The sequence below is a fragment of the Oculina patagonica genome, chromosome 10, assembly GCF_052425735.1.
Source record: "Oculina patagonica isolate OP01 chromosome 10, crgOcupat, whole genome shotgun sequence".
NCBI lineage: Eukaryota > Metazoa > Cnidaria > Anthozoa > Scleractinia > Oculinidae > Oculina > Oculina patagonica.
In genome coordinates, this window is record NC_135767.1 from 4,016,185 (window position 1) to 4,289,240 (window position 273,056).

General features: G+C 38.4%; 16 protein-coding genes, 1 non-coding gene and 1 pseudogene across 23 annotated transcripts; 7 read left to right on the forward strand and 11 right to left on the reverse strand.

Annotated features, from left to right (window-relative positions):
- The first annotated feature begins 6,601 nt into the window (after nucleotides 1-6,601).
- On the forward strand, nucleotides 6,602-11,721 carry LOC144628826 (uncharacterized; annotated as a pseudogene).
- A 14,747-nt stretch (nucleotides 11,722-26,468) lies between these two features.
- Nucleotides 26,469-29,154, forward strand: LOC144628827 (uncharacterized). Its single transcript, XM_078486940.1, has 2 exons — nucleotides 26,469-26,720; nucleotides 26,820-29,154. Exons 1-2 carry the CDS (start codon nucleotides 26,469-26,471, stop codon nucleotides 27,831-27,833), a joined length of 1,266 nt encoding a protein of 421 aa, XP_078343066.1. The 3' UTR covers nucleotides 27,834-29,154.
- A 3,097-nt stretch (nucleotides 29,155-32,251) lies between these two features.
- LOC144628292 (serine/threonine-protein kinase TBK1-like) lies at nucleotides 32,252-60,963 on the reverse strand. Of its 2 annotated transcripts, XM_078486373.1 has the most exons (27): nucleotides 60,817-60,963; nucleotides 58,065-58,221; nucleotides 56,703-56,800; nucleotides 56,443-56,583; nucleotides 54,061-54,190; nucleotides 53,416-53,506; nucleotides 52,917-53,007; nucleotides 52,387-52,449; nucleotides 50,107-50,201; nucleotides 49,626-49,736; nucleotides 49,026-49,140; nucleotides 48,504-48,568; nucleotides 47,808-47,937; nucleotides 47,130-47,199; nucleotides 46,583-46,641; nucleotides 44,080-44,171; nucleotides 43,245-43,346; nucleotides 42,305-42,363; nucleotides 41,470-41,546; nucleotides 39,796-39,914; nucleotides 38,671-38,759; nucleotides 37,696-37,834; nucleotides 36,990-37,086; nucleotides 36,224-36,390; nucleotides 35,631-35,702; nucleotides 34,748-34,813; nucleotides 32,252-34,136 (listed from the first exon to the last, which is right to left on the reverse strand). In XM_078486373.1, exons 3-27 carry the CDS (start codon nucleotides 56,793-56,795, stop codon nucleotides 34,100-34,102), a joined length of 2,370 nt encoding a protein of 789 aa, XP_078342499.1. In that variant the 5' UTR covers nucleotides 56,796-56,800; nucleotides 58,065-58,221; nucleotides 60,817-60,963; the 3' UTR covers nucleotides 32,252-34,099. The 2 variants fall into 2 exon arrangements, with proteins under 2 accessions (XP_078342499.1, XP_078342500.1); XM_078486374.1 differs by lacking the exon at nucleotides 60,817-60,963 and having other exon boundaries at nucleotides 58,065-58,269.
- A 96-nt stretch (nucleotides 60,964-61,059) lies between these two features.
- LOC144627961 (C-signal-like) lies at nucleotides 61,060-61,948 on the forward strand. The gene has a single exon (XM_078485988.1). It carries the CDS (start codon nucleotides 61,101-61,103, stop codon nucleotides 61,848-61,850), a length of 750 nt encoding a protein of 249 aa, XP_078342114.1. The 5' UTR covers nucleotides 61,060-61,100; the 3' UTR covers nucleotides 61,851-61,948.
- Nucleotides 61,949-67,790: 5,842 nt separating this feature from the next.
- LOC144628286 (exportin-T-like) lies at nucleotides 67,791-117,543 on the reverse strand. The gene is made up of 38 exons (XM_078486364.1): nucleotides 117,230-117,543; nucleotides 116,979-117,061; nucleotides 116,012-116,068; nucleotides 106,418-106,487; nucleotides 105,834-105,923; nucleotides 104,963-105,091; nucleotides 104,409-104,492; nucleotides 104,088-104,197; nucleotides 103,407-103,566; nucleotides 102,596-102,675; nucleotides 85,107-85,184; nucleotides 84,541-84,619; nucleotides 82,983-83,021; nucleotides 81,894-81,956; nucleotides 81,221-81,292; nucleotides 81,032-81,084; nucleotides 80,315-80,390; nucleotides 79,302-79,361; nucleotides 78,762-78,812; nucleotides 78,300-78,368; nucleotides 77,878-77,972; nucleotides 77,564-77,630; nucleotides 76,972-77,010; nucleotides 76,714-76,770; nucleotides 76,311-76,379; nucleotides 75,364-75,437; nucleotides 74,685-74,754; nucleotides 74,110-74,268; nucleotides 73,248-73,304; nucleotides 72,533-72,628; nucleotides 71,266-71,359; nucleotides 71,089-71,156; nucleotides 70,647-70,695; nucleotides 70,446-70,561; nucleotides 69,946-69,993; nucleotides 69,761-69,832; nucleotides 68,754-68,810; nucleotides 67,791-67,917 (listed from the first exon to the last, which is right to left on the reverse strand). The coding sequence occupies exons 1-38, from the start codon at nucleotides 117,287-117,289 to the stop codon at nucleotides 67,891-67,893; spliced, it is 2,877 nt and encodes a 958-aa protein (XP_078342490.1). The 5' UTR covers nucleotides 117,290-117,543; the 3' UTR covers nucleotides 67,791-67,890.
- Nucleotides 90,905-96,407, forward strand: LOC144628675 (uncharacterized). Its single transcript, XM_078486809.1, has 3 exons — nucleotides 90,905-91,234; nucleotides 93,115-93,812; nucleotides 96,242-96,407. Exons 1-3 carry the CDS (start codon nucleotides 90,905-90,907, stop codon nucleotides 96,405-96,407), a joined length of 1,194 nt encoding a protein of 397 aa, XP_078342935.1.
- Nucleotides 117,544-117,869: 326 nt separating the features above from the next.
- LOC144629358 (rab GDP dissociation inhibitor alpha-like) lies at nucleotides 117,870-130,087 on the forward strand. Its single transcript, XM_078487595.1, has 11 exons — nucleotides 117,870-118,018; nucleotides 119,466-119,573; nucleotides 120,747-120,837; nucleotides 121,549-121,773; nucleotides 122,005-122,113; nucleotides 123,795-123,845; nucleotides 125,228-125,480; nucleotides 125,817-125,919; nucleotides 127,486-127,630; nucleotides 128,946-129,000; nucleotides 129,477-130,087. The coding sequence occupies exons 1-11, from the start codon at nucleotides 117,974-117,976 to the stop codon at nucleotides 129,615-129,617; spliced, it is 1,326 nt and encodes a 441-aa protein (XP_078343721.1). The 5' UTR covers nucleotides 117,870-117,973; the 3' UTR covers nucleotides 129,618-130,087.
- A 4,094-nt stretch (nucleotides 130,088-134,181) lies between these two features.
- On the reverse strand, nucleotides 134,182-155,057 carry LOC144628326 (sonic hedgehog protein-like). Of its 4 annotated transcripts, XM_078486426.1 has the most exons (6): nucleotides 148,382-148,778; nucleotides 148,122-148,267; nucleotides 140,010-140,155; nucleotides 139,297-139,711; nucleotides 138,071-138,356; nucleotides 134,182-137,496 (listed from the first exon to the last, which is right to left on the reverse strand). In XM_078486426.1, exons 4-6 carry the CDS (start codon nucleotides 139,627-139,629, stop codon nucleotides 136,856-136,858), a joined length of 1,260 nt encoding a protein of 419 aa, XP_078342552.1. In that variant the 5' UTR covers nucleotides 139,630-139,711; nucleotides 140,010-140,155; nucleotides 148,122-148,267; nucleotides 148,382-148,778; the 3' UTR covers nucleotides 134,182-136,855. The 4 variants fall into 4 exon arrangements, with proteins under 4 accessions (XP_078342552.1, XP_078342549.1, XP_078342550.1 ...); XM_078486423.1 differs by lacking the exons at nucleotides 148,122-148,267; nucleotides 148,382-148,778 and adding an exon at nucleotides 154,781-155,057; XM_078486424.1 differs by having other exon boundaries at nucleotides 148,122-148,778.
- An 8,857-nt stretch (nucleotides 155,058-163,914) lies between these two features.
- LOC144667409 (uncharacterized) lies at nucleotides 163,915-169,273 on the reverse strand. Its single transcript, XM_078528805.1, has 5 exons — nucleotides 168,879-169,273; nucleotides 167,773-168,079; nucleotides 166,536-166,807; nucleotides 164,588-164,680; nucleotides 163,915-164,323 (listed from the first exon to the last, which is right to left on the reverse strand). Exons 1-5 carry the CDS (start codon nucleotides 169,098-169,100, stop codon nucleotides 164,075-164,077), a joined length of 1,143 nt encoding a protein of 380 aa, XP_078384931.1. The 5' UTR covers nucleotides 169,101-169,273; the 3' UTR covers nucleotides 163,915-164,074.
- A 13,982-nt stretch (nucleotides 169,274-183,255) lies between these two features.
- LOC144628828 (ETS domain-containing protein Elk-1-like) lies at nucleotides 183,256-188,032 on the reverse strand (the record flags this gene model as incomplete). The annotated part of the gene is made up of 2 exons (XM_078486941.1): nucleotides 183,256-183,597; nucleotides 187,745-188,032. Coding segments are annotated over 2 exons (630 nt in total), but the record flags the coding sequence as incomplete, so codon positions are not given.
- A 4,057-nt stretch (nucleotides 188,033-192,089) lies between these two features.
- On the reverse strand, nucleotides 192,090-194,729 carry LOC144628829 (uncharacterized). The gene is made up of 2 exons (XM_078486942.1): nucleotides 194,212-194,729; nucleotides 192,090-192,554 (listed from the first exon to the last, which is right to left on the reverse strand). Exons 1-2 carry the CDS (start codon nucleotides 194,482-194,484, stop codon nucleotides 192,090-192,092), a joined length of 738 nt encoding a protein of 245 aa, XP_078343068.1. The 5' UTR covers nucleotides 194,485-194,729.
- A 4,583-nt stretch (nucleotides 194,730-199,312) lies between these two features.
- Nucleotides 199,313-208,965, reverse strand: LOC144628391 (uncharacterized). The gene is made up of 3 exons (XM_078486488.1): nucleotides 208,767-208,965; nucleotides 207,699-207,952; nucleotides 199,313-199,790 (listed from the first exon to the last, which is right to left on the reverse strand). The coding sequence occupies exons 1-3, from the start codon at nucleotides 208,795-208,797 to the stop codon at nucleotides 199,377-199,379; spliced, it is 699 nt and encodes a 232-aa protein (XP_078342614.1). The 5' UTR covers nucleotides 208,798-208,965; the 3' UTR covers nucleotides 199,313-199,376.
- Nucleotides 208,966-217,304: 8,339 nt separating this feature from the next.
- LOC144628394 (ETS translocation variant 3-like) lies at nucleotides 217,305-223,102 on the reverse strand. 2 transcript variants are annotated; one of them, XM_078486491.1, is made up of 3 exons: nucleotides 223,023-223,102; nucleotides 221,969-222,225; nucleotides 217,305-218,377 (listed from the first exon to the last, which is right to left on the reverse strand). In XM_078486491.1, exons 1-3 carry the CDS (start codon nucleotides 223,051-223,053, stop codon nucleotides 218,003-218,005), a joined length of 663 nt encoding a protein of 220 aa, XP_078342617.1. In that variant the 5' UTR covers nucleotides 223,054-223,102; the 3' UTR covers nucleotides 217,305-218,002. The 2 variants fall into 2 exon arrangements, with proteins under 2 accessions (XP_078342617.1, XP_078342618.1); XM_078486492.1 differs by having other exon boundaries at nucleotides 221,969-222,222; nucleotides 223,023-223,054.
- A 3,420-nt stretch (nucleotides 223,103-226,522) lies between these two features.
- Nucleotides 226,523-228,944, reverse strand: LOC144628058 (uncharacterized). Its single transcript, XM_078486112.1, has 3 exons — nucleotides 228,849-228,944; nucleotides 228,143-228,468; nucleotides 226,523-227,109 (listed from the first exon to the last, which is right to left on the reverse strand). The coding sequence occupies exons 1-3, from the start codon at nucleotides 228,880-228,882 to the stop codon at nucleotides 226,660-226,662; spliced, it is 810 nt and encodes a 269-aa protein (XP_078342238.1). The 5' UTR covers nucleotides 228,883-228,944; the 3' UTR covers nucleotides 226,523-226,659.
- Nucleotides 228,945-229,519: 575 nt separating this feature from the next.
- On the reverse strand, nucleotides 229,520-233,855 carry LOC144628830 (ETS translocation variant 3-like). The gene is made up of 3 exons (XM_078486943.1): nucleotides 233,825-233,855; nucleotides 232,780-233,033; nucleotides 229,520-229,936 (listed from the first exon to the last, which is right to left on the reverse strand). Exons 1-3 carry the CDS (start codon nucleotides 233,853-233,855, stop codon nucleotides 229,520-229,522), a joined length of 702 nt encoding a protein of 233 aa, XP_078343069.1.
- A 3,318-nt stretch (nucleotides 233,856-237,173) lies between these two features.
- LOC144628380 (uncharacterized) lies at nucleotides 237,174-241,239 on the reverse strand. The gene is made up of 3 exons (XM_078486477.1): nucleotides 240,204-241,239; nucleotides 239,506-239,831; nucleotides 237,174-237,956 (listed from the first exon to the last, which is right to left on the reverse strand). The coding sequence occupies exons 1-3, from the start codon at nucleotides 240,235-240,237 to the stop codon at nucleotides 237,507-237,509; spliced, it is 810 nt and encodes a 269-aa protein (XP_078342603.1). The 5' UTR covers nucleotides 240,238-241,239; the 3' UTR covers nucleotides 237,174-237,506.
- A 1,367-nt stretch (nucleotides 241,240-242,606) lies between these two features.
- Nucleotides 242,607-265,167, forward strand: LOC144628385 (uncharacterized). 2 transcript variants are annotated; one of them, XM_078486480.1, is made up of 3 exons: nucleotides 242,607-242,958; nucleotides 261,507-261,823; nucleotides 264,727-265,167. In XM_078486480.1, exons 1-3 carry the CDS (start codon nucleotides 242,922-242,924, stop codon nucleotides 265,165-265,167), a joined length of 795 nt encoding a protein of 264 aa, XP_078342606.1. In that variant the 5' UTR covers nucleotides 242,607-242,921. The 2 variants fall into 2 exon arrangements, with proteins under 2 accessions (XP_078342606.1, XP_078342607.1); XM_078486481.1 differs by lacking the exon at nucleotides 242,607-242,958 and adding an exon at nucleotides 255,416-255,514.
- On the forward strand, nucleotides 258,733-258,806 carry Trnag-gcc (transfer RNA glycine (anticodon GCC)). Its single transcript has one exon. It is a non-coding gene; the product is annotated as a tRNA-Gly (tRNA).
- Nucleotides 265,168-273,056: the final 7,889 nt, after the last annotated feature.

The following is a 273,056-nucleotide window of genomic DNA, read 5'->3' on the forward strand; positions in this document are numbered from 1 at the left end:
AACGGCAGAATATTTCATTCAAATGTTTTTTGATACGGAAAAGTTTCGGCTCAAGTTTTGTTTGGGAGGGAAGGAAATATGAATTATCGATCAGAAACCCAATATGTTATTTTGTAATTTTTAGTGAGGCTGTAACGAATTATGTCTGGTTTCAGTTTGGTTAATAGCGGAAACATCGAACTACGAATAATCTCTCGATCCATTCATTGTTTTTTTTAACTCGAAGCGCACTTTAAAATGGGACATCCCAGGGAACAAAAGGGCTCAATTGTCAGTCAAAAGCCAGCTTAAATCACAGCTGAAAATTTATTATTTTTTTTTTAAAATCGTCAGTTTGCTTTGATAATTATTCTACATCAAGGAAATAATCAAACGTTTTTCAACAGTTTCTCGAACTATTTTGGTTTACAACAAGTATCTGCAACGGGCAAAACAAGGAGGAATTTTGACACGACATTACCATATTAAATTGTGTTTACTTGTGCTTACCCAAATTCAAACTGATTCAAAGTTCACATTCGAATTAAATAATTTAAACAAGTATCTTTTCTAAAGTTTCAATTTACATCTTGTCGAGGACAAACGGGCCAAACTTTGAGAAATTTTAAGGTTTTATGTTGACAGGAGATTTGAAATTTGTAAAGAAACAAAATATTTTTTGCAAAACTCTTCCTCCACGTGCAAGACTTGAATGCAAATTAGATGATGTTAAAGGTGGGAGGGTCAAGTCCCTTTTAGTGTGCGTTTTCGTGTTAAAAATGGCTTTTTCTTTTATGTTCGCTTTCGTTCGTAATTGGCAATCATTTTTATCCAAAATGTTTACGGACGGTATAAAATAGCGATACATTTTGAAGTGCTTCTTGATAATCATAATCTTTAGAGCCTCACTAAATGTATCAGAGCTTTTGTCAAAACCAGTTTCTGAATGCTACACGGGACAAATATTAGGAGGCGCGAAAGTTTACGAACGAGATTTTGAATTCTGTTTGAATAACTCGAAACATGTTTTTTTGTGTGTGTGTGTGTTTTTTGAAATTTCAAGCACTAATTTTAAGTTGCGCCTAAAATTTCTTCGGGTTGTGCAATGATAATTTTTGCTTCGTGTTCGTCTTCTGTGTAGCAAACCGAAACAAATGGTTTTGATATGGCTAGATTTTATTTCTTGAAGATAACTTGGCAAGCCATAAACACAATTCAAATTGTCTAAAAATCATTCGGAAATGTTTTATTTTTTCATCGGCTGAAAGCGGACGGAAGTTACGGCATTTGCTCGAGTGTTAAATAAAATATTTGTAAAATTTACGCGGACTTTTTCCTTTCGTAATACTTATGGCTTGCCTTTGCTATCTTCTTGAAATATCTTTCATGGTGATATCACGTTAAGTAGCGATGCCTTGAACGATGGGCAGCTAGAAATATATTTACAGAAATGAGAAGAGCAGGATAAAATTACTACAAATGCAAAATTTCAACACACTTGTTTGAACATTGAGGAGGTGGGGACATTTTGGAATCGCTATAGTTAAGAGAGTTTATATAGTTGGGGCACATTTCAACTGGCTTTATAAACTTTCTTAAATATTTCGATTTAAAAGTGTTTTCACTCTCTCGATGTTGTGTAGAAACGTTGCAGTTGTACAAATTTTAACATCCTCTTCTCATTTCTGTAAATAGATTTCTCGCTGCTCGTTGTTTGTGGCTGACTATTTAACAAGATATCATCATGAAATACACTATCTTGTACACAAACAAGAGGTTGGATTCAAAAATCGTATCGTTTTCAAAAACTAGTCCATTTGACATCAAAATTTTTAAACCATTTTGTGTGCAAGATGGGGTATGTTGTATTTTTTTGGCGGGAAAAATTCAAGGGGCTACCCCCTTAAAATTTTTGTCAGAAAAGTTGTCAGGGGAAACGCTGTGCAATTTTTTTCAAATTTTCCCGCCAAAAGACTTAGTATATATAGGAGGAATTTTTTCTTCACACCTTTGTAATTACTTTAATCGAATTTCAATAAACTAATTAAAGTTTATTTGTGAATAATAGATTTTATATTATTTAATTAGATATTGTTGAGATCAATAAACGAGACAAAAGAAGACTTTACACGACTTTGAGTATTGTTTAATTTATTGTGTGAATCAAATACTTAAGTTATAATAGCTTGCACTTAAGATATATTATACATAAAAAATTAAAAAAACGGCGCATGGATTTGGGCCGATGTTGGGGGAACTGACAGTGATTGAAAGTAGGAAAAAATAAAAAACGGCGCATGCGTATTTTAAGCGCCCGTATTTTTTCTAAGTTTTTTGGCGGGAAAATAAAAAATTTTGGCGTAGGTTACCTTGTAAGCAAATTTCAACATTCAAGACAATGTTTGCAATAAATCATTTAATTTTGTACAACTAATCAACTAACTCGAAGGAGAAAAAGCTATATGCAATTTTTCCTACAAAATGTATCTTGAAAACAAATTTGAGCATTTCAAGACAATTTGAATCTTAGTAAAAAGTTTGCGAATACTTAAAAGTGAAACTTTGGTAAATCGTGGTCTCGAGAAAATTCAAGTAAACTGCTTAAATTAAAGCTCATTTTTTCGCGTAAAGAACTCTGTGGGCTCGAATATTATAATACTGTAGACTTTGGAAAATAAATTTTGCTGGCGAAATGTTTTGTTGATATATACCGTACGTTATGTCAAAATGTTTCTAAAAAATTAAACATGAAAACAAATTTGTGCATTTCAAGACAATGTCTAACCTTGTGGTAAAAAAACAAATAGATAAAAATACCAAAACATTTTGACAAACGACGATCAATTTTAAAATTAATCAATAGAGAATAATTAACAACTAGAAAATTCAAACCCACAGAGTCACTCTACAGAGAAGAAACAAGCTTTTGGCGTACGCTAAACCTAAACGTAAACACGAAGGCTCACTACAAAAATGATTTTGCCAGGTAAAATCAGGGCTTAATTTGTTAGCAAACAAGACAATTGGAATAACTGAATAGCCCAGCAGAAAACAGTCAAGTAACACGGCGATAAATGATGTTTACAGCGACTAAAACGGCGAATTACAAACGCTAAGTGTAAATAGCATAGCGTGCCTTCGTGTTTACAGTTGTATCCGGAAGAGAAATAATTTATCCGATTCAAACAGAAGCCAAATAACGAACGCTTAAATGTGTGTTCTTCGGTTTTTCCGTATTTCTGTCGGTAAATTATATCTAACAATCTGTCTTACTTTGCTCCATTGTATAGCATTGCCAGCTCCAATGAATTGCCTCCAAAGTTTTGCCTCAAATGTCTTGCCTTCAATGTCTTGCCTTCAGTACTTTTCTTCGCTACATTGCTCCTAGCGTGTAATGTCCTTGTTCCTTTCTTGTGTTGATCCCGAGTTCAGAAATCCTGCAAAAATAGCAAAAATTTGATTTAATAAACACGTTTCAAAGCCAAAAAATTGGTTCAAGCTTTTACAGAATTTGGTTGCCGATCCAACAAACATATGTAAACACACATATGAAAGCGTGAACTTCTACAACAGCAAATATTTACTCTTGGCTGATAACGAAAGTGATTTATTGTCGGCTGAATGTGGCAGAATTGTAATTTTTTCAATGATTTATTCATAAAACCACCATGATGTTTTTCGTGCAGTATAATGCAAATTAGCCATGCTGCCTGCCAGAGGTAAACACGTCGAGCTAACATTGAAAAGAAGACAATTTTTTAGAAATCGGATTGTCAAAATACTCAGAATCTGTGTCAAAATTGTATTTCGGAGCCAGATAATATACGACTGTTATATTAAAACCATAACATGGCAAATATCACGGATACGGTCTGTATTAATTTGTTAGCTAAGGTCGACCAGTTCTTTCAGTGTGGGGGACTCTCATAATGAGCTTTAGCTTTTACCGTCAAACTATCGAACAAGTGTAAAGTTAATCGAGGGTCTAGTTTTGCCAAATCCATAGTTACTGTATAGTTGAGTAAGCTGTTCAAATGACCTCAAAAGACAGCCACTGATTGAAGATCGTACAGGCGAATTTTTCTGCTTTTTCCTTTGGCTATTACATATTGGCTATTATTCCAATCTACCAGAATGAAATAATCTTTGGATTTTAGGGACTTCAATCGCCGCGTTTATGGATCTTGATGAAATAAAGGTTCAAAATTAATTACGACTTTATAACGTAAGATAAATAAAAGATAAAACAATAGCCATGAACTTACTTTTATCCTGAAGAATATTGGGAGACAATTTTCGTGTTCAACTCATCAGTTAAATTCATCACTGAGGCAACTGGGCACAGCAATACCAATCTACAAAGAAATAAAGAAAACAGGGTAAATAATGACGTCCTTAGAAATACAAAACACTCCATTGCCACAAACAAACTAACTAAAAACGGCTTTGTTATTGTTGAGTCACTGGCCAAAACAATATGAAACCATGTGACTCGATGGAATTACACCAAGGACAGTATGGTTAAATATAACGTATGTATGATGAGCCCCTCCCCCCGGGGGCCTTGTTCCCCCAAAATTCCCCTGTGTTCCCTTGTACCCTTAAAGTATTCTGTCTGTTTTTGTGATCCCTGTTCCCTAAAATATCAGAAACACACCTTTTGTTCCCTCGTTCACAATTATTTTATGACCATGTTCTCTTGTTCCCTGAAACCTCTGGCAAGGGCTCCATGTCATAAAATTTATTTAGGGGCAAATCCCCAGCTCGTAACAATACCACTCACCCCTCCCCCTCACCCTTCAACGCCATGTTTTGGGGAGGGAGGGATTGTGTGTCGCTAAAGGACATGAATAGAACGAGCTATGATTGGCTTTGTTTTTTTTGAAACGTTAACAGTGATCAAAATTTAATTTCTCCATACGATATCAATACATTTTCAAGCAGACAAGTAATGAGAATATAGAAAATCATCAACTAGGAGATATTGTCTTGATATAACACCAAATTCTCACAACTAACATTGAAGGAAATGTATGGAAATTACTTAGGAGAATTGATATTTTGATCCTGGGTTTACGTTAGTTACCTGAATAATTGTGTGATAGTTGGCCTCGTTGGTTTCCCAGTTGGATTCTTATCCTCGTTGCTTTCCTGAAAAAAAAAAAAAAGATCAGAAGGAAAAATTAACACCGATTTAATTAACTAATGACATTGTTTTAGCCATAATCTGAGCAGGGGTCTTTAAACTCCCCTCTTTTGAAAGGTATTTAAAAAGAAATCTTTCAACATTTTATCGGATTAAATATCTACAATACGTTAGAACATAGTTTAAGTGTTATTGCCAGAGAAAACCGGGCAGGAGCAAAACATCGGGGTCGGCCGTTTACCTTCATCTTTTTACATTATAAAAGCTATCTGATAAGATTAGCAACGGTGGCATTTGCAGCAGTAGAGGTTCTTTTTTCTTCGAGATAACACTATTCCGTAATTTTGGGCCCTCCAACGGCCTAAAATATCCGAAATTTTGGGCAACTTTGGGTAAGCCTACAACACACTTTGTATGAGTCCTCAGACTTCTAATATTTTTTATATGACATTTATTACCTTATAAGTTGACTGGGATATGTAAATCCTTCTAAGTTTTAAAACTAATTTTTTTACGAGGGGTTAAAAGTTGTCATTGAATCGTTAATGAGCTTGACCCAAATTTGAGTCATTTTCAGTCGACTGTTTCACAAAAGTGCGGCAGTTTATTTGGAAAATAAAACCATCCCTCGATAGTCTTTTGTGCTGTTATCAAAATGCAGATTAGTTAAAATTGGTATCTAGAAGTAAATCGGAGTTAGCGGCGTCTAAAACTGCCATAACAATTTTCAGTTAAGCAATATTTCCCGCCAAATTTTCTAACATACTATGTTTCGACTTTCTCTGATTGCAGTCCATTATTAACTTAATGGACCTAAAAGCAGTTTCGTTGTCTTCGGGACAGAACATGGAAACTGTAATATCATTATTGCGGTTTTCAGTGAAATGCGAACTCTGAAATTCAATCATCAACCAACGGTTTGCGCTTTTTGCTGCCGTCAATCATCTAAGCTGACCTCTCGGGAAACAGAAGTTCACTTCAACCGGGTCAAAAGGTCACATCTGTCAGTTGTGATTGGTAGATTTCGATCCTTTTTGTTTGTTTCTCTTCGCATAATTATGATTGACGGCAGCGAAAAACGCAATCGTTAGTTGGATTTTGAATTTCAGAGTTCGCACTTCACTGAAAACCGCAATAACAACATGTGTAAACATTTCAAATCTCTAAAGAAATACCCGATAACTTCTTACACATGTACCAAAATTTCCCGCGAAAGTTTTGTTTTTTATTCCCCGTCACGCTTTATGGTAAAACCGGACTGTATCCTCAGTACGCTGGTGTTTTGATCGTCGCCAAAAAGCAAATTGAATCAAATAATGCAAATTCAATCGAGAATTACCTTAAATTAATTAAGTAGACTTTGCAGACATATTGTTTACACACTTGTCTCCCCTGACTTCTGAAATGCGTGACGTGTCACGAATTGTAAGGTCAGACGACAGGTGTAAAGCTTTGTTTAAATCTCGACGTTGAATTATGAACTGTTCTTTCGGGTCAGAAGATTCGCCGTGTAGTTTAGGTGGGCTCGGTTCAGTTATTCTTCCATTACTGGCTTGCAAGCGAGATATGACTTTTCATCTTGTTAGTCTTGGAATCAGCGGTAAACGTGGTCGAGGAAAAACTGAGGTCAGCGAATCACAGTTAATTTTAAACCGCGCTGGTCTGCCGGGTGCTTTAAACAATGAGGAAATGGAGGCCATGACAATCTGTCCCAAGCATAGGCGAGACCTCACTACCGATTGGTCGGGCCGGAAAGGCGAACTTTGCTGCTATCCAACACACGAGGGCACGAGGAAGCGAATAAAACTCCCTAGACGCGTAAACGCTGTTATATCAGCCGAAATCTCTGCTTTATTCAATGTTGTGGTTCCTATCGGCGCAGGTTAGTATACCGCTTTTATTTCTTTAGCAGTTCCTCTTTAATTTTACATACCCACGATTTACATCGAAAGGTTGAAAATTGGCGCCCGTACGCAAGTACTTTGCAGGCTAGTGCAGTTTCTCTGCATTTCAGCTTCCCAGCTAATATTTGTAATCAAAAAGGCGGTTTTTTCTAGGGCCAAACCGCGTGTAATGGCAATAAAGATATATGTACCTTTCTTGAATCGAAACCAATAAAAACAAGCATACGCTTTGCCCCGCAAAATTTTTTTTTATAGTTACTCGAAAGCATATTTTACGTGCCGTCGTCAACAACACAAATCAAAACTAATTAAAAGTACAAACATACTTTTTGCACATTTTAAGATGTAAAAAAAACACCTGTTGTAGCAAGCTCTTCCAAAGAATGCAACAAAAATGTATCCTAAATAACTATTGATCATTTCTTTTTATCAATTTATACAACTGTTGTTGACGAATATTCGAGGATTCGCAGAAAACGAAATTAAACATATATAAACCACAAACTTAATTGAATTATCAGTTTGCACGCAATTGACTTCATAAGCCGCATTAATTTGAGATTTTGGTTCAGTCAAAAATATAACATATGAAAATCTGATACAAAAAAATAACATAGCTGGCTGATAGTTAATAATAAAATAATAGCGATAAATAAAAATATATTAAAAATCAAAGTTGATTAAACTTGTCGAAATGGATTTTTTACAGTAAGGGACGGACCATTATTTTTTTGGAGGGGGGGGGGGGGATGAAAAATATTGAAAAAAATTGTTTGCAGGGCCTGGAAAGACAAAATAAATTGTTTGCAAACACGATATGTATAACAAAAAATAGTAAGAATTTCGAAAAAAAATGTTTGCAGAGGTGCATAACCTAAAAAAAAAAAGTTTGCAGAGGAAAATTTTTCATCCCCCCCCTCCAAGAAAATAATGGTCCGTCCCTAATCAAAATAATAGAGCCACTTTTCGATTCATCAAAAATAAAAATATCCTTAGCAAACAAAATGATAATAAAATCCACTGAGGTAGACGTAAAAATGGAAACAGAATCATCAATGTAAAAGTAAAGATGTGTAAATTTTAAAAGCAAGAGTGGTTTCATTTCTCTCCAACTTTTTGGCCAGGAAGGGTAGGGAGGGGTGTTTATAGAGTACAGTGACGGTGGCACTCCGGCAAATGAATTTTGCTTGGGCGATAGCTAGTTCTAATAATTCGTGTTGTTATTGTTTTTCATTATAGCTATTTGTACAACTTGCCGACTGCAACACTACAAAGACCGTAAAAAAAGTGAGCCTGACATCGTCGAGGGCGCAGAAAAGGTCAGCGGTATTCCCAATTTGCAATACGTGTTTTCCTGTCTTGTGATTGGAGTGGCTGTTAATGTCAAGTGGGTGTGTAGCCTGTGGATAAATACTTTTTACAGCTCTGAACGTACAGAGTGAGGAAGAAAGTACAGGCTAGGGTACAGTGAGCAAAAGTTCACATTCGTTGTTCATGATTTCTTTTTAGGATCCTGGTGAGCATTCTACATTAATGCAGTGCGAGGAACTGGAATCTACTGACTTTGACGATGTGACTGAAGATGACCAAATACAGATAGAAGAATCAGACGAGACTGTGACACTATCGTCACTAGACTCTGAGAACTCTGAACCCGAGGAAGAGGTTAGTATATGGTGTGACGAAAAGGAACTCCAAAGCGAGAGACGACAAGCACTCAATGATGCTCTAGGAAACCTGACCAATGGACGATTTAGCCCTATACGTTCTACATTAAACGCTTCATGGGATGACATTTCCTCGACCCAGCAAAAGTACTATATGCGCAAGGCGCGGGAAGCCGTAACAGCCTCACTGTCGGTCATTAGCACAGGACAGGAAAAAGAACTTTGGAATTCCATTCGAAGTGAATCGATAATTGAAAGGGAAGATGGTGATTCATCCAAACGTAAGCGCTTCGACACAAGTACTGGGCTTATTGATGTCTTGATTAAAGCGCATGATCAAGCAGGGTCCTGGCAAACCAAACGCCAGATTCTATCTCTTTTCGCAAATGATTTTAGCCGCGCAGAATTGCAGACACTAATTCCCGGGTTAACTAAATGGAGAATTGACCAGGCCCGTCTGCATGCTAATGAAGTGGGAAAAGGACAAATTGTTCCCGAAAAGCCTATCTTCCGAACAAGAATCGATCCCATGAAAGTTGATCATTTCATAAATTACATCTCACGACCAGACCTACTTCAAGATGTTGCATTTGGGACAAAAACGCTAAAGCTAGACTCTGGGGAACGTATTGTCATCCCGGCTGTTATACGAACATTGATTCCCTCCCGAATTATCCATCAGTACACAAGCTATTGCAAAGAGCAAGAATTTGAGCCAGCTAGCGAGCGTTCTTTGTTTCGAATGCTTGAAATTTGCTCAGCATCAATGCAGAAGTCCCTTCATGGACTCGATAACATCACCGCCGAAGGAACTGAAGCATTCGACAATCTACTATCAACTATTGAAACGTTAATGGAGAACGGCGCAGACGAGCACTGGGCCCAAAAGATGGGGCAGGCGATGAAAGAGGCTAAAAGGTATTTCAAGACGGATTTCAAGGCGCACGTGGGTAGAGGCGAAAACAGCAGCGACCACTGCACTGTTTATGCTCTTAGTGATCCTACCAATCTTGACTTCCGTGTAGAATGTCAGCACCCTCACGACACCGGTTGTGATAGGTGCGAATCTCTCGATATGGTGTTAGAAGAAATCACAAAGAAACTAGAGGAGGTGGACATCACCGAGGATCAGAAGGCCAGGATGAAGTTTGAGAACAAGGCGTACATACGAGCAGTTCATGCATGGAAGGCACATTTGATTCGTTCCGTTAATCAAGAGGAAGCTAAGCAGGACGCCCTTGGCCAACTTAACGAAGAAACGTGCTTGATAATCATAGACTGGGCAATGAAATATCTCGCCCAGCATTACCGGGAAAGGATGTCTGAGTTTTTTGGCAAGCGCGGCAGGAGCTGGCATGTAAGTGCAGTCATAACCCACTTGCATGCTGATGGGAGATACGAAGTTGAGTGCTTTGTGCATCTCATCAACACGTGCAATCAAGACAGCTTTGCCGTGATGTCAGTCATTGAGCATCTGCTTCACACCATCAAGCTTGAGTACCCTTCAATCAACAAGGCTTTCCTGCGATCAGACAACGCGGGTTGTTACCATAACGGGCCCTTGATCCTCAGTCTTCCATACATTGGAGAAAGGACAGGTGTAACACCACTGCGCTACGACTTTTCAGATCCCCAGGCTGGGAAGGACATATGCGATCGGAAAAGCGCACATTCGGAGGTGGGTGAATGAGAAGCACGACGTGACAACGGCAGATGACATGAAACAGGCACTGGAATCCCACGGCGGCCTGAAGGGTTGCAGGGCAGCTGTTGTGGAAGTTGATACGACCAAGGCGGCTGGCATGGATAACAAAATACCCGGTATAAGCCTTATTAACAACTTCTCCTTTGAGAAAAGTGGAATCCGCACTTGGAAGGCCTACAATGTTGGACCTGGGCGCTTTCTTTCGTATAGTGAACTGATTATCGAGAAACAACGAGACACTGGGCTGAAAGTAATCCAGCAGTTCGGTCCCAGAACGAAAGAGCGGGGTACTGTCTTAGAAAACACCAGGCCTGTTAGTGAAATCTTCTCGTGCGGTGAGACTGGATGCGTCCTCACTTTTAAGACAGAGGCAGAAGCTGATGCGCACATGGATTCAGGACAGCATGTCAGAAAGTTAGAATCGGAGTCCTTATATGATTCTATCAAAAAAAAAAGTGGGCTGAGAAGGTAACTGGTGTGAGCGTACCTATTTGTGAACAAGAAGCAAGTTCCGCACATTACGACAGACCCTCCTCTTCAACCGTTAAAGACAGGCGAACAGAAGGATGGGCCCTAAAAACCACCAAAAAACCACAAAGAATGACGGATCACGTAAAGAACTATTTGGAAAAAAAGTTTAACACAGGAGCAAGAAGCGGATTAAAGGCGGATTCAGTACAGGTATCCCATGAAATGAAGTTCCTCAAGGACGCTAATGGACATCTTTTGTTTACTCCAGAAGAGTGGAGAACAGCTCCTCAGATAAACAGTTTCTTCTCAAGGCTATCAGCAATACAACGACAAAGTCAAACGGGAAAAAGCGGGTTAGAAGACACCAACGAAGAATTTCCAGAGGAAGACTTAGAGGCGCTGGAATCTGAAATTGCCCTCGAGGATTTGCGGCAAGCAGTACTTCATGACATGGATGTACCAAATCACCCCATTCAAGTAGGGGAGAGAAACATTTGTGAGCTTACAAGAGCAAAGAAACTTAACACGCTGAAAGTGGCTGAGATAAGGGAAATATGCCAAAGCCTACAAGTAGCAGTTGATGGGTCACTAGCAAGGAAAAAATCATTCATCGAGCCACTGGAAACGTATGTGAAATCATGCACATGTTTCCAAACCTGAACAAGCTGCACGCTTTCACGCGCACGCTTTCTGAAGCGCGGTAGGCTTAGGCTTTTTGGTCTAATAAAGCATTTGACGGTATCTTTATTGCACGTCAAAGAAAGAAGTTTCAAATGACACTTGTGCTGGATTTCCACTGACGCGTAATTTTTTAACGCATTTCTGAACGATTACAAGCCCATGCAGTCTGCGTAGCAGGCGTCTGTGTAGTTTTTTAGTGGGTTTAAGCGAGTGCGCGATCGCGAGAAGGCCACGCAAGGATAAATAGATTTTTTCCTCCTCAGTTTTTGCTCGCGTGGCCTCCTCGCAACTACGGCGCCTGCTAAGCAGGCTAAAGCCCTTGAGGCTATATAACCACAGTTATGACGTCGCTTTACTTCTTTGGGTGTATTTTATGAAAGAAATATAAAATAACCACTGTGTGCTTACATAGCCTGATGTACCGGCATTCAGCAGAGTTTGGGAGAATCCTTTTGTAGCGCTAACGTGAAAACAAACTTTCGTGTTTCTGTGAACGTCAACTAATAACCCAAGTACGTTTGTTATATCATACTTGTTTTCCATTCCGAACACATTGAGGAGGCTATTTCAAATAACGTATTTTCTTTATTAATGTCCCATACATACTGCTTTCCGCTCGTCTGCGCAGTGGTTGCACGGGAAGTATACTTTTGAACCAGGAGCTACTGCTTCAGCATAATGTTTTGCAATGTCGAAACACCAGTTTTTGCCGTGCTGCGCCTAGATACGCACGTGAGACGAAGCAGGTGTTTCTTACGGTCATTCAATCTAGATTATGTTGATATTACATGTTTTTAGTTTTAATCCATTGTAGTGGATAGATGATCTGTTTGTCGCTGATTTACGGCACCATTTTTTCCTTTTTTATTACTTTGTACGGCAAAAGTACAAACAATGATTAGTCATTTAATTAAACGTTGCTATTTATTTTTTTCTTGTGCTCCTTTTGTAAAAAATCCTGCTGAAAATTAAAGAGATATGTCACCAGCTAGGTTTTTTCAATAGCTCTTACGTTTTGTTATTTTCACGGGAACTTAATTTCGCGAAAATGGAACGGGAATAATCGCTGGACTAAAGTTTCGCGATTTGGCCAAAAAATACATTAAAAGCCTTAAAAATACGTTTACGCGGGACTTTGTTTTCGCAAGCCCCGCGAAAATAAGTAACAATAAGGTACTTAACTTGTTTTGAACAGCGGTTTGGCGGTAAAATAGTATATGGAATTTTTACATTTCTGCTTCAGGCACAAAAAGATCATTTGTGAAAACATTCCTGCTTTGCAACATTGCGTGACATTTTAACAACTTTCGCGGGAAAATAGAGCTCAGTATAAAATATCACGTTGACGGTTTTCACTGTTTAACCAAGCTAAATAGCAACAAGACGGTTTAAAATTCCATCCCATAGCCCAGGGAACAAAGCAATTTACTTTTGAACGCCTCCTTTGTTGAATTATTGGCTGCAATCGTTGTAGTAGGAACAACGTAGTGATAACCTTCAAGAAATATTTGGCGGGAAATATGTTAATTAAAAATTGAAATGTCAGTTTCAGACGCCGCTAACTCCGATTTACTCTTAGATACCAATTTTAACTAATCTGCATTTTGATAACAGCACAAAAGACTATCGAAGGGTGGTTTTATTTTCCAAATAGACAGCCGCACTTTTGTGAAACAGTCGACTGAAAATGACTCAAACTTGGGTCAAGCTCATTAACGATTCAATGACAATTTTTAACCCCTCGTTAAAAAATTAGTTTTAAAGCTTAGAAGGATTTACATATCCCAGACAACTTATAAGGGAATAAATGTCATATAAAAAATATTAGAAGTCTGAGGACTCATACAAAGTGTGTTGTAGGCTCACCCAAAGTTGCCCAAAATTTCGGATATTTTAGGCCGTTGGAGGGCCCAAAATCACGGAATAGTGTTATCTCGAAGAAAAAAGAACCTCTACTGCTGCAAATGCCACCGTTGCTAATCTTATCAGATAGCTTTTATAATGTAAAAAGATGAAGGTAAACGGCCGACCCCGATGTTTTGCTCCTGCCCGGTTTTCTCTGACAATAACACTTAATGTAGACTAATAAACCCAATGTAAAATGCTCTACCATACAAAAGATAATCAAAAGCCCTCTGGGCTTAGTGTCTCGTGTCACTTTTTAGAGTTTATTTAAAAAAGAGATCGCTTTTCACGTCTATTTATTGCTTGTAAAGTCGATCAGTTATATAACTCCAATAACAGCAGAAAAAAGATGACAGACATTGCACTGTATTGCACTTTGGTTCACTAAGCATACATTCTACTGTATACTTATACTATGACTTCCATGTGCTTTCTTCACGCTATATGAGATATCGCTTTGGGTGTTTATTCGTGAACGCTTAGCCTGTTAAGTGATAATGACATGCGAGTGGTGATGATTTTGTTAATTCTTATAACCTCTTCTCCTGATTTAGTATTGATATTGTGAGGAGAAATTTGGTTTTGGTCACTCTTGAGCCGGTCTTAATGTCTTTGTAACGCCAAAGCTACAACGCAGCGGCTGATGAACGTGTAAATTACAGTCATTTTCTTCGCTATTTAAATCTACTGAATGAAATATTCTGCTAGGTTCTGCTTAATAGAAAACATTCGATCTTGCTTGACATGTGATTCCGCGCGAACGTACGCAATAAACTATGTAGTAGTGTTTAACTCGCACAAATCTCACTTTTAAAGAGAGACTTTAACTTCTACACAGAGCTTACTATGCTGTACCATAACTGGTCATAACTTTAAAATGGTTGGGTATTCAATCGACTAACGATTCAAACGATTCAAACCTTTTGTTCAAACGACATGTGTTATGTGTGCAAGATTAACTTTGACATTCAATCCCGACCAACTAATTGCTTAGATTACAATCCCTCTTTAACCCCGATACAATCTGTTGCCGCGGCTAAATTTAAAAAAAAGTTGTCTACACAAAGATAAGAACAATGCTTACCGATCGAACAACTGATATTTACATCGTCCTCTCTTTCAGCAACATTTTTACCATATCTGCTATATTCCACGACTGTAATCTCTATAAATACAGTTGTTACAGTAAATATCCTGTTGAAACATCCACCATTTTCCTACGCTTGGTAAACAGAAATGATTTTCAACTACTTTCCAAAACTCTCAAGATAAAATAATAGATATCAAATGAAAGCACGCTATTCTTTAAATTGGCAACGTGAAGCTGTTATTCTGATACATCTCACAATTGCACAAATTAAAACTTTACAAGCGACCACAAGACAAGACACTCCAAAGAGATTTTAGAGCTTCATGTTAAAAACTGCTTTTCTCGCTCAATTTAAGTTGCGGTATACTAGCGTTATATGCACAACAACGACAACGAAAAATTTACAGGCAGGTCCATCTAATGACATCTTGTTGATTATTAGACACTTCTGCTTTTCAGATCCGTTCTAAAACTCATCAATATAATTTCTCTCTTTCGGTTAGTACATTGTATTATGTGTTTGTAATAACCTGGTGTATTTCATTCTTCTTCTACGCGTTTTCTGCTTGAGTTACAATTAATTTCATTGATTTTCAGTACAATCTTGTCGGCAAAGGTTAGAATGTTATTTTAAGAACGTAAAACTTGTCTGTATTTTCTTGATAACTGCTGGCTGCAGCTCAAATATATCCAAAATTGAAAAGCGTACAGCTAATTTAAAGAAAAAAATGCGTCACATCTACGTGTATTCCTCTTAAGAGCTTCATTCATGCACTGAAAAGGCTGTTGTTGTCGTCTATAAAAGTTGTGTCCATTGTAGCGTGGAATTCACAGCAGGATATATGAAGCTACATGTAGTGCCTCTTGACTCAGGTCAATCTTCGGGTCAAAAAAATAAAAAAGCAATGTATGTTTTGCGCTTTAGATTGACATTTCTGCTCTTCAATCCTAAGAAAACTCATCAAATATAATTTCCCTCTTTCGGTCATACATTGAGTTCTACCTTTACCTCAGAGCCGAGTGTAAACGAGGCTTTGCAAATCGAAAGTGTAAATGTTTCTCTCGATGAATCAGAACCGCCTGAAAAAAGAAAGGCAGAAAAGTACGACTCCAGACTGGCAGAGTTCTTTTATTGAAATGTGGGAAAAAGTATGGAACAGCACAACGCTAGATTTGAACAAACAAACGCCACAGTTGACCTTTTTAAAGATTTGGCATCAAAATAATTGTCTTTATCTAATCGTTTATCTTCTGTTATTAAATTGTTGTTATTCGTGCCACAAAGGTCACCCCTTTCAATACAAAGTTGTGCAAAAGTCACGTAGCAATCATAGTCTTTTTTAGGATCATGATGCTCGTTTTTTGTTCAACCTTTTTCAACGCAATTCTCCAACGAACTTTCAACATGCCAAATGCTCGTTCCACTACAGATCGTAGCGCACCGAACTTTAGGTTTTAAACTTTCGCTGCTCCTGAGTCAGGCGTCCTCTGTCCGGGTAGGGTTTCACTAGCCAGTTCGTTAGCGGATAGGCACTGTTGCCAGCTAAAAGGGGCCTTATTTCTGTTCCATTTTTATTGCCTGTTAGACCACTTAAAATTTGCTCGTTTGCTGCAAGTTCAGAAAAAAACGTCATCTCTTTTTTATAGCGTGCCTGTATTTTTACATAATAAGCCCTTTACAATAAATACTCCTAACTTACTGTTTGATAAACCAGCGCTTTAGTTGCGACCTTTGTAAAGAAACAATTATTCTTTGATAACATTTGTTTTGTCATCGGATGCCGCCGGAATTTCATAACATGGCGGGAAAATTCCGCGGCCTCACAAAGCAAATGTTGACATGGCGGGAAAAATATTGACATGGCGGGAAAAATATTGACATGGCGGGAAAATATCCCCCTGTACAATTATCTCGTGTCGTCATGACAACGTCGTCATGACGACACGAGACAAAAACGGCTTATTAGAAAATATAGTGACCCAGATAAGCAAGTTTTCAGAGCATGGATGGGGTTAGTGATTCATTTTAAAGAGAATGCCAGAAGGGATTGCGAGATCTACTTTGTAAACGTACAAGCTAATTAAATGACCAAATCAGGCAGCTTTAGAGGCTGCCGGCTCTCACATGGTTCTTTTAACGAACTCTCATAACATAAAAATTGTCGAAAACAACTGGGGAAGAATTATTAACTTAGGGGAGCCGAAAAATGGCCAAATCCACGTTACATCTGTGCAAAAACGCCGAAGAATTTGATAGAATTCGTAGTAAATATGATCACTTTTTGTGATTTTCTTCCACAAAATATTTTAAAATGAATTCCGGAATGATCAAAGGTTATTTATGTGACTCGGGCACAAATACATCGGTGAACAAGAATTTGAAACTTGACTCAGTATTTCTGGCAATTGTACAAAGTTTACCTTAAACTAAAAGTTTAAATACGTCTTTAATATGTAACATTACTTTTGTGTGTAGTTCTTCTTACCTCAAGAAAGACTCAAAACCTGTTTGGCGAAAGTATCGCTGTGTCCTCCATTTTGCTTGAAGCACGTGCTTTCAAAGTTTGCGTGAAGCGAAGTTCTTGTTGTAGATATTTGTGTTTCGTAACATTTCCAAACATAAGGACAATCCCGAACTGAAGCTTGAGGCATTTTGGTAGCACCAGGCGAAGCCAAAGCTTTAGTTATACAAGTTTAAATTTAAACATGGATGCTAAACCTTCGACCAGAAGAATGCAAAGTGACAAATTTGTATAATTTGCAATTTAAATTTTCAAACGTTCGCGACCGCGCACCGAGTGGTTGTTTGCAATTATTTGATTGGCCAGTCTTTTTATTGGATAGTTTAAGGGCGGAATGTTTAAAATTTTCTCTTCCTAATTGCTGGCCAGAAAACTTTTCTCGTGGAAAGTGAAATTTCGAAATAACATAATTTATCTTTCAATCATGTTTTTTACATCATTTGCAAAATAGAGTGTTTTTCTTTGTGTAGCAGCGGTTGCATGTATACCGATGTTACCAATAAACGAAATTAGATCTCTATGAAATCAAAATTAATTGTCATGAAGAAAAAGGAACTTAAATGGTCAGATATACAGTTTTATGAGCGTTTGAGACTAAATATGTTTTAAATAATCGATGAAAGTTTTTTCTATCAATGTATTTTTGTCCAATCAGCGAAAAAAAAATCTTAAAATTTTTAACACACTTAACTGAGCAGCTGTTCAGAGCCACCTTAAATTTATGAAAAAATCAAATGTTTCGTTTTGTAGTTTAGATTATTTGGCGATAGGCAGTATAAAATGCAAACTTAAGATAATTGTTAGCATTTTTCCTCTGTAGCTATTTACTGTTTTGTGCGGCGAATACAATAGATGGGAAACAGCAGCTTGCAGTTACAAACAATGCCCGAGGGTCTCAATGGAGCTAACCGTTAGCCGTAAAGCGGCCAAAAATTTAGCCGATAGGCATAAAAATTGAAAAATTTTAGTCAGTAAAGATAAATAAAACAGACTAGATCACTTCATCGTCCCAGAATGGTCGTAAGACCTAAAATATGTTTTTCAATAATGGCAATTAACTTCTAAGTTTAAAAACAATGGAAACTAATTTTTAACTTTTGTTAACCGTAATGGAAATAAACTAACCGTTAGCTGTAAAAAAGCCAAAAATTTAACCGTTAACCGTAAAAGCCACCACCCCATTGAGACCCTCATGTCCCGGCCTGCATTCATAAGCAATATATAAATGATTATACAGTCCGAATTTAAAACCGAGTGGAACCATGTGGTGTTCAAATCATGGATATTAAAACCCCCGTCAAAAAATAAAAGTCAGAAGTGACCATTTCTAAAGAAAACTGAAAGCCCGTTTGGTTAATTATTTAACGCCGGAACGTCGACTAACTATTTAAAATAAAACAATCAATCAATGGATCAATCAATGAATCATAACTGCAAATTTACTAGGAGAAACGAACTATAAAATTTTCTTCGTTTAAGCAACCAAGCAAACATCTTTCTGCCTCTAGATAAATTCGAAATCTTTTCAAGATTACTAGTGATTTATCAAAATACTATGTACGGCAATTCAGGTCAGAATATAAAACGTTGTATGTGTTTCAATAGAAAAAATAATAAGCGAAAAGCGCTTTAGTGGTTAGTATTTGCATTCGTAAATAAGGCGTACGTGTTCGAAATGTTTACAAGTGTTTCGCTTTCTCTGTTAAAATAAAGAAAATAAACCGTATTGTTACTTATTTTCGCGGGAACTTAATTTCGCGAAAATGAAACGGGCATATTTCGCGGGATTTAAATTTCGCAATTTGGTAAAAAAAATACGTTTAAAGGAACTAAATTTCGCGATAATTGTCAAAATACTGATTTGTATTAACATACAGTAACTAGTAAGTCTCCAAATTGGCACAACTGATTTTAATTTCCCATGGCAATTGTTTCCAATAACACAGAACAAAACCATATAACGAAAACGACACTTAAAACTGTTTGACATGTTCCTTTGTAACAATGTAAAGCTAGTTTGACGACTGTACCAAGATAAGTATGTAGTAAACTGACCGTAAAATTGGTCAATTATAACAAACTATGTAGAAGGGTATTAAAGTTCGCGTCGTTATTTTTTGCGAGAACCTTTTTTAAAAATCGCAGAAACCGCGAAAATTAAGTCCGCGAAAATAGGTAACAATAAGGTAGCTTTCAGTTTTTATGATAAAAATATTTAAAACAAATTTCTTTGTTTCATTTGAGGAAATGCGTTTCAACCAAGTATCTTGTTTGTGTCATTGATAATAATTATAACACTTTCATTACTGCTCGATCACTTCCCCGAATCTCTCTCCGAAAGGACTAACACCATGTAACAAAATGGGGTGTGTCGTGTTAAACTGCAGTTATGACAAAAAAATAGCTATTCTGAATTAAATCGTAGAATCAAACCGTTCAGAATGTTACTGGCGGTTTCTACCAATTAATTTGACCAAAATAACTCGTGTGATCCAACACATGTGAAACTTACATGGCAAGTGGGTGCACTTAAGTTTCCAAGTATGTTGTTTACGTCATTGATAATAATTATAACACTTTAATTACTGCTCGATCGCTTCTCGAAACTCACTCTTTGATCATGAGAACTAACACCAGGTATCAAAAAAACATAGGGTGAGTCGTGTTAGACTGGAGTTATGACAAAAAATAGCTGTTCTGAATTAAATCGTAGAATCAAACGGTTCAGAATGTTACTGGCGGTTTCGACCAAGTAATTTGACCAAAATAACTCGTGTGATCCAACACATGTGAAACTTACATGGCAAGTGGGTGCACTTAAGTTTTGTTCATTGTCCCGTTTCAGGACGTGATGTTATTGTTAACAGTAACATCACGTAGAATCATATCCATGTAGATGTTCAGTAGAGAACAACTTTTAGTAAGATAACGAACAATTCTCGTGATAACATCAGTTGCAGTTGTCGGCGAAATGAGAAATTAAAATTCAAAGCTAAATGCATATTTCGTACCGATGTAGAGATTACGTGCCATGTGTGTCTCTGTTTCAACTTTCAGGTACCGCGATTGTGCCTGTTTGCGTTAGAAAATACTGAATTCGCTCGATAGATTTCCTGTCAAATTTACCTCATATAACAAGTTGTACAATGCCCTTTGTAATGCGGTAAATTGCTTCAGCTTGTACTCAAAGAAGGAAAAATACAACTGACGTTTCGCTCTCTCTTTTGAAATAAGGAAATAAAACTCTCTATTTTTATGATAAAAATGTTTAAAACAAATTTCTTTGTTTCATTTGAGGAAATGCGTTTCAAACAAGTATCTTATTTGCGTCATTGATTATAATTATAACACTTTAATTACTGCTCGATCGCTTCCCCGAAACTCACTCTGTGATCATGAGGACTAACACCAGATATCAAATTAACATAGGGTGTGTCGTGTTAGACTGCAGTTATGACAAAAAAAAATAGCTGTTCTGAATTAAATCGCAGAAATACACGGTTCAGAATGTAACTGGCGGTTTCTACCAATTAATTTGACCAAAATAACTCGTGTGATCTAACACATGTGAAACTCAAATGGCAAGTGGGTGCACTTAAGTTCTGTTCATTGTCCTGTTTCAGGACGTGATGTTACTGTTAGTAGTAACATCACGTAGTATCATATCCATTCAAAATCTTTCCAAGATTATGAGTGATTTATCAAAATGCTATGGACGGCAATTCAGGTCAGAATATAAAACGTTTAACGTGTTTCCATAGAAAAATTATAAGCGAAAAGCGCCTTAGTGGTTAATATTTGCATTCGTAAATAAGGCGTGTTCGAAAATTTCACAAGTGTCTCGCTTTCTCTGTTGATATAAGGAAATAAAACTCTCTGTTATTATGATAAAAATGTTTAAAACAAATTCCTTTGTTTTATTTAAAGAAATGCGTTTCAACCAAGTATCTTATTTGGGTCACTGATTATAATTATAACACTTTAATTACTGTTCGATCGCTTCCCCGAATCTCTCTCCGAAAGGACTAACACCAGGTATCAAAATGGGGTGTGTCGTGTTAGACTGCAGTTATGACAAAAACATAGCTGTCCTGAATTAAATCGTAGAATTAAACGGTTCAGAATGTTACTGGCAGTTTCTATCAATTAATTTGACCAAAATAACTCGTGTGATCCAACACATGTGAAACTCAAATGGCAAGTGGGCGCACTTAAGTTTTGTTCGTTGTCTCGTTTCAGGACGTGATGTTACTGTTAGTAGTAACATCACGTAGTATCATGTCCATGTGTATATTAGAAAACAACTTTTAGCAAGATAACGAAGAATCCTCGAGTTAACATCAATTGTAGTTATCGGCGAAATGAGAAATAAAAATGCGACGCTAACTGGATGTTTTGTACCGATGTAGAGATTACGCGCCATGTGTGTTTCTGTTTCAAATTTCAGGTACCGCCATTGTGTTTGCATTAGAAAATACTGAGTTCACCCGTTAGTTTCCTGCCAAATTTACCTTATACAATAAGCTGTACAATGCCCCTTATACTGCGGTCCATTGCTTCTGCTTATGCTCAAAGAAGAAAATACAACTGACGTCAAATTGCAGGGAAAAATGACCAAAATAATTTAAAACTAACGAAAACTTCACCTAAATAAAGCCACTTGCGACAGAAATTACGCACTTTGCATAGAAATCTCTTTCGAAAAACGCACAACCAAACCATTGTCAGGAAAATTACAAAACACAAAAATTGACATGCAAGTAAAATATAAACAAGATGTTAAGCCATTAGAAGCTAAGTTATACGCGCGGCCGAGCAAGTATCAAGACGGCCGATTTTGAGAAAAAGACAGTACCATAAAACCAAACCAGGACCAAGCTATCAAGAAACTAATTCCCTCGAACCATCCTTGTGTATCGATCATGTCGGTGGAATTTAATGCAGCGTCACTCGCCATTTCCTCCAGCGAAACCAGGTCAGTGTTTTATTGCCCGAAGGTTCCGCATTTCATCTGGGACCTAAATAACACAACTTCTCTTAAGATTGTTGTTGCGGTCATGATCATTGCCTGTCCCGTTACCATTCTGTTAAACCTCTTGATGATAATAGCAGTGAAGACGAGAAGAGAATTGCAAAAGAATTCAAACATTCTGCTGTCTAGTTTAGCAGTAGCTGATTTTTTGGTGGGCGCTATATCTATGCCACTGACTATTACTTTAAACGCGCTAGTTCTGCAGAAGATTTTAGATGAGGATCTTATCTGTACGATAGGTATCATAAGTGACTTTGTACTTTACACCGCTTACGGTGTGTCGTTTGTACATTTGCTGCTAATTGCTTGGGAAAGGTACGTTGCGATAGCAAAATTTACGGAGTACAAGGCGATTGTAACAAGAGACCGCATAAAGAAGTACGCGGTAATTGCATGGCTGTCAGCGTTACTAATGGTTGCTCCAGTGATTATTATGGAAGCCGTTGGCGTCGTTTATGAAGTTGTAGTAGTCGCGTATGTAATAATCGGCATTTTCTGGCTAGTGTGCTTTTTTCTTATTGCATACTTCTATGCAAGGGCCTACCTCGGAGTTAAAAAATGGAACCGAACGCAGGCACGCCTGGTGTCAGTGAATACTCTTGTCAAAGCGAAGCGTGAAACTAAGATTGCTTACACAACTTTCTGGTTGACAGTTTTCGCCGGTATCTCCGGTCTTCCCTGCATTATCGTTTATTCGGTTTATCCTTTCGGCGGAATTTTAACCTTTTTCCTGAAGGGTTCCATTTTCCGATGGGCAGAAGCAATACTTCACTTAAACTCTCTCGTCAATCCATTGTTATACTCGTATGGAAACAGGCCCTTAAAGAAAGCTGCACTGGAGCTGTTAAGGTGCAGAAAGCCTCAAAGAATCCAGCCAGAAGCTCGCACTGTGCGTCGAATTAGGCAACGACCGCGGCGCTATTCCGTGGCATCGCTAGATGTAGAAGAGCTTCAAATCCGACAAAAACGCTCCCGCGTGATAAGATCAGAAACTTGCGGTGCTGCGACGAGCTCGGATACGGTTCGGCGAAAGTCGAATGAGACAGTGAAGGAAAGACCCATATCAGCCATATCAGCTCCATCGATGGTAGCAAACGATGCGTTCTTTACACAACAGCCAAACAAACTAATTGTAACAGCTCAGATTGAAAGTGCTCCGAGAAAGAAACGCATTCAGCAAAATACTGAATTACCGAAAGATAATACGGAGCTCAAACTGAGATCTCAACATCATATCGGTGGTAAAATTGTGCGATCATCGTCCCTGAATGAAAACTCCTTCGTCAAACTAACAAACTGTCGTCAAAATGCAGCAGGGAAGATTTTGTCGAGATCCAGCTCAGACCCAACATCATCAACAAACTTTAACGCATCGGACAACAAACAAACTGTTGCTGAGCAAAGCGTTTAGTTTCTAAAGAAACTGTTATGCTGCGTCCACAGACAGGTGAATCTGTTAGCAGATTGTTAAAGGGCCTTTGTCACGGATTTTAACAGATTTTTGAACAGCCAGAATATTTATTTGTGTCGTAGGTAACCTAAAAATAATGGTCCATTTTCATTATAAATTGCTATATTAGAACACTGAAACTGTTAGAAAGCATCTTTGGCTGCGGATGGCAAGGATGGAAATGGATTACAATTTGAAAAATTAAGGCTAAACTTATCAAGTTGTTTCCGCGCGTTCTCAAAAAAATCGATACTACTGATACCCGTGGTTTTGATTTCTCTCCGCAAATTAAGGTTTTATCTTCCTTTAGATGTTCAAAGATAATGTTTTTCATGGGCTAAGTTGGCTACAACTAATTTCAGAACAGGTTAGACCAAAAATCCGCAAAATCCCCGTTGCGTAGCTCCTTTAACTTGAAGTTGAAAAAGGTAGAGTGGAATCCTGATATCTCAAACCCTCAATTTTTCGAAGTTTTCGATAACTCTAACCAAAAGTAATTTCCCTTGGATTTGTTTCAACCTGTCGAACTCTGCAATTTGGTCCCCGATGTTTCAAACTCTCAGATTTTTCGAACCAGTTTTCGTTTCCCCTTTAAGAGGTTCGAGAAATCGAGATTCTACTGTAAATTAACCGCCGTAGCGAATTTAGAAATGCTGATTTTTCGAGCGTTAGCCCTTCTTCGAAGCGTAGAATGATAGACATTAGGGAAAGGGTCAAAACTATTGTACTCAGACAGGACCCACCACTCTGCAAAAAGACAGGTGGTCTCTTCATGTACCCCCACTTCCCCACCTTAAAAGCTGGTGTATTGTTTGTATAGCCCCCACTCTATCAGGAGTAGAAACTAAGAAAAAGATTCAAACATCCTTGTGCCATTTCTCCAGCAATGCGAGCTTCATGCACACCTAATATGAAAGTCTTGACTCAAATTTTGAAGCCAATAAATTTTGCCCATTTTGCTAATCAGACAGGTGGTATCTTGCATAACCCCCCTACCCCTACACAAGGTGGGTCCTCGTTGAGTACACTTGTTATGACCACTTCCCTTATGGATACACGTTGAAATAGTTGAGCGCAAATATTACAGATAGTGGACACGTTGAAATTGTTGCGCACAATTACAGATAGTTTGCACACGATGAAATTGTTACAGGCAATGTTACAAATAGTAGATACACGTTGAAATTGTTGCACGCAATGTTGCTCCCGTCACCTCCCCCTCCCCCGCGCTTCGCGCTCACACTCGCTTCGCTCGCCGATTCTCTCGCTCTTTTGCGTTAAAAAATAGAGAGGCTGTAGACAGTCTATGCAGATAGCAGAAATACGATGAAATTATTACGCGCAATGTTGTAGATAGTGGACACACGTTTAAAATTGTTGCGCGCAATGTTACAGATAGCGGACACACGTTGAAAATCGTTGGGTGCAATTAAATAGATAGTAGACACATGTTTAAAATCGTTGAGCACAATGTTGTAGATAGTGGACACACGTTGAAATTGTTGCGCGTAATGTTACAGATAGCGGACACACAGTCTCCTTTTCAACTGGTCAGCAACAGGAAGAAGTTCGGGCCCTGGGAACGGAACTGGATTGAAATTGAAAAGTCGTACTCGTAGTCGATCTTGTACTCCGACTTGAAGGTCCCTAAAATCTTGTAAAGCTCTTGTGGCGTAAAGCTTCTTTTTCAGTCACCATTGTAAAAGGGAGAACAACAAGCTTAACGCTGAACAACTCAAGTTTGTAACAAGATGGAAAGCAATAAATAAGTTGAAGAATATCGCGAAACAGTTTGTTGCGTACTAGCTGGCTTATACTGCTTGATTTCAAACCTTAGCTCAATAAGCCTGTAGACGTTCCCTCTTCTTTCGACGACCCGGCAAAGACTGAGACGGAGAGAAAATTGGTGACGATAGAGTCCAGACTCCCCTGAGCCGAGAACGCCTGGGGAGAAGGTTGGTGCAAACCCTACGTGAAGCGTTTGGGAATGATTAACTTAGAAAGAACTTAGTCAGTAGATAGCTTGTCTTCACCCTTACCCATCGGGCAAGTGAAAATAAAAACTTAATAGCCTAACAGGAAAATCTACATCTCCTGGACGACTGAACAAGACTCTTTTTGAGCCCTATCTGACCATAATACTATTAAACAGTTGCTAGCAACATGACTCATTATCAAAACTTGCAAAACATTTCTTCCCTTTTCCTGATTTCAACAAGAAATTTAATTTTAAAAACGCTTTGTTGTCTTCATTATTCATCACTAAATTCATCGGCTGAAAACGACATGAATTTAATCACTGAAGTTGTTAATACTGCGCTTTCGAATTTGCACTGAGATATATTCTTCTTTGAGTCGAATCAAATTTTTGCGAATACAAAAGTTTTATATTTGAACTGTTGACTCCCGAGTACGAAAAAACGACAAATAATAGCTTAGCGTTTATCCACAACTTCGAATTGCTTCGGGTTCCTACCGTGAAATCGAGCCGCACGTCCTGATCACGTGGAAGTCCAAGGTTCAACCTGCTGTCGCCCCAGGGAGTTATACAGTTTTGACGCGCGTCACGTGATACGCTCTCGTCCAATAGAAAACTGCATTTCAGTTAAGGGGTATAACAAGGCTATATAATACATTAACAATTTCGGCAGAAACTGCACGCAAATAAAAAACATTCATTTATTGTTTTTTTTATTTATTTTGTAGAGTATCAGCGAGTATAGATTCACGCTTCCGGTTTGGCAGCTCGCGTTTCGCGCCCTGATCGTGTAAAAAAAGCTCGACTTGTAGGCAAGGCTACAGAGAGTATCACCAGAAATGTAAGACGCTGTTTAGGCCTGGGAATAAATTTTTCTGAATCACATGCACATAATGTACACACCGGGGGGGGGGGGGGGGGGGGGTTAGCAAGAGCAGATGCATGAACATCATCGTCGAACAACACCCAACGCATTGAAACAACAAATACGAATCCAGACTCTTACTCTTCTAATCACGTTCATAATGAAATCCCAAAAGGAATTGGACGATAAAAAAAAAGCGAAAACCGCACTAAAGGAGAAAAAGGGAGATATAGGAGAGAAGAAGCCATCAAAACAAGGAGAATCCGTGGTAACTCCTTCAAGTGAGAAAGACTTGAAAAAAATTAAGTACTATTATCCCAAAAAAGTGAGTAAAAATATGCGGACGCAGTAAAATAATTGCACCTTTTCTACTGTATTTGCAACTTTTGATTTGGGTGCTAACACATACGTTGTTTTATTCTAGATAACCAACGCCGTCAAAAACAACTTTCGAACGCATCTGACTAAGAGCGACGAGATTCAGAAACTCATAGACGCTCCAAGCTTTCATGGTCTTACTCGTGACCGTGTCACTCTCGGTAAAGAATGGGACAAACTTCTCTCCAAAAGAATAGAGGAGATAAATGAAGAGGTTGATAAAAACGAAGAGGAGATAAATGAAGAGGTCGATAAAAACGAAGAGGAGATAAATGAAGAGGTCGATAAAAACGACGAGGAGATAAATGAAGAGGTCGATAAAAACGAAGAGGAGATAAATGAAGAGGTCGATAAAAACGAAGGGGAGATAAATAAAGAGGTCGATAAAAACGATGAGGAGATAAATGAAGAGGTCGATAAAAGTGCGGCCGATTCGTTATTCGACCTGCTTAAGAAAAACTTCGGTATAGAACTTCTTGTAAGCCATATGCCATTGTATGGCTACATGTATAGTGAAGAACCGTTTAAAGTTTATTTCTGGGATGGAAACGCTGATGCAGTAGGCTGGTATTACAACAACGCAAGAAAGAGGTACGAGTATGCCATTGTAGATTGGAAAGTTCTCGACCTATTAGAGTATTGGGATCAGAGTTTCGCATGTGGAAAGCACTTACACCAGTGTTTGGTGTATGCAAGGCTTCTTCAGCTACATATGAAACTCGACTACCTGCCATCCATCCTGATAGTACCCATCTCCAATAACAATGGCAAAGACATCCACCCTGGCTTTTTCTGGGATTATCCAGAGGAATGCATAAGGGCGATAAAAGGATTTTTGTGGTCTATCGAGCAGCCCGCAAAGCCTCCAAAGAAAATCATTTGGTCAAAAGATCTTTTCAGTGAAACGTTGGAGGAAAGCGACCTTGATGAAGAAGAACTATTAACAGAAGAAAAGTGCTTGAAAGATCTCTTTGCTGAAGGGGCTAAGGTAAAGGACTTACTTAAGGCTCTTGACTATAACGGACTGAAACTAATTAAGCCAAGGAAGACTAAAACCTGAAAAATATTCTCCTTGCTTTATTTGTAAACACATTTGGCCGCTTTAGATATCGAGTTTAGAGATTTTTTTTTCAGAATAACTATTTAAAGTTTGAGTCCCATCGGCATTTTACAGATTCTTTGTTTTTTACCTATTTTTTTCTTGAAATAAACGAACGCTTTAAGTTTTATAGTAAAGAGCAGGAGCGCCATCTTAGTTTCAGCAGACGTTCTGGATTTGCATATCGACTCTGTACACATAAAAAACCCTAGAGCGTTCTATTTCTGGACATTTTTGTGTTGACATTCAGTTTTCATGATCACATTTCAGATGCATATTCTACCAGTAGCTTCAAGCTTGACTACATTTAAAGCATTACACAGCCAAGAACTAATTTGATTAAATTTTGTAAACGGCTCATAGCAACTTAAAACATCCATTCCTTTAGTAAGTTGTGGTGTTTGTCATGAAAATTCTTAGAAAACGAAAGATAGAGTTTAACCTTAACCTTTTGACTAGTAAGGACCAATCATATCCCTTTCTCTCAAATGTTATTTTGCACTCTTTGAAAAATGAACAAAGGCATCCTGCGTCACTAATCACTCAGCTGTCAAATATGGCCTGATGCCAGTGAGGCGGAACTTATGAGAGAAATTTTTAATACCAGAGATTTAAACAGCCAAAATTTATATTTGTGTCGTAGGAAAGGTAAAACTTATAGTCCATTTTTATTAAAAATTGCTATAATAGAGCACTGAAACTGTTAACGAGCGTCTTTGGCTGTAAATTGCTCGGATGGAAATGGATTGTAACCTAAAAAAATTAAGGCTTTACTTTCACTTTACAAGTTTTTTCCGCGCGCCTTAATTTAAAGAAATCGATATTTATAGCCGTAGCTTGATTTCTATCCGCAAACTGTAAGGTTACGTCTTCCTTTAGATGTTCAAAGAATTTTTTTCATGGGTTACGTTGGCTATCACTAATTTCAGAACAGCTTAGGCAATTTCTTTTGAATAAGAATTTTTTCAGCATTGAGATGTAAGTAAGTAAGTAAGTAAGTAAGAAAGTAAGTAATTAAGTTAGTTAGAAGTACCTATATCTCTTATTTCTCTAATCACGGTGATTTTCCTATATTTTAAATTTTTTAGGATGACATGTTATATTTTTGTATGAAATTTTAGCGAAAGGTTGGTTGTCTTATAATGATATTTTACGGTCATTTACCGGCTTTTTATTCCAAAGCTGAAGAAATATTGAGTAGATTGCACTGAAAAAAGCGCTTATTATCGTTTTTATCAGCAGCAAGTTTTTTAACGAACTGTTAAATATTTGGTTGCATCACAGGGAGACCACAACAGTTGAAAAATGGAATAAATAATTAAAAGAATATTATTCACGTGGTTCCGTACGTGTTCTGTGTTGTTTTTCTTTATGCGTAGTCGTTAGACACGACAGCACTGTTGTCGTATGCTGAGCTGTATTGTGCGCGAGCGGATTTCAGATATGCTAATTTTCTGTTTTCTTAATAATAATTGACAAGGGTGGCAACTCTTTCACGAACCGATTTGAACATACTTCACGAAAGCGCTTCGAACTCTTTTCTTCCTCGCCCTTTTGCGACTAAAATCGACACAAACGAAAGCTGGATAATTTTTGAATACGCTCACCTGTCTGTTTCCTGAAAAGAAGCGATTCCCAGAGAGAATTTGAGCTCCCTTTTAGCTGTTTTCCTCAGGGTTTTTTTTCGTTACAGCTGCGGCCAGTTACCTTGGCACATTCGTCAGCGATTTACGCGCCATCAAGTGCAAATCACCTGCGCTCCCTCCCTCGCAGAGATTTTTTTGCGCGAACACTCACCTCTCCTGGTCAGTCGAAAATTGCGTAGCGAGAAAAAAAAAACACAAACATCCGGATGTTTGTAATTGATGTTTGTGTTTTTTTTTTCTCGCTACGCAATTTTCGACTGACCAGGAGAGGTGAGTGTAACTGGCCGCAGCTGTAACGAAAAAAACCCCTGAGGAAAACAGCTAAAAGGGAGCTCAAATTCTCTCTGGGAATCGCTTCTTTTCAGGAAACAGACAGGTGAGCGTATTCAAAAATTATCCAGCTTTCGTTTGTGTCGATTTTAGTCGCAAAAGGGCGAGGAAGAAAAGAGTTCGAAGCGCTTTCGTGAAGTATGTTCAAATCGGTTCGTGAAAGAGTTGCCACCCTTGTCAATTATTATTAAGAAAACAGAAAATTAGCATATCTGAAATCCGCTCGCGCACAATACAGCTCAGCATACGACAACAGTGCTGTCGTGTCTAACGACTACGCATAAAGAAAAACAACACAGAACACGTACGGAACCACGTGAATAATATTCTTTTAATTATTTATTCCATTTTTCAACTGTTGTGGTCTCCCTGTGGTTGCATGCTAGGAAGCCATTGTCTTTGGTTGCTAAGTGGCCATTGTCTATAGTCAATTTGGTTGCTAAGTGGCCATTGTCTAGTCAATTTGGTTGCTAAGTGGCCGTTGTCTAGTCAATTTGGTTGCTAAGTGGCCATTCTCTAGTCAATTTGGTTGCTAAGTCGTCATTAAATAATAATAATGGATTGATGTGTGGAGAGAAAGAACTTAGAAAAAAATTCTGAGTTCACAGATGGGACTCGAACCCACGACCTTCCGTACACTAGTCGGACATTAAGTCGTCATTGTCCGTCAATTTGGTTGTTAGGTAGCCACTATCCAGCCAAATAAAAGTTTAATATTTTGTAAAGCTCTTGTGGCGTAGAGCTTCTTTTTCAGTCAACATTGTAAAAAGGAGAATACCAAGCTAAATCATCAACTACTTACGAGTAAGCTGTAACAAGGTTGAAACCAATAAATAAGTTCAGGAATAACGCGAATCACGTTGTTGTGTGTTGGCTGGATTTAAAACCTTAGTGCAAAAAACTGTTTCAAAAAGGTTTATTTACTTTAGTCCCTGCTGTAGACGTTCCCTCTTGTTTCAATGACCGGGCAGAGACTGAGACAGAGAGGGTATTCGTGACGAAAGAATTTAGACTCCCCTGAGTCGACTTTGCCTGGGGAGAAGGCTGGTACAAACCCTGCGTGAGGCGTTCGGAAATCTGATGTCAAAGAATTTCCAAAAAAACATTTCTTAAATATTCCGTCTTTAAACATAAGGAACCCTACAAAAGATTTACTAATAAGATTAAGGGGCGTAGATTTACCTGAAAGCGTTAAGTTTCGTGCTTTAGTGAGTAATTAACCGTGCGAAGCCGGTTCATAATCTGGCCGGCGTTTTTTTTTTTGTCGGTTCCAGACCCACGCGGCCCAGCCGGCTCCTTAGTCACGGTCACGCAAGATTCATGTGTACTAGCAATCACTCATTTAACATGAAAACTCTACTCTCTGTTTAGAGTAAAATGTATCTTTTTGTGTCATTCGAGTGTTAGACCAGAAGAGAGGACTGGATAATCACATAGAGTCTACATAGCGAAACCAAAGACCGCTTGGACATGTCCAAGCTATTTAAAACTACCATTACGTGAGACCCATGCGACGCGATCGCTCGCCTGTAGCTATAAATAATCATTCACCTATTTTAAAAATATTTACAAATTCTCTGCGCTCTGTTTGTGTGAAATATTTATTTTTGTGTTATTCAAGCGTTTGGCTGGGAGCAAGTACAAGTCGTACAATTTACCTGGAACGTTTTGAATATTGCAAAACAACGACTTGTTTCTGGATATTTCAATTTTTGTTTTGAGTTTATTTTGGGAATCGCAACGAAAATTGCAAGCTCAGCAAGAATGTGTCAAGGCACGGGATACACGTCATCGCACCAGGGGAACTACCTGCTAAATCGCGCAGTCAGGTATGCTCTATTTATATACTTGCAAAAGCTCGTCGGACGACGCTAAACGGAGAAATACAACGGAATGGCCTTAGTCTACTCTATTTTGGCGTGAAATGGACTTCTTTTTAATGCCATACATTAACTGGTTTGGGTTTATTTTATTGAACATTCCGAACAAAATAAATATTTGCATGCGTAAGCAGGACTTTATCCGGCCAGCCATGTGGTTTAAAGCAAGAGATGTCGCGATGAAGGAATTCATGTCACGCACATTCTGTGACTCACGCAAACACGACCTGTGTATCTCTCAAGTGACTGCCTTCTAAAGATTTTTTACAGTGCGGCGCCGTGCCTTTCTAGCCAAGGAACTGAAAGAGGTGGTCAAAAATTAACCGCACGGTTATAAATTGCTTGAAGTTTCTTGTTTTGCAGTAGACTGTTCGGTTACAAATTTAATTTATCAGTTTCTTATCAAAACGAGAAAAAGAAATGCTTCAATGAACTTGACCTTGCGCTTTTAGTTGTAGGAACAGTTGGAAACAAGCCTTTGAATCAACGTTTTAACATTTGTTTATAAAAAATAAACAGTAGAATCGTTAAAGCACATTTATTAATTACACGAAAAACGGTCCGACTACAAAATTAACAGTAACATGTGTATACTGCAAATAAGCTTTTAGTTCAAACCTAAGAATAAGGTTACTAGACAAAAACTCCTTTTAACTATAATCTTAAATTGCTCTTTTTACTTAGCATTTATCCCCAGCTCTACGAAAATCAACTTTGTTTATATCTTTTTACAGCAAACGTACAAACAAAGATGTTAAACTGTTTTTCAGCCCACAAATAAACTGCTGTTCTAGGTTTTTATGCAACATTGGCTTACTGCAAGCCGACAGTAGCTTGGTTTAACTTTGACGACTATGGGCTAACAGCCAGCCAACATCCTTGATTAGAAGTAATTTTGCAGTTTGTTGGGCACTGATTGGGAGACAGTTCACATCCAACTAACTTACAGTGAAAAATTTTTGAGGCATATACAGACAGACAGGCGATTGCATTCTAAGGTATACAATAAGTGAAACAACTCTGTTCAAACTAAGCAAACATGAGCAAGTAAAGTTTAAACTTAAGCTAGTTTTCAGAACTTAAGCTACACAAGCTATCATTGCTACTACTGGAAATTCAAGTTGGGCTTAAACAACTTTATATTTTACAATGTACAGTGAAAATAACCGTGCAAGTATTTCCTAAAGCCAATCACCAAGCAATTCAGTTAGGTTAGGATACACAAAATTGCATAGCAATCTGATAAATCTATCGAAATTAAAAAACCGCGATTCACAGGCTTAGTGGGTTCTCTGTGAATAAAAAATTTGACGTTAATTGTGACCTTGTGTTAGACGTTTAAATGAACAAAACAACTGAACAAACTCTTGCCTCTAAACACTACTTACTCAGATAGATCAAATTGTAAACAATATCTAACATGCAAAAATACCTTCATTTACCCTAAAGGCTGCAAAATGGAAATAATTCATACCTTATTGCTATAATACACTTGCATAATTCACTTATCATTTTAACAGACTTGTTTATATCAGTAATGATTTGTCTCGTCTTTTATCTATCTATCTTGTCTTTCTTTTTCAATAAGGGCTACTGTGGTCTATTTTAGCATGGTAAGCTTAAAATGTCCCTTGACCATACAAACCCGACCATACAGGAACCCATTACGAAATCTGCGCAAGTCTTTATACGTTTAAGTCAAGTTAATTACGTTTTTTTCTCGCAAATTAAGGGAGCATTCCTTTCGAACACCCAGTGATGTCCCTCTTAAATTTCAATCACAGATCTATCAAAGCAATATGGCTTCGTTTCTGTTTATAACTATTTAGATTATTCTTCAGTTGGTAGATCGCTGTTTTGCATAAATCACAAACAAAACGCAATGTAATGATTTTGAAAGGTAGCCAGGGTGGCTCTGTTAAGCCTGGGACCCAGTCTCAGCACCAGACCCTTTGATCCGAGCGGGTAAATACCCACAATGCTCTTCATTGTCCATGCTGTTCAGAGGCAATGCTGTGAGATTTGCAACATGAAAGTTGCCTTCAATACGTTGAAGCTTAAATCACAGCCTGGGAAGCCTGTGGTATTGAACAAACATGGTAGGCCTGTGGCTGAACCGAGTACAGATTGATAGCTGGATTCCAACACTCCAGGAATGCTCAGACAGAGCTGTGTCACACCACTCCACAGTCGTGACTAAAATGAATACTGCAACATAAGGTGAAAGTGTGGAGACTGGGATCGGACACCATATGGAATATGGGTATCTCCGTTTTTAACGTCATCATAACACACATCATTTTGTTATCAGCCTCTCAGGACACCTTATTTTGGAGTATTTATTTTAGTCACGATTATCTATCCACCATTGTTAGTTTTGCGATTCTTCGGCTACTGTTTCGTGCAGTCTGTGGGAATATGAAAACAGAAAATGGTCAAAACTGGATTCCTTGAGCAATCAATAAGCAATAGAGCAGTTTTCAATAGAGTGTCGTAAAACCAAAACCAAAGTAATTACTCTGGCCAATCGCAAAGGACACAGACAATCCAGTTAACCAATCAAAACTCGAAGCAAATACATGTAGCTGACGCGAAGCGCGGGAAAACGTGCGCGAGCGAGTCACAATTGGTTTTGGTTTTAATTCTGATTGGTCGAGAAAGTGGCGCGAGATTTTTAAACCAATCACTAAGCGTAGTAATGCAAAACCAAAGCAAACGCAAATTACTTTCGACACTCAAGTGAAACCGTTCTATCATGTAAGCCAGAAACCCATAAGGGTTGAAAACCCTTATGGAAGTTTCTGTGTAAGCTTAATACTGTATTGTTTACAAGGCAACAAGATGCAAAGCAAAAAGATTCTGTCAGTGGAGAAAAACTGCTCTAAATGATATACTGGTAAATTATGGAAAAAGTGAAGTGTTGTTCGAGCACAACTGAACTTGAAGCTGGCCTGTTATTTATAGCTAATAAAGGAACCATGTATAAAGTTTTCAAGCTTACAGATTTTTTGTTACTTACTGTTCCACATTTTTCATCAAGTGCTCGTTGATTGATGAATAAAGTTTAATGAAGCTGCCAATGACACTAAAGGGAGATAAATAAAGCTGTAAATGGCGAGGAAAAACAATGAAGAAAAATTCCAGAAGCAGAGAGAAAACAACATGAAGCGATATAAAATTAATAAGAATAATGAATTTATTAACGAGACACAATCATTATTATAATTTACTTGCTATTTCCATTACTTGGAAATAGCACTATATAAGTACAGTTGAACCCCGTTATTTCGAACCGTCAGGGAAAACAAAAATAGTTCGAAATAGCAGGAGTTCTTGCCGATAACAGGAGAAATGATAGTAAATGACTGAAGGGCAATTCCAAGGGAAATGGATTTTAGTTCCAAATAACAGGGAATTCGAGATAACCAAGTTCGAATTAGCGGGGTCTAACTGTGAATTAATGTCATCATCATCATCATCATCATCTTCACCATCATCATCATCATCATTGTACTGCCATACCGTTACAGTTGTAAATCTTGACTGACATTTTTGTTGGTTTTCCAAATTAACCAGCCAATCGAAGATTAGAATTTCACACGTGAAAAGGTACTGATTTTGACTTCTGCACATCTCATACAACTAATATTTGGTTGGGAGATGCAGTGCCTTAACACACCCGTGTCTCATGACCCGAGTAAGACTAGCTTTTTCTAGCATCTCAGATTAACTTGGGTCTTAATTGCACCACATAAGTGTACGAACTAACATAAAGATAACAGAAATTCAAGTAAAATATTTTTAAGGAGCAACGGAACAGCGGAACAGTGCGCTACTTTGTAAAACAATAATCTAGCATGGTATGCCCGCAAAACGCACAGAGGGCTAATTTAACTATTTACCTTTCAATTTGTTGTGTGTTTTGCTTGGCTGTCCTGACCGATTCTTTTGTAATAACTGACAGTGAATCAAGTCTGCAAGAAAACAACAAACAGGTTTTCAGGAAAGGGTTTGTAATGTCTTCTTTGGTGAGAAAACTTCACACTACATGTTGTCTGCAGGTCATACAAACTTCCCTTCTGTTTATCCTTCTCTGTCTGCATGCATTACGACTCTATGAGCCTAACTAACATTTTCTGAGCTCTTTTAAGGTGGCATGTAATTGTTTAGATATACCCGTCTTTGGCATTCTATTGCTGCTACACCTGTAATGTTGAGGCTTAACTTTCCGAGCATCCTTGAAATGGTTTTACTAATAAACAAATTGGAGTCACTAAGACGTCAAAATTTTTCTGCCTAAAATTTAAAAATTTTTTTTTTTTTTTAAGGAAATTTTTTTTTTTTTTAAAAAAAAAAATTTCTGTTAGAAAATTGTCAGAGCCACTTTTAATTTACGCAAAAATAACGTAGCCCTAGTTTAAGCGCCGGCCTCCAAAAAGACCAACTACTTTATTTGTAGACTTAATTTGAATGTTACAAAATCCTTGATGCATACTCATTTCCGAGTTGGTTCATGGTGACTCCATTGATCACTGGGTCAGTGTGTCCGTTCTCAGTGATAGGACCTGGATCTGTTCTTTCCGGAACAGAGCTTGAAGAAGTGATAACTTTTTGAAGCTTCTGGACTATCTTCTTGGATTTCTCTTTGCACTCTTCTTGAACCTAAAACAAACACACAAAGAATGTTCTAATCTCTAAGCCATACAATTACAATTATGAATGATGCAGCATCTTTGAATAAGGGTTTCACCCGGATGTTAAGGCTAGACTGACACTTTGTAAAGTACAACATGAAGTACTGCTCAACAGAAGCACACTAGGGTTTCATCCACAGACTTAAAAGTTAAAACCACATGAAAGTACTGCTCAATAGCTTTCATTTGAATGGTCACACACCAGGGATTCATCCAGACTTAAATATTAGAACCACGTCGCGCAGCATAATAAACAGTACCACATGAAAGTACTGCTCTAAAGCTTTCATATGAATGGTCACACACTAGGGTTTCATCCACAGACTTAAACGTTAGTACCACCTTGTACAGCATAATAAACAGTTCCACATGAAAGTACTTCTCAATAGCTTTCATTTGAATGGTCACACACCAGAGATTCATCAACTAAGACTTAAAAGTTAAGCGTTGTACAGCGTAATAAACAGTACCAGCACTGTTCAAAAGCCTTCATTTGAATGGTAACACACATCGGTTTCATCCAGAGACCTAAAGTCAGAACACCATGGATACAGTTATCAGACTTACCGTTTGCAAAGCAAGAAGATAAGCATCCTTGGCTTGAGTCTGACCCACAAATGTAGTGTGAAAATTCTCAGCCTCATCATAACATCGGTTCACTTCGCTGCAAAAGCCAAATTAAATTAACTTGGTTAATAGGCGTGCAATACGTACAGGGCCTTTGTAGCTGCACTGTCCTCTGCACTCAAATAAAAGGGAGCCAATTTATGCTTTGAATTTTGCAGAAACCAATTTTCTGATCATCCAGGGTCAAAATTAATAAAACTGGAATTACCAGTACACCATCATGTCCTTTGGACAGGCAACTGTCCAACTTTGCTTGCCCGAGGCAGTTATACATGCTTGTCTAAGTTTACTTTTTTGTGTTAAAACACGACTTAGTCTGTAGCAGACAGCTTGCCCCCAGTTGGCAATTGAAAATGAAAAGTGACAGGAGAATCTACTTCTCCTGGACAACTGGATGGGACTGTGTTTGAGTCCTTTCTGACCATAATACTGTCAAACAGTTATTACCAAGAAGACTCATCAAAACCTGCAAAAATTCCTCCCCTTTTCCCTGACTTTGACAAGAAAAATTGACACTTTTCCTGACCAGCTACATACTAAACTTCATGACTTTACCCTGACACTAAAAAATATTTCCCCCAATTTCTCCTGATCTGCAGTCCGAGTCATGTTATAAATAAAGAATTTATTAATAAATATGAATTACTTGAGCCACTGAACAAGCTGTCCATGTAATTCACTTCTTTTCCCCAAAGACTCATCAGTTACTTCAGTGATTTTATTGCACAGGGATACTATCTTCTTCCTGTCAAAGATGTGTCTCTGTTCATCAGCATACGACAATCCTAAGGAAAATAAAATCAATTAACATTATAAGAAAGGTAAAACTTAAACTCAGTTCCTAAGGATTGGACATCCCATATGACTCACCACTACAGGAGCTTACATGTATTCTGGTTTCGGTCACATAAAGCAACTAGAAATATTTATACTCTCCCCTAGATGGGAGGTGCAGTGGCCTGATGGTTAGCACATTGGAATCCCGGTTTAATCTAGATTGAGTGGCCCGGGTTTGAGCCCTGGCTGGGGTCACTGTGTTGTGTTCTTGGGCAAGACACTTTACTCTCACAGTGCCCCTCTCCACCCAGGTGTATAAATGGTACCACAGAATTTAATGCAGGGGGAGGGAGGGGGTAATCATGCGATGGACTAGCACCCCATTTAGGGGGAGTAGAAATACTTCTAGTCACTTCATGGTACTGAAACTGGGATAAGTTCTGAGCTGGCCTGATAGGCCACTTGGCACAAAGGCAGACTTAACCTTTACCTGCCCCTGGATGTTACATCACAATTTGCCAGTACCCTAGAAAGATTTATGCTCTGGGGGGTAGAGAAAGGCAGTGCGAGAGTAAACTAGTCTTGCACAAGAAATCAAAACAACTCTGGCCAGCTGGGTTTGAACCAAGAGCTCTCAATTCATAGGCCACAAGACATGACACCACCATACATCCCAAATTAAAACCTGGTTTTGTAACGTGTTAGAAACATTAGAGGCAAAAATAATTAGTCTGTAGGTGCTCACAGGCTAGAAATTATATGCCAAGCAAAATGTTTTCATAGCATTGTAACATCACCACAGGATATTATATCACATAATAAAGTTTACACTGGCAGGACTTACTTCTGTTTTGGCTGGTATGATGTTTGTCTTTTCTAAAGCTCTGGTAAATCTCTTCAATGTTTGTTGCATATGTTGACACCACATTAAAACTAAACAAAAAGGAGAAGATATAAATTATAGTGATCAGAATATAATAAAGATTATTTATAGCAGAACTATGTCAGTCCTAACTATCATAAAATGTTCCATATTAATTAAAAATAATTTTGGCACCAACTTTGTGATGTCATTTTCGTGCCCAAAAATTCGAAATTTGAAAAACAAAACAAACAAAAAAACATACAATTTTTCAGAATGACGAGTTCTATATTTATGCAGAATTTCAGGTAGCCGATATCAAAAACAAAAAAGATGAATGAAGGTGAGTGTTTTTTGGGTCACTTTGTGCCCACCGTGAAAATCCAAACAGTTCTAATAAATGGCATGCAATACATGCAGAAGCGATGACGTTTCACAAGGGGTCTTACATAATTTTGAGGAAATTTTGTAGCTTACATTTTTTAAACCTAAGAAGCAATGTTAGTGATTGTAGCATAGTTAGGATCTGATGGAATTCAAATAAATACAGTTGTTATGAATTCACAGCTCAAGGATGCAAAGTTAAAAATACATTTTCTTCGTAGATTTGCTCAATTGTACAACAGTAATATTTTATTTTATATTTTATTTTTTTTTTAGATTTCCCTATGTTGTCTCAACAAAGATTACGTTATATTATAGCGTGACTTGCGATAAATGACATACGATACGCGGGAGCTAGCTAATTTAAGCTGCGAAAAAGGTCAAACGGTCTCTTGCTCACAGCGGCCCTGTATTTTCTAAGAATTCGAAATTTCTGTCTACAAAAGCTAATAGATCCCATCATATAAAAAAAAAAAAAAAAAAAAAAATCATATAAAATTTAGTCTCTTTCGCTTATACATAGTTAAGTTCCATTCTAACTGCACGGGAGTATTTTGCTTTTGTGTTCTACGCGGCGATTTCTTGTTATTAAGTTAAACTTGATTTCTGTTCGATTGAGCTAAACGGATCCGGTCGATCGGCTGCCTGCATTAAAGCTATGACGTCATCAGTTACACGTCATCGCTTAAAAATTATTTTAGTCTATGGCATTACATAACTTACAAGTACGGATCCTCTGCATCCTTCCTGAAGGTTTCCAAGAAAGTGTAAAATCTGTCTGTCTCTATCACATCAGAAATCAGACTCCTGAACCTGTCAAGTCCCTCATTTGTCTTACGCAACTGTAAAAGGAAATCACATGTACATCCTTAGCCCATCAGTTTGAAATGTTTGAATTTGTTTTAACAAGTTTTTTACAAGAAACAGGGCTCTGCACGAACACGCAACTAGGAGGAGTAACGACCTACACCCACCAAAGCCCGAACGCAACATGGGCAAGAAAACTTTTAAGTACACAGGAACAAAATACTACAATTCATTACCCACCAATGTTAAAAGTGTGCCGTCCTTAAATAATTTTAAAAGTATGATAAAAAGGCATTTTTATTTGTAAATGTTATTTTTTAGAGTTTGTTTTCTTTAGATTTAGTTTTAATGCTTTTTAAAGCTTTATATAAATATTTTGTTCAAATTTTTATATTCTTAACATTTTTATATTGTACATAGTTTTATCGTCCCAGGGCCCCAATGGATACCAGCCTCGTTGCTGAATGGGCCACCCTGGTAAAATAAAGTTTCCTTACCTTACCTTAAACCTTAGGGTGTGGCCAATTAAATGAAAGATATTGAGCAGTACCATATTTTCTCGATTGAATTCTGGGTACTGAATAAACGCCGGGTCTCCAAGGTGGAGTTGAAAATAGCCCCCCCTCAGGTATATATTTGAGGTATAATAAAAAATAAGCTGTAGGTATATTACTAGTCAGATACATGTTTGTCAAAATTAATGAATAAAAACCCTGAACACTGGGCTCGAATAAACTGCAGGAGTCAAATAAACAGCGGGTACACCAGGCTTAGTTTGAAATTAACGTCTGGGGTGGTTAATTGAGAAAATACGGCACTTTCATGTAGTACTGTTTATTATGCTGTACAAGGTGGTTCTAACTTTTACATCTATGGATAAATCCCTAGTATGTAACCACTCAAATGAAAATTATTGTGGTACTGTTTATAATGCTACATGTACAGAGTAGCTTTAACTTTAAAGACTGAAGACTGAAAAAGTGACTGAGGAAGTAAAATTGCCAAAGACACTTGAGTTCACACTCTGATACTGGTTAGCTCAGTTGGTAGAGCGCCGGACTGCTGTGCGGGAGGTCGTGGGTTCGAACCCCAGACCGGACCAACACTCAGGGTCTTAAAATAACTGAGGAGAATGTGCTGCCTTTGTAATTACATCTGCAAATGGTTAGACATTCTAGTCTTCTCGGAAAAGGACGATAAACCGTAGGTCCTGTCTCCTGTATCTTCAGTCTTATAACAGGGGACGTTAAAGAACCCACACATTATTCGCAAAGAGTAGGGCACGAAGCTCCCGGTGTTGTGGTCTGGCCATGTGTAGTAAATTACAGTATGTGTACAGCGCATTTGAACATATATATATGAAAAATGCGCTATATAAATTTATTATCATTATCATTATCATTATACTACTGCCAGTTAATTTAGTTCCTGTAGCCACTCTCATACTAAGATCGATCTAAAGGTCTCTTATATTATTGTCTTCATGTGTCACCAAATCAATAATACAGTGTATACTGTAAAGCGTTAAATTTTCAGCTTGGGAAACAAAAGTACATTTCCTCGTAAAATATTCTGAAAGTTCAATCCAACCTCTGCTTCACTTTGTCTTTTGCTGTCTGTCCACTTTTTGATATCTTGGACTTCATCCCAAATCACTTGCAGTTCATCTAAAAAAAAGAAACAATAAATAAGGAAAACATAAGTAACATAAAACAAGAATGAGAAAATATCTAGAAATTGCAATTTAACACCTCAACATAAAATGTATAAAAAATATAAAATGCTAAAACTGAAAATTATAAGTCTACCATTCATTTGCATCTTGTGGTTTTCAGTTATGTGTGAACTCTGAAATTCAAAAATCCAACTACTGATTGTGTTTTTCGCTGCCATCAATCGTAATTATGGCGACAGCAAATGAACCATGAAAAACAGAAACAGACAAAATGGATTGAAATCTACCAATCTCAATCGAGGGACATGACCTTTTGACCCGGTTGAAGTGAACTTCTGTTTTCTGAGAGGGCCGCTAAGATGATTGACAGCAGCAAAAAGCAGAAACTGTTTGTTAAGGATTAAATCTCAGAGTTCGCATATCACTGAAAACAGCAATAATACAACTTAGAATCCTGATTTCTCAAACCTCACATCAACTCAAACCAAAGTCGTTTACCTTGAATTTGCTTTCCTCTCAAGACACTACCTTTTTTCTCAAACTCCCCAATTGTAACTTCCAGCTTTGGCTCAGGTTTAAGAAATCATGATTTCTGACCGTACTTTATTGTTTTGAAAATGTTCTAGCTGTAATCTACTTCAGTCTCTGGCTAGAAATCTATCTTAAGTCTTTTTTAAAACATTTTTTTTCTTATTAAAAACAATAATCTTTATACACACTGTTAATACAAGAATGAAAACATCAACCTACCTTGTGGCTCAGTTATCTTTGATAAGAGAGCTTCAAATACCCAGATCAGATGACTTTGACTTGGGTATCAGAAACACAAAAAATGCAATACAGAATGAGATGTTGTGTATAGAATTTGGTTTAAGCTTAAAAAATAATGGACATAGTCATATATTTGTAACAAATCACATTTATATTAATGCACTAATTCTATAAAAAATGATCCTGGAGGTGTTTATATCTAATCATAGCCGGTTTTGAAGTGAATGAAGTGAATGTACAAGTTATTTATTATAAGCAGTTGCCTTTACTTTTAGAAAAAAAAAGGCTTCAATGGGATGCCATGTCATGGGATCCCACTGAAGCCTTGAAATTGATGACCTTTGCGATACTGGTGTGTTTCTCTACCAACTGAGCTTATTGAAGCCTTGATATGTTTGGAGCAGGTCTTAGCCTGTTTTCTAGACAACTAAAATATGGAATAAACAATGTTTTTAATTTCTGAATTGTTCAAAATAGATTTTGTTATTTAAAACAACAGGTTCAATAACTGTGTTAAATAACTAGTTTGGGGAAAAAATTTTGATGTCAAAGAAAGTTTTTACAATGAAAGGAATTTATTTAAATCTATTCCTATAGTTATTATAAACTCTTACAGTGCTGTATGCCATAACCATCGCCACCAAACAACAATTTTGGATTAATTGTTGACAACCTTTTTGACCGTTTTGATAACTTTCTGAAGGATTCCGTTTCAACTGACCTGAGTTAAAATTTGACAACTGTGGAAAGTGGAATTGTCAGGTTTGCGTAAATCTGCCACTTTCCTACATGCAACAAACAACTCCACCTTCCACATGACTGTAAGTGTCTACTACAGTCCTGAGGTGTCCAATAGTGGAACTTTGACTTTAGGAACACCACCCTCTACTATTTAAAGATTTCATGAAAGACAGCCTACCTGTTACAGGACACTTCAGAAACTTGCTGGAGGGCTGTCCAGTCTGATTCAATTTGCTTGCAAAAAGATACATACAACATCATATCTTTTTTGAGATTTTTCCTGCAAAACAATAAAGTTGGATCAAAGTTCTTGCATGGTAAGAAACTGCAGTCAATAAACCTACAGCAAACAATAAAGCAAATTAGTAACGGGAAAAAAGGAAAGAGAAAACCACCATCCAGGATGAATGAAATTTAGAAAACAGCACAGACAATTGCTCCTCTATGCACTTCCAGTTACTGCTATATATCATGATACATATTAAACAAGCCATTATTTGCAGCATGTATGCAATTTATTATCTTAAAATCAAAGGAGAAGCCTCAAAGAGGTAATTAATATTAACCAAAAGGAACCATGATAGTAAGACTGGAAAACATCGAGATGCATTATGAACAACATTTGAACTTTAATAAACATGTAGGCTAAAAATATATCATCAGGGATGTAGCTAAGAAAACACAGCCGGCTCATCAACAAGCCCAGCTGGCTTTTCTGGCCTTGGCAGCTCTAAAAGTTTGCCTAAGTCTTTGTTTTCATGTGAAATTTCAGCCAAATATAAGTTCTCTTTCAGCCGGTGAAATTAGCCGGCAGCAGGCCCTTAGCAACATCCCTGTATCATTAGTGACTAATAGCTCCAATTATGCATGCTATCATTGAATATTGTAACAGTTTTATAAACATTATCTGAAAAGTTTCAAATACATGCATGACTGTGTATATATACGCACTTTCCTAGTAAGTATTTTCACACATCAAGTTTAAAGTATGGAATTGAACACTGTTCACTCACAAGATGCTTTCGATTGTCACCAGCATAGCTTTTGTTGCTCTGAAGTATTGTTGGACAGCATACTTGCAGCAATATGCACGATTTGCCATCATCTATAGATTGAAAATTGTAAAAAAGGTTTTATTAAATTCTTTGAAGGATCAGGAAAGACAGCTCAGATGGCTTGGCTCAAATACGCTGGCTCAATATGCCTGCTTTGCAGGCTAACTATTTCTTCAAACCTCAATTTTTTGAACCTCCCAATAACTCGAACCAAAAGCAGTTTCCCTTTACTCTGTTGAACACTGTAATAATTTTTTAATTCTTGATTCTTCAAACTACCTGATTTTTTGAGCCAATATTTATTTCTCTTGGAGGTTAAAAAAATTGGGACTCCACATAATTACATTTTATATATAGCAATAATTAAGCATCTTAGCATGTCAATGTTCCCCCTTTTTTTCACTTTCGTCCAGTTGTGCTGATACCTGTTTACACTACTGGTGAGAGAAATTATTGTAAACAAGTGTCTTGTAGGGCTTTCAATAAGACTCCTACCCGCTGGAGATCTGGTGGGTATTGTTTTGTGAATTGCTGGCTAAAATTTATTCAGCACATGCTCCCTATTTAGGGGAGATGTTTTTCAGGTTCTTATATTGCTCTTGGACGGGTGCTGCACAAGGGCAGCTGCCTACTTTAAACAGTATTATGGGAAGCCCTGTCTTGCCCAAGAACGCAATACATAATGTTCAAGCCTGGCTTGAACCCAACGCTGGTGACCACCAGAGTTCCACTGGCACTTGTCGAATGATTATATGTCACTCTGGTCACAACAATCAGCTTGCAACAAACTCGGCAAGCTCAGCATTATCACAGCCGCCTTTTCTTCCAGTTGCTGATGCCTACTTCCAAACATTTTGAAAGCCCTGCATTGCACTACTGACCCAGCCATTTCATTTCAGTGTACAGGAATAACGTCACTTGATCAACAGACTGTAATTGCACAACGAGCCATAACAGATACTTGTGACCCTTGCATAAGTTATGGTAATTGGATTAACTAGGAACAGTCCATGAAAAGGGTTGGGTAGCAGGTCTTGCAAGGTCTCACTCTCTTCAAGAGAATAGGGCAAAAAAACAGGAATGATGCCCCAAGCCCCCAGAATAGCAGCAGTAAAAAGCAACAGTAGAGGACCAGTTTAAGGAAGGCGCAGTGGCCTTATGGTTGGTGCGCCAGACTCCGGATGGAGCAGTCCGGGTTCGAGGCCTGGCCAGGGTCATTGTGTTGTGATCTTGGGCAAGACACTTTACTCTTGAGCATAGTGCCTCTCTCCACCCAGGTGTATAATGGGTACCAGCGACATAATGCTGGGGGGATACCCTGCGATGGACTAGAATCCCATTCAGGGGGGAGTAGAAATATTCCTAGCCGCTTCAGGGTCCGAAATTAACTTTTTTACATCGGCGCCAGCTGGCGACCGGACCGAAAGTTTTAGTCGCCACATGGCAATTTCTGGTCGCCAATTTTTTCGATTGACTTTCCTTTTACACTTAAAGATGAAACACTTGTTCTTCTACAGTGTATTTTTGGCCATTAATATACTCAAAAACAGCTTAATTAAACCACAAAACAACGACGATATGAAAGCCAGTTCTACAGACCGTAACCACTCAAAGAAATGCTGTACTTGCCTATATTAAAGTAGAGTCTTAAGAAGTCTTCTTTATCGAATGTTAACTCTCTAACATTTAAATGGAAAATACTTTACAGTCTTACTCAAACATTCCGCTCTTAAATATAAAAAACACCGGGAAAAAACATCATTTCCACCAACTTTCTGACATATTTCGACAGGTAGTTTTTCATTCAACACAGTGACAACAAGAACATGTTGCGTTCGTGGAACGTCGTAGCGAAAGCACATTGCTCGGCGCGCCCGCAATAACGTCGTAGGGAAAACCGCTGAGATAAACAACATGGCGGCTCGCAATGTTCGAATCGTGTTGATCGCAGCTGTTGGCTGAGCTGTTGAGGAGTTTATACATTATGTAGGTAGAAATTTACTTCACTGTTATTTCAAGGACATCGCCAAGATAAAAAGTGAGTCAATAAATTGTTAAAAAACGGCTCCGAATTTTATCGTTAATCAATTTCTCTGAATACTCTTACAAAGCATCTTAGTCGCCAGCGGGCGATCAGTTGTGAAATTCTGGTCGCCAGCTCTAAATATTTAGTCGCATTGGCGACCAGGAAGGCGCAATTTCGGACCCTGCGCTTAATGCTAATAGAAACTGGCATAAGCTCCAAAAGTATGGGCCACTTGGCTCTAGGCTTCCCCCCTAGAGGACCAGTTTACAAGAGCTGTAAGTTATGTGTCCTACTGCATGAAAAAGGGATAACATTAACCTATATCAGAACTAATTTTTTTTACAATTATCTCACTTAAATCACTTCTAAGTTGTACATCTAAGCTATCTTATTATAAGAATTAACAAATACTTGTGTAAGTATGTAAAAAAGCACCTTTGCAATGGCTGAATCAGCTTCACAAGTGTATTCCTCTGGCATCTTGGGAAGTTTGGCTGCAAAGCAAACACAACATCACATTTCACAAGTCAGCTCATTCCAAGGTTATTAGGTGTACAAGTTTATCCAGAAAACTACAAAGAAATAACATAAAATAAAGACTTGAAGAAATGAAGCAATAAATAAACAATACATGATTTGAACTACTTAAGCATTCAAATTAATTCAAAGAGGTACTATGCACTTAATATAAATGCCCATGGTAATTATTTGCTACCTGAAGCTGCAGCGACAAGAGATATTTCCTGGAAAAAACATTGTCACACAAAATAAAAGCACAATTCAACTTACAATAGACAAAAAAGTCTAAGATGTGTCATTATGTTGTAACTTGAAATGAATTAATTAATAAAAGGTATTTAACAGATGATCTGAATCTCTACTAAGGTTTGTCATTTGAACCAACACAGTTCAACAATCACAACCACATCTTGTGAAATAAATATTAATAACTTTTTTATTGGCAGGACAAAAAGATTCTTACGGATTTTGTGAAGGAATAGTCTTTCTGGAGACATGTATTCTCCTCCAACCATCACCATAAGGTTGTCATCCTGAAATTTAAATAATAAATTAAAACGTAATTGAACAAAAAGATAAATAAAAGAATGAGGGATGAAAATAAATAAAGTAACAAATACATAAATATTAATGAACAAAACAAATGAGTGAGTGGGTGAGTGGGTGAAAAAAAAAATGGGTGGTTGGATGAAAAAAAAAATGTGTTATTATTGAATTATGCAAATATATTAGATGAATAAATAAATGAACAAAAGAGACAATGAATTATTAATATGTGATCATTTAATCAAGAAAGGAAGGAAGAAAGGAAGGAAAAAGGGAGGGAGGGAGGAAGGAAGGAAATAAGGAAGGAAAGAAGGAAGGAAAGAAAAACGAGAGGGAAGGAAGGAAGGAAGGAAAGTTAAAGGAAGGAGAGAAGGAATTGGAGGACTACATGGAGCTGACATAAAAAAGTTCTTTTGTTGTAAACTTAGTAAAGCACTTTAGTTTAGTTTATTTTCTTAATTGTCGCACAAATTTACATTTACGAGAAAAAAAAATTAATAACAAGAAAAAAAAAAAGAAACAAAAAACCATGCAACAGGAGGCAGAAACAGGGCAAAGCCCCAATTGACATCGACCCCCTGAGACAAGTACTTACAGAAGTGTTGGGATATGATGAAGAAGGAGCCATGGGATCTGGCCTGAACTCGTCATACTTAAAAAACAACTTCTGCTGTGCAGCACTCACTCCTGTCTGTACAGCTATGAGCTCCTGGAACTTTGCAAACCTGTTTTGTTAAAAGAACACACTTAATAAAACTGCTTAGAATGAAATTTTAGAAGCTCACAAATGTACTTGAACCGAAGCTTAGGGTTGGTAGGGGAAGTCTGCATTCAATCCTACTAGACTATATATCAGACTTAAACCCTGTGCCGGTTTTTGTAGCATGTAGTGTCCAAGAGTATTTTAACTCCTTTCCTGGATAGGACATTTTGTCCATTGCAGGGTTATACCCCCCCCCACCCCCACTCCATGACATCCTGGCCCCAGAATTTAATTCACTAGTAAGAACCTATTTATACACCTGGGAAGAGAGAGATATATACTTTGAGAGTAAAGTTTCTTGCCCAAGAACACAGTTCACAATGACTTATGCCTGGTTCATACCAGGGTGGGTTTGTATGTTTGATTTAATGATTCAATAAGGCCCTTACTCAACGAGGGGTGCTGGAGTAAGGGGGTGGGGTGCTTAATTGAGGAAAAATGGTTAACCAGTCAGTGACAAAGAGACGTTGTTGGTTTTGATTGCCAGTTTATGCCACAGAGTACCAAAGGATTATGATTTTAACTCACGTTTCGTCTTGTTTGATATAGATCTTGTGAAAAGACGCTGAGTGCACCGAATAGACATCAATGACCTGAAAAGTAATATTATGATTTATAAAGCACAATGGAAGAATAAAATTAAAGACTGAGCTGAAATCAAACATTGTCAATGACATTTTTGAAATGAATTTCTATATAATTGTTAAAAAGCTTAAGCCCTTAGCTTTTAAATTTCTTTCATTGATTGTTTTGTTTCAGAAAATATTCAAAATTTTCCACCTTTAATGGTTCTTGATTGAAACTGGCCCCTAGCTCTCTGGAAATTCTAGTTCAGCTTCATGCTTTCCTATTGGTTTCTTTGACTTTCTCCCTGTCCCAACCTTCCCCTAGGAATTTCCAATGACCTTCCTTGGTTTAAGGTACAAACATTTACTCAAATCCCACATTTATGAACTTAAGTGAAGTAGATTTTTCTTAATAATGATTTCTTTGCAGAACAAAATAATATTGGATGGTATAGAAGTTTAATTTAAATTCAGTATGTTAAACCTTTCTTGATAATATGTCCTGGATCCTGGCAAAGAATTCTTCAAATGACATTGCATTGGATGGTTCAGATTCCAATATCCCAGCTAATACAGGAGTCAGGAGGTCTTTCAGTCCTCTGAAAATAAAATCCAGGAAATCATGTTTGTACAAAATCCACAAATGGCTGAATCCATATTGCCACATTAGTTATATATATATAGCTAGGGGTGGGTGGCAGGGAGGAGGGGGCGGGGAAGGGGGGAGGGGGGCAGAGAGTCAGTAGTTCTGTTTTCTCCTTCTTCCAGTATTAAAGGAAATTAAAGTTTGCCTAAAGTTTTCCCCCCACTTAATTACCATCTCAAAAGTCCAGGTTTCCATAACAGTTCCCCTTATCTTCTGAGATAACACCCAGTAGTAGGAAACAGTGAGATCAATGGAATTTGCCTAAAATTCTGCAGGATGCATATTTTTTGAAGGACCATTTGTCACCCCTCCATGTATGTTGTAGTTAAGAATGAAATTCAGGTCAAAACGATTTTAAACAAATCAAACTAGTTCAAAATTGTTTGACCTGAAATTTATTTTAAACTACTACATAATTAGCAACTTGGCCACACTTACTGTGACAGACGGGTGTGTTCTGGAAGCTTATCACTCCATTCAATGTCTTCTCCTTCACTCTTTTGGACACCAGAGATCATTCCAGACCTCTTCTTTGACGTAATTAGGTGCCTGAAAGTAGGGACATAAAATTGTTACCACTTGGATCTCAAACAACCATAGACAAGATGTAAAATTCAGCCCACTTCGCACCACATTGGTTTCATTCCAGTTTTAAAAATATATCACAAGTTTTGTTGCTTGGGCTGCCACTAAAGTTGGCCTGGTGATGAAGAAAGTTTTCACTCAGCTACGACTCATAGCAATGTTAGTATCAAGCATAGGCTGAATTTTTTATCTAGGAAGTCTTATGGCAGAAGAGTTGGTGAAGCACAATCAAAATAAATGTCTTTATGTTCTTCATTTTTCTGACATTTTTTTTTTTAATTTGCTATATCAACTTTTGTCCACTCTAATTATCTGACCAGTGTGATTTACATACATTGTGTCTCTGTTCTGTCGTCCTCCATATGGCCTGAATGGTAACTGTCCAGTAGCAATATGGTAAAAAGTAACACCAATACTCCACAAGTCAACCTAAAACACAAATTAACAGGCTAATTAAGTCCATTTTTGTGAGCACTGTAATAGTTAGAACCAAGCAATGTGATTTGGGGCTGGGAGTCTCACAGGTCAGACGTTTTTCAGAAAAGTATATTTGAAGCCTAAATGAAATTTCTGAAGGGTATGAGGAGGGTTCAAATCAAAACACCTTCTGGGGGGGAAGGATATTTAAAGAAGTGGCTGCTGACATTTCTGTTTATGGCAAAATTAATATAGTCAAAACACTTGCGCTGTCGAAGCTCACGTTTGTTTGCAGCGTGCTGGACACCCCTAATGGCTTTACAGAAGAGGTCAACAAAATTATTTTCAACTTCATTTGGAAGTATAAGCAGCCTAAAATAAAAAAATCTACGATCATTAAATGCAAAGAAGAAGGAGGTCTTAATATGACTGACTTCACGGTATTCGATAAAGCTCTAAAACTATGTTGGGTAAAGCGCTTATGTTCTACAGATGACGCACCGTGGAAAGCTATACCAATTTCACTGCTATCAAGCGTAGGTGGCACACTAATTTTCGAGTGCAACTACGATATCAAACGCCTAAATTTAGATAAATCGCTTCCGAAATTTTACAATGATGTAATAACTTACTGGCAAGAGTTATCTAATAACGTACCTAAGACGAAAAGCGATGTATTAAAGCAAATTATATGGAATAATCAGTTTATAAAAATAAACAAAAAGTCAGTTTTCTTCCAAAACTGGCACCACGGTGGCATAAAAAACGTATCCAGTCTCGTAGATGAACAAAAAAAATCTTTTCTTTCTTTTCAGTCCTTCCAACAAAAATTCCATATAAACTGCAACTTTCTACAATACTATGGGCTTTTATCTGCAATACCAAGTGCTTGGAAAAAGCTTTTAAAACAGCCGCAAACCGAAAACCTCTCCTCCTCGACGCCAACTATAGAAAACCTAACGTGTAAAATCATATATCATCTGCTGATTAATGGAAAAAAATCTCCCTCCAGTTACGGCAGAAAAAAGACTCATCAAGTGTGGTTTTGATCCATCGCAACGCCGCAAAGTATACTCACTTCCCTTTGCTGTAACAAAAGAAGTCAAACTATCTGTGTTTCAGTTCAAATTAATACATAATATTCTTAACACCAATAGTCTTCTCTACAAAATGCAAATTATCGATTCACCTACTTGTCCTTTTTGCCCAGATACAGAGCAATCTATCTCTCATTTATTTGTGCACTGTTCAGTGGCTGTATCTTTCTGGAACGAATTTACCGAGTGGTTCCGCTCACAATGCAAAGAGCATAGTGTGACGGCCTTGTCAGAAAACGAAATATTATATGGCGTCTTAAAAGGCTCATCTTCGCTTCAAACCATCAACCACCTTATACTCATAGGCAAGTTTTTTCTGTTCATCTGCGCTAAAAATGACAAAAAATATCAATTTGCGGATTTTGTCGTCTACGTGCGAGAAAAAATAGACCTCGAAAAGTATATCGCCTTACGTGAAAATAAACTCGGTCATTTTAATTTTAAGTGGAAAGATTTTTTACATAGTTAAAAATTTATCTCATCATCGGTAGCGTGACAGCATAGTGTGACAGCCTGTAGTTTGTAGTATGTAAGTAAGTAACGTGGCGTGAATAGTGTTTTGTATTGCAAGCTATTAGTATTAATGTAATTAGCATAATTCAGTGTTGTATTGTGAGTAAGAATTGTAGTTTTAGAAGTAGTTATAATTAGTTACCCTTATAATTAACAATTATTTTTTCCTTTTGAAAGTGTTGTTTGAAAAGTATGTATTTTTTGTAAATGTAGTAGTACCTATGTAATTAGCATTGTGTGTAATAATAAAGTTGCATTTAAAAAAAAAAAAAAAAAAAAAAAAAAGAAGTGGCTGTTCTCTATAGCAACCAGGATGGTTGATCCCAACCACGTATGGACCTAAACATTTAACTCTTATTCTCCCCCGCAATCAGGCTATTGTGAAGAGGTTTAGCCTGTTCCAGGCGTTTGGTTAGTTGGGAAGCGCGAAAAACGGCGAGTGAAAAGAAAAATAGGGGCGGGGAGGAAAACAAGCGCCTTAGTCCCCTCGCCTCATTCGTCGTGCCGCTTCCCAACTAACCGAATGCCTGGAACAGGCTAGAAGAGGTTAAACTGTAACACATCATGACAAGAAGGAATTAACTCACCATTGCACCAAAAGCCTTGTTGCCATGCTTCCTCAGTACACCTCTCTCATAGAGATCTGGATGCTGTGAATCACATTATGTTATAATTATCTACTCTCAGTAAAAGTAATTGATCAGAGCATATCATTATTGGTAAAACAACCATGCATTCATCACAAAATAATTGTGTGATGAATCAGCAGGTGCCAAAAAAGCTTGAAACTGTTCAAGGGTCAACAATGTATTTGTCACGAAAGTGATAAATGATCGTCGCAGTGAATTTCCAATTTAAGCAATTGGAATAAAGAATCCTGAAAAAAAAAATTCAGGGCTTCAACGGGATTCGAACCCGTGACCTCCGCGATACCGGTGCGATGCTCTACCAACTGAGCTATTGAAGCCACACATTGGGAGCGAGGTCAATTGTGAGTTCATATTTTCCCGTGAGAGGAGTGAAATTTCATATACATCCGCAGTTCATATATGAATCATTTCATATACATTACATCAATGTATTTGTCACATTTAAATAATTGCAGTATTTGACTTACCAAATATTCTTCAGTACCATAGACAGACATAAATCCTTCATGAGCTTCCAGTTCTCTTGCTGCTCCAAAGTCGGTTAATTTGTAAACAAAGCTGTCAAAAATATTAATATTATTATTAACTAACAAGTAATCAAACACAAGAGACAGTGTTTCATTGGGATACTGGCATATCCAAACACCGAGAAGAGGGTTGAAAATATGATGCGCAGCGGAGTATTTTTGATGAAATTTGAGGTGTCTGGATAGCTGATGAAACACTGTCTCGAGTGTTTGATATATCTTCTCAATCGAAACAAAATGCATAATAAATGATCACTATCCTGCAAATGCACAGCAGTAAAAATCGACCTTTCAAACAGTGGGGCTAGATGCACGAATAAAACACTTCATTTCATGTGAAAAGTGGAAGTCATTACTGAAAGGAATGCTTGTTCAAACCTTAAAAGTTTGGTTTGAAACATATTTAAAACACGATGTTTTGATCTTTGTTTGCTCGTACCTTCCATCAACTTTTGCCACTCTCATGATGTTTCCTGGCTTGAGGTCTCTATGGACCATGCCTTGTTCCCGTAAGTGCTTCATTCCTGCAGCTAATAAACAAAGGCAAATATTACATCCGAAACCTTCTGCAATCTTGAGTCCTGGTCATAAAGGCAAGGCTTAAACAGCTACTCACTAGATCAGAGTTGGCAGTTTATGCTGGGCTGGGACCAACCATCTCCCTGAGTACTTGAGGGAACTGGTTGTGATATGCCAGCAACCAGACCACAGCCCAGACCACAGCCCAGCATGGTCACACCACAGAGTGGTGTAAAGGATACCTACCTGGCGAGGTGGGAGGGACAAGACAAAATGGCTGACACTTATAACGCACAACAAGCTAATTCACTACGTGGTGAACAACACCATGGAGTTGAACCCCCTGAAGATCAATTCTGTTGGAGCCAAGGTCCCTGCATGAGCACAACTTCCCAGCTGCAAAAATGTTTTTTTTTTTTCAAAAAAGTTGATAACTATGTTAAATAAACCCCTTCAGCATAGGGTCAGTAAGACACTCAGATCACACTGTCTCCACAGTTAGTATAGGGCTGTGTTTGATGACAGCTGTTGGGTAAAGATTTATTACACTGTGTGTGATGCTCACCAACATCTTTGACGACTTGTTTAAAGTCATCCTCTAAGAAGCCATAAGCATTGGCAGGATTTTCAAGCAAGGTAAACAGGCTTCCTCCAGAACACAACTCCATGACAATGATTTCATTCTGTGACCTGAGCTGTGAAAAAAGATATATACCATGGGTTTGAAACATAATATTGGCTGTTTTCACACTAGAGATCCTCCGGGTTTGATGGATGCCTACTACTACTAGCTTTGCTAGGCTTAAAATTATTTTTGTTGTCACTCAAGATTCTGAGACGTTAGTTCATTGTTATTTTCACCCAGTCCAGAATAACTTTTGCCTAGTAAGTTCAGACTGAAGAATGATTTCAATCGTCTGAGACAATCAAATCGTTTTAGTGTGAAAACGGGACGGACATGATTTTGGATGTACAAGTTGTCTGTATTTGTCTGTCGATTTGGCTGTCTAGGAAGACAACGACTTGGTTGTCAAGACACACAAGTCGTCTAAAAGCCGTTTTAAATTCACACTAGATGAGTAAATCATCAGACGACTTGTCCATCTAGATGGTTTGTCTGTCTTAACCTCTTCTAGTGTGAAAACAGCCATTATATATCTTTAGTTCATCAATTAAGCACCATTGTAATAAATTGAAAATATTAACTAAGACCACAGACAACCTAGACTGCATACAGTGTTGCCTGATAATGACAACTGTTAAATTTACTTAAGACAAATGAATGTATGAGAGTACATTTTTTCTAAATGCTACATTTGAAAAGGAGTTTAAAAAATGTCTTACCAAGTATGTTGGTCCTGTATTGTTATAATGTCTATGTATTCCTGGAGCCATTTAGGAGAGTTATGCTTTCTTTAATTTAGTTTTATAATAGCTTCGGGAGCAAATTAAAGAGACATTTAAACAAGACAGGACAAACATAAGGAAAGCCAGTTTTATTTGAATGTTTTTCAAATTGTCTTAAATTTAATGGATGTCACAATCGTGCAAGACCACAAACAGTAGAAGGTCATGTAAACTAAAAAGATTGAAATTTGTATAGTGTCTGGGCCATCTGCATGTAATTAAGCAGGAGACAATGCGAACTGTCAACTGTAACAGTTTAGTTCTAACATAACAGACATGCAAATTAAAATCTCAATTTATAATAATTCACATGCAGATTAGACAATGCAAACTGTTCAACTGTAACGGTTTAGTTGTAACATAAACAGCCTGGCAGAGTTATTTGAAAACCTAACACAATAATAGTCTTAAAACCATGTTCCAATAGTCTATAGATTCTGAATATAAATGTAAGATTTTAACCAGATTAGTCAAATCTTTGCCATTTTTGGTGAAGTCTAAAACACACTCTTATAAAGGAATTACAAAAATTTCAGCCATACTCGTGTTACGGAAATGACAATATATTAAGATTCTCAGGTCAAAATTCAGACTTAATCTAACAGATTGATTAATTAGTGCAATCTGCGGATGAGGGAGAGTCCACAATAGATAAAGTTGCCATGAAAACTGACACTGATAATGTAAATTATGATTCAAATAATCTGTTGATCTCTATTGTTTAATTTAGCCATGCCAAGTTATTGATGACCCTTGAGGTTATCCGTCTTCCTGGTTACTATACTTAGCTAGTTCCTTGGATTCCCACGAAGATTGTCAAACAAGGAAAATGTTCTTCATCTGAAAAGCCACCAACATTCACAAGGAAGAAAGTTTTTTGAACCCGTTGTCTAACATCAAAGTTAGCCTTTCAGACAACCTATCTAAATACAGACTAAATCCTTTTTTCTTGGAAATCACGTGATGTCTGTGATCTCGATCATTGGTTAATTATTATGTAAGGGGAATCCCCGAAAGCCGATCAATGTAAAGACTTCTTTGACGTATACGTAAACAAAAGTACTTTCGCTTATGGGCAATGCGATCCGATTTCAGCTGCAGTGCGATTGTAGTTCATCGAGACTTATAAGGGAATTTTATGGGTAATGATGTTATTGCTTTTAATCGTAGTCAAAGCAGTTACCTTCTTTAACTCTTCCCACAGTAAAAACAGTGAAGTTCATGCATGAATTTATTTTACGCCTGTATAAATTTCGTGTTGGAAATTAAATATTTAAATTAAAATCATTCGCAATGTTGCTATTCGAAAGGAAGTCTCGTATTTCCTTGTATAGTTCGACCCTTCCAAACCAACTGCAATTGCAATATAAACATTGCAGATCGAGGGTGCACATCGCATAATATCGAACTGAATAAAACAACCAGTCGAAAGAAACAATTGCTGCTCTCTTTGTAATATTTTCCACAGATGCTTCAGCGCTTTAAGATAATGAAACGCATCGACAATTTAAATGTTATGGCTAATTAGTTCGAGGCTTACCTCTGTTTCACTTGCATATAACTTGACGATGTTTTCATGATTCAGCTTGTTGAGGACTTCAAACTCTCTCCTTCGTACCTCAACGGGTCTCATCATTCCTAGCTGATTGGAAATCTTCACTGCAAACGTATCGCCAGTTTTCTAGAACGATTCGATTGAAAGAGAAAGCAGCATCAAAACACAGCTGTAACTCGATCGATCGAGAGTCCATCAGAGCAACAAGACGACAAAAATAACTATAACTGCATTTTTTTAATCACCTTGTTTCTTCCCTTGTAAACAGCTCCTGTAGCTCCTTGGCCCAGAATATCTTTTATGTTCCAAATGTAGTTGGCGCTGCTTCGGATCTCCATATTGCCTTCTGCAGCAGAAAATATACCCAGATATTATGACAACAGTCCGGTTGACATGTTATTTCTTAGAATTGTTTGGACTGTACACATTTGAAGACTCTTTTATTTTCATAGAAAACGGCAGTTTTGGGTTGGTTTGCTATTCCATCCCAATTTCTTTTTACATCTACATCTGTACGCCGATTAAACCTAAAGAAAAATTTGGCTTAACGTTCTTGAACCTTCCAATGATAATCTGCAAAGAACTGAAGGATGGGCTTGTATTGTGTTTGTTTATATTATTGTTCGGAGCGCGTGGGGAGGAGGGTGGGGAAAAATTTTTTTAGCCACCACCTCTCGTAAGATTATTGCTAGCGTGGCGTGACCTTGTTCTATCATAGCTAAAATAAGCTCTTACTTCAACTACTTATGCTTGTAAAAACCCATTTTATGGGCCGAAAAAGTTCACACTCATAAAAAAACACAGAAAGCGCGTTTCCAAAAAACAGCAACGAAGTCTGGGTCATAGCCGTCTAGCTTCTCGGAAACTCGCAAAGTTTTCTCGGAAACCGGAATCACGCAGCCGGCCAACAGCCGTCTTTCTCATGCGGAAAAGGTACGTTTTTAGGAGACGGCTACTCGAAGGGTATTTCCTCAAGACATTTTATAGACATTGATAGTTGCAACTGGCACAGACTGTGTGGGCAGAATGGTTTATACCCGGTTTTGATTATTCACTAGGAAAAATTGATCGTGACGTAACAATCACCGAAGTTGCGTGACAGACTAGCGCAAAAATTAAAACCTATAAAATGTTATTTTACTTAAATTAAAGTGAAAAAGAAGCTAAGTTGTACTTAATGTGGAAGACTTTTTTCTTTTGTGTAACCATAAGAAATTTTTGGATTCCTGGATATAAAAATTTCTTTTTTTATTTTGTGGTTTTGAGATAGAATGTTACCGTATAACAAATGCCACGTATAAGCTTTAAACATTTCTTTATAAATATTTTCTTAAATATTTTAATTTTTTCCTGGCTTGATACTGTACCTTTCTGTTACAGGAAGTATCGTATTAAGTTCGGCTCCTGACCGATGTCTGAATTATAACATATATTTTTCAGGGTAATAGGGAATATATGTACTAAAGATCCTAAAGTTTACTGCGTGTTACAAAGCTCCGTCTGAATTTATAGAATCTGCTTGCATGAAAAAAGGATTTCGCTCCACAGTTTGTAAAGTTTAAGAATAGTTTGTAGGGCGAAAAAGGTTTGTACACATTTTAGCTTACCTTAGATAACCGATAAGTCCTGAGTATGTTCTCTTCTCGAAGTTATAAAGTCAACTTTTCGCCGTCACGTGGGAGACATTCAAGTGATTCATCGCGGAGGTCCATTTTTATCCATGACAAATGGTCTTGAAAAATGTCGAGTCACTGGGACATTGATCTGGACAAAAGCAAAAGAAAACCACATATCAGCAGATCGAAGTCTTCAAAGCTACCGAAAGCTAACACGGAGCTGACACGTACTATGTAATTTCACGACGATCGAACGATATCGAATTCGGGGTTTTCCCTAGGTATGACGTCTGATTTTTGCGTGACAAAAACTTCAGACTGACCGATCGCAAAAGTAAAGGGACGTAAAATCTTGATTTGTACTCGCGATCGTTTAGAACATGCGACTTTCAGAAGAATTGTCTTTGTTACAACTTCGATCAACTATTTTCCGTAATTTAAGTGCCAATTATTTTGATTTTCCGTGACAGGAGACACGCGGTATGACTGCCCACTCAGCGAATTTTTGAAGCGCGCAGACAATCAAATCACTGTTCTCTGTGAAGTTCTATGCGCTTTTAGTCTGTATGAAGCAATGATAACTGGATGATGAAACAGGGATTACTGGATTAAAACTACTAGTTTTCAGCTTGTGTCTCATGGTCTGTTAGTCTGTATGAAGCAAGGATTACTGGTTTAAAACTAGTTTTCAGCTTGAGTTTTGGGCCACTATTTGTGAAACGAGGTGACCGCGAGGAGATTGGGGAGAGGAAAAATGGCCATGCCAGCATGAGTGTGAAATTTTGCATGCTTCAGCTTTCCAGACATTTTGTAAACAGGGTATACACCTAATTGAAGAAACGTTGACCCATGAAAAGCATAAACTAAGAATGATGCAAACCAAATGTTTACTGGGAAATGGGAAAAAATAATCTTTGTCTGTGACAGAATAAACATGAAAAAAAAAAAAAACAGGTTGCATAAATCATGCTCTTTTAAAGAAATAAAGTGTCTTGATTTTCAATAAAAAAATAGTACTAAGCTCAGTGGCCTGGCAGATCCAAACCTTCAGATAAGGGGGGCCCCAATAATCGAGACCCTGGAAAAAAAGAGGGGGGGGGCAATCTCCAAAATAATTTTTACAGTGAATTTAACTTTCCTTTTTTTCTTTGTCTATTTTTTTTGCTTCACTCCTCAAAAGCTCCAAACTGGTCACTGAAAAGTTTTTTAAAACAAGAAATTTGTAGCCAGGAAGTGTTCAAATTTCAATTTCTATCAAGATATATAATACTGATGTTTCTATAGCATACAGGGTTTGACGTACTTTCAATGACTTTACAATGTAAGACAGGTTGATGCCCACAGACAACTTTGCTAGGTCATTTGTTAAGAAACTGTACAGTTACGATTAGACTTATGTCCATTCATATTCTTGGTATTGGAGATGGAATTAGCTTGCAATGGAGGCTAACGCGAGGGAATATACCATATTTATTCAATTAAGCACCCAACCTCGAATAAGTGCCCACCTGAAATAAATGCCCACCCTATAGGTAGGAAAAGTTAATTAGCGCCCAGCCACGAATAAGCGCCCACCCCCACCCCTCTAAAAATAGGGCACAAGGGGAGTAATCGATCTTATTGAAATTGAGATAGAGATTGAAATGGACTAAGTACTACTAACAGACTACCCTGAAGACCAAGTTTTCTTTGTATTTTACAGAAACTTTCTATGAAGTTTAAATTCAGCTTTGGTTCATCTTCGCATTATTGTAAATAATGCAAAATAATGTACTACTTGCTAAAACTGGTGAAACTTTAATAAGCGACCAGCGTCGATTATAAGCGCCCACCTCGAATAACAGCCCACTCTCAAGGGCCAAAAATTTAATTAGCGCCCAGGGCGCTTAACAGAAAACATAACAGTTATTGAAAAGAGCGTCATTTCATTTGCATTTGAAAAGATTCCCCACATTAGCCTCCATTTTGCAAGCTTTTTTCAGTCCAATACCGAGAATATGAATATCATCTGTTTCAGGTCTCAAGTTAATCTTATACAAACTGGAGATCATCCATCTTATTAATGACGGATGATTAGTTTAGGAGCCTTATTTTCTTTTCTGTTAAATTCCAACTGTATGTCAAAGTGGCAAGCAAAAAGAATCAATGACGAGTTTGCATGATTTTTAAGAATTTTGCTTTTAAAAACATACCTGCTGTCAATTTTGTCCCAAACACTAGCATAACACTTCCTTATTTAAGAAATAGAAAATGATGCTGTCACAAAAGCAAGGTAGAATTACAAAGTACATGCATGATTCTCAGAAACTGAAGCTGCAGGCTGGGCAATAGTTTTTAAATAAAATTCTATCTTTGGTCTTTGCAACTCTTTCCTTGAAATGCCTTTATCACTATCCCTCCTTCCCTTGGCAAAAAAGCAAATTTTTGACCCCCCTCCCTTGAGAACAGTTTATTCCCCCCCCCCCCAACACACCTCTATTTCTGCACCAGACCCCTCTATTTGCCATTCCTCAATATTTCTTAAATGTTTTTGTTCTAAATCCCGCTTTCCACTGCCTGAAGCTCAATAATATACCGTGCCACTGGACCTCTAAGGTAGCAGTGATACTGATATTTCCGTCTTGATGCCAGAAGGCCCTTTGGGACCATGATAAATACGCATAAAAAACGTTACAAAAGGCCGGATCAAATGTGTTCCTTGTGCATGGGAGCGCTTACTTTGCATGATACCATAGGGACTTACCTCGAAACTTCTAGTGCGAAAACAACCAACGAAGAGAACTTGTACACCAACGATATCTATCCTTTACACTTGATGCACTTTCTAACCTGTTTACGACGCGAAAGCAAGGGTTTTACCCGAAACCCAAAACAGCTAAATTACGGTTTGATTTTCCCGCGTGTAGTTTCACTTTCCAAGTGTCACGCAAAGATCATACCCAGGTCTCCTCGCGCGCGGTCACTTACGATTACATAACACCGAACGCCTGCCATTTTTTGCCGTCTTCAAACTTTCACGAGCTCAAAATGATCAGAAACGCTTTAATCCAAGGCGCTAGCCGCGGAATAGGGCTACAAATGTGCCGCTATCTGCTTGCTAAACAAACTAGTGTGATAGCTACGTGTAGAGATCCTGCCAGGGCCCAAGAACTATCTCTCCTCAAATGCGAACATGGCGACCGCCTTACAATTCATCGTCTAGATGTCAAAGATGAAAAGCAAATGGAAGAAGTGGCTAGTCATGTTGGTGAAACAAAGCTCGACTTGTTAGTAAACTGCGCTGGAATGCTTCATCCAAGCGGTAAAGGAGAGACTAGCCTACGTGAAGTCGATCTACAGGGTTTAAAAGCCACTTTAGCTACGAATGCGTTAGGACCCTTGATGATGGCGAAACACTTTGGTCCAAACCTCACAAAGAAAAACAAATCGAGCGCCAACGATGTTGCGGGGATTCTTGTCAACATTTCAGCAAGGGTTGGATCGATTACTGACAACTCTCTTGGCGGTTGGTATAGTTATAGAATGTCCAAAGCCGCGCTCAATATGGCGACCAAAAATCTTAGCATCGAACTGGGGAGGAAACGAGTGATTTGCGTGTCTTTGCATCCTGGGACAGTTGACACTGATCTTTCCAGGCGCTACCACAGAAATGTTGACCCTGCAAAAATTTTCACGCCTGAGTTTTCAGTGGATTGTTTGATGAAGATCATTGATGGACTTGAAATGACAGACAATGGGAAATTCTTTGCATGGGATGGATCAGAGATCCCTTGGTGAAATACTATCTTAATGATAAAACGAATCGATGTCTTGTGGAATTATCAATTATGGGAGAAACTCGAGACTTAAGTGTCAGTAGTCAGTAACAACAAGATTTCAATGGCCGCGGCCGCACTTGGCGAGTTAACCGAGTTATTTCCAATTAATCAATTAAAATTAACCGGGTTAAAAAATGTCTAGTGCGGCCGCGTATTTGGAGAGTTAACCGACTCTTAACCAGGTTAGCGGTTCCCATGAAAATTAATCAAAGAACAAAAGATTTTTTAACTGGGTTAGGTTAATTCTAAACTACCTTTCTGGGTCGTTTTAACCAGGTTAGTGGTTTCTTATCAGATTTAACTATTGTTTTATTTGTCAATCATCTCCATGTAAGAGAAGATATTCTTTTCCATCACACGCAAACATGGCGTTCGGACACAATTCGTGGCTTAATTCTATAATTTCCTTTGCTATTACATGTAAGAAACTCTAGAACCACCAGAGAACTGCGGATTATTTGGCTCAGACAGGGCTTTCATGGTTTCTGATGATCTCTTCCGTCTCTTCGCCGATTCCTTGGAAAAACGTGCACTTGAAGGCCTTGAAGGCGATTTCGATATGCCGACGAACGACTGCTGAAGATCAACATATTCGAAACAATTGGGCTTGAAATTTGCGTAGAACGCATTCGGAAAAAATAGAGCGATGTAAGCCGAGAATGCATTGAAATAAATCTTAAAAGCAGGAGAAGAAATGAGCAAGTAATAAAAATATCATGAAAGCCGGTCGCTTTTGCTTGTTTTCAAATAGCTTAATCATGACAACACTTCAGTCTGGCCTGATCGTAATGCGGCCGCTAAAAATATTTAACCGAGTTAGTTTTGGTAACCATACTTTAACCTAGTTAAGTTTTGTGGGAATTTTTAACCGGGTTTCTAAAAAATTAACCCAGTTAACTCTCAAGTGCGGCCACGGCCAATATCTGGTAGTGTAAACTAAACTACTGGTATATCACTATTATTAATCGGGCGTGGCCGATTTATAGTTTACCCTTTGGTCGTCCTAGACGATAGTCTCCTGTCGGCTAAAAATGACGGGGATAGCCTGGGCCAATCGGTTTCATTTCAGTTTTGACAGTAAATCGTTGTAGGAACACTGGGTCGACTTTTGGGCTAATCTACAATCTGGTTCTCTTCTTTGCTTCGGCGGGAGGACAGAGAAAAAAGCTTAAGGGGTAAAGTACTAATAATCACCATTGTGAAACTGTAGTTGCTTTGACAAGTTGAAGCTATTTTTGTAAATAAAAGGGGTAACGTCATTCATGTCACGCAATGTTTTTGTGGGAAACTTTGAAACTAGACGCTTTGCTGGTTTTTACAAATAGCAGTGTGATCTGGCGGTACATTTTTTTGAGGCGGACTCCACTTTAAAACTATTTTTTATATATTTAGCAAGAAGTATGTCGATTTTCATTTCCGCACAGTTGGGCGTCAAAGTCGCCTGTCACAAAGAGTAGAATGTTTGCACAACATGTTTTGGATATATTTTAGATTTGACTAGTGACGTTAGTAAGACACTTCTCAAGACGTCAGCAAAATATTGGCAATGTACAGTATTGGTGTGAACTTGAATGGAATTTTTTACGAGATCAGTAAAGCTATCGAATGAAAAGATGACTTGAAAATGAAAACTTCGAATAATTATAATTAAATACCAATTGAATTTTAGATGAGAAATTCCGGAAGTGACATCTGTGTTCAAAATAGGAATTTTTGTACAACTTAAAGTTCCGAAAAAAAGACCACATGTTTTGTAAAAATCACAGACAAACATGATCAGGAAAACAAAACAGGCCAATGGGTTTTATTCACGAAAATACAACTTTCTTAAGAAAGAGTTTGTAAACAAGACAATGGAATCGAATTACATTTCACACGAAATTTGCATACATTTGAACTTGCAAAAAAGAAGTATCTCTGCAGAGACATAATAGCGAGACCTTGCATTAATAATTATTGTATTCTGATCTGATTGTTATTTTTTATGCATTAACTATTTGAAAGTGGTTCTCATCGATGAAAACAAAACGGTTTTTCATTCACTGCTTGAAGTATTTATAGACGTGAAAACATTCGCTTAATCAAATTACATTCTGCACGAAATATTTTGTATCCATTTGTCCCGAAACTTTGGGGAAATTGAAATCTTTGTTGGACAGTACTGCATAAAAGCAGTTCATAGAATTGAATAAAAAGTTAAGAACCATATTGATAAAGGAAATTTTAAAACTTTATTTTGGCTCATTTTGACGAAATTCAGGATTTTCAAAGACTGCCAGTAAACGGCTGTTATCTTGTCTGTCTCTAACGATTTTGCTACGGTTTCGAACGAGCTAATTTTTCAACATGATATCATGGTAGCGGGCAGAAGTCGGTTCGTTCTGAATTTTTCAATACGGTATACAAGTTACAGGTCAATATACAGACCCTCTGTACAGTAAAAAACGTTTTGGGAACAAACCATTGTGAACTTATTTTCTATGTTGATCAGTAAAATCCTTAGTACGACATGGGGTTTGTTATCAAGTTCGTTAGTACGTTAATACTGCAAGGTGTATAACCTCAGAGAATTATTATCAAGTGTGTTTTGTTTTATTAGCGGTTTATACTCTAAGGTCTTGGTATGGGAGATCAAAAGTAAGGCAAATTTCTGTTATTATCTGATTGCTTGGCACAGATTAGTATGATACTGAATTGGTTAGGAAATGTAAACAAACATTAAATTGAATGAGAGTAGAAAGGGAGGGACAGGTGGGGGTGAAAGGCTAAGGAGATGGAAAGGGAGGGAGAATTAAAATCCATGCTTGGTTATATCACGCAACCTTTGACTTCTGTTGTTTTCTCACAAGAACAAAACTTAAGGTGGGGTTCTACCTGAATTTGAATGGAACTTTAAGAGATTTAAAGAAGGGATTGAAGAAAAGAATGGAAACACCACCAAACAGTTGACCCCCTCGCAAGAGCACTCCGGGTTGTCAGGAGACTGTTTGGTGTCCGTCCACCAATTTTTAACTTCAAATTCAAATTTTAAAATCACATTAAATCTCCAATATTTCTTATTTGTCTAAATTTTACTAATCCTTTGAGAAAAACTATCGCCTCTCAGACATCCCCCAAAATCGTCCAAAAAATTAACAAAATACTGCAAAACAAATATATATGAGATAAGTAAAGCTTTTTTGGATTCCTTGAAATGCGGCTGAAATGGTTTTCAGTGTTTTCCAGCCCTTATACTTTGGGTCAGTACTACTATTCTTCACCAGTTGCTAGTACAGTAATGGTATGAAACAAATACCTAATCATTGGTCAATAAGTTGTGATCATTTTCTTGACAATAGTAACCTGATTAGGAGTTGTATACTGTTCCATTAAAGTGTAAGGGCTGGAAAATACTGAAATGCGTCAGCCACCTAAAGCGTTGGAAAAATTGGTCTTCAGGTTAAACCCCGCCTTTATTAAGTATTGTGAAAAGGCTGCACTTTGCTAAGTGTTACAAATTTATATTTTCTAGACGTCTAGTTCAATCGTTTATTTGTATTGTGCGAAATATATTTTTATAAATTGAGACCATTATGTCATTAAGTAATAATGCAATCTTGAAAACATTCCAGATTTTCATTATTAAATAGAAATACGAAAATTACAAATTTGGGAAAACAAGCCTGTCAAAATGACGTTGCCATGGTGATTTCAAGTTACTGGCACCAATAACTAATCCTACCAAATTATTGCAAAATAAATTTTAGATAAACGCGCAAAGTTTGGCAGCGTTTGGTTGAATCTTGAAAAAGTTATAAGCGTCCAAAGTCAGCGCGGGCATCAAAAGCCGCCCCCCCCCCCTCCGGCCTGAATAGGTTTAAGTGACTGTTTTTCCAGTGATTTTTACTGTACTGTACCCTGCCGTTCAAGTCAAAACAGATAGCTAGTTATTAAGCGCCCGATTTTAAGCTTCTCAAGCTTCTAAAGCTTCTTGTTACTTATATGGTACATTGAAGGAATTTAAGCCGAAGAGGGTTGGGGGAGGGTGGGGGGGGGGGGGTAGGCAAAGGATTTAACAACCATTACAGGTTTTTTGAACATTTATTGCACTTTCTAAGAAATTGTTCAAGACGTTTAGTGACTCTTTGGGTCATCAACAAACGCCCTGGGTTGGGGCATCCTACATTTTCTGGCCACCTTGACAGTGCCTAATAAATATTTAGTAGCATTTGAAACTTTATAGAATAAGATGGTGCATGCATTCAATTGTTATCTATACAGGTCGTGAGAACTTCCAGTAAACTGTAGGCACTCTCTACTTCCCTCATTGATTGTTGTGCATGAAGAAAATGGCTGCAAGAAAATTGGGGCAGGGCATGACCAGTTTTTGCAATGTTGTTTTTCCAGCTCACTTTTCGCTTATTGATCAACAATCTTTAGTGAAGGCTTCCAAACAACACAACACACCAAAACTTGTTGTTAAGTTTATTTATTTTTACAGTGTGACATTCACAGAATTTACTCTCTCAGCTTGACATGTATTCAATTTGTTTCTTGTCTAGCCCAGTGATGAAAGATAAATAATAACCAAAGAGCTAGTTCATGCTTTAAGTCAATTCTGTCATACAACCTGGTTGTGAAAATTATCAATGAAAACTTAAAATAATGGTTTACAACAATAAAAAACAATACAGAAATATTTGAAGATGTACAGGAGTAACAAAAGGGAAGTAGTTTGCCTTAGTTTTACAGTAGTTTCTATGTTATTCATAAAATTACTCTTTTGTAGTATGTATTTTATACTCACAAAGCTAACTCTAACCCTATCACCCCCAAAAGTTCCAAAACGAAAAAAAATCACAATATTGAACAAAAACATTACATGGAAATACTATTCAACACCTTTCACTTGAATATTGGTACATAAGGTTTTTCTGCAGACCTTAAAGTTTGAACCACCTTGTACAGCCTGATAAACAGAACCACATGAGTACTACTCATTAGGACAATAGCTTTCACTTGAATGGTCACACACTAGAGTTTTTTCTCCAGACTTTAAAGGAGAACCAGCTTGTTCAACATAATAAACAGTACCACATGAAAGTACTGCTCAATAGCTTTCATTTCAATGGTCACACGCTGGGGCTCCATTGAGAGACTAACCATAAAGTCAAAACCATTTTATTTTCTAAATTGAGTTTGACTCTGGGGGTGAAAAGGTTAAGGCAACAGAGACATAAAAAAATAAGAAAAATAAATTATGCGAAGAAAAATACACAAAAAATGATGTTTTTTTCTTTCATCGGGCCATAATTTTTTGTATTCAATTGAGGAAGAGATTTAATTTTGAGCATAAATGCTATTTCAAGTTCCATTTGACATGGTATGTCATTAAGTTTTGTCTTAGCTAATGAATTCATTTAAGTTATGAGCTTGGCATTCAAAAATTTTATCTCTTCCAAGAAGAATAACAAAAACATCTTGTTTTAGTATTCCGATAATTACATTAACAAGGGATATTCAACTACATTTTTTCTTTTCAAAGATTTGTACAACTCGGCAACATTTTGAGAATGTTTGAAATTCAAGGTCTAATGCATACTTTTCAAGACTTTTAACAATAAATCAATGCTACAAATAATATCATCCTTGCCTATAAGTCATCATATCTCCATAGCAATGAGCAAACAATATTTTCCCAAAAAGAAGTTCTAGCTTTATCTTTTAACTCTCTCCACTTTGACTATCACTTTTTTGGGGAATCACTTTGATTTCGTCACGATATGGCATGAAGGCATTACGGCATAAGGGAAATAGTATTTCAACAATCATGTTTTACAGTAGACTTACAGTTATTCACTATATTCATTAACTCTGTAGTACCATTCTGAAAATTAAAATTCTGACTCTAATTTTTGACTTTAATACAGTATGATTGTTAAACTATAACTTAATATATTTATTTTAATATACAAGATTAAATTTTCCCTTCATCTGACTGTGAAGAGGTAAACCCTTTGTCATGAACGGAGGTTTGTGAAAAATGCCTGCAAAAAGAAGACAAAAAATTGTTAAACAACTAAAACTAGGCATAAAACCACCCCAACAAACAATGCAGTACATTATCACAGACTTTTCACTTGATCTTGAAAATAATAATAATCTAATTCATATAGCGCTAAAATTATATAAAAATTATTCTAAAGCGCTTTACAGGTAAGATAAAATGGTATAAGTTAAAATATAAAAAAGGCAAACTATTAAAAATATTAAAATAATTTTTACAACGATAAAAGATTAAAAATATTAAAACAAGTCATATGCTTTCTTAAAAAAATATGTCTTTAGCTTAGATTTAAAAATAGTAATATTTGGGCTTGATCCTATGTTAAAAGGCAATTCGTTCTACAGCGATGGCCCAGAATGAGCAAAGGCGCGATCACCAAAGGTCTTGTGATAAGTTCTTGGGACCTTCAGGAGGCTCTGTACGCAGGAACGAAGGTGATGGGTTGAAAGCTTTAAATGCATTTAGGAATAGAAAACCCAACAATGATTTGATTTCGTAGAACAATTATTTTGACAGTAAGGAAGTAAGGATGACTACAGGTAATGATAGTAAGTAAGGATGGCAATGGATTACATTTTACAGAACTATTAACTTGCAAATAAAAGGCTTACATTTACCATAGCCTCGAGTCTGCTCTAGACTTCTATTTTGTTGTAGCTACTTTTGTTACAGGGTAATTACTTCCAGAGACATTTATCTATTGTTTCTTCCTTGACCAACAATCCCTTGGCATTGGACACAGGACATCCATAGTTAAACAAAAACAGACAAACAAAAACAAAGTTCTGAATCAACAAGAACAAACTAACATCTCACCTTCACATAGCTCTTGAAGGTTTTTATGTCAGCATGCTGCAAGGCTTGTGTATATTCCTAATTAGAGAATCCATAAACATTATTACAAAATTGATATAACTAAACATTTTTCTGAAGTACATTTCTTATTTGGGATGAGAAATATTTTATGCAATGTAGTTGTCAGGTATGGTGTGACAACTTGATGTATAAAACCTTTCATCAATATCAGGATGTATAGTGGAACACTTTAGAGAATAATGCATTAATTATTATATTTCTTGTCATTGATATGCACATATATGTAGCCCTAAATAATTTTTGTAGTTTAGCCTAACACTAACACAAACCATGCATAAAGGCGGCGAAATACGAGATACAAAAACCCTCAACTTGTCGCGCAACTTTGTTGCATTGCCAGTTGAACGAGTTGTTGCCCGTATTTCTACCGCGCGCTCAACTTGTCTCGCAACAAATTTCAGTGCTGCAAATTGCAGCAACATGTTGCACAAAGTAGAACCGAGTTCTACTTTTTGCAACAATTTTTTTCAACTTGCAACACCAAAATTTGTTGCGAGACAAGTTGACTACGCGGTAGAAATACGGGCAACAACTTGTTCAACTGGCAATGTAACAATGTTGCGCGACAAGTTGAGGGTTTTTGTATCTCCTATTTCACTGCCTTAAGCAGAGAGGACGTTGGAAACACACTGAAAGTGTCTTGGCTTATATTCATGCTGGGAGTTGTCATGTAGCATTTTCACCTTCCCAACTAGTAGCCAAATGTAAGCTTTCACTAGCCTATCTGGCAAGTAACAGGTTATGACTATACAGTACCTCTACCAAATTAATTAACTTGATAGTGAAAAACACAAACGCCATGTCTAAGCTAAGCCAAATACACAGTCACTTCAATCTATGTTTTGACAGAAACATTTTATGTTGAGCCTAAGAGTAACAAAGGTTTCAAAACAATACAGATAACTTTGACAATGATTACTTAGTTTGGTGGTTGAATTAATGTTTACCTGAATAAGTCCAGGAGCCAGGTGCAGTGTTGGCAAATACTTATTCTGAAGGAATTCGATAAATTCACCTCCCTATAAACAAGAGATGAACAGAAAGTATACATATGAAGTTCAATCACTGTTTACAAGATTTACGTCACAAATTAACAAACGCTAGATAGTGCTGCTGTTTTGGCTTGCCATACCTGTTTCTGTAAAATCATTTTTTGTGTCAGTGCAATCTCCTGCAGTGCCTGTTACAAAAAGACAAAAATGTTGTAGATGAAAATAGATCCTAGTCAACTGTTAGGACAACCAGACAAAACACTGGGAGTAACCTGTATTATGGACTAGCATCCCATTCAGAGGGAGTAGCAATACTCCTACAGTAGTCACTTTGTGCAAAAGCTGAGCTATGTGCCAGCTTTTCAGACACTTGGTTTACAAGCAAAAAATTTCATCTTTTTTTATAAGTGCAATACATTGTCAGCATCATTGCTTCATGCCACAAAATCAGAGCCGAGTTATGCGCCAGCTCTTTTGGGCACTTGATTTACAAACAAAAGTTCATCTCCTTTTATGAGTGCAATACATTGTTTAGATGGATCTCAAATTTGACAATAAAATGTCCTGAAGGTACATGCTATAGCGACAAACCCCAAACGGCATTTAACACTATGCAGAAAAAAAGGTCGCTTTTACATACCAAAATAGTCTGAGCATCATTCAGGTCAAATGTTGACTTCATTGGAGCTACAAAAGATGCTGGTACAATACTCTTGTAAATGAATTCTCCAAAGCCATTTAATCCATTACTCCCACCTAACAAAAGAGAGCAGAAATAAGCATTGGACACTTGACAGATAAATAAATAATATTCTTTTTATGGAAACTGTACTGTCCTTACCCCAGAGTTCAACCAGCTTGCGGAGAATGTTAAAGGAAATCTTTTGTGCCTGCCGATTACAAGAAATACAATTATAAATTAGATGGTGATTCCCACTCATATGCTCCAAACATTCTCCATGTTTTAATGAAGTAACAATTAACCACTAAATGGGTGGTTGGGGTTGGGTGGGGGGGGGGGGGGAGGGTGTACAAGGTGTTTGGGCTTTCCTCTCCCCATATCTTTTACTTCCAGTGAAAATTTCGCTTATTCCTTTTGGTGACCACTAACTTGGGAGTCCCACTCCACCCCCTGCCATAGAGTTCCCACCCCATTACTCCCATTTAAGTTCCTCGCCCATCTCCCAAATGTAAGCAAGTTTCCTCAACTGTACAACAGCTCTATCTCCACTGTAAATACATGAACGACAACACGGCTAAAAATATTAAATACAAGACATTACCACAGGATCTGGGATCTCTACTCCTCCTTGGATCAGAGTCAGCAACACTTGGTGTAAATCCTGAGGAGCTATAAAGTGGGCACAAAGATAAATTGAATACTTAGCACTTCAGGGCATGAAAAGTCATCAAACATGTGAGAAATCAAAATAGCAAAGGGGAAATAATCAAGGACTTACTTTGTGAGGTAAGAACCACTATCACATCATTTGTCACTACAGCGGCCACAAACAAGAAGTAACTACGTCTCAGGGTTTCCTTCTCCTTAGCTGCCTACAAAAAAATAATCAATAATAAACAGTCAACAATATCAAAACAATCCCGTTTAAACTGCACTCTTAAGGTGGAGGTACCGAGGTAGCAATAGAATTTTTAGTTCATACTCTCCATCAAATAATGAAGAATGCTGTCAATTCATCACAGCCTAATTCTCCTATGTGTATTGTATCGTGAGAAAATGTATTGTTACAGCCCTACTGATGCACTACCAATGCCATCATCTGACAATTACCGGTATGTTGGCTGAGAAAATGGCAATGCATTGTTCCTCAATTCACCGACACATTTATTCAATGTACTACACAGACAATGGTTAAAAGACTGCTAGTACCCAGCTGACAAGTCATACCGTATTCACTCTAATAAGCGCTGCGGCGCTTATTAAATTTTTCTCGCCTCAAGTGCGGCACTTTTTCGAGGGCAGCGCTTATTTGAGGGCGGCGCTTATTTTAAATTTGGACGCGACGAAGAATCTAATCTCTTACAGTAATTGAAACAGGGTCTCTTGATTGTCAGTATTCGTTGTTTGCTGAATAAAGAAAAGGTGCTAGCTGTTCTGGCAAAGTTTGCGGCCTTCACAACATTTACAACTAGGTATTGTAAGAATGTTGGATAGAAAAACTAATGGGCGAGCGGTAAAACAATCATTTTGAACTGCTTTTTATGGAAAGAAATGTCCAAGTTTGTTTACGAGTCACTTTATAGTTCTTATTTAGTTTAAGGAATTCCCCGAATAAGCGCCGCATCGAGATTGCGGCGCTTATTTCGGGGCGGCGCAAATTAACATTTTTGTCACATATGTGGCGCTTATTCGGGGGTGGCGCTTATTCCAGTAAATATGGTATTGCCCATAAACCACCACACAAACTGGGCTTCAATGGAACACTCGCTCATCTACAGATGTGCTGCTCAGTATCAGTTGATATGCATATGTTATGGTTCAATTTTATCTTTGGTACAATTATGTATTTTCCTTTCCTGACCTTCCCTGTTCTGGTGTCATGGTAATAAAATTATATGGTAATGAATATGAAACAAAGGGAAAATACCATATGGTTCAAAGGGGAAAATTGAACAACAATTTATAAACTGGCTAGATTTGCCTTTAATGCACACTTAACTGTTCCCTATTGTACTTCACTAATGCAGTCTTTATATTTAACTTACCTGTACATCTTTTTCATCAGCTGGCTTGCCAAGAACAGTGAAGATTCTGTTAACAATGGCCATAAACACCTCCCTCAAGAAAGGGCCAATTTGATGCTAGGGGTACAGAAAAGTTGGCATTATTCCTCAAAATATCAATACATTATCAAGCAGAAAAGCGTTCAAAAAGAGTAAAGAAAAACATCAACTAGCGGATATTGCCTTGATGTACCACCAACGTCTTAGAACTTACAATAAAAGAAATGTATGGAAATCAATGAGGAGAATTCATAGCTTGATCTTTGTACTGAGGCCTTCCAAGGGGGGTAGCTGTGTCACAATGTCGCATGTTTCTGAGAACCAATGTCGCTCAGCCAACAGCTGTAAATGTCACTGTCATTTTACCCCTATTGTGTTGATGTCAAATTGTGCTACTGTCACATTTCAGTGCTGTAATGATGTCACTTGTCACTGTTAAAATGTCCCTGTGTCGCCAGTATTCAGGGTCATGTTGCTTGTCGCTTTTACCCCTTGGAAGGCCTCTGTACTCATTGTGCAGCACCAGGTGCTACATTTAACACTCCCCTCTCACCCCCCTCCCCCCAATCAAACCCTCTTAATACTGTCCTTCCCAGATTCTTGAAGAGAGTGTTTAGGCAATGGAAAAACTAACCAAGATGGAACAGACATGCAACCAGGTTTCTACATGTATGTTCTTTAAGTTAAATCAACCTACCTTAAATCTGGTGATTATTTGATTGATAAGTGGAATGAATTCTTGAATATCTCGAGCCTGTAGAAGTTAAAACAGGCAATTGTTAATCTCACTTGCATCACTTCTTTCTTTGTAGACAGGCACAGTGGCCTAATGGTTAGTGTTGTGAGTACTGGATAAGAGTAAGGGCAACAAATCAAATATGCTGAGGTGGCATGCAATGGTCTAGCATTTCATTTAGGGCCAGGAGTAGCTGAGCAATTCTCATACTTTTTAACAATTAGACGGCAAGCTAGAGGTTTCTACCGGCTGATAGTTGGCGAGGGGCGAAGCCCCGAGCCAACTATCAAAAGCCGGTAAAAACCGAAAGCGAGCCGTCTAATTGTGTTAGCATAACCCACTGACCGATCTATTAAACTCAGAATATCGCTAGAGTTGATTTATTGAAGGTTTTGATTGATAAAATTCAGCGAAGACTAAGCGCGCGCTCCGAGAGCCTTCAACGGATCGATAGTATCTTTAAGATAGTAGGCACCTGTGTAGCCAATCAGATTGCGCGATTACCAATAGTAGGTCAGTGTGGTTATGCTAACATGCTATAGAAGCCAGAGTTAGTGCTCCCCTTGTAAGCAATTGACATGTACAGGGCTGTCATTAATTAAGGACCGTAGCCCCTAACACCTGTTACAGCTAATCATGAGTTCACTCAATGTTATGGTTGAAATGTTGATTGCTGTTACGTTACAATTGCATACAAAGTGAAATGCTATGGGTGATAACTTCAATGTAAATGGGTGCTTAAAAATTTAATGACAGCCCTGATGTAGGCAAAGAAACTATAAAGTTACCTAAGCATTATGAAAAAGCCTCACTCGGCACTTACCGTACAATCTTCCAGAAGATGCGAGACGGCAACTGGAATGAACTGTAGTACACCTTCACCCAGGCACACGATCATCCTATGAAGGTACTGCCGCACCCCAGAGTGTATGATGTCACGATGAATGGGTATTGTTAGTGCACGTAGGAAAATTGGTAAAGCCTATGAAAAGAAAGAATGTCTGCTTAATACTTTTCATTGCCTGCTAATTGTATAAGCATGGTTACCACAAACATCAATTTTCAAAACTCCCTGACTTTTCCCTGCAAAATAAAATTTCCCTAACCAAATAAATGCAAAATATCAGATAATTATAATACTTAGGCCTCCAGCTTCCGCTTCCAAAAGGAAAACATCGCTGCCTGAAATGTTTCTTTCAGCTATCAATGGTATTAATTAAAATCAGAGTTTTTATAATTTCAAAAAATTAAAAATTGAATTCCCTGACTTTTCCCTGGCTGTCACAAATTTTATTTTCCCCTGAATATTTCCTGACCTGTGGTAACCCTGATAAGAGGGCCAAAGTTCAAAATTGACAATTCTTTTATTATAGTATATTTGACTGTAGAATTTTTTACCTCTGTGAAGCATGGAGCACAGCCACTATCCTTCAATGCTTGCTGATTTGGAAACGCTTTGCTTGCCCGACTGAAAGTAGAAACACATAAGAACTCGTCACATGGTTTGTAAATACTACTGTTTAAAGGGGTAGCTTCTCCATTCAATGTCTGATTAATCTTAAGCGGTAACTCAATTCAAGGCGTAATGCCAGACCTTAAGAATGAGGAAATATCATCTCCACAATAGTTAACTTTGAACCAAATATTTCTCTACAGAAGTGTTTCTTGTACAAGCTGTCTCATGCTGGACAAGTTTAACAATTAATATCCTAAGAGAAACATGAACACCAGCTTCTTAACATTGGCACAAACTATTAAGGAGGTTGGACATCATGACAATGTGTGGTCCATACTTCCCAACAGAAGGGATTGGAATTCCTGGGGGTGGGGGGTCTTAAAGGCCAAAACCCTTAACAAAATGTATGAAGCTTAACTAAAATTTCCAGAGGGGTTGGGTGAGGGTTCTTAGGAAAAATCCCTTCTGTAAAGGAGGTATGGATAATTTATGGAGCCACACAAAATATTTTTGGGGCATAAAAACTCTGTGTGACCTGGGATTAAAAGCCAATCTTTAAATCTACCAAAGTACACGTTTAAACAAGGATATTTATTTGAAAGGTTGAAGTATTTAAAATACCTGGCATAGGCAACCAAGTGATAGAGATGCTGGGCATATGCTGAGGATGAGGCATCATCAGTTTCTGACATGAGCTAAAGTAAAACAAACAATGTGTTAGTAAAGGTAAAGGATCCTATCCAGGGGTATTGAATGGTGCGAGCAGAACGTTTTTCTTTGCGAGCTTGAGCTTTGACAAAAGTTAGTCTTGTGAGCAACGAACACTTTTCAAAAACTACCTCCACTAAAAACCGAGCATGTGAACACTTGTAAAAATATGCAGCCAAGAGCAAACAAGCACCCACTAAAATTTTTCGAGCACTCCGAGCAGAAGCCTAATTTTGCGAGCACTGCAAAATTTTATAGACCATTCATGACCCCTCTATCCTACCAACATGGCAGTCAACATACCACTGAGAAATCCTTTATTTGCAAGGTATTTATATGCAACTATATAAGTAGTGAAAGTGATAAATGATCGTCGCAGTGAATTTCGCTGCGACGATCATTTATCACTTTCATATACATCCGCAGTTCATATATGAATCATTTCATATACATTACATCATTTCATTCCTCTCACGGGAAAATATGAACTCACAATTGACCTCGCTCCCAATGTGTGGCTTCAATAGCTCAGTTGGTAGAGCATCGCACCGGTATCGCGGAGGTCACGGGTTCGAATCCCGTTGAAGCCCTGAATTTTTTCAGGCTTCTTTATTCCAATTGCTTAAATTGGAAATTCACTGCGACGATCATTTATCACTTTCATATACATCCGCAGTTCATATATGAATCATTTCATATACATTACATTATATAAGTAGTATGAGATCCAGAAGGGAGCACAAGACTGCTCCCACTGGAGAGAGACTGTAGAGACCTTATGCGTCCAATGGTGCGATTAGGACAGATGATGACGATGATGATGATGATGGCATTACCGGTAGTTGTATGATTAGGCTTACCTTAGTAACAACTGAATCAAACTTTACAATAATTGGTGACAGCAGGTTCTTCATGTACAGAAGCTGCTTCTGAAAATGAAAGTATAGTATCAAGTAAGTTACCACTTTCTGGTCAAAAGGTAGCTTGAATCAAGTTGTCAAATGCAGATCAAAATTTAAGTGTACCAGTTATGTTTTATTTCAATGTATTTACGGGTAAACTAGAACTGTCAGATGTATGAGGTGGGAACTCATCAAAGGTATTTTGTTCCTTGAGTAGACAGACATCTCTCTACAAACACTCAATTCTCCCCTTCCCCCTCCCAACTAGATGTGAGCCAAATTTGACCCAAAGAATTCTAACCTGATGACCATGCTCTAGCTCTAGCTTTGGATTTGTAAATATTGCTTGTATTTCTCTTACCTCTGGTACTGCCCCACTGGCCACAATCAGAATCCCTGCACTTTCATAAAGGAATAACTACAAGAAAAAAATCAAAAGTCTAAGTTTTAATCAGGTCTCTTAGAAAAGGACAACCACAGTAATGTCAACAAGCAATTTTTTTGGGAGAGAAAAAGAACAAAAAACACAGTCATGATTAAAGTTCACAATTAAATTAATTGCCTGTTTGCAAAAACAAAACAAAAAAATGAAAAGACAATGAAAATTCTGTATAAATACCTGATCATCAGCAGAAAGAAGCTGCTGGAAACCATTGTCCTGAAAAAAAAAAAACCCAATGATATTCTTATACTTTGACAGTGATTTTATCCACCATGGCCATGGCAAGGTTTGATCCTGAGGGGTGGGGGAAGTATTTCTGTAGTGGACTTTGGAAAGGATGAAAGGGGTACCTTGGAGTTTCAGTCTGTGTTAATATGAGCTGTATGGACTCTGAAAGCTTATGAGTAGCTGAACAAATTTCAGAGCCCTAAGCTAGGGTAGTGCTTTTTACATTTGACACTTGTGTTAGTGTGCATGCTACTGGGGAGGTGTGGTGGCATAATGGTTAATACACTGGACTCCAGATTGACTGGTCCTGGTTCAAGCCCTGGCCAGGTGTGGTCGTTGTGTTGTGTTCTTGGGCAAGACTCTTTACTTTTGCAGTGCCTTTGCTGGGGGGGTAACCCTATGATGGACTACCATCCCATCCAGGAGGAGTAGAAAGAGCAAGATGGGCCCACAAAATTTGGACTGACGGAGGTTTATGATGCTGGCTACTGTACTCAACTGTCTGTGATTGTATAGAACCAAGTTCAGTGCTTATACTCACAGGAGAAATAACAAGAAGAGCCTGCAGCCTTTTCAGCACATCATGGGCATAGTTGTGCATGTTAGCCCTGAAACAAGGTAGGAAATGTTACAAAAAAGAATTTTTCACAGCCTTTGAGGTTCCTGGGGGTTAACAGCAGGGGAACCTTGTGATTATGTCTAAACTTTTAGGCAAGTTGAGACAACAAAATCATAAATGTGCAGAGATGGGCACAGTGCCATAGCTCTCTTCAGTCTTTTAGTTCACTTGACTGATCCGGGAATCTAGCGAAAGACAACAAACTAATCCAGTTTAGATTAGACATAAAGACATACTTGTGAGATTTTATAAATCTTGAAAATAAATAAGAGCATCTACTTCTGACAGTGCAGTTAGGATTACGGAGGCCCCTCTCATCAAGAAATGCAATCTAAGAAGCAATCAAAACATTATGATAAAGTATAACATACAGTAGCAAGACAGAATAATTTATTGTGAAAAAACTTGGATTTCTCCCATATTTTAGTGTCTCAAAGATCTACTATTGTCACTTATAGGGGTTAGGGGAGAAGCAAGATTCCTACAGTGTCTCTGATTTTTGCCACTGGCAGAATCTTGAGTTTTAGAGCTGCCGTATGAGCCCACATGCAGTAATATTTAGGTACATTTGACTACCTATTGCTTTAAAACCTCTTATTATGTTAAGTGCAGGCTAACATTAGAAAGTTAATGCAGCAATACATTCAAAGTTCCTTACCAATACTGTTGGAATGTGCTGGCTCTGGCTGCTAAAAAATCTGTCATACCTAACAACAGTCTCAAAGAACTGAAAAAGAAAACAATATAAAGCCAAATTAGTTCTTTGAAGAAATGAATGTGCACCAGAAAGCCAAACTTGTTGGGAAAATGTAACAAAATGCCAACCCTAGAGAGTCTGAGGGGAATGTACTCCCTACAGTGTACTAAATGGGGAGGCTCTGCCTGAAAGGGGTACCTTACCTTATTTTTCTTTTGGGTGGAGACACCCCATAGAAAACTTTTTTGAGCACCCCACCCCCCCCCCCCTTCCCTGGACTGGTGAGCAACCAAGTAATAGGCTTTTTGCAATCTGAACATAACATCAGTCTGTGTTTAGAGTGATTGTTATGTTTTGATTACCTGATAAGATGGTGATCAGAACTCTCCAAGCAAAACAGTTTAATGTTAAAAAATTAATTACCATTTGAGCCACTGAAGAGTGATTGTAGTAGGACACATTACTTGTTACCAGCTGTAGGAATTAAAGGTCAAGAATGTTAGAATGTCAATCAATCAATCAGTCAATCAATCAATCAATCAGTCAAGCAGTCAATCAGTCACTCAATTGATCAATCAATCAATCAATCAATCAATCAGTCAAGCAGTCAATCAATCAATCAATTAGTCAAGCAGTCAATCAGTCACTCAATTGAGTAATCAATCAATCAGTCAATCAATCAATCAATTAGTCAAGCAGTCAATCAGTCACTCAATTGAGTAATCAATCAATCAATCAATCAGTCAATCAATCAATCTATCAATCAAGCAGTCAATCAATCAATCAATCAATCAATCAGTCAATCAACCAATCAATCAGTCAATCAACCACTTACTAATTACTAAGTAGAGATTTTTTTACTAAATTAAAATAGATGTACAGCTGGACATTCATTACCAACAAGTGGACAAATGCATAACAATGGACAACCATTCATGATCAGTTATGTCAATCAAAGCTTACCAGGCTCATCATTTGCTGGAGTGCTGCAAACTTGGAAGCATCAGAGTACAGTTGTTGAGTCTATAAAATAAAATTGAAAAATTAAAACAAACCTACTTCTGACCAAAATATGTTTGAAATTTAATTCCTCACATGGAGGTGTATTGTTGCAAAGTAGAGCCGATATACATGGATATAATGTCCTGTCTGTCTGACTCTTCTTGTCAGTTTTGTGCCAAAGGTATGCTTTAGTCACAGTGACACACAAAAAAGCACAACAGAGACGTGTTGCATACAGTTCACAGTAAATGCTGCAGAGCCTTTATTGATACAAAATGGTAACTGCCAATTACAAACCTGTACAGGCACAATAATCATACCCTATTGCCTTTTTCGCACAATTTACTAGATAATTTCTGAACAAGTTTAATACTGGTCAGAATTAATTGGCCGTTCCGAGGTTGCGCAGGGAACTGGGGCGAGTTTCAAATTTAAGTAATCGAAAATCTGACACCACCACATGAAAGATCACGGTGAGATTGGTCATTTGACCAAGTTTGATGCTTTCAGGATGAACATAAACGAAATTATGGACCTTGAAACATGGTTCAAAATCCATACAAACGTCTCTAATTGTGCGCCAGCATCCCCCAAAACCATATAAACTCTTAAAAATTTTATCCGTTTTGTGACAGCTGTAAAATCCTACCAAAGACCCATTGCTTGAAAGAAACTAAGATGAAAATCACTATGTTTGCCCATTTTAAAGGGTATCACAAAAATCATAAAAAATTTAAGAGTTTATGTGGTTTTGGGGGACGCTGTCTCAAAATAAGAGACGTTTGTATGGATTTTTAACCATGTTTCAAGGTCCATAACTTCGTTTCTGTTCATCCTGAAAGCATCAAACTTGGTTAAATGACCAATCTCACCGTGATCTTTCATGTGGTGGTGTCAGATTATCGATTACTTAAAATTTGAAACTCGCCCCAGTTCCCTGCGCAACCTCGGAACGGCCAATAAAAGCCACTTACTGACATAGCTTCCCCAAGCATGTAAAGAACTCGCACAGCTATTTCTACATCCATAAATTTTGCTCCATCTAATTCCCTACAAAACAGATTCAATTTAACACATCATTAACTTTCAGATGTTCATGTACCTGAGACCAAATTATAGACTCCATTTCTTCCCACGCCCTCCCCCAAAGATCCCTTTTCCACCTCATTGCAGCCAGGCTATTAAGAAAATAAACCTTAACTGAAATACATGTATTATAATCCACTTTCATCAGTTTTCTTTGCTTAATTCTCTAAATTTCTCAATGTAGTATATTAAGGCACGTTCAAGTTTTCTCCAGTCACCAGCAGAGTTCCCAGTACACCAGACCCTGGTTGTTCAAAGGGTGGATAACACTATCCACTGGATAAATCACTATCCAGTGGATAGGGTAGTATGCTTTGTCAACACGTATCCACTGGATAGTGATTTATCCAGTGGATAGTGTTATCCACCCTTTAAACAACTGGGGCCAGCTTTATAACTTCATTATGATTGACAACACGTACATAGAATGTATTTTGATCTTATTTCTAAGAATTTGATATTAGTGGCACATTAAAAAAAAAATCCCCTAGTTGATTTCTTTATCCTTTTCTCCTGTCTGCTCAACGATGTATTGATATTGTACAAAAGGAAACTAAGATGTTGATTCAACCTTTGGAATCAAAGGTTTCGTAAACACAACTCACCCAAATGTCGAGTTCAAAATGTTATGAACTGAAACCATCACCAGGTTAGGATCCTGAAAGAAAATTGAGACAACTAAGTTACTGCAAATTTATCCTCTAATTTGAGGAAAGAAACAGATTTAAATAATTTTATATGGTGCAAAACCAACTAAAATGCAAAACATGGAGCTAGAAAATGTTAATTGTTACCAGTTGAGCAATGTTGTCAAACAGAATCTTCATCTCTTTTCTGTATTCCATGAACATGACTTCATCTTCACCCTGTGAGGAAAAAAAAAAAATAATATCAGGAAACAAATGATGGTATATGTTAACCGTGGAAGAAATATAGGAAAGATGTTTATCAACGATCGGTGCAAGCTACTCAGAGAAAACGCCCAAGTTCTTTTCATGGAAGTTGAACCTTTCACCTCTGCATGCCAGTTGGATGCTCTAGATCTACATTTTGTACCACTGAGCTACAGGCGACTCTTCCTGCATAATTTTAGGATTAGTTATTTTAAGTGTGTGAACATATGGAAGGAAGGAATGAAAGAAAGGATGGTATTTGTTAAGCGTGATGAAATATTTATGAGAAAGATGAAAATCAGTCAGTTACACAAGTTTGTTTCTTTTTTTTTAAAAAAAAAAACATCCTTGTTCTTCCAACATGAGTTGAAACTATGATGTTCTGCATACTGACACCCAAATTTACAGATTGAGAAGACTTAAACGTTGTAGCTAAGTGGCAAGGCCTAACATCTGACAAGCATTTATTGGCCGTTGACAACTTTGAATCTGAGCATCAGTACATTTACAAATATGCCATGTGTACAGAAGAAAGGAAAATTCTGATACCAACTTAGCGATGAGCAAATTATACCTCATGATCAAAGTTGTAGGATTCATCATACTTCATCTTCTTGATAACAACATGCAGCATTCCCTGAAACAACACACATAGCAAAGTTAATTAAACACCTCATCCAGGGGGAGTAGCACTACTTCTAATGGCTTTATGCTACAGAAACTATAGTTCAGCAATGGTGCTGCAGTCTTCTCACCAGGATTTTGCCTTGGGGAGTCCCAGGGCCCCCTCCACTGAAAAATAGGGGCCCTATAAGAACATTAAGGGGACAAAGTTACTCACGGTTCATGACTGACGTGTGAAAATCCTTCGTGATTTCTCTGCCTTACAGTCATCAAAGCATGTTTAAATGTGAATTAACTCTTGCAATGGTGGTCCTTTAGTAAAATTACCATCAGTGTGTCCAACCTCTCTGTTAGAAGTCTATTTGTTTGACCTCTGACAATTTTTAAGGTTAATTTGAAGGCTTAAACCTCTTTCATAGTCTGCATTATGAATCAGAATGGGCAATGTAAATGGCACAGCAGCAAGTTTAATAAGTCAAGAAGATTGAAAAATGGATCCTTGTAAAACTTGTAAACTTGCTCAAGAGTTCCCATGCTGTCATGCTCTGCGCTGTGCCATGTAATGTCAACGAAAATCACGTGGTACGAATAACATGAGCCCGCACTCCAAATAGTCTGTTACATGAAGTACACTGTACCTACCTGATCCAATATGGCGGACAAGATGTTTACGATTTGATAACGATACTTGCGCCAAACTTCGCTACATACGTTTGACTAACGAAGGTAAAGGCAATTAAATTAAAGCCTTTTAATCTTTTGATAAATGTTTATTCATTCGAACAAGCAAAAAGCTGGGGTGTTTGACTAGACCATTAAAACTGCTCAACTATCATTCAAAAATCCGTTTGACTCGTATCTTGCTCCTGCGCCCTAACGGGCGCATCTTCTTGGCTTGTAGTGTGCCATCTCAATTTTTTTTGCGGGAATCCCGCAAGGCCGCAGCCTGGTGAGAACACTGGTGCTGATGAGCTGTATGGTTTCTCCGATACTACAGAATCAAACAAACTAAATAACCTTTAAATTTTAAATAACTCACCCTTAGGTTTGTCTTCTGCTGTTCACTTGTAGTTGAAATCTGAAAGAAAATTAAACGTCATTAACCCCTGCCTCGTGAATATGGAGGATGGGTGCCTGGGATACCCGGGAGGGCCTCCACTGAGGTCAGCCGGCCCTCCCCAGATAGAATAAAGCTGCCAAGGCTGGCAATCCCAACAAAACAGTGAAAATCCTCCATGGAATGAAGACCTGACACCACGCTGTAATGTCCGAGAACGCAAAGCACTGAGCCTGACAAGAGCTAGTAACCGCTGACCACCAGGACAGCTGACTACTCACTCGTTGTGGTTAACTTGGTTAAATTGCTTAATTAACTTGGTTAAATCGCATTTAACCTCATTTAACTGAGACGGAAAAGGACCACCTTATCTTTCGAGACGTGTTATTTTCCACTGGCTGAGTGAAACAAAATAAGTTGAAAATGTGTTGCTTTCACACTGCTGGGACTGGGAAAGGGTCATTTGACCTTTGGCAGGCAGTTGTTTTTGATGCATCTGCCACTACTGACCATTTTCCCACCCACCTGCCAAAGACTTTTAGTTGGCGCTGTGGCGGCCAGACTGGCATGGCTACCAGTGGTGTGTGAGAATGGTATATGTAATCACAGATAACCAAACTACAACTCGGCATCTTGAAGTGTCAAGACCAAGGTATTATACCTGCCAACTTTTTCTGGGTCAAAGGCGTGAGATTTTTATCCTGAGAGTGCCAGGATTTCCGAAAACGATACGACAATGTCCGAAGTTTTCCAAAGACGTCCGAAGTATTCCGAAGACGTTCCGAACATATTCCGACCCAGTGCGTGTACGTATTTTGCTAAACACGACCTCGTTCCCAATGCTTTTTTTTGTCAAAACTCTGAGATTCTGGGGAAAGTATCGCCATTTACTCATTTTACATGGAGTTTTCGTTTCTTACATTGGTTTGAGTTTACATTTTTTGAAAAGTTTTTCGTTTGTGGTTTGAAAAACTCACATTTTTCGACTAGGCATGAGAAATTGGTTCGAAAGCCTGAGTTGGCGTGAGATCGAAGTTTTCAACTCGCAGGCGTGAGACTCACGCCTTGGAGTTGGCAGGTATAAGGTATCTCTATATAGAGCACTGACTGATGAGCTCCAGTGACCCATCACTGCAGACCAAAGTTCAACATCTAAACTCTCACAACAGATCTTTTTATATTTCTAATAGTTCTTGTTGGGAAAATGTAACAGAAGTAATTAAAGCTGATCAGCTCCGTCATTTTCAGAACCTACCCTCTCTAATTTTGTTATAAAAGTAAAGAGAATCAAGGTTTTGATCACAACTGCTCTGAGCCCCAGAGTTTGCGAAGCAATAGCCTGTTGCAGACTCTTGGTAGTTGGGGGGGGGGAACGCTGGCGAGAGTGAAAAAAAGGAGTGGGGATGTCCCCCTTATTTTTTTTTCCTCGCTTGCCTGGAATTTTCGCTCTCCCCCAAGTACCGAGATCCTGGAACAGGCTAGCAGAGCAACAACATTAGCCTTCTAGTTTACAAATGTTTCAAGTTTAGAGTTTAATTACCTGTTTCAAAACAGCCAAGTATGAATACCCAAAACCAGACACATTCTGGGAGACATCATCATCTTCATGGTCTAAGAATCTAAACAGAATCAAAAATTAATTTTCTAGAAAATACACTATCGACTTTTTAGTTCCAAGACTTTAAAGTTAAGATTACAAAGCCTTCATCGAAAAACCTGTACTTCAAACATGTTCTCTGTTTGGCAATGGGTCTCAATTTACCTCCTAGATATCTTAAATCAAAAGTGGGTAAAAAAATATTTTCCCTACCTCCTCCTCTCCCCCTACTCAATATTGTTTCATTGGGTTTGCAATTCACCAGGCTTTGTTTTCACAACAGGACAATTTACATTGAAATGGGAAAGGGGGGTTGAAAGAGTGAGCTGTGGTACTCAAGTTAGTGCTAATTTGGCCAAGAGTCTCAGTTTACAGTTTTGTCCAAGACATTATGTAAGTGCATAAACATTATAAACGACATTAACATTTTACAATTTGCTTAACAATACCATTTATGAAGAAATCAATCACTATTACAATGAAATAACTTTACATGAATTATTGCTTACTTAAATAGGTATGGTAACTTCTCCTCAGCAGCATGTAGACATTTGGCTGCTGCCTCTGTATCACCAGATTTCATGAGCCTGAACAAAACAAAACAAAATTCTTCATTACACTACTTTAAGCAATGTTTCATGTATGTCTCTTACTTTATAGGGAGGAGAAGGGAGACAAAAAGGTGAACAGATACGAAGGTAGGCACAAAGAAGGTATGGAGATGGAAAGGGGACAAAGAGGAAACAGAAAGGGAGAAGGGGGGTAGACAGGAGGTAGGGATATAAAGAGGCAAAGAGAAGATGGAGACAGATGGAAAGACGGGAAGGGAGACATAGAGGAGGCTGAAAGAAAGAGAGGGCAGACATGAGGTGGGGGATGAGAGGGAAGACAGAGAGGAGTTGGGAAACGAGAAGAGAGGCATGAAGGAGTGGAGGGAAGGGAAGGGAGACAGAGAGGAGTGGAGGGATGGAAAGGGAGACAGGGAGGAGACAGATAGAGAGAAATGGGGCATAGAGGAAGTTGGGATATCAGAAGGGAGGAAGAGAAGAGGTAGACAAATGGGAAGAGAGGCAGAAAGGAGGTGGAGGGATGGAAAGGGAGACAGGGAGGAGACAGATAGAGAGAAATGGGGCATAGAGGAAGTTGGGATATCAGAAGGGAGGAAGAGAAGAGGTAGACAAATGGGAAGAGAGGCAGAAAGGAGGTGGAGGGATGGAAAGGGAGACAGGGAGGAGACAGATAGAGAGAAATGGGGCATAGAGGAGGTTGGGATATCAGAAGGGAGGAAGAGAAGAGGTAGACAAATGGGAAGAGAGGCAGAAAGGAGGTGGAGGGATGGAAAGGGAGACAGGGAGGAGACAGATAGAGAGAAATGGGGCATAGAGGAGGTTGGGATATCAGAAGGGAGGAAGAGAGGAGGTAGACAAATGGGAAGAGAGGCAGAAAGGAGGTGGAGGGATGGAAAGGGAGACAGGGAGGAGACAGATAGAAAGAAATGGGGCATAGAGGAGGTTGGGATATCAGAAGGGAGGAAGAGAAGAGGTAGACAAACGGGAAGGGAGAACGAGAGGAGTGGAGGGATGGAAAGGGAGACAGGGAGGAGACAGATAGAAAGAAATGGGGCATAGAGGAGGTTGGGATATCAGAAGGGAGAAAGAGAGGAGGTAGACAAACGGGAAGAGAGGCAGAAAGGAGGTGGAGGGATGAGAAGGGAGACAGAGAGGAGACAGACAGAGAGAAATGGGGCATAGAGGAGGTTGGGATATCAGAAGGGAGGAAGAGAGGAGGTAGACAAACGGGAAGAGAGGCAGAAAGGAGGTGGAGGGATGGAAAGGGAGACAGGGAGGAGACAGATAGAGAGAAATGGGGCATAGAGGAAAAAGGGATATCAGAAGGGAGGAAGAGAGGAGGTAGACAACAGCAAGAGTAGTAAAGGGGGGGTCTCACAAATACCACCTGAGAAGTAGTCGCTTTTTTCACAGGCGGTATTTGTTTACACAACTCTTTTTACCAATAAAAACTTAAAAAATCGCCCTTTCTTCTCGAAGCGCCAAAAGCCGCGAGCGGCTGAATGTCAATTGAACAATTGTGATTACTAAGTACATGGCTTACAGCGAGACCTCGTCAGCCGCGAACAAAGCAAGACAGTTTGATTCGAACGAGTGTTCTTTGATTTGTTTATGTGAAAGTGAATGTTTTTGTCTTCCAAAACAAAAGTCTATCAAGGATGTGAAAAAGAAATATCTTTCGATTGACGGAAAGACATTTAAAAAATCAGCAAGCGTCTGGTCCTTAAAAGATTATAAATGCGAAGCTTGCGACAAAACGTTTACACAATGCCACTCGCTTCGATCCCATGAAAGGTATCATTGTAAAAAACGAGAAACACAAAAAACACCAAAAGAAAAATGCCTTAAATGTGGTAAAATGCTTCATATATCGACCGTTTACAGACACAAAAAAAATGGTTGCCCTGCTAGCGGCGCGCAAAATCGCGAGCGACTTACGTGAGTTGCGTGACATTTTCAGAGAGAGTCTGGAAACCATATTTTTAGTTCTCAGGCCCTTGGACGAGCAGAAAGAAAAAACATGGCTGCCTAATCAGGATTTAGTGTTTGGGGCGATAAAAAACGAAACAGAACAGATATTACAAAAAAAATACGCTCAGTTAACGCGCTGTAATTTTTTGTGCCCCCACAGAAGCTGGCGAAGTGAAGCGAAGAGAAGAAATCGAGAAATAACAGGATTTGATCACAGAAGTTTATCGATCGATCGAAAGAACTTTCCCGAAACATCGGACTCAATCGGGCCTGTTTATTTTTTTTCCGCTTCAAGCATTGCATCCACGACTTGATATGTTATCTGTCTGACCTCATTTTGCCAAACGGGAGTAGAAAGTTCGGTTAAAATAAAGCAAATCGCTTGGAAAAGCACCAACATTTTAGCCTATTTACCAAACTTTACCAAGTGTCTAATTAATGATGACATCATCCTGATGCCCAAAAGCGCATGCGTACTTGCTCAAATATTGCAAAATTTAGGTGAATGACATGGAAAAGGGTACCACAAGTGAAAAAAGTGACAAAGTGAACTATATATAAGTTAACGCGGCCGTAACTTTTTGTTAGTTCACAAATTCTGGTGAAGTCAAGGGAGGTAGTGGATGGCCAACCACTTGAATCCTGTTATAATGGCTTGTGCGGATGGTGAATTACGGGGTATAGGGGGACTCCTTTCAGTGGGAGATACCCCTGGGTGAACCCGCCTCGGCCCTACTGATAACGTGGGGGTGCTCAGAAATCCCTCGGGATTTCAAACCTCGGCAGAGGTAAAAATGCGGGACAGCCGCCTTGTCAGCGGCGGGGAAAAAGTCCTAGCCGGGGCTAGGCAAGAAACAGCCAACGAGCACCCCCCGACCAGGGTTTTGCCCTTTCGTTTGACCTGTCACGCAACGTCACGCGTGACTGTCACGCTCTGTGTCACACAATGTCACGCTGTGTGTAACACAATGTCACGATTTGTGTCATGCGTTAATTTTATTTTTCTGAACACTAAGATTAAATCCAGTGTTTATTTTCTCAAATCTGATTTCGACTCGGCTGATATTCTTTTTTTTAACCTATCTAATTCTTGTCGTCGAATTTCCTCTCTCAGTTTCTCAATGTCAGGCTGTGGGGATGGCTTTTTTTGGCTTAAATTTTTTGAAAGGTGCCTGCGAACAGTCTCTTTGAGAGCCATGTAACGAGAATATTCATCCAAAATAATTTGGAACTCTTTGTCATCAACTTTATTGTCAATGAGAGCGGCAGAAACAAGTCTATTGACTGTTTCACGTTTGGCAACAGCAAGCGAAGTAATTTCATTATTTTTCGAAATTTTTGGTTCAAGTTTTTTACTTGCTCCAGTGAAAGCGGCAGACAAAACGCCTGTAATGGCAGCACATGCAGCGAGAGGAACGCTTACCGGCAAACCAACGACCGTTACCGCGGTGCCAAGACTGGAAGCAGAGAGAACACTGGACAAACCACCCATTGAAATTGCGGAATAATGGAAAACAGACTTCACCTTTTTATACTTTTTCAAAACAGCTCGGTATTTAGCAACTTCTTTGTCAAAATCCGAACAAATTTGATTGATTTTTGTTAACCTAAAGTTTTCTGGTTGATTTGGCAAAGCAGGATACAGTGTTTGTTTTACGCTGTTTTCTTCGCTTACACCATAAGCAGGGGCACTCGGAAGAACATTAGCAGATGACATGGTCTCGTATACAATAAAAAAATATTAATTTAATTCTAATTCAAAATGCAGCGGAGCTCCAACAAAGTCAAACTTACTGCCAGTTTTGTCTTTGACGGTCAATGTGACACTGTTCACACTCTGAACAGCGTCGATTCGACGTGAATTATTGATAAAATTTTGAGGGTAATGAACCAAATCATAAGGTTTCCCGGTTATTGGTACACAAGCGAGAATGTCACTTGGCTTTCCATTATACAAGTTATTTTCTTTGGAAAGTAAATTGCAGTGAATGTAATAAAAGTCTGGTATAGTAAAATCTTCAATTCTTGCGTTAGAAGCATCAACAATTGTGTTCTTAAAAAGTTTAGAAAGATTTTTATCAAAAGAAAAGCTTTCAATACTTTTTGTTTTTGTTATTGAAAAGCCTCTTTTAAAATCATCCCTTTTTACTGTTAGCTTTTGTTGATCTTTGAACTTATTAGTCAGGTAAGTTGTAATTTCATCAAAATTGTAGTTGCCTGGGAAAAAAACAGCAACATTGTTGCTCACATTGTTTTGTTTAATGCTTATGGAGCCAATTTCTTCCAGATTACGCCAGCTGTTTTGTAACGAGCATGACAGCAGGCTGATAAACCTTGGTTTTTCAATTGGCTGGTCAAAGTAAACAGCTTCCCCGTTGGAACTCGCGTCGATTGTGAGCACAACCATCTTTATAATTATCTTTTGAAAAATAAATCTTTAATATAAAATGGCGCCGCCTATTCCGAGAGCTGATTCCAAAGAAAGAGATTTTATGAAGTGGATGAAAACCCCAGAAGCAACTAAAATTTCTGAAGCGGCAAAAGACAATGCGTGGAAACCTTTTCTTGCAAAATATCCAAACGCTGACCGAACAAAATTTGTTGCACAGGTTGAGTTCGCGTACAACCACACAGCAACGGCAGACATTTATTACAAGGCAGAGCAAGGCCATTTGATAAATGTTTTTGGCTCTGACAGCAAATATTGGAGCCCAGAGATGAAAAAAGCACTGGGGGTGAATCAAATTTCAGGCGGTTTTCCACAACAGCTGTCACCAAGCGGCGCAAAAGGCGCATCTTTACCAATTCCCGCGGTTGGATTTCACGAAGCCGCACCGAGTTTGAAAAAAATATTTAACAGCAAAATCAACATCTACGTAACACCAGATCAATATTTCACAACGAAATTAAGAGAGATTTTTCAAAAAACAAAACTGAAGCATACATCAGGAAAAGAGTCAAAAAGGTGGCTTGCTAGCCCAAATATTGGCTACTGGCCTCAACAACTTAACTTTGCTGTCTGGTGCGCGACAACAGGCAGTGGGATAAGTCGTGAAATTTTTGATGAAGAACACTCAGCTCTCAGTTTGCCACCTGTTGTGCGTAATTTTTACCTTTTTCACGTTTATTTTACAATAAGGCGAATATTGTTTCAGATGGGCGGAATTCAGAGCGTAAGCGCCTTGCCAGGCGACCCAACGTTTAGCCAGTTCGACAACAAGTACGACGTGGCTTCGTATAAAAGAATATGCGCTGAGTTCGGTGTCGACCCGTCAAGCGATTTTCGTTTCACAAGAGGCGCCAATCATGGGCTTGGTGATGTTTATATCTGGTTTACTAACATTGGACCAAAAAATTCTGGAGCAAAATACCCCGATTACGATAAATTTTCGGACGAAGGGGGAGCTGCAAGCAAGGGTAACTTAATTCAATATATCGAGCCAGACGACGCTGCATATGCACAGGCAGACTGGTTTTGTCCTAACGCCGCAGAAGGTCTGACTCAGGCAGGTTTGTCGAGAGTAAACCAGTCGATAGAGGCTTTTGTCTACTGTATTCTGGGTTCGCAGGTCAACGTTCGAAGTAGCATACTTGGCACAGGCGGCCGCGCAAAGGAGGCTCAAAGTGAGTTCCTCGTGTTGGTTGAAGACGCTATAAGGCAACCAGATCTGGCAAAGTCAGTTCAAAGATACCAACTTTCTATCGATGAAGCGAAGGTTCGGCTTAACCTTGCTGTCTGCCCTGGTGCCTGGCTGATGCCGGGTAGTATGGTGATAAACACAGAAAGCGTTGTCGGCTACAACAATCAGCTGAAGCAGGCTGTAGCAGGAATGAAAATAGGATTGAATAATGATGTTAATAAATCAACAAAAAAAGCAGCTCTTAAACTGATGGCCGGAGGACCATCAAAGGTAAACCCACCAAACAGCCACCCTTCAAATCCTATACACAAGGAGTCTCAAAGGGACACAAAAAAAACTACGGCACCAGTGAGCACAGAAGGTGCTAAAGCTGAAAGCGCGCAAAGCGCTAAAGCTACAAAGGTTGAAGTCAATGATACACACGAAATAAACAAAGCAACTATCGCTGTTGGTGCGGTTGGAGCTGCAGCTTTGCTCTACGCCCTTATGCGTTAACGTCTCTTCTTGATGTATCTTTCAACAAGAAAAGCAACCGCAGCAAGTATAAGCAGCCAGGTGTGCTCTGCAAGAAAGCTAATTACTTGACCAGCGGTTTTGAAAAGAAAGCTCACAATCGAGCCAATAAGACCGGGCAGAGCTGATGCCACCTTTGAGCCAACATCACTTAAGCCTTTCCCCAACGCTTTGCCGGTAGCCTTCAAAGAGTTTGTAATGGCACCAATTACAGCACCAATCGTGACACCAGCAGCAAGAAAGATTGCTGTTACTGTCACGCCATTTTTTTTGAAGATTTCTTTGATCCTCTCACGAAGTGGAAGCGCTCTTTCTCTTTCTGCAATCTGTGTTTGCAAACGTGCGAGCTCCTCGGTTCTTTCAGCAACTCTTTCTTCAGCAGCTTGTTTGTCAGTGGGGGATGTATTTTCATCCTGTATTACTGCTTGATCTTCATCGTTTTGTCGCTTCAGCTCGGCTTCTTGCTCTTTTAGATCATCCAACGCTCTTGTGTCGTTGAGCCTTTCTTGCAAAGTGTTTCTTTCTCTCTCTGTGGCAGCGAGGCTTGCCCTGAGTTGGTCGACCCGTGTTTGTTCTTTTGTCTTCTGCTTCGATTGTTTTTCAATGGCCACCACCTCTTTTTTCGCGTTGTCAAGATCCTTTTGATAATTTTTTTTCAGTTGCTGCAGTCTCCGTAGTTCTGAATCACTTTCAAGATTCGAACCGTGTTCTTGAGTAAGTGCTTCAATCTGAGCTTGAGTTCGCTCGATTTTGTTTCTCAGATCTTGCACTTCTAGGGCGGCTTTTTCTTTTTCCGATGCGAGTTTTTGGGCCTCTTGAAGTTGTTTTTCAGCTTCTCTTAATCTTTGGCGTTCAGCTTTTCTTAATGTTTGGCGTACATCTCTTATGCTCTCATTTTTTTGAGCAATAAGATCTTCAGCTGACGGCCCAAGTTCATCTTTGAAGCTGTCTAAAAAGCTTTTCATGAAGCCTGACTCATTTTCTTTTAGAATCTTGTACTCGCCTTTTTTTGTTCCTACAGCAACAATTTTACCCTCATTTTTCCCTTTGCCTCTTCTGATTTTTATTTTTTCAAAGTTTGCTTTGGGAAATTTGCCTTTTATCATGTCTACTGCTTTTTTTAGTTTTTGTCGCAAATTACTTTCATTTTGAAGATCACTTATTGAAGGGGTTCTTTCAAGCAAAGGTGTTTCGTCGTAGGATGTTTCTGGCAGCCCGCTCTGTTCGTGCTGCATTGTTTGCATTTCATGTTGTTCACCCCCATGGTAGGGTGTGGATACCATCCCGGGCTGAAATGGTCGGGTTGTGTCGACCTCTTGTTCCTCTTCATCATCGTTATCACTGTTGTGGTCAAGATCTCGGTCCAAATCAGGGTCCTCGTATCCAAAATCACCACCACCTGTTGCCATCACGTAATTTATATATATTTTCAAATTAAACTTTTCAATTTAACAATAAAACCAATCGAGAGATGGCTGCTGTTCAAGAAAACCTTCGACCGGGACGCGTAGAGAAAACCCTCGGCGCACTGAAAGCCGAGCGAGCTGTAAAACGAATCACTTTTGACCGCACTGAAGCCAATCCAGAGGAAACGTTGTATGTTTCAGTGCCAAAGCTGAACGAAAACGAGGTCATTGTGCCTGGCTCGCTGGCGCTGCGCTTCAACATCGACTTGAGCGGAGGCCATGCCAACAACTTTCTGGTTGACAACGTCAGCCGAGCTCTGGTCGACAAGTTTGTTGTAAAGTACGAAGGCACCGTCGTGCAGGACACGGTTGGCTATGACATCTACAAAATATTTGAGGATTTTTTTCCTTTTGCAGGAGGAGCGCGACGACAGGGTGCCAGAGGGCATTCAGAGCGAGGACCTCAACAAAATTCGCTCAAATGCTGGCGATAAGAAAACTTCAGGAGTCGACGCAGAAAAAAAGCTGAATGAGCTATATGGTAATAAATACCGCATCCGTCTGGATCACCAGATTTTAACTGACCACGGAGCATTTTATCCACAGGCACTATACAACGATCTTCTGTTCGAACTGAAGCTCGCGGCAGCCGAACATGTTGTCAGAGGCTCAGATCCGACAAAACTGAAATACAAGCTGACAAACATACAGCTGGAGTACGAGATGATAAGAAGCAAGGAAATTGCAGATGAGGCGTTCAGCGCTTACTCGGGCGGCAAAGAGTTCGCTTACGACCACATCCAGCGTGCCGAAGTTGTTACTTTTGCAAAAGGATCCGACACACGTCTGAATCTTAAGGTCAACCCTCAGAGGAGGTCCCTAAAAGGTATCTTGCTACTTTTTATAGAGCAATATGCCAAAGGTGCAAGGATCTCGGAAAAGTACATTAACCCAGACCTTACAAAAGTAAGCGTCACTGTCAACGGCTCGCCAAACATGCTGTACAACAACGGCATCGAAGGAATGGACATATGGGAAGAAGTTAAAAGATTCTACATGAAAGAAAAAAATAAAACGCAGCACATGACCCTGCAAAAGTTTTACACAGAAGACAAGTTCGGCCTTCTGATTGATCTGCGTTCCATGGCTGACCACTCGATGCACGGAAGCGGCAAGCGCCTTGTGAACACAAAGGACGGTGTCCAGCTTGAGCTAGAGAGGAAAACAAGCGGCTCAGGTAATTTGAACTGCCACATTTACGTAATCAGCGACGCCCAAATGAATATAATTAACAGGCAGTTAGAATCTGTGCTTTATTAATATACGAACGAAGATGGATCCTTCCAACATACCCTTCAACGCTCTCATTGTGGGACCAACGAACTCAGGAAAAACAAGGTACGTGGTCAATCAGCTTTGTGGCCCTTTCCGCGGCAAGTTTGACTATATCGTGCTCATCTGCCCGACTTTCGCGCACAACAAGACTTATTATCGCTTTGCTGAGGAAGATCTTCGATTTTTTGTTTTCATTTGCGAGCAGCACGAGGTTGAATATTGGTTAAGTCTGGCAAGAATTCTTTTTGAGGGTACGAACACGCTTATAATCCTCGACGACTGCGCTGCTTCGAAAGATGTAAAAGGAAGAACAGGGGAGTTGGTGAATCTTGCTTTCTCTGCTCGCCACGCAGGCTTGAGCATATGGGTGCTGACTCAAAAAATGACAAGCATAACAGCCTCATTCCGCGAAAATGTTGCGGCAATCGTTTTCTTTTACACCCCCTCTGCCAAGACCACGAAGGCAATCTTTGAGGATTACTCTGGCGAACTTTCCCATGAAGATTACAAAGAAGTCATTTCAAAGCTAAAAAAAAATAAGTTTTCGCATCTTGTTATTTCTCATCGCCACCCTTACGGCACAGAATTTTTTTATTGAACATATTTTTTAGAGTAATAAATGGCTGACCCGTTTGCAACTTCCCATTCCGAGAGCGTGAACCACGCTGCAAGTGAACAAGAATTTGCTTCCGTAATGGAACTGCTAGGAGCTGAACCAGAAAGTACACAAAGCGCTATGGCAACCAAGCCCTTCGGGCTTGAGCCCTTTGGGCTCATTCAGGGCCCTGACATTCCTGCTTTGCGTGAACAGCTTGCAATCCTTGTTTCAACAGGAAAAGCCAAAGAAGCAATCGGTGTGCAGCTGACATACGAGCAGGTGAAGCGCTTGACAGATAAAGAAGTTGAAAAGTACTTCAAGAGATATGAGGCATACGTTGGGAATAAAACAACCGACAGCTTGATCGACAGCTTTATTTTTCTTGTAACTAAAGTCGTTGGTATGGCCGTAAATATCAAGGACGTCAATGATTATCAGAAGGAACTCAAAAACGACTACATCATCAGCAAAGAGCTGTCCACTTTGGCAGGCGGTCTGGCTTTGAAATGCGGCCGCTTTCTTGCCGTTGCAAATGCTGCGCTCATAACAACAAAGCACATTGATTTAAACGAAGCAACAAAGTCGCACACCAAAGGGACTCTTGAGTCCCAGCGCCATGGCGCTGAAACACTAACTACTGAAGATTTTTCTGAGAAATGCTAAGAAAATGCTAAGTAATTACTGGACAATGCTTAGAAATTGCTGACCAAAAAAGTTTGCTGAGCATTTTTCATTTAAATATTATTTTTTTCTCATTAAATAATGGCCGAGATCGAACAACGTGAATCACAAACTCCGATCGCTCAAGAAGAACAGAAACAAGTTACTTCAACAACTCCAGCAACAAAGCCTGCCAAAAATCCAAAGAGAGTGGCTGCTGGCAAGCTCGCGGCTGAAAAAACAAAACAGGCTCGTGAAGCACAGAAAAAAGCTGCTGTCGAGGCTGCTGCAATAATTGCAAAAGAAAAGGAAAAGAAATCTGCTGCTGCAAAGCGAAATGTAACACCACCGGACGTAACGGAACCAGCTCCGACCGAGCCTCAGCCGCAATCAAGCGGTCTCACCACAAATCAATGGATATCTTTGCTTGGTATCGGCGTTGCAATCGTTACAACTTATGTGAAACGCGAAGACATAAAAGCCTTTATAAACGAAAAAAGAAGTCCAACATTTAAAGCTCCGCCAACTCTTATAACTGATGACACACCAGTTACAGCAGAAAGTATTGGAAGGGTTGCAACGCGTTCTTCAGACACGCGCCAAACGGGCTCTAGAATTCCGCAACCAACAAGCCAAAATGGCTCAAAAAGAGGAATCCGTCCGATGGATTAAAAAAAATATTAAATAAATTTCATTTAAACATTTGCGATTTTTAAGTAAACGAAACACGATGACCGACATGATGACAGACACGAAGCCATACACTGTGCCTGAGCCAATGGATTTTGGAAACTTTTTTGTGCTTTCTATGCTTTCAAATTGCTTTGAAAAAGATGAGGAACGAGCAACAGCTGTTTTAAATGAGGGAAAAGCCTATTTAAACCGGCTAGAACCAGAAAAATTAAAAAATTTTTATGCAATTGCTGAAAAATGTACAGAAAATTTAAACAGGTGGCATTGGAATTTAAGAATGCTTTTAAAAGATTATGAAGAAATAGAAAATGAAGAAAAAAGAAAAAAGATGATTGAACAAACAAAAGGCAAGGTGTTTGCTGAAATGCAAAAAATCTTTAATTCTGCGGTTGATGATGTTGGTTTGACCAGCGAAAGTCTTTAAGAAAGTGATTTCTGTTTTACTTTCTGACTTCAGCAATTAACTTTTTTTTTATTAGAACTCTTTGATGAGATTAAAAGAATTCATAAAATTATTTTTCAATTTAAATATTTATTTTTATTTTATAACAAACACCATGTCTGACAACAAACTCGTAAAAACACTCATGGATGCCGCGACTCTCACTGGCCTTGCCGCCGGAATCGGCTGGGCTGCCAAAAAAGTTGTAAAAGAAAACTTTACATCCGACCCAAGCAGCAGTTTTATGAACTATGTAAAGTTCACAGCCGTCATGGCTGGCAGCGTTGCACTTAAACAGTATCTCGAGGACCAGAAAATTCTCCCCACCAATTAAAAAAAAATATCATAATATAAGAACAAAAACACACAATGGCAAGCGTAGCGATTATGGCTGGCGGAGCTATCTTGAACGCTGCTGCTTTCATTGGCGGCAACTATCTTGCCAAATATTTGGGTGGCGGAGATGACGCCGCTTTGAAAGAAAAAGAAAGGCACGACAAAGCTCTTGAGGCTTACCAGGCAGCTTACGCTAAATACTCTCGAGACCGCACCAAGCTCCTCGACTGGATACAAACCAACGCGGAAATAAAAGAGCAGGCCAAACAGAACTTCACAAACACTGACTACGCTTTCAAACTCTACAACCAGGCACATCCTGACAAACAAATGATTCCTCCGAAAGAACCCAAGTTCTCTGACTTTTATCAGCCAAGTGAGCAGCAGAAACAAGGTGAACTGATGTTTGTTGGCGCTGGCGCGCTTGCACTTGGGTACGCTGCCTTTCGGTTTCTTTAAACTTTTCTTTTTTTCTTGTATACACAGTCACGTTGTGACACACGCACGAAGTGCTCGCATGGATGCAAAGATCTCAAAAGTCTACTATAGCCCCCAGGGCTACTGGAAAGGAATTGCCGCGATAAAAAAAATTAGCCGAGGCCGCCAAGGTTTCCGAAGATGCCGCAAAAAAGTGGCTCGTTAAGCAGGCCCTTTGGCAGATCTACCTTCCGGCACCCCGATACGTTCCTCGCCCAAAATTCGATGTTTCTACTCCAAACGCGGTCCACCAGGCGGACCTTCTTTTTCTGCCACACGACAAACTGCCGCGAGGGCGAAAAGTTTACAAATACGCTCTGACTGTTGTTGACGTTGCCAGCCGTTACAAAGAGGCCGAGCCTTTGACCTCCAAAGATTCAACTGAGGTTGCAAAAGGTTTTCAGACAATTTACAGGCGAAGTGCACTAAAATGGCCACAGATGCTTCAAGTTGACCCTGGTCGCGAATTCATGGGAGCTGTTACCAAAGAAATGGAAAATCACAAAACTTATATTAGGCGCGGGCGTGTTAACATTCACAGAGATCAAGCCATTGTTGAACGTTTCAACCGCACTCTGGCAGAGCGCCTGTTCGGTCACCAGTACGCCGTTGAAATGCGGCTCCCTGAGGGCCAGCGTTCTACTGCTTGGGTGAAACGGCTTCCTGAAGTTGTTGCCGCTCTGAACAACGAAGTCACAAGGCTAACAGGCAAAAAACCCTCAGAAGCTATTAAAGTGAAAGCCATTGCTACCAAGCCGTCGACTCCTTATTTGAGGCCTGTTGGTAAGAGCGAAAAAAAGCTCCCCTCCTTCGTGAATGTTAGGTATTTGTACCAGCCGGGTGAGTTAGAAGGTGGGGAGAAACGTGCCACCGATCCAATCTGGTCTTTAAAAGTCTTTTCGCTTGAAAGAGCTGTAATGAAACCGAACGAACCTGTTCTGTATTACTTGCAAGACGGCCCCAAGCGCGGCTTTGTGCGCGAGGAGCTGCTCGCCGTACCTCCTAATACCTCCCTTCCACCAGTCAATGCCAGCTAAAGGTGATATTCAATCGGTTCGGTATGTATTCCATCTTCAAGCACCCAACGTTTGTCGTAATAGGCGCTCAAACCCAGTTTTTCCTGCTCGTAAGTTACCATTTTTCCTTCCTTCATACGGAAGCCTCTGTTACTCGCTTTATCCACACTGCCTTCAAGAGCGGCCTTGAAACGCTGCCAAGTTACTTCGTTTTGCGCCTTTGACATACCCTTGGTGCTAAACTTCTTTTTTTCACCATCTTGTTCCTCGATAAAATAACACTTTGGGCAGAGAGCAATCATCCGGCTACCCACACACTCTAGCTTAAAGAGACCGGGCGTGCGGCCGCTCCACTTGTCCCAAGCCAGCCATTGTTTTTTTTGGGCCTCGAATTCTTGTTTTAGCTCAGGTTTTACGATGTCCTCAAGCTTCGAAGCAGAAATGGCCATGTAGCAGCTGTCCGTGTCCATCTGAATTAGCTCAAAGTCCTTTCTATCAACATACTTATCCAAAAAGTCATAGTAAAATTCCAAAATGCGCAGCTTTGCCAACTGGTAAACCGCGATCCCAACTTGAAAAGGCCTGCTAATTGTTATTCTTGGCTTGCGGCTTTCCAACTCGTACGCTTGCCCAATTTCATCTAAGTCGCTAAAATACGCGCTTCGCAGAGCTCGGTCAACCACTTTTTCGTCTTTTGTATAAATCACGTTTGTTTGCCTTTCAAGGGCCTCGATCAGCTTCCCGTAAGCGCTGTTTCCCAACAGCTTAAACACGTCCGCCAGCAAGGCCTTGCACCTCTCAACATCGCCTGTTCTTCGCGCCTCTGTCACTTGTTCCACAAACCAGTTGAAGATTTTTTTCGGTTGGTAGTCAATCGTTCGGTGCACCGCGGTAATCACTGCCCCGTGTTCCACATACCAGCGCAGCAGTGGAGCATACAAAAGAATCTTTTTGGCAGAAAGGGCTCCAACGAGCTTTTTACCATTTCCACGATTTCTTTTTGTTCTTTTCAAGTATTCATACATGTGTTGTGGGACAAGCCCGCCTGGGACCTCTTTATTGTGAAAAAATGGCGGCATCTCTTCAAACTTTTTCCACAGCTCTTTTGGAATTTCTATGTCTACTTCTGCAAATCCAAACCATTTGGCTATATGCGCAGAGTTTTCTCCTTTCAAATTTTTCGTCAGTACCTTCGCCCACACTTCTTCAAGTCCTGTGAATTGGCGGACTTTTTCCTTTCCGCAGGGCATGTCTTGCAACATTGTTGACAGATAAAGGGCATTCGCATCGTAGCCAACAATGTTTTTGCAAAGATGTGGATCAGAGTACTGGTGATCTCTGATTTTTGTGACGCCAACCTCGTGGCGCCTCGTAAATACTATGCTTGGCCCGCCAACAACAGCCCCTTTCAGCATTTCGTACGCTTCTTTACAAGGCGAGAAAAGTTCAGCCCCTCTTTCAACAGATCCTCTGAGCAGGTAATGTAAGCTTACTCCGGGAATACTAACTGCGTCTTTAAAAATGTCGATCCTCTTTTCAGTGTAAAAAGCTTTCATCTTTTCAAGAGCTTCCAGGCCGGGGGTCACATCGAGATTGTTGTAATAACGCAGCCAGTCTGCGAAGGTGCGCATGCCCTTTTCTCGAAACAGTTTTTTACAAGCTTTCCATTCTGAAAGTTTTAGCACAAAAGAGTTTTTCAACTTTGAATACCAAGGCTGGCAAGCCGAGCCCGGTTGGTGACAAATAAAATAATCTGGCAAACCTGGATAATCAAGCTTTTCAGGAGTGTCAAACCATTCATAAGGAAACCACGATTTTTTGGCCTCGCTCCCATAGGCCTTTACCCACTTTTCATAGCTTGTTCCCGGCCCAAGGTAGTTAATAATGTCAAGAAAACGGAAGCTCGGAGTAAGCAAAAACATGATTTTGTTACAGTTTTTCGCCACTCTGACTTTGCCAGTTGTGTCGGCAAGGCGGCCTACAAAGTAATTTTTGATCAAATTCAGATCGTAACTGCCCGAGTTAAACCCAACTACAGGAACTTGGTTGCACCATTCCTCAATTTTTTGACGCTGCGCTTTGAGAAGCAGGCCAACGTCTTTTGGCATAAATTCCGCTCTTACTTGGGCCCGAATGTTTTTTCCACGTCTCTCTAGCTCTTCCATGAACTTGCGGACCAGCTCCGCCGGGTCTCTTTCACAAATGTGGGTGGGTTCTCTTTCAAGGGTGTCGCCAATGCTTACCGAGATTGGCACATGTGTGTTTTCGGTCGTGAGCGCTGGCGTTTGTTCCTTTCTCTGTTTATTGTCACCATACGCCTCAAAATCGTACAAAATCGCGTGCGGATAGCTTTTTGTCTGCGCCCGCGGCGCGTCAAGCTCGTTTTCCCTTACTTCGCACGCCCAGGCCTCAACCACATGGTAGCCGGTCAGTCGTAGCCAACTTGAGCGTTTCATTGTGGCTAAAAACCTGTCTTGACGCGTCTGGCCACGACATATGATTTTACCGCGATCTTGTGGGTAACATTTCAGACACCCGTGCCAATAACAACCGTGGTATTGGAATACCGTTTTGGTAATGGGGTCAAACCCGTCAACAGGCGCACCCCCAACCCAACGCTCGCCACCGTGGCCGCACATTGCGTGGTGTATGTGAATTTTACGCCGCTTGGCTTCTTGGTCAAGCCAGCAAAGCGATTCTTTGGAAGCTTGGTGGCTTGGATAAAAAGCCTTCTCAAAGCTTGTCTGCGGTTCTTCAACCTTTTCGGCCGGGCAATCAATTATTGTTTTTCCTTGGCTGCACGTTTCATGATGCCGTTTCAGGTGGTTGGCTTTTGTGAATCTTGCGTTGCAATGGGTGCATGCATACGTCTTGGCCAACCTTTCAATATCTCTTATTACAAACGCGTGCCCTTTATAAATGCCAATTGTCAAAATGTTTGTTAGCTTGGCGGGTGAGTTTCTTCTTAAGTGCCATACAACTTCCCCATTTTTTTCACGCATAGGCTCGTAAACTCGGATACCGAGCCAATCAGAAAAATCTGTGCCCCGGTTCAAATGCCTTTCAACTTTATCTAATTCATCAAGAGATGTTTTGGGACAGTCGATCGGCTCAGTTTCGAGTTTGTAAAAACTCTTTGCAAGCCGTCGGGCTGCTACTGTGCTTCGATCAAAACGCGCCCCTCGGTGCACAGCAATACAACGCCACAAACACAAATTATCTTGATAGGTGTCCAGCGCAACCAGCAACCTGCCATGCGCAAGGTTGCGTAGCCAGCATGGCAAGGGGCCCGTGCCCAACAGCGGTTGTCGGTCAAGCACAACCTTTAGATCAACATTAAAAAAGCTTTCAAACTTCCATTTTGTTGAAGGTCTTTCAACTGTGTCCAGGGTCAGGCGTTCTGCCTCTTGTTTGGTCAACCATTTTTCCGCTGCAGAAAGCCTATTAATCCAAGGCGAGCCTTTGCTTTTGTAGAAAACAATGACCGTATCATCTTCAATGTTGCGTAACTGGTACGCGTAAGTGCGCCTGATATAAAACGCTGTGGGCACGTTTTCTCGGATTTTTTCCATAAAGTTTGGTGTAAGATCGTTTTCCAAACCTCTGATAAAGCGCCATCGAATAAAATGCCGGCCAGCAAGTTCCTCCACCCCCTCGTGTTCCGCAACATCAAAAAGATTCAAAATCTCATTCTGATAATTTGTTACCTCCCGGTTTCCGTGCGGTGGAAAAGGGTCAAATTCCCTTTGGATGTTTCTCTTTTTTTCCTCGTGTCGCCGGCGCCGAGGCGGTGGTTCTGGTGGATACTCCGGCACTCGCAACGGACTGCCCAATCTCCTTCGCACTCTAAGCGGAATCGGTGCATCCATTATGTTTAAAGCTTTGTTCGCGGCTGACGAGGTCTCGCTGTAAGCCATGTACTTAGTAATCACAATTGTTCAATTGACATTCAGCCGCTCGCGGCTTTTGGCGCTTCGAGAAGAAAGGGCGATTTTTTAAGTTTTTATTGGTAAAAAGAGTTGTGTAAACAAATACCGCCTGTGAAAAAAGCGACTACTTCTCAGGTGGTATTTGTGAGACCCCCCCTTTACTACTGCAAGAGAGGCAGAGGTGAGAGAGATGGCAGAGAGGAAGCAAGGTAAGAATTGGAGGTGGCGAAGTCTGGAAGGAGGGGAGAGAGAAAAGAGAAGATTGGAGGTGTTAATAGAGTTGTTGCACTGTTTTAGATTTCTAGTTCAGCCAGTGGATGGTACTTATGGTCTTATTGTCCAGAGCTCATTGAAGTGGGCACCAATGTTACCTGTAAAAAGAATTCTCATAATAAGTTTTATTAGTTCTTACTTGTTGTAGCTGTTTAGCAGTTGAGTTCCAGCTGCACTCATCAATTTTGCCAGTTTTGCTAGAAAATCTGCATCTTCATCCTGCAAAAATAGACCAGATAAAAAAATGTCAGCAGATTTTCCATCATTGCTTACCATATATTTTTGTCAGCCTGCTGAAATTTAATACAAGATTTGCACATACAGTAATCCAAATCATGCCTTACGTTGACCCTCATCTTCTTAACTTTAATCCCAGGGGGGATACTCGGGATTTCAAGTGACGGGGATGATAGAAGAATTTTTGGGGGGTTGAAAGTTTTGATTCCGGGATTTTTTTGGGTAGGAAAATTTGGCATGTATTTTTTTGATTAAAGTAGGGATTTTTTTGGGCATTCAAAATGATCTTAAGATTTGTGGTAGTGCTTTGGCTGCGTAGTTCTGCAAATAAAGTACAAACAAACGTGTTTTGCTGTTGATTTCTTGGGGGTTAATTTTTGGTTAACGGATTTTTTTGGGTTTTGGTGGAAGCCCTAGGGATTTTTTTGGGTCTTGATTTTTGCCCCCATTCGATCATCCCCATCACTTGAAATCCCGAGTACCCCCCCCCCCCCGGGACTTTAATACGTATAAAGCAGTTTTGTTTTTCTTTCATTTAAACAAGCATTTATTTTGAGGTTTCAGCCAATTTCAGATCAGTTTCCAGTCACCGATTGCTTTTGAGTGACCAAGCCCCTGTGAGAGAGGTGCTCAGTCTTATGGCATGAGTATCAGTTCTCCTAATAACTTCATTCTGTAGAAAGTTAAGTACGATAAGTGGAATTTTTAATTACCTCTTTTGGTTGAAGAACTCCGCTTTTCTCCAAAACACTCAGAAGAGACTCGACTAGCTCCTGTTTGGCTACTGGCTCCATTCCCTTTAAGATAATCTCTTGCATGCAATCACAAGTACTCTCACGAAGAACTTCCACCAACATGTATCGAAGCAAGGTGCTGAGAAATTTAAAAAATAATAAAAATAAATTAATTAATTACCTTTATTTAGACATGGTAAGGATTAAAGCTATAAGCTTATGGGGCCGTGTATTCCCAATCAAATTGGAATTTGGAAGTGTTGGTTTTTGTGAATAGAACGAAAACCAGAGAACCCAGAGAAAAACCCTCGTAGAAAGGATGAGAACCAACAACAAACTCGACCGACATACGACACCAAGTCTGGGAATTGAACCCAGGCCACATTGGTGGGAGGCGAGCGCGCCCTCTCACCACTGCGCCATCCTGCTCCCCTATCAGATTTGGAGATCTAGCCAAAATAAAGTGGCCATAATATTCAGGTGGCTGTTTAACAGGGTGACTGAAAGGCAGGGTGCTGCTGTACTGGCAAAAGGGAATGAAAGTCTGAATTATTAAACGCAAGCCAGCTTACTGCACTACTAGAATTATTGGCCTTTATTTTTACTCTTGATCAAGTTATTTTCACAAGAACTACATGACGTTAACTCAACATGTCTCACCTTATAAATCTATCATTTGCAATCAGGCCTATGTCAATCCATTCAATGTAAGCTCCAATGACATCTAGGCACAAACATGTCAATGATGACATGCTGTTCTCATATGTTTTCTGCAGAATAAAAGTTGGAGGTTGAGTTGCCTCAGTTGTGCATAATAAAGAAGTAATAAAACAACTTAAACTGGTCTGCGATTTTTCTTTACTCAACATCAAAGGTAGAGAGATAGAAGGAGACCCCTCTGTACTTCTTCCTTACATTATAGTGTGAAAGAAACACCTAAGAAGTGCCATAATCTTGAATGTGGCTTCAAGCCAAACTCACCAAGATCTGGTACCATGAATCCACAAGCTCTGTAATGCAGCTATCTCTCATAGTGTCTTTTATCTTTGTGTTTCTCTCTGCCTCCTGTGAAAGACAAAAATCCAGAAAAGTTTGAGATTTCCCTTACACTGACAGGGTTTGAGAAAAGTGCTGTCCAGTCCAAGTAGACTTTCCTGCAGGGCAAGTACTTTTCATGCTTACTTGCTTGGTGGACAAAGGCCCAGGCAAGTTGTCTGGTAGCTAGATCATACAAAGGGAAACTGAGACAAAAATGCAGCCACCCACAGGTCAAGCAAAATTTGAGAGCTGCTTGACTGAAAGAGATAGCAAATTTGAGCTTTTTTTTAGTCTGAAATGGGGAATGGGTTCTTAGATCCCAGTGGAGCACCCACACCCAAACATTTCCCAGCTTAAGGTTGGGTATTGATTGGGTAAGATTACCCCCAGTAAATGAATTATGCTTCTGGAACTAAAATTACATGAAACATATGTAGGGTAAATAATGAAAACTACTTTTAGCCCAAATTTTGCAGAATAATTAACCTAACACAGACCTGTGGACTCCTTGTGACATCCCTATCCACAACTTCCTCATCAATAGCTTTTAAAATCCTCAGGTACATGTCCACAGCTAGAGCTCCAAACTGCAAGCACTGCAGAAGATCTGAGAAAAATCCAGGCCACTAGAAACAAATATAATGCATGGAATGGTAAGTTTAAGATAATTTAGAGAAAACGATTCATCACACTACAAACTCAGGTTTTATGATGTTTGGAGAAGAGAGTCTCATTATCCGTTGTTAGTTTTTTATACCGTGTCGCCCTCTAGTTTAAATTGGAATTTGAAAATGTCGGTTTTTGAGGTGAGAGGAAAGAAAAATACTCCTAATGAGAAAGGCAGAGAATCGAACTAACAGAGCTCAACCTCAAAGTACATTATGTACATGTACATGTAATAATCCAGGATTTATTCAAACCCAAGACTCACTGATCAGAGATGCCATCCCCGGACTCCCTTAAAAGCTACATCTATGGTACATGTAAGATAAGATAAGATTTTATTTACCTCTCCAAAAATGGTTTTTCAGGGCAAATTACAATAAAATGTTAAAAATGTTCAGCTTGTAAGTTGCTTTGATGTGTTCTTAGATCCAATTTCTACAGTTTAAGCCTTCTCTGTCAACCAAAATAATTCATTTGCAGTTTCTTGGTGTTGCAGATGGTAAGGTCCCCAACTGCAGCACAACAGCTAACAATACTCGCTGCCATAACATCAAGATATGCCCATTTTATTGTACATGTACACAAGATTGTATTGCAGGTCCTTTAAAAATGCTGAAAATGTTAAAGGGGAATTCAAACATGCCCATTGAATAAAGAAATTAGTATTTAATCAGGGCAATAATTTATTTATTATTAGCTTACTTTATCCGGATAGTCACAGACGAAGATCAAGCTGAATACTTGAGCTGCCTTGTTCTTTAGAAAATTTTCATCTTCTGATTTGGTACAGCACTAAGATGTTGAAACAAAAACATAATAAGCAAAACCACTTAAAGAGAAAAGGTCAATGTAAAGTATGACTTTGAGCCTAGTGGACCATCAGACTGGAGCTTTTCCCGGTTCCCATTCAGCATTTAGAGACTAGAAGTATTTGTACTCCTTCCTGGATGGGATGGTAGTCCATCACAGTGTTACCCCTCCAGGGGTGTTGCTAAGAGCTGGCTGCCCACTAAATAGAACTTAGATCTGGCTGAAATTTCACATGAAAACAAAGACTTACTCAATAGGTGAACTTTTATAGCTGCTAAGGCCAGAAAAGCCAGATGGGCTTGTTGATGAGCCAGCTTAGTGTTTTCTTAGCTACATCCCTACCCCCCCCCCCCAAAGTGCTTCTCACATTTCTAAAGTGTTCTATTCCCAAGAAGTGCTTACATGTACGTAACTTTAAACTAAATATTCGTAGCATGCACAATTCCTCAAGCATTTTATAAATGCAGATCCAGTACCTGATTTCGTAGCCAGGTCAAAAGAATCTCTCTGACTGTTTGTTGATCTGCTGGCCCTGAAGCTTCATGTCTATAGTAAGAATATAAAAACATAATGAGAAATGAAGCTGGTATGTACATTGTATAACAGTGTCTGTTATGAAATCATGACAAATGTCACAAAATTGGGCAACACACTTTTTCTCACCTACTGTGGGCAGGATCTATAATTTTCTTCTAGACAGTACATGTAGCTTAAAGCCAGGCAGAAAATTATGCTCCTTTTAGTCCATCTTAGAAATTATTTCAATATTTCAAAATCTTGTCTTAGTTATTTAAAAGAGCAGTGTCGCGATATTTTAAGTTATTTTTCTGATTTCTTTCAAATTGAAGAAAACCTCAAAATAACAGTTTTCTAACATAGAAAAACAACAAAGGAGTAATAAAAACAAGAAAATAACCAGGATCGTTTCCACTGACAAAGGTTAAGAAGGATTATAAACGAAAAACTTGAAAAAGCTTGCCGATTTTTTCAAGTTGAGTTGTTCCTGACGTTGTTCCTTTAAGGTAAGGTATTGGTATATAATCTCGTACACTTTGTGTTTCGGGTGCCGAGGTCGTGCGCTTGGTAGATAATAATAGAAAATTCTTATTCCAAGAAAAACTTTAACCCTTTTTCACAAGAATTTAGTAAATAAATTCTTTTTACACTCGCTGCATTTTGCGAAAGATGTGCAGAAAACGACCCACCTCTGTGATGCAATGTCGTACAGCTAAACATAATGTCGTACACTTGGGAATCATAGCACTTAATTCGCTTCGTAAGAATTTTCCAAGCTAACCAATTTTAGTAAACAAAAGTAAGTTTATCTCTTCTTCATTGAAGCTAAAATAAATATGTTTCGAAGTAAAAGAGGGAGAGGCTTATTTACAGAGCTTTGTATGGACTGTATGACAATATATCCAACAAAGCGAGTTTCGGAAAACACTGTAGGTCAGCGGAAACAAGCTGTAAAAAGCCCATTTGACTTCTGGGACACAAGATGGCGTTGAACTTTACGAAGGACAACTTTTCACGACAATCAAGCAGGTTTGTTTTCAATTTTTTTCTAGAATTATTTTCAAGCGCGTACGCGGTAAGTTGATGTATGCTTTACGCTCCATCTTCCGCTGTTGGTACGAGAAGAGTTTTTCCTCTCTTTTCCTTTTTGAAAGAAATAAACTAAGGCAATTAGATTGAGAGAGTCTTTGTGTCATTTTCAAACTTTGTGAACCCAAAATTCTGTTGTTCAGCTCTTTAAGCGTACAATAAATGACCTCACAACAATATATACTGTACGACAATATATACCAATACCTTAACTATATACCTTTGAATTCAAAGGCCAAAATTGTCCCTTTTTGCCACTAGAAATTTGAAACCCTTATCCTATACCAGAGCATGTTCAGCTGATTTTGCTCCCCTATACTAGACTAGACACTGAAAATCCCTTACCTATCCTGGACTTGCATTTTTTTAGAACTGTATCACTATCAATGTTTTAATTGAAAACCATCTGTCAACAAAGATGCTGCAATGAATTTACTTGTTTAGGAAAGCCTCTTTCTCTTCAGAGTTTCTATTTCTATTCTCGACTTAATTTGTCATACCACCGATCACTTTCCTGGCAAATTCTACCCTTTTCTAAACCAAAACTCTCTGATTTATCAATCCTTCACAGCGGCACATACCTATATATACATATGAGAGTGGTGCCCCCATCTCCCCCGGGGTTTGCACCTTATGCTTGAACAATAGCCCAATTTCGATATATTAAAATTCAGTCTAAAACAATAAACCTCAGGATGAAGCTCCGGGGACTAAACTATAGAGTTTGTGGGGTTTATTCCCCGGAGACTTGTAGTGATGTCTATTGTTTTAGGCTGAATTTTAAAATATGGAATTGGGCTCTTCTCACTGAATAATTAATTAACGCATCATGAAACAACTATTTAAATACTCCACGGTCCCTAGGGATGCATTGCTGCATTGCGGGCTCCCCGTATAAGTAGAATAGACCGCGTGGCTTTGATTTCACTGTGTCACAGCGACCGCCGAGCTAGACGACGGATCAAGGTTCGCTTGTCTTTTTAGTTTGTCAACCAACACCAGCTCGTCTTTCGTTCCTTTCAATGGCGGAACCGGCGGGAGAACTACCTCCTTTGGCGGCAGAACCACCCGCAATTCCTGAACCGGCAGCAGAACCTGTGGCAGAGCCTGTTCTTGAACCGGTTGCTCAACCGGCGGCGCCTAATCAGGTAACATTCAGTTTTTTAGTGCGTTTCTTTCGTCTATGGCTTTGGCTACTCGTTTGTAGGACGCGTTTTCATATCGTTTCTACAGCATTTTTTGGGTTGTTTGTTTTCCTAGTTTTGCTAGCACTTTGCTTAGCATGTTTTCATGTTGCACGTGTCCCTGGGGCTTTTGTCGGCGTTTTTTAGTATTTTGCTTACTCGGTTCGTTCCAGCTTGTTTCCCAGGCGTTTTGGTTCGTCTCTTTCTTGTTATCTACTCTATAGTTGCCGGTTCTGCTCCGGGACCTCTTGTTTCGTTTTATAGGGATTTTTTATAGCGTCCTTGGTCTTGTTTTTGTCTTTAACAAATACTTTTGTATAAACGGTCCGGGACCGTTCGGCTCCGGGAGCCGGTGTTGTTTTTAACGATATATTTATTGTGTTCGGCTCCGGGAGCCGGCGTTTGTTTTGAACGAAATAGTCACTTGTAAACGGTCTGGGACCGTTGTTTGGCTCCGGGAGCCGGTGATGTTTTGTACGAAATATTTATTGTGTAATCGGTCCGGGACCGTTCGGCTCCGGGAGCCGGTGTTGTTTTTTAACGGGATGTTTATTGTGTAAACGGTCCGGGGCCGTTCGGCTCCGGGAGCCGGTGTTTGTTTTAACGAAGTAGTCACTTGTAACGGCCCGGGACCGTTGTTTGGCTCCAGGAGCCGGTGATGTTTTGAACGAAATATTTATTGTGTAAACGGTCCGGGACCGTTCGGCTCCGGGAACCGGTGTTGTTTTAACGAGATATTTATTTGTGTAAACGGTCCGGGACCGTTCGGCTCCGGGAGCCGGTGTTTGTTTTGAACGAAATAGTCACTTGTAAACGGTCCGGGACCGTTGTTTGGCTCCGGGAGCCAGTGATGTTTTGAACGAAATATTTATTGTGTAAACGGTCCGGGACCGTTCGGCTCCGGGAACCGGTGTTGTTTTAACGAGATATTTATTTGTGTAAACGGTCCGGGACCGTTCGGCTCCGGGAGCCGGTGTTTGTTTTGAACGAAATAGTCAATTGTAAACGGTCCGGGACCGTTGTTTGGCTCCGGGAGCCGGTGATGTTTTGAACGAAATATTTATTGTGTAAACGGTCCGGGACCGTTCGGCTCCGGAAGCCGCTGTTGTTTTAACGAGATATTTTATTTTGTGTAAACGGTCTGGGGCCGTTCGGCTCCGGGAGCCGGTGTTTGTTTTGAACGAAATAGTCACTTGTAAACGGTCCGGGACCGTTGTTTGGCTCCGGGAGCTGGTGATATTTGAACGAAATATTTATTGTGTAAACGGTCCGGGACCGTTTCGGCTCCGGAAGCCGGTGTCGTTTTTTAACGAGTTATTTATTGTGTAAACGGTCCGGGACCGTTAGGCTCCGGAAGCCGGTGTCGTTTTTGAACAAGATATTTATTGTGTAAACGGTCCGGGACCGTTGTTTGGCTCTGGCAGCCGGGGTTGTTTATTGTGAGTCAGTTTTGTTTTTAAACAAATAATTATTTGTGTATACGGTTCGGGTCCGTTTCGGCTCTGGGAGCCCGGCGGTTTTTGGTTTCAGGGTACGTACGGGATATTGGGCATACAATCCGGAAACTTTCTGGCTCCGGGAGCCGGATTTCCTGCTTTGGAGCGAAGTTTCTTTGGGATACGGTCTGGTACTTATTCGGTAGATAGTCTTGTCTGGTACGAACATATTTTATCGTGTTTTCTTTTGCGATCGGTCAGTACTGGGGCTAAAGAGGAGATAAAGAGTTTCAATGTAATGCTTCCCTTTTTCCGTCAACCCCTAGGCGGACGATCGTATTAAGTTGCTTGAGGACAAGTTGAAGGCTCTGGAGGACAGGCAAGGCGTTGACGTAGTTACCACCGCTCTTGCGTCAGTCCGTAACGCTCTTCTGAAACCAGAATCAATTTACGATCCTTGGGAGGCGTCATCTCTCGTTGAGGCCCTAGTACGAGCGGCCAGGTCGTCCGCCCACGAGAAGGCAGACCACTTCGCAGCCATATTGGATGAATTGAAGGGGAGATCCAGTGTCCTCTCACCCTCCGCTCATAGAAAGCTACTTTTGGAGCTTTTAGGCGACCCTGTTAGGGCCAAGGTAGCGAAAGAGTCTTCGGCGCTTTTAAAGTCAATCCAACGAGAAGAGCCTGGGTTCCAGAGTCGTAACAGCACCCGCCACTTCAGGCGCCAACGCCCTTACATCTATAGTCCAGGGAACTGCTATAGATGTGGCCAACCCGGGCATTTTGCCAGGGAGTGTGGCCGCGGACGAGGACGCGGAAACTCAAGGCGTTAGCGACTATTGTCAGGGCGTGGAGTACGATTTTTGTACCTTTCCTGTGCTTCTGATTTCTATGTCATATTTATTTATGGTTTAGCTCGTTTTTTCCTTGCGTAAGGAGTCAAAACTTTTGCCTTTATCGATCACTTGTATTTTCTTTTTGGTTAATAAAGAATGTTCTCTAGTTTATTTGCGTTTCAATCCTTTTGGTTTTTTACCTCATTTCTTCGTTGACCCTGGGGGGCCTTCTCAGTGCCTTTATTCTGGTCTATGATCAGAGCTGGGGTCAACGAAGGATAAGGGGTTTCCCCTGTTTTTTGTTTTCGAGTTTCTTATTTTTGTTTTTCGTTCGACGTGTTTTTTCCAGGACTTCGCGGTTGCCCTGCAGGAAGTCCTTTCCCGCCCGAAGCCTGGCATCGTATGGTGTGATATAAACGGGGAACCCTTATCCTTCGTTGGCCCCACTGTATCAGCAGAGCTTGTCAGCAAAGACCCATCCCTTGCAAACTTGGCGCACTTACGTTTCAGACATCCAGATTATTTTCAGGCTGGCAGTTTGCATGATCATGTTGATTTCTGGGAACACCTCATCTCTTCAACTGGTTACGTTTGTCCTCAAGTTAATTTGTTGCAGATAATCCGAGAGGGAGTGAGGGTTCATGATTTCTTCCGTCATTTCAAGGGGAATTTTAAAGGTAGACATTATGACTCTGCTGTCCCGCCAATTTCCAGTTTTCCGAACTCTTCTCGTTGCCATCAGCATACCGATTTCATTGATACAACAGTTTTGGCTTGGGTGTCTCAGGGTGTCATCAAAGTCTACGGCAAGGTTGGCGTATGCTCTCCCCCGCATTTAGTCCTTCCTTTGACAGTCGAACCATCAAAACCACGTCTTTGCCACGACGAACGTTTTCTAAATTTATGGGTTCGGGATCTTCCATTCAAATTAGATCACCTCCCGGATCTGCCTCGTTATGTCTTCCCAGGGCATTTCCAGACAACTTTTATGATAAGAATGGATACCAGCACCTTAAGATTCACCCGGACTCCCAGGAATTTTTCAGTTTTTCCTGGAGGGGCTATTATTTTTCTTTCTGTACCTTGCCGTTCGGATGGAAAGCAAGTGCCTTTTTATACCATAACACAGGCCTTGTCGTCACTAGTGCCGCTCGATCTTTGGGCGTTCCCCTATCGCAGTACATTGATGACAGACATGTCGGCCAGTTGTTCCTTTCCGGCCTAGTGGATTGCCAGCCTAGTCGCCAACTCGCCCAAGCAGCAGCCTTTATCCTGTTGTTCCTTCTCATTTCAGCAGGATATTTTGTTAACCTTGCTAAGAGTTCCCCAGAACCGTCCACTTTTGTTAGATTCCTGGGTTTTATCTCCGATTCTATAGTGCAAGCCTTTTTTATCCCGCCCGATAAAAAGGAGAAATTTAGAGCGTTGCGCGAAGAACTCTTGGGATCCTCTTGTGTGCCCGTAAAGAGCTTGCAACGCTTCGCAGGGAAAGCACTATCCTTTAGTCTTGCAATTCCGGCTTGCAAGCTGTATGTACGAGAAGTGTTCAAAGCAATTGCCGTCGTTGCCAAGAATTCTAAGATTTCTGTCCCGATTCAGGGACCTTTGCGACAGGAACTCCAAGAATGGACTTTTCTGGATAACTGGTCGGGACACTTGCCTTGGCGATCGGAGCATCATCTCTCTGTCACAATGTTCAGCGACGCCTCTCAGAGGGCCTGGGGGGCAGTATTAGTAAAAGATGGTCTGAGTCAGCAAATACGAGATTACTGGACCGACCTTGAAGACGATATCAATGTCCTTGAAGCTAGGGCTTTATGCAACGCTTTAAGCTCCCTTTTCCCTTCTATCAAAAACACAAGGATCGACGTATGGACGGATAACATGACGCTCCGAGCGGCTTGGGAAAATGGCGGTTGTAAAAGTTCCCTGGTCAACCAGGAGATAAAAAAAAAGAAGAAATGTCTCGAGCTGGAAATTTTGCTCTACATTTGAAGTATATCCCATCGAGTGAAAACATTGCTGACGCGCCCTCCCGTTCTCTGTCTGATATTGATTGTTCTCTGTCTGAGAAGGCGTGGGCCCGAGTTCAAGCGATGTTTGGGCCACACACGTTTGATTTGATGTCTTTAGACAGTAATTGTCGCAGAGAGAGGGATGGAAGTTTGTTGCCTCATTACTCGCCTTGGCCAACCCCGTTTTCTTCAGGAGTTAACGTTTTCGCTCAACCGGTACCAGTGGAACATAATGTATATGTTTTTCCTCCTTTCGTCCTCGTGGGACCGTTGTTGCGATACCTTTTTGATCAACATCAGCGTTTCGCTTTTACCATTATTGTCCCTCGTCTACACCCGCATCGTTATTGGTGGGCTTTACTCCAGGCCATAGCAGTGGATTCCTTTCTTCTTGGAAGGAAAGGTGATCCGGCTATATTGCTTTTCCCTTCTCGCTCCTCCCCAGAATTCATTGCTAGGCCCTTACCATGGGATCTGTGGGTTTTTCGTTGCATCTGCTCCTGGTAAGCTGTGTATTTGTACTTGTCTATATAGATCGAACGCTTATGGAAACCTGCTTTCAGATGTTCCGCCTGCTGTTACCCGAACGACAGTGATGCTAATTTTTGCCAAGCCTGTGGTAATCCCACGTCGCGTGAACCAACACAAGGAGCCCGTCCTAATGTGGACATGCCTCTGATTAACAAGCGTTTCGCAGAATTCCGAGAGTCGTTTAGAAACAGACCTTATGAACGACAGAAGGATTCTTTGGAAATTCAGCTATCAAGTTTCTTACGCTCTTTGGTACTTCCAAAGAAGGTCTCTGCTGCGTCCGCTGAAGATATCGTAAAGTTTTTGGTTAGCAAGGATACTGCGGGAAAACAAAAAATCCATGTACGCTCATGCTCCAGGAAGACCTGTGATTGCCCTAAGCGTCTGGCCGCCGTAACTGTCGATTCATATATAGGGAAGCTTCGAGCGATTTTCAATAAGTTAGGCCGTACAGGGTTTTCTAACCCGCTGGCACATCCTTGTGTAAAAGAATATCTCAAGTTTGTAAGGGAGGAGCAAGCCCAGCAACCTTTGCAACCTCGCCAAGCTGTTCCTTTGTTCTATGACAAATTCACCCACTCGATTACCTATCTCCGTGGGCTTATTGTTGAAGGTTCTGGGCTTTCTCCTCTCAATAAATACCTTTTGGTCAGAGATGTAACTTTCTTTGTCGTTGACTTTTACACGGGCGATAGAGCATCCGATCTGGGGCGTTTAAAGGCAGATCAGCTTTTCCGCCTTAAGGACAGGGAGGGGTTTCTTCTTAACTTTACATTCAGCAAAACGAGGCACGCGGGTCAACTACGCCCTTTTGCTTTGTTACGTATTCCAAATGTACCCGCCTGCCTGGTTTTTTGGCTTAACTATTATATCGCAGCTTGTGGGTCGTTGGGTGTCCCTCTTCTCGGTGAGTATTTCTTTAGATCTTCGGAACATAAGAAATTTATATCACATCGCCCGTTTGGAGGGTCAGCTGTATCTGCACGACTTCACAAGTATCTTAAGGCCGCGGGCATCGATGACGGTGAGACCCCTCACAGCTTCCGGGTAGGGATTTCTTACACCCTCAAAGGCTTGGGTCGTACTCCAGAGCAGATTGCCCAGTACGTGGGTTGGCGAAGCACAGAAATGGCCCTGTATTACACGCGCCATTCTAATGTTTCCACTTCGTTGCAGTTGCTAGAACGGGTAACATTTAACCTTACTTCAAAGGGCTCTCAGCCTGCTCCGGACCTCTCTGACCAGGGAAATTTGCAAAGAATTTTGTAAGGTTAAACTGTAGCATTCCTTGACTTAGAGTTTTTTCTCGCCAGTGCGCTTTATTTTGTTATTTTCTGTTTTGTTTCATTCATTGTTAGTTAATAAATCTTTAAGTTTTGGAGTGTTGGGTGTTGAGTATTGAGTATTGGGTGTTTTAGTGTTTGGGTATTGAAGGTTATGAAGTCGATGTACGTTTCAGGGAAGCCGGAGGCCTGGGTTATAGCAGACTGCCTCAGGGAATTACAAGGAGCGGATCTCTCTCCCATAACTTAGTTTCATGATGTGTTAAGTAGTAGACAGTGAGGATATAATACTATTCTCACTGAATAATTAATTAACGCATCATGAAACAACTATTTAAATACTCCGCGGTCCCTAGGGATGCATTGCTGCATTGCGGGCTCCCCGTATAAGTAGAATAGACCGCGTGGCTTTGATTTCACTGTGTCACAGCGACCGCCGAGCTAGACGACGGATCAAGGTTCGCCCCACCCTCCTCCCCTGGTGTTGGTTGACAACTCCTCACGTCCCTATGGCCATCCTCGCTGTCTACCTCTTTACACAACAATCCGCGGATCTCTCTCCCATAACTTAGTTTCATGATGTGTTAAGTAGTAGACAGTGAGGATATAATACTATAACAACTACATACCAAGATTATATATACAGTCGAAGCTCTCTTAATGGACACTCTAGTAAGCGGACAGCTCTACTTACGGCCGCCTTGGTTGAAACCCCGTTTTACTTTCCCATACAAACTCTGTATTTTAACATTCTCGTAAGCAGACATTCCCGTAAGCGGCCGCGGACACTTTCGCAGATTAAGACTTAGACTTTTTCTTTGTTTTTAAGCTCCCATAAGCGGACATCCCAAAGAAAATCCTTTTAACAGCCTCTGCATCTTGTTTTTATCAATCATTTTCACACCGCCGCTCATCACAATGATTTTACAGTAATTACAGTACCACATTTCAGTGTTTGTTTTGTCGTCATCAACGTCCGTCCGGTTATTGTTAGCTGGGCAAGCTCCCGTAAGGGGCCATCTATCCCCTACACCTCTACTGGCCGCTCACGAGAATTATTCTCGTAAGCGGCCAGCTCCAGTTACGGACACTTTTTTCGCGTCCCGAAGGTGTCCGCTTATGAGAGCTTCGACTGTAGTTATATAAAATACAATGCAAGTAGTAAAACTACCAGCCACACCTTGTTCTTATATGATGCTCCAGGACTTGGAAGCAAAAGAACTTGACAGTCTCGTCACTGGTAGAAACAAAATTCAAAAATTCAAAAGTTATCAGTCGCTGTCATTTTGCACCTTTTAGTCCACAATGCTGATTGTTTCTGTTTGAATTGATCAATCAAAATGTAAAAAGCATAAAATAACACAACATTTATTAAATATTATAAAAATTTGACCTTTTTTGAGGGTAGCCAAGGGGGGAGGGGGGGGGCGTGATCCTGTTTCACACACAAAATAATTTTAGCCAAATTCACACGTCACGTATACTTGAAACAGCATATTAAGTCAAAAATTCATGAATCACATGTCTTTTTTAGCTATTCTCATGGTCTACTTTTTGCACATGTCATGCATAAACCCTTTGCTACCCTCTTTTTCTCCATCTTCCTGCATTTTTAGAAATCCTGTTTCTCATATTGCATCTTTTCATCCTCTGCTTCTGATAGTCTTGCCACCCCCTTTTCTCTGTGATTCTTTCCCCTGGCCCCCCGGGGTATATTCCGTATACACGCCACACTGAACATATGCCAAGTTTTTTATAGGTCTACATGTACGCCACGGTCCTTTATTCTTTATACCTAAAATAAGTCAGCTACAATCGTAAGTCACTATGTCACAAAATTTTAAAATCCATGCTGAAGATCTTTGGTGTAACCTACGTAGAATGCAGCCTGGGTGACCCCCCCCCCCCCCAACTTGTCTAATAGGTCAAACACTATTATGAATCCGATGAATGAAAATTAAATTGGATTGTCTGCACAACCTCTTAATTTAATTAATGAACATCTCTGTCAAAAACGTTTCTCCATGACAGTAAATAATGAGGATCAAAAATTGCCCTGCCCGCTCTGTGTATGTTCAAATATTTTTACAAAGAGATTTACATGTAGAATTGATTTATAATATAAATTGTTATTTAATCTCAAATACCTGTAAAGATTTCGAATAAGAGCATCACCACAGAGTTTCCACCCATCTGGAGAATTTTTCAGCTGTTCAAAATACTGCAGAGCCTGCACAAAAGAATAAAGCAGTTTAAAATTTGTGTTTTCTTGAATGAAGCTATTCAAATTGAGCAGGGTGGCTGCAAAATTGTTCGATCGATCGCATCGGAAAAATTCACCGTCTAATTTCACAAATGGTCATGTTGAAATTTTATATCAATTAGTAAGTTTACTCACCGCTGCTTGCGAAGTGGAATTTGCGGCTGACTGAAGCCCCTGGAGCAAATTTTCAGCCATAACGTAACCAAAACTCGTGGCTTGTGGAATCCAAAATACCCCACATGGGTTTTTTTGTGCGAAGGAAGCTCTAACTTGCCGGGACAAAACAACCTTTTTCTCGAATTATTGATTCATTTGACGAAAGAGAAAAGTCTTGGTGACTTTATTAATTCCCACAGGGTTTCAAAAATTGGATGATACACGAGAATTCTACATTTCAAAGACTTTTTCTCACCAAAACACGGCTATTCGTGAAGGTACACAAATCCACATGGGAGACCACGTTGCATCACTATTGCCTGAGGACCATAAACTGATATGGGCTCCAGATGTAACTCTTAAAAGGCGCCTATTTCTCCCCTTGATCAGAAAATCGTTGATATCTCAAATTTTATTAATGGAAACAATTCTCAGAACATTTCTCTTGAAAAAATCTGCTGAATTATTTCAAATTTCTAAGAACACAAAAATTCGAAAGCTTATAATTTTTACTACCGGAAGTAGACCCGATTGTGGAAGTTCATCTGAGCCCCAATGAAATTTGCCCTCATCTTTGAAACGAGGGGAATGATCTTTGAGCAAGCGCAGTGAAGTTGCTCGTGATCTTCCGTGCTCGAGCGTTCCCTTCCTTAGCTTTGCTGTGTGAAGTTTCGCATCCAAGTATTCTCCTCCGCAGGTTTTCTTCACATTAAAACTTTAATCATGGATGAGGAATATGACTGCATCGTTCTTGGAACTGGATTGAAGGTGTGTTTTAGAAAAGCTTATGAAGAAATCTTCGTCTAGATGGTTTTAAGGCATGGATTGAGTTTCACACCCATCTGATTTCCTTCATCTAGAAAACCTCGTGATTTCACTTTAAAACTGAATTTCCCGACCATAAATAGCTTCTCCGAGACAGTTCACGTAGATTTAACGACTCATTTAATTTATAATTTATTCTGAAGTATTTCAGTGTTAAAAATCGGGCGTATTTGTGGGGTAAGATGTAACAGCCTGTATCCTCGATCTTAGTGAGATTTAAATCGAAATATTGAACGATTGGTATAATCTAAGGGTTCCTGAAAACGTTCGAGACAAATTCGCCTCGTACAATGTGTGAATTAAATTTGAAGATAATTATTTTGAATGTTTAGCCCGAAAGTTGTACAGTACAACATAAACATTTCTTTTACAGTACAGCCTGTTCTCGACATTGTTTTATAAATATAATATTTTTAATATAATTGAATAAAAAAATAGTTCTTACAGGTCATATTGAGGTAAAAAATCTTCATCAGATTCCAAAGGGAAATATTTCAACTTTGAAAATTGTATATTTGAAGTTGATGGTCATACAGTAATAATTATAATTTTTTACAACTGTGTGAAGTCTAATGTATGACCCAGATGTCAAAAGTGATCATAATTTATTTTTTCTTAAATAATTGTAATGTAGTTAAGTCCTTTTTTCTCACTTCCTCACATCAGCATAATTTTGGATCAAGTTCCTTGCCATAACAAGTTTCTGCTCTGATCAGAAATTGATTAAGGTTAAAGCTTCTTGGTCAAAATATGTTTTTACAGAGCATTTTAAAAGGGGCTATGTCACACAATTTTAGGCAATTTCTGCACTGACCAACTGGTCATAGAATTAAAAAAATAAATAAATAAGTATATGTTTATAGTGGTCATGCACTTAGCTTCATATCTCAACAAGATAGCTAGTTTACAGGCATGCCACTGAAACAGAGGAAACAAATAATTTTAAAAGAACGTAACAAGGTTAAAAATCAATACAATACCAGCGCCGTAAACCACTCGGCCACGCTTGCCTCCTCTCGAACTGAAAAATCACAATAACGGCTTAAAACTGTAGGAGAACTGAAAAAAAAAAACAAACAGAAAGGCCAAAAAGGGGCATGGATAGGCAAAATTCAAGAAGATTAAAATGGATTGCATTCAGGTTAACTTGAAAAACTATTTGTTGCATCTAATAAGCATAAAAACATATGGTCTATGATCAGAAAGTAAGTTTTATTTGAATATCGATCAGTGCTATGTATTCCTGAAATTGACTAACAGATTCAAATTGCAAATAATCACTTCATTAATGTACTCTTGGGGGGTACGCTTCACTTAGCAAGACTGTGAGCTTGTAGAGTTCAGAGAATGGGAGTGGATAATATGGATCCTTTAAAACCCTTTATTGCAGGAGTGTATATTGAGTGGATTGTTGTCTGTGAATGGGAAGAAAGTTCTTCACATGGACAGAAACCAATATTATGGTGGAGACAGTGCATCAATGACGCCATTAGAAAAGGTATTATTTGTTACATTTTTCATTGCTACAAATTATGTATTACCGTTGAATCCCAATAACTCGAACCCTCAGTTACTCGAACCTCCCGCTAACTCGAACCTTTTCCAATTCCCCTCCACAGGGATCCATATTCACAGTCGTCCGGTCGTCCGAGACGACTAAAAAATCGTACGGACGACCAAAACATTACAAAAACTCGTCCGCTGGACGACTTAAGTTTGACTTAATGAAACAAAAAAAACATTTATTGAATATATTATTTTCTTATGAGTTACCTGCGTTCTGACCACTTGTCGTTCATTCGTAACTTTTAGAAAACAGAGAATAATTTGCAACTTTCTGTCGCGATAAAATCATAATTTTGGCCGCCATCTTGGATGATGCGGTATTTTCCATGAATGAAATCATCGCAGGCTCAATTTTCAAGCTGTCAACCGCTGATATTTTGTACTGCAGCTGCATCCATGAAAACACGAGGCGATCGCATCAGCTGATGTTGTGATCAAAATGCGCTGTTTATCTTGGTGTGGCACCGCCAGCAAAGAAAAAAGTAATGTTAACGCTTCAGAAAAGCAAACCAATAGAACAAGAAGAGCGAAAGTGTTCTTTTCTTCTGTCATGGCAGTCAAAGAGGCCCTGGCTTTCATTTGTGCCTGCATCGTCCGCTTCCGCCAGCTCCACATCACAAGCCGCTTGGGGGCACGATGTTTAGTGAAATTTTATAGGTCAGCAGCCAAAGTAGACATTAGTAGAAAGTCTCATTAACAAATACTTAAGCATCAAACTTTATTATAACTGACACGTTGTCTCGTAGATTTCATGACAATTGTATACAGTGTTACATGTAATAACCATAAAAAAGTCAACTTTTCATTAACTTGTTGTACAGTCACCATTCTTCACTTTTGAGCGGGAAAGTAAAATTTTGCCAGGGCAAGTATGTCGTCTTAAATACTTGCCCGGCTGACGACTTGGAGAAAAAAACGAATATGGATCCCTGCCTCCAGGTTGTTTTCTTACTAATTTTACCCTCAATAACTCGAACTCCCGATATTTTGAACCTTTTTCAATTTCCCTTGAAGGTTCGAGTTATCGGGATTCAACTGTACTAATAACATTTTTCCCACATAAGTTAGCAGCTCAATTGATTAGTGATCATTTTCTTGTATTTAGTTCTATGAAAAGTTTGGTAAGGAACCGAAAAAGCTAGGATCATCAAAAGATTGGAACGTTGATCTCATTCCTAAGTTCATAATGGCTAATGGTAAGGCAAGATATACATAATTATACACATACATTTATTTATTTTATTTGTTTATTTATTGATACAGGAGAATTCTTTCACAATTACAATTGTGGAAATGTTTTTTATTATTTAGTACTGAGATTTACCCACTTAAAAGCCGCAAATAAATTTTCATTCGCAAACTGACATAACCAATCAAATGGTGTGTATCGGTTTTTTCACGTGTGGGAAAAAATGTTAATTATGTCCAATCAGAAGCCGTTTATCATGTTTTTTCCATGTGAGTTGTATCAAGTTGAAGTTTTTAATTCAAGGCTGATTGGCAGCATTTCGTACATCAATCGGCTTGGCATAGCTAAAAAACCTTTTTTTCATAGTCTACCTTGAAACTTTCTTGGTATTCCAAAGAAAAATATAAGTGAAAAGCCCATGGTTCTTTGGCAAAAAAATATGTTGAAAGACTGGAGAATATGAACACAGAAGAAAAAGACAAGACAGGATGTGAAACTGTCGAATGAATATTTTTGACAAGCAAAAAGCATGAGGAGCGAAAGTACACAATAGCTTCAGAAGATCTGGACGAGTATCAGGTTATTCCACTTAACGGCTCCCTTAGCTTCAGTTGACGCGGACAATCAAAACAAAAAGAACTAGAGGGAATTGATTATTCAACAATAATCAGTTTGCCCTCGGCGATAGTTATTAATTATTGTTTTCCGTTGTTTATAGGGGAACTGGTTAAACTGTTGATTGTAAGCGGTGTAACAAGGTACCTTGAATTTAAAGCAGTTGAAGGAAGCTTTGTGTACAAAGATGGGAAACTTTACAAAGTGCCAGCAGACGAGAAAGAGGCTCTTGCAACCAGTCTGATGGGAATATTTGAGAAGAGAAGATTCCGCAAGCTTTTAATTTTTGTTAATGACTTTGACCCTGAGGATCCCAAAACATTTCAAGGTGAGATATTTTGTCCTTACATGTACCATAGTGATTTGATTTAGTGCTCGGGCGCTTATTTACTTTTGGCATCTGAAGGGAGGACCCTTATTCAGGGGAATATGGCTTGAACCCGGGCTATTCGACTCAGAGTCAAGCCCGCTAACCATCAGGCCACCACGCCTCACACTTGGTGATTATGTAACTGGTGTTTTTTGATACAATGTAAACCAACTGTTCTCCATTGTTCAGGTATTGACCCAGAGAAGACCACAATGCAAGAAGTCTTCACTAAATTTGGTTTAGATGAAAACACTGCCAGCTTCACGGGACATGCTTTGGCTCTTCATCTGAGTGATGAGTAAGTCTTGTATTGTAGCCTTACATGAAGTTGTCAGAGCCCTGATCCCGGGCGGGGGATCAGGGGGGGGGGGGGGGCACCCTGTATATTTTTGGGTGGGGGTGTGCCTCTGGGACTCTGAAACCCTTACCCTATACCAGACCATCTTCAACTGGTTTTGCAACCCTATACTAGACTAGATACCGAAAATCCCTACCCTTTCCCAGACTTGCTTCTTTTTAGAACTGCATCACTATAAGTGTTTTTAATGGAAAACCATCTGCAAACAGCGTTGTCACAATGATTTTATTCACGTCTATGGAAGCCTCTTTCTCTTCCGAGTTTCTATTCCTATTCTGGACTTAATTCTTCATACCACTAACCAGTTTCTCCCAAATGATACCCTATTCTAGACCAAAACTCTCTGATTTCTATACCCTATCCCATACCCTTCACAGCGGCACATACCGTAAAGACTCGTGTATAAGCCGCACTCGTAGATAAGCCGCACCCCCAACTTTGAAGCTTGATTTTGAGAAAAAAATAAAAACTTAAAAACTTGAAATCCCAATATCCTTTAAAAAGGATGCTCGTTTGACGATATATTGTCTTAATTGCTAAAGTCCAATGTGAAAAACGATGAAATTTGAATGGAAATAGTATGAGCACAACAGATTGAGAACGATACAAAACGATTGCTTAGTAACCACACAGTCACTTAAAGAGAGAAGTCTGGGGTCGAGTCACGTTCGATCGTTCGGTCCGGTAAACAACATGGAAAAGCCGTCACTGAAAGTTCGATTTCTAATCATATCTGCTGTGTGTTGATAAAAAGTTGTTGCTCAATGGGAGTTTAGCAAATAGGCAGCCTTGTGGAGGAATGGAGATTCCATGTCAGCTCAAGTGTAGCTGCTCAAACAAGGTGCAAATAAATCGTTTGAAAGAACAACTGACGAACAATTCGTGACTGAGGCATAAACGGCTTCTTTAGGGGCCAGACCTTTTACCGAAAGCAATGATCGACGACAGTGGGTTTCAATATGTTAAATATTTATTTACTCTATGTTTTTAGTGCTTTTTCTGTCCCCAGACTGTATTTTACACCCCTCAAAAGCAATGGTCTCGTAGATAAGCCGCACCCACGATTTTGAGCCCAAAACTTCAGCAAAAAAGTGCGGCTTATACACGAGTTTTTACGGTACCTACATAGGTCATATATGGGAGTGCCCCCCCCCGGGGGCCCTGATGCTCACTTTAAAGGAGCTATATATGTCACAGGGATTTTGCAGAGTTTTGGTCTTAACTGTTCTGAAATTAGTGGTAGGCATCTTAACCCATAAAAACAACATCTTAAGGAAGGTATAACCTTAATTTGTGGATAGAAATCAAGCTACGACTATAAATACAGTCAACTCTCGCCTTGCGGACACCCCGCTATTGCGGACACTCGCTATTACGGACAAAATCCTGATCCCCGGGGAATAAGGTTTGACTGGAAATGACTCCCGCTATTATGGACTCTCACTATAACGGACACTAAACAACACCCCGAGCGTGTCCGCTATAACGAGAGTTGACTGTATGGATAAATTATTTCGAAGACGCTGATTTCTCTAATTTCAACTACATGGCTTCTTATATGGCTGTAAAATAGATACTTTTCCATTTTATTATTAAGTCACTTTGTTTTTATTTAATATAGATATTTGAATAAGCCTTGCAAGGAAACATTGATAAAAGTCAAATTGTACAGGTTAGTGACTTTAAACCAGGGCATCATAGGGGGGCCGGTTACTTTTATGCATCTTACTTACCGTATTTACCCGTGTATAAGTCGACCTTTTTTCACCTAAAAATCGGTCCAAAAAATCGCCCTCGACTTATACACGGGTCACAATTTTCGACCCAAGCACCAGTTAAATAAATTCTGCGCAATTAGCATAACAATTGTTTTATATGTCAACAAACATCAAATAAACAACAGTACAGGTTACGATGTCCTTTCACTTTGCCATCTGTGTCGTTAAATTGGCAGTTAAAGTCAAAATTCATTGCGATTTATCCGCTTAATATAAACCTGAATGTTGTAGAGACTGACTGGCACAAGGTTTGAATAAAGAGTTGACATTTTCCACTAATAAAGCTGGTAAATCCACTCGAGAAAAACATCTTCATGCATGATCTTTCTTGCTTCGAACTTCGCTACTTAGTAACCTGGCATGATGCAAGCACGTGTAGTTATCAGTTACCAGTACCTCACCGATTTTGTAGCTTGGTTACCAAGTTCCCCAAGGAAGCTTGACTTTGTTTATCGAGTGGGTTTCAAAGTTTTCTGATGTTCCTTGGTGTTTTGCTTGTCTTCTAAAGCCGCTACTATCTCTCCACAATTAGAAAGGTTCGTTTGAAATTAGTGTGTTTGATTTTATAAGGCTGTTTCAAAAAATAATGGACAAAATGCCTGCATAAACATGTGTTGCTAAAACGCTCGCGTAAGCATGATAATAAACTTCACATTGAAACTTGCTGTGTTTTTTTCATTAAGTATCTCTACCTGAAAGGAAATTCTAAGAAACACAAGTTTAGTTTTCCAAAAAAATTGTTACCCAGAGATGAAAAAATCTTAGTTTATGGCCTCAAAAATAGGGGGTCGACTTATACACGGGATCGACTAATACACGGGTAAATACGGTAAATATTTTATTAAGTTGGTATAATCTTTTGTTACTTTAAAATTGCAAATTACCTTTTTCTCTTTAAATTTATAACCAACAGCCCACACACCTTAGTACATGAAGGTTTTGTGACTGTGCATTTTCAGTTTTTCACCATTTCTAAAATATTTTTTAAACTGAAAATTAAAGTTTGATTTCACAAAATTAAAGTTTGATGTCACAAGAAAAATTATTAAAAATAATAATCAAAATGTAATATTATCTTGATGGTAAAATCCAATGGTCATGCACTTAGCTTCATATCTCTTCCAGATAGCTAGTTTAATTTACAGGCATGCCTCTGAAAAAAGGTTCTCCCAAAAATTCTATCTAGTGAGGTATTTGTTCCATTTATATACAATCTAATGTTTTGGTCATCATAAAGGAATCTTAACTATTTCTCTCACTTTATCACATTTTTTAGCGAATCTTTAGCCAGATATGGCAAGTCGCCATATTTATATCCTCTGTATGGTCTGGGAGAACTTCCCCAGGGGTTTGCCAGGCTAAGTGCTATATATGGTGGCACCTACATGCTGGATAAACCCATAGAAGAGATTAAATATGACGAGAATGGGCAAGTTTGTGGTGTAACTTCACAAGGAGAAACTGCCAAGACTAAGATGGTGATTGCTGATCCTTCTTATTTCCCTGACAAAGTCAAGAAGGAGGGACAGGTAAATGCTAAGGTTAAATAAAGGTCAAGGTTTAAATCTTTTTATACACGTCATCCGATGGGACGCACAGTGGCCTAATGGTTATGTGCTAGACTCCCGATCAAGCAGTCCTGGTTTGAGCCCTGGCTGGGGTTACTGCATGCTACAGAAACGGGGTTAAGCTCCGGCAGTGTGGGCCGCATGGCTCGAGGCTTCCCATTTCTTCATTTTGAAAATTTGCCTCCACTCTTGCATAATTTCCTTTATTCAAAAGAAGTGTTTCCTCTTTCCTGAAGACCTTAATTTACAGGAGCTTTAATTTCCTATAATAAGGCATATAATTTATTTTGTTTGCAGGTTGTTCGCTGTATTTGTTTCCTGGATCATCCTCTTCCAATTATGAAAGATGATAAATCCTGCCAGATAATTATTCCTGCAAAACAAGTCCACAGGAAGTCAGGTAACCTATTTTCCTCCTACATGTAAGAGTGAGAGAGTGACAAATCTTTTGAAAACAAGCCGGCATCTGCCAGAGTTCTGCTGGCTATTTGATTATTTCGCAGGTTTTCCTGGTCATAGCAATCAGCTTTTGACAAACAAGCTCAGCATTGCCACAGACGCTTACTCTTTTAGTCACCGCTGACGCCTACTTCAAAACATTTTGAAACCTCTGCTTTTACTTCTAAAATTTAAAAAATAAGCAGTGTCAGCAGTGAAAGTTCTTTTCATTTAATTCTGTTTTTGAAGTTCCATGTGCTGTCACTTACATAAAGCTTTTGTAGTGTTAGACAAAAGGAAATCAAGGGCCACTCTGTTTTCTCCTGGGCCACTAAGAATTCAAGGAAACCAGCCCAACCGCCCTCAAAGCTCTTTTTACTCATGAATGCATAATGAACGAGTATAGTGGGGAGGTTGAGCCATCCCTCCATCCTTCCATCCTTCCATCCATGTGTTGTAAACATTATGCAAATTAGGTATGCTTACGGGCGCTTTCTAAATTTCTTTTCCCTCGGCTGTGAATAAAAATACAGCTTTACAAAGGTATCAGTTCAAAGAAATAAGTGTAGAAAATACTTCACCCCTTGTAAATGAGAAACAATCGTTTCCCAAACGATGAAATATTGCCTTTTCTTTAATAATCGCGAACATTTGGAAACGATGACCAGTGACTTTATGTATGTGTTATTAAAAGACTGGGAAGGTTAGAGCACGACACAATTTATTAAAGGATAATCAGTAAAAGGGTAACGAAACTCTATACAAGACAGATATGTATATAATATCCGTGGGAAAAAAATAAGAGGAAAAAAAGAATTTTAGCTACAGGGTATGAGAGTTGATCCCGGGTCACACGCTTTAGAACGCAGAGCTGTACCACTGAGCCATTGGTTTACTAAGCAATTAAAGTTATGAAAAAAGTAATTCTTATACCTAAGTGATCTGTTATGTGTTCGCCCTCTTTTAAAAAAGTTGATTATTATTATTAATCCCTATAATGAATATTTTCCATCGATAGTATGCTGTTCAAAGGAACGATTCAAATATATCTAACACATTCACGAGTAGGTCATAGACCTCTTTGATTAGTCCTTGTATTAGCAACACTTGCACTGTTATTGCAAAAAGTATTGAACATGTCCACATTTTTATACCATGCCATAGAAAATACAGCCAATCAGAATACAGGATAGCTGTACTGTTGTATAATTATTTGACAGTATTCAACCCAACCTTTCCATTGCGTGCTGCGATTTTATTTTCGATGAAATTTAGTAAGCATATTTATATTTTTTATGGCATGGTATAAAATCGTTACACAACACTTTATCGAGGTATACTGAAGAATATCCCTCTTGTCACTTGTATTTTCTTGGTATCAAACTCACCTAAAGGCTTGTGTGTGTACCAAGAAAATACAAGTGACTTGTGGGCTTTTCCATAGTATACCCCTTGAAAGCATTGCAAAGCTAGTATGTATTGTATTGGAACCTTGTCAATGGTATTCCCTATTTTTTTTTTTCAACAGATATCTATGTTTGTGTTGTGTCATTTGCTCACAACGTAGCTGCGAGAGATTACTACATAGCTATTGCGAGTACAACAGTAGAAACTGCCAATCCAGAAGAAGAGCTAAACCCCGCGCTTCACCTTATTGGAAAAACAATAGACAAGTATGTTATTACCTTATTCTCACTTAATTTCGTGAGTACTAAATTTTGCGATTTTCGCGATTTTTTCAAAATCGCGAAATTTAATACTCGCGAAATATAGGACACGCGAAGTTTAAAATCGCGAAATTTTATATCGTACTGATAATATAAAAAAAATGAAACTCGATGTGTTTTATCATAGTTATTCTAACATGTGTGAGCTTCATGTTTAGGAGTTTTTTTGTTTAATTTTGTCCGTTAGTTATCTCCCACTCTATCATTCGCACTGTTCGAACTGTTTTCCAAGTACCTCAAAATCCCGCTCTTGCAGTCGTAGATGAACCTATTAGGGATTTAGACTGTTGAATACCTTGTTTTGTTATGTTTATATTGTTTTGTTTGCTGTTTTTACGATGACTTTCATATTAATTATGTTGTTACAGTTTCGAGGTCAAAGCTTCATATTGAAGAATAGATAAAAATCGCGAAATTTAATACACTCCAATTGTACTTTCCTCTCAAAAACGCGAAATTAAGTACTCGCGAAATATGGCTCTTGATTTTTCGCGAAATTAAGTACTCGCGAAATTTAGTAAGAATAAGGTACTTTACTTACACATACTGCAGAATCCTGATTTCTCAAGCCTCTAAAAGTGAACTGAAAACTGATGTTCTTAAAATAGGGGGTAAAATTAACTTACAGTGTTAAACTGAATGAAGCAAACCCAATGGAAATGACAGTTGATTTGAGTAATCAGGATGTTCCGGTGTTCAAAGCAGGGTGGCATTGTGAGTTGGGGGTGGGGGGGGGGGGGCATGGGAGTCTGAACCTCCCACCTCCCTTATCTTTTACTCCCACTTCCCGTACCTTTTGCTTTTGCTCCTGCTACCCCCCCCCCCTTTAGTAGTGGTTCCCTCCTATTTGTCCCATATCTATTGCAAAATATAATGAAATGTTGTGAAATTTTACCTGTTTCCCCCCAGTTCCTGGCATCTTAAGAATCCCGCTTTCTGCCCTCTCTTCTCCTGCCTCCCGACTCTTTTCTCCTGGGTTCCCGGCCTTCCCCGCCACTTGTGACCCTGTCAGAATTTGATTCTCTACATTTAGATGCAAAAATTGGCTAATTTTTTTCAAATCAGTTCTTTGGCATGACATTCTTTATGGATTATGATTGGGAGGAGATTATCAGAGGGTCTTTTGCATCTTGGATTTTGGGGCTTTATTTTGAGCAAGGCTTATATCAGTGTGTGTGTGGGGGGGGGGAGGGGGGCTTATTATATGGATTTTACAGTACTTGTTAATCACTAATAATTTTTTCTGTTTCATTATTTTCAGGTTTGTGTCAGTGAGTGATAATTATGTTCCGACTGATGATGGTAGTACATCTAAGGTACAGTACATTTTAAGAGAAACTTTTTAAACTAATCCACAAGTGCTTCAATTGCATTATGCTCTTTTAATCAAATTAGTCAACAAGTTCTTACCAATCAATAAATCAAGCTCTAGACTGTTCACAGTCTCCTATTTTTCCGTGAAGTCGTAGAGATCAATAATTGTCGAGTTTGACGGGGGCCATTTGGTTCATGAACATAAGCGAAAACTGGGAAGAGTGTAAAAACCCCGTGGGTAGGTGGGCGGGGCAGAAAAGAAAAAATATTTTTTCCATTCCCCCACTCCCACGTATAAACTCTGGCAGCCCTACCCACCGGTTGTGGCACTCTCCCCAGTTTTCGCTCATGCTCATGAACCAAGATGGCGGCCTGTTGGACTGAACCATCGATCTCTATGGGAATTATAGGGGGAATATAGGGGACTAATCATGCTCATATGACTGACTTTACGTTTTTTTGTTGTTGTTGTCCTCAGGTGTTTATCAGCACTTCATACGATGCCACCACACATTTCCAGACAACTTGCAAAGATATCGTAGATATTTACAAACGCTGCACGGGGGAAGATATTGACTTCTCCAAAGTCCAGAAAGATTTGGAACAAGTGGCAGAGTAGTGCATTTAAGCATGTCTTGCACAAGCTGTACTTTTGATTAAAGAGAATAATGAAACATTTGGAACTAATGAAAGTCAGTCAAAAACTCTCTATCTGTTTTATCAAGCTCTTTTCTCATTGTGAGTGAACTATGCCTTGTACTGCTGGTAGAGACCATTGTAACACATTCAAGATAGTAGATAAGTTGATTGGCTTGTTAAAGGAGCTATGTCACAGTAAACGCTTCTTGAAAAATTGGCAAGGTTTTTCAAGTTTGTCATTCGTAATCAAGCTAAATCTTTTCCTGTTAAAACCATCCTTGTTTATTTGTGGGTTTTTATTTCGCCATTGGTGTTTTTCTACATCAGAAAACTATTATTTTGAGGTTTCCTTCAAGTTGAAAGTAATCGGGAAAATGACTTAAAAAAAAATGCCGTGACATAGCTCCTTTAAAATTATCACTTTTGTATGATCCATGTGATTTTTTCTGTTTTCCCTTGTGTATATTACTCAGTTTTATAGGGAAGCATAATAGCATGAAACACAGGGTAATGGCAGCAGAATTTTACTGTTAAACATCTATTACAACAGTATGAATCAGTGCTGTTTATTTTTTCTTCTTTAGGAGGGGGTGAGGGTTACATGCTGAGTAATGCATTCATTCACTTCCTCCCTTACAATATTTCTCCCTGACGTAATTTTTCGGTTTTTGAAACTTCACATAGTAGGGCATATGGACTCAGACTTTTTGTTGTACAGGAACTTAGTGTGACACACATGCCTTTCAATTATATGTACGGTATGTGTGGTTGCCACGCAAGCCATGGAAACTTCTGGTTCATAGGTCACCAAAAGAAAGCAAGCTTCAAGGGATGCTCGACTTCCTGTTCACGCTCTTTAAGCCCTTTTATAAAGCTTCCTACATGATTGGCACATGGTTTCTCTCCAAAGTTTAATCTAAAATGTAGCTCAAATACCAAAGAAGAGTGAATACAATACTTTTTCACTTTTTCGTATTCACTAAATGTATGTCTTCACCTTTATGGGAAAAAGTCCTGAGAAAATTTGAGCCTTTTTGAGCCCTCGTTTGATCTTATTGAAAGTGTAAAAGGCCAAATTGTTTGTTGTGTTTAAAATGATTTGAATAAAAAAATCAAGCAAAAGGAAGCATTTTACATGAAGTTTCCATAAGATGTTATTGTGGTGATTTTATGACTTGTAATAGATTTTGAATGTCCCCCTTTCAAGCAACCGTTAAGAACCATACTGTAAAAGTAGCATGAAATTCTTCATAAAAATGCAGAGCTCAATTTATTAGTAGAGAATTATCCAGAAAATTATTAAAATTACAGCAGTTCTTTATGTGGGTAGAGGTGTAGTGTTGTGTACAATCTGCAATAAAAGAAATGAATTGTAGAGCCTTGATCCAGTTTCTTTTACGTGTAAACAATTTCTGACGACAACCTCAATCCCAGGCCCTCTTTCATTTTCCAGGAGGAAGAAAGAGAAAGCCTGATATTGAGGATACTGACAAATTGTAGTTTTTTTCCCGCCTTCTGTGAAAAGGGTGTAAAATGATGTTTGTAGGGGAATCTGATGTACAGTTATTTTCCTATAACACCCTTTTCAAGAAAGCAAGAAAATACTATTGGTTTTAATCTGGTTAGCAAGTAGCTCGAGCATGCGGTTTCTTAAGCGGTTGCTAAGATAATTGAAAAGCCCATTTTGGTTGGGCCTAGTCTCGTTCAAGTGTAAAAGAAAAACGTTTTCAGGGTATGCTTTAGGCTCGTACCCAGTGGGGTGGGGTGAGAGAAGATTGGATGGATCGTTACGATGACGTCATTCTGACCGTTGCTCTTTCGGTTTCCCATGAAGAACTGTTACGAGAGTCATTTACTAAAACCAGGAACACCGTTACAGCCATCTAAAAGCTCATGCTAACCTCCAAAAACACTAACTGCTAACCAAGCCACCAACTGCTAACTTCTAACCCTAACTAACCTTGTTTGTGGGTGTTCGGGTTCTGGGTTTTAGGTTCACGGCGTCCATTAGCGAAGCAAGGAGAAGCCGTAAATGTACGTCTTCTTAAAAGTACTGCTCAGTAGCTTTCATTTGAATGGTCACACACTAGGGTTTCATCCACAGACTTAAAAGTAAGAACCACTTTATACAGCATAATAAACAGTATTACAAAAGTACTGCTTAATAGCTTTCTTTTGAGTTTACACAAACTAGGGTTTCATTTAAAAATTTAAGCTTAAATCACATAACGTGACCCAACGTTTGCCTCAAAAAAATAAAGTTAAACAAATATTTTAATTTTAACGTGATTGTTGTAATCATCTAACTTATAATCAATCCCTCCCTCTCATCCGTTTTGTTACACCCCGTTGTTGTGCTATTCTAAAAAATTGAAAATTCTCTTGCCTTAAACAAATATTTAAATTTTAACGTGATTGTTGTAATCATCTAACTTATAATCAATCCCTCCCTTCCTCCGTTTTGTTACACCCCGTTGGTTGTTTTTATTCGATATAATAATCTTGAAAACTTCTCTTGGCCTTAATGAGATTCAACCGGTTATAACTAATGCATTAGTCTACGCCATGTCCTTTTTCTGAGAGTGAAACACAAAGAAATCAAAAACCAGGAATGATCCACTAAATTTTTAATCTTCTCTCGATACAATACAAAATAATCTAAAATCAAACCTCTCTTGTATTCTTTTTTACCATTTGTTATATATTACAACACAGTCATATTATGAATTAAGCTCTGGTTAATCTTCACAGATGGTCTGCAAGCAAGCGATCAACTCAAAACCGTCTTAAAGCCTTTGTCATAAGATCGTCCACCCAGTGAAGATTAAAAGCTTCTGAGCCCATAAAAGTAATTAAGTTTGGGTGAAAAAAATTGCATTAGAGACGCAAAATCACACTTTCTTGGTAACAATCTGCTTAACTCAGTTACTCTCTTAAAAGAAAAAAAGGCAGTAAGAAAATTTCAGTTTTCATAATAACTGGGCTAATTTAATTTAAATTCTCTCCGCCCAAAAGATAACAATATAAAGTAATTACCTTTCCACACGAAATGTTTGCGACAATTTAAGTTTCGCGAGTTGGAAGAGCTATATATCGCGACACTGAATTTTCGCAACTTTGGAGGATTTATTTCACATTTCTTTGAGTAAATGAGCCACTATTAAGCGACGTCAACTTTTTAAGTTTTTTTAAAAAAAAAAATCGCGAGACGACGCAAAATCTTATGTCGCAAAATTTCGTGTACCAAGGTACGCCTTTAATATGACTCCCGAATTTTTCAGTTTTGAAACCATTAGGCCAGTTTATAAGTTACAGAATAGTTTAAACAAGTGAGACCTTTTCTCTAAAAGAAGCTTGAGGGAAATCTTGTTAATAAATCCTATAAAGTCATAATTTCTAATAAAGCGACTAAACCTAAAAACAGGTCTGACATATTTAACCCCAACAGCCTGATGTTGATTCAAGTCAAATTCTCCTTACAAAGTCAATACTATAGTAATTGTGAAGGTTGTGAGAAACTTAGACAAATTGATCATAAAATGATTTTTATAAATCGCTCTCAACTTTCCGTCATATGAAGAAATAGAAGACAAGTAAAAAGAACTCTTTTCCAGGCCCTCACGGTCTAAGATCAAAATTTTATATCTTTACACCCCCGAGGAGAGGACAGCCGAGCCCCCGACACCCCGGCACGACGAGAGCCACCCGGACCCGGAGAGCACGCAGGGAGAGCGCGCCACGGAGTGGAGGAGCCCCACCCCCCGGCCCAGACTAAATGTTAGTTCTTGTTGACGTTTTTCTATACTCTCATGAGGGTTCTGCTTAATAATGTATTGATTTTGTTAGGAGAAGTGAGCTATTGATCACTAAACAAATATTAGTATACCATATTAAAGACTTAGGAATAAATAGAGACTATGTACAAAGTTAGGTATACAAAGATGATAGATTATTCATATTAGATACCTTTATATTTAAGTAAACTAGAATTTAAAATATATATTTATATCAACTATCTTTCAGTTTTTCCTTAATTGTTTTTCAAAACTGAACTTTTCTTAATCGATATTTTGTCATATTTTCCCCTGGGTCAATTTTGGCTTTTCAAAAAGCCACATTGTATCAGTAAATTGTGGAAGGCATATATAGTTTAAATTGTAAATTCTTTATATCGGTACAAATTTAGCCCCCGTCCACACTGACCCGTGTAAATTTGAAAACGGAGAAATTTTTTAAAACGCCGCGTAAAATTTTTTCCCTCCCATTTTTTTTTTTTTTTTTAAAAAAAAAAAAAAAAAAATTTTTTATTAAAAGGGGAGAAAAAAAAAAAAAAAAAAAAAAAAAAAAAAAAAACTGCCCCCCAAAAAATTTTTTAAAAAAAAAAAAAAAAAAAATAATTTTCCCCCCCCCCCTCCCCATCTTTTTTTGGTGTTTTTTTTTTTTCTTTTTTCTCCGCCAACAATTCTTTTTGGGGGGTGGGCCCAAAAAAAAAAAAAAAATATTTTTTTTTTTTTCCCCGGGGGGGGGGGGGGGGCTTATATCAGTTATTTGTGACAACAGTAATGTAATAAGATTATTAAATCGTGTAGTTTATATTTTGTTTAAAAGGTACCCAAGTTCACAAGATTGACATGAACCGGTTCGCCAATGATCACCTTTCTAATATAAAATATCTGTCTTTTTTCGTTACAGTTCCGCTTATGTAAATGCTGAAAGGTATGTATCGCTGCAGTGAGGTATTTTAAACTCGTAACAAAGAAGCATACGCCGAAACCGAAGGAAATCCTCGGTAATTTATCATGCTTTAAAAATCGGATGAAATCTCCAAATAGAAATTCCGTAGGAAATATGGCGTGTTCCATTTATCAGAAAACACATTTTCCGTTCGGATATTCGAAATGGGATTTTGGGAATACATCCGCCAGTACTTTATTTATTGTGGTTCCGCCTGCTCTGGAAAATGTTTGCTCCAGGGCAAACAAAAACAGCTTTCTTTTTTCTTGCCATTTAAATTCCAAACGGAATTTTTAGGAAGATAATACTAAAACAATTTTCCTTTGTCTGACCGAAAAATTTCCAAAATGAAAGTAATTTCTTGAAAGTTGAACGCAGGCCTTTGTTTTTGTTGCAAATCAGCTTAAAATACTTCACTTTAAAGTTCGAATAAACCCTTGCTAACTCAGTTCACCTCATGTCAGAAGCGTAAGTGTATGTAACGAAACGAAACACAATGTTTTACTATGATGAAGGTGGACATTGGTTACCGATTAGCATTTATCAAATTGTTACATTTTATTCAATATGAATAATATATCAAAGGACTACATTCGCTAACGAAACAGACAGTAAATTACCTGTTTTTGTGTGGCATACATAAGGTATTTTTCTAAGAGAAGTTGCTTCATTTTTGGCCAAAAAGGTTCTTAAGTCATTCGCTTCCGCCTGCGTATTTCCCGCGCCTGCCACGGGTTACGTTTTCCCGCGCTTGCAGCCAGCGTTTTTTCCCGCGTTTGCCAGCAGTAACAAATTTTTCCGCGCGTTCCACTCGGTTAAACACGCTTTTGTTCCAGTTCTGATTGGCTTATAGCGTACTCTATACCCTATACGCAAAACTTTCGCCTTATAGCAATAAAACAAACCATTCATACTAAAGTTTCATATGTGTGATTGATCTCTGAGCCTTCACGAGCAGATATATTTGGTCAGGTTTTACGGTTGTACCATGTGTCGCATTCTTTGCAGTGTATGTCAAACTTGGGGGTGTTACAAAATTTCAAGAATTTTTATGGTTTGCGGAAAGGAATGTATTAAAGATCGAAAGATTTGTGGTTATGCAGGAATTTCTACCTTATCACACCTGCAAATGGCTTATATTTACACAGTGTCAGATCTGTATCAAAAAATAATTGCTAATTGCAAATTATTAGTTCGTAGTTGGCACTCGTTTAAAGGATTATCGTTCCGAAACTTTATGATATGCAATTAAGATAAAAAACCTTCGGTTGCGGTAAGATAAAAGCAAAACCTTGAAATGTTTTAGTTGGAATAACAAATTTAACAGCTTTGCTTGCTATTGCGGTTAATTAAAGGATTGTATTAAGCTTGCTTAGTTTAAAAATTTCACAGCATTTTTTTTCGCCCGTTTCGAGTACCATCGATTCATCAATCATTCTATTAATAATCTTTTTTTTTCTCAGAAATGATGTTTAGTCAAACGAACCGCCTTAAGGTTGGAGAGCTTTGTGTGGTTTTATGAAAGTATGTTATTTTGTACTTAATGTCAGTTTTTGAAATATTTGCTTATAAATGCACCCTTTGAAATCAATTCCTGTATTGAATAAATGCATACCCATGTTGAAACAGCTATGAAAAGTAAAACAATCCGTTAGAAAACAAACTAAATGTTTCTAGGTCTTGGAAGAAATTATTTTTGTCCACAATTTGACATATCGATGGCGTGAATTTTGTGACAGCAACCCAAATAGTTGACATTTTGCACAAAAGCATTTCTATTTAATTGTTCTTTATAGAAAGCATTAAACAATAAGCGAATTCAACGAGAGAGGTTATTGTTCGTCTAGTTGTGACTCAGCATTCTCTTTAGCCACACCTGGGCTCTGTTAGCCCTAAACAAGCTTTCTGCGACTGTTGAAAAAGACTGTGATGCTTTTTATGTCAGTTTGTAGTGCAGATTACAAGAAATCGCTGTTATAGGTATGGAATGTTTCTTTGACGGCACGCTTTGTGTACATCACATTAATGTGTCCCGCTGCGTACGCGGCATAAAGCATGGTTCACTAACGTAACAAGGTGATTAAGTACCCGATAAGTGCTGCTCGTGGGGTGCCAATGAGAGACCATAATTAGCCTAATTAGCATTGTATTTATCAGTCATATTCAATCAAATCACTTAATTAATACCTGAGTGGAAAGCCAAGAAATTGATCGTGGCATTCTTGCGAGCTCTGTGCTCAATAAGTCTTGTCTTGTCTTTTCGAGATTAACAAAAGTTTGGTGAAGTTTGAGAAGGCAACAGCATTTGATCATTGATCGCTGTTTTTGTCATTTATGTACTTTCAAGCATGTGAATTACACTTGAAGTAGATATAAAATAGGCCACATTGCTGTGAATTCAAGCGATGCAGCACGAGGGCCACTTCGCTTAAACAAAATCCATGGACTCCGCCCTTAATACGAACACAGATGCAACCTGTATTTTCACAAATTGTCCTCAGTGATATAGTTCCAGCTGGTGTAGATTTTATAAAGAGCTTGTGCGTACCAATGCATACCTGAGCTATTGTGACTAGCAATGCCAGGGAATAACCACTCCGCGAACCTCAACGGCGCAAAACTCCAATGTGCAACTCTTTGATCTGAAATCACGGCGTAGCAAGAGCAAAGGACATTATTCACAACAATGTTCCCAGTTTCCGTGAGCGGGGCATACGCACCCTTGCCTTGACCCCTCTTAATACCAGTCACGCGTCCAGCTGTGAACTTCTCCAAAGCAGAACCGTGTCTAACATAAACAAAGTCTCCGATATTTAGGTCTCGTGCAAAGATGGCCGTCTCCAACAGCGCATGTTTGTTTAACTGATAGATTAAGTGAGATTCCGTAATTGCCAATTCGGCCGGGGGATTCTTTGTCTGAATGGTTATAAATGTGTTTGAGCTGTTGGGCTTTATGTCCAGAAACGTTAAGACTTTGCTGTAAACTATACGACCACTCGCATCCATACCCGCAACCCTGTCTCCTATTTGAAGCTGTTTCATCGTTTTTGTTCGCCCTCCTTCGAGGCGAACAGAAGCAGTCTCCGGAAAGCAGCTCATGCTTTCTTGCGATTCTGCATCTTTTTCTAGAAAAAGAACCAGAAACATGCATTTCTAAGCAACTTTTACGTAGTTATTATTTCTTGAATGTTCGTTTGTTTCGAGAGTTTTCTTTAACAACTACATAAACATTCAGTTTTAAAAAGAAAAATTGGTACATGCCACATTACAGTACATAAGAACGCAACTTGCAAACATGCAAAACTCACAAATACAGTTCCCTAACAGACACTTTCTAAACGGAAATAACACAACAAACAGACAGTATTAACTCATGTTAGAATTATGTTAACACATGGAAATACTAGCGTACTAATAAACTCAGAAGCAGCATTGTAATCAGTGCTATTTTTAATAGTGATCTATGAATTACATGTATGCCAGAGGTCTAATACTTCATTTTCCTTCTTACTTATAGGTAGCCAATTTTTCAACTAAAATAAAAAATGGAAAGATTTTCACTCTAGCAGAGAAGATTTCTTTCAGTTACACCTTAGTCTAGCGAGGCGGTTATCAAAATGACAAAATTGTGACATGATCAAAAATAGACCTTGGGAACAGGACAAGACATTTCTAGAAGGAATAATCAATAAAAATTACCCGTTTTAACGGATGCGTGAATGTAGCCTTTGGTTGCATAAAGTACCCAATCAAATCCAGCCTCGTTAGCCATTTTGCCCAAATAAGGGTACTTATCCTTATCTCTATCTTCTGTGGTGAGATCAACGGCGCGTCCTTCGTGGTGTAGAGAATGAAGTCCATGATGATGTTTTTGCTTTTTGTCTTTCTCGTAGAAATCCAGATCGTAAGCGTCAATAACTCGTAGCCTCACACCCCATTTTGCCTTTACGTTGGCCGCAAGGATGTCGAGCTTTTCCTTGCAATTCTGCAAAACGCGATTTAAAAAGATACTTAATGAGAGGAAAGTATTTGTAACGACGTACCGCGCCTATAATACGTAATTCAAGTGACTTGTAGCAAGTCGCTAACGCCTTTTGAACTGCTCTATATAAAGGTTTTCCGCAGAAGTTTCTAATCCGCACTGGGCTTAGGTTAAAAGGGTCTAAAGCAGCCTTCACACGACAAACTTATGGCCAACTCGTGTTGGCAAACTCAAGTTGATGTGTGTGAACGACGCACCAACGGCAAACAAGTTGGCCAACTGTTGGGGACAGATAGAACTTGTCTCTATTTCTCACCAACAGTTTGCCAACTTGTTTGCCAACTGTTGTTGTGTACGTTCACACATACCAACTCGAGTTTGCCAACATGAGTTTGCTAACTTTAGTTTGTGGTGCGAAGGCCGCTTAATACTGTATAGTAAATGTCATTTTCTAGCCACATATAGTGACACGCCTCGATAAGCAAACAATACAGAAACATTAACAGGAAACACGCCGCTAAGACGAGTAGTGTTTGTTGTAAAGGAGTAATCACTACTCCACAAAAACAAATCTGAACAATGCTTAAACCGGTTGTGTTTATTACCCCCATGAAGTGTTAAATTCCCATTAATGCCTGCCATGCATTTTCTGTTAGATGTAGTTATGGGAATTTAATGGCGTATCACTCTCGAATGTCATGAAGTCTTTGCAAAACGTACGATTGGAGGTGCAATGTTAACCCAATTAGCTCCTAAGATCAGACTTAAAATTCTTCAAAGATATAACCATAAATTTATTTCTATGCTATTATTGAGAATTAAGGATTTTATAAACATTAAGCTGGCCCTAGTTGATGAATCCTTAGTTCTCATCGCCTGCCTGCTTGTCAATGTACCAATATTCTAAGGAGAAAATATGTTTTGATCATATTTCACTGGTTACCTTGGTCATTCGACGGTCATCATCATTTTTCTCGTCGTTTCTGAACACAATATCTGGGTTATAGTTTTTTTCCAATTCTTTGTACGCTTTGCTCCCTCTTTTCACAGGTCCAACATATTCCCCACTTGCCACGATTGAAACTTCGTCCGTATCAGGAATTCTTTGCCTAAACTTCATCGGAGACTTGGGGCGCGTATTTCGAGCAGTAGGTCCGGGGCCACAAGCCATAAGGTATCCACAGCCCGATGTAACAATAACGAGGATAAAATAGCATTTGAAAACGCTAAGCAGCGGACCTCGCAAAGACATATGCAGATACGGGCGGTTTCTCATCTTGTCTGTTAAAATTGTTGAGATGACAACGGATGTTAAGTACTTTGTGATGTTTTTAGAACTGACGGACTTGCCGATTACTCTAATAAGGAAAACAAAACAAAGTTAACAAATCTTATTATATCCATCTGCGTAATATTACGTAGCAACGCCAGCCTCGGTGCGTTGTATATATGCAAACAGAAACTGTCTTCGCAGTTATAGGAATTTAAGAACAATAACATCACAATAAAACAACGTAATAGACAGAAAGAGATGTTTAAGCACTGAGTTCAAAAGCTACCGACCTGTCGACGACAAACGCAGATAGACAAAACACTGCTCGCGCAAATAGCTCTTTGCTGAAGAACAAGGAGTCACTTAACTTACAACAGACTTACCAAAAGTATTAAACAAATGCCCCAACATTATAAGACTGATCAGGTAGCTTTTGCATCATGATCAAGTGTTGTAGCCCTCAGGCTTCGTTCTGGCATTGTAGGTCCCCTGCTGGTAAGGTTTTCTCGTTGGATAAAACAAACTCCACCTTTAGAGTGAACCAGAAAAGAAACCTCAGCTATTTGTGAGTCAATAAGTGAGCGCACTGGGGTTTCATTAGGGGACAATGGAAGCTGTAAATGAGGACAAAGCTTTGTTGCTTTATAATCACCAGTTTTGTTAATTTGCCGCAATGCACGAATGTTGGTTTTGTTAAAAGGTTTTCATGTTTAATTAGCAGGAGCCAGTAGTACATTCGTGACTCTAAGAGAAGTAATTAGCGGACTCTGTTGACTCTCAATGGATCAGCCGTTTATACCTTGTTAATCAGATCGAACTTTAAACTGAATCGAACGTAAACCAGCGACATTCAGAAAAAAGTCCATGTACTTCAGCACCAGCCCGGATCAAAACCACTCAAAGCTTGACAAGTTTTTGAGGGTGGAATTTAATCAAATTATCAGCAATTAGACAAACCCAGACAAAATTTTCTTTTGGTACTTCTCGTTAAGCGGATTTTGCAAAGATAAGGGGCGGGTGCGTGGATTTAAATGGAACACAAATTTCAACATTTCGTTTCTAATCCTACAAACGTGACTCGCATCTGATAAGAGTCATCCGCTTAGAGATTATAATATATTTTCCACCGATAAAAAACGGGATAAAATGTTTCGAAACAGCAGTGAAAACGTCTTAAATGCTTAATTTAAAAAACGGCTAAAAAGAATAAGCGTTTAAATCTCCAGCTTCCAAGCTTAAACTAAACATTTAACTTCGCTTTGGTAAAATATGTTGAGCGTAAGCATTATAGTATTATAGTCAAAACAAATAAAATACAGATGAAAAGCTTCAAATTTTCGAGGAGAGTAAATCCGTTGGTTATATGCAAGGTCAGTTACAATGTAGGCTTGGGTTTGTGGATAAAATTACAGATAAGTTCATAAAGAATCATAATTAAAAACTTTACCAGAAGTTTCCTTTTCTTTGTTGCCGTGGCGGAACAGTTACTGAGCCTTAATTCCTGTCGCGTTCAAGTTATTTTTACGTATTTAAATGGTTACTGGACTGATAAAAATAGCACTCACTCTGTTGCATATCAATCTATTTTTAAATCCCGAGCTTAAATGCCCCCATCTCCCTCAAGGCATTTTGGTATTGTGAGATCTCGCAATGGCTAGCAAAAAAATGCAATGGCATTATTGCGAGAAATCAAATGCTTCTTTCTCAACTCGGTCAACCTTAGGTTTTCAAATCCAGTTTGGTAGAAAATACGGAAACTTTTTGTACAGAATAAACTTTATCAAGGCCGGGGCTATCTGTGATCAAATCTTTTCACCGGAAAAATTCAATTGTAACACTTCAAAAATAATATCCCCCCAGAAAGCCCTTTATTTCTCACGTGTTGGTTTCATTAAATAACTGAAAGAGTAATGTCCAATCCGAAACTATTTATCAAATCCGCAGATATATATCAAATCCGAAGCTATATTATAAATCCGTAAATTTTTTTTTTTTTATCCACGCATTTTTGAGATTGTGCGAGAAGAGACTGGGTACAAGGGTTCATTCAACATGGCGGAAGGTCATGTATGTTGAAGGTGTATGGAAGAAATACCCTGGATAGTCTTTTAAGAACATAAAGCCTGTTACAGCCAAATCTGTGCTCGCTTCAATTAAATCTCGTTAAAATTGCAAGAACATCCAATCTATACAAAAATGTAGGTACAGAAACGACTCTTATAAGCCCTAAAAACAATTTTCAGGATTTTGTCCCTGAATTAAAAGTTATCCTCGTTTTCTAGTTGTTTATTTCCGGATTAGGAACCTGCGCATTTGATGAATATATTATAAGATTGGTTCCGTCTGTTCGCGGAAGGAAAACGAGAAAAAAATGTAACACTGACTTGCAAAATTGTGAAACAAGCTTTTGCTTAATCAACTAAAAGAAGACTGCTAGATGAAATAGATTTGCCTGGATTGTAAATTGCATTTCAAACTGATGGAAAAAATGATCGGAATTAACAACCTTTGGAATTAACTATATGGATTTCAACAGAACAATTTAGGATTTTAGATTTCTGTGTCAGTGATGAACGACTTTTTTGGATTTGTAAAAGATGCTTCCGGATCTCAGAAATATTTTAGAATTATCCTTTCTCAGCTTCCATGGGATAACCTATGCTTAACCTGATAATTCAACAAACTTTTCATTTCAATCCTCTTTTGATACACTAGAGATATAATCTGACTTCTAAACCACAAATTATGATATAATACATATAATATATATTACCTAAGGGTCACATCAACAAATGCAACCCTAGTCGGCCACGAACCTATTTTGGCGAAAATATTTTTTCGTTTCAGCGAGCTAGCAACACGCCAAGGGCTTGAAAAATTCTGCTTACTTGAAAAATTATGACGTAAACGTTATGACTATATTTTTATTTTCAGGATTTTGTTATTTGCTCTCTGAGTGCAATTGAGTTTTTATTTATAGTGTAGCGATGTTAGGTTGCTTATTATAGCAATTTATATTGGCACGAGATACGTTCGTTCAGACGTACACACATTGTTCGACATTGTTGTGACTGCGTTTTATTCAAATGAATATTGAGCAGTACTCTAATGTTCTGTTTGTTATGCTGTACTACACGACGGTTCTAACTTTTAGGTCTGTGGGTGAAACTGGTGTAAGACTATTAAATAATTATTTTGTTTTTTTTTTTTTTTTTTTGTGTTTTTTTTTTTTTTTTTTTTTTTTTTTTTTTTTTTTTTTTTTTTTTTTTTTTTTTTTTTTTAACCCTAGTGTGTGACCATTCAAATGAAAGCTATTGAGCAATACTTTCATGTGGTACTGTTTATTATGCTGTACAAGTTGGTTCTAACTTACACGTCTGTGGATGAAACTCTAATGTGTGACCATTCAAATAAAATCCATTGAGCAGTACTTTCATGCAGTACTGTTTGTTATGCTATAATTAACTTAGTTCTAAATTAAAGCAGCTAGGCGGCGCCTTCATGTTTGTTTTTCAATACTGTCCTAAAATGAATTTCGGGTTCTTTTTTTTTTAAATTTTGATCTTGACCAAACTTTTCGAGGAGTGAAAGCTCATTTTAGTTTTTTTCCGCATAGCATGCATCCTTATATAAATATTGAATCATTACGTAAAGTGTACTTGTAGAGATAATTGTATTTCACACAGCTACGGTGCATGCGATAATGGAGTGATCTATTTACGGTACAATTACCAAGTTGAACGAGTAAAAATAACATGAAAACTTAATCCACTACAATGCTTTTTTGCCTTTTCTTATTTTCTATCCCATTTGGAACGGAACTTGATCTGTGAACGCATCTGTCGTGACGTTTTTGTCTTCAATGATCATTCAAAAGTGGAAAACACACAAATATCATAAGAGAAGGGTCATTAACTGGCTAGATACCCTCAAGAAGATTTGAGTACACCTACTTTGAACGAATTTCTGCCTTGTTGGCAATGAAGCTGCTGGATGATTTGTGACCACGAACTAAGCCCTTGTCCACACAACCTGGCAAACTGCACTGCTATGAACTTTGTCCCAAATCACGACGCACCCCCAAGTATAAGAGCCCGGAATCTGATACGTTTTAAGCCACATAACAAACAGTTCCTTAAAAGGCTTCAAGCCGACACGCGAAAAACACATTACTCCTGATTATATTAGATGGGCCGTCGCAATAAGTTTAGCAGTTAAAGACCTTTAATTACTGCTAATCGTGCTTCTGACGCGAAAACTATGCAAAGTACAAAAATAGTAAAATGAGTTATTGAAAACTTTGTTTGGAGTGGGCCTTACGTCACAGTTTATATGTATTTATAGCTTTCCTTGATAACGAGCTGCCTTGTCTCTCTATATAAATGGCTTCCATATCTAAATGGTTTTAGAGGATTATAGTCACATCAAAGTGTTGAACAATAGACAGACCCAATTAAATATGCGCCATATTTTTAAAGTTCTAAAACAACTTTAAGAAATGACCTGACTACAATATATGATGCACTTCAACGTCCAGACGAATGTTTCGAGACATCGATCGATTTTTTATGTCTAATTATTTTGTCTATGTTACATAAAAGCACCTAAAATATTAATATTAAAGAGGAATTGTCACGTACGGATTTTACAAGATTTTTTAACAGCCAAAATTTATATTTGTGTCGCATGAAACCTAAAAGTAATTGTCCATTTTTATTAAAAATTGCTATATTAGAGCAGTGAAACTGTAAACGAGCGTCTTTGGATGCTAATGGCTCGGATGAAAATGGATTGCAACTTGAAAAAGTAAAGCTTAACCATTCAAGTTGTTGCCGCGTGTCTTATAAAAAATCGATATTTTAAGCCGTAGCTTGATTTCTATCTGCAAATTAAGGCCATATCTTCCTTAAGATGTTCAAAGATAATTTTTTTCATGGGTTACGTAGTTGCCTACCGCTAATTTCATAAACAGTTTAGACCAAAAATATGCGAAATCCTCATGACGCTTACCTCGTTTTAACTAGTAAGACGCGATGGTGCGACAGCTCTTGAAGAATTCCGCAGAAGCGATTTCTCTTGCCTTATCATTTCTCTCATAATGTGAAAGATTGGTTTTCTTGCTTTGGCAACTCGGAATAGCCCGTTAAGCATGATGAAAAATAGAACTCAATATATACAGGACTATATAATGTACTCATCGCCCTTCTTAAGAGCCACCAATTGAGTGCTCTTGTACCACAAAGATAAAGGAAAACCACAAACCACAAGAACGAAGTTAATGACAGGAAGCTATCGTTTGGAAAAGGCCGCGCACGACAGGAAGAAACTGTCGATAACACTTAGACGGAAATCGTCCGTAAAGAATTACTACTGAAAAGTAATCGCAATTTTCAGGCGAGGATCCACACCGGTTTCCACCGTTTTACGGAAAACGCCTGATTTTGGCAAGATTATCAAATATTTGAAAAATCACCTCATAACTGATAGTTTTTGGTTGGCGTGCCCTGTCTGTTGCTGGTCCTGCTTTGATGTTGTGACGCAGTTTTGTTGTCAAACTTCGAAGGAAAACAGGAAGGCGTATTCTGCATAAAATGTGATCAAAAATTATGGCCTTCGATATAGCCTTTCTCTTTGATAGGCATTAGCCAAATAAACTTCCCTACAATCTAGAGAACTATCAAAGTATCTAATTGAATAGAAAAGCAGGTTCAAATAAGCTTACCTTAAGGACGCAAAATTAAGACTGGTGCAGTTATACGGTCGGGTGGAACATGAAAAAATGTGACCCCCTGGATAAACAACTCTAAATTTAGTGAGTTGAACATGTTCCAACTTTTTCAATATTCAACCCGTAATTATAACCTTGTAGTAATACTAGATTTGACCTTCTAGCGTAGTGTCTTGAAAACGTCTCTGTTTACTCGCCATTTAACTTGTTTACTAGCAAATTCCAACCTAAAATCAATGAATGTTAGTGATTGTCACTGTCGATTGTGGAATGTGACTTCATTGACAGATGTCCGCGTGATGAGACCCTGTGGTGACCACTGAAGAACGTCAGGGCATAGTTGTGTATAAAACCCAAATGTGTGACCATTCAAACGAAAGCTGTTGAGCAGTACTTCCATGTGGTACTGTTTATTATGTTGCACAAGGTGGTTCTAACTTTTAAGTCTGCGAATTTAACTTAAATGTGTGACCATTTAAGTGAACGCATTGAGCAGTTCTTCTTTGTGTCTAGCTTTTAAGTCTGTGTATAAAACCCAAATGTGTGACCATTCAAACGAAAGCTGTTGAGCAGTACTTTCATGTGGTACTGTTTATCATGCTGAACAAGGTGGTTCTAACTTTTATCTAATAAGTCTGTGAAGTTTAGCGACCTCAATGTGTGATCATTCAAAAAAGCTGTCGAGAGATACCTTCATGTGGTTCTATTTGTTTTTCAACATTTTGCACTGAAGTTACAATGTGACATGTTTTTCAGCTTATAAGTTAGCCCCAAGTGTTAAACGGAGTTAGATTGTAACTATTTCACATGACTTCTCTAGAAGATTTGTTCTCTCCTGATCCTAACTCTAGCAACACACTAATAATTTCCGTCTTATTCTTCATTCCACTTGAGTGGAGTTTTAGGCTTAGCGTGACAAGAATGGACTGGAATTATTTTTTTTGCTGATATTGGGTCATGTCTAGGGGGATATGCACTTATCTAGGTATTTTTTTTAGCCTTGAAAAAAAAAAAAAACAAGACAAATATAAACGGTCTATGTATAAGAGCACGTCATCGATGTACAGCCAACTCTCTCTTAACAGACACCTCTATAAGACGGACACCTCTTTAAGACGGACACCTGGTGTTGGTCCCGTTCTAGCCGTTGTTCAGTCATTTTACTGTAACTAAACTCCCTATAAGACGAACACCTCTCTAAAACGGACAGTTGGAGCCGGTCCAGACAGTGTCTTCGTCAACCAGTCCCCTTTCATGATATTTCACGACGGTTGCACGAGTTTTCCCGACGACTACACAACTTTCCACGATGTTTTACGACGGTAACAAGAAGTTCTACGATACACTACGACAGTTGCACGATGTTTCACGACGGTAACAAGAAGTTCTACGATGTACTTCGACAGTTGCACGATGTTTCACGACGGTTACACGACGTTCCAACGACATTATGACAGTTTAATATGGTCAACAAACAGTTAACCCTAAACGTTAAGGACAATGTACATGAATTTAGTGTCTGGTTGAAATCAATCCGCTTATCAGAAATTAAAAACAAGCATAAAAAATAGAACTATTAATTGTTTTTTTTTTCGTGGATGCACGCGACCATTTCTTCGGCCTGATGTTGGTCGTTTTGAACTGATAACTGCACTGTTAAAATTCAATTAGCCGCAATCCGTTAATTGAGTGTTTCCGAATGAGCATTTAAAGGCTGCTTTTGCGGCCACGAGAGTGGAGAACATGGATTGAGTTTGCTACTTTCTGCTACAAAGGTCTCAAAGTGACAATGTGCTGGAATTTTTTTACGTGATTTTGTTATCTCAGTATTTGGTTTGCGTGCAAAAATGGTAGAAAGCTATTTTAATTAGTTGGAAAATTCCTTCTCCAAACTTCGGATCTTAATTGAGTTAGTTCCTTAGCTAAAAGTTAGTCTGCACCAGCCAAAAGACACGTTTACATTAGAATTAAAGCCTAAAACTAATAGTCTAGCTAGTTTTGTTATAAAACTGCTATACTAGTATAGGCAAAGGTGACCAACAGGCTTGTGTGTGCCTCTCTGTCTATGTTCAATATGTTTGTATTTTGGGGTGTGAAAAAAATCTAACTCCCTAATACTGTATCACTATTTTTCTTGCAACATTTCATTAATTTTCTGTGATTATAAATTTGCGTCGTCTGGTCTAGATTAGCCCTTAAGGCTTATTTTCAGGTTTTCTTTATATCTTAATTTTTCTTTCAGTTTACTGTCGGTAACAAATTAAATCAAAAGTTAGTCTTATCATTGTAGTTGTTGTGGTAAATAGCAAAGGCAAAGCACAATCGCTCAATCAGACTGCAATTATGACATTGTGGCATGTCTTATAAACAACAAGAAAAGCTGGTGGTGGCAAGGCTTACGCCGTAACGATCATTTTTGCCAAAATTGTTCAAGTTTGTAGCTAAGTAGTCCCTCCACATTTTCCCTTTAATTTTGTCAATATTTGTTCCTTTCTGGCTTGTGAATACGCCCTTGGTGTTTTTCTAACTTACAGTTTTATTATTTTGAGGTTCCCTTCAATTTGAAGGAGAAGTTGAAAAGCACAAAAATGACTTAGTAAATCTTGACTTGAAGATGCTTCCAATTATGAAACTGCTTCTGTGCAAAGCACACAATGACACAAATTTCATTTAAAGTTGATACTGACTAATATAAATTGCTGAGTAGCACCATGAAGCAAACTTTGAGAAATCTTAGGAAACAGAAAAAAAGGAAAATCTCATTTACCCTTCTTCGATCTAATCCAGTTTCAAAACTCCGTCTAGAATGGGATGCTGATAATCGCAGGAAGCTCACAAACGTCTAGCTAACCAGGTTGTGATGTCCCAACTAAAATATTCACCAATACCCATTTGTGTGCGTGTAGATATGCACTGTGAAAGTAAAGCGTCTTGCTTATAATAACACTTGCAAGATTGAACAAGTAAAAAGCTTAAACCTTTGACCTACACGTGTGTATGACAAGCTCGTATTAACACTGGATATACCTCGTCAAATTTGGCAGTTCTCGTTGTGTTTGTCATCGAAATATTTCGACAGTACACAGTTCTATTACATGTGACACAAGTGAAACTCTTACACGATTCGAGAAAAAAAATTGCGAGTGGCTAAAAAGGAATTTTAAGCTAACATTATAATTAAAAGCTCATGGTCTAATATATATGGTAGTGCCAACTTTCGTTAACTCTTTGACTCTAAGATTTGATTCTTACGTAAATTGAAGTGGGCCTAGCGTGCGTTGAACCGGCTCAACGAGTGTTGCCGAAACTCTTGGGTGTGACAATCTAAACGAATGCTTTAGAGCATATCTTTCATGTGGTGCTATTTGCTTCTCAAAAGATTCGAAAAAATGAAATTAAGCTTACATATTTTGGGGGGGTGGGTGGGGGGGGGGGGGGGGGGGACTGGGCGGTGTCAACAGCTGTGTGCAAAACGTGGCTACTTTATCAAGTAGTCAGAGTTGTATCTTGTTTGCAAAACGTTCTCGTTTCATTTTCAAGGCACGTGCATGTTTCCTTTCTTATATCCCACTTTAAAACGACTTAGCACTTTGGATTCATTCCTAAAACCTGCACGTGCACGTGCATTTTAAAAATACACGCAAATCAGCGATTTTAAAAATCCTGGCCTAATCGGTTAGCCTACTGACAAAATGTTTGCAAATGGGCTTGGATGTTCATGTTCGCAGCCAAAATGAGAAACCCCCCGGGGAGTCTGCTAAAAAGAGCCGGAGGGGGCTTATCCCCTCCTACGCTCTGCATGCAAAAAGAAACTCTCTGATGTCAACATGGAAATTCTTCATCTAGTTTCCTAACATTTCCTATGTTACTAGATGGGAGAATTTGTTCGTAAGTTGAAGGGGCTATGTCATGCAATTTTGGGCAATTTCGGTACTGACCAACTGGTCATAGAATTAACTGAAATATCACAATAACGGCTTAAAACTGTAGAATAACTCAAAAGAAACTCATAGAGGCCCAAAAGGGGCAGGGATGGGAAAATTCGAGAAGATTAAAATGGATTGCGTTCGGGTAAACTTAAAAAAAAAGCGTCGGCCCGACTTCTTTCAAGTGTATCTCAATTTGTATGAAAGTGTCATTTACAATACTCAAAAGTGATCACTTGTTTGTTATGTGGCCGTGATTTTGCCTATAAATAACTTTTGCTCTGCCAATTTGAAGTTTACAGCTCTTAATTATCGAAAATAAATAGAATTACCTAAAATACCGTGACCTAGCCCTTAATTTTACCACAATTTCCACTTCATTATTTTATTTAACCCACAATTTTTTTTTTTTTTTTTGACGACAAATCACCTCCACGATATCTAACCAAATATTAAAAAAAAAAAAAATAATCTTCTCTTATGTAAAAAAAATTTTTTTTATTTTATTATTTTAATCTGATGTTAATTTATTTTTGTTTGCATTAATCCTTTAGAGTGCCATAGTGAAGAAATTAATATCAGTTTATGTTTTGACGAAAAACTTAAATCCACGATTACCAACTAAAAATAAGAACACAAACGAACAATCATCTCAAAAATTAAAAAACTATTATTATTTTAATAATCTGATGTTATTTTTTGCTTCCAATAACCGTTTAGCTGCACAGAGTGCCAGTAAAAAAGTTTTAATATCAGCCACATTTTTCAAAGTTTCACTTAAAAAATTTGCTACGGATATCACACACGAAATCCTGATCGATTGAATGAACTGGGGCTACAGACACTTTGCGCAGCATAATAAGCACTGCTTGTTTAACATATAATAAGCAATACCACATGAAAGTAATTTGAAGAGTCACACCCTGCACACTAGGGTATCACTGACAGGCTTAAAAGTTAGATCCATCAAAGTGTACCGATTGCAATTAGTACTCAAACGCTTTCATTTGAATGGACACAGACTAGGGTGCGGCCTTATCCACAGACTTAAAAATCAGAACCACCTTATGCAGCAAATAAACAGTACCACATGAAAGTACTGCCGAATAGCTTTCATTTGAATGGTTACACACTAGGGTGTCATCCACAGACTTAAAAGTTAGAACCACCATGCACAGCGTAATAAAAAGTATCGACATGAAAGTACTGTTTAAGGCAATGGAATTCATTTAAATGGTCACACACTTGCGTTTCATCCGTAGACTTAAAACCTTAGCCGCAGCCTCGGGACCGCAGCTAAATAAACAGTACATGTACTAAAAAATATTGCTCAATAGCTTTCATTTGATGGTTTAATGGCCATACGCTAGAGTCTTATTGGTTCTTTTAGCCCAATGTTACGAAAACAAGTGACGTTTTTCATTCTGCTACTTATTACTTAGTACTTGATACATAAAAACGTGCATTGATAGAACAACTTTCAGTTGACAGCCTAATGCACTTATTTGTTTGCTTACTGATGTGCGCTTAGCTGAGCCAGATTTGTTCAATTAGTTTCAGAGTGCAAAGATCTAACCAATCAGAGAAGACGTAGTGTTTTCTTAAACCAATCAGAAGCAGAAGCGTTTGCAAACGTGACTTGGCGTTCGCCCATTTTCCCGCCGTTGGCACCAGCTGCGTGTTTGCGAATCAAGTTTTGATTGGTTCATGGCATTATTTGTGTTTTGCTGTGATTGGTCAGGACTGCACACTTCAGTTGGCATTAGAAAACCGCCAAAACCACCGTGAAAGTAGAGGTTTTAGAGAAACATAGTCTATCATCCAAACAGACTTAAATTCCAAAACACTGCACCTACATTGCAAAACAGTGTATATACTAACTGTAAACGTGAATCTTTGCACGAAGACAAGATTATCAATTCGCTCATGTCTAGTCAAGAAAACAGACTTAGAGATTAAGTGGTTTTAGACTCGATAATTTTTTTTTATGACAGCGTTGTCGTTTGCAAATATATAATAATAAGGATATAAAATGGCGACATTTTGAGATCGATCGCAGATCAGAAACGAATTACAAGTGATGCTGTGTACAAACTCTGGAGATTTGTAATGGAACCAACTTAAAAAATGCACTGGTTTATGTTTCCCAAACGTTACAGCTAAAAACTGAAGAGAAAAATGGGTTTAACCGCCTTAACGAGGCGAAATTGTAATAGGTTCAGGTTAAAGAAGGTGAAGTATAAAAGAATGTATTTAGTAGATGAAAACAAAAATAACTTCGAGATCAGGGACTAAAAGGTGTAACACTCTGTTCAACTGATAAAGACATCGTGAATTTTCTTAAGTCGTTTTTATCCAGTAAACGTCTCGCCGACAATGAACAATTATGACTCAGTCATTTTATAACAATATATCTCTTTGTATAAAGGCCACACGTATACTAAAAGCAAATCTTTGAGGAGCCGGCGATTTTTCCAGTAATTCCTTAGATTAAATTTTGTCACGTACAGCTACATGTAACATCCATTGAATATGATAAGCCAAATTTCTGGTATCGAAAATACACGCTGTAGGGAATTGACTGTACTGTTCGATATGTAAGGTCTGTTTCTAATAGTCGACAAGTCGTTTGCACAGGGTTTCTTGAAAAAAATTAAAAACCCTCTCCATCTTCATTCTTGCCAATACCGCCTAACTTAACAAATGCGTGGAGAGACATTAGGAGAAATGTCCAAAAATGGAGTCCAGCTGTGGAGAGTTTAGGTTGCTTTGAACGAGATATAGTCTTTATAATGTTTAGGTGTTTGAAAATTAATTTAAAATTCAATGTCAGATCGTAAATCAGAGTTAAGTGGACATTTCCGTTTACACTGAAGCCATTTTCACCTCGTGGTTCAAATTGCACAAGCAAATTCCATCCGAATTAATTCACGAAAACGAGCAACCGTACAAGAAAGCAGTGTTTTGAATCATGGCTTATTGTACAGCCTGCGAAGAATTGCAATGTACAGAATTTCTGGCGTATCGGGTCTTTTTTGCGGCGATAGCTTTGTCGGTGAAGGCAGATAACTGGTATCACTCTTCGTTCGCCAGCAGTAAAACGAACAACAGAGATAAAATATGTCGGGGTATAAATTAAATTTCAGTGAACACTGGTCTGATATCGATGTCGGAATGGCTGGTTATGAAGAGGTCAGGGCGATAACAATCGTTTGATGCACACATTGAAGTTTATCATGCTTTGCACATGGTCAAGTGTTTCCGTTGTTTATGGAACTGTTCAATTCTTCATTAAACATACAAGTGGTGATGTACACGGAATTGAGTGAAGTAAAAAGATTTTCGAGTCCACCAAAAGAGCTTTGCAGACTTTATAGTAACATAATCGTTAAGAAACGATTTCCTCTTTAACTCGATAAAGAGATATCTAAATCTGTTGAGCATTTTCAAGAGCGCGGAAAAATTCGCGAAATCGTATGATAAGCGATTGCCTTACAGATAAGCCGAAACTCATCCACCGAGCTATTTGTTTTAAACGGTTGTCGTCATTTAATCGAAGAATTTCTTGAACTGAAAGCATTTACTTCGATGTGTATTCAACGCAGGAATTAATCGCAAGTTAATAAGTCGCGGTAACACACAGTAGGTCAGTAGTTAAATCAGTTATCTGAGTCCCGCGTGCTATCTGCCTTTTCCTCCTTTCTAGACCGAGATGGGAGAAGATTAAAACGATCTCGATGTTCCCGAAGGTTAACTTCCCACGATGGTCATTGAGTTAAGAGCACAGAAAACTCGCCTAATTTGTCAAAACTGTGTACATCCTTGTTAGTTAATAGGTCGGGGGTACACGATTCTTGCCTTATCTTGTGATAAACAAGCAAAGTCAGGCAATGGCGGCTTGCGCGCTGGCACTGAACCAATGTAATCTATGAAATCTGTCGAGTTTGGTCTACCACGCAAGCGTTAAAAATGCAATTTCGCCATAAAAAAACATTGCGCGGATATTCAAGCGAACGTGCTTCGGTGAGCGTTCCTATCCACACCCGGACGCGAGCCATTTTGACTAGAAACACAAGACGAAACGGAGCGAGCTGAGATGAGGCTTTCCATCTTAGACGCGTGGCTGCAATTAACACGTTTAAATGCTTTTAAAAATATCCCGAACGGCTTGCGTGAGACAGGCTGAGTTTTCCCGTAAGTTAATTGAGGGGTGTATTTAATCCTATTTAGTTTCCTCAGCCTTTTACTTTAGATCAGAAAGAAACCCGTTTCTGAGCCGAAAATGCTTTCAGTTCAGACATGGGGCATTTATAAAGATCCTTAGCAGGGAATTTAGCTGGCTGGGCCAACTACGTTTACAACCACTTGAAAACATAAGTGAATCCAGGTATCTCAGTGAAAACAAGTCGGTATTTCAATGACTCTCTCTGAACCTTCAACCCAAAAATGGTTTTAAATCAGATTTATCGGACAATCTAAGATACAGGCTTATTTCTCAGCCGCAGAGAGGCTGTCATTTAGCATTAGGAATGCGAGCTATTCCATTAGCAAATTCTGTTAGGAAAAAATCTTCGGCTAAACTGCGATCAGGACCTAAACATCCCTTTATAATAAGCGGAGGACTGACTCGCAAACCCCAAGCTTTAACCCGATTTTTGAAAGTGTCAGCAGTTTTTGAATCTTTGGTCGCGCTGATAAACTAAAACCAATATCGGTATAAATTCGAAGTGTAAAAGATATGTAATCATTCCCTTTGATCAGAATAAATGTTTGTTCACTTGATACATGCGAATCCACTTGTAGGTTTATCTTCGTTGAGAATTCGCTAAGACTATTAAAAAGCAAACAGCAAAAGCAATAGGCTTGGTTAGACATAGCTTTTCTCAAAATCATTTTCTTGCTAACCTGTTCAATTTTCACCTAACGATGCACAGCACAAGTGAAAGAGAAAGTGGACTTTGCTCCAGTAATTTGAAGGAGTTAACTTCAGGAATAGTCTGACACTCCGTGCTTTGCAAAAATGCCAACGTTTTAAGATTGAAGATCGACTTTTGTGATAGCTAGCATTTAATCTACATCCGGAAATTGTGTTCCGTGAACACAATCCATGGCTTTCATTGCGTGATAACCTAAAGAAAACTATTTTTCTTTCCCACTCAGTGGCTAAAAATTTAACTTCTCATTTTGTGGCCGTATCAATGTAGCTGTAGTGACGCATTCCCTAAACTGCGTTCTTTTTTCAGCTCCGCGCACGGCCGATTTGTTGATAGTATACGGGTGTTGATAATCAGGTATTGTACCGCTGTCACACTTGCAGCTTTCACCGGGTTAGGATAGAGGTTTCAAAGAAGTATAAACTTAGCAAAAGAGCCTTTTCTTGCGTTTCTGTGGCTAAGCGCGACAAACCACGAAACCCTTTTTGCGCGCGCAGAAAGCCCTCTAAGGGATCACTGTTTGTGACAGCTTGGCTCAACTCAAGGCCAGAGGTTGTTATGCTCACCTTAGAATTCCTTATGTTTCAGTCCAATTTCTCAGTCACAGGCGGCCGCTGAAGTGCTTGGCTGAATCACTCCACTAGCACAGAGCTTAGGAAGGGCTGTTTATAGTTCTTGTAGTGATCGCAGATCTCTGCTCATGCACGGGACGATATGTCAAAACATTTGATATTAACCATCACGCTGTCGGTTCCTTTTAAACATACGAGACGTAAAAGCTATTAAAATTGGCGACATTTTGAATCGTAAGTGTGGCTTTCATTCAAAGCCTTGACAGACATCTGATAAATCCAGCTATATGAAATAAACTTATGCTTTCCAAATAAGGCTGTGTATCACCCTCAAACCATTCCTTCGATTGCGCTCATTTTCTCATAAACGTTTCACTGCGACATTAACAAATCAAGATAAAAAGGTCAAGGCTGCTTATCTTAGTATAAAAGAGCCCCACTTTTCCGACGCGATAATTTGTTGTTTGCTTTGCACAAAAGGTGTGCTTCAACGGAGCTTTTAAAAATCGTTCAAGGCGCTGTTTAGCTTAGTTCCTTGTATACATGCCCAAGGAAATTGTGCTAAAGCCTTGGACGCGAGTATGAAACACTTTTGCCAAAAACAGGTGCTTTCTGGCCTCGCTTCAGGCAATCCTTGATGGAAACCCCGCAAAGGACCGCATATACCTTTCTAGACATATTGCTTTGATAACATCAATGGCACTGTCGAATCACTTTCATCTGATCTGAAGCGCTAAAGAAACGCGAACGCGCCAAGTTTGTATAAACAGTTGAAGCCCACATGTGCGTGAGATAACAGGCATGTTTCCCTCTCACCTTTATACACAGTGTAACTTTTGAGGTCACCCTGAAAATGATACTGTTTCATATGTGAGCTAATGTACAACTTATGTTCCATCCGAGCACGCAAGTCTTGTCTCGTGTCAAAATCAAACTATAATAGTTTCACTTATTTTAAATGGTTGGTATTTAAATAGCGAAATCACCCCATTAGTAATAATATGCATTTTTAAGACTTCCCGAGGCGTGACTGCTTAATATCATTTCAGGCAGTGAATATTGGAACATTAAATATTACATCTGCTAGAAGTTATTCTGAGCTCGCAAACTAACATCGCACAACTGATAAAAAGGCGTATTTTAACCCGTAAACACCCAAGACAACAACATCTAGCATCAACTACCAGTTTCTCCCCACATTGTTAATACAATACCAAGTAGACTTGTGATGAGAAGTACTAAATTTGTCAACTTTGGGCCGGGTCACTATCTCACTATCTTCAATGATGTACCGCGAAATTTTCAGTAATAAAATCAAAAAGAAATATTTTTTAGTCAAAAATGAAACTGACTTTCTCGAGTTTGAGACCAAACCTTTTTCAAGACCAAATAATTAATTAGGATGCGAAAACACAAAGTTCAGACAATTCGAGAAAGCTAATGTAAACAAAATTGAAAAAATAGAATGTGGGTTATTTTGGAAAAACGGAAGTATTTGACTAGCCTTTTCGAAAACAATTAAAATTAGACTTCCCTAGGAAGCAGGTACTCATCCCACTTATAGTCGAACTGGCTGCTTACTAATTACAATTTTGTCCCGCATAATTAGAACTAGAAAAACGTGTTTCGCAGAAACGTGCGAGGGTAGGATGGGGTACATTTTTAAGCGTAAAGATAGAGTTTTCTTTTGAAGAAGGCTAAACATAATTTAGTTGAGCGCGAGTTGAATAAAATATTTACGTGATTGAACCTATATCAAACACTTAGAAGAACGCAAATAACTCGTTTAAAATACTGGCTTTTTTGGCATCTTCCCGAAAACTAGCGTATGTACCTACTTCTAAGTGAACTTGACTTTAAGACAAAATTACTGAATCATTATGACGGTCATTTCTGAGAAAATAAATTTCGTTATAGGCGGCGTTTTGGGAGCGGCAAGCCCATAACACTGACGTAACGATCTGTCTTATCGTTCATTATAACTGCCGCTTATGACGTCAAAAAATGAATTTAGCTTTTCTCGTGACTTTAACATTTTTGGGTCAAATGAAACGTAAATGAAAACTAATTGCTGTTTAATAATTAAAGTTTATTTGTACTGACGTAAATTTCTTGAGTACGAACGTAAGTTGTTTGTACTGAGTTAAAGCTCAGTTTTGCGCGCGAAAAATTGTATGAATGAACGGCTACGGCAATAAGTTATTTTTAGGTGCGCCATTTCGTTCATGGTCTGTCCCCTTAGAATTGTACGCTCTATGTGCGGAAACAGTTACACGTATATATATATATTCAAACTTTCGCAGACTCAAGTCTTCCAAGTTTGTTTTTCTAATTGATTTAGGCGCACAAGCTAGTTAAATTGACGCCCGTGGGTTTGTAAAATTGTGTGTTGGCCGTAATACAGATACAAATTTTAAAAGAAATTAATTCACAACTTTATCTGAAAGTGAAGACCAGTGAAGTAGCGAATGATGATGAAACAAAAGAATTGCTTCAACTTAACCTTTTCCCACTTAACTTGTTCAAGAATTTGCGTCTTTACACGAGATTCTTCTAACAAGCGCTTCGCTTACTATGACAAAAACTGTTATAAATCAAAGAACTTTACACAAACTTTGGTACTTACCTTAGAAATGTATATATACTTCTAAGAAGCCAAGAAAGTGTTGAATTTCGATTCTGTACGTGAGTAAACCAGACAAGTATTGCAAAGTTACAAGTGCAGCGATGTTAAGTGCAAAATTCGAACCAATCACAGGCAAGTATTTTGAGACGACATTGTTTTGTTTGTACAATAGCGGGAGCTGAGCACTGCTTTTCCTGAATGGAGTCCTGAATGCATGGTTAATGTTCCAGCTCTGGTATCACGTGACTAGTGTACCTCGTTTTCGCGATTTTGTCGCTCGCACGCGAGACCTAAAGCCTGAGCCTGCTTTTGCTGACTTGAAGTCATTTGATGAAAGCAAAAACCGCACCATTAGTATGGTTAACAGACTCAATAAGTCCAAGCGGAATGTTAATGAAAGGACACTCAAATAGCTTGTAAAATCCCTTCTCGAGTTCTTGAATTGCAATTTCCTGCGCGCTTAACTGAGCAGAAAAAAACCGCAGAATTGCGTGATCACTTATTATATTTCCTTCCTTTTCGATAAAAATCTTGTATACGCGTAGGCGGCCAGACGAAAACATCGGCTAATTTGAATCGTGCATTTCTTTGGCGTGAAAAAAGAAAGAAGAGAAAACAAGTTGGAAAGAAGCACACGACCAAAATTACGGCTGATTAATAGCTTTAATATGTAATTAATAGAGGACAATCTACGTCCTACTTCTAACAAGAATATCATAATAATCAATATCAACGCGCATTAACAAGAAGAAACAGCTGAAGAGCTGAATAAAGAGTTGAGTTTTGAACTGGATCGATTGCTGAATTCTCGGAACTGACTTTTAAGGAAAGATATGGAAAACGAAAAGAAGAATCTATATTTTGATATTTTCAGTTTGCCACTCAAAAGGATTGTCAGAACACTACCTTGTGTAAGTCACCTGCTACAGTCAATGGTTACCATAGCAACAGTACCCTCTTAGTTTGTCTACAGCCACTGATCCATAGCATCATGTGACTGATGCCGGTTTTTTGTCTATATAGGTCATAATTTATGACGAAAACTCTCATTTATTGACGTCACGATATGACGAACTTCCGTTGAGAGATGATTTGACAAAAATTTCCACGAACTTTGTAACTATATATGAAATAATGTTTCTTTGCTGTTATTGTAATCATTGCTTAGTTGTAGAGTTTTAAATTGAGTTTTTTATGTGCCAGGTTTATGTTGAAAAGTATGGACGAGGGGGGGGGCGGGCGGCGGGGACGAGGCAGACAAACGGCGAGGAGGGAGTGACAGCGAATACCAGTAATGATTTTGGTAAAAGCGCGGAAACGTTATAACTCTTAAAGTTTTTACTTAAGTATTTTACTTAATCATTTTACGAAGTGTTTTTGAATGGTGTAAAGTACTAGATTTACACCTTTATTGCAATAACGTTGTCATTGAAAAAATAAAGAATAAAAAAGGTAAATAGGAATTAATTAGCGTAGTTTCATAACTGGTAGCATTTACAGAAAACTCAAGAGTTTTTATCTGCACACTTTGAGTCCACTTCTTTATGCTGTAACAAGATAAATTGATCTATTCGTATTTTGAGGCATTTTGAGGCCATTCGTACGAATTTGACTTTTTCCTTTTTCCTTTCTTTTTATGTCGACTTTATTGTATTTAGGTGTATCTTCAAGAATAGAAATTTGCAATTAACTTAATGAAAGGCAGAGAAACACCAATAAGCTAAAATTATAAATCAGTATAAACAAAAAAGGAACAAAGATGGGAGTTACGATTGAGGAAAATTGAGACGGAACAGGAACAGTCTTCAAAACGTTAATTAACTCGTTGGTCTTAATATATAGACATATAAATAGTGCTTTGCCGGCACTGGCTCCAATATCTGTTTATAATCAAGAGGAAAGTGCGGAAATCATGTTCACGATGCTAACAGGCGGGTATTAAGATAGATACAACATGGAAACTTCGAGAATTATTAAAATCAGCTCTTGCGACATGAATCTAAAAAAAAACACTTTGTTTTGAACCTTTTATACAAATTTGGAACATTTCAAACAATGATACGAGCACCGACGAGATGATTGAAATAGTGTTAGATGAAATGCAGTGGAGACGTCAAGTTCTGAAATTCGCGTTCACTGCTAAGGGTCTGCTAAAGCAATTGTTGTAGAGATAAGAAAAATAGATATTGAAATGTCTTTGAGAAGACAAGATACGTGGTTTTCTCCGTAGCTACGATATTTAACGTATTTTGTCTGGATTGCTTGTTTTAAAAGAACACGAGGAACGGTCGATCTTTTCCACATCTTTATTATGATGCACAACGTAGGCAATTTGGCTTCGGCCGGATGGTTTATTCCGATTGTGTTTTTCAGTGTCGGAATTTTAGTTTGAAAAATAGTGAACTGCAGATTTGAGTTTTTAGTCTTGCTGAATAAAGTAAAAGATCGGCTTTTTTTTAGATAGAAACTAAATTACAGATGCCGGTTGTTTTTTCAGTTTGGAAAGGGTTACAGACTTTCCTTTTTCGCCAGGGACGGAGTCAGTATTATTTTGTCAGGGAAGTATGCGGCGATCCCATACATATTTTGAACTAGCGTCTGGAACTTACAAATTTGTGACGTCATTATCAACTCTTCGCAATCAGTGATTTACCAGATTTAAAAATATCATTACTAGAAGGTTCTGACTAAATAAAACTTTGTGATAATATATGGCAAGATCATTAGCAAGAAAAGGAAAACGTGTTTGTTCCTTCCTTTCCATATATCCTTCCTCTGGATCAAAATAAAACAAAGTATTTGCCATACCCCCACATGTCTCCTGTTCCTCTAAATAATCTTTCGGCTTAATACCCATGTTTTCTGTTACACATACATTCCAGATTCCCCTACGATTTTGGCGGCCCCCAATCGCATTGTTCCCTGGTCACCCCTGTTCCAGCTCTTTAAGACTTTAGACGAGGCTAGAACTAGAACAGATTTGGTTTGATTCAAAATGATTTTCTGGCCGTGTTAGGAGCCAATAAATATGTTGCCCCTTCGGTCCCGCCGCAACGTCTCGAAAATTAGAAAAATAGGCATTTTTCGAGCCGCTGTCAAAAATTTCATTCGCATCAAACACCGACAATTTTTATATCAATTTGTTCATAAACATTTCAAGTTTTCTTAGAAAGTAGCAAGTTTCCCCTCGATTAATCTGGAAATGCGAAATCAAGGATATAATGACCACTACTAATCGGCATCGAACAAGGGTTGAAAAATGACCTAGATTTAGAAGCAAATATTTCAATTTCGGGACCTAGCTGACGACTCTACTCGTTTCGGCTAAAATATGCAAAATCCCATGTACTTTTTCAGTATTTCAAAAGTTATGAGCGTTTGGATCAGCACATGTGCGCGTAATAACGACGATATACTGAGCGGAAATTTCATTATTACCCGCACATGTGCTAATGCAAACGGTCATAACATTTGAAATACTGAAAACGTACATGGGATTTTGCATATCTTAACCGATAAAGGACTACACTTTTCGGCTATGTAGAGTAGAGTTATCACCTAGATCCCGAAACTGAAATATTTGCTTGTAAAGTAAGGTCGTTTTTCAGCCTTCGTTCGATGCCGGTCAGTAGTGGTCATTATATCCTTGATTTCGCATTTCCAGGTAAATCGAGGGAAAACTTACTACTTTCTTAGAAAACTAAAAAATGTTTATGAACAAATTGATATAAAAATTGTCCGTGTTCGATGCGAATGAAATATTTTAAAGCGGCTCGAAAAATGCCAATTTTTCCAATTTTCGAGACGTTGCGGCGGGCCCGAAGGGGCAATATATTTAATGGCTCCTAACGCGGCCAGAAAATCATTTTGAATCAAACCAAATCTGTTTTAGTTCTAGCCTTGGTAAAGTCTTTTAGTTGCCAGAGTTTCAGGCAAAATTATTTTTTGACGCGAATTTGAGTGGGTGTTTTTCAGAAAATTCCTATTTCCATGGAGTTTCTCACCCCTCCACCTTTGTCTTCGATTCGACTTCCTCGATTGCTATGTTTAGATAACTGTTCCGGCCGGAATCCAATCCCTTTTTCTTGTACAACTCCCCGTTTTTTTTTTTTCATTTATGCGTAATTGCAGGAAATTACTTTTTCGAACCTTACCCTGTCTTGAACCTCGGATCTCTTGCTCAGAAGCGGTCTTTCTCATCCACTTATCAACGTCAGCTGTTGAAAACTTAACACGTCCCAACTCTTTTTTGCTATCTTATCTTATTGGACCCAGGCTCAACTCGGCCGAATGTCCAAAGGTATTTCCTAATGATTCAAAAATGACTTTTCTTAAACAAAGAAACGTCGTTTTTTTTTTAAAACCACTTTTTACAAAACCACTAACTAGCCTATTGTTATTACTGTAGCCTGCTTGCCGACCACAAAGTTCCTGCTTCGATTTTTGTCGCAGGAAGGATGTCCAGGCTTTGAATAAAAGAGGCTTCTTAACATCAACACAGGCAGTGGTTTAAATAAAAATTCACTGCACGTAGAGCAGTTTTCAATTGAGTGTGTAAAACCAAAACCAAAGAAGCATAAAAGGAAAGAAAAAAAAAAAAGGGGGGGGGGGAATATCAAGGAAGAAATAAACTGAACAAAGAACAAGATAACAAAGCCCTTTCAGAGAAAGGAAGCAGCGGAGACCGAAGGTTACCTATATTTTAGTATTGTTTTCAAGCATCGTCATCATTCTTACAGCTTTCAATCTAAAACTTCTCTTTAAACAAATATGAGAGAACATTTAAGCAATCTTTGTTAAATCAAGATTAGGGGCTTCGTTAATTTCTTGAGGTGCCTTCATGTCGAGCCAAGTGGCCCTTACAGCTGGAGCTTATCCCGGTTTCCGTAGCATTAAGCGACTAGTAGTATTTCTACTCTCCCCTGGATGGGATACTTGTCCATCACAGGGTTACCCGGCAGCGTTTTCTTTTGCCGCTACCCATTTATACACATGGGCGAAGAAGAGTAGGCACTGTGAAAGGTAAACGTAAAGTGTCTTACTAAAGACGCAATGTGCCCGGCTAGGGCTCGAACCCAGACCAATCTACCACCATTAGGCTACTTTTGTTGCCTCAGCGCTGTTTTTACAAAGTAAAAAAAAATTGAAGTTGTAGCCACACGAGGAGCTGCTCCCTTTTGGTATACAAAGAATTTACCATCATCAGATATCTTTCGCGACAAAGAGTTGATACCGAAGTCAGAGAATCGAAGATAATGCGCAAAACACTCAGCAAAAACTTATTTTACTCAAAAGAAAAAAATATCATTCGACTGTTCGTACCACTGTAAATTTGACAAAAGGCTCTTGTACCCTGAAAATGGCTGAAAGAAACATAGATACCGCCTTAACGAAGCTGAATATTTATAACAACCGTTACCAAAGTCAATCTAGCAAGGCAATTTCAAATCTTGGAGCCTGTGGCCATACCGATAGAACTACACTGAACTGGGTATGAATGGTAAGGCTGTGGCGCTACGCTCGACTTTCGCGCCAAAGGTGAGTTCACCGCAGGCTGCCAAGCCAGTTGTATAAATTCAAAGATGGCGGCTGGTGGTGGGCGATTTGAAAACGCAGTTGTTGTTGCAAATTTTAAAGAACTGCTGCAATTCGAGACATTCAAAGCGCTACTAGGAATTCAGATAAATGACTTGTAAGACTTTTGGAGCAAATTTACGCGCAAGAAATAATTTTGACGGTATTTACAAGCCGCAAAGAAAGGTCACATCAGCTAGCCATGTGGGCAAACGGAGAGTTGAGCGACTGGTCGATTTTACTTTTCTTTTACAGCCCTTTGCTTCTCATTGCAGGTGAATTCAGTATCAAAGCAACAAAGGTACGTCGTAAATTTGATTTTCGAAGTTTCTTTTGTTCATTTTTGTGGCTGTTGTAAATTATGTCTGTGCAGTAGGTAGCGACAAAATACCTTTTTGTTTGAAAAGTAGGCAAACGCGCCCGTTGTGCGAAATACAGAGTTTGTATGGGAATTTCAGAGATTTCGATGTCAAATAATTTTCACAAAATTGAATGTGTCCAAATGTTTTTGTAGAAAAGGGCTAAAATAACATTAAAACTACTTAGAAGTTACTGATAGCACTACGAATCAAATATAAACTTGAGCAAAGTTTGTCTGCATTTGACTCGAACCTTTTATATTTGGGTTACATCTGATTGATTCTGTGACTTTGGCGGACTAGAAAAGTAAGCCTCCTCGAATTCTACTACACATGGGCTCAGCTTTAACATGGAATTATGCACACTTCATTAAAGTCGTGACAGTAAATTCGATAAAAGGTTCCTTTTAAATACCGTTAAAACAATAAGGAGGCGGAGGGTTAACTTTATTTCCACTTAATGTAAGAATTTATAAATTATTTTATACAATGTACCATGTTTTCATAAGAATTTTAAGAATTTAAAAACTCACAATATATGAATTTTACTTTAAATCATTTTGATTATTTGACATATTTCTTTGACACTTTAATTACATAGAAATATACCTAGCCATACGGCTAGTTTATAGATATCCCATGGCTAGTTAACAGATATCTTTATAAATAAAACTGTAAATTTTTAACTGTACACTGTACAAAAAGGCTCCCATCCCGATTGCCACACCCTCATGCTCCTTCTTCAAGCTCTTCTTGAGAATCCAGATTTTTGTTGGCAGCAAACTTGAAGTATGCCTTTAATGAAAGGTGGTCTGATGGGAAAAACTCATTTGGCAGACCAGTGTATGGTGTGATCACTGCTGGGGTGACTGTTTCCAATGCTGCCGTAGCCTCCAGGTTTATGGAGTCGAACCAGATGTAGTCCAGGGTCCACACATGTCCTGGTCCTTCATGATTAGTACATTGAGGCTCAGCTCCCTAAAATGTAACAATATTATTCCATGAGCATGCGTTGGATATGAGATTGTAGAAAAGCTAATCAGGTGCGTAGCGCCAAGTTGGTTATAACTGGGTGGCCTATGGTGATAGCCCTGATGCTTGCATGCATCGTACATGCTTTTTATAGCTGTTGCAACAAGCTGCTTCTTGCTTGCTGCCACCTATACTGTAGTTTTTTAAAATGATTTTTGTTGTGAAATATTAATACATACAGTAAGCAATTTTAATCCATATATCACTCACCAGAATGCTTTTGTAAGCACTTTGCAGGTTCCCAAGTGGATTACAGATTTCTGCCTTGGTCCTATCTAAAAGTGATGCCTGATCTGGTAACAGCTGTATGGTAAAAACAAAGTGCAAATGAAAGATTAACTAGTATCTTGTTTTTCAGTGACTTTTATCCTTTGGGAGGAGCAGTAGCTTAATGGTGGGGGGGGACAGGGGGGTCTGAACCTCCCGCCTCCCGTACCTTTTACTCCCGCTTCCCGTACCCTTTACTCCCGCCTCCTGCCCCTTTCCGTAGCTTTTCTCTCCTGTTTGTTCCATGTCTATTGCGAAATATAATGAAATGTTACGAAATTTCACTCGTTTTCTCCCGGTTCCCGCCACCTTAAGAATCCCGCTTCCCGGCCTCTCTCCTCCCGCTTCCCACCCCTTTTCTCCCGGGCTCCCGCCCCCTGCCCCCCTCCACTTAATGGTTAGTGGGCTGGACTCTGCATCAAATGCTTTTATGCCCCCTCCCCCCTGGTGCGGGGGGACACTCAGTATATTTTTGGGTAGGGGAGTACTTGTGTCGCTGGGACTCTAAAACACTTACCCTATTCCAGACCATCTTCAGCTGATTTTGTAACCCTATACTAGACTAGATCTATAGACACCGAAAATACCTACCCTTTCCCAGACTTGTTTCTTTTTAGAACTGTATCATTATTAGTGTTTTTAGTAGAAAACCATTCGTTAACAACGTTGCCACTAGGGAGGCCTCCTTCTCTTCCAATTTTTTTAATTCTTCATACCACTGATTAGTTACTAGGCAAATTATACCCTATTCTAGACCAAAGTCTCTGATTTCTATACCCTATTCCAGACTGAACTGCTTGAAAACCATACCCTTCACAGTGGCACATACTTATATAGCTCATATAAGAAAGTGTTCCCCCCCTCCACACACACACTAGCTGGGGCCACTGTGTTGTGTTCTTGAGCACGATACTCAGCTCTCACAGTGCCTCTCTCAGGCATGGGGTTGATCATGAAATAGGTACTAGCAAATTATGAATTGCTTGGGGTACCCTGTGTTGGACCAGCATATCCAATCCAGGGGGAGCAGAAGTACCCTTAGTTACTTTGTGCTATGGAAAGTCCAGGGATAAATGCTGCCTGATGGGCCACTAAAGCTTGGATGCAGATTTAAGCTTAATCTTGTTTTTAAACGTCTGTACTGTGTACATGTACGTTGATACAGTGAAACCTCGATTTAACGAAGTGCCAAGGGACTGGGAAAATTTGTTCGTTATATCGAGGGTTCGTTATATCGAAAACCTCGATATAACGAATTTGTGGAAAAACAACCAAATGTTCGTTATATCGAGGTATAGTTACATGTAATAATTGTTTTCATGCAGTTATGTTGCACTAGCCAGCATTTACTGATCAGCACGACTTTCCAAATAACATTTGTGTTTTTATATCTAATATCAACAAAAAAATTTTATCCTTGTTGGTCTGTTCTACATCCATCTTTTGTCACGTGTTTACTTTAATTCGTTATATCCAGGTGCATTTCATGTTTGGGCTCCAAATTGTGTTCGTTATAACGAGGATTTCGTTATATCGAGGTTCTGTTCCATACAATGTACAGTAACTTTGGCCGGGCTGAAGAATATCGTTTGTTATACCGAGGACTTTGTTATATATAGGTTCGTTAAATCGAGGTTCCACTGTATTAATTCATGATGCCATATTGTGTACAAGGAAATAGATTGAAACATCTTTAAACATACATGTACATTAAAACATGGCAATGCTGGTCATAACTGGTATGCATACTCTAGTAGCTCAGATGCAACATATTAACCTGAAACAATCATAAAGACATGAAATTTTCAGGGAGGAGGGGAGCTAATAGGTGGTGAAGAGTGGTGGAGTACTTCATAGTAGTATTGCATCAAAGATTTGTAAAAACAAGTACCTGCGAAGGTGCCTCAATGTCAGGACTCCATGTAATGTAATCAACACCATAGAGTCTGCTCAATTCTTTATCAGTCAGTTTCCCATCCTTTAGAAGCTTATAAGCAGGGAACTGAGGTTCAATATTGAAGTCTCCACAGAGAATATGAGCCACTTGTTCACCTTGTGACTCAAGTGATTTAACCATGTTACCAAGTGCATTGGTGACCATTGTTATTTGGCAAACTTGCGAGACAGTCTTGAGCAGCTTTTCCCATTGTATATGTGTTGTACCTTGAAAAACACAGAAATAACAGGATTAAAAGTAGTTAGTTGCTGTTAGCACTAATATTGCCTTTAAAGTTTTTCCAAGGTTTTTTTTATCTTTTTATACATGCTATTGTAGTTTTATGCTTTTATTTTGAAAACATCTATGTGGTTCCCTCTCTAAAAATAATTTAAATTTACATGTACTATTATTTATCATAAGAAGGGTACATAGAAGAGGGAAAATTGATCATGAGTGATCATTTAATCTCTAATGTTAAGAGAATCATGGTCCTTAAATTGACACACATGAATGTTGCTTTCATGACATCTTGTGAGGGGATTCCTTCCATATGATAAGGAGACATTGAAAATGTGTCTCTGGCCGCACACCTTGAAAACACTTAATTTGCAACATCCTTTAAGAAAGGGTGGCCAAAATACCCCCCATAAGGAAACAGTGCACTGTGGTTCCAGATACTTAAACATAATTTCAACATCATGTAAGAGGACACTCCTCCCAGCACCCTAAGGTGGCACTGTCTCATGGTCTCACTCAAACACCACATTTAAAACCTTCCTTGCTCCTTCCTTCCTTGTATGTGAAGTGGAAGTTAAAACGCAGCCTCTACCCCTCCACAAACTTTTTATAACATCAGTTATGCTACATTAACATTATTTTTGTTTATGTAACATTACATAAACATGTATGTGGCTGTCATGTTTGTGGGCAAAAAAATCAATTCTTGCACGCATTGCATGCCTATGTTTATTATTTCCTGTACACACTTAATCAACACTACATCTCCACTTGAGTAAACTAAGGAGACAACTCAAGTTGGGGAAGTGGGGGGGGGGGGGGGGGGTTTTACTGTATTTAGGAAGTGTGGAGCAAAATCAGTAAGCAAACTATAGTTCTTGAGAAGATTCATACATATTTTTATCATGTCCATGTACACCACTGTACGGTAATTCTTTAAAACCATTCTTACCAACTACTAGAAGGTTATTGCTAATCTTGTGCCTCAGTGCAGCCAGAAGTACAACCTGTTTATCCTTGGGAAGTACAGTCTGCTTAAAAGTGCATGCCACCAGATCATTCAAATGGACAGTTTTCGTTTCTTCAAGGTGAAACTTGGCCTGCTTGAAAAACACTGCCACACCCTCAGGGGTCCCCATACACTTCTGTGCAAAAAGCCCTTCATATCGTAGCTCCGACAGCTCCTCTTTTAGGATCTCTGAGAAGTAGGGTGTGTCGACCTCTTGTAGACAGATGATATCACTGTCAAGCCACTGTAGCTGAAAACACGAATGAATAAATGAAATAGTAAATAAATAAATAATAATTAAGAAAAAGAAAACATTTTCATGTTTTTATCAAGTTATAGAAACAGAAGTTGAAGATTAGGAAATGAGCAATAATAATGCTTTTTTGAGTTCTCCTAATAAACTTTCACAAGTGTTTCTCAATCTGTAACTGGCTAGAAGCACAAAGGAAATACTTTCCATTTCTCAAAAAAAAACTGAGAGGAAAAGGAAATAAAATCACTTGTTTGCTCTCAGTGATTAACAAAATGTAGATTCTCCTTGCACAATTGTTATTTCAACAGCTTGTGCTAGTTCTTTGTTTCTATGAGTTATAGAAATGTGGCTACTACGGCTTTTAATCACTTCAAATTAAAACTGCATTCAGACTCAATGTGGCTACCTTGAAAAGACACTGTGTATTTGGCACAAGACATAACTTGTTGTACCATATACTAAACACACATAGTCCATTCTACCATATTTCAGGGTAAAATGCGTGGTTGTGTACAGAAAGGGTGCAGCGAAATTGGGTTGTTTGTACTCATGCATCATTGGTTTAGTAATGACCGATGAAGTGTGCTCAAATGTTTGCACAGGACTTGTAAACAAATGTGTTCTCACTGGTGCCTGCCCTGTTTAAGGAATAAACTTTTCAGCGCTGGATCCAGATCTGATCAAATAAAGGGGGTGGGAGAAGAGTGCAAGTAAAGATAAAACTCTTTTTGGAGGGGGTGGGGAAGGGGCAACTTGGGGTAGTGGGGGAGGGCTGGATCCATCACTGTTTGTGTACCTCTGCCATGAAAAGTTTATGCCGATGTGAGCTTTTCCCTTGCGCTCTGAGCAAGTAGGCATTTGGGCAATAGCTGTAGCAGTCTCTTTTCATTTGGGTCTGCTGTATACAGTAGTCAGCGAGGATGTTATAGGTGACAACGGAAAATTCGTGTTGTCCTGTCTTCGCTTCTACAACCCGCTTCAAAGCTCTCCTGGCAAAAGGGGCTTCTGACTGATTCATGGCAGCTTTGAAAGTTTATGAGTTGTAGAGTAGAATGGATTGTCAAACTGAAACAAAGTACCAAGTTGAGTACCAAGCAGAGCCAAAACATTAATTCTCCTTACTTATCGTCACACTTTCTTTCAATGAGTTAGTTTTGAGAATTTGGTAGAACATCAGGTTGACAAGTTTCTTTACTTGTCAAATATCTGTCTACCCTGGGTGCCAGAGGTTTTTCTTGCGCGGTTTCCAGTGTCGGTCATGTCTCTATTGTGACCCGTGCGAAAAACCTCTGGAACAGAGCGCTATTCCTTTGATACCGCCGAGGCAATGAAAAGCCTGTTTATGTCAGTTTAGTCCAGAATCTGGACTAGAAAGCTGATTGGCTTCTTATGGCCTCCCATGGGTCTTCTAATCTAACCAACGCTGTGATTGGTGAATAAATATAGCGAACTCTGCGTAGAAGATGCCTGTGAAATGAAATGTTTTGTAGTGAAGTGCCGCCGAAATGGGGTATTCCAAGGATTTGGAGATTGATGGAGGTTCGCAAACGTTCCACAATGTTTTTTCTCGCGCCACTCGTGGTGACGGCCTTTGGCCGCCAAAGAGTAACCCACCACACGCGAGAAAAATCCTCTGGTACCCAGGGTAATATCTGTCTGACAAAGTGTAGATTCCATAAATTATCCATACTTCCCCCACCGAAGGTATTTTTCCTAAGACCCCCCCCCCGCAACCCCTCTGGCAATTCCTATTAAGCTTATACATTTCCTTAAAGTTTTTGGCCTTTGAGACCCTCCCACCCCCATGGACATTTGCTGGAACCACACAATTGTATTTAATTTCATGCTATAAGGAGACAAAAGCTCTGCTTGCGGGGTCGCTTACTTCATGCTGTTATTGCATGTCAAGGTCTCAATCAATCTGCATAAATGATTTTTCAGGAAATATCCATGCTCACCCTTAGAGTCACTGAAAGTTGCAAATGTGAGGGAAGTATAAAAACGTCATAGTGTTTTTAAAGGGAAGTATGAAGCTTACCTAGAATTTCAGAGGAGTTGATAAAAAAAAACCTTCCGTAGGAGGGGTACATGTGCAGTTTTCGGGAACCACACAGTTAACAAACTTATGTCATATTGGTCTGTCAATTCACAAAATATCAAAAGCAAAAGCACGTAATCACGTGATGACATAGTAGCCGTTGTAATCTTGTACAAATCACGCCACTCGTGGGAAATGACCTTTGTACAGAGGTGCCGTTGTTCATGCTACTGGGTGCTTTTTTTTACCGACAAGCGCATAAAGTTATGACAAGAAAAATCGCAAAATGATAACCTGCTAGCTCGTTTCCAGAAAAATTTGTGTTAGCTTTCGTTACGTGGAGGGCGATTTAGTAATATGTGTATAGCGTGTTTGCTGTTTACACGATTTAATGATATCAATAATAATATCAAAGATCTTACCTCAATCAAAAGTGTTACTCAGTTGTTAAAATCGCACACTTCTTCCTGAGCACCAGTGAATGAACAGGCTGTACATGTACGAATAGTGAAATTACCTATCTTTGAAAGCGACCGGTTAGTGCAAATCGTACACCGGTATATTTATTGCGAGTCTCAAAATCCTGTCAAACAGGTTTTGATTGCGTGACACACAATCCCAAGGGCAAGGTTAGCTAAGGTAAATAACGTGACGAGGACTTTGCTGGGTTATTCTAATGTTTTGAGGTCCAAAAACCTATATATAATATGGCGTGGCTTATTAAACAAAATTCCGGTTAGAAGAAAGGCAGCCTTCTACATTTGCTACACAAAACTATATTGATGACAAACGACTGACGAGTCTGAATTTTCCCTTTCAGTCACACATACCGTAATGATTCGATTTAGCGCCCGGGGCGCTTATTTACTTTTGGCACCTCAAGGGAGGGCGCTTATTCGAGACAGGGCGCTTATTCGGGACAGGGCGCTTATTTAATTTTTTGAGAAACAACCAAATGTATCTAACAATAACAGAAACTGTAACAGTCAGAAATTGTTAAAAGTTCAGTAACTTTTAAAATAATTGTTCATTTTAGCAGTAAATATATACATGAACTGTACGGTGAACGGTCAGGAGTTTATCTAGTTGACGTCAATGACTTCAGAAGGGGCAGTTATCCACAATAGGGGCACCTATTAGAATAGGGGTGCTTATAAGAATGGGGGCGCTAATTAGAATGGGGGCGCTTATTGGAATAGGGGCGCTTATTTACAAAAACACATTCGAAGGGGGGCGCTTATTCGGAAGGGGGCGCTTATTGGAAGGAGGGCGCTAAATCGAATCATTACGGTAGCTGTTCCGTTTGTGTTTACTTTTTGAAGACGATCAATTTTTCTCGTATTCTAGTCAGAAACTTAAAAGACAATTTTTCATCTCAAAGTATGTTGGTTTGATTGCCTATAAACAAAGTACATACATTTTCAAAAGTATGACCGTTTCAAATTTTAGATAACTAAATATAATAATATATAAATAGTTGTCTATTTATAACAGTAGATACATAACAATATACAGTATAAATAGTTGTCTAAAATTTGTAACGGTCACACTTTTGAAAATGTATGTAGCTTAGCATACGAAACGTCAAGTTAGTAAAATGCGAATTTTCATGATGTTTATTACCGCTGTTTGTTTCATATTTTTAATCGGGTTTGTTCAATCTGATTGGGAAAAAATAGAATCTCGCTACTTTCTGTGGAATCTCCATATTATTTTTCATGAGTCTCCAGATTTTCCTTTATCAGATGTTGGCAAGTGTGAAAATCCGTAAGTAATTTTTCCAAGGGAAATTTTTTATGGTGGGCTCTTTTGATTGGTCAGACTTTTAAATCAGAGTAGAGAAGCAAACAAGTACGACATTCGCGACTTTATCTGCTATGTTTGTCGAATTGTCGGAAATTTATAGTAGTTCGGCATGTGGGGGAAGAAGACATTTGATTCGTTTGGACCTGCAGTGAGCATTAGGCTGAATCTACGTGATTGCATTTTCACAAAAAGGCCCAAAATGTACCTTTGAAGTTTCAAACCTGCCGTTTTTGGGGGATCTGGAGAGAAGATAAGGCTTACTCTACGTGGCGTTCGGCATGCATGTGGGCGGAGAGATGTAATTCGTTTGGACCTGGAGTGAACATAACGCTGAATCCACGTGGTGTCGTTCTTCCATAAAGACCCAAACTGTACATTTTCAAGTCTCAAACTGGCCGGTTTTCCTGTATCTGGAGCGAAAATAAGCTTTAATCTTCCTTGTGGTATTTCAACACAAGGGTCGATAATCGTCATTTTCAGTGGCTCCTGTAGCACTCTCTATACGATTCCTATAGAACTGGAGTGAAAATTAGGTTGTCCCCACGTGATGGCATTTTTCCAAAAAGACACAAACTGTACATTGCAAGTGTCAAAGTGGCCGGTTTTGCTGGATCTGGAGTGAAAATAAGCTTAAATCTACGTGGTGGTATTTCAACACAAGGGCCCAAAATCGTCATTTTCAGTGGCTCGTGTATTACTTCTTTATTCGATTGTTTTAGACCTAGAGTGAAAAGTAGGATGAATTCACGTGATGGCGTTTTTCCAAAAAGACCCAAGCTGTACATTTTAAGTCTGAACTGGCCGGTTTGGTGGATATGGAGTGAAAATAAGTTTTAATATACGTGGTAATATTTCAACACAAGGGCACAAATGTCATTTTCAGTGGCTCATGAGCCTTTTCCTTTTTGATCTTTTTGAGCTGAAGTGAAAATTAGGATGAATTCACGTGATGGCATTTTTCCACAAAGACCCAGGCTGTACATTTGAAGTCTCAAACTGGCCGGTTTTGCTGGAACTGGAGTGAAAATAAGCTTTTTCTCTTTGTGGTGTTAGGTCAACACAAGGACGCAAAATCGTAATTTTGAGTGTCTCGTGTACACTTTCTTATTCGATATTTTTGGACGTGGAGCGTAAATAAGGATTAATCGACGTGATGGCATTTTTCCAAAAAGAACCAAAGTGTAAATTTCAAGTCTGAAACTGGCCGGTTTTGCTGGATCTGGAGTGAAAATAAAGTTCAATATACGTGGTAGTATTTCAACACAAGGCCCCAACATCGTCATTTTCAGTGGCTCATGTAGCATTTTCGTATTCGCATTATTTTGGACCTGGAGTGAAAATTAGGATGAATCCACGTGATGGAATTTTTCCAAAAGACTCAAACTGTACATTTCAAGTCTCAAACTGGCCGATTTGGTGCATCTGGAGTGAAAATAAACTTTAAACTTTGTGGTGGTATTTGAACACAAGGGCGCAAAATCGTCATTTTCAGTGGCTCGTGTATCACTTTCTTATTTGATTCTTTTGGACCTGTAGTGGAAATAAGGATGAATTGACGTGATGGCATTTTTCCAAAAAGACCCAAACTGTACATTTTAAGTCTCACATTGGCCGGTTTTGTTGGATCGGGAGAGAAAATCAGTTTCAATCTACGTGGTGGTATTTCAACAAAAGGGCGCAAATCGTCATTTTCAGTGGCTCATGTAGTACTTTGTTATTCGATTATTTTGCACCTGTAGTGAAAAAAGGACGAATCATCGTGATGGTATTTTTCCACAAAGACCCAAACTTTACATTTCAAGTCTCAAACTGGCCGGTTTTGCTGGATCTGGATTGAAAATAAACTTTAATCTTCCTTATGGTACTTCAAAACAAGGGCCCAAAATCGTCATTTTCAGTGGGTCATGTAGCCGTTTCTTATTTGATTCCTTTGGACCTTGAGTGAAAAAAATAGGATGAATCCACGTGATGGTATTTTTCCAAGAAAGACCCAAAATGTACACTGCAAGTCTCCAACTGGCCGGTTGTGCTGGATCTGGAGTGAAAATAAACTTTAATCTTTGTGGTGGTATTTCAACAAAAGGGCACAAATCGACATTTTCAGTGGCTCATGTAGAACTTACTTATTCGATTTTTTTGCACCTGGGGTGAAAATTAGGTTGAATCCATGTGCTGGCATTTTTCCAAAAAGACCCAAACTGTACATTTCAACTGTTTTAAGTCTCAAACTGGCCGGTTTTGCTGGATACAGATTGACAATAAGCTTATCTTCCTTATGGTACTTCAAAAAAGGGCCCAAAATCGTCATTTTCAGTGGCGTATGTAGCACTTCTTTATTTGATTGTCTTGGACGTGGAGCGACAATTAGGATGAATCCACGTGATGGTGTTTTTCCAAAAAAGACCCAAACTGTACATTGCAAGTCTCAAACTGGCCGGTTTTGTGTGAATCTGGAGTGAAAAGAAACTTTAATCGTCGTGGTGGTATTTGAACAGTAGGGCCCAAAATCGCCATTTTCAGTGGCTCATGTAGTACTTTCTTACTCAATTATTTTGCACCTTGGGTAAAAATTAGGATGAATCCAAGTGATGGCATTTTTCCAAAACGACCCAAGCTGTACATTTCAAGTCTCTAACTGGCCGGCTTAGCTGGATCTGGAGTGAAAATACTCTTTTATCTACGTGGTGTTATTTCAACCTGACAAGGGAACCTCATCATCATTTTTAGTGGCCCATGTAGCTCTTTCTTATTCGATTGTATTGCACCGGGAGTGAAAATTAAGATAAATGCACGTGATGGCATTTTTCCAAAATATCCAAACTGTACGTTTGAAGTCTCAAACAGGCCGGTTTTGCTGGATTTGGAGTGAAAATACGTTTTTATCTACGTGGTAGTATTTCAACAGAATGTCCCAGAATCGTCATTTTCAATGGCCCAAGTATCACTTTCTTATTTGATTCTGTTGGACCTGAAGTGAAAATAAGGATGAATCAACGTGATGGCATTTTTCCAAAAAGAATCAAACTGTACATTGCAATTCTCCAACTGGCCGGTTTTGCTGGATCTGGAGTGAAAATAAGCTTTACTCTTCTTGGTGGTATCTGAACACAAGGGCCCAACATCGTCATTTTCAGTGGCTCATGTATCACTTTTTTATCCGATTCTTTTAGACCTGTAGTGAAAATAAGGATGAATCGACGTGATGGCATTTTTCCAAAAAGACCAGAACTGTACATTGCAAGTCTCCAACTGGCCGGTTTTCCTGGATCTGGAGTGAAAAGAAACTTTAATCTTCGTGGTGGTATTTGAACTCAATGGCCCAAAATCGTCATTTTCAGTGGCTCATGTATTACCTTCCTATCTGATTGTTTTGGTCCTGTAGTGAAAATAAGTATGAATCCACGTGATGGTATTTTACCAAAACGACCCAAACTTTACATTTCAAGTCTCAAACTGGTCGGTTTTGCTGGATCTGGAGTGAAAATAATCTTTTATCTACGTGGTGTTATTTCAACCTGACAGGGGCTCCTAATCATCATTTTTAGTGGCTCATGTAGCACTTTCGTATTCGATTGTTTTGCACCGGGAGTGAAAATTAGGATGAATGCATGTGATGGAATTTTTCCAAAATATCCAAACTGTACGTTTGAAGTCTCAAACTGGCCGGTTTTGCTGGATCTGGAGTAAAAATACGTTTTTATCTACGTGGTAATATTTCAACAGAATGTCCCAGAATCGTCATTTTCAATGGCCCAAGTATCACTTTCTTATTTGATTCTGTTGGACCTGAAGTGAAAATAAGGATGAATCAACGTGATGGCATTTTCCCAAAAAGAATCAAACTGTACATTGCAATTCTCCAATTGGCCGGTTTGCTGGATCTGGAGTGAAAATAAGCTTTAATCTTCCTTATAGTACTTCAAAACAAGGGCCCAAAATCGTCATTTTCAGTGGCTCATGTAGCAGTTTCTAATTCGATTCTGTTGGACCTTGAGTGAAAAATTAGGATGAATCCACGTGATGTTTTTTTCCAAAAAAGACGCAAAATGTACATTGCAAGTCTCCAACTGGCCGGTTTTGCTGGATCTGCAGTGAAAATAAGCTTTAATCTACGTGGTGGTAATTCAACACAAGGGCAAATAATCGTCATTTTCAGTGGCCTATGTAGCATTTCCTTATTCGATTGTCTTGGACGTGGAGTGACAATTACGATGAATCCACGTGATGGTGTTTTTCCAAAAAAGAACCAAACTGTACATTTCAAGTCTCAAACTGGCCGGTTTTGTCTGGGTATGGAGCGAAAATAAACTTTAATCTACGTTGTGGTATTTCAACCAAAGGGCACAAAATCGTCATTTTCAGTGGCTCATGTAGTACTTTCTTATTCGATCATTTTTCACCTTGGGTGAAAATTAGGATGAATCCAGGTGATGGTATTTTTCCAAAAAGACCCAAACTGTACATTTCAAGTCTCAAACTGGCCGGTTTTGCTGGATCTGGAGTGAAAATACGTTATTATCTACGTGGTAGTATTTCAACAGAATGTCCCAGAATCGTCATTTTCAATGGCCCATGTATCACTTTCTTATTTGATTCCGTTGGACCTAAAGTGAAAATAAGGATGAATCAACGTGATGGCATTTTCCCAAAAAGAATCAAACTGTACATTTTGATACATTGCAATTCTTCAATTGGCCGGTTTTGCTGGATCTGGAGTGAAAATAAACTTTAATCTTCGTGGTGGTATTTGAACTCAAGGGCCCAAAATCGTCATTTTCAGTGGCTCATGTATCACTTTCTTATCTGATTGTTTTGGACCTGTAGTGAAAATAAGTGTGAATCCACGTGATGTCATTTTACCAAAAAGACCCAAACTTTACATTTTAAGTCTCACATTGGCCGGTTTTGCTGGATCTGGAGTGAAAATAAGCTTCAATCTACGTGGTGGTATTTCAACAAAAGGGCGCAAATCGTCATTTTCAGTGGCTCATTTAGTACTTTCTTATTCGATTATTTTGCACCTGGTTTCAAAATTAGGATGAATCCACGTAATGGCATTTTTGCAAGAAGACCCAAACTGTACATTTGAAGTCTCAAACTGGCCGGTTTTGCTGGATCTGGATTGAAAATAAGCTTTAATCTTCCTTATGGTACTTCAAAACAAGGGCCCAAAATCGTCATTTTCAGTGGCTCATGTAGCAGTTTCTAATTCGATTCTGTTGGACCTTGAGTGAAAAATTAGGATGAATCCACGTGATGGTATTTTTCCAAAAAAAGACCCAAAATGTACATTGCAAGTCTCCAACAGGCCGGTTTTGCTGGATCTTGAGTGAAAATAAGCTTTAATCTACGTGGTGGTAAATCAACACAAGGGCAAATAATCGTCACTTTCAGTGGCCTATGTAGCATTTCCTTATTCGATTGTCTTGGAAGTGAAGTGACAATTAGGATGAATGCACGTGATGGCGTTTTTCCAAAAAGAACCAAACTGTACATTACAAGTCTCAAACTGGCCGGTTTTGTCTGGATATGGAGCGAAAATAAACTTTAATCTACGTTGTGGTATTTCAACCAAAGGGCACAAAATCGTCATTTTCAGTGGCTCATGTAGTACTTTCTTATTCGATTATTTTTCACCTTGGGTGAAAATTAGGATGAATCCACGTGATGGCATTTTTCCAAACAGACCCAAACTGTACATTTCAAGTCTCAAACTGGCCGGTTTTGGTGGATCTGGAGTGAAAATAATCTTTTATCTACGTGGTGTTATTTCAACCTGACAAGGGCCCCTAATCATCATTTTTAGTGGTTCATGTAGCACTTTCTTATTCGATTGTTTTGCACCGGGAGTGAAAATTAGGATGAATGCACGTGATGGCATTTTTCCAAAATATCCAAACTGTACGTTTGGCGTTTCAAACAGGCCGGTTTTGCAGAATCTGGAGTGAAAATACGCTTTAATCTACGTGGTAGTATTTCAACAGAATGTCCCAGAATCGTCATTTTTAGTGGCCCATGTATCACTTTCTTATTCGATTGTTTTGCACCGGGAGTGAAAATTAGGATGAATGCACGTGATGGCAATTTTCCAGAAAGACCCGAACTGTTCATTGCAAGTCTCAAACTGGCCGGTTTTGTCTGGATCTGGAGTGAAAAGAAACTTTAATCCTCGTAGTGGTATTTGAACACTAGGGCCCAAAATTGTCATTTCAGAGGCTCATTTAGTACTTTCTTATTCAATTATTTTGCACCTTGGGTAAAAATTAGGATGAATCCACGTGATGGCATTTTTCCAAAAAGACCCAAACTGTACATTTCAAGTCTCAAACTGGCCGGCTTTGCTGGATCTGGAGTGAAAATACTCTTTTATCTGCGTGGTGTTTTTTCAACCTGACAAGGGAACCTCATCATCATTTTTAGTGGCCCATGTAGCACTTTCTTATTCGATTGTTTTGCACCGGGGGTGAAAATTAGGATGAATGCACGTAATGGCATTTTTCCAAAATATCTAAACTGTACGTTTAAAGTCTCAAACTGTCCAGTTTTGCTGGATCTGGAGTGAAAATACGTTTTTATCTACGTGGTAGTATTTCAACAGAATGTCCCAGAATCGTCATTTTCAATGGCCCAAGTATCACTTTCTTATTTGATTCTGTTGGACCTGAAGTGAAAATAAGGATGAATCAACGTGATGGCATTTTTCCAAAAAGAATCAAACTGTTCATTGCAATTCTCCAATTGGCCGGTTTTGCTGGATCTGGAGTTAAAACAAGCTTTAATCTTCTTGGTGGTATCTGACCACAAGGGCCCAACATCGTCATTTTCAGTGGCTCATGTATCACTTTCTTATCTGATTCTTTTAGGCCTGTAGTGAAAAAAGGATGAATCGACGTGATGGCATTTTTACAAAAAGACCAGAACTGTACATTGCAAGTCTCCAACTGGCCGGTTTTCCTGGATCTGGAGTGAAAAGAAACTTTAATCTTCGTGGTGGTATTTGAACTCAATGGCCCAAAATCGTCATTTTCAGTGGCTCATGTATCACTTTCTTATCTGATTGTTTTGGACCTGTAGTGAAAATAAGTATGAATCCACGTGATGGCATTTTACCAAAAAGACCCAAACTTTACATTTTAAGTCTCACATTGGCCGGTTTTGCTGGATCTGGAGTGACAATAAGCTTCAATCTACGTGGTGGTATTTTACTAAAAGGGCGCAAATCGTCATTTTCAGTGGCTCATGTAGTACTTTCTTATTCGATTATTTTGCACCTGGTTTCAAAATTAGGATGAATCCACGTAATGGCATTTTTGCAAGAAGACCCAAACTGTACATTTCAAGTCTCAAACTGGCCGGTTTTGCTGGATCTGGATTGAAAATAAGCTTTAATCTTCCTTATGGTACTTCAAAACAAGGGCCCAAAATCGTCATTTTCAGTGGCTCATGTAGCAGTTTCTAATTCGATTCTGTTGGACCTTGAGTGAAAAATTAGGATGAATCCACGTGATGGTATTTTTCCAAAAAAGACCCAAAATGTACATTGCAAGTCTCCAACAGGCCGGTTTTGCTGGATCTAGAGTGAAAATAAGCTTTAATCTACGTACGTGGTGGTAATTCAACACAAGGGCAAATAATCGTCATTTTCAGTGGCCTATGTAGCATTTCCTTGTTCGATTGTCTTGGACGTGGAGTGACAATTAGGATGAATCTACGTAATGGTGTTTTTCCAAAAAGAACCAAACTGTACATTTCAAGTCTCAAACTGGCCGGTTTTGTCTGGATATGGAGCGAAAATAAACTTTAATCTACGTTGTGGTATTTCAACCAAAGGGCACAAAATCGTCATTTTCAGTGGCTCATGTAGTACTTTCTTATTCGATTATTTTTCACCTTGGGTGAAAATTAGGATGAATCCAGGTGATGGCATTTTTCCAAAAAGACCCAAACTGTACATTTCAAGTCTCAAACTGGCCGGTTTTGGTGGATCTGGAGTGAAAATAATCTTTTATCTACGTGGTGTTATTTCAATGTGACAAGGGAACCTCATCATCATTTTTAGTGGCCCATGTAGCACTTTCTTATTCGATTGTTTTGCACCGGGAGTGAAAATAAGGATGAATGCACGTGATGGCATTTTTTCAAAATATCTAAACTGTACTTTTAAAGTTTCAAACAGGCCGGTTTTGCTGGATCTGGAGTGAAATTACGTTTTTATCTACGTGGTAGTATTTCTACACAATGTCCCAGAATCGTCATTTTCAATGGCCCATGTATCACTTTCTTATTTGATTCTGTTGGACCTGTAGTGAAATCAACGTGATGGCCATTTTCCAAAAAGACCCAAACTGTTCATTTCAAGTTTCAAACTGGCCGGTTTTTCTGGATATAGAGTGAAAATAAGCTTTTATTTAATCTACGTGGTGGTTTTTCAACACAATGTCCAAAAATCGTTATTATGAGTGGCTCATTAATCACTTTCTTTTTTTATTCTTTTGAACGTGTAGTGAAAATGAGGATGAATCATCGTGATGGTATTTTTCCATAAAGACTCAAATTGTACATGTCAAGTCTCAAAGTGGCCGGTTTTGCTGGATCTAGAATGAGAATAAGCCTCAATCTATGTGGTAGTATTTCAACACATGGGCCCAAAATCGTCATTTTTAGTGTCTCATGTAGCATTTTGTTATTAGTATCTTTTTGTCCTGGAGTGAAAATTAAGATTAATCCCCGTGATGGCGGAATCTCAAATGGATTCCGCTAGCTGGTCGATGCTTTGGACACCACTGCTGTGCTGTACAAAACGCTATTAAAGGGGACATTCCAGAACATTTTAACAACTTCAAAACGACCATGAACGATTCACACGGCTACAGCACAAGAAACAGCTATCTGCCCAGACTCCCAAAAATAAGAACTGACTGGGGAAAGAGAGTCACCAGCTACAAATGTACTATCGATTGGTCATCTTTACCCGATGTTTTAAAAAGACCTATGCCTTGTGACATTTTTAAACAAAAAATTAAGAACTTTTTAATAGCAAAGTACTTTTAGCTTTTTATTTTTAGAACATTATTCTTAATTTTTAGAACATTATACTTGTAATTTTATATTTTTACCTTTTTAACTTGATTTTTAACCTTGTAATTAGTTTTATTTGAGGACCTCTCTGAAAACCACTTCATGTGACGGGAGCCTCCTCTTAAAAAATTATTTATTATTATTATTATTATTATTTATTATGGCATTTTTTCCAAAATGACCAAAACTATACACTCCAAGTCTTAAGCTGGCCGGTTTTGCGGGTGAGTTGAAAACACTGACTTCCGATCCGCGGACTACGGACTACCCTACTGACTACCCCTACGGACTACCCTAAATAATCAACCAAATTTACATTTACGGTGAGACTAAGTTACTTCTGAGTTAGGATTTCGAGTTTAATTTTCGAGTTGGATTTTCAAGTTAGATTTCTTAAGTTGGATTTTGCAGTTGGATTTTTTGCCGGAATTTCCTTGTTTGCTAGAAGTTAGATCCACTTTGGTTTGCCTGCGGTTAGCTTTCATTTGTTAGCTAGGATGACACTATAATATATATTTATGCTTACTTATCGGCCTTAGCCGAAGTAAAAAAGAAACCGACAGAATGAAAAACTAAGGGACTGAAATTTCACTGAATTATCTTACAATTATGGAAAAGTGAGAAGAAAAAAAGAAAACCCCACAACATAGGGGTAGTTCCAGTTGGTCACCCAGCCAATTACTTACCCTGTCGACAGGGCTTAACTTCGGCGATCGGACAAGAGCCAGTGCTTTCCTTGTGGTATCAGTTCCAGGCTATATTCCTGGTTTAAATGAATCTTTCTAACAATTTGACACGTTTCTGTTTAACTGGACTAACCTTTATTAAGTGGTTTTCGTAAGTCTTAACCCTCTTATTAATTATGTCGTGTCTGTGACAGATACCACAAGGAAAGCACCAGTTCTTATTGTACGATTGACTAAGTTAAGCCCTGTTGGGCACGGTTGGTAGTATTTGGATGGGGTGACCAGCCAGAAATACCCTTCGTTGTTGGCCTTTCTTTTTTTTCTTTCTTCAGGCCATTGTGATCCCCCACGTTAAAAAATTTGTTTTATTCGCGGTCAGTTCGAAATCCGTCTCAAAAAAAAAATCCTACTCAAAATCCAACCCGAAAATCCAACTCGAAAAACCTACTTCAAATACAATTTGAGAATCCAACTTGGTAATCCAACTCAAAATCTTAATTTAGAGGTTAGTCTGTATCACGGTAAAGGAAAATTTGGTTGATTATTTAGGGTAGTCCGTAGGGGTAGTCCGCGGAGTAATCCGTAGGGTAGTCTGTGGAGTGGGGGTCAGTGGGTAGTCCGCGGATCGGGGGTCAGTGTTTTCAACTCACCCCCGGTTTTGCTGTCTCTGGAGTGAAAACAAGCTTTAATCTTCCTTGTTGTATTTCAAATCAAGGGCCGAAAATCGTCATTTTTCAGTGGCTCATGTAGCACTTTCTTATTCGGACTTACCTTAAATCACGTAATGGATTTCGAAGCATGAAACAACTAGGGGTATTGCTACTCCACCTCGGTAGGAGGGTAGTGCAAAGCTAAGTGCCCCCCCAATCCCCCAACCCCCCAACCCCACCCCAAGCATTTTGTAAGGCCTGCAATATGCATTCACCCCTGCGGGTAGAAAGAGGCACTGCGAGAGCTGTCCTGCCCAAGAACACAATACAATGACTCTGGTAAGAGCTTGAACCCAGATCACTCAATCCGGAGTCCAACGCCACCGCGTCTTCCAGAATTTCTGTTTACGAATTCTTTTTATACCACCAAAACGTTTACGGAGTAAATATCTGCTAATAGTGTAATATAACGATTTATTTATCGCCCTCGTCATCATTAAGAAGGCTATTTATGATGTATACAAAGGAAAGTTACATGTATCAGGTAGAACTGATAAGCAAGTGGCCTTCTGATTAAAGACATCGAAAATACAGGTAAAGATATGTGATTCAGATTAAAATATTTGAAACAGAACTATATATTGAAATTAAAAACCTTTTATAAAAATGTTTTATGCCGTACAAATTGTTTTTAAAGCTATGTTCTTAATTGTTTTCTCATAACTGTCGTAATACTTCAACTATAACTAAGTCATTGATATTGAAAACGAAATAACCAGAAAGAAATGTCATTTACTGGACGTTTTAACTACACAGATCTGATCAATTCTCTTTACACAGTTTAGCTCCTCAGTTCATAAAGTTAAAATATACATATGGTTACTTATTACTTGTTTCTTCAAAATCAGCACTTCTCTACCGAATAACAGAAACAGGAATCGACGTCGCAGAAGGAAATGTTGTAACCGGCGAAACCAGTTTATTGGGCGACGGACCACTAATACGAAATATCATCTTCTCCCCCATGTCATAGCTCGGAGACGTAGGAGGCGCGAAGCGTGGGCACAAGCAAAGAGGACAGTAAGACATAGGCACGACTGGCCGGGACAAATATTTCCATAGAGTAGTAGTAGTGGGGTTAAACGAATTTGCTTCAGGAGGTTCGAACTTGACTTGAGGAGGTCTCCTATCGCCAGCTGCTGGTGCGTCGTTGAAGGGACGTTTGTTCAACCTGTACACAAACCTTTGGCCAGGAACCTGCAATACAACATGAAACATGTCATCAAGTCTTAACGGTCTTAACTTTTGCGCTTGGCATTTCGAACATTTCAGTTTAGTTTACATTGAGATCAAACAATTTTTATATTTTAAGTTTTAGTGTTCCCAATTTCAGGCAAGTGTCAATGTATTTAGCACTGCTGTACTAATTAATGACACTGTAAAAAGATAAACAAATATTATAAATCGAACAAAAACTTATTAAAAACCCCAACTGGCGGGAGGCTGTCCAGTTGGCTATTTACAAAGCGTGGAGGAGTTGAATTCGTAACGACCAAACACAAATCCATCTAGTGGCATGGAGGAGGATTTGAACCCGGGCCTCCGGATTACAAGTCCAATTCTCTAATCACTAGGCCACGCTGCCTTCTCCTGTTTTAGTTCACTGTTAGGTGCAATTGTTTATCTCCTACAGTGAGTAATTCATCACTTCATAAGTAGCTACCTTCCTTACAAACTCAAAGAGACAGATCGTGACAATGAAGCCTTGATCACCTAGCTTAGTAAAAACGTTTTGACCAGGAACCAAATCCTTCTGAGGAGAACTCTATAAAGGTCAAGGAAAACAGTTATAGGAAATTTAACATGGTGTCCAGGGTATCCACACAAAGCTGAAATAGCTTTCGCCTTAGAAACCGTTACACAAGACATTCAAGTGGGATGCTTAAATTAAAAAAGTACCCTCTTAACCTGTTACATTTCGAAGTACCACTGATTCAAGTCTTTTAAAAAGTACTGATGGTGGTGGTGTATTTTAGAAAGCACATCAAGGCCTTTCGAGTTGTTGCATTGATTTAGAAAGTATTCCCCATACGAAATCTTTGAGTTTGCTCAGTGCTATATATTTACAACAAATGCTACTAAGCTTTCGAGTTGGCTGCTTTAGTAGTACATTGAAGTTGTTGCTGTAGCCTTCCCAAGAATTCATCACCACAAGGTTTTCGAGTTGTTGCTGTAATTTAGAAAGTTCCTTAAGCCCTTTGGAGTTGTTGCTGTATTTTAGAAAGCTCCTTAAACCCTTTAGAGTTGTTGCTGTATTTTAGAAAGTTCATTTAGCCCTTTCGAGTTGTTTCTGTATTTTAGAAAGTTTCGTAAGCCCTTTAGAATTGTAGCTGTATTTTAGAAAGTTCCTTTACCCTTTAGAGTTTTTTCTGTATTTTGCAAAGTTCCTTAAGCCCTTTCGAGTTGTTGCTTTATTTTTAGAAAGTTCCTTAAGCCCTTTCGAGTAGTTGCTGTAATTTAAAAAAAAAATTACTTAAGCCCTTTCGAGTATTTGCTGTGATTTAGAAAGTTCCTTAAGCCCTTTCGAGTTGTTGCTGCATTTTAAAAAGTTCCTTAAGCCCTTTTGAGTTGTTGCTGTATTTTAGAAAGTTCACTAAACCATTTCGAATTGTTGCTGTATTTTAAAACGTTCCTTAAACCATTTCGAATTGTTGCTGTATTTTAGAAAGTTCCTTAAGCCCTTTCGTGTTGTTGCTGTATTTTAGAAAGTTTCTTAAGCCCTTTCGAGTTGTTACTCTATTCAATAAAGTACCTTAAGCCCTTTCGAGTTGTTGCTGTATTTTAGAAAGTCCATTTAGCCCTTTCGAGTTGTTTCTGTATTTTAGAAAGTTCCTTAAGCCCTTTAGAATTGTAGCTGTATTTTAGAAAGTTTCTTAACCCTTTAGAGTTTTTGCTGTATTTTGCAAAGTTCCTTAAGCCCTTTCGAGTTGTTGCTTTATTTTTAGAAAGTTCCTTAAGCCCTTTCGAGTAGTTGCTGTAATTTAAAAAAAATTACTTAAGCCCTTTCGAGTATTTGCTGTAATTTAGAAAGTTCCTTAAGCCCTTTCGAGTTGTTGCTGCATTTTAAAAAGTTCCTTAAGCCCTTTTGAGTTGTTGCTGTATTTTAAAACGTTCCTTAAACCATTTCGAATTGTTGCTGTATTTTAGAAAGTACCTTAAGCCCTTTCGAGTTGTTTCTGTATTTTAGAAAGTTCCTTAAGCCCTTCCGAGTTGTTGCTGTATTTTAGAAAGTTTCTTAAGCCCTTTCGAGTTGTTGCTGTATTTTAGAAAGTTCCTTATGCCCTTTCGAGTTGTAGCTGCTTTTTAGAAAGTTCCTTTAGCCCTTTCGAGTTGTTGCTGTTCAGTATTTTAAGAAGTTCTTCAAGCCCTTTCAATTTGTTGCCGTAATTTAGAAAGTTCCTTAAGCCCTTTCAAGTTGTTGCTGTATTTTAGAAAGTACTTTAAGCCCTTTCAAGTTGTTGCTGTATTTCAAAAAAGTTCCTTAAGCCCTTTTGAGTTGTTGCTGTATTTCAGAAAGTTCCTTAAACCCTTTCAAGTTGTTGCAGTTTTTTAGAAAGTTCTTTAAGCCCTTTCAAGTTGTTGCTGTATTTTAGAAAGTTCCTTAAACCCTTTCCAGCTGTTGTTGTATTTTAGAAGGTTCCTTAAGCCCTTTCGAGTTGTTGCTGTAATTAAGAAAATTCCCTAAGCCCTTTCGAGTTGTTGCTGTATTTTAGAAAGTTCCTTAAGCCCTTTCAAGTTGTTGCTGTATTTTAGAAAGGTCCTTTAAGCTCTTTCGAGTTGTTGCTGTAATTAAGAAAGTTCCCTTAGCCCTTTCGAGTTGTTGCTGTAATTTAGAAAGTTCCCTAAGCCCTTTTGAGTTGCTGCTGTAATTTAGAAAGTTCCTTAAGCCCTTTCAAGTTGTTCCTGTATTTTAGAAAGTTCCTTAAGCCCTTTCGAGTTGTTGCTGTATTTTAGAAAGTTTCTTAAGCCCTTTCGAGTTGTTGCTGTAATTAAGAAACTGAATTTCCTTAAGCCCTTTTAAGTTGTTGCTGTAATTTAGAAAGTTCCTTAAGCCCATTCGAGTTGTTATTGTATTTTAGAAAGTTCAAATCAGGCATTATTGCAAGCTATTAACGGAACAATTTATTTATAACTCTAATTTTCAATTCCTTTCTTTTGCTAGTTAATCTGTCCATATACTTTATTTTCCCCTTTTTTCAGTAAATTTCTTAAGTAAACTTAGATTATGTTTGTGTTTGTGTGTTGTTGTATTTTTTATCTAAATCTTTAGTACTCCTGAACCTTTTAATAATCATGTAATAAACACTTAGGATGGCTGCCCAATCTTATAAGCCAATGGTGGTTATCTTGGGCAGCCATGCACATTATTTTATTTTTATTATTGTCTGTATTGTAAATTTAATTAAATTAAATTAAGGGTGCGCAGAATAAAGTTGTTGTTGTTGTTGTTGTTGTTGTTGTTGTCAAGCCCTTTCGAGTTGTTGCTGGATTTTAGAAAGGTCCTTATGCCCTTTCGAGTTGTTGCTGCAATTTAGAAAGTACCTTAAGCCCTTTCGAGTTGTTACTGTTTATAGAAAGATTCTTAAGCCTTTTCGAGTTGTTAATGTAATCAAGGAATTTCATTAAGCCCTTTCGAGTTGTTGCTGTAATTAATGGTCATTAATAGAAAGTGCCTCAAACCCTTTCGAGTTGTTGTTTTGTGTTGTTGCTGTAATTTACAAATTTTCTTAAGCTCTTATGAGTTGTAAGTTGCTGTATTTAAGAAAGTTTCTCTTGAAAGGTTTTTTTCGAATTGTTGCTGTAATTTAGAAAGTACCCTAATTTATTTGCTGTGCTGCTGTAATTTAGTACCAAAAGATTTCGTGTGCATGTTGGCTGCTGTTATTTAGAATACTCCAGTGAAAAACCGTTCGAGATAACTGTTGTGCTGAAGTACTGCAAGGCTTTCGAAAAAGCTGCTGTATAATATTATTTAGAGTGCCACATGTACAAATCGTACGAGTTTAAGATGCTGTAATTTAATAAGATAATGCCCTCCAAGCTTTCAAGTTCGTTTAATGTAATTTGTAAAGTACTACAGTTGCAACCTTTTGTCAGGTTTACTGACTGGTCCTGACTCTTTCTTAGGAAATAACCTTTTGAAAATATTTGGTTCTGTAATTTATAAAGTACAACAAACTTTTCGAGTTGGTTTCTACATCCAAGTTTTTGGTCATTTTTGAGGTAAAAAGTACTCAGGGAAAATTTAACATTAAAGTTAATGAAAATGCTAAATATCCAAAAATTTCAGCTTAACTTGTTTGTTACAGTTATGTAACGTTTGATACAGGAATTATTGACTTACCTTTTTAATAATTCCCTGTTGATAATAATACCTTAAGGCTCGACTCAGTTTCTTGTAAGTCATTGCTTTGTTTCGTTTGAATATTCCCCATCGTCTGGCGACTTCTTCAGGGTTATTCAGTTTAAACTCTCTGTGTTCTTTTCTGCTCCAGCTAATGATTGCTTTACAGCTATCGTTTCTCAAAAGCTGCAGCAAAAACTGCCATAAATGGACAATATTTCGTTGGCGAAGTTGTCTTTCCTCTGACTCTGTCTCTGCCAACAAAACAGGCACAATCCAATGCGTTATTCAGATTAAAATTTAACCACGTGTCTTGCACGTTGTCAAAGCTAAGCTAAATGTTTAGTCGTTTCATTCAAATAGCTCATTCAAGGAGAGAGATTGAGAATAAACTGGTATCTCAAACTGCTCACTGAAGCTTCTTTATTTATATTTCAGATAATGTAACTAAACATTTGACGCGTACGAGACCTAAGAATATAAAAGGTGTTTACCCGTAGATCTAAATTTTGAGGGTCACGTTCAAACAAAGAACAAAGCCACAGCTACGGAGAACAAAACTTTTGTGGATTCTTGGACTTTTCCCCGGCAGTAAAATCATTAACTAGACCCTTTCCGACAACAATATAACAAACATTTGACATTATATAAGAAAAAATAAGTAAACAGACCTGCTTAAGGTTATAAAAGGTATTTGCCCGTAGATCTAGATTTTGTCACGTTCAAACAAAACTATAACTCTGATATTTACGAATCTCCTGGTAGATACAGAACAAAGCTTTCATGTAACTTCGGCCATTTCTACAGTAAAAATAATAACTGGCCCTTTCCGACAACAATATAACAAGCTTTCGATATTTTTACGAGAAAAATCCGAGCTGCATAAGGTACAATGAACCCAGCTACGAAAGCCATGTGGTGCGCGCTTAGCTAAGAAAAGAAGACCATTTCGCCCCTCACCTGACAAAAACAAGGATATGTCATAAATAAACGCTGCATAAAAATGATTTCAGCTTTAAACGAAGGTTTCCGGTAAAAAAAAAAAAAAAACAGTTAACATTCTTCTTGGGTTCGATTAGATTTATACCGCATTAGGTGTTCTTACATGAATGACCCAGAAATGGATCAAGGATGTTTGTGTCTATACACTGAGGGGTACAGGGCCCATACGAGGACACTAAATGTGGTAGCATAAAACAAGCATTTGAGGCTCTAACATCATAAACAAAAAGTAACATTAGGTGTATTTACCATTTTGTCTCAGCTCACTCGATAAAGCCATGCTGAATAGTTTTCTTTTGTTACGTCAAACGAACAGCGAACTCCGTAAAGATTGTTACTAGTTGTGACTGACTCGAACAACAGCGCATGAAACTCCAGCTAAATGACTTCCTTGTTTATAAACAAATTTGAGGCATAGGAAGTACAAATAACATTGATGTAAGCATCAGCTGCCCACGCTATTAAAACGTGCAGATACTGAGCGGGCGTGTACTTATAAATTTCTTATAGAACTTAGCCGAAGTGGCTGATGGGAAAACTAATTCGGCAGACGAAAAGCCATCTTTCTTAGCTTTCCCAAGTAGCAAAATAATATGTTGACAGTTTGGTTTTAAAACCTATATTTCGAATTTTCTTATGGCCCCCTCTGTAATACGTCTTTTAATGCTATTTGCCAGCTAGACTTCTGTGCAGACTACAGGAAATGATGGCCTATCTACCGGCTTTTATCACTGTGATCAGACGCGGTATTCATTTCCAAAGCACTTTACTATCGTGACTATCCTACTATAATTTGTTTTTGTCGCTGAACCGCCTCCAAAACGTCCACGTTCACCAGTTTGTGTAGGTGTCTTTAAAATTAAACGTGTTTTGCTTACTGATTTTCTGTTAGTTCTGTGTCTGACGGAAGTCCCGTAAAAAACGTGCTGTTTCACGTCTTCCACTCCGGCACAAAGTCGAGCCTAGGCAAATTAAAAGTGCTAATTTAAATTTTAAGTCTTTCATGAAACCCTAATGCATGACCATTTAAATGAAAGCTACTGAGCAGTACTTTCATGTGGTACTGTTCATCATGCTGTACAAGGTGGTTCTAACTTTTAAGTCTGTGGATGAAACCCTAGTGTGTGACCATTAAAATGAAAGCTAATGAGCAGTACTTTCATGTCGGGTATTATTTCTTTTTACAGCATTTTTCCAAGTGAAATTTCAGATTTCCTTTTCCAATGCTAACTTTGGCACTTTTGTGGACCTTTAAGGGATCTAGGGAGTAAAAGAGCCTCGTACGCAGACGATCTTTGGGCTTGTCACGCAGACTTTATATATATTGTTGGTTCGAGTGAAAGGGTCAATGGGTCTTTAAGTGGGAGTGCGTAAGAACGCATGCATCAGAGATTATTCATTTTCCCGCCGGAAAATTTTTTTTTGCGGTTTCTTTGTTCGAAGTTCCTGACGGAAGAGGAAGTCGGTTTCTGCTTTTCTTCCTCTAGGAAAATTGCTGAAAATTATTTGGAGAATAGAGCATATAAAAATAAGTTGCCATTAAATATACTGCGAGATGTTTTAAAGTTTAAATTTTTGGTGTTTTTTTTTTCTAAAGATTTCTTGACTGACGACGTGACTAACCATTCTGTAGTTTATATATCTTTACGCCGGATGTTTACAAAAGTGATATTACGTGACACTGGTTTAACGGATGGTCGGAAATGGGTTGAGCGAAAAAAATTGGTGCATAAAGCCACACCTGAAACCAGCGAGTAAAAATTGGTGCATAAAGTTTCAGCACGCTAATCTAGTGGGAAGTAATTTCAAATAACTACATCACCAAATCAATGTTTGTTTTTAAAACTTCTTTTTGCCATTCGCGGGGCAATGACAAAAAGAAAGTTGGTTAATTTATGTGCGTGTATTGGCCGAGGGTGAAATATTGTCAGCCATTTACACTGCAGTTTTACTTATTTTTACGTGTGGTTTTACTTGACCGCAGATGTATTTTGTTTTTCCGTGAAGACCGAAGACCGTAAACCGCCAGATAAATACGAATGTAGTCACAAACCGACACTCAAAATTGGCTTAAACGGCCAAACCGCCAGAGTATAATAAAACCTCTTTACTTGCCATATTGAAGAAAGTTACTTTTTCGACTTACGATATCATGTTTTTACCTAAAGTTTATTTTCAGAACATCAGCTAGGTTCACGAGCTCTTCCTTGGCGGAGGAGGAGAGCGGGAGACAAACAGGGCGGGTATTGCTTATGGTTTGCGAGCAGATGTTTGACAACTAAGAACAATCTTCACTGATTTGAGCACGGTATCTTTATACACAGGCACAGTAAAACCAATTAAGACATTTCCGGCACAAGCAAGAGGGATCTCCAAAGTTAACCATTTCAACATTATGAAACAATTATATTAGATTGCCATTTGGTGGTGAAGTTTACCTTTGCAATACGATTTTCTTTATCTTTGCCACCTTTCTGCTTTGCCATTTTGCTTAAAATATGGCCAAGCTATAGCTGGATGTATATGTAGTCCATGTTGACTAGGAGAAATTTCTGACAGAGCAAGCCACAAAGAAGCATATTACCTTAATTGCCTGGTCTGGAATAGAAATCACGGCCCGCCCGCTTGGTCTCTTTTAGTCTCAAGGTTGCAATTCTCTTAGCTTATTGCCATACATTTATTTCAATGTTAGCATTGAGAATTCGGGGGTTGATCAAGCTCACTATATACTGTCGTGCTGTAATGATATTGTAAGGAGAAAATTTGTTGATTGTTCTCAGAAATAAGGCTTGAGACAGGGAGAGATTAAGGAAACAATAAGACAATGACTGAAAACTTTTTAAGCAAAACGTTTATTTACATTGTTATGTACATTATTTGGTTATGAGCTGAAGATATGTACAAAAGAATTTTAAGTTTTGTGATTAAGCGATCGAGTGTCCCTCTCGCTTTTGTTCTATTTTTCAGTAAAAGAAAAGGTCAAAAGTCTACTACAGCGACCAAGCGAGCGTTTCCTCGGTTTCATTCTAGGTTTTTGTTTACAAGTCTATTTCTTCTTACATAAAAACATGTTTTAAAACTCTACTACAACGAGAGTTTTTATGCAGCTCGCTCGTTCCTTTTCGTTACTAACTTGTTCCAGTTTTTTATTGCCAATCTAGTTTTCAATAAAAATTAAAAATGCAATACTACAGTGATAAGTTTTTATGCAGTTCGCTGAATTACAGAAACAGGGATCGACGTATTGGAAAATGGGAGTGCTTCGTATACAGAAAGTATAGGCTCGATTGGTTTAAAACCCAGCGGAAGTGACGTCAAGGTATCGACAAATGGGAACATGATTCTACTTCCGGTACTGAAGATGGGTGGCTTGAGAGGCAAAGCACCTGGGTAGCACCAGACAGGACGTGTAGGCATGGGCACGACTGGCCAGGACCAATGTGTTTTCTTCAAAATCAGCACTTCTCTGCTGGATAACAGAAACAGGAATCGACGTCGCAGAAGGAAATGTTGTAACCGGCGAAACCAGTTTATTGGGCGACGGACCAGTAATCCGAAATATCATCTTCTCCCCCATGTCATAGCTCGGAGACGTAGGAGGCGCGAAGCGTGGGCACAAGCAAAGAGGACAGTAAGACATAGGCATGACTGGCCGGGACCAACGTTTCCATAGAGTAGTAGTAGTGGGGTAAAACGAATTAACTTCAAGAGGTTCTAACTTGACTTGAGGAGGTCTCCTATTGTCTGCTGCTGGTGCGTCGTTGAAGGGACGTTTGTTCAACCTGTACACAAACCTTTGGCCAGGAACCTGCAATACAACATGAAACAACATGTCATCAAGTCTTAACTTTTGCACTTGGCATTTCGAACATTTCAGTTTAGTTTACATTGAGATCAAACAATTTTTATATTTTAAGTTTTAGTGTTCCCAATTTCAGGCAAGTGTCAATGTTTTTAGCACTGCTGTACTAATTGATGACACTGTAAAAAGATAAACAAATATTATAAATCGAACAAAAACTTATTAAAAACCCTAACTGGCAGGAGGCTGTCCAGTTGGCTATTTAGAAAGCGTGGAGGAGTTGAATTCGGGACGACCAAACACAAATCCATCTAGTGGCATGGAGGAGGATTTGAACCCGGGCCTCCGGATTACAAGTCCAATGCCCTAATCACTAGGCCACGCTGCCTTCTCCTGTTTTAGTTCACTGTTAGGTGCAATTGTTTATCTCCTACAGTGAGTAATTCATCACTTCATAAGTAGCTACCTTCCTTATAAACCCAAAGAGACAGATCGTGGCAGTAAAGCCTTGATCACCTAGCTTAGTAAAAACGTTTTGACAAGGAACCAAATCCTCCTAAGGAGAACTCTATAAAGGTCGAGGAAAACAGTTATAGGAAATTTAACATGGTGTCCAGGGTACTGATCCACACAATGCTGAAATAGCTTTCACCTTAGAAACCGTTGCACAAGACATTCAAGTGGGATGCTTAAATTTAAAAAATACCCTCTTAACCTGTTACATTTCGAAGTACCACTGATTCAAGTCTTTTAAAAAGTACTGATAAATCCTCCTTCCACCGACAATTTTTTCGAGTTGGTGGTGTATTTAAGAAAGCACATCAAGGCCTTTCGAGTTGTTGCATTGATTTAGAAAGTATTCCCCATACGAAACCTTTTGAGTTTGCTCAGTGCTATATATTTACAACAAATGCTACTAAGCTTTCGAGTTGGCTGCTTTAGTAGTACATTGAAGTTGTTGCTGTAGCCTTCCCAAGAATTCATCACCACAAGGTTTTCGAGTTGTTGCTGTAATTTAGAAAGTACCTTAAGCCCTTTGGAGTTGTTGCTGTATTTTAGAAAGTTCCTTAAACCCTTTCGAGTTGTTGCTGTATTTTAGAAAGTCCATTTAGCCCTTTGGAGTTGTTCCTGTATTTTAGAACGTTCCTTAAGCGCTTTAGAATTGTAGCTGTATTTTAGAAAGTTTCTTAACCCTTTAGAGTTTTTGCTGTATTTTGCAAAGTTCCTTAAGCCCTTTCGAGTGATTGCTTTATTTTTAGAAAGTTCCTTAAGCCCTTTCGAGTAGTTGCTGTAATTTAAAAAAAAAATATCATCGAGAGTGTCACATGTACAAATCGTACAAGTCTAAACTGCTGTAATTTAATTAGATAATGTCCTTCCAGAATATCTTTCAAGGTCGTTTAATGTGATTCGTAAAGCACTACAATTGCAACCTTTTGTTAGGTTTACTGGTCTTGACTGTTTCGTAGGAAATAACCGTTTGAAAACATTTGCTTCTGTAATTTATAAAGTACAACTGAGGCTTTTGAGTTGGTTTCTATATCCAATATGTACTCAGGGAAAATTTAACATTAAAGTGAATGAGAATGCTAAATTTTAAAAATTTTACTGGCTTAACTAGTTTGTTGCAGTAGTAGCGTTTGATAAGTAGTTATTGACTTACCTTTGTAATAATTCCCTGTTGATAATAATACCTTAAGGCTCGACTCAGTTTCTTGTAAGTCATTGCTTTGTTTCGTTTGAATGTCCCCCATCTTTTAGCCACTTCTTCGGGGTTATTCAGTTTAAACTCTCTGTGTTCTTTTCTGCTCCAGCTAATGATTGCTTTACAGCTATCGTTTCTCAATAGCTGCAGTAAAAACTGCCATAAATGGACTATATTTCGTTGGCGAAGTTGTCTTTCCTCTGACTCTGTCTCTGCTAACAAAACAAGCATACATGTAATCCAATGCGCCAAGTTATTCACACAGCAATTGAACCACGTGTGTTCCACGTTGTCAAAGCTAAGCTAAATTTTCAGTTGTATAGTTCAAATAGCTCATTCAAGGATGAGGGATTTGTGAATAAACTGGTAACTCAAAGCTCAGTTTAAAGCTCCCTTATTTATATTTCAGATAATGTAACTAAACATTTAACGCGTACGAGACCTGCTAAGAATATAGAAGGTGTTGGCCCGTAGATCTAAATTTCCAGAGTCACGTTCAAACAGAGAACAAAGCCACAGCTACGGAGAACAAAGCTTTCGTGGATTCTTGGACTTTTCCCCGGCAGTAAAATCATTAACTAGACCCTTCCGACAATAATATAACAAACATTTGATATTATATAAGAAAAAATAAGTAAACAGACCTGCTAAAGGTTATAAAAAGGTGTTTGTCCGTAGATCTAATTTTTGTCACGTTCAAACAAAAGCACAACTCTGATATGTACGAACCTCCTGGTAGCCACAGGGAACAAAGCTTTCATGTAACTTCGGCCATTTCTCCAGTAAAAAACAATAACTGGCCCTTTCCGACAACAATATAACAAGTTTTCGATATTTTAACGAGAAAAATGCGAGCTGCATAAGGTGCAATGTACCCGGCTACGAACGCCATGTGGTGCCCGCTTAGCTCAGAAAAGAAGACCATTTTGCCCCTCAGCTGTCAAAAACGAGGATATGTCAGAAATAAACTCTGCATAAAAATGATTTCAGCTTCAAAATGTTTCAAATGAACGTTTCCAGTAATAAAAAAAACAGTTAACATTCTTCTTGGGTTCGATTAGATTTATACCACATTAGGTGTTCTTACATGAATGACCCAGAAATTGATCAAGGATGTTTGTGTCTATATACTGAGGGGTACAGGGCCCTTACGAGGACACTAAATGTGGTAGCATAAAACAAGCATTCGAGGCTCTAACTTCATAAACAAAAAGTAACATGAGTTGTATTTACCATTTTGTCTCAGCTCACTCGATAAAGCCATGCTGAATAGTTTTCTTTTGTTACGTCAAGCGAACAGCGAACTCCGTAAAGATTGTTAAATTTGTGACAGACTCCAACAACAGCGCATGAAACTCCAGCTAAATGACTTCCTTGTTTATAAACAAATTTGAGGCATAGGAAGTACAAATAACATTGATGTAAGCATCAGCTGCCCACGCTATTAAAACGTGCAGATGCTGAGCGGGCGTGTACTTATATATTACTAAAAGAACTTAGCCGAAGTGGCTGATGGGTAAACTAATTCGGCAGACGTCAAAAACCGTCTTTCGTAGCTTTCCCAAGAAGCAAAATAATATTTTGTCAGTTTGGTTTTAAAAATTATATTTCGAGTTTTCTTATCGCCCCACTACAATACGTCTTTCAATGCTATTTGCCAGCTAGATTTTTGTACAGACTGTTGGAAGAGATGGCCTATTTACAGGCTATTATCAAAGTAATCAGACGCGGTTTCATTTGCAACCAAGCGCTATTAGTATCGTAAGCACTTTTCTAATCGGAACTATCCCTATATAATTTGTTTTTGTCGCTAAACCGTCTCCAAAAACGTCCACGTTCGCCGGTTCGCGTAGGTGTCTGAAATTAAACGTGTTTTGCCTCCTGATTTTCTGTAAGTTCTGTGCCTGACGGAAGTCCACAAAAAACGTGTTGTTTTACACACAAAGTCGAACCTCGAGCCAATTAAAGTGCTGGTTCAAATTTCAAGTTCTTTGGATGAAACCTTGTGTGACTATTCAAATGAAAGCTATTGAGCAGTACGTTCATGTGGTACTGTTTATCACGCTGTACAAGGTGGTTCTAGCTTTTAAGTCTGCGGATGAACGCTCAGTGTGTGACCATTCAAATGAGAGCTATTCAGCAATACTTTCATGTGGTACTGTTTATAATGCTGTACAAGGTGGTTCTAACTTTCGAGTCTGTGGATGAAACGCTAGTGCGTGACCGCATTCAGATGAAAGCTGCTGAGCAGTACTTTCATGTGGTACTGTCCGTTTTGGGCTCGTCATGCAGTCTTTAAATATATTGTTGGTTCGAGTTAAAGGGTCAATGGGTTTTTAAGTGGGAGTGCGTGAGAGCAAATGCATCAGTAATTATTTATTTTTCCGCAGTTAATTTTTTTTTGCGGTTACTTTGTTCGAAGTTCCTGACGGAAGAGGAAGTTGATTTTTAGAAATCTTTTCTCTAGGAACATTGCTGAAAATTATGTGGAGAATAGAGCATATTGTTAATAAAAATAAGTTGCCATTATATGCTGCGAGATGTTTATAGTTTAAGTTTTGGGGGCGACGTGACTGAATAATACTGTAGTGTATGTATCTTCACGTCGGATATCGATGTTTACAAAAGTGATAGTACGTGACACTGGTTAACCAGATGGTCGGAAATGGGAAGAGAAAGTAAAAATTGGTGCAGAAAGTTTCAGGGCTAACCTTTAAGGAAGCCGGAAGCATTTTCAAATAACGACATCATCAAATCCGATATTTGATTTTAAATATCTCCATTCTTTAGTATCAACCATACAAACCTCATTCAATAGTAACAATGCTCACCTCAGTTTTATTTAAAAGAAGCAGGGATCACACAAAAAGTCGCACTGAGGGCCCTGATAAAAGAAAGCTAGTTTAGTTTATATGCGTGTATTGGCCGAGGGTGAAATGTTGTCAGCCATTTACACTGTAGTTGTACCTAATTTTTACGTGTGGTTTTACTCGATGTGTGGTTATTAGGCGTGGCTTTGTTATTGATGGTGTTGAGTAATATTAAATAACAAGGAACAAGAAACTGAACGATAAAACGCTTGTTAAGCGATTAATATCTATCGTTCACATTCGAATCAATAAGCAATGTTGAGGTATTTGAAGAAATTACGTGCTCCTGTCATTGAAAGGCCATTAACTGAATAAAAAGTCTGAAACTCTTTTGACGAAGAAAACGAATTTGTAAGACCGTATGGATGGTGCAAAGATGTTTGAAATGATTAGCTAAATTTTTTATTAACATTCGGAAAGATAATTTCACTTATGTGGATTTTCAGTTCTGAAAGGGGAATAGTTCTCTATCACATTTCTTCTCAATATTTAAGTCTGTAAAATTATACGCCAGTAGATCACTCTCAGTAGTTTGCTCAGGGTTGACCGCAACTTCAGGCAAACAGTATTCAAATGATACTGATAAATTAATGGAGTTGCTTATATTTTGTCACGCTAACCAATACTGGTTACAATCCTTTTTGCTTGCCACGTTGAACAAAAGAATAGTTACTATTTCCGACTTCCCGCTTCACGTATTCGCCTTCCTAAGTTTATTTTCAGAACCGAAGTTCGGCTCACGAGCCTTGTCTTAGGTTCCTTCCTGACAGGAGTGGAGAGCGGGATAAATTAGGGCGGGGATTCAAGGTGGCTTTAGCAGATTTGTGACTTCTGAAAGTATTTCTTATTTGGATTTTTTCACAACACCGAGCCAGTCAAACCAGTTGGAATCATTTCAGCCTCAACATGGTTAAGGCTGGTTCAGCCTCAAAATGGTTGAATTAGATCTGTGGATCGCAATTTGGTGGTTAAGTTAATTTTTCTATACTTTTGTCACCTTCCTGTTTTGCTTAAAACACGGCCTAGCTGTAGCTGGATGTATAACGGTAGTCTATGTTGACTAGTAGAAATTTCTGACAGAGTACGCCATAAATAGGCACATTGTCTTGATTGCCTAGACTGGGATAGTAATAACGGCCCGTCCGCTTGAACTCTTTTGGACCATTTAGTCTCAAGATTGCATTTCTCCTAGACATTCCTGTTATTATGTTAGCTCTGATAATTTGGTGGTTGGTCAAGCTCACAATATACCGCCGTGTTGTAATGATATTGTTAGGAGAAAATATGTTGATTAGTCCTGATTGTTCCCAGAAATAAGGCTTGAGATAGGGAGAGATTAAAGAAACAATAAGACACTCACTGAAAATTTTTAAGCAAAACGTTTATTTACATTGCTATGTACATCAGTTGAGCTGAATATAGTTATGTACAAAAAAAATTAATTTTTGCAAAAAAGCGATCGATTGTCCCTATCGCTTTTGTTCTAGTTTTTGGCTTTCTGTTGTCTTCCCATTTATGTAAAACATAGACGTGTACGTGAGGCCCAAACGGGTCACGCAAAAAGGAGTTCCTAGTTGTCAAAACAATTAAAAAAAAACAACGCTACCGTTCCTCCCAGAATTGCTACTTAAGAATTCTTTTTATCCCACAAAAACTTTCACGGAATAAATATCTGCTTATAGTGCGATTAAACGATTTATTTATCGTCCTGGTCATCATTAAAAACGTCATTTATGATATACACAAAGGACAGTTACATGTAGCAGGTAGAACTTGTAGACAAGTGGCCTTCTGATAAAGGACATCAGAAATACAAGGAAAGATATGTGATTCAGATTAACATATTTGAAACATTTATATATATTGATATTTGATAAAAATTGTTTTATGCTATTGATCTGACATCTAAAAAGGACTTCCTTATTGCACACTTAATAAAATTAAAACAGTTTCTATGTAGGACATTCACTGGAAGATTGTTGCATGAGTTGGTCGCCGTTGCTGTATAAGTTCCCCCACATTAAGCTTGAGGTGCAAAATGTTATTAACACTGATGTTACATGTTGATGTTTTTGTTCTATCATAAATGCTGTATTTCTTCAAGTAGCTAAGTCACTGATGGTCACTGATATTGTATAACGAAACATCTAGAAAAGAAATGTCATTTTCCGGGACGTTGTTTTTACTTATCTGATCAAGTCTCTTTATACAGTTTAGATCCTCGGGTCATGAAGGTAAAACTGATATAGTCACTCAGAATATAATGGCGTCTTTCTTCAAAATCGGCACTTCCTTGTAACTAGTCTGCTGAATAACAGAAACAGGAATCGACGTCGCAGAAGGAAATGTTGCAACCGGTGAAACCTTTTTATTGGGCGACGGACCAGTTATCTGAGATATCATCTTCCTTCCCATGTCATTGCTCGGAGTCGTAGAAGGTGGGAAGCGTGGGCACAAGCAAAGAGGACAGTAAGACATAGGCTCGACTGGCCGGGACCAAGGTTTCCACAGGGGAGTGGTAGTGGGGCTAAATGAATCTGCAAAAGAAGAGCCATTGATTTCTTTAGGAGGTTCTAACTTGACTTGAGGAGATCTCTTATCGCCTGCTGCTGGTGCGCTGTTGAAGGGACGTTTGTTCAACCTGTACACAAACCTTTGGCAAGGAACCTGCAATACAACATGAAACATGTCATCAAGTCTTATCTACATTTTTATACTTTCCGTCCTTTCAATCCGTCCATTCAGCAGCCGACCCAACCAGCCCAGCTAACCCAGCCAGTCAGTCAGTCCATTCTGGTCCAGTCAGTCAGTCAGTCAGTCAGTCAGTCAGTCAGTCAGTCAGTCAGTCAGTCAGTCAGTCAGTCAGTCAGTCAGTCAGTCAGTCAGTCAGTCAGTCAGTCAGTTAGTCCAGATCCAGTCCAGTTAGTCAGTCAGTCAGTCAGTCATTAAGTCAGTCAGTCTGTCCAGATCCAGTCCAGTCAGTCAGTCAGTCAGTCAGCCAGTCCAGATCCAGTCAGTCAGTCAGTCAGTCAGTCAGTCAGTCAGTCAGTCAGCCAGTCCAGATCCAGTCCAGTCAGTCAGTCAGTCAGTCAGTCAGTCAGTCAGTCAGTCAGTTATTCAGAGTCAATCAACCAGCGAAAAAGAGTGTGCAGCTTTTTTTTTAATTTTGGCAATTGGCATTCCGAACATTTTAGTTTAGTTAAGTATATTATCCATCTATCTATTATCCATCTATCTATTAAGTTTTAATATTGTAATGCGCTTTTGCTCATTTACATGTTAAAAAGCGCAATATAAATTCATAAATTATTATTATTATTATAGTTTAGATTGAGATCAAACAATTTGCATATTTAACTTTAAGTGTTCCCAATTTCAGGCAAAAACTGATTATTAATTTTTTAACGTTTCAGTTTACATTATCCCCTGAGTTCAGGTTTTATTCACTGATAAGCCTTTGATGCGATTATTAACGCAAAATGCAGATTTGGAAATTTGAGTAAAATACACTGTTTTAGTTACAATTGTTTATCTCCTACAGTTAGTAATTCATCACTTTATAGGTAGCTACCCAAAGAAACAGATCGTGACAATAAAGCCTTGATCACCTAGCTTAGTAAAAACGTTTTGACCAGGAACCAAATCCTCCTAAGGAGAACTCTATAAAGGTCAAGAAAAACAGTTATAGGAAATTTAACATGGTGTCCAGGGTATCCACACAAAGCTGAAGTAGCTTTCGCCTTAGAAACCGTTGCACAAGACATTCAAGTGGGATGCTTAAATTTAAAAAGTACCCCTTTAATCTGTTACAATTTCGAAGTACCGCTGATTCAAGTCTTTTAGAAAGTACTGATAAATCCTCCTTCCACCGACAAATTTTTCGAGTTGTTGGTGTATTTTAGAAAGCACATCAAGGCCTTTCGAGTTGTTGCATTGATTTAGAAAGTATTCCCCTTATGAAACCTTTTGAGTTTGTACAGTGCTATATATATTTTCAACAAATGCTACTAAGTTTTCGAGTTGGGCTACTTTAGTCCTACATTGGAGTTGTTGCTGTAGGCTTATCAAGAATTAATTACCACAAGGCTTTCGAGTTGTTGCCCAGCTCAGGTAATTAGAAAGAGTAGCACAATGGTTTGGAGTTGTTGCTCGGTAGTACTTCGAGTTGTTGCTGTAATTTAGAAAGTACCTCAAACCCTTTCAAGCTGCTGTTGCAGTTCAGAAAGTACTTCAACCCCTTTCAAGTAATGGCTGCTGTAATTTACAAAACATATCGAACCCTTTCGAGTTGTTGCTGTAATTTAGAAAGTTCCTTAAGCCCTTTGGAGTTGTTGCTGTAGTTTAGAAAGTTCTATAAGCCCTTTTGAGTTGTTGCTGTATTTTAGAAAGTTCTATAAGCCCTTTTGAGTTGTTGATGTATTTTAGAAAGTAACTTAAGCCATTTTGAGTTGTTGCTGTATTTTAGAAAGTTCTATAATCCCTTTTGAGTTGTTGCTGTATTTTAGAAAGTTTTTTAAGCCCTTTCGAGTTGTTGCTGTAATTTAGAAAGTACCTTAAGCCCTTTCGAGTTGTTGCTGTATTTTAGAAAACTCCTTAAGCCCTTTCGAGTTATTGCTGTATTTTAGAAAGTTCCTTAAGCCCTTTCGAGTTGTTGCTGTAATTTAGAAAGTTCTTTAAGCTTTTTTGAGTAGTTGCTGTAATGTAGAAAGTTCTTTAAGCCGGTGCGAGTTGTTGCTGTATTTTAGAAAGTTCCTTAAGCCCTTTCGAGTTGTTTCTGTATTTTAGAAAGTTCGTTGAGCCCTTTCGAGTTGTTTCTGTATTTTAGAAAGTTCCTTAAGCCCTTTCGAGTTGTTTCTGTATTTTAGAAAGTTCGTTGAACCCTTTCGAGTTGTTGCTGTAATTTAGAAAGTTCCATAAGCCTTTTCGAGTTGTTGCTGTATTTTAGAAAGTTCTTTAAGCCGGTTCGAGTTGTTCCTGTAATTTAGAAAGTTCCTTGAGCCCTTTCGAGTTGTTGCTGTTTTTTAGAAAGTTCCACAAGCCCTTTCGAATTTTTGCTGTATTTTAGAAAGTTCCTTAAGCCCTTTAGAGTTGTTGCTGTATTATAGAAAGTTCCTCAAGCCTTTTCGAATTGTTGCTGTATTTTAGAAAGTTCCTTAAGCCCTTTCGAATTGTTGCTGTATTTTAGAAAGTTCCTTAAGCCCTTTCGAGTTGTTACTGTATTTTAAAAAAAGTTCCTCAAGCCCTTTCGAGTTGTTGCTGTAATTTTAAAAAGTTCCTCAAGTCCTTTCGAGATGTTGCTGTAATTTAGAAAGTTCCTCAAGCCCTTTCAAGTTGTTTCTTTATTTCAGAAAGTTCCTCAAGCTCTTTGGAGTTGTTGCTGTATTTTAGAAAGTTCCTTAAGCCCTTTAGAGTTGTTGCTGTATTTTTAGAAAGTTCTTCAAGCCCTTTCGAATTGTTGCTGTATTTTAGAAAGTTCCTTAAGCCCTTTTGAATTGTTGCTGTATTTTAGAAAGTTCCTTAAGCCCTTTAGAGTTATTGCTGTAATTTAGAAAGTTCCTTTAGCCCTTTCAAGTTGTTTATGTATTTTAGAAAGTTCCTCAAGTCCTTTCGAATTGTTGCTGTATTTTAGAAAGTTCCTCAAGTCCTTTCGAATTGTTGCTGTATTTTAGAAAGTTCCTTAAGCCCTTTAGAGTTGTTGCTGTATTGTAGAAAGTTCCTCAAGCCCTTTCGAATTGTTGCTGTATTTTAGGAAGTTCCTTAAGCCCTTTAGAATTGTTGCTGTATTTTCGAAAGTTTTTTAAGCTCTTTCGAGTTGTTACTGTAATTTAAAAAGTTGCTTAAACCCCTTTCGAGTTGTTGCTGTAATTGCTCTAGCCCTTTCGAGTAGTTGCTGTAATTTAGAAAGTTCCTTAAGTCCTTTCGAGTTGTTGCTGTTATTTAGAAAGTTCCTTAAGTCCTTTCGAGTTTTTGTTGTAATTTTTTCAAGCCCTTTCGAGTAGTTGCTGTATTTTCTCAAGCCCTTTCGAGAAGTTGCTGTAATTTCTCAAGCCCTTTCGAGTTGTTGCTGTAATTTAGAAAGTTCCTTAAGTCCTTTTCAGTAGTTGCTGTAATTTCTCAACCCCTTTGGAGTAGTTGCTGTAATTTCTCAAGCCCTTTCGAGTATTGCTGTAATTTAGAAAGTTCCTTACTAAGTCCTTTCGAGTTGTTGCTGTAATTTCTCAAGCCCTTTCGAGTTGTTGCTGTTATTTAGAAAGTTCCTTAAGCCCTTTCGAGTTGTTGCTGTTATTTAGAAAGTTCCTTAAGTCCTTTCGAGTTATTGCTGTTATTTAGAAAGTTCCTTAAGTCCTTTTGAGTAGTTGCTGTAATTTCTCAAGCCCTTTGCAGTAGTTGCTGTAATTTCTCAAGCCCTTTCGAGTTGTTGCTGTATTTTAGAAAGTTCCTCAAGTCCTTTCGAGTTGCTGCTGTAATTAAGATAGTTCATTTAGCCCTTTCAAGTTGTTTTTGTATTTTAGAAAGTTCCTCAAGCCCTTTCGAATTGTTGCTGTATTTTAGAAAGTTCCTAAAGCCCTTTGGAGTTGTTGCCGTATTTTAGAAAGTTCCTTAAGCCCTTTCGAGTTGTTGCTGTAATTTAGAAAGTTTATTTAGCTCTTTCAAGTTGTTTCTGTATTTTAGAAAGTTCCTCAAGCCCTTTCGAATTGTTGCTGTATTTTAGAAAGTTCCTCAAGCCCTTTCGAGTTGTTGCTGCTGTTTAGAAAGTTCATTTAGCCCTTTCAAGTTGTTTCTGTATTTTAGAAAGTTCCTTAAGCCCTTTCGAATTGTTGCTGTATTTTAGAAAGTTCCTCAAGCCCTTTCGAGTTGTTGCTGCTATTTAGAAAGTTCATTTAGCCCTTTCAAGTTGTTTCTGTATTTTAGAAAGTTCCTTAAGCCCTTTCGAATTGTTGCTGTATTTTAGAAAGTTCCTTAAGCCCTTTAGAGTTGTTGCTGTATTTTTAGAAAGTTCTTCAAGCCCTTTCGAATTGTTGCTGTATTTTAGAAAGTTCCTTAAGCCCTTTTGAATTGTTGCTGTATTTTAGAAAGTTCCTTAAGCCCTTTAGAGTTATTGCTGTAATTTAGAAAGTTCCTTTAGCCCTTTCAAGTTGTTTATGTATTTTAGAAAGTTCCTCAAGTCCTTTCGAATTGTTGCTGTATTTTAGAAAGTTCCTCAAGTCCTTTCGAATTGTTGCTGTATTTTAGAAAGTTCCTTAAGCCCTTTAGAGTTGTTGCTGTATTGTAGAAAGTTCCTCAAGCCCTTTCGAATTGTTGCTGTATTTTAGGAAGTTCCTTAAGCCCTTTAGAATTGTTGCTGTATTTTCGAAAGTTTTTTAAGCTCTTTCGAGTTGTTACTGTAATTTAAAAAGTTGCTTAAACCCCTTTCGAGTTGTTGCTGTAATTGCTCTAGCCCTTTCGAGTAGTTGCTGTAATTTAGAAAGTTCCTTAAGTCCTTTCGAGTTGTTGCTGTTATTTAGAAAGTTCCTTAAGTCCTTTCGAGTTTTTGTTGTAATTTTTTCAAGCCCTTTCGAGTAGTTGCTGTATTTTCTCAAGCCCTTTCGAGAAGTTGCTGTAATTTCTCAAGCCCTTTCGAGTTGTTGCTGTAATTTAGAAAGTTCCTTAAGTCCTTTTCAGTAGTTGCTGTAATTTCTCAACCCCTTTGGAGTAGTTGCTGTAATTTCTCAAGCCCTTTCGAGTATTGCTGTAATTTAGAAAGTTCCTTACTAAGTCCTTTCGAGTTGTTGCTGTAATTTCTCAAGCCCTTTCGAGTTGTTGCTGTTATTTAGAAAGTTCCTTAAGCCCTTTCGAGTTGTTGCTGTTATTTAGAAAGTTCCTTAAGTCCTTTCGAGTTATTGCTGTTATTTAGAAAGTTCCTTAAGTCCTTTTGAGTAGTTGCTGTAATTTCTCAAGCCCTTTGCAGTAGTTGCTGTAATTTCTCAAGCCCTTTCGAGTTGTTGCTGTATTTTAGAAAGTTCCTCAAGTCCTTTCGAGTTGCTGCTGTAATTAAGAAAGTTCATTTAGCCCTTTCAAGTTGTTTCTGTATTTTAGAAAGTTCCTCAAGCCCTTTCGAATTGTTGCTGTATTTTAGAAAGTTCCTTAAGCCCTTTGGAGTTGTTGCCGTATTTTAGAAAGTTCCTTAAGCCCTTTCGAGTTGTTGCTGTAATTTAGAAAGTTTATTTAGCCCTTTCAAGTTGTTTCTGTATTTTAGAAAGTTCCTCAAGCCCTTTCGAATTGTTGCTGTATTTTAGAAAGTTCCTCAAGCCCTTTCGAGTTGTTGCTGCTGTTTAGAAAGTTCATTTAGCCCTTTCAAGTTGTTTCTGTATTTTAGAAAGTTCCTTAAGCCCTTTCGAATTGTTGCTGTATTTTAGAAAGTTCCTCAAGCCCTTTCGAGTTGTTGCTGCTATTTAGAAAGTTCATTTAGCCCTTTCAAGTTGTTTCTGTATTTTAGAAAGTTCCTTAAGCCCTTTCGAATTGTTGCTGTATTTTAGAAAGTTCCTTAAGCCCTTTAGAGTTGTTGCTGTATTTTTAGAAAGTTCTTCAAGCCCTTTCGAATTGTTGCTGTATTTTAGAAAGTTCCTTAAGCCCTTTTGAATTGTTGCTGTATTTTAGAAAGTTCCTTAAGCCCTTTAGAGTTATTGCTGTAATTTAGAAAGTTCCTTTAGCCCTTTCAAGTTGTTTATGTATTTTAGAAAGTTCCTCAAGTCCTTTCGAATTGTTGCTGTATTTTAGAAAGTTCCTCAAGTCCTTTCGAATTGTTGCTGTATTTTAGAAAGTTCCTTAAGCCCTTTAGAGTTGTTGCTGTATTGTAGAAAGTTCCTCAAGCCCTTTCGAATTGTTGCTGTATTTTAGGAAGTTCCTTAAGCCCTTTAGAATTGTTGCTGTATTTTCGAAAGTTTTTTAAGCTCTTTCGAGTTGTTACTGTAATTTAAAAAGTTGCTTAAACCCCTTTCGAGTTGTTGCTGTAATTGCTCTAGCCCTTTCGAGTAGTTGCTGTAATTTAGAAAGTTCCTTAAGTCCTTTCGAGTTGTTGCTGTTATTTAGAAAGTTCCTTAAGTCCTTTCGAGTTTTTGTTGTAATTTTTTCAAGCCCTTTCGAGTAGTTGCTGTATTTTCTCAAGCCCTTTCGAGAAGTTGCTGTAATTTCTCAAGCCCTTTCGAGTTGTTGCTGTAATTTAGAAAGTTCCTTAAGTCCTTTTCAGTAGTTGCTGTAATTTCTCAACCCCTTTGGAGTAGTTGCTGTAATTTCTCAAGCCCTTTCGAGTTGTTGCTGTATTTTAGAAAGTTCCTCAAGTCCTTTCGAGTTGCTGCTGTAATTAAGAAAGTTCATTTAGCCCTTTCAAGTTGTTTCTGTATTTTAGAAAGTTCCTCAAGCCCTTTCGAATTGTTGCTGTATTTTAGAAAGTTCCTCAAGCCCTTTCGAATTGTTGCTGTATTTTAGAAAGTTCCTCAAGCCCTTTCGAGTTGTTGCTGTAATTTAGAAAGTTCATTTAGCCCTTTCAAGTTGTTTCTGTATTTTAGAAAGTTCCTCAAGCCCTTTCGAATTGTTGCTGTATTTTAGAAAGTTCCTTAAGCCCTTTAGAGTTGTTGCTGTATTTTAGAAAGTTCCTTAAGCTCTTTCGAGTTGTTACTGTAATTTAAAAAGTTGCTGAAGCCCTTTCGAGTTGTTGCTGTAATTTAGAAAGTTCCTTAAGTCCTTTCGAGTTGTTGCTGTTATTTAGAAAGTTCCTTAAGTCCTTTTGAGTAGTTGCTGTAATTTCTGAAGTCCTTTCGAGTTGTTGCTGTAATTTAGAAAGTTCCTTAAGTCCTTTCGAGTTTTTGCTGTATTTTAGAGTTTTTTTAGTCCTTTTGAGTAGTTGCTGTAATTTCTCAAGCCCTTTCGAGTAGTTGGTGTAATTTCTCAAGTCCTTTGGAGTAGTTGCTGTTATTTCTCAAACCCTTTCGAGTTTCGAGTTGTTGCTGTAATTTAGAAAGTTCCTTAAGTCCTTTCGAGTTATTGCTGCATTTTGCCTTTTGAGTTGTTGTTGTATTTTAAAAAGTTCCCTAAGTTGTTACTGTATTTTGGAAAGTTATTCAAGCTCTTTCGAATTGTTGCTGCTTGCATTTAGAAAGTACCTCAATCCCTTTCGAGTTGTTGCTGTAATTAAGAAATTTCCTTAAGCCCTTTCGAGTTGTTGCTGTAGTTGAGAAATTTCCTTAAGCCCTTTCGAGTTCAGTTATTATTGTTTTATAGAAAGTTCCTTAAGCCCTTTGAGTTGTTGCTGTAATTTGGAAAGTACCCTAGTTTAGCTGCTGTAATTGAGTACCAAAAGATTTTGTGTTGGAATACTCCAACGACAAACCGTTCGAGATAACTGCTGTACTGAAGTAGTGCGACTGAGGTTTCCTTTCGTGTAGGCTGCTGTAATATCATCGAGATCTAGAGTGCCACATGTACAAATCGAACAAGTCTAAGCTGCTGTAATTTAATTAGATAATGCCCTCAATGCAAAGCTTTCAAGTTCTTTTAATGTGATTCGTAATGCACTTCAATTGCAACCTTTTGATTTACCTTTTTAATGATTCCCTGTTGATAGTAATACCTTAAGGCTCGACTCAGTTTCTTGTAAGTCATTGCTTTGTTTCGTTTGAAAATTCCCCATCGTCTGGCGACTTCTTCAGGGTTATTCAGTTTAAACTCTCTGTGTTCTTTTCTGCTCCAGCTAATGATTGCTCTACAGCTATCGTTCCTCAAAAGCTGCAGCAAAAACTGCCATAAATGGACTATATTTCGGTGGCGATGTTGTCTCTCCTCTGACTCTGTCTCTGGTAACAAAACAGGCACAATTCCAATGTGTTATTCAATATAACCACGTGTGTTCCACGTTGCCAAAGTTAAGCTAAATTTTTCAGTTGTATGGTTCAAATAGCTCATTCAAGGATGCGAGATTTGTGAATAAACTGGTATCTCAAAGCTCATTTCGAAGTCCCTTTTATTTATATTTCAAATAATGTAAGTAAACAGACCTGCTAAAAATTATAAAAGATGTTTGCCCGTAGATCTAGATTTTGTTACGTGTTCAAACAAAGTTATAACTCTGATATGTACGAGCCTTCTGGTAGCTACAGCGAACAAAGCTTTCATGGAACATCGGCCATTTATACAGTAAAAACAATAACTTGTCCTTTCCGACAACAATATAACAAGCTTTCGATATTTTAACGAGAAACATCCGAGCTACGTAAGGTACAATGTACCTCGCTACGAAATTAAGCCATGTGGTGCGCGCTTAGCTCAGAAAAGAAGACCATTTTGCTCCTCAGCTGTCAAAAACAAGGATATGTCAGAAATAAACTGTGCATAAAAATGATTTCAGCTTCAAATGAAGGATTTCCGTTAATAAAAAAACAGTTGCCATTCTCTTTGGCTTCGATTAGATTTATGCCGCATCCTTTGTTCCTACATAACAACTACATAACATCCTTTGTTTCTACAAAGGGAATGGTTAGACAAAAGTTAACAATTTGTTTCTATTCACTGAGGAGTACAGGGCCCTACGAGGACACTAAATGTGGTAGCATAAAACAAGCATTACAGCTCTAACATCATAAACAAAAAAATAACATTAAGTGTATTTACCGTTTTGTCTCAGCTCACTCGATAAAACCATGCTGAATAGTTTTCTTTCGTTACGTCAAGCGAACAGCGAACTCCGTAAAGATTGTTAAATTTGTGACTGACTCCGACAACAGCGCATGAAACTCCAGCTAAATGACTTCCTTGTTTATAAACAAATTTAAAGCACAGGAAGTACAATTAACATTGATGTAAGCATCAGTCTGCCCACGCTATTAAAACATGCAGATACTGAGTGGACATGTACTTATAAATTACTTATAGAACTTAGCCGAAGTGGCTGATGGGTAGACTAATTCGGCAGACAAAAAGCCGTCTTTCTTAGCTTTCACAAGTAGCAAAATAATATTATGACAGTTTGGTTTTAAAAATTATATTTTGAATCTTATTATCGTCCCCACTGCAATACGTTTTTCAATGCTATTTGCCAGCTAGACTGCTGCTCAGACTGCAGGATCGAAATGATGGCCTATTTACCGGTTTTTATCAAAGTGATCAATGTACTAAGCGCTATTAGTATTGCAAGCACTTTTCTAATCGGAACTATTCCTATATAATTTTTTTGTCGCTAAACCGTCTCCAAAAACGTCCACGTTCACCGGTTTGCGTAGGTGTGTTTGAAATTAAACGTGGTTTGCTTACTGATTTTCTGTTAGTCAGTCTGTGTCTGACAAAAATAACGTGCTTCAAAAACGTGCTGTTTCACTCACAAAGTCGAGCCTCGAGCCAATTTAAACTACTGGTTCAAATTTTGAGTTCTTTGGATGAATCCCTAGTGGGTGACCATTCAAATGAAAGCTATTCAGCAGTGCTTTCATGTGGTAATGTTTATTATGCTGTACAAGGTGGTTGCAACTTTTAAGTCTGTGGATAAAACCCTAGTGTGAGACCATTCAAATGAAAGCTATTGAGCAGTACTTTCATGTGGAACTGTTAATTATGCTGTACGTAAGGTGGTTCTAAATTTCGAGTCTGAAACGTTAGTGCGTGACCTTTCAGATTAAAGCTATTGAGCAATTCTTTCATGTGGTACTGTTTATTATGTTGTACAAGGTGTTTCTAATTTTTAAGTCTGTGGATGAAACCCTAGCGTGTGACCATTCAAATGAAAGCTAATGAGCAGTACTTTCATGTCGGGTATTGTTTCTTTTTACAGCATTTTTCCAAGTGAAATTTCAGATTTCCTTTTCTAATGTTAACTTTGGCACTTTCAGAGAGTGAAAGAACCTACTACGTAGACGATCGTTGGGCTTGTCACACAGTCTTTAAATATATTGTTGGTTCGAGTGGAGGGGTCAATGGGTTTTTAAGTGGAAGTGCGTGAGAACAATTGCATCAGAGATTATTCATTTCTCCGCAATTAATTTTTTTTGCGGTTGCTTTGTTCGAAGTTCCTATGGGAAGAGGAAGTTGATTTCTAGATTTCTTTTCTGTAGAAAAATTGCTGAAAATTGTATGGAGAATAGATGGAAATAGAGCATAATGGTAATAAAAATAAGTTGCCATTAAATATACTGCGAGATGTTTTATAATTTAAATTTTTGGTGTTTTTTCTAAAGATTTCGTGACTGACGACGTGACTGAATAACTGTAGTGCACGTATCTTCACGCCGGATGTTTACAAAACTGATATTACGTGACACTGGTTAACCGGATGGTCGGAAGTGGGTAGAGCGAATACAAGTAAAAATTGGTGCATTAATTTCAGCACGCTAATCGTTGAGGAAGCGGGAAGCATTTTTAAATAACGACATCATCAAATCAATGTTTGTAATTTTAAAAATCTACTTTCTTTAGTATCAACCATACAAAACTCATTCAATAGTAACAATGCTGACCTCAGTGTTATTTAAAAGAAACAGGGATCACACAAAAAGTCGCAGGGCCCTGATAAAAAGAAAGCTAGTTTAGTTTATATGCGTGTATTATATTAGCCGAGGGTGAAATGTTGTCAGCCATTTACACTGCAGTTGTACTAATTTTTACGTGTGGTTTTACTTGATGTGTGGTGATTAGGAGTGGCTTTGTTATTGATGGCTTAGAGTAATATTAGAACTAACAAGGGACAAGGTCAACAAGAAACTGAACGATAAAACGCTTGTTAAGCGATTAATATCTATCGTTCACATTCAAATCAATAATCAATGTTGAGATATTTGAAGAAATTACGTGGTCCTTCCATTGAAATGGCATTAACTGCATGAAAAGTCTGAAATTCTTTTGACGAAGAAAAAGAACTTGTAAAACCGTATGGATGGTGCAAAGACGTTTGAAATGATATGCTAAATTTTTATTAACATTCGGAAAGATAATTTCAATTCCGTGGATTTTCAGTTCTGAAAGGAGAATGGTTCTCTATCACATTTCTTCTCAATATTCAAGTATGTAAAAACTATACGCCAGTAGATCATTCTCAGTAGTTTGCTCAGGTTTGACCGAAACTCTCAAACAGTGTTCAAATATTACTGATAAATAAAATGGAGTTGCTTTTATTATGTCACGCTAACCAATACTGGTTACAGGTCAGTTTGCTTGACACGTTGAACAAAAGAACAGCTACTTTTTCCGACTTCCCGCTTCAAGTATATTCGCCTTCCTAAAGTTTATTTTCAGAACAGCAGTTCGGTTCACGAGCCTTGTCTTAGGTTCCTTCTCGGCAGTGGTGGAGAGCGGGATAAATAAGGGGGATTTCTTTGTGGTATACATGTAAGAAGATTTTCCGCAACACCGGGCCAGTCAAACCAGTTAGAATCACTTCAGCCTCAACATTGAAGTGGTTGAATTAGATCTGCAGGTTACAATTTGGTGGTGAAGTTAATTTTTTCTATTTTTGTCACCTTTCTGCTTTGCCTATATTGCCGTTTTGCTTAAAACACGGCCTTGCTATAGCTGGATGTATACGGTAGTCCATGTTGACTAGTAGAAATTTCTGACAGAGTAAGCCACATGTACAAAGAAGCGTATTACCTTAATTGCCTAGACTGGGATAGTAATCACGACCCATCCGCTTGAACTCTTTTAGTCTCAAGGTTGCAATTCTCCTAACTGAACGTGATGGCTTTTTTCGAAAAAGACCCAAACTGTACATTTCAAGTCTTAAATGGGCCGATTTTTTCTGGGTCTGGAGTGAAAATAAGCTTAAATCTACGTTCGGTGGTATTTCAACACGAGGGCCCAAAATCGTCATTTTCAGTGGTTAATAAAGCACTTTGTTATTCGTTTTTTTTTTGGAGCAGGAGTGACAATTAGGATGAATCCACGTGATGACATTTTTCCAGAAAGACCCAAACTGTACATATCAAGTCTGAAACTGGCCGGTTTTGCTGGAACTGGAGAGAAAATAAGCCTTTATCTACGTGGTGGTATTTCAACAGAAGGGCCCAAAATCGTCATTTTCAGTGACTGATGTAGCACTTTCTTATTTGATTCTTTTGGAGCAGGAGTGACAATAAGGATGAATCCACGTGATGTCATTTTTCCAAAAAACACAAGCTGTACATGTCAATTCTTAAATGGGCTGGTGTTGCTTGATCTGGAGTAAAAATAAGCTTCTAGGTGGTGGTATTTCAATACAAGGGCCCAAAATCGCCATTTTCAGTGTCTAATGAAGCTCTTTCTTATTCCTTTTTTTTGGAGCAGGAGTGACAATAAGGATGAATCCACGTGATGGCATTTTTCCAGAAAGACCCAAACTGTACATTTCAAGTCTAAAACTGGCCGCTTTTTCTGTATCTGGAGTGAAAATAGGCCTTAATCTGCGTGGTGGTATTTCAAAACAGGTCCCAAAATCCTCATTTTCAGTGGCTCATGTAGCACTTTCTTATTCGATTCTTTTGGACCAGGATTGACAATTAGGATGAATCCACGTGATGGCATTTTTCCAAAACGACCCAAACTGTACATTTCAAATCTTAAATGGGCCGATTTTTTCTGGGTCTGGAGTGAAAATAAATTTTAATCAACGTGGTGGTATTTCAACACAAGGGTCCAAAATGGTCATTTTCAGTGGCTTTTGTAGCACTTTCTTATTCGATTCTTTTGGAGCAGGAGTGAGAATTAGGATGAATCCACGTGATGGAATTTTTTTCCTAAAAGACCCAAAGTGTACATTTTAGGTCTTTAATGGGCCGGTTTTGTTGGGTCTGGAGTGGAAATAAGTTGTAATCTACGTGGTGGTATTTCAACAGAAGGGCCCCAAATCGTCATTTTTGAGTGGCTCATGTAGCACTTTCTTATTCGATTCTTTAGGACAAGGAGTGACAATTAGGATGAATCCACGTGATGGCATTTTTCCTAAAAGAGCCAAAGGGTACATTTTAAGTCTTAAATGGGCCTTTGTTGCTGGATCTGGAGTAAAAATAAGCTTTAATCTACGTGGTGGTATTTCAAAACAAGGGCCCAGAATCGTTATTTTCAGTGGCCCATGAAGCACTTTCTTATTCGATTCTTTAGGACCAGGAGTGACAATTAAGATAAATCCACGTGATGGTATTTTTCCAAAAAGAGCCAAACTGTACATTTCAATTCTTAAATGGGCCAGTTTTGCTGGATCTGGAGTGAAAATAGGTTTTAATTAACGTGATGGTATTTCAACACAAGGGCCCAAAATTGTCATTTTCAGTGGCTTATGTAGCACTTTCTTATTCGACCCTTTTGGACCAGGAGTGACAATTAGCCTGAATACCATGATGGTGGTTTTTCAAAAAAACCCAAACTGTACATTTCAAGTCTTAAATGGGCCGGTTTTGCTGGATCTGGAGTAAAGATAAGTATAAATCAACTTTGTTGTATTCCAACACTATTGCCCAAAATGGTCATTTTCAGTAACTCATGTAGCACTTTCGTAATCGATTCTTTTGGAGCAGGAGTGAAAATAAGAATGAAACAACCTGATGGCATTTTTCTTAAACGACCCAAACTGTACATTTCAAGTCTCAAGCTGGCTGGGTTTGCTGGATCTGGAGTAAAAATAAGTTTTAATCTACGTGGTGGTATTTCAAGACATCAGGACCCAAGATCGTCATTTTCAGTGGCTCATGTAGCGCTTTCTTATTCGATTCTTTTGGACCAGGAGTGACAATTTTGACGAATCCACGTGATGGCATTTTCCCAAAGGACCCAAACTGTACATTTCAAGTCTTAAATGGGCCGACTTTTTCTGGGTCTGGAGTGAAAATAAGCTTAAATCTACGTGCGGTGGTATTTCAACACGAGGGCCCAAAATCGTCATTTTCAGTGGTTAATAAAGCACTTTCTTATTCGTTTTTTTTTGGAGCAGGAGTGACAATTAGGATGAATCCACGTGATGACATTTTTCCAGAAAGACCCAAACTGTACATATCAAGTCTGAAACTGGCCGGTTTTGTTGGAACTGGAGTGAAAATAAGCCTTTATCTACGTGGTGGTATTTCAACAGAAGGGCCCAAAATCGTCATTTTCAGTGACTGATGTAGCACTTTCTTATTTGATTCTTTTGGAGCAGGAGTGACAATGAGGATGAATCCACGTGATGTCATTTTTCCAAAAAACACAAGCTGTACATGTCAATTCTTAAATGGGCTGGTGTTGCTTGATCTGGAGTAAAAATAAGCTTCTAGGTGGTGGTATTTCAACACAAGGACCCAAAATCGCCATTTTCAGTGTCTAATGAAGCTCTTTGTTTTTCCTTTTTTTGGAGCAGGAGTGACAATAAGGATGAATCCACGTGATGGCATTTTTCCAGAAAGACCCAAACTGTACATATCAAGTCTGAAACTGGCCGCTTTTTCTGTATCTGGAGTGAAAATAAGCTTTAATCTACGTGGTGGTATTTCAACACAAGGGCTCAAAATCCTCATTTTCAGTGGCTCATGTAGCACTTTGTTATTTCATTCTTTTGTACCTGGAATGACAATTAGGATGAATCCACGCGATGGCGTTATTCCAAAAGTACCCAAACTGTCCATTTTAAATCTCAAACTGGCCGTGTTTGCCGCTTTTGGAGTGAAAGTAAGCTTAAATCTCCGTGTTGGTATTTCAACAAGGGGCCGAAAATTAGGATGAATCTGCGCGATGGAATTTTCCCGAAAATGCCAAAAATGTACCTTTCAAGTTTCAAACTGGCTTTTTTGGTGGATCTGGAGAGAAAATAAACCTTAATAAGACTTTATCTACGTGGTGGGGGCATTACAATACGAGGGTCAAAAATTTTCAGTTGGCGTTCCGCACGTGGGCGAAGACGTTTGATTCGTTTGGACCTGGAGTGAGCATTAGGCTGAATCTATATGATGGTATTTTCCCAAAAGGGCCCAAAATGTATCTTTCAAGTTTCAAACTGGCCGTTTTTGTTAGATCTGAAAAGAAAAGAAGGCTTTATCTACGTGGTGGCGCCATTTTGTCACAGGGGTCAAAAATCATCAGGTCGCGTTCGGCCTGTGGGCGGACATTTGATTCGTTTGGACCTGGAGTGAGCATTAGGCTGAATCTACGTGATGACATTTTCCCAAAAAAGGCCAAAAATATACCTTTCAAGTTTCAAACTGGCTGTTTTTGGTGGATCCGGAGAGAAAATACGGCTTAATCTACGTGGTGGAGGCATTTCATCACGAGGGTAAAAAAGTCTTCTGTTCGTTGTTTTCCTTAAATTTGTTTTTCGTATTGTATAATTAAGTGCGTCAGAAGAAAAATATAGTGTGCCTCCTGCTTGTCCACGGGTTAAGTGTCCCCAATTAGTAGAGGGTTTTACCCTCGGCCAGATACCACTGACACGGAAATAAAGTTGTTGATTGATTGATTGATTGAATCGTCATATGACCACAATGACAAAAATCGCTTGGATTATAAAATCCATGACGTCATCCGTAAGATAAAGAAACCAATAACCCTCTATCTTGCCGCAAAGCTTTTCTGGGAGTCCTGTCTATGTGTTAACCTTTTTAGGGGCTCGGAACGTTGGGGACAGGGCTCCTGGTTGGAGAGCATCACCGGGATCAAAACCCTCGTCCATATTTTTACACACCTTTCTTTGCGCTGCCTCCAGTAACCGAACATCTGGAACAGGCTAGGACGACGAAGTCCGTTGTAGCGAATTGGACGACACGAAATTAAAATAACTGTAACAAAATTTGGGGAGGAAAATAAGACATACAAATTCTCCTAAGGGACGGACCATTATCTTCCTGGAGGGGAGGGAGGGTATGAAAAAATTTTCCCCTGCAAACAACCCTTCGCTGCAAACATTTTGTTTCGAAAAACTATTTTTTTTATACAAATCGTGTTTGCAAGGAACTTATTTCGTCTTTTTAGGCCCTGCAAACAATTTTTTTCAATATATTTCCTACCCCCCCCCCCCTTCCAGAAAAATAATGGTCCGTCCCTTACTAGTCTTCAGTAAAATAAATAATGGGAACCCTTATTTCCCTTATTTCCTTATAGTAGTATTAACCCCCACTTTACCCTGATGTCAACATACAAATTCTCCTTACTGGTCCCCATACATTTCTTATAATACTAGTTGGGGAGAATTTGATGATGTATCAACCTTTTAAGCCCTGATGTCAAAATACAAATTCTCCTTACTGGTCTCCATACGTTATTCGGAGAACTATTTGGGCGAATATGATGATGGAACTCCCTGTTTCGTCCCAACAACCTGTTTTCAACATTTGGTCGAATGCGAGAAAGCAGAGCTAACAGAATATGTTTATGGTTATTTAGAGTTCTCCAAGGAGCGGCCGCTGAAGTCTCGAAAGCCGATTTATCAAACTTCTTGCAGTCACTAATGAAGCATTTTATTTATTATCGGTGGCCAAGCGCTCGATTTTTTTTGTCGGCAAACCATAATGGAGTGTACTAATGAACGAGCTCAAACATTGCTCACACATTAAGATCTGTGGTCTAGTCTAATACCTGACCGAACTTAATACAAAGCTCTTGATCGCTGTCGTGATTGTGTTTCAGTTTCTTATTCGATGCTTATGCGTGCGTGTGTGCAAAGGCTAGGTATAATTAGATAAATGGATAAGTCGAACTTAGACCAGAGTGAGTAGCCCTCACAGCCGGACGTAGCAAAAGAAATTAGGAGTATTGCTACGTACTCCACCTGGATAGGAGGCTAGTGCAACGCCAAGTTCCTCTCCCAGCATTTTTACGTAAGGTTTAAGATTGTCACCATAAGGCTACTCATTTTCCTTCACTCCTGGTTGGAGAGAGACACTGCGAGAGCTGTCTTGCCCAAGAACACAACTCAATGACGTGGTAAGAGCTTGAACCCAGATCACCCAATCCAGAGTTCAACGCACCGCGTCTCCCAGAATTGCTGCTTACGAATTCTTTTTATCCCACAAAAACTTCCACGGAGTAAATATCTGCTAAAAGTTTGATTAAACGATTTATTTATCGCCCTCGTCATCATTAAAAACGTAATTTATGATGTACACAAAGGACAGTTACATGTATCAGGTAGAACAGATAAAGTATGGCCTTCTGATTAAAGACATCAAAAATACAGGGAAAGATATGTGATTGGGATTAAAATATTTGAAACATTTATATATATTGAAATTAAAGACATTTGATAAAAATGTTTTATGTCATTTATCTGACATTTAAAAAGGACTTGCTTTTTTCACACTTAATAGAATTGAAACAGTTTCTATGTAGGACATTCACTCGAAGATTGTCGTATGAGTTGGTCTAAGATGCTGTATAAAATCTCCCACTTGAAGCTTGATTGGAATAGCGAGGTGCAAATTGTTATTAAAGCTGGTGTTTAATTGTTATTGTTCTATCAAATATGTTGTATTTCTTCGAGTAACTGAGGCACTGATGGTCACTGACATTGTCAGTATAACGAAACAACTAAAAAGAAATACCATTTTCCTGGATGTTGTTTTAACTACTGATCTAATCACGTCTTTTTACACAGTTTAGATCCTCAGGCCTACAACCATCGTCAAAAGTGTTGGCACGATTACCAAAATAATTCCTTGTCTCCCCCCTCCCCTTCTCAATGTTGAGCTCCCCAACATATTGCACAGACAATCCTTAGCCACAATGGGGTTCAACATTGAAAGGGGGAAGGGGACCTCGCAAAATGCTTGCATGAGTCATTGACAAAGTTTAAGCGTCAAGTATCGGCATTTTTATCTTTTTAGCGTAAGCGTTCCAACTACTTCTGTCTATGGTTGTAGGTCATTAAGGTAAAACTGATATAGTCACTCAGAATATAATGGCGTTTCTTCAAAATCGACACTTAATTCCTAGCAACTAGTCTGCTGAATAACAGAAACAGGAATAGACGTCGCAGAAGGAAATGTTGCAACCGTCGCAACCAGTTTATTGGGCGAAGGACCAGTAATCTGAAATATCATCTCCTTCCTCATGTCATTGCTCGGAGAAGAAGGAGTTGGGAAGCGTAGGCACAAGCAAAGAGGACAGTAAGACATGGGCACGACTGGCCGGGACCAACGTTTCCAAAGGGGAGTGGTAGTGGGGCTAAACGAATTTGCAACAGAAGAACCAGTGATTCCTTCAGGAGGTTCTAACTTGACTTGAGGAGATCTCCTATCGCCAGCTGCTGGTGCGTCGTTGAAGAGACGTTTGTTCAACCTGTACACAAACCTTTGGCAAGGAACCTATAATACAACATGAAACATGTCATCAAGTCTTATCTTAATTCAGATTTTTTCGTCCTTTCAATCCGTCTAGGCAGCAGCCTACTCAACCAGCACTGCTAACCCACCCAGTCAGTCAGTCCATTCCATTTCAGTGCAGTCCAATCCAGTCCATTCCGGTCCAGTCAGTCAGTCAGTCAGTCAGTCAGTCAGTCAGTCAGTCAGTCAGTCAGTCAGTCAGTCAGACAGGCAGGCAGTCAGTCAGTCAGTCAGTCAGTCAGTCAGACAGGCAGTCAGTCAGTCAGTCAGTCAGTCAGTCAGACAGGCAGTCAGTCAGTCAGTCAGTCAGTCAGACAGGCAGTCAGTCAGTCAGTCAGTCAGACAGGCAGTCAGTCAGTCAGTCAGTCAGTCAGTCAGTCAGACAGGCAGTCAGTCAGTCAGTCAGTCAGTCAGTCAGACAGGCAGTCAGTCAGTCAGTCAGTCAGTCAGTCAGACAGGCAGTCAGTCAGTCAGTCAGTCAGTCAGAGTTAATTAACCAGCGAAAATGAGCTTTATACTTGCCATTTCGAACACTTCAGTTAGTTTAGTTTAGATTGAGATTAAACAATATTCATATTTAATTTTTAGTGTTCATAATTTCAGGCAATAACTGATTATTTAATTTTCAACGTTTAAGTTTACATTATCCCCTGAGTATAGGTTTTATTCATTGATAAGTAAAATAATCCATAAGTAGCTACCTTCCTTACAAAACCAAAGAGACAGTTCGTGACAATAACTAGAAACTGCTCCACAAGACATTCTAGATTCATTCTAGTGGGATTCTTTAATTTAGAAAGTGCCCCCTCAATCTAGCTGTTACAATTTCGAAATACCGCTAATACATAGTATACAAGGCTTTTATAAAGTACCGACAAACTCCTTAGTTGTTGCTGCATTTTATTTAGAAAGTACCACAACACACTTTTCGAGTTGTTGCCGTATTTTAGAAAGCAGATCAAGTCTTTTCCAGTTTTTGCTCTGTTTTATTAAGTACTCCCCATATGAAACCTTTTGAGTTTTCTCTGTGCTGTATATTTATTACAAATGTTACTAAGCTTTCGAGTTGGGCTGATTTAGTCTTACATTGCAGTTGTTGCTGTAGGCTTATCAAGAATTAATAACCACTGACAAGGCTGTTTTCGAGTTGTTGCCCAGCTAAGGAACTTAGAAAGAGTATACCACAAAGATTTGGAGTTGTTGCTCGGTACTATCAGTGAGTACTTCGAGTTGTTACTGTGTTTTAGAAATCACCTCAAGCCCTTTCAAGCTGCTGTACGATGTTGCAGTTTAGAAAGTACTTCAACCAAGTCAAGTAATGGCTGCTGTAATTTAGAAAATATATCGAACCCTTTCGAGTTGTTGCCGTATTTTAGAAAGTATTTCAAGCCCTTTCGAGTTGTTGCTGTATTTTAGAAAGTTTCTTAAACCCTTTCGAGCTGTTGCTGTATTTTAGAAAGTTTCTCTAGCCATTTCGAGTTGTTGCTGTATTTATAAAAATCGTTAAGCCGTTTCGAGTTGTTGCTGTAATTTAGAGGCCAGGGTTCCTTAAGCCCTTTAGAGGTGTTGCTGTATTTAAGAAAGTTTCTTTAGCCCATTCGAGTTATTGTTGAATTTTAGAAAGTTCCTTAAGCCCTTTCGAGTTGTTGTTGTATTTTAGAAAGGTCCTTAAGCCGTTTTGAGTTGTTGCTGTATTTTAGAATGTTCCTTAAACCCTTTCGAGTTGTTGCTGTATTTTAGAATGTTCCTTAAGCCCTTTCGAGTTGTTGCTGTAATTTAGAAAGTTCCTTGATCCCTTTCGAGTTGTTGCTGTAATTTAGAAAGTTCTTTAAGCCTTTTCAAGTTCTTGCTGGATTTAAGAAAGTTCCTTAAGCCCTTTCGAGTTGTTGCTGTATTTAAGAAAGTTCCTTAAACCCCTTCGAGTTGTTGCTGTATTTTAGAAAGATTCTTAAGCCCTTTCAAGTTGTTGATGTAATTTAGCAAGTTCCTTAACCCCTTTCGAGTTGTTGCTGTAATTTAGAAAGTTCCTCAAGCCCTTTCGAGTTGTTGCTGTATTTAAGAAAGGTCCTTAAACCCCTTCGAGTTGTTGCTGTCATTTAGAAAGTTCCTCAAACCCTTTCGAGTTGTTGCTGTAATTTAGAAAGTTCCTTAAGCCCTTTCGAGTTGTTGCTGTAATTTAGAAAGTTCCTCAAGCCCTTTCGAGTTGTTGCTGTAATTTAGAAAGTTCCTCAAGCCCTTGCGAGTTGTTGATGTAATTTAGAAAGTTTCTCAAGCCCTTTCGAGTTGTTGATGTAATTTTGAAAGTTCCTTAAACCCTTTCGAGTTGTTGCTGTAATTTAGAAAGTTCCTTAAACCCTTTCGAGTTGTTGCTGTAATTTAGAAAGTTCCTTAAACCCTTTCGAGTTGTTGCTGTAATTTAGAAAGTCCTTTAAACCCTTTCGAGTTGTTGCTGTAATTTAGAAAGTTCCTTAAACCCTTTCGAGTTGTTGCTGTAATTTAGAAAGTTCCTTAAACCCTTTCGAGTTGTTGCTGTAATTTAGAAAGTCCTTTAAACCCTTTCGAGTTGTTGCTGTAATTTAGAAAGTTCCTCAAGCCCTTTCGAGTTGTTGCTGTAATTTAGAAAGTTCCTTAAACCCTTTCGAGTTGTTGCTGTATTTTAGAAAGTTCCTTAAGCCCTTTCGAGTTGTTGCTGTATTTTAGAAAGTTCCTTAAACCCTTTCGAGTTGTTGCTGTAATTTTGAAAGTACCCTAGTTTAGCTGGTGTAATTAAGTACAAAAAGATTTCATCAGGGTTGTTGGCTGCTGCTATTTAGAATACTCTACCGACAAATCGTTTGAGATAATTGTTCTACTGAAGTAGTGCAAGGCTTTCGAGTAGGCTGCTGTAATGTTGTTGAGAGTTAAACGAGTTTAAACTGCTGTAATTTAATTTCAAAGCTTTTTTAAGAGGCAAGCATGGCCGAATGGTTTGGGGCCCTGGTGTTGTAATCCGGAGGTCCCCTGTTCAAGACCTGCCCTGGCCACTAGCTGGATTTGTTCTTTGTTGTCCCGAATTCAAATCCTCGACCACGCTTTGTATATAGCCAACTGGTCTGCCTCCTGCCAGTTGGGATTTTTAACCTTGTTATGTTCATATAAAAATATTTGTTTCCTCTGTTTCAGTGGCATGCCTGTAAACTAGCTATCTCGTAGAGATATGAAGCTAAGTACATGACCACAATAAACACCATTTATTTTATTTTATTTTTTATTTTTTTATTTTTAAGTTCGTTTAATGCAGTTTGTAAAGTACTACAATTGCAACCTTTTGTGTTTTCTGGTCTTGACTGCCTTTTTAGGAAATAACCTTTTTAAAACATTTGCTTCTGTAATTTACAAAGTACAACTAAGGCTTTTGAGTTGGTTTCTATATCCCATTTTTATGGTCATTTTTGAGTAAAGAAAAATGTACTTACAACTTAAAGTACTCAGAGAAAATTTAACATTAAAGTTAATGAAAATGCTAAATATCAAAATTTCAGCTTAACTAGTTTGCTGCAGTAGTAGCGTTTGATACAGGAATTATTGACTTACCTTTTTAATAATTCCCTGTTGATAATAATACCTTAAGGCTCGACTCAGTTTCTTGTAAGTCATTGCTTTGTTTCGTTTAAATATCCCCCATCTCTTGGCGACTTCTTCAGGGTTATTCAGTTTAAACTCTCTGTGTTCTTTTCTGCTCCAGCTAATGATTGCTCTACAGCTATCGTTTCTCAAAAGCTGCAGCAAAAACTGCCATAAATGGACTATATTTCGGTGGCGATGTTGTCTGTCCTCTGTCTCTTTCTCTGCTAACAAAAAAGTCACAATTCCAATGCGTTATTCAATATAACCACGTGTGTTCCACGTTGTCAAAGCTAAGCTAGTGTGGGACAAGCTAAATTTTCAGTTGAATCATTCAAATAGCTCATTCAAGAATTAGAGATTTGTGAATAAACTGGTATCTCAAAGCTCATTTCGAAGTCCGTTTTATTTATATTTCAAATAATGTAAGTAAACAGACCTGCTAAAAATTATAAAAGGTGTTTGCCCGCGTAGATCTAGATTTTGTCACGTTCAAACAAAGTTATAACTCTGATATGTACGAGCCTTCTGGTAGCTGCAGGGAACAAAGCTTTCATGGAACATCGGCTATTTATACAGTAAAAACAATAACTTTTCCTTTCCGACAACAATATAACAAGCTTTCGATATTTTAACGAGAAACATCCGAGCTACATAAGGTACAATGTACCTCGCTACGAAAGCCATGTGGTGCGCGCTTAGCTCAGAAAAGAAGACCATTTTGCTCCTCAGCTGTCAAGAACAAGGAAATGTCAGAAATAAACTCTGCATAAAAATGATTTCAGCTTCAAATGAAGGTTTCCGGTAATAAAAAAACAGTTACCATTCTTCTTGGGTTCGATTAGACTTATGCCGCATTCAGTGTTTCTATATAACAATGACCAGTGGAATGGTTAGAACGTTAACAATTTGTGTCTATACTCTATGGGTTACAGGTTCCTACGAGGACATTAAATGTGGTAGCATAAAACAAGCATTGAGGCTCTAACATCATAAACAAAAAAATAACATGAAGTGTATTTACCATTTTGTCTCAGCTCACTCGATAAAACCATGCTGAATTATCTTCTTACGGCCGTTACGTCAAGCGAACAGCGAACTCCGTAAAGATTGTTAAATTTGTGACTGACTCGGATAACAGCGCATGAAACTCCAGCTAAAGGACTTCCTTGAACTTCCTTGTTTATAAACAAATTTAAAGCACAGGAAGTACAAATAACATTGATGTAAGCATCAGTCTGCCCACGCTATTAACATGCAGATACAGAGAGCAGACGTGCACTTATAAATTACTTATAGAACTTAGCCGAAGTGGCTGATGGGTAAACTAATTCGGCAGACAAAAGGCCGTCTTTCTTAGCTTTCACAAGTAGCAAAATAATATTATGACAGTTTGGTTTTAAAAATTATATTTTGAATCTTATTATCGTCCCCACTGCAATACGTTTTTCAATGCTATTTGCCAGCTAGACTGCTGCTCAGACTGCAGGATCGAAATGATGGCCTATTTACCGGCTTTTATCAAAGTGATCAATGTACTAAGCGCTATTAGTATTGCAAGCACTTTTCTAATCGGAACTATTCCTATATAATTTTTTTGTCGCTAAACCGTCTCCAAAAACGTCCACGTTCACCGGTTTGCGTAGGTGTGTTTGAAATTAAACGTGGTTTGCTTACTGATTTTCTGTTAGTCAGTCTGTGTCTGACAAAAATAACGTGCTTCAAAAACGTGCTGTTTCACTCACAAAGTCGAGCCTCGAGCCAATTTAAACTACTGGTTCAAATTTTGAGTTCTTTGGATGAATCCCTAGTGGGTGACCATTCAAATGAAAGCTATTCAGCAGTGCTTTCATGTGGTAATGTTTATTATGCTGTACAAGGTGGTTGCAACTTTTAAGTCTGTGGATAAAACCCTAGTGTGAGACCATTCAAATGAAAGCTATTGAGCAGTACTTTCATGTGGAACTGTTAATTATGCTGTACGTAAGGTGGTTCTAAATTTCGAGTCTGAAACGTTAGTGCGTGACCTTTCAGATTAAAGCTATTGAGCAATTCTTTCATGTGGTATCGTTTATTATGTTGTACAAGGTGTTTCTAATTTTTAAGTCTGTGGATGAAACCCTAGCGTGTGACCATTCAAATGAAAGCTAATGAGCAGTACTTTCATGTCGGGTATTGTTTCTTTTTACAGCATTTTTCCAAGTGAAATTTCAGATTTCCTTTTCTAATGTTAACTTTGGCACTTTTAGAGAGTGAAAGAACCTACTACGTAGACGATCGTTGGGCTTGTCACACAGTCTTTAAATATATTGTTGGTTCGAGTGGAGGGGTCAATGGGTTTTTAAGTGGAAGTGCGTGAGAACAATTGCATCAGAGATTATTCATTTCTCCGCAATTAATTTTTTTTGCGGTTGCTTTGTTCGAAGTTCCTATGGGAAGAGGAAGTTGATTTCTAGATTTCTTTTCTGTAGAAAAATTGCTGAAAATTGTATGTATGGAGAATAGATGGAAATAGAGCATAATGGTAATAAAAATAAGTTGCCATTAAATATACTGCGAGATGTTTTATAATTTAAATTTTTGGTGTTTTTTCTAAAGATTTCGTGACTGACGACGTGACTGAATAACTGTAGTGCACGTATCTTCACGCCGGATGTTTACAAAACTGATATTACGTGACACTGGTTAACCGGATGGTCGGAAGTGGGTAGAGCGAATACAAGTAAAAATTGGTGCATTAATTTCAGCACGCTAATCGTTGAGGAAGCGGGAAGCATTTTTAAATAACGACATCATCAAATCAATGTTTGTAATTTTAAAAATCTACTTTCTTTAGTATCAAACATACAAAACTCATTCAATAGTAACAATGCTGACCTCAGTGTTATTTAAAAGAAACAGGGATCACACAAAAAGTCGCAGGGCCCTGATAAAAAGAAAGCTAGTTTAGTTTATATGCGTGTATTGGCCCCGGTATTGGCCGAGGGTGAAATGTTGTCAGCCATTTACACTGCAGTTGTGCTAATTTTCACGTGTGCTTTTACATGATGTGTGGGTATTAGGCGTGGCTTTGTTATTGATGGTGTAGAGTAATATTATAACTAACAAGGAACAAGAAACTGAACGATAAAACCGATTAATATCTTTCGTTCACATTCCAATCAATAATCAATGTTGAGGTATTTGAAGAAATTACGTGGTCCTGTCATTGAAAGGCCATTAACTGCATGCATGAAAAGTCTGAAATTCTTTTAAAGAAGAAAAAGAACTTGTAAGACCGTTTGGATGGTGCAAAGACGTTTGAAATGATAAGCTAAATTTTTATTAACATTCGGAAAGATAATTTTACTTCTGTTGATTTTCAGTTCTGAAAGGGGAATGGTTCTCTATCACATTTCTTCTCAATATTCAAGTCTGTGAAAACTATACGCCAGTAGATCACTCTCAGTAGTTTGCTTCGGATTGACCGCTACTTACAAACAGTATTCATATGTTACTGATAAATTAAATGGAGTTGCTTATATTTTGTCACGCTAACCGATACTGGTTACAATCCTTTTTGCTTGCCACTTTGAACAAAAGAACTGTTACTATTTCCGACTTCCCGCTTCATGTATTCGCCTTCCTAAAGTTTATTTTCAGAACAGCAGTTCGGCTTACGAGCCTTGTCTTAGGTTCCTTCTCGACAGGGGTGGAGAGCGGGCTAAATAAGACAAATAAGGGCGAGTATTGCTTGTGGTTTAAGCAGATTTCTGACTGAGAGTAACTCGTATTCAGATTTTTCACAACACCGGGCCAGTCAAAACCAGTTGGAATCATTTCAGTCTCAACATTGAAATGGTCGAATTAGATCTGTAGGTTACAATTTGGTGGTGAAGTTAATTTTTTTCTATTTTTGTCACCTTTCTGCTTTGCCTTTATTGCCATTTTGCGTAAACACGGCCTACCTATAGCTGGATGTATAACGCTAGTCCATGTTGACTAGTAGAAATGTCTGACCGGAGTATAAGCCATAAACTAACACATAATCTTGAATGCCTAAACTGGGATTGTAATCACGGCCCGCCCGCTTGAACTTCTCCTAACTGAGTCCTAACTGATTGCCATACATTTCTTCCGATGTTAGCATTGAGAATTTGTTGGTTGGTCAAGCTCATAATATAATGATATTGTAAGGAGAAAACTATGCTGATTGTTCCTGATGGTTCCCAGAAATAAGGCTTGAGATAAGGAGAGATTAAGGAAACAGTAAGACATTGACTGAAAATTTTTTAAGCAAAACTTACATTTATTTACATTGTTATGTACATCAGTTATTTATGCTCTGAAGATATGTACAAGAGAATTTTAAGTTTTGTGACCAAGCGATCGAGTGTCCCTATCGCTTTTGTTCTAGTTTCTGTATTACAAGTCTTTTTTCAGTAACGAGAAAAGGTCAAAGATCTGACTACAGCGATCAAACGAGCGTTCTCTCGGTTTCATTCTAGGTTTGTGTTTTCAAGTCTATTTCTTCTTACATAAAAACATGTTTTAAAACTCTACTACAACGAGAGTTTTTTTGCAGCTCGCTCGTTCCTCTTCGTTCTAACTCGTTCCAGTTTTTTATTTCCAATCTAGTTCTCAATAAAAAATTAAAAATGTAATACTACAGTGACAACTTTTCACGCAGTTCGCTGAATTACAGAAACAGGGATCGACGTATTGGAAAATGGGAGTGCTTCGTATACGGAAGGCAGAGGCTCGACTGGTTTAAAACCCAGCGGAAGTGACGTCAAGGTTTCGACAAATGGGAACATGATTCTACTTCCGGTACTGAAGATGGGTGGCTTCGGAGGCAAAGCACCTGGGTAGCACCAAACAGGACGTGTAGGCATGGGCACGACTGGCCAGGACCAATCTTTCCTTACAAGGGTAATGGTGGGAAGGAATGATGACGGAATAGGTGAAAAACCAGTAGTTATCTGAGGTGGTGGGGACGTGGCTGGTTTTTGATCTTGTTCGGCAATGACGCTTGTGTTTGTCTGTTTTGTGTGACTTAGAGACCTTGTCACGCCTGGCTCGTATTTGTAAGGAAGTCTGTTAAACTTGTACACCAGCCTTTGGCCTGGGACCTGCACAAAAGATTGAGAAAAAACTGATTAGTAAAATGCCACTGCAATTTTCTAGACTTACTTGTAAATCAAAGAGGGAAAAAATATTGAATAAATTCATACTGGTGATTTTTGCGTGGTGTTCAAAATAAGAATGGTGAAAACAATTTTTCAAATATGCCTTATTTGAGAAGAGTTTCCATTCAGCTGAACACAACTAAAACAACATCAAATAATCTAACTAAAGGTACACAATATAACATTAACTAAAAGATTGTAGACATAACTTTTAATGTGTGCCTTATTAGCTAATCTCCGAAAAGGTCGGTTTGCAGCGATTCATATTCAGTGTTTACAATCACCTTGCGTTGGAAGGGTATTATAAAGCTTCCCAGCTTCAATTAATGGGTGAGGTATTTGTAGAACAATATACTCGACAAAGACAGTTGCTACTATCAATGAAGATAATGTTTTTCACTTAACGCTTGTAACAATATTTTCGTTTTAACTATACATAGCAAGAGATTTGTCCAAAAAAACTCAAGAGCTCTTTGACTTGATATAGCAATGATATTTACAACGAGATTGAGACTAAAGATGAAAGCATCTTCTTTTGAGTGCAGGCTTGAGAAAGGTTTGATACTGGGAATGTTTTAAAAAAATAACTCTGTAAACTTCATGAACTCCACTGAAATGATAGAAAGCATTTTTTGAAATCTCGAACTTTCATGTTGTAACGAAAAATTTGCACAAGACGAAGTGCGAATGCGAGCCGAGCTTGAAAAGTCATTTCATACTGTCGACCATTTCATTCCTCTTCAGACATCCACGAGACTACATCAACATCAATTTCTGCTGTATTCATTAACATGTTTAATCAAACTTTATTGTCATCATTTTAGTCAAACCTCAGTTCTACCGACAAAATGAAACTGTTATTGTTGGGGTTTCCAATCTTTTCGAACTCAGTTATAAGTGTAATCATTTCATAAAATCTACGTCAAAAAAGAACATAGATATATCGCCAGTGATAAATGGTATTATATCACCTTACCTTTTTGATAATTCCCTGCTGATAGTAGTATCTTAGCGCCCTGCTCAGTTTCTCGTAATTCATTCCTTTCTTGCCTTTCCACAGCCCCCATCTTTTGGCGACTTCTTCAGGGTTCTTCAGTTTAAACTCTCTGTAATCTCTCCTGCTCCAACAGATGATAGACTTGCAGCTGTCTTGAGCAAGCAGCTCCAAAAGGAACTCCCACAAATGAACAATGTTTTTGTAGCGCGGTTCTTTGGCAACTGAAGGGGGTCTTTCTGTAAGGAGTGACTTTGTGCAACACTCTTTGATTAGCTTCTCGGGTCTTCTTTCCATTACATATTCCTCTATTTAAGACAAAAAACATATTTATTCAGTCGAATCTTACTTTCCTGTACACCACTAAAAGATTCTTATATCTGCTGCATCAACTTTATCGTCCAAAAGAAGCTTGCCGAAAAACGCAAAAGCCCAACAACAAAACGGGAGGTCTTGTGCATGTTCTCAGCGCTCAAGTAGATAGAGGTATATAAAATGGAAATTTCATTGTTTACAGTTAGTTATTGGTCTCAGAAGGCAATAACCCCTAAACCGAAACCGAAAGCTATTTCCATATAATTCCGAGCCTGTTGAATGGTTCTGGCGGTCGAGATAGATTGGCTTTAGCTAAAGACGGAGACTTATAAAACCGAGAGTAAATTTCTCTCGACAATAGGCAAGTACCTACCATGTCTTTCTAGTTCCATCGTTGAAATAACCATGTTTCTCTTCAGTTCGAAATCCGAACAAACTCTTTCTTGCAAGGCTCTTGCTAAGTACAAAGTTGACTATCCACTGGTGTTTGTATACACTGTAGCTGCTAGACGCGCTTATTCAGCTTTATTTATAACCGAATTCTTCAGACAGGAAGTGCTATTTTCGGCTTAGCTATTGTCTTCCTATTTACGTAAAACATAGACTTGTACGTGAGGCCGAGACAGGTCACGCAAAAACGACTTCCTAGTTGCCAAAACAATTTAAAAAGTTGCTATGTAGGACGTTTATTGGAAGACTGTTGCATGATGTGGTCGCCGTTTCTGGATAAGTTCTCCCTGACTTTAAGCTTGACCGGAATAGCGAGGTGCAAATTGTTATTAAATTAAGTTAGTGTTTAATTGTTCTATCATAACTGTCGTATTTCTTTAACTAACTAAGTCATTGAATGAATGAACACTTATTTACCCTAGGTACTATGAGGCGTGTTAGGCCTCTAGCAAATGATGCTAATGAAACCGAGTTGATATTGAATAACGAAATAACTAGAAGGAAATGTCATTCCCTGGACGTTTTAACTACACAGATCTAATCAAGTCTTTATACAGTTTAGATCCTCAGTTCATGAAGGTAAAACGGATATAGTCACTCAGAATATAATGGATTTTTCTTCAAAATCGGCAATTCCTTGTTACTAGTCTGCTGAATAACAGAAACAGGAATCGACGTCGCAGAAGGAAATGTTGCAACCGGCGAAACCAGTTTATTGGGCGACGGACCAGTAAGCTGAAACATCATCTTCTCTCCCATTTCATAGCTCGGAGACGTAGGAGGCAAGAACCTTGGGCATAAACAAAGAGGACAGTAAGACATGGGCACGACTGGCCGGGACCAACGTTTCCAAAGGGGAGTGGTAGTGGGGCTAAACGAATCTGCAAAGGAAGAGCAAGTGATTTCTTCAGGAGGGGCTAACTTGACTTGAGGAGATCTCTTATCGCCTGCTGCTGGTGCGCCGTTGAAGGGACGTTTGTTCAACCTGTACACAAACCTTTGGCCAGGAACCTGCAATACAACATGAAACATGTCATCAAGTGTTATCTACATTTTGTACTTTCCGTCCTTTTAATCCGTCCGGGCAGCAGCCGACCCAACCAGCCCAGCTAACCCAGCCAGTCAGCCAGCCAGTCAGTCAGCCAGTCAGTCAGCCAGTCAGTCAGTCAGTCAGTCAGTCAGTCAGTCAGTCAGTCAGTCAGTCAGTCAGTCAGTCAGTCAGTGAGTCAGTCCGTCCGTCAGACAGTCAGTCAGTCAGTTAGCCAGTCAGTGAGTCAGTGAGTCAGTCATTCATTCAGTCAGTCAGTCAGTCAGTCAGTCAGTCAGTCAACCAGTCAGTCAGCCAGTCAGTCAGTCAGTCAGTCAGTCAGTCAGTCAGTCAGTCAGTCAGTCAGCCAGCCAGCCAGCCAGTCAGTCAGTCAGTCAGTCAGTCAGTCAGTCAGTAAGTCAGTAAGTCAGTCAGCCAGTCAGTGAGTCAGTGAGTCAGTGAGTCAGTGAGTCAGTGAGTCAGTCAGTTAGTCAGTTAGTCAGTCAGTTAGTCAGTTAGTCAGTCAGTCAGTGATAAGTAGCTACCTCCCGAAGAGACACAAGGTGACAATAATGCCTTGATCGCCTAGCCTAGTAAAAACGTTTTGACCAGGAACCAAATCAACCTAAGGAGAACTCTATAAAGGTCAAGGAAAACAGTAATAGGAAATTTAACATGGTGTCCAGGGTATCCACACAAAGCTGAAATGGCTTTCTCCTTAGAAACCGTTACACAAGACATTCAAGTGGGATGCTTAAATTTAAAAAGTACCCCCTTAATCTTTTACAATTTTGAAGTACCACTGATTCAAGTCTTTTAGAAAGAACTGATAAATCCTCCGTCCACCGACAAATTGTTCGAGTTGTTGGTGTATTTTAGAAAGCACATCAAGGCTTTTTCGAGTTGTTGCTCTGATTTATAAAGTACTTCCCATACGAAACCTTTTGAGTTTGCTCAGTGCTATATATTTGCAACACTTTCTACTAGGCTTTCGAGTTGGGCTACTTTAGTCCTACACTGGAGCTGTTGCTGTAGGCTTCAAATTTAAAAAGGTTCGGGTGCAGTGGGGAGTAGATGCTCAGTATTTCTTCGAGTTGTTGCTGTAATTTAGAAATCACCTCAAGCCCCTTCAAGCTGCTGTTGCAGTTCAGAAAGTACTTCAACCCCTTTCAAGTAATGGCTGCTGTAATTAAGAAAACATGTCGAACCCTTTTGAGTTGTTGTACTGTTTTAGAAAGTGCCTCAAGCCCTTTCGAGTTGTTGCTGTATTTTAAAAAGTAGTTGAAACCATTTCGAGCTGCTGCAGTGCAGTTTAGAAAGTGCCTCAAGCCCTTTCGAGTTGAAATGTTTCTAATTAAGAAAGTACCCCAACGATTTTTCATGCAATTGTAGCTATAATTTAAGTAGAGAATTCGAGAGTGCCTCAAGCCCTTTCAACTTGTTGCTGTGTTAAAATTTACCTAAAGTCCCTTCGTGTTGGTGCTGCAATTTAGAAAGTACTACTGAGAAAACTTTATAGTTGTTGCTTTATTTAATTTAAGACCGCTGTGTACCACTGCATGACAAACCTTTCAGTTTGCTGCTGTATGTTATTTAGAAAGGAGCACAAACAAACTTTTCATGACTTTTCGGGCTGTTACTGTAATTGAAGTTGGAATTTACCTAAAAGACTACTTTTTACTGTAAATTAGAGACCACTGACAAACTTTTGACTTGTTGCTGTATTTTAAATAGTTTTAAAGCCCTTTCGAATAGTTAGAAAGATTTTTTTCAGCTGTTTCGAGTAGTTGCTACAATTTAGCAACACTTCAACAACCCTTTCGAGTTATTATTGTTTTTATAGAAAGTTCTTTAGGCCTTTTCAACCTTTTCGAGTTACTGATGTCATTAAAAACCCTCAAGCCCTTAAGAGTTGTTGCTGTAAGACCTGTAATTTAGAAAGTTCCTTAAGCCCTTTCGAGTTGTTGCTGTATTTAAGAAAGTTCTATAAACCCTTTCGAGTTGATACTGTTTTATAGTAAAGTTCCTTAAGCCCTTTCGAGTTCTTGCTGTATTTAAAAATGTTCCTTAAGCGCTTTCGGAGTTGTTGCTGTGATTTTTTTAAATTTCTTTAAGCCCTTTTGAATTGTTGCTGTATTTGAGAAAGTTCCTTAAGCCCTTTCAAGTTGTTGTTGTATTTTAGAAAGTTTCTTAAACCCTTTCGAGTTGTTGCTGTAATTTTGAAAGTTGTTTAAGCCCTTTTGATTTGCGCCCTGGTGTTGTAATCCAGAGATCCCCTGTTCAAGACCTGCTCTGGCCACTAGCTGGATTTGTTCTCGGTTGTCCCGAGTTCAAATCCTCGACCACGCTTTGTATATAGCCAACTGGTTTGCTTCCTGCCAGTTGGGATTTTTAACCTTGTTATGTTCATTTAAAAATATTTGTTTAAAAAAAATCCTCTGTTTCAGTGGCATGCCTGTAAACTAGCTATCTCGTAGAGATATGAAGCTAAGTGCATGACCACTATAAACGCCTTTTATTTTATTTATTTTTAAGTTCGTTTAATGCAGTTTGTAAAGTACTACAATTGCAACCTTTTGTGTTTTCTGGTCTTGACTGCCTTTTTAGGAAATAACCTTTTGAAAAATTTGCTTCTTCTTAAAGTACAACTGAGGCTTTTGAGGATGATTCTACAACCAATATTTTGGTCATTTTTTAGGTTAAGAAAAATGTACATACAACATAAAGTACCTGTCAGGCAAAATTTGTATAAATATCAAAATTTCAACTTAACTAGGCTGTTGCAGTTATGTAACGTTTGATACTGTAATTATTGATCATGACTTACCTTTTTAATAATTCCCTGTTGATAATAATATCTTAAAGCTCGACTCAGTTTCTTGTAAGTCATTGCTTTGTTTCGTTTGAACATTCCCCATCTCTTGGCGACTTCTTCAGGGTTATTCAGTTTAAACTCTCTGTGTTCTTTTCTGCTCCAGCTAATGATTGCTCTACAGCTATCGTTTCTCAAAAGCTGCAGCAAAAACTGCCATAAATGGACTATATTCCGATGGCGAAGTTGTCTGTCCTCTGTCTCTTTCTCTGGTAACAAAACAGGCACAATTCCAATACGTTATTCAATATAACCACGTGTTTTCCACGTTGCCAAAGTTAAGCTACATTTTCAGTCGTATAATTCAAATAGCTCATTCAAAGATGAGAGATTTGCGAATAAACTGGTATCTCAAAAGCTCATTTGGAAGTCCCTTTATTTATATTTTAAATAATGTAAGTAAACAGACCTGCTAAAGATTATAAAAGGTGTTTGCCCGTAGATCTTGATTTTGTCATGAGTCAAACAAAACTATGACTCTGATATGTACGATCACCTGGTAGCTACAGGGAACAAAGCTTTCGTGCAACATCGGCCATTTCTACAGTAAAATAATAACTGGCCCTTTTCGACAACCATATAACAAGCTTTTGATATTTTAACGAGTAAAACCCGAGCTGTACTCAGGTACAATGTACCCGGCTATACGAAAACCATGTGGTGCGCGCTTAGCTCAGAAAAGAAGACCATTTTGCCCCTTAGCTGTCAAAAATAAGGATATGTCAGAACTAAACTCGGTATAAAAATGATTTCACGTTCAACTGAACGTTTCCGGTAGTAAAAAAAAGTAGTTGCTATATATTCTTCTTGGGTTTTGGCATCTTCTTGGCATCCATTGTTTCTACACAACAATAACCCAGGAATGGTTATAGAAAGTTAAAAATTTGTGTCTATACACTGAGGGGTACAGGGCCCTTACGAGGACACTAATTGTGGTAGCATAAAACAAGCATTTGAGGCTCTAACTTCATAAACAAGAAAAAATATTCAGTATATTTACCATTTTGTCTCAGCTCACTCGATAAAACCATGCTGACTTATTTTCTTACGTTACGTCAACGAACTGCGAACTCCGTAAAGATTGTTAAATTTGCGACTGACTCGGATAACAGCGCATGAAACTCCAGCTAAAGGACTTCCTTGTTTATAAACAAATTTGAGGCACAGGAAGTACAAATAACATTGATGTAAGCATCAGTCTGCCCACGCTATTAAAACATGCAGATATATACAGAGAGCGGACGTGCACTTATAAATTACTTATAAAACTTAGCCGAAGTGGCTGATGGGTAAACTAATTCGGCAGACGTCAAAAGGCCGTCTTTCTAAGCTTTCCCAAGTGGGTAGCAAAATAATATTTTGGCAGTTTGGTTTTAAAAATTGTCATGATTTTGAATCTTCTTATCGCCCCCACTACAATACGTCCTTCAATGCTATTTGCCAGCTAGAATTCTGTGCAGACTGTGGAAAATGATGACCTATTTACCGGCTGTTATCAAAGTGATCAGACGCGGTTTTTCACTCATTTGCAATGTAAGCGCTATTATTAGTATCACAGGCCCTTTTCTAATCGATAATCGGAACTATTCCTATATAATTTGTTTTTGTCGGTAAACCGTCTCCAAAAACGTCCACGTTCACCGATTTGCGTAGGTATATATGTTTGAACTAACGTGTTTTGTTTACTGATTTTCTGTTAGTCAGTCTGTGTCTGACAAAAAAACGTGCTTCAAAATCGTGCCGTTTCACTCACAAAGTCGAGCCTCGAGCCAATTAAAAACTGCTGGTTCTAACTTTTAAGTCCTGTGGATGAATCCCTAGTGTGTGACCATTCAAATGAAAGCTATTGAGCAGTACGTTCATGTGGTACTGTTTATTATACTGTACAAGGTGGTTCTAGCTTTTACGTCTGTGGATGAACGCCCAGTGTGTGACCATTCAAATGAGAGCTATTCAGCAATACTTTCATGTGGTACTGTTTATTGTGCTGTACAAGGTGGTTCTAACTTTCGAGTCTGTGGATGAAACTCTAGAGTGAGATGCGTGACCATTTAGATGAAAGCTACTGAGCAGTATTTTCATGTGGTACTGTTCCGTTTTACAGCATTTTCAAGTGAAATTTTAGATTTCTTTTTTTTGGCTTTTGGGGTAAGACCCCATTTTTGGGCTCGTCATGCAGTCTTTAAATATATTGTTGGTTCGAGTGAGAGGGTCAATGGGTTTTGAAGTGGGAGTGCGTGAGAGCAAATGCATCAGAGATTATTCATTATTCCGCAATTAATTTTTTTTGCGGTTACTTTGTTCGAAGTTCCTGACGAAAGAGGAAGTCGATTTCTAGATTTCTTTTCTCTAGGAAAATTGCTGGAAATTATATGGAGAATAGAGCATCTGATTGGTAATACAAATAAGTTGCCATTAAATATACTGCGAGATGTTTTATAGTTTAAATTTTGGGTGTTTTCTTTCTAAAGATTTTTTGACTGCTGACGTGACTGAATAATACTGAAGTGCATGCATCTTTTCAACCGGATGTTTACAAGACTGGATGATTGTACGTGACACTGCAGCTGTATCGCCGGTTAACCAAATGGCCGGAAATGGGAAGAGCGAGTAGAGTAAAAATTGGTGGACAAAGTTTCAGCACGCTGACCACCGAGGAAGTCGGAAGCATTTTTAAATAACTACATCACCAAATCAATGTTTGTTTTTGAAACTCTCCATTTTTTTTTAGTATCAACCATACAAACCTCATACAAGTAATAATGCTCCCAGCTGTCATTTAAAAGGAACAGAAATTACATAAAAAGAAAACAATTCGCAGGATAATGACAAATAAAAACTGAAAAGGAGAAAAAAAGAAAGCTGGTTTAATTTTAATATATGCGTGTATTGGACGAGGGCGAAATGTTGTCAGTCGTTTACACTGCAGTTGTGCTAATTTTCACGTGTGCGTTTACTCTAAGTGTGGGTGTTAGGCGTGGCTTTGTTATTGATGGTGAATAGTAATATTAGAACTAACAAGGAACAAGAAACTAAACGATAAAACGCTTGTTAAGCAATTAATATCTATTGTTTACATTCGAATCAATTATCAATGTTGAGGTATTTGAAGAAATTACGAGGTCCCGTCATTGAAAGGCCATTAACTGCATGAAAAGTCTGAAATTCTTTCGACGAAGTAAAAGAACTTGTAAGACCATATGGATTATTATGGATGGTGCAAAGACGTTTGAAATTATTAGCTTTATTTTTTAATCACATTCGGAAAGATAATTGACTTCTGTAGATTTCAGTTCTGAAAGAAGAATGGTTCTCTATCACATATCAGGCCTGATCACATATTTCTTCTTAATATCCAGTTCTGTAAAAATTATACACAAAGACATGCCAGTAAAGGTCACTCTCAGTAGTTTGCTAGGGGTTGACCGCAACTTTACAAACAGTATTCAAATGTTACTGATAAATTGAATGGAGTTGCATATTTTTGTCACGCTAACCAATACTGGTTACAATCCTTTTTGCTTGCCACGTTAGAACTGTTAATATTTCCGACTTCCCGCTTCATGCATTCGCCTTCCTAAAGTTTATTTTCAGAACAGCAGTTCTGTTCACGAGCCTTGTCTGACAGTTCTAATTTAACCATTTCAATGTTGAGGCTGAAATGATTCTAACTGGTTTGACTGGTTCCTTCTCGACAGGAGTGGGGGAGAGCGGCGGGTATTGCTTGTGGTTAAAGCAGATTTCTGACTGAGAGTAATTCGTCTTTAGATAACTTCATAAAACCGGGCCAGTCAAACCAGCTGGAATTATTTCAGCCTCAACATTGAAATGGTTGAGTCAGATCTGCATGTAGATTACAATTTGGTGGTGAAGTTAAATTTCTCTATACTTTTGTCACTCTGTTCCTTCCTGTTTTGCTTAAAACACGGCCTAGCTATAGCTGGATGTAAATGTAGTCCATGTTGACTAGTAGAAATTTCTGACGGAGTACGCCATAAATAGGCACATTATCTTGATTGCTTAGACTGGGATACTAATCAACATGTTAATCACGACCCGTCCGCTTGAACTCTTTTGGACCTTTAGTCTCAAGATTGCACTTCTTCTAGCTGATTATCACACATTCCTGTTATAATGTTAGCTCTGTTAATTTGGTGGTTGATTAGAGCTCACAATATACTGCCGTGCTATAATGATATTGTTAGGAGAAAATATGGGGTTGATTGTTCTCAGAAATAAGGCTTGAGACAGGGAGAGATTAAGGAAACAAATAAGACACTGACTGAAAATTTTAAACCAAAACTAACGTTTATTTACATTGTTATGTACATCAGTTGGTTATGAGCTGAAGATATGTACAAAAGAATTTTGAGTTTTGTGACCAAGCGATCGAGTGTCCCTTGTGCTTTTGTTCTAGTTTCTGTCAGTTACAAGACTATTTGTCCGTTAAAGAAAAGGTCAAAAATCTACTACAGCGACCAAGCGAGCGTTACCTCGGTTTCATTCTAGGTTTTGTTTACATGTCTATTTCTTTTTACATAAAAACATGTTTTAAAACTCTACTACAACGAGAGTTTTTATGCTGCTCGCTCGTTCATTTCGTTCAAACTTGTTCCAGTTTTTTTCTTACCAATCTAGTTCTCAATAAAAAATTAAAAATGTAATACTGCGGTGATAAGTTTTTACGCAGTTCGCTGAATTACGGAAACAGGGATCGACGTACTGGAGAATGGAAGTGCTTCATATACAGAAGGTATAGGCTCGACTGGTTTAAAACCCAGCGGAAGTGACGTCAAGGTATCGACAAATGGGAACATGATTCTACTTCCGGTACTAAACATGGGTGGCTTGAGAGGCAAAGCACCTGGGTAGCACCAAACAGGACGTGTAGGCATGGGCACGACTGGCCAGGGCCACTCTTTCCTTACTGGGGTAATGGTGGGGATGAATGTTGAAGGGATAGGTGAAAAACCAGTAGTTATCTGAGGAGGTGGGGTCGTGACTGGTTTTTGTTCTTGTTCGGCAATGACACTTGCGTTTGCCTGTTTTGTGTGACTTAGAGATCTTGTCACGCCTGGCTCGTATTTGTAGGGAAGTCGGTTAAACTTGTACACCAGCCTTTGGCCTGGAACCTGCACATAAGATTGAGAAACAACAGGTTAGTAAAATGCCACTGCAAGTTTCTAGACTTACTTGTAAAATAAAGAGGAAAAAATACTGACTAAATTAATACTGGTGATTTTTGCATGGTGTTCAAATATAGTGAAACCTTATTTCAGGCAAAGAGTTTTCATTCAGCACAGCATGATAACAACTAGAACAACATCAAATAATCTAGCTAAAGGTACACAATATTAACTGAAAATTGTAGACATAACGTTGTTAAAATTAATGTGTACCTCGCTAACTTATCTCGAAAAGGTTTGCAGCGAGTCAGCGTTTACAGTCACCGGCTCCTTGCGTGGATGCACCCGAAGGGTATTATAAAGCTTCCCCGCTTCAATTTAATGGGTGAGGTATTTGTAGAACAATACTCGACAAAGAAAGTTACTTTCATCTAAGCTGATAATATTTTCGAGACATTTTCACTCTATGTTTGTTAAAATTGTTATTGTTTTATATCATACTTCGAGATAGAGCAGTGATATTCTGCAAATTTGAGAAAATGAAATCATCATAACTAGAAATAACACGCAAGCTACGGTAATGAACATTACGGACAAACGCATTGTTGAAAAAAAGAAAAAAACAGACATTATGACCTGAAATAATGTAATTTATGTCAAGGCATGATGCTCACATGATAATCCGTTGGGTAAGGTTGTACCAGGTCGCAACTAACCAATGAGATTTGAGGGGCCGGCGTTGTTTCGAGGGTATTTACTTCTAGTTCTTAAGCTATTCTTCCTTCTCTCCTGCCATCGAAAAGGAAGATCACCTGTAAAATCTTCAGGCAAGTATTATTCTGTACTTCTTCTCCCTTCATTATCACTCGGCGCCGACTTTTTAGAAGTTACTTATTAATCGCTTTTACATAGATCGCTGTGTTGTGATTCTGTTAAATTTGTTGTTATTAAACCTGCCACAATCGTGGCCAGATTATCCAACACAGCTGTTTTTTAATGATCTTATTACCACACGGCAGCAAAGCCGCGCAAGTAAGAGTTGTCGGTTTTCCGGTAGCATGCCTTGATATAAAGAATATTTATGAAATCATCCTTTTTTATGTGCAGGCTTGATACAGGGAATGTTATTTAATTTTTAAATAAAAAATCATAAACCCGTAAACGCTACTGAAACGATAGAAAGCATTTTTTTAACTCGAACTTTCATGTTGTACCGAACTGAATATTTGTAGAAGTGGAAAGCGATCCGAATTTAAAAAAAATAACCCATACTGTCCATCCCGTATTTAATTTTTCGTCACTCATCCACAAGAATATATAAACTCAGCTCCTGCTGTATTCATTATTGTGTTCAAATAAACTTTATTGTCATCATTTTAAGTAAGAGCCAAATTAAACATGTCCAGTACTGTTCTACAAAATGAAACTGTTATTGTTGGTGTTTAATTGGGACCTGTATTGAACTTTATAAGTGGAATCATAAGGCAAAGATCTACGCCAAAAAGACTAACATAAACATATCGCCAGTGATAAATGTGGTATAACATCACCTTACCTTTTTGATAATTCCCTGCTGATAGTAGTATCTTAGCGCCCTGCTCAGTTTCTCGTAGTTCATTCCTTTCTTGCCTTTCCACAGCCCCCATCTTTTGGCGACTTCTTCAGGGTTCATCAGTTTAAACTCTCTGTAATCTCTCCTGCTCCAACAGATGATAGACTTGCAGCTGTCTTGAGCCAGTAGCTCCAAAAGGAACTCCCACAAATGAACAATGTTTTTGTAGCGCGGTTCTTTGGCAACTGAAGTCAGTTTTTCTGTAAGGGGTGACTGTGTGTAACACTCTTTGATCAATTCCTCGGGTCTTCCTCCCATTGCATATTCATCTATTCAAAACAAAAAAACATATTTATTACTTACTTTCCTGTACCCCACTAAAAGATTTTCAAAACTGCTATATAATGATGACTTAACCGTCCAAAAGAAGCTTGCCGAAAAACGCAAAAGCCCAACAACAAAACAGGAGCTCTTGTCGGGGCTCTTGTGCATGTTCTCAGCGCTCAAGCAGACAGAGATATATAAAATGAAAATTTTATTGTTTACAGTTGGTTATTGGTCTCAAAAAGCAACGACCCCTAAACCGAAATCGAAAGCTCTTTCCATATAATTCCGATCCTGTTTAATGGTTCCTGGCGAGCTAAAGCCGGAGACTTATAAAACCGAGAGTAAATTTCTCTGGACAAGAAGCAAGTACCTACCGTGTCTCTCTAGTTCCACCGTTGAAATAACCATGATTCTCTTCAGTTCGAACTCCGAACAAACTCTTTCTTGCAAGGCTCTTACGTAGTACAAAGTTGACTCTCCACTGCTGTTTGTAAAACTGCTAGAAGCGCTTATTTTATAATCGAGTTCTTCAGACAGGAAGTGCTATTTTCGGCTTACTTTTGTCTTCCCATTTACGTAAATGATATGCGTATACGTGAGGCCGGGATAGGTCACGCGATGACGTATGTCTTGTTTATAGATGACTGAATTTGACTGTGTTTTGCGACTGGTTACATATCAATATTTGCTTTGAATAAGCCCAGATATTGAACAGTACGACTTAGAAAGCTTAACAGAGACTGAAGGAAAGCTGTCTTAAGTTAATCGCAGCATTTATAGGCCTTAAAACATAAAAAATCAAGGTCTGTGTTTACAGACGGTCACGTATAAAATACGTGAGTAATTGATGTTCCTGTCATGATTAATTGGGGTTACGTTTGCAAGCGAAGCTTGCCTCGCCTTTGCCTGCGGTGATGCTATCTTGATCGTCTAATCACAAACCTGAAAAGATGTCCACATAAACCTGAAATAATCTGCTTCGATGTAAAAATTTATCACGCGAATGTTTGTTTTGCTGTTTTGAACACTGCGTGACTTCAGAGGAAGTGCGTGACTTGAGAGGAAGTTGATAGATACCGGAAGCAGGAAGGCGTGGGCGTTCAGTGAAAATGTCTTCCGGGCAAGTCACAAAAGTGAAGTGTTTTGATGTTTTGAAAAATAAATCTACCTTTAAGATCATGCTAGAAAATAAACCAAGCCAACACTGACTTGTAGAACTAATTCATACTGTTGCAAAGCGTGTATTTCTTTACAGACTGCAAAGGGATTCTTTATATTTTCAGTTGATTTTTTCATTTGATATCAAAAACTACCGGTTGTATATAAAATGTAACTCAGCCCGGCGATCTATTACGTCACGCAAGTTCTCTGCTATGTTGAACACGACTGCAATCCCAAATAGCTGACTAGGGGGGATGAAAAAAACATTCCTTATACGTCCATTCATAGGCTACACCTTATAGATAAAACTAGTCCAAAAGATTAACATGATATCAAGCTGTCAAAGGACAATAAGAGCGATCAACCCCTGAAATTATGCAAATAAACGGTTTATTTATCGATAACTGGAGTCAAACACACATTAAAACCTGCTACCGGTCCGCTATGATCTCCATCCGGTGTAGGAAGATTAAATCGAGTTCATTTATAGGGAAGTCGAAAGCTAACGGGAACACATGTTTTGATATCTGGCAAGTCATCAAGATAATGAACAAATTTTTGTCTATTTAAAGGTGTGCACAACATTACCGGTGCAAAACATGGTTAAATGCTTTGTAAAAAATATTGTTTATTTAAAAGGGAACCGAAGCGAGAAGGAAAAAACAAATTACAGACAGGAATTCGTTGTTTATATTGTAGTTAATGCTAAACCAGTCTGATTGAGCATTCTTTTTGTCTTAATGGGGTACATTTGTACACAAATGCGTGCAATTATGTTTAAGTTTTTTTTCCTCTAAACATAACCAACAGCTTAACCTCAACAATCAAAACACACCTTCACACCCAACTGAGCTTGTATTAAAGTTTAACTTCTCGGCGAATCTAAGTTGGAAACTGCAAACGAGTCTTATGCAGTTTGTATCCAGAGAACTAAAATACTTCTCGATTAAACGCCCTCAGCGTTTATTTCAAACTAATGCTGGATTTCCACTGACGCGTAATTTTTTACGTGCGTTTACGTGGTTGAAAAATTTAGACAATGTATGAACGACTTGTGTAGACATCCCATCTACGCAAGTCTTTCATACATTGTCTTCAAAATTTTTCACGTACGTAAACGCACGTAAAAAGTTACGCATCAGTAGAAATCCACAGTTAGCCACGTTGGCCCGACGTTTGTTTGACTCCTGCAGTGTGTTCGAGCCCGGTAGTCACTTCGCCAAGGTTTTTATTAAACAAAATTATCAAACTTATATTTTAAATAAGTTGATTTTACTTACAGCTTAGGTTTATACCTCAAATAAATACCTGAGGGGCTTATTTTCAACTCCAACTTGGAGACCCGCGTTTTGGTGGATTTCCACTGACGCGTAATTTTTTACGTACCTGAAAAATTTAGAGACAATGTATAAACGACTTGCGTAAACGTCCACGCAAGTCGTTCATACATTGTCTCTTAATTACCACGCACATAAAATTACGCGTCAGTGGAAATCCACCATTTATTTGGAACCCGGCGTTTAATCGAGAAAATACGTTTACAGATGACTAGTATACTTCAGCAAAATATTTTTCATACAAATAGCAAGAGTTTTATAAGCGGAAATCAAAATTGTCGCATTCTAGAATCCGACCGCAGACTATAAAAACGCGTTACCTCACATCTACCTATAGCCAACGCATCCTGCATAGAAAAATATGTCGCCGATCCGGTGCACTGATCCCGTCAAAACAAATGCAACCGCAACACTATCGCTTCTTCCTGTTCCTCTTTCAGTTGTAACATCCACTGGAAGAGGTAGCGTTAACAAAGTAACATGAGACGGACGAAATTGCTAACTACTAAATTGACTTCCAACAAAAAGAGAAGAGAATTTGACTGATTTTGTATCCGTGCAGAAGGGAATTTTTGTCAGTTGGTGAAGCTAGCTATGCCGGACACAGTTACTTTCCCGACCTCATCCCAAGGTAATATACTTCATTTATTACTGTATAAAGAGCTTCTTGCGGGGGAGATATTTGACTTACAATTGAGTGAACTTGTTAAAAAGTATCACGAATTGACCTAAAATATCAAACTTTATTTTCTCTTGTACTTGTCTTTTTAAACTAAAGATGCGCAGATTTCAACTGTCGGTAACACTTCGCCGGACAAGTGAATACCGATTTTTATTACCCAGTCAGCAGCCTTATGTTCGACATTAGTTATCCGCATTTTCTTATGATCATGATTAAGTCTCTAACTGTAATTGCATTGGAATCACAATAACTTAAAACTTCACAGGGACCGCGCAGCAAGAATTTGAGTGCGGGGGCTAAAACGTGAAAACGTAAGGGTGAGCCAACTAGAGGGGTCCGGGGGCATGCTCCCCCGGGGAAATTTGGATTGCAATTTCTCTTAGATACCGGAAAATGCTTTTAAAATTAAAAATTAAACGTTAAGCGCTTAAAATTTTGTTGTAAAAGTATTGCTTAAAACGACGAAATGTTGCAATAAAGAAGCGTTGCTCCACAAAACTTTCGATAATACTACTCAAGACACGAACTTTTCTCACCATGCTGGAGTACCGGTAACTGAGATGTTACCAGAACGAATAGAAACAGAAAAGGCAATTTCATTTTTCATTGTTACAAAATGAATAACCTTTAGCAACTGACTTCGAAAATATACCGTATCGCCTTATAAACTAAACCCATTTGTTCGGATCGAAACTGACCAATGATGAAACAAGCCTTTTTCATGACTGAAGTCCGCTCCCCCTTAAAAAACCAGTTTATAGTAATATAAAAGGCATCATCCTGCAGTAGCCTAAGATTACTCGATTATAACTGAAACCTTTTAAGAAAATAGTCCTCGTTTACTTGTTCTTTATGTATCTAAGTTGAAGGCGAGTCTATTTTGATAATAGTAACTGCTGTTACTTTTGTCCTTTACAAACTAAATCAACAATACGGCGTCCAGAAACGAAATATTTTTAGTAAATCTTCGTTTCTTTCTTTATTCATTGTATTTTTTTTCTTGTTACTGTAAAAAAGTGGGGGGGCTAAAGCCCCCCTAGCCCCTCCCTCTCCGCGGTCCCTGTTCAAGAGGAATCGAAGAAGGTTCGAGTTATCAGGACTGGTTGAAGTTATCGAGGGTCAAATTAGTAGGGAAATGGCCAGGAGGGAAATTGAAAAAAGGTCGAGGAAGGTTCGAGTTATCGAGGGTCGCTTTGAGTTACGAGTTTAGCTGCATTTTGCTATTAAGGCGACTTTTCCCATTAGAAAATTAGAATCTTATGTTATGATTATGCTTATGCTTATGATCTTTGTGGCACTAGAGGACATTGAGCTTAAGTTTTCAACTCTCAAACATTGAGGCCATTTTATTGTTAATTGGAATTCAATTACGTCAAGGCTGCAACCGATCGTTTACAAGTGCCGGATTATCTGCTCGGTAGGCCTTTTATCGCTTTAGATAAAGAGTTTATTTTCATAGTGAAATGTCACCTCAAACTTTCGTTATGTGCGATAAGGAACGTCAGTTGCAATGTTTTCAGATAGACAGAAATATCATTTAAGATACGAAAAAAGGCCAGTTAAGATTTTCGGAAAAGCAAAAGCAGCGCAGCTAGTAAATTCAGGTAATACGATTTCGAAAAATTAAAAATTTACCAATTTAAAATTCTTCCTTTTCAATATTAACTTAAAGAATCCGAACAGGTCAAACTGTGCTTCCTGTTACACAGATATCCCTGTAAAAGGCCCTTGATGATTTGGCGAAAGAGAAATACGACATTTCAAGTCTTTGCTTAACAATTGGTTCATGCTTTAGCGTGCTCCATCGAGTTATGGAGCACGCGGGAAGTTTGGAGAGCACAAAAGAAGCGTAAGAGTTGCCCGAGGCGATAGCCGAGGGCAACTCTAGCTTCTTGAGTGCTCTCCAAACTTTCCAAGTGCTCCATAACTCGATGGAGCACAGCTAAAAGCATGAACCAATTGTTTTATAACATTGTCGGTGAAATTGTGCATCAAAACCGGCCGCGGGAAAAAAAAAGCTGTGTTTATTGTGTGCAGTGTGAGAACATAAACTTGGGTGTTACTAAACTGCGGATTTGCGGACCGCGGAACCTCCGGAACCTGCGGAACTTGCGGAACCTGCGGAACCCATAATTTTATGCGAATAGTTTTCGTTATTTTATTTTTATTAGCATAAAATTATGGGTTCCGCAGGTTCCGCAAGTTCCGCAGGTTCCGGAGGTTCCGCGGTCCGCAAATCCGCAGTTTAGTAACACCCCATAAACTTAGCGGTCGAGCAATAAATTACACATGTACAAGTTTACACGATTGGAGCAGTTTGTGTCAAATGGCTGATAAATTGACTAAGTTTATACGGTGGCAGAGCGAAGGAAAAAAAATGACGAAAACAGCAAATACTGCTGTTGATTCTGAGGTTAGTTTTCGCTGAATTAAAATTAAAATGTTTACTCCCGAGTGGAAGAAAATTAAAACAAAACAACAAACAACCTCAAACAGATTTCAAGGGTTAAAAGAGTCAAAGAATTAGGTTCCATGCTTAGTTTTAAGTATTTTTGTGGACCGATTTTATTTGTAATTGATGTAAATAAACATTCATTTTTGTAAACGGTAGTTGAATGAAGCGCCCGATGAAGTAAGCTTAAATTTTTGCCGAGCGGCAAAATCACAACAGAGCCGTAGACGCTTTGATGTAATGCTAAAAACGCGAAAACTTTCGTCAGGCAGCTAGGTTTTAGTGCCATCGAGCTGATGTCATTCATGGTTGGCCCATTCTTCCACGTTAGGGCCGTGAAAAAATGATTTTCGTCCTTCAAGACTCGCACGTCAGTTGTTGTTTGAATGAAGAAAAGCACACAAACAACTTTGACGGCAAAATCGAATTTATTTTCTCTTTCGCTCTCCGTCTCGTAATAAGAAACAGCTTACCTTGTAGCTCGTATCCTTGGAAAAATATTGAAAGGATTCACTTTTCATATTCCGAAGATAATATGTCATCGCTTTCGCAAATCACAGCGTATGAGCTTTACTCAGTGAGATTTTCACTCGTCGATTACGTCATCAGCGTGCTCCATCGGGATTTTGAGCACGCTTACCGTAAATGATCTAATAAACGCCCGGGGCGTCTATTAAATTTTTGGGGTCCTAGGGGAGGCGTTAAATAGATATGAGGCGTTTATTAGAGAGAGGCGTTTATTTCAATTTAACAGTAGCAACGTCAACACAACTAATAGGATGGGTAGTTTTCTACTGGAGTAGGATACATAACAGAGTTTGTGAGTAGGAGACTAATCTAATCTGCGCTAATGCAAAGCCTTGAGATGCCGTTCATAGTTCGATATCGACGTTTTTTATCGTCATCGGGGTTAACCATGTTGGCGTTGTTGGCCTCTTCGATGTCCGAGTCAAGCAAAAAACTAACTTTATTGCGTGAAATTACTCTATGGATCGGAGCATTTCCTTCGTTTTTGAGATGATTCCTGGAGGGGGGCGTCTATTAGACACGGGGCGTTTATTAGAGAGGGGCGTCTAATACAAATTTAACACCTCAGAGGGGGCGTTTATTAGATAAGAGGCGTTTATTTGAGAGAGGGCGTTTATTAGATCATTTACGGTACGTATACTGAATTTGATTGCGCGGCTCTGCTAGCTATGTTATAATAAAAATTTCTTCGTTGAAGACAAGTTCTAAGTTCGGTTGTTTATAACAGACTATAACATAATAACACTTCTTATGGGTTCAGGATGTGAACTTAGCTATCTTACGACAGTTAATTTGGGTAATAAGATTTCGTAATAAAAAATTCTTCCACTTGGATATTCAGCTAAAGAATCCGACAGGTCAAACTGTGCTTCCTGTTACACAGATATCCCTGTAAAAGGCCGTTGATGATTTGGCGAAAGAGAAATACGACATTTCAAGTCTTTGTTTAAATTTCTTCGTTGAAGACAAGTTCTTAGTTCGGTTGTTCATTACAGACAGAACCCCATGTGGCCCGACAACCCTTTCTATGTATTAAAATACCCATTAAGAGTTATAACAAACAAATACGAATTAAGGGTATGATCTGCTCGATCTTGACTATTGGATTTATTTGACCAGTCTGATTTTAATTATTCGCCACGCACAGACAGTCAATCCAGTGTTTATAGCGTCAGGTAGCAGTTCTGGTAAGGTCTCGCATGAATGGCTCGCTACTCTTCGAGAGAACAATAGAACAAACAACAGGAACAATGCCCCTAGTCCCCTAAAAACAATTATAGCAACTGCTACACTATACTAGAGGACCAGTAGAATTACAAACTTACGCGAGCTGTGGGGCGTCAGCTGTTAGACTGCAGCAATTAAGTTCAACCGCTCTTTCGAGATCATGCGTAGTCTAATAAGCGGATCACTAAAGAATTTACTCAGCGAAAAATGAAGAAAAAAATGTACTTTCATTTTCGATTTCCTCCTCGGTAAAGTATGAAATACAATACTTGCAAGAAAAGTCTGGATGAGAAGGGCGCAAATCAAGCATCTTTTTAAATAGAACAAGGATACTTAGCTGTCAGACTTCCTGTTTCATACTTGTGTTAGATCTTTCTTCAGTTTTTCTTGTCTAGTCAAGCTGATTTTAACTTTACTCAACTTCCTTATTTTTTCAGTTTATACAATTACAAAGCTATCGGCCGGCTGTGATGCCACCCAGCCCGGCGATCTATTACGTTACACAAGTTATCTGCTATCTAAAACACGACTGCAATCCAAAACAGCTGACTAGGGGGGTGGAAGAAACATTCCTAATACGTCCATTCATAGGCTACACCTTTTAGGTAAAACTAGTCTAAAAGATTAACATGATATCAAGCTGTCCAAGGACAATAAGAGAGATCAACCCCCGAAATTATGTAGATAAACGGTTTATCGATAACCCCCCGGCTGGAGTCAAACACACATCAAAAACTGCTACCGGTCCGCTATGATCTCCATCCGGCGTAGGAAGCTTAAATCGAGTTCATTTATAGGGAAGTCGAAAGCTAAGCGGGAACACATGTTTTGATATTTGGCAATCATCGGATAATGAACAGATTTTGTCTATTAAAAGGTGTGCACATTTCGGCTAAATGCTTTGTCGGTAGAAGTGTTGTTTATTTAAAAGGGAACCGAAACGTGTAGGAAGAAACAAATTACAGACAGGAATTCGTTGTTGTCGTAGCTAATGTTAAACCAGTCTGATCGAACATCCTTTTTGTCTTAATGGGGTACATTTGTATATAAATACCTGCAATTATGTTTCTCTATAAAACATAACCAACAGCTTAATCACAACAATAGGAACACACCCAATTGAATTAAATAGAAGTTTATGTTCGCTAATCTAAGTTGGAAACTGCAAACGAGTCTTATGCAGTTGTATCATGCCGCTTAAGGAGGCTCGATGTAGTTTTTTTAGCCGAAGGGTGGTTGTTTGGAAATTAAAATTATCTAGGAAGCCAATGTTCGATTTTTGCCAAAATACACCATAATGATCAAATATGACCAAATTTTAATTTTTTACCCGTCACTTTGTCACAAAGGTTACCATAGCAACCATTGACGTTTTCTTTTGTTCTCAAACAAGCTTGATTTTCTCGAAATCTAGATTGACTCTTGGTATTCATTTTTTGACATGTTCAAGTATAGTAGATTTACTACCTGTACACAAAATTTTAGGAAAATCTGTAAGAGCGTTTTAGAGTAAAACAAGAATGAAGTTTTTGGTATTTTCGTATAATTTCTTACAATCGGCAGTCGATATATTTTAACAAATTAAAGCAAAAAGTCTTTCGCTTTTAGTAAATGGTCTTTGATGGTGTAAGTATTTATATTTCAGTGAGAGTAACTGTGCTCAAATAATACGAAACAATTTTAAAGCGCCTATTTTATATTAAAACGGTGTTTTTCTGAAAATTTCATTCTTGATTTACTTGTAAACGCTCTTACAGATTTTTCTAAAAATTTCGTCAACAGTAAGTCAATGTACTAAACTTTAACATATCAAAAAATAAACACCAAGAGTCAATCTAGATTTCGAGAAAATCAAGCTTGTTTGAGAACAAAAGAAAACGTCAATCGTTGCTATGGTAACCGTTGTGACTAAGTGACGGGTAAAAAATTAAAATTTGGTCATATTTAATCATTATGGTGCATTTTGGCAAAAATCGAACATTGGCTTTCTAGGTAATTTTAATTTTCAAAACAACCATCCTTCGGCTAAAAAAAACTACATCGAGCCTCCTTAAACAGAGAACTAAAATACTTCTTGATTAAACGCCCTCGGCGTTTATTTCAAACTTAGCCTCGTTGGTCCGGCATTTATTTGACTTCTGCAGTGTGTTCGAGCCCGGTGGTCACTTGGCAAAGGTTTTATTCATTATTTTTGACAAACATATAGTTTAAAATTACAGCTTATTATACCCCAAGTAAATACCTGAGGGGCTTATTTTCAACCCCACCTTGGAGACCCAGCGTTTATTCGGCACCCGGCGTTTAATCGAGAAAAAACTGGGTACAAATGATAGGTATATCTAAGCAACATATTTCTCATACAAATAGCAAGAGTTTTATATGCGGAAAACAAAATTGTCGCATTCTAGATTCCGACCGCAGACTATAAAAACGCGTTACCTCACATCTTCCTATGGCCAACGCATCCTGCATAGAAAAATATGTCGCCGATCCGGTGCACTGATCCCGTCCAAACAATTGCAACCGCAACATTAAATCTACTTCCTGATCCTATTTTTGAAACATCCACTGGAAGAGGTAACGTTATCAAAGTAACATGAAACGGACGAAATTGCTAACTACTTTCAACAAAAAACAGCAACGTTGCAGAAGAGAATTTGACTGATTTTGTATCCGTGCAGAAGGGAATTTTTGTCAGTTGGTGAAGCTAGCTATGCCGGACACAGTTACTTTTCCGACCTCATCCCAAGGTAATATACTTCATTTATTACTGTATAAAGAGCTTCTTGCGGGGGCAATATTTGACTTACAATTGAGTGAACTTGTTAAAAAGTATCACGAATTGACCTGAATTACCAAACTTTATTTTCTCTTGTACTTGTCTTTTTAAAATAGAGATGCGCAGATTTCAACTGTCGGTAATACTTCGCCGGACAAGTGAATACCGATTTTTATTACCCAGTCAGCAGCCTTATGTTCGACATTAGTTATCCGCATTTTCTTATGATCATGATTAAGTCTCTAACTGTAATTGCATTGGAATCACAATAACTTAAAACTTCAAGAGGAATCGAAGAAGGTTCGAGTTATCAGGACTGGTTGAAGTTATCGAGGGTCAAATTAGTAGGCAAATGGCCAGGAGGGAAATTGAAAAAAGGTCGAGGAAGGTTCGAGTTATCGAGGGTCGCTTCTAGTTACGAGTTAGCTGCATTTTGCAATTAAGGTGATTATTCCCATTAGAACATTGCAGTCTTATGTTTTGATTATGCTTTGCTTTATGCTTATGCTTATGACCGTTGTGGCGCTAGAGGACATTGAGCCTAAGTTTTCAACTCTCAAACATTGAGGCCATTTTATTGTTAATTAGAATTTAATTCCGTAAAGGCTGCAACCGATCGCTTACAAGTGCATTATCTGTTCGGTAGGCCTTTAATCGCTTTAGATAAAGAGTGATATATAAAAACTGGTGTTTATTTTAATAGTAAATAGTGAAATGTCACCTCAAACTTTCGTTATGTGGGATAAGCAACGTCAGTTGTAATGTTTTCAGATATCAAAAACATCGTTTAAAGTGCGAAAAAGACCAGCAAAAGCAGCTCAGCTAGTAAATTCGGGTAATACGATTTCGAAAAATTAAAAATTTTCCAATTTAAAATTCTTCCATTTCAGTATTAACTTAAAAAATCCGAACAGTTCAAACTGTGTTTCTGTAAGACACCTTTGATGATTTGGCGAAAGAGAAATACGACATTCCAAGTCTTTGCCTAAATTTCTTTGTTGAGGACAAGTTCTTAATTCGGTTATTTATTACAGACTAATAACACTACTTATGGGTCCAGGATGTGAACTTAGCTATCTTACGACAGTTAATTTGGGTACCGTATTTATTCGATTAAGCGCCCAACCTCGAATAAGCGCCCACCCTCGAATAAGCGCCCAAACCCCATCCCCTTCAACCCAAGAAAACTGAAGTGCACAAAAGGGGTATTGATTATTATTTCTTCACTTGACCTTAGTGACAACGAGATTAAAATTGACTAAGTACTACTAAGAGACTTCCTCGAAGATCGAGTTTTCTTAGTATTTGACAGAAACTTTTGTTCCAAAATAGGCTAACTACTTGCTGAAAATGGTGAAAATTTAATAAGCGCCCAGCCTCGAATAAGCGCCCGCCTCGAATAAGCGCCCACTCCCAAGGCCCAGAAATTTAATAAGCGCCCAGGGCGCTTAATCGAATAAATACGGTAATAAGATTTCGTAATAAAAAAATTCTTCCACTTGGATATTCAGCTAAAGAATCCGACAGGTCAAACTATGCTGCCTGTTACACGGACATCCCTGTAAAAGGCCCTTGATGATTTGGCGAAAGAGAAATACGACATTTCAAGTCTTTGTTTAAATTTCTTCGTTGAAGACAAGTTCTTAGTTCGGTTGTTCATTACAGGTAGAAACCCATATGGCCCGACAACTCTTTTTGTGTATTGAAATACCCATCATAGAGACCGTGTCACGGATTTTTATTGTCTATCGTAAAAATGTGATTTGGATTGAACCGTCAAAGCTTATCCTCATTATGATGAATCTCGATTATTGGATGTATTTCACCAGTCTGATTTCAATTATTCGCCACGCACAGACAGTCAATTCAGGCTCGGGTACGCCGGTAGCAGTTCTCGTAAGGTCTCATATGAATGGCTCGCTACTCTTCGAGAGAACAGTAGAACAAAGAACAGGAACAATGCCCCTAGTCCCCCAAAACAATTATAGCAACTGCTACACTAGAGGACCATTAGAATTATAACTTACTAGAGCTGTTAAACTGCTGCAATTAAGTTCAACCGCTCTTTAATTTCGAAATCATTCGTGGTCTAATACGCGGATCACTAAAGAGTTTAATCAGCGAAAAATGAAGAAAAAAATGTACTTTCAATTTCGATTTCCTCCTAGGCAAAGTATGAAATACAATACTTGTGAAAAAACATCTGGATTAGAAGGTTGCAAATCAAGCACTTTTTAAAAAAGAACAAGGACACTTTACTTAGCTTTCAAGCTTCCTCTTTCAGCTTGTCTCGTCTAGCCGAGCATTTTTTAACTTTACTCAAATTACTTATCTCCCCTCTTGGAGTATTTAAACTATTTTTCTATTTCGGATTTTGTTCGGCTTTGAGATATTTTTTCCTTACTGTATTAAAGAAACTGTGTCGTGGATGTTAACCAGATTTAGGTACAGGGGAAGGCCATCAAATTCGCTGAAATATAAAAATAAACGCTTAAAACAGTGAAGGAACATTTCAGTGACATAGCAAATACAAAAGAAGGTACAGATGGCCAAAAGTGACGAAGATTGAAACGGATTGCGATATGGGTTTTTGAAATACTGTTGGGCTCGACAGTTTTCAAAGTAAGTCTCGTCTGCTTGTAACTTTAAATTATAACTCCAGGGAGACACATTTGGTTGTAATGAAGCTACGGTTTTGTCATTTTAATTCATAGAAGTAATTTCTTTGCAAACATTAATTTCATAGCGAGTATTTGATAAAACTAATAAAATAAACTTAACTCAGCCGTGACACAGTCCATTAAGGAACAGCCGACTCCATAGACGGTGTTTGCAAATTTATTCACTGTTAGCCAACAAGTTCACAAACAGTACTAGTGGAGTTCCCTAATTAACTTCAGTGTTAAACGGGACTGTCAGTGAAAAGGGAACCAAAGCGTGTAGATAAAGGACGAAGGATAACCCGAATAAGTTCATTGCGTCCAACAATTCGGACCACAAATGAAGATCTTGATAAATAGATTAGTTAGATTGTAATATTTCGGTATAAGCTATACCATCATCAGACTAATAAAATTAACATACAAGCTAGATCTTAAATACTGTGAGTGAGGAGACGAAAACAATAAGTTTACTCAGGAGAACAGATAGAGTTCTCTGCTGGATTTTAGTCCATTGTTTAGGGAAGGTGCTAGGCGTTTGATATAATAAGCCTCTTTGTATAGAAGAAGATGCCAGTTGTGGTCGCAGACTAATACTGTTGTATTGTCACGGACAACATGGGTGAAATATTCTTTGTCATTACTGATAGAAGGTGGTGCAATGTCAGTGTTTAAATTATCCGGTAAATTACACGACGAATGAAAAGTAAATGGTTACACGTTCGCAAGTGTTTGTAAATTGCGCTCTCTTTGTCAGAGATTGCGTGTTCATGTATTCGGACGATAAGAGTTCTGTCCGTTTTGCCGATATACGCTGATTGGCAGCCAGGGCATTCAAATTTGTAAACAACATGTGATTTATTCAGAAGTGGAACTCGATCGATCTTTATTATATTGTTCGTGTAGAAACATAGTTTCGTTGTTTTCTCGCGTACTTTTATCTCGATGTTAGAGTTTGTAAGACATCTGCGAAGCTTTCTTTTGAAGGATCTTAGGAGTTGGGATGTTTTGTCTCCGATGTATGGGACAGAAAGCCAGATGGTTATGGAGTCTTCCTTGTCTTTGTTCGCTGCTGTACGGATCTTATCCAGGGCATCGTAAGAGAACCGTCGAATTAGCGCGTTTGCAATGCGCGAGGGGAAATTGTTCCAAGATATGATCGTTTTGAGCCGTTTTAGTTCAGATTTAAGCATATTAGGTGAACAGATACTGTGGATGCGGTTGACTAGGGCTTTAATCCAAGAAATTTGCTGGCGCCATGGAACGAAACTATCAAAGTTTGTGTAAAGGTGTCCTTACGGTAGATTCCGATGCCGTTAGTTAAAATGTTGATATCCAGAAAGTGCTTGACAATTGTATCTTCAAACTCCGTCATATAAATAATATTGGCTGGCTGGGCCTAGCGAGCCACCCATGCTGACACCATCGATTTGCTCATACAGCTGGTTTGCAGGAAAATAATCGACACCACGGGTACGACACATTACTCAGTGGGGAAATACATCAGCGAACTCCTACAACCACTAACACAGAACGAATTCACTCTAAAGGACACTTTTGATACTGCCAATTGTATTAAACTAATACCTCCAGAACTGTTTGACCAAGGCTATAAATTCGTATCCTTTGACGTCGAATCCCTCTTCACAAATGTCCCCCTACAACGGACACTCGAGATTATCGTGGACAGAATCTACAACAAGAAACTAATCGACACAAATCTCAAGAAATCCACGCTCCGTAAGTTAATTCGTGATACCTGCACAAAAACTGCATTTTCCTGCAAACCAGCTGTATGAGCAAATCGATGACGGAGTTTGAAGAGACAATTGTCAAGCAACTCATTGATCGAGGACTTATCACCTTCTATTGTAGATACGTTGACGACACACTACTCTTGATAAAACCTGACACAATCGACATCATTCTAGAACTTTTCCGCAAGTTTGACAAGAACATCCGCTTTACTTATGATCTCTTTGAAAATACAACTCCGCACTTTCTGGATATCAACATTTTAACTAACGGTATCGGAATCTACCGTAAGGACACCTTTACACAAACTTTGATAGTTTCGTTCCATGGCGCCAGAAAATTTCTTGGAGTAAAGCCCTAGTCAACCGCATCCACAGTATCTGTTCACCTAATATGCTTAAATCTGAACTAAAACGGCTCAAAACGATCATATCTTGGAACAATTTCCCCTCGCGCATTGCAAACGCGCTAATTCGACGGTTCTCTTACGATGCCCTGAATAAGATCAGTACAGCAGCGAACAAAGACAAGGAAGACTCCATAACCATCTGGCTTTCTGTCCCATACATCGGAGACAAAACATCCCAACTCCTAAGATCCTTCAAAAGAAAGTTAGAGGCTTATTTTCAACTCAACCTTGGAGACCCAGCGTTTATTCGGCACCCGGCGTTTAATCGAGGAAATACGTTTACAATACGCAAAATATTTAACATACAAATAGCAACAGAGTTTTATAAGCGGAAATCAAAATTGTCGCAGTCTAGAATCCGACCGCAATCTATAAAAACGCGTTACCTCACATCTACCTATAGCCAGCGCATCCTGCATATGTCGCCGATCCGGTGCACTGATCCCGTCCAAACAAATATAATGGAACCGCAACAGTATAGCCGACTTCCTGTTCCTTATTTTGTAACATCCAGTGGAAGAGGTAGCGTTATCAAAGTAACATGAAACGGACGAAATTGCCAACTACTTCCAACAGAAAACAGCAATATCGGAGAAGAGAATTTGACTGATTTTGTATCCGTGCAGAAGGGAATTTTTGTCAGTTGGTGAAGCTAGCTATGCCGGACACAGTTACTTATCCGACCTCATCCCAAGGTAATATACTTCATTTATTACTGTATAAAAATCTTCTTGCGGGGGCGATATTTGACTTAGAATTGTTTGAACTTGAAAAAAAAAATATCACGAATTGACCTAAAATATCAAACTTTATTTTCTCTTGTACTTGTCTTTTTAACTTAAAGATGCGCAGATTTCAACTGTCGGTAACACTTCGTCGGACAAGTGAATATTGATTTTTAACATCCAGTCAGCAGCCTTATGTTCGACATTAATTATCCTCATTTTCTTGTGATCATGATTATGTCTCTAACTACAATTACAATTATTTTGCTCATGATTAAGGCGACAATTCCTATTAGAACATTGCAGTGTTATGTTTTGATTATGCTTATGCTTATGCTTATGATATTTGTGGCGCTAGAGGACATTGAGCTTAAGTTTTCAACTCTCAAACATTGAGGCCATTTTATTCTTAATTAGAATTCAATTACGTCAAGGCTGCAACCGACCGTTTACAAGTGCCGGATTATCTGTTCGGTGGGCCTTTAATCGCTTTAGATAAAGAGTTTATTTTCATAGTGAAATGTCACCTCAAACTTTCGTTATGTGCGATAAGCAACGTCAGTTGCAATGTTTCAGATAGACAGAAACATCGTTTAAAGTACGAAAAAAGACCAGCTAAGATTTTCGGAAAAGCAAAAGCAGCTCAGCTAGTAAATTCGGGTAATACGATTTCGAAAAATTAAAAAAATTCAAATTTAAAATTCTTCCATTTCAGTATTAACTTAAAAGATCCGAACAGTTCAAACTGTGTTTCTGTAAGACACCTTTGATGATTTGGCGAAAGAGAAATACGACATTCCAAGTCTTTGCCTAAATTTCTTTGTTGAGGACAAGTTCTTTATTCGGTTATTTATTACAGACTAATAACACTACTTATGGGTCCAAGATTTGAACTTTGCTATCTTACGATAGTTAATTTGGGTAGTAAGATTTCGTGATAAAAAATTCTTCCACTTTTGGATATTCAGCATAAGCATCCGAAGGTCAAACTATGGTGCCTGTTACGGACATCCCTGCAAAAGGCCTTTGATGATTTGGCGAAAGAGAAATACGACATTCCAAGTCTTTGCCTAAATTTCATTGTTGAGGACAAGTTCTTATTTCGGTTATTTATTACAGACTAATAACACTACTTATGGGTCCAGGATTTGAACTTTGCTATCTTACGATAGTTAATTTGGGTAGTAAGATTTCGTGATAAAAAATTCTTCCACTTGGATATTCAGCATAAGCATCCGAAGGTCAAACTATGGTGCCTGTTACGGACATCCCTGTAAAAGGCCTTTGATGATTTGGCGAAAGAGAAACACGACATTCCAAGTTTCTGCTAAAAATTTCTTCGTTGAAGACAAGTTCTTTGATAGTTCGGTTGTTCATTTCAGTCATATAACACTTCTTATGGGTTCAGGATTTGAACTTAGCTTCCTAAAGATAGTTAATTTGGTCAATAAGATTTCGTGATAAAAAATTCTTTCACTTCAATATTTAGTAAAAAAAAATGCGAACAGGTCAAACTGTGCCGCCTGTTACACAAACATTCCTGTAAAAGACCTTTGGCAAAAGAGAAATACGACATTCCAAGTCTTTGCTTAAATGTCTTTGTTTAAGGCAAGTTCTTAGTTCGGTTGTTCATTCTAATAACGGAGGCTTTCAACAAACAATTAAGAATAAAAACCAGCGATAATAATTTCGACTGATGACGTTTCGATGAATCTTTCAATATTTTCATATTCTAAGAGTCAGATTCTTATGAGTTCTTTATATATTGAGAATGAGTGTGTGAAAGTCTCGTTGCATGCCTATGATTAGAGACTCTACAATGTGGAATGTAGAGAGTGTTAATAACGTACTTAATAGTTTTGCTTTAGAATGAGTGTGTGAAAGTCTCGTTGCATGCCTATGATTAGAGACTCTACAATGTGGAATGTAGAGAGTGTTAATAACGTACTTAATAGTTTTGCTTTAATTGAGTCAGATTGAGTGTTCAGTTTAGGTTTATTATCTATTATTATTACAGGCAGAAACCCATTTGGCCTGACAACCCTTTCTGTGTATTAAAATACCCATTAAGAGTTATAACAAACAGATACGAATTAAGGGTATGATCTGCAATTACAGTGCCCTAATATTATTTACAATAATAATAAAAGTATTAAAACTTGAACCATGAGAAACCCTTGTTTCTAAATTTGAAGGGATGTAATATATGTGTAGGGGCTTTACCCTCACAAGGAAAACAACCTTAAAAAGCACTTCTTATGGGTTCAGGATTTGAGCTCAACAACAATATCAATAACAATAACAAGCTTTGTTTGCATTACTATACTGAAGTAAATACAGTATTGCAAAAGCGTACAACTAAACTAAAGCGAAACTAATAACGATAATAACCATGTAATAGGAATGAAAAAAGAAATTATGTATGTGTAACATTACTTTCATTCGATAGAAGATTATTTCGTAAAGATAAGCATCTCACAATGAACTTCATAAGTTGAGCTCAGCTATATCTAACAACTATACTGCTGATAATTTTATACCCCCAAAATGAATTGAAATATTTATGGAGGCCAAAAAAGTCATTTCTCAATAACAGTTGACTGTCAAATGGCCCAAATTTTTATCGTCTATCGTAAAAATGTGATTTGGTTTGAACTGTCAAAGCTTACCCTAATTATGATGACTCTCGACTATTGGATGTATTTCACCAGTCTGATTTCAATTATTCGCCGCGCACAGACAGTCAATCCAGGGTCGGGTAGCAGTTCTCGTAAGGTCTCACATGAATGGCTCGCTACTCTTTGAGAGAACAACAGAACAAACAACAGGAACAATGCTCCTAGCCCCCCAAAACAATTAAAGCGCGCAACTGCTACACTAGAATTACAAGCGTTAGAATTAAAAGTTCTCGTAAGGTCTCACATGAATGGCTCGCTACTCTTCGAGAGAACAGTAGAACAAACAACAGGAACAATGCCCCTAGTCCCTCAAAACAATTAAAGCGCGCAACTGCTACACTAGAATTACAAGCGTTAGAATTAAAAGTTCTCGTAAGGTCTCACATGAATGGCTCGCTACTCTTCGAGAGAACAGTAGAACAAACAACAGGAACAATGCCCCTAGTCCCTCAAAACAATTAAAGCGCGCAACTGCTATAGCTACACTAGAGGACCAGGACTGCAACCGCCGACCGGTTAGCTCAGTTGGTAGAGCGCCGGACTGCCGTGCGGGAGGTCTCGGGTTCGAGTCCCAGACCGGACCAACACTCAGGGTCTTAAAATAACTGAGGAGAATATGCTGCCTTTGCAATGACATCTGCAAATGGTTAGATATTCTAGTCTTCTCGGATAAGGACGATAAACCGTAGGCCCCGTCTCCTGCATCTTCAGTGTTATTATCAACAGGGGACGTTAAAGAACCCACACACTTATCGAAAAGAGTAGGGCACGGAGTTCCCGGTGTTGTGGTCTATCTTTGCGCATTGTGTTGTATTCTGTGAAATGCTCGGTTTCATTAGCATATACTTGCTAGAGCCCTAACACGGCTCATAATACCGAGGGTAAATAAAGTTTCAGTTTCAGTTTCAGGACAATTACAACTTACGAGAGCTGTTAGACTGCTGCAATTATGTTCAACCGCTCTTTCGAGATCATGCGTGATCTAATACACGGATAACTAAAGAGTTTTGATCAGCGGAAAATGGAAAAAATGCACTTTCACTTTCGATTTTCTCCTCGGTTAAGTATGAAATATAATGACTTATTGCCAAAGCCCTAAGTGGGCATAGGGCCGGATGAAATATAATACTTGTGAGAAAAAAAAAAATCTGGATAAGAAGGGTGCAAAACAATAGCCTGCGAACAGGCTCCCGAGTGGCCCCGCTCTTCCGCGAGCGAAGCGAGCGGAAACCCCACTCAGGAGCCTGTTCGCAGGCTAGCAAATCAAGTACATTTTTAAAAAGAACAAGGATACTTAGCTGTCACACTTCCTATTTCATACTTGTGTTAGATCTTTCTTCAGTTTTTCTTGTCTAGCCAAGCTGATTTTAACTTTACTCAAATTGCTTATTTTTTCAGTTTATACAATTACAACTCTATCGGCTGTGATGCCACTCAGACCGGTGATCTATTACGTCACGCAAGTTATCTGCTATCTAAAACACGACTGCAATCCCAAGCAGCTGACTGGGGGGGGGGGGGAACATTCCTAATACGTCCATTCATAGGCTACACCTTTTAGGTAAAACTGGTCTAAAAGATTAACATGATATCAAGCTGTCAAAGGACAATAAGAGAGATCAACCCCCGAAATTATGTAGATAAACGGTTTATCGATAACTGGAGTCAAACATACATCAAAAACTGCTACCGGTCCGCTATGATCTCCATCCGGCGTAGGAAGCTTAAATCGAATACATTTATAGGGAAGTCGAAAGCTAACGGGAACACACGTTTTAATATCTGGCAAGTCACCAAGATAATGAACAAATTTTGTCTATTTAAAGTACGGTTAAATGCTTTGTAGAAATATAATATTGTTTATTTAAAAGGGAACCGAAGCGTGTAGGAAGAAACAAATTACAGACCGGAATTCGTTGTTTATATTGTAGCTTATGTTAAACCAGTCTGATTGAGCATTCTTTTTGTCTTAATGGAGAACATTTGTATATAAATACCTGCAATTATGTTTAATTAGTTTTTCCTCTAAACAAAGCCAGCAGCTTAACATCATTGTGCTTAAATTAAAGTTTAAGTTATCGACGAGTCTAAGTTGGAAACTGCAAACGAGTCTTATGCAGTTTGTATATGTCACTTAAACAGAGAACTATAATACTTCTCGAACTCTTGAGCTTCCTGATAGCCGACCATTTTTTAACTTTACTCAAATTTCTTATCTCCCCTCTTGAAGAATGTCGACTATTTTTCTATTAGGGATTCTGTTCAGGTTTGAGATATTTTTCCTTACAGTATTAAGAACAGTCGACTCCAGAGACGGTGTTTGCAAATTTATTCACTGTTAGCCAACAAGTTGTGTCACGGCTGAGTAAAGTAAATTTTTTTAAGTTTTGCCAAATACATGCTGTGAAACTTAATGTTTGCAAAGAATTTACTTCTATGGATTCAAATAACACTGAAATGACAAAAACCATGGCTTCATTGCAACCAAATGTGTCTCCCGGGCGTTATAATGTAAAGTTTCAAGAAAACGAGACTAACTTTGAAAACTGTTCAGCCCAACGAGCATCTCAAAAACCCATATTGCAATCCGTTTCAATCTTCGTCACGTTTGGCTATCCGTACCTCCTTTTGTATTTGCTGTGTCATTGGAATGTTCCCTTACTGTTTTAAGAGGTTATTTTTATATTTCACCTGTTATTTCCCACGCCTAAATTTAGCTAAATTTAGTTAAATTTAGCTGAAACCCGTGACACAGTCCTAGGGCACTGTAATACTTAATAGCTCCATGTACAATACTGCAATGCTATTCTCAGTGCAAATACCAGCAGCCTGTCAATGACTTGAACGTCAAGAAATTCCGTTTTCGACACACTTCATTAGATAACACGAAAATGAATTAACGTGTCCATATTTATATTTCAGTCTTGATTCGATTCTGATAGCAATTTAGCAAGAAAAAGTTATTTTACGCATGTCGGTGAGCTATTACCTAAAAATACTGTAATGATGTTAAACGAAAAAGCCAGCACGAGTTACGGTTTCTGGCTTGCCTTACGTTATTACGGTTTCTATCGAGTGTGGAGAATTTAAAGGGTATATCGAGAAATAGATCTTATAACAAGCTGATGGTTTCCTTTATTCTCATCATCAGTCTACTGACAGTGATTGACAGGTGTCAGTTTTTTGACAGTAATTGGCATGATAATTGTACACGCCTTTGAAAGAAAGGACAGAACTTTCTAACTAACGTTTTGCCATTCTTTATCATTACTTTTCTGGTATAGTTGACGATCAAATGAAAGAATCATCAGAACAAGTTTCCGTGGAGCAAAATCCCACAGACGACATGGATTCAGAGAGTCGAGAACCACGCTACAAAAACATTGTTCACTTATGGGAGTTTTTGTACGAGCTACTAGCTAGCGGCGACAAATGTCGCTCAATAATAACTTGGATCAGAGAGGAACATGGAGAGTTTAAACTGAAAAACAAAGAAGAAGTAGCCAAGAGATGGGGTGCATACAAGAAGATTAAAGGAATGAATTACGAGAAACTCAGCCGGGCATTACGACATTACTATCCGAAAGGAATCATTAAAAAGGTGAGTGAAGTGGAAACATTTTCATGTTTTTTTTGTCCGTATATATTCCGTTAGTGTAACAAAATAAATCAAGAATTGGTCATTACTAATCGCCGGTTTTCATCAAGTAACGGATACACTTAGGAAATTAAAAAACCCAAGAGAAGAATATAAAGAGTTTATAGCTACTTTTGATCAGTTTTCGGAGTGTAGTTTTCGAGCGTTCCAGCCCTCCAACTTTCAAATTGAATCCAGCATAATTTGATATGGGTACACTTATCGGATTTACAGCAAATGTCAACCAGAAATCAATGTTCTTTGATAAATGTTACGTTCATCCATGAATGTTACCTATTTGTTTCATGCTTTTTCAGAAAACCAAACATTATGTCTAGACAATGTTGTTTATGTCGAGGCATGTTCATTTGATAACCCGTTGGGAGGTTCCGTACCAGGTACGAAGATGAACCAATAACATTTTCAGTAGGGCGGAGTTTGCTATGTAAAAGCAGAAACAATCGCTTAATTCGTCCTTTTATTCCTCGCCATTGAAGTGTCGAGAGCTCAAGAAAATATTAGTTGTTTATCCTAGGAACGTGCATCGATATAAAACGTTTTTTTTCTGCCAGACCGTGCATTTCGCTTTCTGTTAAAGGATAGCCGGAAAGGCAGTAATTTTGCGCAGGTTGCAAATGGCAACCAGAAATTAATGTTCAGTGATTTTAAAGCAACTAAAAACGCTTATCCATAAATGTTACTTATTTGCTTCATGCTTTTAAGAAAACGTTTTTCTGCCAGAGGTGTGCGTTTCGCTTTCTGTTATGGAATGGAAAGGCAGTAATTTTGCGCAGGTAGTAACTGTCAACCAGAAATTAATTTTCAGTGATTTTAAAGCAACTAAAAACGCTCATCCATCGGTTACTTAATTGTTTCATGCTTTTTAGAAAACGTTTTTTCTGCCAGAAGTCTGCATTTCGCTTTCTGTTAAAGAATAGAAAGGCAGTAGGTTTGAGCAGGTGTTCTCATTTACCCTTGGCTTTAGGCAGTGTAATGGCTGCTAAATACTAACGTAGCTAAAAGCATTATGTTAAACAATTTCAAAACAACTTATCAGGTTTTTCTATACATGTCAAATCGGTTTTGTTTTGTGCTTACCTCAGAACACTTTACTGCTAGGATTATGTGTTTCACTTTCAGTTAACTAAAAGTATCGGAGAGAAGTCATCTTTCTCAGCAAATTAATGAAATAAAACTCGTCTAGTCAGTATAAGAGAGCAATTCATAGAAACATTTTGCTTGCTTGTATGCGGAAAACACTCCACTAAGTCGTGTAGAGGATAAAAAAGAATAAAGAACATATCCGACGATTTACCGAAATACACGTGCATTCGTCGTTTCTGTTTCATCTTGAGTTTTGACCATATTTGCTCCTATTTCTACTCAAGTATATTGTTTCACAAAAGTGAAAACACACGTACAGGTCAACTCAAAGATACGAAAAAATTACAATTATGAATCGAATATTTGTCAACCTAGCAATAAAAGGAAGTTTGAGCGCCAAGTGGTAGAGGAAGCACAAAGCTTTCGAGATACCTAAAAATCACGCAAACAAAATATTATTGTTTGGCCAAAGACCAAACAAGGATATCCGTGTTTTATCAAAAATAGAACAATCTCTAAAACTCAGTAACCAAAAGGAACACTTTTAAGAGAACCCGGTTTGGATGCTGCGGTTAAGGGTTGGGCCACAGAGCTTTCGATTTACAACTTCCCCATAAAAGCGAGTAAAATGCCATGTCCTTTCTTAATCGGTTTTTCTATAACCAGAATCTGGTTATTGTGTGATGTTATTTACTTGCATGGTCCACGGCTTTTAAGAACTCAATTTCTAATACATGTGACACAGAATTGTAGAGCAGCAATCAGTGAAGTTTCCGCAAGTTTATCGCTCCGTCGTTCTTGTATAATGAGGTCATTTATTTTTCTTGTTTGAAACCGGAATAGTTTTTCGATAACGCCGTTTCCTTTGCTACCTAATCTGGTATTACATTCCTACACCATCCTTATCATGATTAGTAATGATTATCTATCAAAACATTACACTTAACTTTTTAAAAGGAATTCCATCTAATGGGAACAAGATAAGATCTTACAAACTTTCAAGTTTGCGAAGATAAAATGTTAAGCTGTCCTCTCTAGACTGACTTCGTAGGGTTTTGCGCAGGTTTCTTAAATTTTGTTCCATCTGAAATCAATTGTTTAATTTTATTTAAGTAATCAAGTTTGTTGACAATAACAACGTCATACATCTTCACGTATGATTTCTCAAAACAGAAACGCATTCTTAGCAAAGAGGAATGGGAAGCCCTGACTGATTTGCGAAAAGATGACAGCATTATTATCACAAAACCTGACAAAGGGCATGGCGTTGTTATTGTCAAGAAACTTGATTATTTAAATAAAATGAAACAATTGATTTCAGATGGAACAAAATTTAAGAAACTTTCAAGTCTTTTTTTAATTTTATTATTCTTCGTGCAGCTTAACCGTTTAAAAAAGAAAGGTAAATAAATAAAAAATTTGTTACATCTCAACTCAATGTGTTTAACCTAAACAGTAGGCTATTTACATGGTGTCGCCCTCCATCCAGGTTAAATAGGCACTGGCAAATTTTCTGCTGGGGGAAGGGGGGAACCCTGCGATGGACTAGCATCCCATCCAGGGCGGAGAAGAAATACTCCTAGTCGCTTCATACTACAGAATCCGGAGTTATACAGGCGCCAGCTGCATAAGGCACTAGTCTCGAGCGAAGATTTTAATGGAGTCGCCGAGGAGTTGAACTCGGGACTACCGTAAGGCAAAACTAAACTATTTGGTAACGCTGCCGTTTTTTATGCTTATTTCACTCTTATCGCTTTTCGCAGGTCCCTGGTCAGCGGCTGGTGTACAAGTTTAACAAGTTGCCTTACAAATACGAACCTGGAGTCACAAGATCTCTTTATCATGGACACAGGATCAAAGCATGCATCCAGCAACAAAAACAAGTCGACTCTTCACCTCGCCAGACAAACACTGGTTCGTATTCGTCCGCGTTTACTCCCGTCAGTACCCCTCTCAGGAAGAGCTGGTCCTGGCCGCTCATGCCCACGCCTCCGCGTCCCATTTTGTGGTATCCAGGCCCCTTGCCTCACACTCCATCAATCTCTGATTGCTCCAAGACAAGGATCGTGTTTCCGGTTACAGTCGACCCGATGACGTCACGTCCGTTGTCGTTTGGTTTTAAGCAGGAGCGTGTTTCTCCTGTTTTTTACAAGACAATCCCTGAAACTAAGTCGATTCCTGTTTCTGTAATCAAGCGAATTTAATTGGTTAATTAACTCTTCTATGCGGTACTGATTACTGACATTACAATGCTATACAAAGTGATTAAGTAATTTAGTGATAAAGCCCTAGTGTCTAACCAGTTATATGAAAGCTATTAAGCTATTGAGTAGCTCTTTCATGTTGTAGTTTTTATTATTTTTTGTACCAAGTAGGTGTAAAGTCTATGGATGAAACCCTTGTGTGTGACCATTCATATGAAAGCTATTGAGCAGTACTTTCATGATGACATTATAGCGCACGTTGTTATGCCTTAATAATGAGAAATACCCGGCCAATTATCACGAACTTGCATATCCAGTGCTTGCCTTGAAGACGTGTTTTAACCAGAATTTGATAAACAACAAGTGCTCGCTTTCGGCTTAGGTTATCTTTCTGATTAATTTTAAATCGAATGAAAACTCAAAATAATAGTTTTCTTACGTAGAAAAACACCAAAATAATAATAAAATAAATAAACAAGGGTGGTTTCGACTGACGAACATTACAGTAAGACAGATAATGAACGACAAACTGAACTTGAAACTGAAACTTGCCAACTGAAACTTGCCAATGATGATAAGACTGAATTTCTTATTATCGGATCTAGACAGCAACTGTTGAAAATTAATGATTGTACAATCCGTGTTGGCACAACAGATATTAAGCCTGTGTCTGAAGTACGCAATCTTGGCTCCTGGTTCGACTCTAATTTCTCTATGTCGACTCATATTTCAAAGTCTTGCAGTGCGGCATTTTTTTGGCTACACAATATTAAGCGAATAAGTAAATTTCTAGCAAGGGATAAATTAGAAATGGTTTTGCACGCGTTTGTTACTAGTAGAATTGATTATTGCAATGGACTTCTTTATGGGCTACCGGACTGCGAGATTGCTAAATTGCAGAGAGTGCAGAACGCCGCGGCTAGGCTGCTTACTTCGAGTTGTAAATATGACCACATCACACCTGTTTTACAAGAACTACACTGGTTACCTGTTAGATATAGAATTCATTTTAAAATTTTACTTTTAACTTTTAAGGCTCTTAATGGCATGGCTCCAACTTATATTAGTAACTTAATTAAGGTAAGGAAGCACGCACGCTATTCACTGCGCTCTATAAATTCAGGTACGCTTTTAGTGCACCCAGAAGGGAAAATGAAAAAGTCTTTTGGTGACAGATCTTTCAGTGTCAGTGCGCCTACACTTTGGAATGCGCTTCCAGCTAGCCTTCGTAATATTAGTTCTATTTTTAGTTTTAAATCTCGTCTTAAAACATATCTTTTTAAATTAGCTTTTTTAACTTTTAGATCTAGTCAATAATGTGTATATAGTTAGTTTATTTTAATAATTTTATGTTTTAATATTGTAATGTATATAGTTAGTATATTTTAATATTTTTAAGTTTTAATATTGTAATGCGCTTTTGCTCATTTACATGTTAAAAAGCGCAATATAAATTCATAAATTAAATTATTAATTCTTTCAAGATGCGGTTTCCGTGACGTTAGTTTCAAACTGAAGTTAATGACCTGTCAGCCTTGCAGTGTTGTCCACTTTGAGAAAGTTTACTGTATTTAAATGCGGTGCTGTTTGTCTTTCAAAACTTTGCATAAAAAATAGACTACGTTCATTCCCCTTTTTTTTCTTAGTACGTCGAACGTGAAGCGAAAAAAATAGCGCGAAGAGTAAAAACGGCGGTAAAAAATCGCGGAGCGAGACGCACAGCCATTTTTTCTCTCGCGTTCTTTTACGTACTACGCTCGATGGTCTAACAAAAAAGACGGATTGCAGCAGGTAGTCTAAAAAATAGACTCAGTTTTCTTTCGATTTTAAACCTTGCCGCTTTTGCGAATGAACAAGTTAATGGCAATTTTCTTGAGCCGACTTGACCATCGTCTTATTCAGTATAATAATTAGCAAAACCACCGAGTATCACAAAAAATTCTGATGAAAGACTTATTTCTCATTACAAGCAAAACCACCGTGTTCACAACTGGGGAACTGCCAGAAAGTGAAAAAAATCAACATTATGAAGAACATACAGTAAAAACCCGCAAGTAAGAACCTATTGTATTTCAGGTTAACCTAAACGGGTTCTTACATAAAGGGATATTAACACAAATTTAGGCAAATTAGGTTCTTAATAGGTCCTTAATTTCTGAAGAAAAAACTCAATGTTGTTATAGAGATTTTAGTGGTATTTGGCCTATTCCTTGTATAAAATTTGCATACCACATAAGTGCTTAATGTAAAAATGAAGCAACTTATTTCCCAAAAGTAAACATTTTTAATCAATTAGAAATTAATAATCTGTTTCCAAATTTTAGGCTAAATAGGTTCTTATAAAAATGGTATCTAATTTGCAAATTTTAGCCTAACAGGTTCTTAAATGTTAGGTTCTTACTCGCGGGTTTTTACTGTAATCACCTCATGTTTTCGTGTCATTTGGTGGATCTTGTGTCATTTATCCTTTCTGTGGAAACTGATTCAAAGCTCAGTCGATTTCTTGTTTCATTTTCTAAGAAAAACAAAAAACATGAAACTTTGAAGAAAGTGAAATAACGAATTTTTTTAAACTTTAACTTTTATTTTCCAAAGCAACTGACAGATGAAAATTTTAGGATTATTTTGACCTTTGCCAAAAAACATTTGGAATTATTTCGTTGAGATTTTTTGCATGGAAAACAGAATTCCGGCTATTGCGCCTTAAGATCGTTTTTTAATAACGGAGATCGCAAAATTTAGACCATTTATTACATGAAACCACAGTTCGCGGCATCAAATTCCTGCGTTTTTGTAATTTTCTTAAAATTGCGAATAACGTTATTGCTTATCTACAAGAAAAAACGTTTAAATTCTTCAAATTTGCGTAAAATAAGGTAACATGGGAGTGATGATTGAATAGTAAAGTCCGAAAATTCAATCTTAATTTCTGTTCTCTGGAAAATGAACACAGAACTCTGATTTTTTTTATGTTTTCCTTTGTTCGTGTTATTTGGAAAACGAAGTTTGAGAAACGATCGTTTTGGTTTCAAATTCGTTCGCCAACTTCATTATGAAAGGACTGAAATGAATGTCTCAAAGGTCGGGTAGCTCGCAAGGTCTTACATGAATGGCTCGCTATCCTTCGAGAGAACAATAGAACAAACTACAGGATAAATACGTCCTATGTCCCCCAAAACATTGACAGCTGCTACACTAGAGGACCAGTAGAATTATAATCTTACAACTGCTACACTAGTGAACGGACCAACCGATTTATGAGCTATATACTATTCTATTTTGTATTGATTAAAAAGACCTGTCACCCTGTGCTACGCTCTTGACTGGCCCCTTAATTGACTACAGGGTTTAATAGGTAGCAGTATATTTACAAACCCAGGTTATCTTTGAGAATAATTACGTACAATCACTAATCAATGAATGATAACTTACGGATAGTGATCTCGGTCGCCCTGCAAACCGGCTTCCTTAGTAAAAGCTGGTTCTCATATGATCGCCCCGATCGTTTCTATCACATCGATCGTTTGAAAATGCTGAGACGATTGTAAGTTATCGTAGGCGATCGAAGTGATTGGAAGCGTTCTCATATGATCGTTCCGATCGCCTGGTATTAGCCCTAGTTCCAGTGCAACACAGTGGCAGCCTTCAATGAAAGAGCAAAACTCGTGGCCTCCTATCTTCTCAGTTACCGGTATTGCAGTTTTACGGCGAAGAAGGGAAAGAAAAGATAGAAGGATAGAACACGGGCGATCCAAGCGATCGTGATCGCTCCAATCGCCGCAGCCGTTAGCGATCGTCTGTGTAATGTTCTCATATAATCGCCTCGATCGCAAGAAAAATTTTTGAAAAAAAGATCGGGGCGATTATATGAGAACCAGGCTTACGTTTTTATACAAAAAGAAATCGGTGAACCGAAGGAGCCGAGGGAGCCGAGTGCGGCCTGGGTGAAACATCTCGTTGGAGAGAAGATCATCCTGCGAGAACGCGCTGGGCATTCCGATTACATGTACTTTTTCAATAACGAGTCTGTTGGTAGCCAATGGATATACTTCCGATGAAGTTTATAATATATACACCCTGAAGAAATAATTATTAAATGGTTCATGCTTTAGCGTGCATTTTTCGAGTTATGGTGCATGCGGCAAGCTTGGAGACCACGAAAGAAGCGTAAGCTATGCTCGAGGCGATAGCCGAGAGCAACTCTAGCTTCTTGAGTGCTCTCAAAACTTCCCAAGTGCACCATAACTCGATCGTACAGCTTAAAGCATTAACAAATGTTTTTATAACATTGCTCAGTGGAAATGTAGATCTAAACCCGCGCCAAAAACTCGCGCGCGAGAAAAAAACCTCTGACAGAGCGATTTGTTCGCACTAGGATTTGATTGCGCGGCTCTGCTAGCTATTTTATAATAAAAATTATATTCACTCTGAAAATTTTGCGGAAGCAAGTCCTGGACTCGACTCCACTCGTTCGAAAAAAAACTATTTATTAATTGTATGCGCGACTGCCTTTTTGCGATTACAAAACACTTGGATCAAAATCCCTTGTTTCTATGCGTTTAGTTATTTTGCACCGATGACTTTCATATGTCTGCAACAAGACAACAAAATCCACAATAACTTGCATGTTGCACTTGTTCCAAACTGAGCATAAAACAAGAACTTCCGGCTTCCGGGTTTTTATTGTTCCGGTCTCAAGTTGTTTTGCGTCCGGTTCCAGGTAAAGGAAAAATGGATTGTGTTTCCTTTGAATCTGGGGAAGGAGGGAAGTGACAGTGCATTTTAAAATGTAATAAAATATTTGAAGGAAGTACGAAGGCATGAAAACGCCGAAGACATGTAAGGACAACGAATATGAGAGTATAAAACAAAGCAATGGTGGGTCTAAGTTCCCCGGGCCGCGAGACGCACAAACACCATGTATGGAGGATGGATTTCAAAATCAGAGTAATAAAAAGGTGAAATTTAAAAACTGTTAAAAATAAATTTTTTTTATTATTGTATACGCTAAGCTTTTCCAGTCTTTCTTTGTTTGTTGCCTTAAGAATGAGTTAACAGTTCTATTTATTACTGATCCCCGCAAAGCTGATCCAGCGCGTTTCATCGGATTGTCGCTGCGGTTCTGTTTTTCTTGGAATGACCGGGATTTCAAGTTAGGAAAAGGCCATTTTAAAGCTTTTTTACTCTTCATAATGATTGCAAAAAAACAGTAATAAAAAAATCACTCGTAGAAATATGCCTGGCCGTTTTAAAAAATTCTCCGGTGATATAATTTTAACAACAACGCAAATCGAATTGTGAGTAACGGAAGGCTTTTTCTATAATATTAACTCTATTCTCTCTTACTAATAATGTGAAATGAAAAAGGCTTAAAAAGATAAAATATTCATAAATAAATCACCGAATGGTTTTGGCTTCTTTCAGGTTGAATGGAAGCCGAGTTAGGTCTGCAGCTTTTTGTTGTTGTCAGTTTTTTGCTCCAGTTCAAATCTTTCTATCCATAATTTAACAAACATAAAAATAACATTAAATACAGTTGAATATTATTACTTTTATGATCTTCCAGAACGTTTGCCTTTGTGAAAAGATTTGAACCATAGAAATTAGTTTCTACTTTAGTCAAGATCATGATTTCCCTTCACAACGCTTGAATATTTGTATTTGAACGCAGTTAAATCCACATTAAAGAAACTGCAGTTCCTCTAGAGATTTTTAAATTTCGTAGCTAAACAAACTGATTCAATGACAGAAACTAATGATTCAAATTGTTGCCTTGGTTTGTTGCGTGACCAATTGTTCTCTTTCGTCACGCATTATTGCTACCGGAACATGCCAGCTGGTGATTTATACATGTTGCCATAATAAAAGCACGCGAGCGGAAGTGATTATAATATGGTAAAACTTCCTCTCCTAGATTTTTCTGTTTAGTGTGCATAAATAAAGGTGTCAGCTCACGGTCAGTTCATTTTACACTCGAGCTGAGCTAAGCAAAGCAAGGTAACTGAATGAATTGTTTTAGCTTTACTTCGAGCAATGGCAACGACATCCTCAGGTACTTTTAGTCTATGTTTTGCATTTTTTTTGTATATAATACCTATCATGCGTGATGAATATATATTTATACTTTACCTCAGTATGAAGTACTTTTTGTACTTATTTTATGCAATGGAAGTATATACCTGAGCTGATGTTTTATTTGGTTTTGTAAGAAACGAACATTGCCGAACTGTCGATTTATCGGTTTGGCACAATTTCCTCTTTGTTCCAACGGCCATATTGTAAAGTGATTGCATTTATAGTTCATTTACTCGCCGGCAAAAATACGTTTATAGAGCAGTGATGGAATAAAAATGTCACTAGATTATATTTGATTATTATGGTTATTTATGTTTTGATAATTTCACAGTTCATCACTAAAAACAATCATGCAAACACATTTCCTGGCAGTGGGTATAGACTGTAAAACAACCTGAACAGTCTTGTAGTATTCCTTTGACCGTATTGCAGCCATTCGTAAAATAAGTTTGTTATAAGACGTTTGATCAAATATATATAAAGCCAGTTGTTTCACTTTTTGTGATCTTAGGTGAAGGTTTTTACTGCGTTTTAGAGGTCTTCACAAGAACACATAGTGCAATTATATTAAATATTGTGTGCAAATTTCGTAGCTAGACTGCATGTTAAACAACCTGAACAGCCTTGTAGTTTTCTTATTCAGTAGCAACTCTTAAAATAAGTTTGTTATAAGACTTTTGATAAAAAATATAGCCAGTTGTTTCACTTTTTATGATCGTAGATAAGGTTTTTACTACATCACAGGAGCATGATAGAGGTCTTACATGAACACATAGTGCAATTATGTTAAAACATTGTGTGGGAGTTTTCTTCTTGATTCGAACTATATGGATTACAGTCAGTATAGTAAAATACTCATAAGACTTTGACCAAACTCAAAGCCAGTTGATTTGCTTCTGTTGAACACAAGCATAATAATAGATTTCCATGCCACTGAATTTCAGAGGGTCTCCGCAATAAGTAAAGTATTTTATTGGAGTAGTCGGAGTAAGGTAGAACCTATGAACAGCCGGTTATATTTTCAATTAAAATATTAGTCTGTACAGCTTATATCAAAACAAAACGCGCCAATAACCGATCAATATAAGCTCATTTACTGCTCATGATCGTAATAATCTCAGGTAATATCTTCATTCGTATATAAAATATCAGAAATTATCTTAGGGAAACGTAATGCATTAAAATTGATATTCGGCGGTGTGGTTAGGTACAGGTGTTTATATTCTTCAACCCGAGGTTTGATCTTATAGATCTCTGTGCATCCGTCGTTTTGGTAGATTTTAATACTAAGAATTTCCAGGTACATTATAACTCGTGTTTTTAAAGATTTTTACACTGAATACTAAGGATTATTGTGCATGTCTTTTTCTTAAGTTGTTTAGGTTCACCAGATGCTGCAGATTAAGCTCACACTTCGAGTATATAGAACTGAACCATTGTAAACGTAGGGTGAACGATTCCACGCTATAGGTAGTGCAAATGCACTGTAGAGGGATTTAAGGAAAGCCCTCTTCCCTTTCTTTAAGAGAAAAGAAGACTGAGGGTGTTCTGCTTCCAGCGGAATAGTAAATTCTATACCCGAATTTATTCTATATTTATTTTGAAAATTATTTCAACATGAACCGGCTTAGTAAAGTTTGTATTAAATATGCAGTCCCTTTTTTCATCCTCAGCGAAAGTTCTTAAGACGGGCATTATAATTTCAAATGATTCAAACTTGAGATCGGGACTAGAAGAGCCTGCAATTTTAGTATCAGTATTGCCAACTATAGTTTATAGTAGCTCGGTAGATCTAGACAAGTCAGTGAAAAGTT

Excerpts from the sequence above, each read along its gene's own strand:
- LOC144628326 (XM_078486423.1), bottom strand. The coding sequence starts at position 139,629 with ATGAGAAACCGCCCGTATCTGCATATGTCTTTGCGAGGTCCGCTGCTT. Across the intron at positions 138,357-139,296 it reads ATGACCGTCGAATGACCAAG|AATTGCAAGGAAAAGCTCGA; the intron begins GTAACCAGTGAA and ends CGCGTTTTGCAG. Across the intron at positions 137,497-138,070 it reads TCACGCATCCGTTAAAACGG|AAAAAGATGCAGAATCGCAA; the intron begins GTAATTTTTATT and ends TTCTTTTTCTAG.
- LOC144628827 (XM_078486940.1), top strand. The coding sequence starts at position 26,469 with ATGCATGAACATCATCGTCGAACAACACCCAACGCATTGAAACAACAA. Across the intron at positions 26,721-26,819 it reads AGTACTATTATCCCAAAAAA|ATAACCAACGCCGTCAAAAA; the intron begins GTGAGTAAAAAT and ends GTTTTATTCTAG.
- LOC144628292 (XM_078486373.1), bottom strand. The coding sequence starts at position 56,795 with ATGGAGATCCGAAGCAGCGCCAACTACATTTGGAACATAAAAGATATT. Across the intron at positions 49,141-49,625 it reads GAACACACCCGTCTGTCACA|AGGACTGAAAGACCTCCTGA; the intron begins GTAAGTGTGGCC and ends TTTTATTTTCAG. Across the intron at positions 37,087-37,695 it reads CAGCTTGTTCAGTGGCTCAA|CGAAGTGAACCGATGTTATG; the intron begins GTAATTCATATT and ends TGGCTTTTGCAG.
- LOC144627961 (XM_078485988.1), top strand. The coding sequence starts at position 61,101 with ATGATCAGAAACGCTTTAATCCAAGGCGCTAGCCGCGGAATAGGGCTA.
- LOC144628830 (XM_078486943.1), bottom strand. The coding sequence starts at position 233,855 with ATGGTTTTATCGAGTGAGCTGAGACAAAATG. Across the intron at positions 233,034-233,824 it reads GAGTGAGCTGAGACAAAATG|AGAAAGAGACAGAGGACAGA; the intron begins GTAAATATACTG and ends TTTTGTTACCAG. Across the intron at positions 229,937-232,779 it reads AACAGGGAATTATTAAAAAG|GTTCCTGGCCAAAGGTTTGT; the intron begins GTAAGTCATGAT and ends GTTGTATTGCAG.
- LOC144628391 (XM_078486488.1), bottom strand. The coding sequence starts at position 208,797 with ATGGTTTTATCGAGTGAGCTGAGACAAAACG. Across the intron at positions 207,953-208,766 it reads GAGTGAGCTGAGACAAAACG|AGACAGAGTCAGAGGAGAGA; the intron begins GTAAATACACTT and ends TTTTGTTACCAG. Across the intron at positions 199,791-207,698 it reads AACAGGGAATCATTAAAAAG|GTTCCTTGCCAAAGGTTTGT; the intron begins GTAAATCAAAAG and ends GTTGTATTGCAG.
- LOC144628058 (XM_078486112.1), bottom strand. The coding sequence starts at position 228,882 with ATGGTTATTTCAACGATGGAACTAGAAAGACATG. Across the intron at positions 228,469-228,848 it reads GATGGAACTAGAAAGACATG|AGGAATATGTAATGGAAAGA; the intron begins GTAGGTACTTGC and ends TGTCTTAAATAG. Across the intron at positions 227,110-228,142 it reads AGCAGGGAATTATCAAAAAG|GTCCCAGGCCAAAGGCTGGT; the intron begins GTAAGGTGATAT and ends TCTTTTGTGCAG.
- LOC144629358 (XM_078487595.1), top strand. The coding sequence starts at position 117,974 with ATGGATGAGGAATATGACTGCATCGTTCTTGGAACTGGATTGAAG. Across the intron at positions 119,574-120,746 it reads CAATGACGCCATTAGAAAAG|TTCTATGAAAAGTTTGGTAA; the intron begins GTATTATTTGTT and ends TCTTGTATTTAG. Across the intron at positions 123,846-125,227 it reads ATAAAAGTCAAATTGTACAG|CGAATCTTTAGCCAGATATG; the intron begins GTTAGTGACTTT and ends CACATTTTTTAG.
- LOC144628286 (XM_078486364.1), bottom strand. The coding sequence starts at position 117,289 with ATGGCTGAAAATTTGCTCCAGGGGCTTCAGTCAGCCGCAAATTCCACT. Across the intron at positions 77,011-77,563 it reads CTCTTCTTGTTATTTCTCCT|GACAATGGTTTCCAGCAGCT; the intron begins GTGAGTATAAGC and ends TTTTTTTTTCAG. Across the intron at positions 69,994-70,445 it reads ATGATGCTCAGACTATTTTG|GCACTGCAGGAGATTGCACT; the intron begins GTATGTAAAAGC and ends TTTTTGTAACAG.
- LOC144628829 (XM_078486942.1), bottom strand. The coding sequence starts at position 194,484 with ATGCTTGTTTTGTTAGCAGAGACAGAGTCAGAGGAAAGACAACTTCGC. Across the intron at positions 192,555-194,211 it reads AACAGGGAATTATTACAAAG|GTTCCTGGCCAAAGGTTTGT; the intron begins GTAAGTCAATAA and ends GTTGTATTGCAG.
- LOC144628385 (XM_078486480.1), top strand. The coding sequence starts at position 242,922 with ATGCCGGACACAGTTACTTTCCCGACCTCATCCCAAG. Across the intron at positions 242,959-261,506 it reads TTTCCCGACCTCATCCCAAG|TTGACGATCAAATGAAAGAA; the intron begins GTAATATACTTC and ends TTTCTGGTATAG. Across the intron at positions 261,824-264,726 it reads CGAAAGGAATCATTAAAAAG|GTCCCTGGTCAGCGGCTGGT; the intron begins GTGAGTGAAGTG and ends CGCTTTTCGCAG.
- LOC144628394 (XM_078486491.1), bottom strand. The coding sequence starts at position 223,053 with ATGGTTTTATCGAGTGAGCTGAGACAAAATG. Across the intron at positions 222,226-223,022 it reads GAGTGAGCTGAGACAAAATG|CAGAGAAAGAGACAGAGGAC; the intron begins GTAAATACACTT and ends CTTTTTTGTTAG. Across the intron at positions 218,378-221,968 it reads AACAGGGAATTATTAAAAAG|GTTCCTTGCCAAAGGTTTGT; the intron begins GTAAGTCAATAA and ends GTTGTATTATAG.
- LOC144667409 (XM_078528805.1), bottom strand. The coding sequence starts at position 169,100 with ATGAATCAGTCAGAAGCCCCTTTTGCCAGGAGAGCTTTGAAGCGGGTT. Across the intron at positions 166,808-167,772 it reads CAATAACCTTCTAGTAGTTG|GTACAACACATATACAATGG; the intron begins GTAAGAATGGTT and ends GTGTTTTTCAAG. Across the intron at positions 164,681-166,535 it reads ACATTGAGGCACCTTCGCAG|CTGTTACCAGATCAGGCATC; the intron begins GTACTTGTTTTT and ends TTTACCATACAG.
- LOC144628380 (XM_078486477.1), bottom strand. The coding sequence starts at position 240,237 with ATGGTTATTTCAACGGTGGAACTAGAGAGACACG. Across the intron at positions 239,832-240,203 it reads GGTGGAACTAGAGAGACACG|ATGAATATGCAATGGGAGGA; the intron begins GTAGGTACTTGC and ends TGTTTTGAATAG. Across the intron at positions 237,957-239,505 it reads AGCAGGGAATTATCAAAAAG|GTTCCAGGCCAAAGGCTGGT; the intron begins GTAAGGTGATGT and ends TCTTATGTGCAG.
- LOC144628675 (XM_078486809.1), top strand. The coding sequence starts at position 90,905 with ATGGTGATAAACACAGAAAGCGTTGTCGGCTACAACAATCAGCTGAAG. Across the intron at positions 91,235-93,114 it reads CAACTATCGCTGTTGGTGCG|GAGGAGCGCGACGACAGGGT; the intron begins GTTGGAGCTGCA and ends TTCCTTTTGCAG. Across the intron at positions 93,813-96,241 it reads AAGTTTTACACAGAAGACAA|GTGGCATTGGAATTTAAGAA; the intron begins GTTCGGCCTTCT and ends AAATTTAAACAG.